Source organism: Leptosomus discolor, chromosome 8 (genome assembly GCF_034619465.1).
Source record: "Leptosomus discolor isolate bLepDis1 chromosome 8, bLepDis1.hap2, whole genome shotgun sequence".
NCBI lineage: Eukaryota > Metazoa > Chordata > Aves > Leptosomiformes > Leptosomidae > Leptosomus > Leptosomus discolor.
The window spans coordinates 56,512,420-56,800,777 of NC_141398.1; the positions used below are offsets into that span (position 1 = coordinate 56,512,420).

At 42.4% G+C, this 288,358-nt stretch overlaps 3 protein-coding genes across 6 annotated transcripts; 2 read left to right on the forward strand and 1 right to left on the reverse strand.

Annotated features, from left to right (window-relative positions):
* Positions 1-32,444: 32,444 nt before the first annotated feature.
* CMIP (c-Maf inducing protein) lies at positions 32,445-168,956 on the forward strand. Of its 3 annotated transcripts, none has more exons than XM_086468955.1 (21): positions 32,445-32,741; positions 105,261-105,386; positions 115,706-115,756; positions 133,272-133,433; positions 134,601-134,642; positions 137,566-137,628; positions 139,073-139,153; positions 142,444-142,589; positions 143,176-143,280; positions 144,526-144,879; positions 153,196-153,261; positions 154,366-154,392; positions 154,854-154,902; positions 156,403-156,510; positions 159,081-159,197; positions 160,643-160,783; positions 161,733-161,780; positions 162,549-162,695; positions 164,196-164,301; positions 165,436-165,506; positions 168,045-168,956. In XM_086468955.1, exons 1-21 carry the CDS (start codon positions 32,445-32,447, stop codon positions 168,096-168,098), a joined length of 2,361 nt encoding a protein of 786 aa, XP_086325081.1. In that variant the 3' UTR covers positions 168,099-168,956. The 3 variants fall into 3 exon arrangements, with proteins under 3 accessions (XP_086325081.1, XP_086325084.1, XP_086325083.1); XM_086468958.1 differs by having other exon boundaries at positions 142,486-142,589; positions 156,403-156,528; XM_086468957.1 differs by having other exon boundaries at positions 142,486-142,589.
* Positions 168,957-208,379: 39,423 nt separating this feature from the next.
* PLCG2 (phospholipase C gamma 2) lies at positions 208,380-266,301 on the forward strand. Its single transcript, XM_086468785.1, has 32 exons — positions 208,380-208,575; positions 223,372-223,512; positions 225,497-225,590; positions 227,075-227,122; positions 231,335-231,419; positions 232,185-232,268; positions 233,696-233,739; positions 234,891-234,963; positions 235,980-236,081; positions 236,247-236,365; positions 237,750-237,835; positions 238,805-238,925; positions 240,414-240,582; positions 242,438-242,542; positions 242,762-242,851; positions 243,871-244,049; positions 244,893-245,093; positions 246,380-246,499; positions 247,792-247,972; positions 249,282-249,350; positions 251,394-251,503; positions 252,313-252,409; positions 253,323-253,389; positions 253,656-253,813; positions 256,434-256,536; positions 257,487-257,696; positions 258,301-258,446; positions 259,457-259,571; positions 260,828-260,995; positions 261,631-261,719; positions 265,093-265,277; positions 266,090-266,301. Exons 1-32 carry the CDS (start codon positions 208,380-208,382, stop codon positions 266,130-266,132), a joined length of 3,798 nt encoding a protein of 1,265 aa, XP_086324911.1. The 3' UTR covers positions 266,133-266,301.
* Positions 266,302-273,301: 7,000 nt separating this feature from the next.
* On the reverse strand, positions 273,302-276,548 carry SDR42E1 (short chain dehydrogenase/reductase family 42E, member 1). Of its 2 annotated transcripts, XM_086469320.1 has the most exons (3): positions 276,522-276,548; positions 275,954-276,055; positions 273,302-274,588 (listed from the first exon to the last, which is right to left on the reverse strand). In XM_086469320.1, exons 2-3 carry the CDS (start codon positions 276,019-276,021, stop codon positions 273,481-273,483), a joined length of 1,176 nt encoding a protein of 391 aa, XP_086325446.1. In that variant the 5' UTR covers positions 276,022-276,055; positions 276,522-276,548; the 3' UTR covers positions 273,302-273,480. The 2 variants fall into 2 exon arrangements, with proteins under 2 accessions (XP_086325446.1, XP_009957202.2); XM_009958900.2 differs by lacking the exon at positions 276,522-276,548 and having other exon boundaries at positions 275,954-276,117.
* Between the last annotated feature and the right edge of the window lie 11,810 nt (positions 276,549-288,358).

The window sequence follows — 288,358 nt, forward strand, 5'->3', positions numbered from 1 at the left end:
TCAGTTCTCTCAAATTTTTGATTAACAGGAAAGCTAAAAGAACAGACTAAAAACGTGTGAAGTGACTAACTAGATGAACACCTGCTAGAAAGGATTGAGGGTAATAGGAGAATTAAAGTGTAAACTGCTACCAACAAGTGATGACGTTGTACGTTTGGTGGTGGTGCAAAATCTTCGGTATTTTTTAAAACGGCTTATTTTAGGTAGCTGCTTATTAGTTACAAAAGTAATTAAAATACATAAAGGATTTGTTTAGAATAATATTTGAAGGTTATTTGAAATAATCTATTGAAATATCTTGAAAAGTGAGCTGGAAGATTGGAACTTTTCAACATAAAAGGCAAAATCTTATCGCCTGGTATTTTTGCAGGGTTTCATGTGGTAACAAACACCTGTCAGAGCGCTTCAGTAAGTGAACATGCTCAATGCCATTGCCCACCTATGCCCTTGAATTTTCATAATGAAATTAGACTATACTGAGCCCTTGTAAAAGCTGATGGATCTGATTACTGTAATAGGATAGAAAAAAGCATCCCCAGTGTAAATAACATTATTCTGTTGGTAAAACATGATAATATAATTACTTTTTTTAAATACTAGGTGCTTTTGAATCACAACATAGTGCCCTTGATTTTTTTTTTTTTTTCTTTGCCTTTCCTCCTTCCTTTTTTTTCAGTTAATGCTAAGACATCTTTTAATTTTGTCAAGGGCAAGTTTCTTTCATCTGTAGCTGAAAACCCAGTCAGAGCCTGAAGGACACCATTAAAGCGGGCCGTACAGTGGGCTGCTCTCACAAGTGTGACTTCTGTGCATGCTGTTAACGTGCTGTCACCTCTACTAATTTCAGAATAGGAAAAAAAAACCTGTGGAGCAATATTGCACCTGGTGAAAGCAAGAGCCGTTTTGGAAAGTCTAAATTTCAGTGTGCGATAGGCAGCGTGCTGCAGGAACCTTATCCCTGGCTGTTCTTGAGGTTGTCACCTTAATGATCTCCCATGCTAAGGCTTCAGCTAGGCAGCAGCTGATTCATTCGTTTACACAGGATAGCAGGAAAGCGTTATCATCCTGGTTGCTTGTTTCGCTATTTTTAGGACTTAAAAAGCGAAGTCTGCTTAAATATTAGAGCAAGTAAACCAGCACACAGGGGTGTCTGGCAAGGTGGTCAAGTTGAACAGAGCTGACAGTCTTTACAGCTCTTGTGAAGGGCTCTTTCCGAAGGGAAGTCAAGGAATTCTGTCTTAAGAAATACTTTCAAACTCGTTCAGAACTAGCTTTAAGCTAGTCTGAAGGACTCTTCTGGATTGCTTGGAGAAACCGGGATCTGTTCTTGCCTTTGTTTGCTTGGGGAAGCAGCTGCTAAGTCAATTTTAAGCTTTTTTTTTTTTCCCCTCCCTGACTTCCAAAACCTAACGATTTGCTTCTTGTAATTGATTTTTTTTTTTTTTAATATATATTTAAGAGTCTGAGATTGTATTTTGCAGCGTGTGGCGAGTACTCTATCCTACCTTAGCGAGTCGAGCTGTGTTCTGGTGAACTCCTAGGAGGCAGCATTACAGTGTTAAGGGGTGGAGGAAAAGTAGCAGCCAGACCACAAGGTTCTCCTTATACTGCACGTGGCCCTGCTGTGTGTATCCGCTGGGGCAAGAGGCCGTTTTTGGCACAGAGCTCGTGTGATTGCCACCCCTTGCTGCCCTCGGGGTTCAGGAACGTGGGTGGGACGCTGCCCAGCTGCAGGCGTGTCGAGTGCCAGAGAGGACTCGACAGCCTCGGCTGGTCCTGGCTGAGAAGGGACCCCCAAAGCCCTGTCGGACCAACAGGTGCCGGTCCCTGGGCGTACCCCGTGCATAACACTGCTTTCTGGTCTCAGTTGTTCTGTTTTCTGCTCTGATTAACAGGGTTTTGCTTTCACTCTTGCACCAAATTCGCTTCTGACCGCATTGCTTTTGCTGCCGATCACTAGGAAGAGCTCCTGTGGGCTGGAGGACCTCCGCGCAGACTTGATCTCTGTGCCCTGGCTTCTTGCACATCTCTGCATCCTTTAGCTCCGCTCGCTGGATGTGGGGAGAGTGCTTAATACCTGGGGAAATGACTTTTCGTCAAGCTTGTCAAACTAAGGTCAGCAGGGTAGAGATCACCTGAACACCGGGAGGTAACCTGGTGGGTAGAACGTGCGTAGCCCCTCCCCTGTGGCTGGAAGTCCGCCGCCTTGGCCGTGGGGAAAAGCCCCTGTTCCCAGCTACCTCATTTTTTTCTTTGCACTTTGTCAAATCTTTTTTTTGTTGTTGTTTGTTTTTGTTTTAAATTGCATTTTGTCCTTCAATAAAAAACTAAAAGCAGACAAGAAGCAGGGCAGAATGATGCTATTATCCAAGGACAGTTTACTTTAATTTCATTTTGAATGCATGTTTCTGTACCAAAAGACCAAGGTTGACCTGCAGCTGCTGTAAAAATTTATATTACTTGAAAGTAACCATTATACTTGCAAACGAGAGAAGCAATTGAAAGACTGTCCTGACAATTTTTAAATAGGAAAAAATCTGTTTGAAAAATAGAAGTCTCTGCTCTCTTAAGGACAGGTCAGGTAGTTTTCTCTCTGCCTCTACTCTGCACTGTTTTACCTGTGAACTTGATCCATTATCTCAATAGAGAGATTCACTGTTTTTTCTGTAATGTCTAACCTGGATATTTTTTCCCCACGCAGTGCCCCATTTACTCACCTGCAGAGGAAAAACTGTCCAAATAAATACCCACCTCCCGTACCCACGATGATGTATTTGCCCGTTTCTTTGGGATCTTCAAGTATGCAGAGTTTGCTTAGCTTGAAGAATCTAAAAAAAAGCGTGCTCCCTTCTGCTTCTAAAGGTGCTATTTTGACCTATTTTTGAATTCCTTACACTGTGCTTGACTTCTTAAAGTACCAATGTAAGCTGATAATCAGCTTGTGTTTGTTCTCTGGGTTTTTTTTGAGTACTCGGCTCTTCTTTTTTTTTTAGGAAAACCTCCCTTTTCATAAAGACAGCTTCTGAACTGTCAAAGGCCTTAATAATACAAAATGTAATGGGGAGATGCTGCCTCTTTTCTTTCTTCGTAAAGGCAAAAGCAAGAAAAGCTTCACGGGGGACATTTTCCTCTAAAATTCTAGGTGGCAGCTCATGCTAACTTTTGAGTTGTGTAGCAAACGTTTCACTGGCCGTGCACACAGTAGGGATAGAACAAGGAGCTATTCATGTCTCTGCAGACCGTACCAATTAGCGGCTAATTCCAGAGCCTTCTGCTGGCATCGTGGTGGCTATTCCGTAAATATTAATCTTCTTGGGCTCGGTCCCAGGACCTGGCTGAGTGTTGTTCCCTGGGTGTCTGGGACACGCTGACCTACGTGGCTGTCGGAGCATCTGGATGTTGGGCCAGGTACGGGTTTTGCCTCAGACCTGGTCCGTTCAGCCCCGCTTTGAGGCGCGCGGTGGCTGGCAGGGTCTTTTCAGCCCGGAGGGTTTAGCTGCCCCGTGCCGCAGGGGGTCAGGAGGGGGAAGGAGGGAAGCTGCCGGCTGCTGCCATCGCTAGTGACGTCAGCTTGGTAGATCTGAGGAGAAGGCTCTTACGGATGCAAGCCATGGAGTAGAGAGCTGCATTTTAGTCTTGTGTAGGAACTGTGTTGTCATCCTTATTGTGCTGTCTTTCGTTTTGTTTCATCCGTCTCACCAGTTCAGTTTAGGGATTTGGTAACTAACATTTTGCTAAAAGCTTCTCGTTCTGTGGAGGACGTACAAAACCGGACTCCTGCCCTGTCTGAAGCAGCAGGAGGGATCAGGGGGTTCATGTTTGAACTTGTCCCATCTCCAGACATCAGGTTACTGCCTTTTCATAGGCCTCACAGTCCCAGTGGTGTGCCACTTCTCAGCCTTGTTAATCTAAGAGTCCTGTAGCCTTTTGAAAAAGAGTCCAGAGACTGCCTCGTCGTTCTGCTTCGCAGTGTTGGGTGCTGCCCTCTGGACCATCCTAACTCGCCCAGGCTGTCGTTGTCCAGGAACCGTGGGCTGGTGGCCTTTGTGAGGAGTATCTGCATTACTGTCTGAAAAATGGCCAATGAATGAGGTGCCACGGAGAACCCTACCGAGCCTGCAAATTCTTGATCCTCTTATTTTGGGGAAGGCTGGAGAGCGGCACCATTCATTGCCAGGCCTGTGCACGGAGCCTGAGCCTCGCAGCTGCGCCCTGGCAGCATGGGCAAAGGATGAGTCCCCCCTGTCCCAAACGTCAGGGTGAGATAGAAGGGTTTACAGGCTGAGCGTTAGCAGGAGATCTAATATTTTGCATTTGCTGTATTAGAAATATTGGAGGCTTTGGAACTATTTCTGCAGGGTGGAACAGCAAGTATTGGCCTAAGTAACTGGGGAGCTCCTGGCCACCTGGTTTTCCTCTCTGCCTTTTTTTTTTTTTTTTTGAGAAAATGGAGATGTATAACTGCTTCCCAGTTTGTATGCTTACTGTTTAATAACCTGAAGTGGGAGCCTGACAAGCTGAGATTGTTTTAATTTCACCTTCAAAGGGAAAAAGCAAACTTTCTTCATGGTAGATGCTCTACTTTCATGTTTATTGAGTACCATCAGTCTTGTAGGATTGGGCTAAAGAATTGGAATACGTATTAAATGAATGGTGACTAATATACTTAGTACTGTACAAATATTCTATTTTAGTGTGAGAGGATGAAACAACAACTATGTTGATGAATACAGTTATGATACCTGTATTCCATGAGCCAAGTAATAGGAGGGTGTTGGAACGTAACGCCACATTGTGGCTGCTTTCGTAAAGGTTCAACGTTCTGTCAAATCAAAGATCTTGATAATTACTGGGATATAATGCCACTTTTTCTGCAAAAAATACGTCAGCGTGGTATAGTAGAAACACTCACCTGGTCTTGTTTACCGTCGCTGGCCTGCAGCTTGACAGCAGTTTGTTCCCATCATCCAGCTGTCGCGCTTTGACTGCTCTATTACAGATGTGTTTACCGTTACAGGCTTCGTGTGTGCGTACGTTTTCTGTGGGTCTTTGTGCTTTGTGTGGGAATGGAGTTTTTGCTTTCCTTTGTTTATGTGCCCACCCCAAAATCTTCCTGGGTTGCTTTAGGAACGAATCCATGAATCGCTTGGGGCCAGGCTTTGGAATGCTCTGACCGGAGTGCGTTGAGTTCCTTCTGTTAAAAACCAGGGAAAATAAAGATGTAAATGCTCTTTGGCCTCAATCCAACTATGCAATATAGCACTCCAGAGAGCTGGATTCTTTGTGAGACAGAAGACGCACGGCTCTTGTGTCCTTCCAAATCCAGGCCTTGGTCCAAGGTTAGGAGAACTTGTACTCAGTGGCTGCCCAAGAATCTTGCATCCGAATCAGCTCCTGTTTGCTGGTTCTCCTTCCCTGCCACCTCGCCCGTCAGTCTGTTGGGTATTTTGACTCTGAATGACGTGTTGGCAGAGTGTGTCCCCCCCTGTCAGTCTCATCTTGTTGTCGGTTGGAGCTTGTCTTGTGAGCCCACCAGCGTGGCTTACCCCCTGGAGTAAGTGAGGGGCCGCCTCCCAACGTTTGCATCTCTTCTCTCTGGAGCACGTCAGGCGTTTGGGGTTTGCCGTGCCCCTCCAGATAGATGTAGGTCTTGCCTTTATGCTCCTGTGTTGTTCGGTTGTGCGTCTGGTGCTCACAGTTAGAGAACACCCGTGACATCTCATATCCAGTCCAAGTAAGTTTTACTTTCCACCGCTTGTGCGTGTGAGTTCGGTTTTGCTGCTTCCATGGCGGTTCAGGGATAAATGCCCATGGGGTCAGGACTGCTGGTAAAGGTTCTTGGTTCTCCCATGGCTTTGCTTTCCCCGTGAAGTTTGTTCGTTGTGTTCCCCTTCTTCCCCCTATTAACCACTGGTAAAACTGTGCACTCTTTTCCCCTGGTTCTGCATCCTGCGAGGAGCTCATCTCTACCGGTTGATCGTGTTTTCTCACCTTCACGTGCACTCCTCTGAGTATTCCTCTGTTTGCCTACATTTGTCATTTCCTTAACCCGCCTTGTGCCTCGTACCGCTTCGCCCTTCTAACTCCGTGTCCTGTTTTGTCTTTCTTTTAATTCGGGTTAACCTTGATTTGTTTCTCTCATTTCAAAAAGGGATTTCAGTGCATGACACGGGAGACAAACGGAAAATCTCTCTGCAGGTGTCTGTGTATGTTCATTCCCTCGCCGGCACAAACAGTGTAAGGGGTTCAGCCCCTTCCCTTCCTACCCCGGGGTGTTCCTAGCACTAGGCAGAGCAAAGTCTGAAGGTGTTTCTTATTTCTCTTGGTAACGGAAAATATTTGGAGATTTTCTTCTTCGAAAGTAGCCACTGCGGGTGAGCAGCTGGCATGCGAGAGGGTTGTTATGCTTCCATATTCAGTATTTTTAATTGAGGAACAAATAATTTATTTTGGGGAAAAAAAATGTAAATTTTTTTGTATTTATATGTCAAAGTGGCCTTTATAGGAAAAGCACATAAAATATTTAGATTAAAATTGCTTAGTTGTGTAATTTTAGTGGGGATTTTTGTATTGACAGGGTTTCTATGCATTTTTCAAAATAGACTTGCTGTTTTGTGTTAGAATTATTGGAAATATTTTTAAAAACGTGTATTACCACATTTTCCATGGTTGATCCCTTTACTAGCATTCCTTTTGAATACTACAAAGATTTTAATTAACCCTGTAAATTAATTTTCCCCCACAACTATTTGCATTAAGTCAATATAATGAGTTATAGCATGGGTATGTAGCTTTAAGGGAATAAGCCTAGTAGTGTAGCTTAAGCGTGGAGAGATCTTTTGGGAGAAGGGCAGTACGCAGTGTTTCGATTGCACTTAAAAGACTAAGTGAGCAAATGAAGGTTTTGCTGTACCCCACTGGGGTTGTTTTAAACTGCTTCCATCCTGTCTTGTTTACACGGGAGCATGATCTCCATGTGTACTCCTAGTGCAGCGTGCAGTGCTCCTTCGTTCTGTCAGGGTGAAATACCGACGTTCACAGAGAGGAGAGTTTCTGTGCGGTGTCCTGATGGGCACGACGTGCGTTTGGGGGGAGGAGGGGAAAGTGAGATCCAGCAGTGTGTTTTCCCATTAGTTACTACGCATTTTCACATCAGCTGCGACTAAAGTAACTGACCTCACCGTGGAATTGTGAGTAAAAGTAGTGGTTTGGGGTGGGGGAAACCAAAGGGGCTTGCAGAACCGCAGGCAACATACCCGCTGGTCGCGCTGCAGTGCGATGGCCGTGCCTGCCCGGGCCAGGTGTAACCCCGGTCCAGCGGGCCCGTCCGTTACTGCTCCGATTTTACTTTCTCTTCTGGAGGGGTGGTTGTAAGGCTTGCTAAGCAGAACCTTCCCAGGAACGTTTGTCAACTGACGCTTCAGTTTTATCATTTTATGTTTGTATTTTCAGTTTTGCTCTTGCTTCTGTTCAGTAAGAGATCCCCCATCGCTCACAGGTTGGCGTAAGTGCGAGCTTTTAGGCGCGGTAACAAACGACCATTGCATGCTGCCCCGTATTCTCCTAGCTGAAGAAAAATGTGCAATTCTAATGGCACTTTGACCTCTTGCTGAAACACTGGGTTTTGCAATGGAACAAACTCTCAACAACTGAAAACACTCTGTGTCTACATTAGGTGTCTTGAACGTGAAGACAAAGGCGGTTACTCCAGTTGTACCCACAGGTAATTTGGTGTGGACGTTTTTTAAAAAGCATTTTAGGATCCGTTATTAGAAAAAATACACATTTCTGGGTTTACTTTAGTTGCCATAAATTGCCCGGTGCAGAGTCTGGTCCACCTCCATCCGTTTATTTTCATGGAGTAGTTGCACATAGAATTGTAACAGCGCAGCAGGAAAGCTGCGGGTTACTTACCGGTGACCTCCCTGGCAGAAGTGCTTCGTGGCTCACGCGCGGTACGAAAGGGGACGCGAGAATTTTCCTGGACTAAGTAGCACTCGCTTCGTTTACGTGTTCAGTATAGTGTTGGGTGACTAAAGGGAGGTTCCCTTTTTAAAGTATTTGACTTGTGCTTTGGGGACCTAGTTGCCACTGTGCAAATTGTGCTGTAATATTGTACCAAGGATCAGTGAAAGTGTTTTATCTTTTTTAATGTTGTTTGTATTTGACCGGGTTTTATAAATGTAAGAAAACAGAGTGTTGTATTTTGATCTGAAATTTGCGTATGGTAAAAGTAACTTTGCTTTATGTATTGGAGGTTTGTTCAGAACTTGAATTATTTTATAGAAGGGTACAGACCAAAATTAATTGTCTTAAAGGTGTTTAATAAACTAACCAAATAAAACATTGATGGTTTGAAAACTTGTGAACTGCTCCTTACGCTTCTTATTGCTGTTTTTAAGGGAAAGGAAGAACGTAGTTGAAGACTTTCTCTCAAGGTCTTACAAAAAATGAAAAAAAAAGTAGTAGTAGATTTTATAAATATCATCTCCCATGAGTTATCTGGTTTATTATTAAACATTCCTACATGCCAGAAGTTTAATCAAAGGGGAAAACCCAAAGGAAATAAATGGAGGAAAGGCTAAGGAAGTCAGGGGAGGCGGGAGCAGTCCCTCTCCAGCTCTGTCCGGGCAGTAAATGCTTTCAGCCGCTGGGCCCTGCGTGTTGGTGATGGCCCTGCCGGGAGCCACGGGAGCGGGAAGGAGCCGCTGCTCACCTGTAAGAGCTGTCACGGTGGTGTGAAGGTCTCTGTTCTCCCAGGCGGGCACCTTCACTCGTCCTCTTCACAAATAATGCTGCTTTCATGTGACCTTTAAAAGCAGGGGAGAAAAATCTGTGAAGTGTAACTGCTCCCAAGGGCGGGTACACACAGCTCATTCCAGGGCTGCCGGAGTCTTGGCGACCCTCGGTTGCGCCACGGTGTGTGTGCGTGCGCGCGTACGTAACCTCTTCAAGTTCACGGAGCCGGACCTTTCACAGACACCGAGCAGCTGCAACTCAAACCAAGCCGTTTGCTTCCTTCGTGTCCCGTGGCTGAGGCACCGGCCCCTGCTCCTAGTGCTGCCTCCGCTGGGACAGAAGAGCCAGCGCAAGGGCTTCTGCCTGCCACCAGGAGGGATAACCGTGATCATAGGTGGGAGCGTAACGGCGGCAATAAACTCGGCTACTGCAGTAGTCCTATACCTTTCGATCTTCGGGAAAACACGTGATTTCACCCTCAGCTCTGTCTACCTTTTCTTAAATAAAGGACATTGAGGCAAGGCCAAATGTGAGGCAGGAGTCGAGGAAAAGCTGGGTTTTGGCGTAGCTGGGGAGTGAAGGGGGAAGGCAGCGCCACAGCGTTAACTGGGTGCTGTAAACACATATTCTAAAAGAGACGGTGGGTGTTAGGACAGAAAGGCAGATACTCTGATCAATAAAAACCTTTTCTTGCTTAGTTCAACAGCCACACCAAGTGAAGCACAGGCCCTGAACCCTAGCCGGGTTGGTGCAGAGAGCCTGAGGCCTCCAGTGTAAACACGGGCTGATGATAGGGAATCTCGTGTTGATTTACCCTTGTTGCTGGTGTTCCCATGGTTATGGCTGCGTGGATGGGCTCTGCCGTATCTCCCCTGTCTTACTGAGTCTTGGAAACAAAGACGGGAGGGTGAACTTGGATTTATCTTTAATCCACAGCCTGGAATCCTAACAGAAAGGGAAGCGGGCTGCTGCCTGGTTTCCTTTACCTTTTATGCACAGAGGAGCTATAACTTGAAGTTTTTATTCCTTCCTCTTTTTACCCCCTCATTTTTTTTCTAAAATATAGCAGAAGAAATCCAGAAATGGTTCCTTAAACAGGATTTTCAGCCGAGGCTCTCCACTCCTGGGAGCAAGGCCTCCCTGTGCCTCCTTAATTGCAAGGTACTTGCCAAGAAGGCTACGTGCTGCGTTCACGCAACAGGACTTGTGACTCTCGTGAGGTCTGTGCCACAGGGAATCACAGTTGTCCATGAGCTTCTACCCCAGCCTGAGGGAAGAGTGTTCCCCCAGCTTTCTCCTGGCAGGAACGTGCTGGGAGAGGCGATGCAGTTGGCAAAGGCTCCCTGCAGGTCGGAGCTGCTGTGGAGGTGTCTGGGTGTGTGAGCAGCCCTGGCACTGCTCAGCCAGGCTCTTCCCAGGACCAACGCCACCTCGGTGAGAGGTGGCATCTGTGTCCTTTGCAGAGCGCAGGTCTCGGAGCAGGCGTTCACCGGGCTGAGTTGTCCAGGTGAAGGAGAGAAGGGAGGTGATGCGGGAAGGACGAGAAGCTTTGCAGAGCGGGTAACTGGCTCCTGGCCTCCAGAATCTCAAACCAAGCAGCAAACCCTGCTTTTCGCCAAGCTCTGTGTTGCTAAATCAGCCCTTTGGCACAATGATCACGGGCAACAGTAAAATTAACTGAAGAAATAATTGCTGTTCAGGATTCAATACAGCCCTTTACTTTTTGTCTGAAATCTGCTGTACAGTTAGAGTCAAAAATTAATGCAGAGTCCACAGCGTCCTGGGAAAGGTGTGAGTCACTTGAGATGAATGTTGTTGCCACTCAACAGATTTTGACTGCTGCTCCAGGTGAAGCCCACGGCAGCAGGATCAGACCTATTATTTTTGCTTTTTCTCCAGTGGATTTGGACGCGCACAGGCCAAGCTCTGTCACGTGTGGCCTCTAAGGAGTCGTGAACCCCAACACTGTGGGCTGGGCTGAAGGAGTTGGCTAATGGAGAGTTTACGGTAAGAGCAAAGTGTATTTTTAACCACCAGGATATGCTTATCGTCAGGAAAGGGCAAGCAGCACTCCTATCTCTCCTGGGAAGGGGAAGTGTTGAGCGTGGCTTTAGTTTTTTCCAACTGCTTTCCAAACCCTGAGAGTTTGTTGGGTTTTTTTTTCTTGCTGAGACATCTCATTGGATTAAATCAGGGAGTTACATAGACATCAATCCTGGGTCATAGGTGAAAAATAGTAAATGCCAGGCGTGCAAGTGTTTTTCCATTGCATGTGATGTACGTTTAGGAAAGTCCTTTGGAAAGAGTGCTTTGAATCGAGTCTGTTTTGCTTTTGTAAATACACTAAGAGCCTGTCCACAAGCTTTTAATTTTTCAGGGCAACTTTGATGTTTTCTGTCTTGAAGAAGAAAGTAGCTTCCCCTCGCAGTACCCCACCCTGCTGCCTCTGGAACAAGAATCAGGTGCCTGCGGTCATGGGCTGCTTTTTGGCTTGGGTGCTGCGCTCAGAAAGCAGCTGGGTCCGTCCCCTCGCTTGCTGCGGTGCCCGTTCGAACTCTGCCACGCCAGGAGAGCACCCAGGGACGCCCGTGTTCCCAAAGCGAGCGCAGGGCTCGCCTTAACCCACAGCGGCGGGGCCCTGACGTTCTCCTCAGCTCCCGTGCCTTAATCCTGCCCCGGGACTAGAAAAGCCTGTAAATGAGACACACGGCAATTTGCTTGCAGGACAGACGGTAACGATGCCTTTCAGGGCGGCGAGGCTGGGCAGGAGGGGTTCTGCTGAGCCCATAAATACCCGCTTGCCTGTTTTAGTCAGGGGTAGGAGTCACAAAGAAAAGACACGCTTTGAAATGCTAAAAGGTGCCTGACCAAAGCGGCAGGCTGAGGGTGTTACCAGGGTGCCTCGTACTGTTCCCACGTGCAAGCAGCGCTGCTGCCCACCTCCTCAAAACCCGTCTCGCCTGTCCTCCCGCAGGCATCCTCATCAGCTGCCAGACCTCCCTCTTCCCCCCCGCTCCCGGTCTCCAGGGTCCATCCTGCCCTTCCCCAGAGCCCCCTTCCCTAAGGACGGTTGAGTCCTTAACGCTGCTGCTCCCGCTCTTTTTTTTGCAGCCTCAAATTGAAAAGCTGTGGCCCACACAATGAGATAATTGCACGGTGCTGTAGCCCTGGCTGCAGTCGCCGGGCGATGAGGTGGCCGGGCAGCGGGTTAGACGTGACCCCGTGGCCGGCTGTCGCTGCCCGCTCCCAGTGCGCCTCGGTTTTCCCTTCATCGCTGGATGCGGTGACCCCGCAGGGACGGGGAGGGCTGGGCTGGGCTGGGCTGCTCCTCCCGACCGAGTGGCTGAGTGGGTTTGTCCTAGATTTCTTCTCCTTGATAGGCTTGTGTCTGAGGGTGAGTCACCCCGGGCACTGGGGAGAGGGAGACGTTCCCCCGGGGACTGCTCGGCCTGAGATCTGAGTGTCTCCTTGGGAAGGGCCTATCTGTTCCCATCAGCTGCCGGTGGAGCTGAGGGCAATGCTCTCCTCTGCGAAGGGCTTGGACATCAGGTGGGGTGATTCTTTGCTTCTTGCTATCTGTGCTTCAGCAAGTTTCGCTGATTCGCAATTAAATCTGCTTTCATGTTGGTTTTAATTGCCCTCTCAGTTGCCCATACTACAGAGTAATGCTGAAGAATCCATTTTCGGCCTTTCAATTCGTCTCCTCCTCATTTCAGCTGCGTCTGGCTGTTCTCCTTGCTGTCATAGTGTGAAATATTCAGGGAGAAATGTGAAATTCCCTCATCTGAAAGTCACGTACCACATCTTAGAGCTTGCCATGAGGCACAGGAATGTTCCTGGCTCTACCTGCTTTGAAGAGCAAACAAAGGAAAGCTGCAAGCACCACATTGTCTGGTCTTGGCAGATGCTTTGGAGACCAGCCCATCTTCATGGAAATTAGGTTGTTACTATTAGTTTATTTTTTGTCAGGACCTGAGCGATTCCTCAGTCGTTTTTCCATTTTCATAAAGCGGTTTGTGAATCACACGCACGTAAAACGAAGGAGTTAGCAAATGCTGCTTCCCTTTGATGTACGGTAATCGAGCCTTCTCATTTTTGTAGCTGCTCCCTGGAATTTTCCACCTTACTATGAATATTTCAACAAAAGTTGGAAAAGAAACCCCCCCCCTACCTTGTTTCAAGAGAACAGGAAGGTTGTGCAAGCTAAAAGGAAAACAAAACTGGTTTGCAGCTGATGATTGTGTAACCCACACGTTAAGAAATGAGACGAGGAAAGGGCTGAAGAACATTCTGAACAAACCCTTCAGGTGCGGGGCAGTGGCTGAGGTTAAACAGACCCTGCTCAGAGCAGTGTGCTGGACTCACCACTTGGTACAGGAATAACATCATGCCATCGTAATATTTTCTTAAGTTGGAAAAGCGGCTTTAAACACAGGCATGTTCCATTTGTCTCCATTCAGAGATGTAGTGTCAGTGTCAGAACCGAGTGCACCGCTACTCAGTTCAGTGTTTATGGTGTTTCCCAACTTTTTTCTCCATGTTAAATAGCTTTTTATATCCTCCAGATATTAGTCTGGTGATTGGCATAAACCAAAATCTATTAATTTCCTCCTATGAGCTCCCTGCTCCAGCTTTCTGGGCTCCTTGTTTTCCTTAACCCAACCTGTTCCTTGGAAGTGACGTAATTAAAATGGCACGACCTTCAGACTCTGCTCTGAGATGACAGAGGCTCCTTGGATTTGCTCTTCATTGCACAAATGCAGTTATAAAGGTCCTAAAGAGGAATTTTTTCTTGCCTATGTAGATGCTGAGAGCAATTTAGGGATAGCATAACTGTTGCCTAATTTATCCTTGAGTTTGAAAAGGAAGGTATAGTATTATTTCATTTTTTTTCGTATCTGTAGAAGTGAATTTGAACTAGACATCTTCTCTGTTTCCACTCTTTCACTGTCATTGGTGGTGGTATGGTGAGAGAACATCTTCCTACAGAATTTCTCTGGGACGTTCAGTTCTGCGGATGTGCTTTGGATTTGTGGTTAAATAAATAGAGAAATGTCCTCTTTTTCTTTACGTTTGTATTTAACCAGTTGGAAAAGACAGTTATCTGAGTCGGAGAACACTAGAATAACATAGTTTAATAGAGGAAACAGCCATCATCACAGCCACGGGCTGGTTTTAGATGAATCTGGAAGGAAGGAATCTTCTGTAAAATTTCTTGGGCTGAATCAACACCCTGTTTCCAACATGCGATGTCAGTGCTGCTCTTGGGGTTGACCCTGAGTCATAAGCAGCATTAAGATTGCAAAGTAAGGCCCCAATCCAACAAATATTTAGGGCTATGTTTAGGTTTTACATTTGCAAAATCTGTGGTCTGACTCCGCGAGGCCCCTGTGAACGTAGCAGGCTGCTAGACAGGGAAGTGTTGCTTGGACCTAAAATGACACATGGTCGAAAGCAGAACAGATCAGGAAACCTGAAAATTTGGAGGACCAATGGAGTGCATTCTCAGCAGAGCTTCTCTCAGATTCTTCCACCACTCCCCCACTGTACCAGTTTACTAAAGAGACCTGAAAAGAAACTAGTTCCTGCCAGCCTGGGTGACTCCTATCACAGCTATGACAGGTTTATTCCATTTGCAAGTCAAAACAAGTTTCTCCTCTCTCTTGAAGGTACATAATTATCAAGATCATCCTTATTGCTACACCCGCTACCACTGCCTATAATCTTTGGGTATTTGCACTTTCCTGGCACAGTCCTGACTGGCAAAACAGAGCTTGCATGTGTGATAAGTTTAGCGTAAGAGACTCTTCTCATTGGCGCTGGATGCCATGAATCAGGATGATTGAGTGATTTGTCCAAAGCGCACAGCAGATTCAGTGTTTCTGCACTGCAGTCGTACTAAATCATGAATGTCACCAAATTCACAAATATTACCTACAAATATTAAATCCTCATCTCATAACTATGATTTATTTCCATTTGCACTGGGGGCCTCAAACCTTAACCATTTATTTTTTCCTATAAACAAAAAGCTCCCAGAAACTTGAAATTATGGTAGTTTAAATTTTCTCCATGCCAAAAGAAGGTCACAAAGGCAGTAGTTCTGTTTGGATAATATATTGTTTGGAGCCAGAAAAGCATCTAGAATTTTATCTGCTTCCCTCAGTTAATTGTTGTTCTTGCTTTGGTCAACTGCAAGTAACCTACCTGCTGGTTATCAGCGAGCGAACTGCAGGCAGCCGTTACGAGCAATAATGCTGGTGAACCATTACAAGAAACTCATCAGAGATTAATGGTCCAGCAACAAGGATGGAGAATTGGTCCCTGGTGGCCTCAGTTCTGGTCCTTGCCCTTCTTTGCATCATCTGTGTGACTGGCAGGCTAGAGAGAGGCAGAAAGTCGTTCAAGACCATCCTCTGATCCCTTGACTTCAAAGTCAGCTCATACCCTGAAGGAGACGCTTCTGTCTTGTTCCCTGTTTTTAGACAGCAGAAAACAGAACTGACTGGTCTGTGGTGCAAATCTGTAATGACCAAGAGGCTCTCACCCCTCCTTAACAGGGGCTGTTCAAGCACCGGCGATACCTCCAGGCGTTATTTGAGGAGCAAAGCCACCACGACAGGGAAGGGAGTTGTCCTGGTTTGGCTGGGGCAGACTCCCAGCCCAGCCATGCTGGACAGGCCGTTAGCAGTTTGGGATCAGCCAGGGCAGCTGACCTGAGTCAGCTACAGGGGTAGCCCACGCCAGAATGTCATGGTCAGTATAAAGGGGGAAGGTTTTGGTGAGGAAGGGAGCTCCTGTGGGGTTCTTGCTGGGGTTCCTCCTGCTCCTCCTCTGGCTTTTCCTCTGGCTTCTCCTGAGGCCTGCTCTCCTGTTGGTTGTGGTGACTGGATGTTCGTTTGGCTGAGTATAACTCTGCCTGTCTCTGTTGGTATTGGTGGTGTTTCATTAAATGTTTCACTCCTACCCACAGGTCTGCTCCCCTTTTTCCTGTTTCCCTTCCCTGGCTGGTGAGGGCTCGTTGGTGGAGTGACTGTTACAGTTTAGCCCCGGGTACAAGCTAAACGTAGACAGGAGTACAGGCTGCCCCTACAGGTGGCCAGTACCATCATGATTGGAAAGACTTTGCTTAGAGCTTCTGACACACAGAAAAGTGCTCTCAGGTGACAACTTCTGTGAGGCAAGTGTAATTTTTTGCACTAGTCCTGCTCTGAACCTCTGCTGTAGTTGTGGGGCAGACGGATATCCCCTTTTGCCGTAGGGGCCAGCAAGATGCAAAGAGATCTCACCTTTAATGCTTCAGTGCATAGCGATGCTGCTGGGAGGAGGAAGTATGACCAAGATGAAACTGCTGCAGCACCTTTAGCCCTCCCTGCTCACTGTCTTTGCTTTTCCAGTCATCTTAATCCTCTCCTACTGCTCAGCAGACACGTAGTGCAATGTCCTCCAGTGAGATGAACCTCCTGTGAATGCCCCCGCGCTTCTGATGGCCAGAGGAAGGCTGAGACCCTTCCCTTAAAAATTTAAACAAGTCTCTTCTGTAGATTCACCCATTTCAATTTGCTTTCACAAGGCTAGCTGGTGACAAGGCTCCTCTGAGACTTCTCACCCGAAGTATTATGCAAATTGCATGTAAACTCTCGCCATGGGAGGTAAGTCATGCCTGAATGCCATTTTTGTTGATGGATGTCCTGGGGCTCAGAATGCATGTCCCACCAGGCATCCCCTGAGGCACACACCAAACCTGGAGCATCCCCAGGGGTTAGAGAATTTAGGAAAGCTGGTGGCTCACGAAACTTCCTGGGCTCAAGCTTACACTCTGAAAGCCATCCCACTGCAGCATCCAGCCCTCCCACGTGGCAGCAGGGTTGTTCTGCCACGTCAGCGTCATCGTGGCTCCATCCCCACCCTCACCTAGGCCCCAGGGAAAGCCACAGCAGCTGCTCAGGGGGAAAAACTCCGTACGTGGCCGCTGTCATGGGCAGAGATGGCCTCGTTCCCAGAACAGGGGGTGGAGAGCCGCTGGCAGGGCAGCGCAGGACAGCCCCACGCGTCCGTTCTCTCTGGCGCTGGCAGGTGGGGTTGGCCAAGCCCCAACCTGCACGCCAGGGCTAACACGGCCAGGGCCAGAGGTTCCTGGGGATGCCAGTGTTGCAAACACACATGGCCTCGGTCATGTAGTAGGGACCGAGAGCATCTGGCTCTCCACCGCTTGCGCACGGTGCCAAATCCCACTTCCCCTGATGCTCTTTCGGTATTAGCACGCCAGGTCATATGTCTGATGGGTGCAGGGACAGGGAAGTCTGATCAGAGCCTTTAGCTTTGTGCGCATCTGGCTGGGGTGTGCTCTTTTCTCTCACTCCTCCTGGGTCCTATTCTAGTCTTTTCTTCCTTTCTTTTATTTGTTTTTTTCTTCCCTTAAAAGCTTTACCTACAAATTGCCATCAGTAAGCACCCCCTGGGACTGCCTCTCTCTTTGCTTCCCCTAAGATCGTCGCTGTTTGTGTTGCCATGCTGGAGAAGGAGACTGCAGTGTCACCCAAACCCGTGACTTTTCGATAGAAAGAGTGGTTGGTTGCGATTTCTAGCCTGAGCCCTAAATAATAGGACCTGAATCCACGTTTCATTTGTGCCACTTCACAGCTTGGTGGCCTACACTGAGAGTCCTGTGCAGGCTACTTTTGTCTTGCTTTTTCATCCCAATTTTGGTGTAGCTCTCACGTCGTTTCACGTAATCCTGCCAGCAAAGAAAGGCTGGAGGGCTTGAAGAGCCGGGGAAGGTTTGCTTCTCCAGCTCCTGTTATGGAGGCAGTAACTTCTGCAAGGGGTGTGGGAACAGGCAAGGTCTATAGTCGCTGTCGAAGGCCATGGGCAGAGGTAGGAAGTGGTTGTGTCATCTCTCCTGCTGTTGGGGACCTCAGCTCTCATACAGCCAGAAAAGCCGCAGGCAACTCTGAGAACAACTGGACTGTTTACACCACCTTTGTTCGGAGTGGATTTAAATACTGTGCATTCAAACCTTGGTTTACTTTGTACCAACCTCCCTGTGCAGGCAATCCCTGAGTAACCCTCTTGCCCAAAGTGGCTTCCCCACTTGAATTTGGATAAGTACGTGCTTTCCCAGCTGGTTCATTGTTCTGATGCTAAATATTGCTCAGTTATCCTAGCCATGCCAAGCCTGATTTTTATCTGTGGATTCTGCAAGGCAAGCTGTGGAATGCAAATTATTCCAGTGTATTTACAGGTCTGTGCTGAGGAGGAGATCCCTGGAGCTTGATCCTTCTGTTTTCCAATGACTCATTATTGTTATGTAGGTTGTATTGCCCCGCCATTGAGATATGAAACGCTGGGGTTTTGCAGGTCACTTTTCTTTTGTGAAAGAACACAGGGTCACGAAATCTCTGTGTGTCTAGCAGGAAACCGGCATGCCAGCGGTGATCACACACTACTTGTATGCAAACCTTTCTTCCAAAATCTCACCCAAAATCTGTCTCTAGGCAAAGGCGGTGTCCCCTCAAGTGCTTTACAGTGCTCAGGTTCTTAAAGAAGGAACTCTGGCTGCAGACAGCAACTGCATAGCAAAGTCTAATGTAATGCAAGCTGCTTTCTGGAGGCTTTTGAGCAGATAATCCTTTGCTTTCACTTAGTAACTCCAACAAGCAAGAAGCGGTGGGGGAATAATTTAATAATTGTATGTTCGTTTGATAGAGTGTACATAAATGACTGCAAGTGCTTGTAAATTTTAATAACTCTTGAAGTCACATTCCAGTTGCTCTGGTTAGATGTCCTTTCTGCTCTACTGCTGAAAAAAGGAGGCAATTTTATCAGCTGCCTCAGTGAGAGAAATTTCCTGGCTTCCTTAGGTGGAACAAGAATAGGTTAAAAAATCTTCCCCCCACCCCTGCCATGGTTGCTCGTCCCAAGCAGCCAGCTCGCTCTCTGCAGTCAGGCTGGGTGGATTAGCTGATGTGCCAGGAAAGAATTATAATCCTCCTGCAGCACCCACTCGCCCCGTGGGGAGGGATGATCCAGAAGGGAGCTGTGAAGAGGGTAGGGAGCGCTTGGTGAGAGGAGGCACTTCTGCCTTGTGAGCAAATTAAAGCATGTTTGATCACTGGGATGGATCTAGGGCACCCACCCCAAAGCTCAGCCCTGCACGTGGAGTCTTACGGATTAAACGAATGTCTGGATCCAGGGATCCGAATGCTTGTGGCTTCCTGATCCTTGCTTTAGGCTTACTCTTGAGGTAGTACGCTCCACCACACTGACGTCTGGGCCAATTTTGTTGCAGGCTTGGGTTTTTGCAAGGAAACTTACCTCCGAGTTTCCTCTGTTTGCCCATGCTCCATCCAGCCTGCGCTATCCATGGCTGCTGCGGTTGGAAATGATGTCCCCAGCTGGCCACGGGAAGGTACAGAGGGACACGTGCGGCACCATGGAGGTGGTGATCCGGCAGGGCAGGGGACACAGGTTTTGTGTTTGCCACTAAGAGTCCTATGTGTAGCATGAGGGGTTTTTAGATTGGTCTGGAGATTCAAACCAGGCCATTTAGGTGATTTCAGCAGAATGCGGGCCAGGATTTGACTGTAGGTACCTTTCCGTGCATTCACCGCTGGTTTTAAAAAATGCTGGCAATAAATAGCAAAAACTTTACTCACTTTAGCAAATGCAAGACCCACCTTGAATACTATTCTATTTTCTCTGTTTTTATGCTTTACTTGACAGTGGTTTCTGACTGACTTCCAGCAAGGCCGTAGTCAACCTGACTAGTATTTGTCACCTCCTACGAGGTAAATATAATTTGGATTTTGTTTACCTCATAGTAGTTCTTTAACAAGCTCTCTGATGTGAGTTCTTCCTGGAAAAAAGAATTCCCCGCATTGCTGTCCTTATGCAAAATAAATAAAATCTTTCTGTCTTCTTGCCACATTTAGAACTATATATATCCCTGGTACACAGAGGAGATATCAGCTTGGGATCTGGCACACTGAGGGTAAATAAATGAATTTACAGTAAAGCATCGTTATTGTTTTTAAAGACCTATTGAAAGGAGAAGACTGTTCTTAATTTTCTCTCGTAATCTCATTTCAAGATGTTTAGCTCGTAAAGGTCTGTCAGAACATGGGGCCTGGACTTTTATCTTCGCTCTCCAGCTGAAAACCTGGAGGACACTCTGGTTTTTCACTTCTGGCTGTGGTCACGAGGAGAAGCCGTAGCCAACATGGGACAGGATCCTGTGGGCCACCGCCATACAGATTCCTTGTCCAGAAGTGAAAAGAGCTGTTAATCCTGCCTTGTTTGCTTTGCACACCACACCCCTACTTATTGCCCACAATCTAAATTACAGAGGCGGCCAAACTTGCTTCCTGTTAAAAACAATAGCCCTGGCTGACACATCACCTCGTACTGCACGAAGCAAAGTGCCGGGGAACGGGCCGGGTGGGTTTTAGGGGCAGATGGGTCCCATGGCTGGGGCTGCTGGCACTGGTGGTCCCTGCAGAGGGGTCACCGCCTGCGCCCCAGACAGGCAGAAGGCTGGAGAACAGTGTAGGGGGCTGAGGAAAAACGTAGGGGCTGCTGCTGGTGTGCTGTGGAAAGAAATGACTTTATGGAGGATGTTAATTAGGGGAAACGTATCTGGGAACATGGGGAGAACTTCCTGAAAAGAACAAGCGTGAACACGATCATCAAAGCTTGGGAATTTCTATAGGGAAGCAAGTTTGTAAGTGTCCAGCTGTCTCAAAATCTGAGTCATGCTTTTCTCTGTAAGAAAGATGTTGCAGAAAATATTTTCATTAGGTAGTTTTCATTTGAAGGATCGTACGTGGGAATATAAATCCTAATTTCCTCAATTTGTTTTACCTCTTCTAGGAAATGCGTGCCACAATCAGAGCTGATGTTATTCGTGTGTAATAGTACTACTGGGAAAAGCTGTGCTGCGTAGGAGTCCCTCTGCCACCAGGGGATATATAGAAAATGTCCCAGGTATTTCTCAGGAACCATACTGGACCGCAGCCAAAATGTCATGGAGGACGTAGGTAGCATACCCAGCACTTCCATGCACAAACACTCTTGTGTTCACAGTGTCTGGCTAACAAAGGCCTGTACAAACTGGTGCAAGCAGATTTGCTGTCCTCTGAATGCCTGGCCACCTGTGCCGAAAATTTCGGATTCTGGTATATCAGACACATCCAGCGACTGTGTCTGTGGTCTTAGAACGTGCAGCAGCTTCTGAAATAGGAATTACCTTTCTCTTGGTTGAAAAGGAGAATGTCACTGTCTTGTATACAGGGCCACAGCTGCTCCCCCCGTGTTTACCCTGGTGAGGTGCCACTGGGTTCAGTTGTTTACGCTCCAGCTGAACTGGCCAAATAGTGCAGCGAAGGGGTGGTGAGTCAGGCCCACGATTGTTTAAGTGCAGGAAAACAAGCTGTGTGTGCAAAGTGATCTGGGCACCAGAGCTGGAAAATCTGTCCAAACCCTTTTGCTGTTGGTTTGAGGAGGCTCATGTTATGAAAATGTTCCTGGGCCATTATTAAGGCTTATTTTTCAAGGGATGCTGACATGTTGGGAAACCTTGCATTTACTTCGATTTTAATGTTCTTTTGTTCTGCATTCTGACTCAGAATAATGCCGGAATTAAAGCTGGAACCAGGTTATGGGTTCAAAATTAATCAGGTATCCCAGAGACCTACCTCACTGATACAGGTTGGAAATCATTTTCCCTATCTCTACCTACAGTTCCCAAGGGAATCCTGGGCATACCTTGGGAAGGTTCTTATCCTTGCTTTGAGATCACATGACGTCTGGCTCCATGGCTTTGTCAGCCTTTAGATAATTTACCGTTTCCATCTTTCTTCCAGCATGATCTATACGATCCTCCCCTGAGACATTGTAATGTCTGGAATGAACTCCCCCATCTTCACCGGTGAACACTGAGGCAGATGATTAACTGTGGCCAAATCTACCCCTTTTCTCTCTAAATTACCCTTCCTGTCTTTTCCTTCCTTTCCTTGGTTTCGACTAATAACCTCATGAAATGTCTGACTCCTTGGTTTTCCTAGGGAAAAATCTTAAACAAAACCACATTCAGACACACAGACATACACACACAAAAGACAATGAGCGCTCACAGACAACCAGCAGCATGCTCACAGAGACACGCTTATATAGAGATACAATGACGTAAATCAACACCCAGAAGCATTTATTAAATTACCCAGATACATACACGGAGGGACAGGCAGATGGGTCAAGGCTGCATTTTTACCGGGGGATAAATGAAAACATCACTTCGATGCCCACAGGAGATATTTTGGAAAAGCGGTGGCAGTAGCAGCGCCAGATATTAAAGGTGATGATATCTCTTTATTCACTCTTTCAGACTAATTGGCTTATCCTAGGAAATGGCAACTACTGCTGCATAGCAAGTACGAACCCATACACTTTCATAATCAAAACCAATGTGAAAACAGCGTAGCATTCTTTCCTGAAATCATCCAGGCAAGGACTGACTCCTGGGACTTGCATCCCCAAACTCCCTCTTTTGATTGCTCTGGGCAGCCCTGTCTTCCTTTTTTTTTCTTTCTAAAAGGTATGAAAGCAAACTGAATTCCCTGCATACGATCACAGGAGGAATTATTCCCAGAACCCAGCTACGCAGCTTCTAACGTGTTAAGTAGACTTTTTCTTGAATGCCCATTGTCCTCAGACTAAGGGGCATTAGGAAATACTGTAGTTTATTAACAGGTGCTACTCGGTTACCCCCATTACCCGTTTAAGGAGGTATTTTGGCCACAGATACAAGTTAACTGAAACAGCTGCATGAAGTAAACTGGCCGAATGTCTGTCTTTCCTGGCCCACATGCAGGCTTTTCTCATTAAAAACTGCTGCTAAGCTAACTGTAATCTCCTTGGATGACCTTGAACCGTGGGATTCACCTGTATCTTCAATATGCTTATCCTGAGTTCTAAGTTATATAGTATGAGGCCTCTAAACATGTTAAACCAGCCCCATGATCCCTACTTGCACCTTTCTACCCAGTACCCCAGTCCTGCTAACTTCACCCAGCATTTTCTTTATTTCTCGTTTCACTGATAATATTTGGATAGTGTTTAGAACTGCAATGATCTTTTTTTTGCTCTTGACTCCAGAACAAACAAGAGGCCAAACCCTGGCTGTCTGCACTCACAAACAGGACCTGGAACACAAAATGCCTTTATTCTGCTACTGTTGATAATGATAACCTAGCCCAACTCCACACTGCCTACGTTACATCCACTAACTCATGCAGCTCCTCCTTTTCCTCCCATCACCTGTGTGGATGTGGTAAACAAATGTAAATTTATATCTACGTTGGTGCAATTTGCTGATGGAGTTAACCAATTCACAAGTTGTTTTGCAGTAACAGCTGTACCATCCCTAATAGTCTCAAGGTCTTACTAAAGGCTTCAAGAGCTGGTGCTAGATAGGTGGTGGTTTCCTACAATGTCTTGTTCTGCATGTGTATCTTAAAGCTTTCCATACTGTTAGTGAAAAGCTCAATGCAAATATTATCTTTTTAGCCTATTTTTTTTCATGTTATTAAAAAATAGCCTTATATACTGGAAACCAAATTTATATATCAAAGAAAATGGCTCCATTTTGCAGTATTGTAGTAGCTCAGAAACTCTGGTCAGCTGCAGCCTTGGGCATTATCAAAGTTATACGCATGATTTTTTCTTTTTTATAGGACCATAGAATCATTAAGGCTGGAAAAGACCTCTAAGATCATCAAGTCCAACTGTCAACCCAACACCATCATGCCCACTAAATGCTGTCCCTAAGTGCTACATCAACATGGTTTTTGAACATCTCAAGGGATAGTGACTCCACCACTTCCCTGGGCAGCCTGTTCCAGTGTTTGACCACTCTTTCGGTAAAGAAATTTTTCCCAATGTCCAATCTAAACCTCCGCTGGAGCAACTTGAGGCAGTTTCCTCTCGTCCTATAGCCAGTAACTTGGGAGAAGAGACCGACCCCACCTCACTACAGCCTCCTCTCAGGCAGTTGCAGAGAGCGATGAGGTCTCCCCTCAGCCTCCTCTTCTCCAGACAAAACACCCCCAGGTCCCTCAGCCGCTCCTCACCAGACCTGTTCCCCAGACCCTTCACCAGCTTCATTGCCCTTCTCTGGACACGCTCCAGCACCTAAATGTCCTTCTGGCAGTGAGGGGCCCAAAACTGCACCCAGCATTTGAGGTGAGGCCTTGCCAGTGCCGAGTACAGGGGCACGATCACCTCCCTGCTCCTGCTGGCCACATCATGGCTGATACAGGCCAGGATGCTGTTGGCCTTCTTGGCCACGTGGGCACACTGCTGGCTTATGTTCAGCTGCCTGTTGACCATCAGCCCCAGGTCCTTTTCTGCCGGGCACCTTTCCATCCACTCACCCCCAAGCCTGTGGTGCTGCGTGGGGTTGTTGTGACCCGAGTGCAGGACCTGGCACTTGGCCTTGTTGAACCTCGTACAATTGACCTCGGCCCATCAATCCGGCCTGTCCAGGTCCCTCTGCAGAGCCTTCCTACCCTCGAGCAGATCAACACTCCCACCCAATTTGGTGTTGTCTGCAAACTTACTAGGTATATGGTACAGTCTGTCCATTACTGGCCATCTGGTTTTTTTCAGAGAATTCTATGGATTTGTCATATTCTTGCTATGTTGCATGTCAACCAGAGACTGTCCTAAAGAAATCACTGCCATTCTCTTATTTTCTGTTTCCCCTTGGATTGTAAAGCCTCCAAGGACATTATACTTTCAAGAAATCAGCTACGCTCAGCTGATGGACAGGTAAAAATCACAAGGTGTATAATTACCAAAGTGTACCCAAACAGCCAGTTCCTTTAGCTGTCTCTGGGAACCTATAAATCATGAAAGATAACTACGTTAAAGTGATGCTTCTCTTTGTATTTGTTTTCTCAGACTTCTTGGGCCAAGGACTGTGTTAGATGTGTTTACAAGGTGCTTATTACAACAAAGCCGCAAGTGCTAGATGATGTGCACTATCATTGGATGGGAGATTCTACTTCACTTTATAACCTTGCTCGTATTAAGGTAAGGAGAGGCCTGAGGACAAGTGGGAGAGTTTCAGCTGCCTTTTGTGTGGCGTTGTTTTGAAATGATTGTAACACAGGATTTTAATAATAAAAACAATAATTAAGGATGTTGTTTTATCTTCTCTTTCCTCCTCTGTGACACCACTTCGCCAGAGAATCTGTGGATACTAATCCTTGACACTCTTTCCCATTCTGCTTTTTTCCTCCCCCTGGTCTTTCAAAAAATAATCCAAGTCTTTCAGCATTTCATTGACTTCTAATTTCGCTTCCCCACTGTGTTGGTTCAGTGAGTGAAGATACACTTCCCTAATCTGTAGACTACCTTTTTCTTTCTTAGTTGTTCTTCCTCTGTTTGGGGAAATGTCACCTGACTGTGAGAAGCTCACAGCTCTGCATCATATCCTGTTTCCCTTTGACTTTTAATGCTTATTTGTGTTACGGTGATGTTTTATACATGTTAAGAGCTAATACAGCATTTTGGGCTGACAAGCACTCACAGCTTGGAATGACTGCTAGGATGTGACCTATTGATGAAATAGGAGATATTAGCTGAGCTGGGGTGGGGACAGTAACGCAGCCAGTCTAACGGAAATGGCGACTTTTCACTACGTCCTGCCAAAATGACAGTTTTTACATATATCCTGATAGCAGTAAACACTAAAGGAAGAAGAGACGGCAGCCTGATGAGTTTTGTTGGGAGCTCTTCCTTTTCCATGCCTGGGCATGTGGGTGGCCCTGGAAGAAGGCAGATGCTCGTAGGGAAGAAGTTTACCACTTAGGGCTGCTGTCACTCCGAAGGGTGAATGTCGGGGAAGGAGAGCTGATACTTTAGCTGCGCTATCTGATGGGGTGCAGCAAAGCAGAAAAGAAATTTCAGGCTCTTCCCCCTCTTCTTTGTATCTTTCGCTTATTTCCTTCCTATCTACTCGTTTGTTTATTTTAGTTGCCTCCTTGTTTCTGTTTGCCCAGTTCAGCCTTAGACCTGAGATTATAGATTTGAGACTTCCTCTTTTCACTTGAATAAACTCCTTCACCACCGCAAGGCTGTTAATGCTGCTTCTGTTCAGATATGTTTTACCTACTTTGTGTCGTGCTCAATCCTACTAGTATCAGATCAGGTAAAAGTCAGCCTGGAGTGCTGTTCAGATCAGCAGATGGCAGGCTCCTTCTAGCAATTGATACTACCAGCTTCATCCTACATCCCCCTGCATCAGAACATCTGAGGATGACAGGCAGAAAAGAAGTACAATTTCTGCATCCTGCACTCAAAAGTGTGCATTGTGTCAGTGAGGAATCAACGATGTATTTGTCACCAGAGACTGCGCAGCACGCAGCTAGCCCTGTAGTGTAATGTGCATCAGCTGGGAAAACAAGAACACAGCGACTGAGTGAACCAGAGAACAGTAGAAATCCGAGTGGCAGAGATGTCACAGAGTTGCAAGTTCACATCAGAGTCTGATTTCCCACTTACTACTCCACTTGTGAGGTGTCCTCCAAAACTAGTGTTAGGCTCAGAAGAAGTGGGTGACAAAAAATTTGGGAAAGAGATGCTTGCAAATGCAATCTTCCTTTCATGGGTCTGTGATCAATGGTGCCCTAATCAAGCCCTTCCTTCCCTTAGGGACAACCACAGAACTGCTCCTTGCAGGGTGGGTTTCTTTAATCTTTATCTAGTTGGGTTTTAAATGCCCATCAGTCCTTTTGGGAAACAATTAAGTTTCCCGAAGTTTTATGACTTGCTGACTCCTCTTAATGCCACCATGCTGATTCATTTAAACACACTTCAAATGCAGGACTTTTAGCGTTACTGATACAGCATCTCTTTTATGTTTTATATGTTTGCTTGAATGTGTTGTATTCCCCAGTTTCACTAAAGAATGGTTCGAAAGTATTTTTTTAACAATACAGCATTGTTATGAAAATGAGCTGACTAGTGAGTCTGATAGCAGGAATTTGCTCTGAGTCAACAGTGGCAATTTGCAAGCATTGACTAATGAATTCCATAATCCACACAGCACCTCTGTGAATAAGGGAAGAAGGCTCCATCATCTCGGATACCCACCGAGGATTCAAACAGGAGAGGGACAGCTGCTGTGTAAGAGTCTAAACGGATATTGAATACGAGTTGGGAAATCCTGGTGCTTGCTTCTCTGCTTGGAAAAACCGTATCTCACCTCTCTGTACAGGCAGCTCTTAGGGATATGTTAAGCAGAGAAGCGCAGAGGGGTTTTTTTACAGGAAGCGTGAATGTGGTAGGCCCTTACAGCCTCCGACAGAAAATTTCTGCGAGAGACAGTACAAGGTTATTTTTTCACCCCTCTTTGATTGTCTGGGGAAAGAATTTGCCAAAACATCTGTTAATACCATAACATTCTGTAAAATAAATCAGGAATAATTAAAAAGTGTAGTAAGGGCTTATTTTATTTCTTTTCCTTTTTTTTTTTTCCCCTTTTAAAGTACACTACAAATCCAGCAAAGCCCCTTTGGGGACAGTGTTCTCTCCCCTGGTAAGTGCATCCCCTGTTGAGGCATCTCAATGTTTATACCTGGCCCTTGCCACAGCTGCTCCGTTACTCCCCTCGTACAGCTTGCCAGATAATGCCACTGCATGGATTTACTCTCAAGCGAGGGGCCTTTAGGCAATATTTTTTTCCTGCCTAGGTTTTGGCATTTCAAGTGTTTTCTCCCGTTTTTTCCAAGCCCCCCGCTGCTATGCAACCTGTGTTATTGGCACTGAGCTCTACTCACAAATTGCTGTTGTCTTTTCCTTCAGAATACCACATTGCTTTTGTTTTAACACATGGTTATAAGTGGGTGTTACCAAGCTTAAGAACGTATGTCAGGCCAGGGCTCCTGTTTTGGCACCCAGGAATGACCTCTGCAGAACACCTGATGGACTTGAGCGTAGACAGGCAAAAGCCCAAATGCTGGAAATGAGGCCAAGAGAGACCAAACGTTAAGACTGGAATCCCAGCTGGTATTTGCAAATGGTTGTGTTTATTGGCCTTCCTGGTTTGACGGGCATATAACTGAGCAGATGAATATTCTGAGTAATACAGATCACAACCGAATTAGTTTTGAGAAGAGGAAAACAAAAGTCTAAAGCTATTCCTCTGTCGCTGGACCCAGAAATCTGCCTTAAACTGCATGGTGGGTGCATCCCAGTTTTCCAGGCTATGGTGTCTCTCAGGAAGCGATGCTTCTGTTTACCAAACCTATTAAGAAATGGTAGTGAGCAATAAAAAAAGAGCAAGAAACAGAGAAGTGCAAATGGAAGGGCAGAGATCGGGAGGAGGGCACAGGACTGCCTGGTGGATCTGAATTGTCCTTCTGCCACTGACCTCTCTTCTGGAGGAAACCTCTTTACCTCCGCCTGTTTCCCTGCCAGCCCTACTCTCCTTTTGGTCCAACTGCACTGGTATTTCTGCAGAGTGGAACAAGTCTCTCTCCGACTCCCTCTTTCCCCCTTCAAATTTGACCTGTACCTAGAGGCCCTGACTTAAAAGAGCTTCTACTTGCTAGTAGTATCAACCATGATAAATAGACCACTCGATTTTCATTTCCAAAGCCTGCATTTCTCTTCCAGCACAGAAATGAAGTATTTCATAGAAAACCATAGAAAACAAATTTTTGAATTATTCAGAACTGATAGCATGCCCATAAGCACCTTGTGAGTAGCTAGAGGTACATTTTCACTGATGTGTTATTTATTATGAATGATTTACTCAGTGTTTATTACATGAATGAATGATTATGTCCCACTTTCATGATAAACTTCTGGTTGGATTTGCTCATAAAAATTAGATTCTGGGGAGAAAAACAAAACATACAGCAATCCCCAAACGCCACCTTGAAATACTGCCAAGCATGTATACCGAGATGTCTATTGGACTGCATGGAGCCAGAAGAGGAAGTCTGGAAAAACACGAAGCCAGGAATGTAATTCATCCAACTTCTGCTTGGTATAATTTGATATGAGGAGGGGTGTGGGTTTTAATGTGTTCAGCCTTGGGTCGCATACCAGCCCTTTACTGCAGGTTGGATGGCTAACGTGCGTTTCGGCAAGCTGCGCAGCGAGCAGCGTGTTTCAATTTCACTTGTCTAGACAGGGTTTTCGGTTGCCGCGTTCTGGCAGGCAATGTGAGATTTCATACCTCGATCTTATCGTGCTGTGCTGAGTTTACTTCAGAGAGAACACCTGCAGCCCGAGAGCGTGGAGCCAGTGGGAGCTGCAAATGCAGAGCACCTCTGAGGATTTGGACCTCTGTCCTTGACAGGGGTTGCTAGGAGCGGCGCTGCCTGATGCGCTGTGCTTTTGCAATAACTCAATGGATTTCAACACTTTGGAACAGTGGATTTCCAGCGGAGGCTTGGATCCTTTCAGGTAACTCGTGGGTTGACCGCTATAGACCAGCCTTGCTTTTTTTGCTACCTTTTGGGGAAACACGAGTGGGAAACATCTGCTCTTAATTTGCAGGAAATTCACTTAAAAACACCAGACTCTTTACATACCGTGCTCCCATTGGTGGGCAGCTCTCAGAGGTAACAATTACGGTAGATTTTAAAGCAGTGGTTTGAGCAGGTGGCTAGTTTGCACAACCCTTCACCAAAATAGTCACGCTGGTTGCAGTTCTCACTGAGTGAAGTGTTGGTGCTGGTGAGTGTATGTGAACAGTCCTGCTACTGACACTATCATTGTTTGTACCAGAACAGCGCCTCAGGCCAAACAAGAACAGGTCTCCCTTGTGCCAGGCACCCTAGGAACTCCTAGAAACAGACAGTTTCTGCAGTAAAAAGCTTACATTTCAACAAAGCTGCCTTTTTACAATTTGGTTTGCAAGGGTTTTTTAATTATTATTAATTTTATTGCAGATTCACACATATTTACAGGTGTGAGTAGATCTGGTTTTGTTTCAGCGCAAACGCACGCGTCATTCACCCCAGCAGTATGCGGTATACACCGCTCCGTAGGAACCGCCTGTAAGGTTCAGTACGTAACGACCAGCCAGTTTGTTTAAGTTCAGGAGGTAAGTAATTACCAGGGCTATGAGATACCGACAATTTGAACCTCTATAAAAGAGATTTTTGTCTTCCTGTTGGTTGTATTATCCATGTCATTAAGTGAGCGTCTTTCTTCTAACCTTTGCTGGATTGTGTAATTCTGCGTCGTTCTATCAATTGGTGCTTAGGAGTACTCCCGAGACTTCCTAGCTTTTTATAAATAATATTGATGCTAACACGCAACAAAAGTATCCCTCAAATTTGCTAGTAATTGATAGGTTACAAAAACCTTCCCTCCTGAAAGTGTTTGAACAGCAATCCTCCCGTGCGATGCAAGCCTATTTCAACACAACAGCTCTATAATAACACTCGTGATGGACATGCTCACAGTAATTGTGGTCCAGCCCGACATGTATTGTCTTTGACAGCAGCCACTACAAAAGGCTTTATGGCAAAGGCTCCCGAACCCTTCCAGTTGCAGCTCGCCTCTCCCAACAGATCATCTCTGCGACTCGTGATGCGAACGTAGCAGATGAAAGAGCTTTCTCTTGGGCGGGCTCACGACTCCACTCGTAACTGCTGGCACCTCACTTGGCACCATGACCTTTTGTTTGAGAACTACTGCACTAGGAGATGCCGCCAAAAACTCAGCTGCAGGTACACACTGTGAAATAATGGTCTTGTCACAGAGCAGATCATCCCTTTACCCATTTAATTAAAGACGAGCTTAAACTTTTAAGCACAAAGGTTTACACTTTCTCTAAATATTTTGCTAGCATCAAGGCCCTGTAAATTCCTGCTAAATTCTGCCCCTTGGCAATACCCACTATGATGAGTTCCTCAGTTTAATGGCATGTGCAGGAGTTATATAAAATGTAATTTTTTTGTTGGTCCTAACCTGGTTGTTCAAATGAGGAAATTGGAAACGAGATACGAGTTCTACCGCTACCTTTTAAATTGCTAAGAAAAAAGCAAGTATAAATGGTATCATTTCTCTTGACATAGCATCCGTACTGCACACAGCATTACTGAGCCATTAAGCGGTTTAGAGGTCTTAGAAGGGAGTTCATTTTTTTTCATTAGTTCTTTTATTTTGGTAAACAATTGTTCTGTTTCGTGGATGATGAGAGGATACTCAACATCCAGCTCAGCACGGCACTAGCGAGGTGCCGCTCTGCCTGGCCTTGCACACCGACCCCTGCCATTCCCGGGCTGGTGCTTCAGGAAGGCGCAGTAGTTCCCAGTGTCCCCCATAAAACCAGAGAAAAAGGAAAACCAGTGGGAGCCACTGGTGAAGCGACAGGCATAGGGCTTCCCTCGCCGTTTTCTGCAGTGGTTCCACAAGAGCTTAACGCCGGAGCGAAGACGCTCAAAACCCAAGCGGTAACGGGCCCTCACCTCACCGCTTCCCTCCTCCCCACGGCCACCCACCCCCCGCCCTGCGCCGGGCTCCTGTCAGCAAGGGGGCTGAAAGAAAGGGAGATTTGCCGCACTGAACCACCCCACCCCCGCCGCCTCTTTTTCTCATGTTTTCCCCCCTCCGCGCTGGGGGGGGGGTGGGTGTTCCCCTCACGGCGGAGGGTGAGCGGGGCGGAGGGGCCTGACGGTAACGGGGTAGCCCGCGCAGGTGTGCCCGCACGCCTCCAGCTCTTCCCGGGCGGGGTCGCCCCCGTCCCCCTTCAGCCTCGTCCCTCGGCGCTGCCGAGGGACGAGGCTGAAGGGGGACGGGAGCGACGCGGCCCCACTGAGGAGAAAATGGAGGGGGGGGGGGGGGGAGGAGAGGAGGAAAGGGGAGGGGCGCAACGGCCGCGCGCGCGGCTCTTCCCGCGCACCTCGCGCGGCCACCGCCGCCGCTGCCCTCGGCGGCTCGGCGGCCATTGACGTCAGGAGGGCGGCACATGACCCCCTCGGAACCAATCGGCTGCGCCCGGAGCCTCTCCGGCGAGAGGCTGTCGGCAGCGCTCGCTTCTCTCGCCGCCTCCTCCGGCGGCGGCGGCGGCGAGCGTGGAGACACACACTCCCCCCCCCAACACCCGACCTCACACACACACACACACACACACACACCCGCACCCACGGACGCACACCCGCACCCACATACATGCACACGCGCGCCCGCCGCCCCACGCTCTCGCGCACACGCCCCGGGGGGAAGGAAGGAACCGCGGCCGGACGCCGCGCAGCCCCCGCCGCCGTCAGGAGCCCCCACCGCCACCACCACCGCCGCCGCCGGCTTTTGTCTGCCGCCCCCGCCGGGAGCCGACCCTCCGCTCGGCCGGCGCCCGCCCGGGAGCATGGACGCGGCGCTCTGAGAGCCGCGAGGGGGACCCGCCGGGGGGCGGATTTTGAAGTTTGAATAAGGATTTTTATCGCTTCCCGTTCCCCCCTTCTCCCCTCCGGTGCGGCTCGATCCCTTCCCCCATCTTCCTTGACAGGGTTGGTTTTTTTTTTCTTCTTCAGCGGTTTTTTTTTTTTTTTTTAATCCGCCGCGTGGGGTTGGATTTTTTTTTTTTGTAATTATTTTTATTTTATTTGGTTATACCCGTCTCTACCGCCTGTAGAGACCGGTCTCCCCGCCGCTGAGCGCCACCCCCGACCCGCGGGGCTGCCATGGATCGCACCGGCGGCTCCGGCGGGGGCAGCGACCGCAGGCAGACCGAGGAGAGCAAGCCGCTGCTGGGCGAGATGTCCGCTCCCGAGGGGAATAAAATGGGTGCCGCGCCGTGCCGGAGAGCCCTGCTCCATTGCAACGGCATGAGGTACAAGCTGCTGCAGGAGGGGGACATCCAGGTGTGTGTCATCCGGCACCCCCGGACGTTTCTCAGCAAGATCCTCACCTCCAAGTTCCTGCGGCGGTGGGAGCCGCACCACTTGACCCTGGCGGACAACAGCGTCGCCTCGGCCACGGTAAGAGCCCGCCCGGGCCCGCCGCCACCGCCGCGGGGGGCGGCCACAGCGCGGCCGCGGGTCCGGCGGCTTCCCCGCCCCGCGGGGCATCAGCGGGGACGGAGCCGCCGCTGCGGGGCCGGGATGTGTGTGTGTGGGGGGGGGAGGTGGGGGGATGCCTGCGCCTTTGTGCCGCGGTCGCCGTGCTGCCGGCCCCTGCGAGGGCTTCTCTGCCCGCGAGGGGGTCGCTGTGTGAGGGGGGGGCTCGGCTTGAGGGCATCCCCGAATGCCCGCGGGGAATTTTTTTTTTTTTTGTCTTTGTAATCCTAGGGGTATTTAATTTTGCAGCTTCGGTGGGGTTTTTTTGAGCAAGTCTAGTCATTATTATAATATTAATATAATGATATATAATTATAAATTATAATTAGTGCCTTTTTTTCCTTTTTTGCCTTTTTCTTCTTTTTTTTTTTTTTTTTAAATTCGTCCCTTCTCACCATGACACCGCCACACCGAGCCATTTCTATCCGAACCCCAAGTCGGCAGCTGTCTGTCTGCTGGCACGTTGGCCAAGTTGGAGCTGAGGGAGGTGGAGGATGCTTTTAATTCGAGAGAGAAGGCTCGAAGGGTTTGCACGGGCTTTGCTCTGCTTTGTTTTAGGCCTGGTTTTGGGGCTCTGATTTGGTGATCGCATACCCTGCCCAGACACAGGCAATGCGATCGTAAAATATGGAGATTCCTCCAGGGTTTTCTTCCTAGTGGAAATGATGGAAGAGAAAAAGGCAAGGTGGTGATATCAGCAGTACAAAAGATGTACAATAGATGGGTACAGTCTTTAAAAATATGATTTACATTTACACATCCAACTGAAAATTTCATCACCAGTATTATTCGAACATTTGTATAGTGTGTGATGTGACTACACCCGAATTTTGTCTAATACTGATTAACACTGCTCACAAAACACGCTTTACACTGATTTTTAATCATTCAGTACTTCGATTGTGTCGTTTTTGATTTATATGTAAGTGTCTCATTTTTCTCAATGGCTTCGTTCTGGCCTTCCTATAGGACACTTGTGATATGAGAGAGTGGATTGGCTTTTGTGTAGATTTCTGTTAATGGTGTATTTAAATGGGTTTCGTCCAGTCTGTGCGGTGCTCGGAGGTTGGATTTTTTCACACTTTGGTACGCGGAGACACAGCGTGTGTAAGTGTCTCTCCTGCATCATGCTCTGCTGTGGAGTATTCAAAGCAGGTTTTCAGTGGGAGCTACTTTAACCTTCAGGTAGGCCAGCTGCCTATTCTCACAGAGATCTTTTTTTGTGCCACAGTGACATCTCCGCTTACCACTTCCACCGGCCTGTCGAGGATGTTTTTCCAAGGGGATATTTTTCTTTCTTTGATAGAACTACTGTGTAAAGGGAGAAGGAAGACTCGGTTGAGCATTGCTGGAGAAAACCCCTGAAAGACACGAGCACAAGGAGTTTTTGCAGATCTTCATTTTATTAAGATACCGTCAGCGTAGAGGGGAAGTTGAGTATCAGTGGAGATGAGGCATTTTCCTGGCAGTATCCACAGCTGATTATTTCTGGGCAGAGGAGAAGGATACCGGTAGAGAGAGGCATGATCATGCTTCAGACGTTAATCTCTGCAATGTGGCAATACTAGGCATGAAGTTGTATTTGTATAGGAGACGTCAAACTCTGCTCGCTGGCACAGCTGTCACCAAAGAAGCCATCTCTGAAAAAATTTCTGAAGTCCTATGGGGTCGTGCTTTAATTAACGTTGAGGTGTTCTCGTTCCTAATTATTTTATGTATATAAATAGCAAGAAGATACTGAAACGTTGTGCGTACCAATGCAGGCTCCATTTTGTTAAGCAGTGCTCTTCGTGCTTGGTCTTGCGCCTTATCATATTTTTCCAGTGCCAACTCACCAAGTAAATACCGTTGTTCGCAGAAATATCTGTGCTTTATTATTTCAAGTAGAGTCTTTGGTTTCCTGGGAATAATTAGGGCATGAGGATTAGACCCATGTTCACTTGTTGCCTGAATGTATGGGTACATTTAGCAGGTATGTTTCAGACATTGGTTCTATGATACCTAGATTTTAGTCCTTTTTTTTTTTTTTTTGAGCTGAAAAGTTGTGATTTAAGCAAGCTACGTAGTAATTTAACCCCCACCCCCTACAGAAATGGGGTACAGGCACAATGCCAAAACCTCCTGAAACTGTAGGTAGATACTTACATGCAACTAATTTGGTTTTCAAGAGCTGTAGAAAAATATCCATACTGTCTATTGAAAGTGAGCATTGGGAGCACTCAACAACTTTGATAACAAGGTCATTTTTACACATAGGGCTTTCCACAGGCAGGGTGCTTTATGAGCAGCCAGTAATTAATCTTCACATCATCCCTTTGCAAATCCTCCGGCATGACGAGTTTTACTGCATTCTGTATAACATGAATAAAATTGAACAGGAAAATAACATCACTTTGTTTTGCATTTGAAAGCAAAAGTTGTAATGACAGGTAAATCCAGATCTGGCAAATTATGTCCCTGAATACAGTGGATAAGTTATTTGTTGATTCTAGACACTTTCTATCCTTTTTATTGTCACTTGAGACGTATATTTGATTTAAAGTCTTCTCCCCACAAGCTCTTACTTGTCAATGCCTGGGCTGCAATACAGGAGTTAGCATTAGTTTGTGTACGGATTATTCATCTGCAGTTTTTGCCATGAGTAGACACTGAGTGTGCCCACATATAAGCCTCAATAATAAGATCCTACCTACAGGTTTTTTGCGAGAGGTAGCTACTGCCGTTGTTTAATTAGGCAGCTACATGTTTTGTGCTGACAAGATAGCTTTCCGTAGCAGAAGCACTATGCAAGAATGCAATGGAACAAGCGTGAGGCCATTTTATTTTAGCAAAATGTAGGGAGGAAAAAAATAATGTTCCCTACAAAGTGCCTTTTCTGACGTTATCCCAAGCGACTGTTTCTATTAAAATAAGTCCACATTAATCAGAAAAGGATAATAATAATTGTATTCTGAATTGGTATATGTGCTCGGTTAACAAATGGAAAGGTATTAGCTTGTGGAGTAGAGAGTCCCATAACTATAGGTGTTGGGAGTTTATCTGATTTACCTGTTGTTTCCATTGTTTGCTTCCTGTTTCTCATTTCTCAAAGAATGGGTTAAATATAGTGCAGTTTCACCATTACAGTTTCACTCGCATTTTGTCCAGGCTTTCATTCTGGTTCAGAGGTTTTTTGGTGAAAGTAACCACAGATCTTTAACTTTTTTTAAAAATGTAAATGCTGAAGTCCCAGTAGGAAATTTTGGTACTTAGAAACTTTGCCCAATAAGAGCTTGCCTGGGGATGAATCTGACTTTCTTCCCCATGGGAGGAATAATATTTATTTTATAAACACCTACCGAACTCAAATGTAGCACCCTTACTAATTTTTTTTTTTTTTTTCTGGTGAAATCTGTCCTTGCACAGCTTGAAGGGCAGTGATAGTAAAAACAAAGGCAGAAATAAAATCCAATTTAATATTTCTTGTATTTTTTTTGGGGGGGGGAAGAATAACCCTATGGCTATCTTCAGCAGAAATGTTAAAATTTAATTTTCAGTGGTTTAAAGGTAGCTGTCATAACTGAACTTCCATGCCTTTAGTATCCTTCTCCCTTGTCCCTTTCGTGTCTGCCCTGCTTCTCTCTCATTCTTTTTCTTGCACTAGTTGGGAGTAGGTGTCTAGGACGATGAGTTTTATAGTGCTGGGTTGCAAGAAAGACTTGTGATACATGTGTATGCGCAGTGGACAAGGAAAGAGTAAATAAATGATTCATTTTCCCTGGCTAGGGATGACCTCTCTAATTCCCATCTGGGAAGATAAGACATAATTGAAACCATGAAGTTACTCATTAATGTCCCTCAAGGAGGTGGAAACTTTGGCTTTTCATGCCCATTTTGCCTTGGCAGGTAAGTTGAGTGTAATGTAGTGTTATATTCAGGCTGGTGACAATCCTGAAAAGGTTGGAGTGTCTTTTAAACTTCTTTCTGTATGAAAGTGATGTGTGAGGACAATGGTTTATTGACAAGCTAGCTAATCAGAAATATATGTGAAACAAGAATGTAAGTGGATTAGGGAACTGCATTTATATTTTCTTGTAGAGACAAAAAACATACCCAATTAATATTAAATGAGTCAGGGCAGGATGATCCATTTCAAATAGGAGAAGTGGAGTAGAAAATTGTCTTCTAATTGTTTTTTAAAATTCAACAATTCTGCTACTGCATGTGTTTCAGCATGCTATTACATGCCTTTCCTTCCTTCTTTTGGTAAAGATAGAGCAAAAATTCCTATCAAACCAGACTCATTGTTTACGTTAGCACAGGTTCCCATTAGTTAGAAAAACACACTTTTAAAAATTAAATTTCCCTTGAAAAACAGTTAGCTCAAGTGGGAAGTATTATGCAGAGCTCAGAAGTTTCAAAACAATCTTATAAGAATGATTTTTTTAAAGCTTTCCTGGAAAAGGAATACTGTAGCATTATCCAGATTCCAAATAGAACGATTATGAATTAGCAATTGTAATAAAAAATAAACATTCTCTTTGGTAAACCACGTGCTGTCCTTCAGTCCTGTGCTGTTGATGTGTGAGTGTGACTTAAAACGAGCTTGCTGGGCCTGCCGTCATTACGTGTATAAATAAGTAGGAACACGTAGATAACAAAGCAATTCTATTTTTTTTGATCTGTTACAACAATGGAATGTTAATTTACTATTTAAATGTGATATTTCTCATTATTTACTATTGGAAATGATTGTTTTCATTTGACAAGAAGTGGTAGCTACAGGTTTTGGGTGTACACATTTTTGCCTGTTCTGGGTTACCCTGTTGCTGTCTATCAGGTATTTTCTTCAGGCACATCAGGAAGAGCATTGAATCTCGTAATTTACATGCAACCCATGATAAGTCAGAATTCGCTGCAAATTGAGAACAAATTGCTCCATGTTATCTATGCTAGTGAAATTGAGATTCTGTTTCAGAAGGGAAGGCAGGCATGCGCCTGCATTAACGAAACCCAAATTTTTCTGAAGACTCGGTGGTTTAATGGAATATTACTCTATTGTGACAAACGTACTTTACTGCTATATTAGTTAGTAGTTCAGCATAAGAAAACCTAAAATGGTATTTCTTTGAAGTTGTTTAATGCCTGTCAAACATGCCTTTGCGTATATAGTTCCTGCAGTCATTAAAAAGCATATTTATGTCAGTAGTGTTAAGGTATGTGTTTATATGTCACAGAGGTTATATAAAATATGAAAACAGAAGCTATATTCATTGATAGAGTGAGAGCTCTTAAGGCTATTGGTGTTAACACCCAGCCAGTAAATTTTACATGTTTAGGAGCATAAATAAAAAGGATATTCAGAAATAGTTCTGCCTCATTTTTTGTTTTGACTGGGGAGTGAAGATGTGGTGCTAGCCGCTACATGGTGGTAATAGTCCCCCTGAGGAAGCACATAAATTGCCTCTGGCCCTCAATGGGGACCTGATCGTGCATCAGAGCAGGGACTGGAGGAGCTCAGCATCCCTCATGGGGCTGGGTCTTCATGGAGCTGTGAGATCATCTTTTTTCCTTTTTTGTTGTTTTTTGATTGTTTTGTTTTGTTTTGTTTAGTGGAACTTTGTAACCAGTGATGGGAAGAGTCTGCTAGATCATCAAAGTCGGGGTGCTGTCCTTCTAGGAAAGGACGTACTGCCCAGAGCAGCTGTGGCTGCCCCCTCCCTGGCAGTGCTCAAGGCCAGGATGGATGGGGCTTGGAGCAACCTGGTCTAGTGGAAGGTGTCCCTGCCCATGGCAGGGGGGTTGGAACTAAATGATCCTTAAAGGTCCCTTCCAACCCAAACTGTTCTGTGATTTTGTGAAACAAAAGAAGGACGTTTAGTTTTTCAGAGGTGAAAGGCTCTGGGTGAGAGTCCCATCTGTATCGACATTCCAGTTTGCAAGCTTACGTTTGTGTTGTTAGCAAGAGTGGGAGGACAGAGGCTGAAGCCTTGGTCCCACCAAAATTGTTAACAACACTGCATAGACTGAGGGACTCTTTGGAGGAAAAAGGTGGTAGGTTTAGTACATAGAGAGGAGTGTTTTTTTTTTTTTTTTTTCCCCAGCTGTTTATTGCATATAATTTGTGTGTACTTTTGAAGTTCCTAAATAACAGGTGAGTTTTAATGTGATACAATAAAAAGGTTTCTCTCCTTGCCTTCTACATTAGTAAGCATGGCTGGACTAATAGGGTTTTACTCATCTCCCCACATAGGATTTATGAAAGAAGAGACCTACCTCAAATAGTTCAAGCCTTTTGGAGTCTTTAGAAGTAATTAGATTGTGGGTTGCATGGGTAGATTGTGGCTTGTTTATTAGTGTTTTCAACAGTGTTAGTTGCATCAGTTTTGTTCTGTGCTTATAGATACGTAGTGCTTAATTCCATAAACAATCGTGTGTTTGAAGGAGATTGATACTTCAGCGTGTGTAATCCATATAGGGCACTTGTGCATGTATGTGTACTCAGTAAAATAACTTTTTCACGCAGTCTGATGATGCAGGGTCATGGGCAGTGGTGCTGTTTTAGGTAGTCCTGGCCTGTGCTGTTCATTTCTGCATCTGTGCCACACCGCTCCAATCTGTCTTCTGGATGTGCTTAATAGTTTGCAGGGTCAAATTGAGAAAATCTGTGTGAACTGGCCGGGGAACACTTTCTGTCTTTGAACCTTTTGCAGATTTGTTGTTGTCTTTTAACTAGATCCGGGAACTGATCTGTTTCAGCATATAGTCCACCAGACTGTTGAGGAAGAAGAGAGAGGGAAACATGGTAGGCTAGAATTGCTGCCAAAAACAATGTATTATTAAATCATTGCGTAAAATTTTCCTGTTTTGCACAATATTTAAGAATGCAGGGGCAGTACCAGGAAAGGGAAAAGACAATTGAAAAGCATACATTATAACCGAACATGACAATGGTGAGTGAAGTTTTAGCTCTTGTGGTTGTGGAGGAAGACGGGAAGAAGTCAGAACCAGCTGCTGAATCAAAAGGCCTTAATTTCATAGGCTTAAAAAATTAGAATTTAAGAATACTTTCTAGGTTTTGGAAGAGGGGGTCTTGTTTCAGGGTTTGTGGACGTGTGATGTTACCAGTCCTGGCATTTCCTGTACTTAAAGTGATTTCTTGACTCTGCCTCTTGGGCTGTCCCATGGCTGATGGGAGAGGGCCAATAGTGTGGGAAATACAAAAGCAGGTAACATGCCAGGTTGCAGACTGTGGTGTCCAGGGCATGAGTTTATGGTGACAGCTATTTCCTTCTACTTTAATCTGAGTTTTCAGAATGTTTTAAAATAATTTTAAGTATTTTTTCCTTTTTTTTTGAGTAACTGAGGGGAAAAAAAGCGTCTGTTTTTTCTGGATTTGAGTGTGTCTGCTAGATGCGTGCCGTTACTAATTGAGCTCAAGAAACTCGTGAAGTTGCAATGACTAAAATCTGAACTGGAAGTACACTCGGTCATGTACATTCTTGGTCTCGCTCTGTTGAAATCAGTAGGGTAATTTGAGGAGAGGGATTACCATTCATTGCCTGTACCGTGAATGGCAGGATGTGCTGTGCAGAAAGCCAGAAAAGTTCAGCGAAAGATCACTGTGCAGCTTTCAGGTTGGCTGCGGGTTGGGAGAGATGGCTGACTCTACTGTTAGTCTTGTACAGCGCTCTGCGAAATAAAGCCCCGCTTTTTTTCTTTGGTTGGCAGATCTTGAGGTGTTGAGCAGCCCGCACTGGGAGGAGTGGCTCTTCTAGGAGCGAGAGGCTTGCTGGGGCTTTCTCTGTTAGACAGAACCAATATAGAAGCTGTTGCTATTTCACTCATTTTATGCCAACATTTAGATGTCACTGGCCTGGGGAAAAGTTAGTTTGTGACGTTGATTTCTCGTATTTGGAAAACTGGGGCTGAGGACAGAGAAACTAACGAGGACTGCTCACCGCAGTCCGAAAGCCCTCGCAAGGATAGCGGTGAACACCTTCAAGACATGACAGACCTTGGGACCAAGTGCTTTCTCTGCACCTTCATATCCTGCAAAGCTGGGGGAAACACATGTGACTTGGTGCAGTGTATTAATGTTTAATTATTTGGTAGAGTTGTGGGGGATCAGCAAATGTAATTATTGACAGAGGAAGTTTTTTGGTGTGTAGGGTTTTTTTTGGTGTGGGTTTTTTTTTTGTTTTTTTTTTTTTTTTCCTGATTCGCATCCCCAATAGCTGAGAAATCATGGTACTGTGGGAGGAGTGTGAGCCAATGTCAGAGATGCAGGGAAATGCGATGTGGCTTGCTGAGCAGCCCCAGGTGAGGCTGCACCGGGATGTATGCCCTTCTCATTCAGGATTCCCAGAAAGGTCCTGCCAGCCACCACTGCTGCTCCGTGGGCCACACACCAGCTCCCTCCTGCCTCTCTTCCCCAGACAATAGAGGTTTATTAAGGAAAGAATGCTGCTTGCTGCAAATTGATCTCTTTTTTTTCCCCATTTGGTCTTGAGATTTGCTGAAATACTGCTGTGGTATGTGGTCCTGGATGAGGCTTGCATGAGGGTGAATGTCCTATAGGGGCAGCTGCCCCCGGTTTCTTGGAGGTGTAGTAAGATGGTGCTGCTGCTTCTGCTGTCGTCTTGCGTGATATTTGCATCTGTAGCCGTTTTCACTTTGGAGGCAGTGGCAAAGTGTGAGGTTTAAAATGGGATAAGCCTTTTATGAGCCCTTGGAAGTGTTTCTCTCCCTTGTCTGCTCAGAATTACCACTTGTTTAATGAGTGAGAGCTCTGGCACTTTTCAAAGTATGTTGCAGTTTCCCTAAAGTTCTTGTCCCTGTGATCAGGAGATTGCATGATCATCATTGGATGAAAAATTTAAAAGGAAAAATTGTTCTCGCTCCCGTTGAGGAGAAGAGTAATAACCAGGGCTTCAAAAAAGATGAATAAAATATGAATATCCAATGCTTCTCAAACTCTAGATCTCTAATGTCATGATACTAAGAATGGAGATGTTGAATGCTTGGAGCTATGACTGAAGGGCTTTTGCTTCTTGGATTTCCAGTGCTTAAAGAAATGCTGAATAAAATAAAATCTTTTTCTCCTTTTGCAAAATTTAAAACTCAAATGTTAAAGCACTCAGAAATGGGTTTAGGTTTTGTAAGATTTTGTTTACAAAGATGCCACATATGGTACAATAAGTGTTGCCCAAAGAAAGCTGAGATGAAGCTAAATCAGAGGGGTTTTTTGAGGATACATAGTTGTGTTCCCAAATATAATTATTTTATATTTATATTTTCTATAATATTTTTCTTAGGCCTAAAGAGAAACTGTGTTTGGAAGTGATAATCAGAAATAACATTTTTTTTTCTCTTAGAAATAAGTTGTACATATTTTTGAAGTGTACAGATGTCTATGCATATTTTATGGATGAGATTTCTGGTGTTGTTAACCTAAAGGTAAGGCAAGAATTTGAAAATAAAAATGTCACTTCATTCTTTATTTGTGTATAGACAATTAACATCTAACAGAGCACGTGCAGGTAGACAGTTTGGATAATTTTTAAAAGAAAACTTTTTTTTTTCTTCTTTTCCCTAAGCTTCCTGAAGATCCCCATGGCGTGTTCCCAACAGTATGTTTCAAACAATACGGAGCAGATATTTCTCAATGGTAAAGCTGTGATACTGCTCTTTTTCACATGGCAGTGGCCCTTTCCTCCCAGTCCTTGCCTGTTTTGGCTATTTGAATATGAGCTTTTGGGATCTGCAGGTGTCTCTTACCATGTCTGGTTCCTGTTGTAATGAGGTTCTGTTGTACCACGGAGTTTTTTGTTTGCTGCTGTAATACAATTAGTGCGTATTGGGAGCAGACTATGTTTTTGCTCTATCTGTGCAAGCACTGAAAATAAAACTGAATGACTTTGTTGTCCATTTTCAGGGATAGGCATTATTAATAGTAAAGTAGAAACTGCTTTAAAAAAAAAGTTTCTGAAACTTGCCAAGTGGAATCCAGCTTTTTAATGAAAATACTAAGGGTGTGTATGTTTATTCCATAAATATGAATGTCTGTTTGACCTTCTGTGAACAATAAAAAAAGAAGGATTATTGTTGGCCTTTAAAACAATCAGAAAACACAATTTTTGGATGGCACTATCATGACTTAATTCTACAAGTCCTTGGGTTTCAACTTCACGGTGCTTAAACTCTCAGAGTGCGTTATGGTCAGTGTTTTTACACATAGCGAAAACAAAGAGACTTTTCAGACATGTCTGCTACTGTTGGTTCATGCTTAATTTGCAGTTCCTTCTCAGTTGGTGTGTGCATTTATGGTTCACTCTGGAGTGTCTTAGGTTGGACACCAGGAATCAGTAGCATGTTGTGCCTTGCCCTGGTGTTCATGATAAATCACTGGTAGGAGTTGGAGCAGAAATGAAGTTTCTTTGCTTTGGCCGCCAGGCTGCATCTTCCCTCCTGATTTTGATGACTGTTCGTTTTCTTAATTGTCATAAATCTCACTAAAAATCAGTGGCAGTGAGAGAGAGTGACTGACAGGAGAATGTGGCCCAGGGTGTCATGCTCTTCTTACTACCCTTCAATCTTCCTGCAAAGAAAATATCTGTTGGGGAACCAGGTGCCAATCAGTTCAAGTCTTTTGCTTTCTGTGGCATGCATGCTTTGTATATTCTCCTAATAGTCACTTCTGACAACCTACCACTTTGCTTTTGCTTTAGAGGCTGTTAAGATTAGTTCAGAAATAGAGAGTAAGTCAGGAAAAACTTGACTGCACTAAAATTTTCAGGATGAGAGTGATCTTGCAAAATGATTGTAGAAGCAGGGTGTTGCGATCCGTTTTTGAAAAAAGATTGGAGGTTTTCTCTCTCATACCTTGAATTTACTGTACAAACTTTTTGATGTTGAGCTCTTAAATTTAGGAATCACTTGAGAAGAATATGATCGCAGAGGCATCTCAAAACACCATGTTTCTCTCTACTACAATGTAAGCTGCAAGAAGATAGGAAACTGAAAGTAGAAGGTTATGTGGACTTTTAAATAGTGTATCTGTGAGCCACTGGTGTAAGCTAATGCAATTCTGCAGAATTTTTGTTTCTGGTAGCTATGCAGTTTTTCTAGTTGGGGATCTGAGTGTTGAGTTGTTCCTGGCAGCTTGAAAACGTAGTTGCACAACGAGATGTTACAATGCCAGGCAGGGCATTGGATGTCAGTGACAGAGAGTTGTGAGTGCGTGCCTTCCTTGGGTGCTCTGGCTCCACGATGATCTGACTATAGCTATGGTGTTCTGTCATATGAACAGTTTGCTTAGTATCTTGGCTCTGAGAAAGAACGTGGGAGGAGGGGACCAAAACTGTGAAAGGCCCAGTGATTCTTTGAAGAACAGCATTTACTTTTGCAGCAGAGGAGATTTCCATCTACTTCACTAGACTGTGTTGAGTGAGATCCATCCATGCCCTTGTGTTACTGCTCAGTAGTGAAATGCCCATAGTTTGGGTACCTGTTGATTCCTTGTGGAAGGTGAATCATGTTCAGTGAAGCAATCGTGTTGCTTATCCAACAGTAATGTAGAACAGAGAGGTTTGTTTGGATGTCTGGAGAAAGAGAAAACAACGTCATCTTACAGATGTTGTCAGTCTGTTTTTCAGTCATTGTTTAAACCAGAAGAAAATCTACGCAATTGCTGTAAACTTCTACCTTTAGTAAATAGGTTATAGTAGCGTGATTATGGAGTTGGAAAAGGAGCTTCAGCTTATTCTTTCAGTGCAGGAATACTGATACTTCTTCACATATTCCTTACAAAAGGAATAGCAACTCCAGCTGTGTAATAAGGGCTCAAAGTAGTATTCTTGATCATTTTTGTTATGAAATGCAGCCAATTTTCTTTGCCGGTATGTGGAAGTGAGGAGCATTGATGAAAGATATTATGCAAGTGCAAATTATTAGTCATTACTTTGTTTAGTTTTCCTTTCAACTCTTCAGGGTTCTTTCAGATCCTTTATGGTTGTTTTTTTTCTTTTTTTGATCACTGCTATTATGGTGACTTTTGAGGATACCTTTTAAATTTTTAACTAAAAAGTGGCCTGACATCCAGAGGCACAGAACAGCCTTTTCCTCTTCTCCCAGAGGAGCAAGCGGCTTGAGTGGAGTCCTGGCACTGAAAATCCCATCTACTTTGTAACCAAATAATGTGAACATCGAAGAAAACATGAAACTTGTGCTGGCACAGAACTTTGTGGCTGAAGGTGGAAGTATGGACACAGTCAACATGTCTCTGCAAACATGTTTTCTAAGGTTGGATGATTCATCTTTTGTGATTGCTGTGAATGAAACAGGAAATAAAGCTGGAAAAGCTTGGAATTAAGTGAAATGTGCAGGGCCAGACATGCACTTCGGTATTAAATATTGACATACCCCGTCTAGGTAACCACTTTGCCTTTGGAGCCCAGCATTTGCCTGAACACTGTAACGTCTTCTTGCTCTCATGTTTATGGTGAAAAAGTTATTGGCATTGAGAAATATTGCTAATGGCTTCTCTCCTAACAGTAACTTACGCTTCTTTTGGTGCTACGTCACTGCCTCCCTTGAAAATAATCTTCTCTGATTTATTGTAAGTTATTTCAAACGTCCCCAGTGACTTGGGTTGACTAATGTACTTTAAATCTGGTGAAATCAAATCTGTCATGGGAGTTGACTGTGTATAAAGCTGCTCCTTCATGCAGACAGACAACATGGGAAAGTACTGAGCCCTCCTTGGTGCTTGCCCAAATATAGGACCAATCCTCTGTTGCTTTACAGCTGTGGACTTGTGTAGGTTGATTAGTTTTAAAGGTGAGTCGGGATTGAGGCAGCACTAACTCTGTGTGTTATCTATATATGGTGCAGGCTGTGTGTCTTTATGGTAGCACAGCGTGGCCTGAGTGGACTTGAAGGGGGAAGGGAAAGAAAGGAGGTGATGGTATGAGAAATTTAAACAAAGCAGCTTCAAGTTAAGAGATCGGATCTGTGTGCTCCAGCTGAAAAGGGAAGTCTCTGAGTTGGTGACTGTAGCATGCTTGTGACTGGAGCTTTTTGATTCATCTTGAAGGGATGTAGTCCACAGTGCAGCTTCTTCATACGAGGTGAAGATGGCCTTCTGGGACGGCCCACAGTGCGCGAGGCCTATGCCATTGTATCTTCCCTTTTGAATGCAGTTTAAAAATAATGGAAATGTTTAAATTTGGTGGATTATGTTTCCTAATGCCCTTTTGTTTATCATACCGGCTTTAATTGAGATAAAGATGCAGTGCTGAGTTACACTATCTAGCTTTAACGTCAAGGGTTTGGGAGGTTGTGTCTCTTTACTTGTCAGATTTTTGTAGCCGAAGGAGGAGAAAAGAAACCCTGCCCTGTGCTTCTTCTTGCCTGTACAGTCTGTACCTTGAGATCTTTTGAGAGCTGATGTCTTGAGACCCTTGTGTCTGATCTAAGACTTTTGCTGTGCTCGGGTTTCATGATACCCATTTTTTTTCTCTCGCATTTGTAAGAAAAGCCTGTACAAACAGTGCTCTGCTGTTTCCAAACACTGTGAAGTTTTCCCCTTTGCTTCCTGTTTTTGTAGTGTGTTTGTGAAAAGACCTTGTCATCTTTGCATTGGAGTTAACGATAATGTAAATGCATTCAGCATTAGCTACTGTATGTTCCAGCACGTAGGGACCCAAGTTGCTCTTCAGCAAGCGTTATTACTCTTTATTTGTGGAAAGACTAGATTAAAAGAGACTTGTGCATGTAAAAGTGAAAGCACAGACAGTGTTCTAATATGCAGTCATGAGCTTGTTATTTACCCTCCCCCCAAGTATGCAAGCCAGTTAGTAACCTAGTGATCTATACATGAGGCTTTAATTGGATATATGCCCAGAGTGCAGATTAATATGGAAAAACTATAAAGGCATGGGTTCACAAACTTTATTTGACCACATGAGGACTGTCTGCATGATCCCATGTGGAATGTGTGAGGGATTCTCAAACAAAGAAGTACCTTCATGTGTCCAGGCAGATCTGCATGTAAACCACAGGATACAGAGGTGATGTCTCTGCATTAGAGTCAGTAGACTGTTGACTGTTGATTAAATAGGGCTTTGTCAGCCTAGTATTCACTTCATGTTTCTTAGGAGTGCTTTAGGTGGGGCAGAGGTACATCTGTGGCTTCTGTAATTTACTTTACTTCTGAAGTTTTAATCTTGAAATTGTCAAAGTTTTCTTTTTGCGATTGGATATAATCTTGGCTGCCTTTGGAGGCTGGGGGGGGGGGGGGGGGGGCGGAGGATGGGACAGGGGGTGAATCTCCCTGCAGTGAAATGAAAACAAGCAGATGTCTTGACTGCAGCTGGCTAGAGATGAATCATTTCATATAAACTTGCCTGGAGAACATGATCTTATTCCTCTATAAACCTATACTCCAGAGGGAAGGGAGAATCCCCGTTAAGCGATGACACCCTCCTGGCCTAAAATTCCAGTGTTTCTAGTTTGCAAGTCATGTGAAGCACATACAGACTACTAGCTTTATTCAGCAAAGACTTTCTCAAGTTTTTTTCTCACTTGTAACACAGATTTTATGTATCTTCTCTGAAATTTTTTTCTAAATGAAAATTCTGTTATCGCTAAATGTGTAAAAACAGCTGCAGTCACACCCGTATATCCCCCAAACCAGTTTAATAATGATTAAATCTCCTTTAAATGGGCAGAGTATTGCAGTAAAGAGTTTGGTGGCTTAGGAGAGCCCTGTTGCAGGCTTAGTTGATCTTCCTGACCCTTTGTATGATGGAGCGCAGTAAGACATACCACCTACCTCAAAACTCCCTCCTTTTCCCCTTCTGCTTCCCCATGACTTCCTGGAAAGGGTTGACATGTTCAGACATGAGAGTGGTGGCCCTCGATCTCACTGTGGAATGGTGCTGAGCTTGGCTGTACATCTGGGTCCCAGAGTGATCTACTGATGTTGGCTTCTTCAGCCTTTGCTGTCCTGTTTCCTCCCGCAACTTAGGGGCCTGTGCCAGGATAGCTTTGCAGTTGATTTGTGATATGGCTCAGCATTGGAGATGTGTTGCTTGCAAGCCTCCTGCAGTTCAGGCTATCTTGGTACTGGTTTTTTTACGCTCTTTGCCATCCTCTGCATGGTTGTATGGCACACTGTTTGGTTGTTCCCTGAAGATGGAAATATTATCTCCTGTAGCATAAGCCCTAAGCAACATGAAGAGCGGAGAGCTGATGGTGACTACGCTCAAATAGTTGCAGAAAATAAGGTAACCCGAATTAAAGTTTTGTGCAAGTAGTTTCAGTGTTTGATTCCAACCATTTGCCTGACTAACAAAGACTGGGAATAGTCCTTAGCTCTCTGCTTGTAGCAAGAATATGGGAATTGAAGTGACTCATTCTCAGGGACATGTCAGTGGGAACGAGGCACTGCTGTGGTTGCAGATAATTCCCTGGAAGTCTCTGTTGTGCAGAATGCATTAATTGAAGAGATTCATGAGCTGCTTAATGTCACATCACTTCATTTCCTCATCAGGGTACTGAAAGTCTCATCTGTATAGGAAAAACCAGGAGCTCTCTGGTTGTGAGTAAATCTTAACCTCTGTAAAAAGAGGTTGTAGATATTGCCCAGCATATTGTCCTGTATCGAACCTGTTGGCGTATAGCTTGAATGTTTTGTTGCCGTCCCGTCAGCTGGGGGGATAGATGTGCATTTCTGCATGCACAGAAGTGAGCAGTGGAGACGAGGAGGGAACTGTTTGCTGCTGGTTTCTTCGGTGAAGTGCAGCAGAAGGATGGATGGTTCCTGTTTGTAACTGTTCACCATCTGCGGCGATTGCATTGGTCACAGATGAAGTGGCATATCTTTATATTCAAGAGAGAGGATGTGGCATAGAATACCCCTGCAGAGAGCTGGAAATACAACATGATACTGTGTGGTCTTTGCCTGTTCCGGAGTGGATGGGAGCATACGTATCTCTGGGGAACATACTCCTGCAGATAGTAACGTGTTCCTAGTAGACAGATCTGCTGCATTGTGTAGGCAGCAGAAAATAAACAGTGCAGCCCACCGTTTGCAGATTCAAACTGGAAATCAGTCTTGCCGTGTGATATCTCAGTTTTCAGAATCTGATGTACCCTAATTCTGTTTTTTCCCAAGTGCCTGTATTTCTAACTGCTTTGCCCATTGCAGGTCCAGGTGAGAGTTAGTACAGAGTAAGTCCTGTGGCATTTGCCATAGTTTATCACATGGCCTCTTAAGACACTGCTTCAGCCTGAGTTTTTAATCCCTGTATTAGTTCTATGACATGGAAACATTGCACAGAAAAAATTCAGTTTAACACTTTAATAGCTACTTGTTAAAAAAAACCCCTTTTTTGACTAGAAATTAGTCAAAATCAAGATTCCTGCATTGAATTTCTAAGCGTAAAGCATTTCTGGAGGTGGTTGTGTCTTACAGGTTTTGATCTGATCCTTGACCCAGGAGAGCTGGTCAGTGAGAGGAGATGCCCTTTCCTGTGGCTTTATTTGCCGCTGCTATCCGGAGTTTTGGGAGTATCAGTTAGACCTTAGAGCTGGACTTGGACACCTTTTGTCTTTCTAGCATCTAATTTCACCAGGAGGCCACAGTGGTTTCAGTTGCATGACTCGCACCACGAAAAGCCATAATGCGCTAGCTACGCTCTTTGTCAGTGGCAAGCTGGTTAAGTAATAAGAAGTACCTTTTCGATCCACTAATAACTGAGTTTTCCTTCATCTGTGCCTTTGGGAACATTTCAGTACTTTGCCTGGCAGTGTATCACTACTTTGAATCTTGTGTGGAAAAATGTCTGAAGCAAATTAAACAAAATGACTTGTGAGTAAAAGATCAAGTCAAAACACTGTTGAGATGAAAGTCACTGAGTTGATGGGTGCAGTCGATATGTGACTGGGAAACTTTTAATGATGCCAGGAGAAAAAACTGACCGTAGTAGACAAAGTTGCATTTGAGGTTTCTGTGACTTAAAAAAAATAATCTCTTTATTCCTGTGATTTGTTATTTCTGTGGTCGCATGGCACGAGCTGGGAGTCTTAGCAGAAGATCCAACAGGTTGCCTGTTTCAGCAAAGTCTGGCTCGAGACTAAATCTCAAAAAATTAAGGTGGAGAGAATGAGAGTGAAAAAAATAAAATTATTTTTCTGGCATTATATTTGTGGCTTGGCACGTCTAGATCCTGGGAGTCCATTCCATTGTTTTTACTCATAGCGTCTTTCTCTCTTGTTGGGAATCACTATAAAGTGATTTGGCATCTCTACAATACTAGTAAAACCAATCTTAACTACTTTTAATTAATGAATCGTGTAAGCTGGCAGTCCCTGATTTGAGGGGATGGAATAACAAACATAAGGACAATGAATTCTGCATTGACTGACAATGTATGTCAGAGAAAGAGCTGCTTTATTTATCTGGTGCTGAATTTCTTTAGTTTGTGGACTTTTAAATAAGCAGTGCTTTAAGAAAGTGTATCAGTTGCTTGAGCTGAACCCTGTATCTTGCCTGAAAAAATGGCATAATTTTATATAATCATGTGTATCGTGATGTGAAATCGTTGTGAAGAGAAGATGCTGTCATATTTTCCCTGTTGTATCTATCTGGTTTTACTAGGTGGGAAAAGAAACCATTGACAGGAACTGGTTATGCTGAAATAACCTTCCTGTGCCCTGTTGCCTGTATCTATTTATTTATTTATCTTTAAATTAGGATGGCTTAACGTAAAAACAAGAAGATTGAGCTACAGCAAGTGAAAGAATGATGGTTTTCAAATGGTGACACTTGTTTTTGAGTTTTGTTGTTCTTGATGGAGAGAAAACGCTACTTTTATTTTGTCTTATCAAGAATTAATCCACAGCAAGATATTTAAACAAACCAAACCAAACTACTTGGACTCATTTTTAAAGAGAGGATTCTTTTGAGAACACTGTATTAGTTCAGACTTTTATGGTCCCTCTTTGGACTGTCTCTTTAGGATGTATATGTATGTCCAATTCAGTCGAGAACTAGATAGGACAGTGCTCCCTTTGCTTTGATTCTTTTATTTCCTCCCCACACTGAAATCTTACAGAATGCCTCTGTTTCCCTATGGACAGAGGACCGTTTTAGGGAGAGCTGATGTTCTGGGCAGTATATCTGAGATAACTATAGATGCTAGAGGAAGAGAAACCAGCCTCAGGAACAATAGGGAGGCTTTAAAAAGCTGTTTAATATGTGCCAAGCTGCTACTTTTTTTTTTTTTTTTTTGGTTGTCATAGAAATGTGCCAGTCCGTGTCTCTCACAGATGAGCTCACTAAATGAATGGCTGTGCAGGATGAGTCTGGTTTCAATGAAGATGTTTATACTTGAAGAACACAGATGGACTTAAACCACAGCCCAGAATCTAAACACCCCTGAGCTCCTGGGGGAGGGGAGTGATAGGAAATGAAATCTGGTTTTTATAGCTCAGGCCTGCATCTGTCCTCCTTGATTTGGCTTTCTGAGTTATTATGGGAAAATAGGAGAGGAATATTGTCTGCAATAAAGAGGGTTTGTCTGTTGTTGGGCTTTGGGGGGGAGGGGATGATTTTATATTTGGCCCAACTCCATTGGGTCGAAAGAACTTTCCTGCCTAGTTATTTCTGCAGGACCGTGAGGGATGAGGTTAATTTGTTGCAGAGATGTTACTCTACTGTGCAGTCTTTAGCAGGTAATTTTTCTGTCATTTCTGTACTTCTGTTACTCTTTGTCTTTTGAAATAAAATATTTTGATTGAGAGCTGACAATCTTACCTCCTGTGCTGCATGTAAAATGCTGTGATACAGGTTTGGTAGAAGTTTACCCTCAAATTTTGCTGGTGCAAATGACTGCAAATGGTAAAAGCAGCATCAGACCTATGAAATACCGAAGAATTTGCAAACGACACAACTAATAATCTTCAATGAGCTCTGTCGTTGAGCGCTGAAGAAATGTAGCGCAGTCAACAAACCCACTGAATTCTATTGAATGGGTGTTCAGTGAGGGTGAAACTGTCCTCTGCGGGATTTAGTTTCTGGATTGTTTGCTTATGAGCATAACTCTGTGAGTTCTTTTTACTTCCAAGAAGCCCATTAATTCTTTATTTTCATCTACATTTGGCACTGTCAGAATGCCTCAAAGGCGCTTAGGTGTAAAATGACAATAGCTACAGTACCTCCAGGGTATTCAGGTATCCGAATGATTTGTTTATCTGGCTGTCTTGCTTTCCTTGGTTTTCTATTCCTGGAGCTGGACTGCCGGAAATGATGCATGCTGCTGAATGGAGAATAGTCCTTGCTGTGCCAAGGCATGTACTTGGAAGAATGGGATGCTCTGTCCTATTAATTGGTATAAATGATCAAGAATATGGAATAAATGAAATACGGGCTGTTGGTGGGGTTTTTTGGGTTTGTTTTTTTGTTTTGTTTTGGGTTTTTTTAAGTATTCCCAAGAAATGGAAGGGTGGAAGATAGCATCCTTTTAAATGAAATCCACCCTTACCAGAAGTTTTCCCTGTTGGAGAATACTTTAAGGACTTTCCACTCAAACCTGTTTGAGTATATTTGAGCTTCGACTTTGATCACAGTGTTGAATTCAGCTGTGCAGACTCTTCACTTAATACTCTGTTTTTGCTTGTTATTTGCTCTTAAGTGTCCTGCTTGAACTTGTATTGGAAGACAGGTTAGGCTAGAATTCCCCTGCCTTTTAATGGAAAGTATTTATTTTAAGGTAAGATGAATTCTTCGCATGCAACAAGCTTCAGGAAGTGCAGTTTCTACGCAGAGAAATTCCTCTTCTGCTAGCCTGGCATGCGTTCTGTGGGATCAGCGCTCTGTTAAAGGCCTTGCTCCGTCAACTGAGCTCATCCTTGGAGGGTGAAGAGGGGCTCATGCATTCAAGTTGGTGGAGGTGCGGTCTCATGCAGGTGACACTATGTGCCTGTCATGTGCTGTGGATCTCAGCACTTCACTGGTGTTGGCTGTCATGCAGCTCCAGCTTGTTAGGAAAGCTGCAGGTGAGGAAGGTGGTGAATAAAACCGAAATGGTTGATCTGCCCGAGGTAAGTAATGCGCCAAAGTCCGAGGGGATGGTCAGGTGGGCAGGGACTGCAGGGCCCAGAGCTCCTCTGCTCGTCCAGATCTGCCACTGACTCAGAACCCACTTGGCAAAGTGCTTGGGAGCCCTGCGTGCTTTCCCATTCGAGAGGTGGTTTCTTAGTGTATGTATTTATTTTAAGGGTTAATCAGTTAGGCATCATCAACTGGTATTTTTGAGACAAATGCATTTATAAAACTACTCAGTTTTCTGATAGAGCTGTCTGAAATATTTGTTCTGTATTTCTTCTAGTTTTGTAATAAATACCAAAAATTGACAATAGCTTTTCCTTTTCCCAAATCCATCTCCTTCATTCGTTTTTGTAATGGCCTTCCCGGAAAGGGAGTGCGCAACTGATTACATTGTATTTAAGGAACTATAAAGTAATCAGCATGAATGCTGCCAAATGTGTGGAATTAAGATGGAAACAATTAAGTGATCATTTTAATTTTTTTTTTTTTCAGTTATATCCTAGAACCCAGGCTACAGTATTTTAGACAGATGTTTTTTGGGTAATGCCACTGTTTTCAGTATGCCCAGGATAGGTTAAAACAGTGTGTCAAAGCAGGAATACTGAATGATTGGAGAGGCCATGTTTTTGTAGGACACGTTTGCTGTCCTACTTGCATGCAAAGTTTGCAGTGATGCAATAATACTGAAAATTATCGCTTTCACTATAGGAGCATTGATGCAGTGCTATTGGAAATTACCACTTTCACTGTAGGAGCGTTCACTTTTCATCTGAGGTTATTAAAATCATCTTGTTTTTACTTTTATAGTTGGCTTAGGTTGCCCTTCTTGGGGGAGGGAAGACTTTCTGGGTTTTTGTTGGTTTGGTTTTTTTTTTTTTACTTTTAATTTGAAACACAGTTTTAACATTTGGATTGTTTAAAACAAAAACAAGAGAAGTCCCAACATGAACAGAGAATATTTTTAAAGGACTTTATGGCTCTAAATTCCTAACACAGTCCAGATGTCTCCTATCTCTGCTCGTTCTGTAGCATTTTCTGGCGCAGTGTCGTTGGATTTTGAACTTGGTCCAAGCTGTGTGCCAAGTCCTGAAATAAAGTAAATCAGTGAGTTGTTCTTGGACGTTTCTCCTTAATCCAAACCAACCCAAATCAAACTTTAGCTCTGACCTCAGGACTGCACATTCAAATATTTTCCTTTGCCTCCTCAGTTTCAAAGTAGCAAAAGCAGGAGATTACCACTTTGCAGTATTTAAACAGAGGCTTGTGCGACATCCGTGCAGCTGAAGCAACTGCGTTACTTGGGCCCTGGTGCCTGTTAAAACATCGGCGACATTTGCCAGCGCTGTGATTCTTCATCGTGATTCCTGTTGTTGGGTCAGGATGCACGTTACGGCCGCACTGCGAAAGGATTTATTTGAAGGCGTGTGTCGCGTCAACAATTAGATAGCAACCAAAGGAAGTATTCTGTAGTGCTCTCTGGCAAGTGTTTCTGCCTAGATGTCTTAGAAATTGTCGACAGGAAAAACCCGGTAACCCCCCAAACATCAGAACCAAGTTCTAGGAAAAACTGAGTGTCGTTTATCTTTCCTTATGCAAGCACTTGTCTCCATTGTATTTAAGCAGTCCATTGAAGTTGGCCTCTTGTGCAAATAAACTGTGACTGAATGGGCCACCTATTGTTGTTTAACATTCTAGTGACAGCACGGCAGCTTTTGTAGGGAAAAAAGTATTGGGAAGGTAGTGTTAGTTTTAACAACAGTTTAGTTGCTGGACTCAAGGGGACTTAATAGTATGTGACACAAATTCTTTGCAGAACGTCAGCAGGTTTGAGATGTGCTGGTTTAATTCTTAGCTTTTATCTTCTGATTGGTCAGGTTCAGATAAGTTTAGTTAAACCCTATCTGTTGTCCAGCCCTTTTTTAGACCCAGCTTCCACTGAAATTGATGTGAAGCTTTCCTTTGGCTTAGCGAGCTTTGCACTGCGTCCTCAAATGTGTGTGACGTGCTGGGTGTTTTGGTGTAGCTGATCGTCCTCGGTACAGACAGCGGTCAAAACAGGTAGGATACAGGAGCCTGGAGGCATTTGAGGCAGTACTGTCTTGCAGTGGGGAATGACAGTTTCTAGCTTGCTCTTTTCCTGTTTTTGGGATTCCCACTACAATTGTGTATGCGTATTTGGCCACTCAGGGAATACTAATATATAAAGCTGTTCTGCAGAGTAAAAGAAAGCGCCTTTTTAAACAAGGGAGTAGCAATGACCCTATTTGATAGAAGCACAGCTAGGAAGGTTTACTTGCCTGACTCTATTATGTATTATCTGGGCCAGTAGGATTACTTTGTTACTCAGTTTTGTACTCTGGTATTCAAGCCAGTGTGTATCTTTCTTGGAGCCGGCACAGGGACCACAAAATTTACCTTTCAGAAGTAGCCAGAACAGCCATGTGTATAAAAATAATTAACGATTTTAATGATGAATTCTCTAACTTGAGCTAAATGTTCACCAGCACGCTTACATGCTATGTGGTAGCAGTTGGACATGCAATTATGAAGTTGTTATGCAACAATAAATACCAGGGACAGCAGTAAATGAGTTCTTTTATAGAGAAATGCCGTAAAAAAGGGAAAATTTCAGCCTTGGTATGTCTTGTAATTCTTTCATCACTTTGCGGAGCTTTTGTATACACATGGCTTTATGTTTCCTGTGAGATGCCATGTTTGGTGCTCATCTTTTGGACGTTCAGGACTGTTTTGCTTTCTATATGGAACATCAGACGTGGACTGACCAGTCACCGTAAGCTTCCTTGCTTGTGCACTGTGCAGGGATTTTTCCCCCGAGTGTGGATCTCGTCTGAACTCTGTGTCAGAGCCTCTCTGCTCTGTCTGTTGGCCTCTTGCACAGTGGCTGGACCTGGTTGTTTTGGAGGGTGACCTTTCAGTCAGGGCCGACCCGCTGAGCTCGCTGGCATGGGCTCAGGAAACCAATTCCTGGCTCAATCTGGTCTTCTGCTGCTGGTAAATTGCTGTAGCACCCTCAGCCTAAACAGCGTGATCTGCACGATATGCCCCACATCAGAAATTACCTGGATATGTGAAGCTAGGGCTCCTCCTGTGTCACATCAGGAAGGATGTAAATGTGAAGGTGGGGTTTGTGCTCTGCCCTGGAGGAACTGAGAGTCAGCCTGCCAGAGCAGGAGGTATAAGAGTCAGGGGAGCTTTTCTTTCCTTCAGTGCTGCCCAGACCTTCTCACTGGAAACTGCTTAGCCGAGATGCTGAGAGAATGGCTGCAGCGGGCACAACCTTTGTATATCTGTTTGCAGATAGGTAAAAACTGCTCAGGAGATCTCAGAGCCTTTGAAAAAGGGATGGTTGGAGATAAAGCTAAGTCAGAGGACAATGATAAAAGAACTGAGGCTGAAAATAAAAGAGCTGCTGGGTGATAAGAGGAAGCTGCTGTGTTTTGAGAGCTGGACTTCAGCTAGATAAAAATCTTGAAAGCCCTGTGCAGATCAGCAGAATAATGGTCTTTCCTAGGTTTCTCTTAATTTTCCTTCTGCCACCCAGACTGTAGGAAGCCGTTTTCATGCTTCCCTGGCAGCAAGATTTTTGAATGTGGGAAACCTGATAGTGTGTCTGCTTAACTACCAGACTTTGGCCTGGTGCCCTTTCTGGTTTCCTTATGGAGTAAGTGCAGTGATGGGAAGAATGCGCTTCTTACACATGTAGTCATCTCGGAGATAGTAAACTGTAACACTGATACCCTGTTTAGCCTACCTCTGCCTGTAGAGCCATTGCCACGGTACATGGGGGTCACCGACAGGATAACAAGTTGTCTGCTTTAGGTTTTGAACGCAAAAGAGAAACTAGAAATGAAATTAAATTCTTTTTTTGTCTGATTTTTTTTTTTTTTTTTTGGAGAAACTGTAGATGTTTGTGCTAAACTGCCAAGCTACTGCGCGTTAATCTCATTTACTCTGTTGAGACTTTTGCAGTGGCTGATAATGCACAAAAAGCCTCCACTATATGCTAGCAGCAGTTTTCACAAATGAGTCCATTTTAACTGTACTTAATGTGGCCAGTTTGCTTGTGAAATATAAAGAGAATTTGCCTGTCTGTTTAAAAAGCTGCGCTGCAACCATTTGAATGACTTGCAGTAGATGTATACAAAAAAAAAACCCCACCATGAATTTTGGAAGGTTCCCCATACAATTTTACATTTGTAAAGTTGCTTTAGTATCATTTTGCGTGATGTTCAGGTCAATGAAAGGGAATTTAAATAAAGCAAGTAAGAGCAGCTACCCACTAGGAAGCCCCAGTCTGTGTATGTGACTGATGGCATACTGAATTGAATTTGTAAAGCCTGCCAAAAAAAAGCAAAATGTTTTGAATTAAAGAAATGTAAACTGAAAATATTAAGGCTATGAGGTTATACTGGAGACACAAGACTCTTCTGAAACTATGAGAAAATAGTTTTGTTTTATTTGAATTTTAATGTTTGCATTTTCTTTGTTTTAATTTGGAGTATGTATTTAGAAAATCAGCTTGCTGGAGATGTGTGCTAATTTCAGACTTTGCTTTCCAGCAATCCCAAGTGGAGATGAAATTGTAGGTGTCAAACATGCTAAAAATGAGTTTAAGATCCTGAGGAACCAATGGCTAGGACTCATAGGTCTTGATACTGCAAAGTACTGCATACTCTGAAATCCTGTTAGAAATTGAGTGCTCTGCAATGTGCAGAATTGAAGCCAAGAAGATATCAAGCCAGGTGGATGTGCACTAGGAAGTGATTTGGCAAACACTCATTTCATCATGACAGAGCTATTTGTGATGGTAAATGCTTACAGGATCCTTATGCCTTGGTCCTGAGCTACAGCCACGCACAACTGCAGTGTCGAAGCCTGATGCAAAGCCTAATTAAATTGGGGGATGTTTGAATTGGCTGCACTGGCCTTTGGATTAAGTCTCAAGACGTTAGTTCTGAAGAACACTTTTACTTAGTGTATAAGTAACTATTACACTAAAGAGCATGTTTTCTAACAGTTGTCGATATTGGAGGTTGCTTTGTTTTTCTGCTGGGAAGTGTAATTTACGAAGAAGAATATTTCTAAAATATTTTAGAAGTTTTGTATATAGTGCATGTCAAGTGGCAAACTGCTTATTGCTGTGGTGTCATACAAAGGAGCATTTATTAGTACCCATTGTGGACTGTGATCCCAGTGAATCTGATAAATCATGCCGTGGTTTCTCATGATACGCTTTATAATTGGGCAGTATTACCTGTGTATCTTTTGTGGGGAAGCCACATACTTTTGTCCAAAACCAAATCCAAAGTCTGTGTCAGAGCAAAAAGTGGAAGAAGAACTTCAGAAGTCCAAGTTAAGCAATGCAACTGAATGAATACTGAAAGAAAAAAAGATTGTCTCATATACAGGCATTTCTAACCCTGATACAGCCTTGTCTTAACGTGGCAAGCCAGTTGTTGTTATTACAGACATCTTTGGTGATGAAGGTTTTTCAAGTCAAATTGTGTTCAAGTTGTACAAGATTTAAAACCCAAAAGCTGGTGAGCTGTTCTTAAAAGAATATTCCCTCCTGGAAATGCTCAAGAAATTTTACAGAATTGTTCCACACACACACACACCCCCCCCCCCCCCCCCCCCAGTTATGAAGGTTTTTTGAGAAATGATGTTTCTAATACGTGGTGACAGGTTTATGTCTTCAAATCCTTGTACAGGCATGAAATAAAGCATTTAACTATGTGCTACTGGAAAATAAACGTTCAATGTTCAACTGTAAGTGCCTCATTCAGCCTTTTTGCTTTCCAGTTCCATTCCCTAAAGACTTCCTAATAAAAGGATATTTCTTAGTCATGGGTGACTTGTTCTGCAGTGGTGAAGGTGTTTTCTGATCCTCTGTCTGTGTCTTACGTGGCATTATTAATCTGCTTTCCCAGTCATATCTATGAATGTATAATAAAGGCCAGGAAAATAGGTCAGCATCAGCCAGTATCTCTGTCTCCAATACTGCTAAAACACCTCACTTATCAGTTCCTACATTTTATAAGTTTTTTGTTGCTTCTTGTTTGTTGTTTCTTTATCTCTGGAGGTCAGAGATGAATTGTAGAAAGTAGGTTTTCAGCTTGCCTGATGAATATGTTGTTATTGATTTCCATATGGTACTAGACAAGCGTTTCTTCCATTTCATTAGCATTGTTGTTGACTGTTTCCTAAAGAGTTGTACTGATAAGTCTGCATTTCTCTCCCTCAGGGAATGGATTGGAACCCCCCTAGTAACCGTTAACGGGAAATCGGTAGTATACCTTCCCAATGTTGAAGGGAGAGTAAGAAAGCAAGCATTGAGATTTACCCGAAATTGCCTAGTTAGGAGGGACTGCTGCAAGGAATGACAACGAAGAGAGTGATTCTGGTTGGAAAAGTTGCTTTAACTCACAGGATGAACGTGATGTCAGGCATGATGTTTTCTCCATTTCAGTGAGTCAGATTTTTGTTCTATTTGTCTGGGTCTTTCAAACAGCAGCAGAGGGATGATAAACACTGGGACTGGAACCTTCCGAAAACGAAGCAATTTTTTCCTCAGGAAGAGTTTTTACTACACATGGGGAAACTTACTCTGACCAGAACTGCAGACATTCAATGGCACTGTATTATTTAAAGAATTGAGGACATTAATTCTCTTTCACCCTAAACAGGGTTTTGCTGTACGTGCGGTCATCCTGAGCATGTGTCTTTATTTGTGTGTGTTTTACTGTGTTAGGCCAGTAGCATTCAATAAAAAATGTTAACTTTATGTAGCTGTTAGATACACTGACCTTTAGTATTGGTTTGCACAAGCCATGCACCATGTAAGTACCACTGAAATACCATGGCTGATTTAAGCAAGTTGCCGTGCTGCAATCGAAATAGGACATTTCTATTACTGAACAGATGCTTCATCAGTGACAGCACCACTGTTTCCCAGAACTAGTTCTTTCCTTCCATCTTTTGATGCTTTGGTGTGGTACCGTTTCTCTTTCAGTCTCTGTTTCCTCACCTGAAAAATAGAAATAAAAATTCTGTGTCCTCAGGAGCAACCAGGTTAATATTTGCTGAGTGCTTTGAAGCTGCATGGTCCCATGATACGCTGTATGGGGTCAACGTGACTATTGCTAAATCACACTCTAGTCAGAATTACAGTCATTAATAGCTCTGAGTCTGGGGAAAGAGTCACTGCAAATACTGTAACAGCTACTTTAACTGTTTCCTTTTAAGCAAACAAAACCTCTTGACGTTTCTGCTGAGCAAGTTATAATGGCTTAACTTATTAAAATGCTGCAGAGTGTGTTGTTTCTTACTGGCCACAGTAGCCTTTTTTCTTTTCATTGAATGAACTGATTAGTGAAATTCCACCAAAAAAAGATGGCAGTTCTTCAGCTCAGTGGATTTGGAGAATGGCTTTCTTGCTGTTACTTAAGTTTGTGCCCTGAGAACATGCAAGCTACAGTAATTCAGCAACAGGAGAAAAGGGGAACTTAGAATCAGTGACGCACATTCTGCTTCCCATTCTCGGTGTCTTGGCTTTGGGTTTTCAGCACATTAATTAGCTTTATGGAGGGGAATGTCCTGTTTTAACAAAATTTAACTCAGTATTTCCATCGTCCCTGGGGCTGTTCGAAAAAACGTGTAGATGTGGCACTTCAGGACATGGTTTAGTGGGCATGGTGGTGTTCAATTGACGGTTAGACTTGAAGATGAAGATCTTAGAGGCCTTTTCCAACCTTAATGATTCTATTTGTCATGGTGAAACTGTGAGCTCCTAGCATGCTTATCTGAATGTATCCCACCAGAAATCAGTGTCCCTCCATTCCCGATCTCTCAAAGGATATGTGGTATAGTAGCATCAGCCCACCAGGGAATGGGAAGAATGAGAGAGGGGGCAGGCACAAGATCTGAGGTGTTCTTGGCTATAAAAATTACTTAACATAAACTCTCAATATCTTGGATTTGCCATCTGTGAAATGGAGGCAATTTCTCCATGCTTAATCACCTAGTAATAGTGATGAATAATGGAAAAACAAAAGCAACCCCCCCCAAAGAAATAATAGAGCAAAGCGAAGTTGGAGAAGCTATTAGTCTATTTCATATGAACTGGTAAGAAATTCTTCAGTCAGTCCTTTCCTTTGTTTTTTTACAAAACAGAAAGTGTTTCCGTAGAGAAAATGAATCAAGATATTGCAAATAAAATCACAGCACTAGGAGAGAACTGAAATATTCTAATTCCGTTAAAATCTGTGTGGAAGTGTGGGATTATGTTCTCCTCCGTGGACAACTAAGAAAATGAGACTGGTTGCCAGTTGAGCGTATGTTTGGATAAGTGTATGCTGCAAGTGAGAGATGTCGGGAAAGAGTAAGTGGGTTAGTCCTTTCATATAATTCTCATTTTGCAGGTCTCAGCTTTCTGCTTTGTGAGCTGTTGTGAGAGATATGCAAGGTGAGAGGTTTATTAGTCAAAAGATTCAGGAGGTAGATTCAAATTAAGAGACTAACCTTGTTCACAGCCATCTCTTTTTTTTTGCTGACTTAAAAAAAAAAAAAACCCTAACAAAAAAAAAAAAGAAAAATCCCACCCAACAATCAAACCCTCTCCTTAAGTCTCAGCTAGAATGAACTGCAGTAGGTTGCTCCATTTTATTATTATTTTTTTTTTTCTTCTCTCAAATGGAGCTCTGATGTTGCTCAGGCCTTTAACTAGGAGGACTCCTCTCCCAGGCTGACATTGGGACTATGACGAGCTCGGGAGATGGAGGGGTGAATTTCATCTTCATTGCAGTAGTTAATCATAACCAGGCCAAAATAAATTGTTTCTAGGATCATTGTTGCTTTCTTTTTTATAATTTTCTGTGTTATTTTGTCCTGTTGTGATGATTCTGATTCAATAGATACAGAAAAATAACAAAAAACATTAAAAGGAGAATTACTGGTACTGAGCTGAACATTTACAGCTGACTCTCCTGTTGATGCTGGATTTCTCTCGCGAGTTGTCTGGGCTCAAGAACTGTAAAAGTTCCGGAGGATGCTGTTTCATGGTTTTGTTTAAGCCTGACTTAATCGACACTGGAAACAACAGGGTTATCTCCCCCCAAATTGCCATCCAATCCCATCCCTCTTGTAGACCTGCTTGACTTGTGCAGCTGCATATTTGGATTAAGGAGGTGTTCAACGTGCAGATTTTAAAAATGATTTTATTTATTGTAGGGTTAATTTTTAGCCCTCAGTTCTGTTTAAATTGCAACATTTATATCTTTCAGATTCCCTTGTGAGTGGGTAGGAGTTGAGGGTACTCAGCCCTTACGGGAAGCCCACAGTGTTTTTTGCAGGATTAGACCACAAAGTGCTGTGGTGATTTGCACAGTGTACATATTTAGATCAGCCTGAGATATTTTGGGAAGAAGATTATTTGGGGAAAAGTGGGGGGTTTCCTGTTTTCTGGTACAGAAAAAATTCAATTAATTTCTCATAACTTCAGGCTGCAAAGGTTTTGTTTTAGCAGTTTACGTGTGATGGGCGTATCCTGTGAGGAAAGAAGTGGTGTTTATCTAAGATGCGTGGCAATGAATGACAGGACAAAGGTTAGGTGTGCGTTGAAAAGGCTAGGCATTGATTTCCTAAAGATGTTTTTTGAAAGCTATAGCTATCAGGGAGCGGAGACCTCCCTCTACACAATTAGGCATGTTTTGATCAAAAGTCACTGAAAAAGATATGTCAGTCTCGCTCTTAATCTCTTACGCAGAGATGATAATACTGTCAGCTTTCTCATGCTTTACTGAAATAAAGTGTTAAGGCCTAGCTCGGTGATTTTGCATGGACTTCACCCCATATTTAAGATAATTGCTGCAATACATTTCTGCCTGAGAATAAATTGATTTCTGAATGGCATAATTATTTCTTCACTGCTTATCAAACTGGTCTCTCCAGGCAGTTTATTTAAAGATCAGGTCCTTTATGCTCTTGGGGTGTGTGTGGGGCACTGTGGGAAGGTTTGTTAATGGATTGGTAAACAATTAAAAAAATCCAACACCAGAAAACACTAGGCTTTGCGAAATAGAGCCTGCTAGGTATTTATTTTGACTGTCAGGTTTAATTAAGCTTCGGTTTCCCTCAATATTTAAGAATAGTGCATGGTCTTAAAGTGGTAACTTCAGAGCATTGACATGCCCTAAGCAGTTCTGTCCTCAGCACCTGCATGAGCTAGTCACTGCTCACTGTAGCAAAAAAATGGATGTTTCGTTCCTGAGAAAAAGCCCCAGTATCCCTCTGCTTTGTCTGTGCATGTTTCATTCCAGGCTCACTGAGCTGCCTTAGATAAAAACAAAAGGAAGGGAGACGCAAGAAGTGGATCTGTTGACAGCTATGACCGAGATCAAATTCCAAGCCAGGCCATGGGATTCCTGAGAAGAGGCTACTTAAACAGGACTCTCCATTGATTAACTGGAGATAGGGTGACACCTTGGACGTCAGAACTGTGTGTGAGCTAGGAATCAGACGCAGAGGGTCAAAGAGATGAGGTACTTAAGGGCTGAAAGGTGATCCTTGCTGCTTCCCTCCCTGCCTTCTCCCCTTTCAGGCTGTTGTACAGCCCTGCAGGTCCTGCTCATGTGGCTTCATTTTACGTTCAGCACTAGCTCTGCTAATCATCAGTTCAGAAACTTGCAGCAGAATTTGTTGCTTTTCTGCACTGCCGGATGTTTTCTAGCATTGCCACCCTAGAAGTCAAACTACTTCTTTACAGCCTTGCAGCCGCCTTTGTTCAGGCTTTGGAAGCTTCTACCCATTGCCCAACTAGCCTTTGAAGACTTGCTTATTTTGCCCCAAGCAAGTTTCTCATCAAGGACAATGTTTTTTGAGTGGTTAATCACTTTTCCTTATCCTCCCTGATAGCAGCTCTTCTTATGTGTTTTTTTTTTTTTTTTTTCAAGTGCAGATTGCCAGTATTAAAAAAAAGAAAGAAAGGAAGGCCTGTAGAAATCAAGATTTACTGTCTTCTCAGCCTTGCTGGTGGTTGCTGTGGAGAAAGGCAAGGAGATAGCCTACAGTGTAAATATAAATTTAGTTTCAAAATTAAAAATCTCTGTTTTCTTGGTATCTCTATTAGAAGAATATTTGGTCTCTTCTGCCAATCACAGCCTGGGCTGTATCGAGAGCAGCATGGCCAGTGGGTTAAGGGAGGTGATTCTCCCCCTCTACTCAGATCTGTGTTCAGCTCTGGGACCCCCAGCATAAGAAATACATGGACTTGCTTGAGCTGGTCCAGAGGAGGCCACGAAGATGCTCAGGGGGCTGGAGCACCTCCCCTGTGAGGACAGGCTGAGAGAGTTGGGGTTGTTCAGCCTGGAGACGAGAAGGCTCCGGGGAGAACTTACAGCAGCCTTGCAGTGCTGAAAGGGGGCTACAGGAAAGGTGGGGAGGGACTCTGGATCAGGGAGGGCAGTGACAGAACGAGGCGTAACAGTTTCAAACTGAAAGGGGGGAGATTTAGATGAGATATCAGGAAGAAATTCTTCCCTGTGAGGGTGGTGAGACACGGGCACAGGCTGCCCAGGGAAGCTGTGGCTGCCCCCTCCCTGGCAGTGTTCAAGGCCAGGCTGGATGGGGCTTGGAGCAACCTGGTCTGGTGGGAGGTGTCCCTGCCCATGGCAGGGGGTTGGAACAAGATGATCTTTAAGGCCCCTTCCAACCCAAACCGTTCTATGACTCTGTGGTTCTCCTTCCCTTCACTTTTTCCTTGGGCCATGGACAGGTTTACTTTAGCCAGGCTGCTGACCCAAGATGAGACTTCGGATGGAATTCAGCTTACTTGACTTCAACACTATAAAGCTTGTCATAAAGGCATCTAATTAAACCAGTCTGCTAAAATAATCTTGTTGTCAGCTGAATTCAGTGGCTGCTGAGAGTAATTCATACTCTGCAAGTTTAGTCATTTAGTTTCCAAAGGGCAGTCATGTAGTCAGGACCCAAATCAGGCGTTTATGGAGCATGGATACTCTTGGTCAGTGCAGGTTACAGTGAGGCTACCTTTCTGCAGTCATTTTGTAGGGTCTTGGATGTAGTCCTAGTGCATGTAACCTATAGATTTAGATGCTACAGGGCTTTTTTTAGTTGGACCTGTATCTTGAATTCTCTTTGTCCCCCATGCACACACATCGCACGTGTGGTTACAGGTTTGAAATCACTCAACTGCGTATAAATGCGTGGGGGTAGCAGGCAGCACCTGCAGCTGGTTTGCTCAGTAGTTGCTTGCGTGTCTCACTGATCTCCAAGCATCTTAGGAAGGCCAACTAACAGAACTAAGGTTTTTAAAATATGCAGGACCATTCTTTGTAAGGTGAGTATACTTTGAAAGTATATAAAGAGGCAGTTTGAAACTGTATGAAAACCTCCAGAGATGAGGAAATTACTAATTAGCAAAAGCTTTTAAACTGTATCCCATTTTGAGTCTGGCCTGCTTTGATAGTGACTGGAAGTTTTCAGTATGTAAATACTTTTTAGCTGTTACCAACACTGTTGCTTGGGAATGTTTTTCCAATTTTTGGTATTTTGATTGTAGAGATACCCCAAAAGTATTGCCTTTCACTGAGCTCCTCAGTAGGCTGGTAACTTGCCTGATGAATTTTCTGCTGGGCAGAACTGAGAAATGTTAACAGAGACACTGTGAGATGATGACAGTCCTTTGGCAGGTATTTCTCCCCATAGCTGCTGGTTGGACTGCTTTTTGAGTGTTGTTTTTCTGAGTTCAAATTAATAATACCTAAAACATCCTATAGAATTTCTCTTAAGCAAACACTTGAAGGCTAACTGTGGGGGACCATAAATTATTGCATGTTGCTGTTTTGGAGCAGTGTCTTGAGAGTCTTGGCTATGTTTTTGTTAACAGAAGAATTATAAATCCAGTTCTATGCTAAACTTAGTCAAAACACTGGGAAGTGATTTAGTATAGTGAATAGTGCTGCTCCCTTAACTTAGAGTCATGAAACGGTGGGGTGCTTTCAGTAAATTCAAGTGACCTTGCTTTTAAAGCTTGCTTCTTGATTGAGGTGATCCTGCATTGAAAACTGTCAAAAGAGGCAACACCTCTTTGGAAAAAGAGGCAAGCAGTGTTCATGTTACAGCCAAAAGGGCTCTGTGTGGTAGTGTAGTCTTTACAAAAGAAATAGTTATGCAAAAACACCTGCTAAGAACAACATGGTTGAGGAATTTGATTCATTACCTGAGCATAATGACCAAAGATTGAACCCAACGTGAAACCGAAAGGCCATTTAAAACAATTATGTATTTCAAATGGGGAGACATAAAAGGCAGCAGAAACATAACTTTCTTTGTAGTTTACCTGTGGCCAAAGGCCTTTTCACCTTTCTGCGTGCCATAAATGAGGTGTCATGGAAGTTGCACAGGGTTCTCCCAGTTGCTACCCATCTGTAAAAGCCCATTCCAAAACCCCAGACTTCTATCACCTGGTTTACAGCCTTTGTTAAGGTAGGGTTTGACTCTGACCAGGAAAAGGATGAAGTCCTGTCTGCTACGTGATATGACTCTTCTCCTGCTGCTCTTCTTGGATGTGTGGCAGACGACCAAGGATCTTAGCAGCAGGCTTTATTTGTGTGTATTGACCATGGAAGGAAATTATTAACTCTGTAAGCTTGTTTGTTGTTCTGTTTTGAAGGAGCCTTACGGTTTTCACTGTTGATGTTGAACAATATAAAGTTGACTAGTTCTGGACTTCATTAGTTTTCTTTTTTAGTTTTTTTCTTCCTTTTCCTTCATGGCTTTAGAGACTTGCCTTGGAATAAGCCTTGAGTGGCTGCTCTTTCTGTGGCTGGATCATTACTTGTAAAAATGAGCAGTACTGCAGAGTTACCATGGAAGCCATGCAAATGGGATTTCTGGAGCACAAGTTGCGATGGCAGGGAGACAGGACTTTTTAAAATAAAAACTTCTTTTCAGCTGCTCTTCCTTGTTTGTAAATGAGACATGTTTTTGTTTACATAGTCTACATACGTAATGCATTTATATATGTGCTGTACATTAAGCAATCTATTTTACAGATGGTTAAAAGTCTAACATTCATGAAAAGTTTTGGACTGTTGGGAAGATCTCAAGACTGGAGTTGTTTCATAATCCCTCAGCCTCCCACAAAATTATTTTGCTAAAACTTTGGTGTTCTCTAATGTATGATTTTCAGGTTTGGCAGCACAGTAATGCTGTTGTTCAACTTGTGCAACAATAGATTAGTGTGAGCCAGACCTGCGTGCTAGAAATAACTAATTTAGTTGCCTCTGGAGCCTTTGAGATTTTCATACACTTCTGAGATAAGGTCACTTGTCTTCAGTGCAGTACTGCAAACGGGAATGTTTCATCAGTTTTTATTTGTATTTGCTATATGATGGTGTGTTTGTGAGACCCGGTCTTGGGGCTGGTGGCTCTACAGATGCAGAGCCCAAGGACAGCCACGGTCAGGAGCTTTGCAGTCAGAGGGGTAAGCGATGCCTTGGTCAGTTCAGGCCAAGGGCCACAGGGAGGTTTTTTCCTTAATCCCTTGTAATGGATCAGTCTGGTACAATGGCCTTGTAGTGTTTTCACTGTTATTTTAATCTTGCTTCTCCTTCTCACTACGCTTTTTGACACCACTGAATACAGCTTTTCTTCAGCTGCTCACATTTGCAGGGTCTAGTCTGAATGCTCATGGTTTGATTCAGGTATTGTACTTATGGTAAGACATGAAAAAACCTTGAAGACGGTAGTGCTGTTGAAAGAATATGCTTGCCCTTTTCTTCTCTTCGTCTTGGAACAGCAATAGACCTTGAGTAGGCGTCTTCCCATTTTTAGGTGAGGTATTGTGGTAATTACACAACTTAGGTGTATCCTAGGTGAAAATAATGTATTACCTAATATAGAACAGTTCAGGAAACAATATGATGCTGACACTGCATTTTTTCCACTTGTGTTTTGAGCTTGGTTGTTTCCTTCTAGAAGAACTAGTGCTTGGATAAGGTTGTTTGTGCCACATAAATAACCAAGCGTTTCAATTTCTTGGGTAATTCTCTGATCAGAACAGAAGATAGTCTAGATTATTCCTATTTTACTGGAAAAGCCACACCAACTTACATCACTGTAGGATACAGTTAGAGGTAGTAAACCAGTTCGTGAAATGAAAACAGAGTAGTTTTTTTTTGTATGAGGAGTAAATACAAGACTGATAAATCCTTTTCATGCATGCCATATTCCTGTATTGTATTGATTACTGACCAGGTTTTACCTGATGTCTCAGAATGTGATTCATAGATATTGACCTGCACGGGAACTTGGCAGGCAGTTGAAAAACAGATGAACAACATTGCCTGGGCCTCCACCCCTACTGACTCAGATTTTTCCCTCTGCCATCCAGATCCTGGCTTCTTGGGGCTGGCACTCACTGAGCGGTACAGTTTCCTCTTAAATTAGCCTTTTGTACAAGTGATGCTCACGCAGAGTGGAATTGGGTCCCGAAAAGCTCCAACCTTGGTGATTGCTTTTAACTCCAGCTCATACTCCTTAGGCACTGAAGGGTATGTTACAAACACCCGTGTTCATTATTTCCTGTTTGATGTAATTTTAGATGAACCAGAAATGGGGTATGATTTCAAAGAAAAACAATGCTGGAGGGATGAAGAAAGAGTTGCATGAGGATGCATGAGGAAAAACAGTGTTGTATCTAGTCCTCAATACATAAGAGGAATTAGTCCTGGTTCTCAAAAATAGGCAGTAACTCTGTTCACCTTTCTTATTAATCAGTTTTAGGTTAATTAGTTATTAATTCAACTTGAACGTGAAACCTTTGAATGGGTGTTTACTTTTGGTCACTTGCAGTTCATCTCTTAGGACGTAAATAATGTTCACGTCTTATGGTAATAACTTCGAGTGTTTAGCTGAGTGATACACTAGGAATTTTTGATTTGCAGTCTTCAGAGTGGTATTTATTTTCTCTTTCCACCTTAGTTTCTTTCCCTGTAAAACATATTAATCTTTAACTCTTTGCACAATAGATTGTACAAGTGTTAGTCACCTAGTGTTCTTGCAGTGGGCTTGTCTTCAGTGCAATAGTCACTTAAATGAGTACACTTATGTCGTAGCACTTGGATGGAGAAAGGAGTGACTGCGGTGTGAGACATCAGGACCTGTGCGAGGGAGCTGGCCGAGCAGAGAGGCTGGCTCAGCAGGAAGTGGTTGATGAGTTACTCGCGTTACGGGGTGAAGATGAAACATGAGTTACAGTTTGAGCTTGTGAATGTGATAAAGAAAAGTCTTTACAGGTGGAACTGGAGTGTTCTTTATTTTTACTTCACAGAACTTGGCTTGTCCTTCTGTTTGAAAACACAGTCCTAACCTGAAATGTAACAATGCAGTCAGCTGTTCCTAAGTTAATTTCAAGGAGGAAAAGGCAATTAAAAAAAAGCAGCCATTAGTAATAATTTGTATTAAAACGAGCTTCTCTTGGTTAATATTGACATACTCATTTGAAACCTGACCCTCCAAACAAGAAGCCCCGTGCTGGGAGTAGAAATCTGAAAGCAAAATGGTCACTTCCCATGTGCTGTCTGAACTCTTTCAATAGCTGTGGCCTTTGACTTCCTTTGACTGTATGGTACACAGTTTCCAGGTGGTGCCAGCATTATTGTAGTTCTGGCCTTGAAGATGGTTTTACTGTGGAATGAGGAATAAGGACCTTACAACTGGAGTATGACATAAGTCTGTTCAAACCTGAAAACTTGCTTTTTGGACCTTGATTTTTATTGCCTACTTTTTTTGTATTTTTATTGTAGCTTAAGGGATTTCGTAGTGGAACTGATCTACGTATTGTTTCTTTCTCTCCAGAGGAGCCCTGAGTTGCTAGAGGCTGGAAAAGTATTACAGGGGAAATCACTGTGTTTCCCTATCCTTAGATTCTTTACTGAAGGTGCGTTGATGGATGGTGCTGGAGGAGGAGATCGAGATGGACGTTTGAGCTTATCAGTAGGGCTTTCTTACATTCCCTCTCTGCCAGGGAGTAATGGGGGCAATTGTAGCAGTGGATGCTGGGAAAGACGTCATCTGAAAAAAAGGGTATTTAGTTTGATCAGGGTGTTCTTGTGGACTGAGGGAGACTGTATTTCAAGTCTTTGCTCTGAGGACATTCTATATAGCTAAGTTATTGCAAGGTAAACAGTGGTGAGAAAGTACAGTTAATTAGCTCTTCCTGCATGATCTCATTTGTGCACTAATACGAACTTTATAAAAGGCAGGAAATTGGACAGGACAAAGCTTGAGCCTGAATCTCCATGTTTTCACCTGAAAACCCTGGCCTTACAGCTGTACAGGGCTAGCTTCTGTTCTTTTCATCAGTGTCTGAGAGAGGGAAACCTACACTGCATCTTTGTTTGCTTTTCTTTTTATATTATTTTATTTAAATTTATTTGGAACACAAAAAGATTGCCACAGAATAGTGTGAAAATGAAAAGTGGGATTGTCCGTGGTGAAAATAGTACTGCTTGTACCTCTGAATTAAAATTTCTTGGGTGAATCAAAATTCTCCTACAGGTTAGGAACAAGAAACAAGAAAAAATATCCTTAGATAAAGTGCTGTGGTTGTACAGAAAGGAGAAAGGAGAATTACAGGGAGCTACTGGCTCATAACTCAAAATTCAGTTTTAACTTGGAGATTCTTCTGCTGGTAAAACAGTTGCCAAACTTTTGATCCAGATGGAGTCCTGACAGTAATTACTTGTACGTATGGTACAATCATCGCTCTTACTCTCACAGCTATTCTTGAAGAGAGTTGGGTGTTTTTGTGTTAGATATCTTATTACTGCTCCCTCTGCTTTCTAGGCATAGCATAACACTATTTTGTGGGAGTATTGATCTCTACTGGCATTGATACTGCCTGTCTGGCTTCTAGTGCATCTCAGCATCAGTTAGTGGTTATTTTTGACAACTGAATTACATCTTTTGGACTTTTTTCTTTTTATTTATTCTCTCTCTCTCTGTAACTACCCAGAAGATGTTAAAGCATCAAGGGTGTAAGTGAATTAACTCATTTCACAGGAAAACTACCAGTGTATTCTTGCACCTGTGGTCCTCAGGTCACATCTGATGCAGGTTTTGTTCTCTCTAGGAATGTCTCTTCTGCACAGAGGCACAGAGGTGACTGTGCTATGACCAGGCGGCAAAGTCCTGGACTGGTGCTGTGTGCATTATGTGGGGAGGCTGTGCACCTAGAAGATAGGTGCTGCAGAGCTGCATCACCTATGTCCCCACGCATTTGTGCCATCTAAAAATTCAATCAAAATGTCAAATAACCATGGTTCCACAGCAACTATCAGTATTGTTGTTGGAGAACATAAATCAGAGGCCAAAGAACGAACTAGTGATGTAGGTTCAAATATCACTGCTTCTTGGATGCAAGACTCGGTCCAGACATGACTGAGTGATGTAAGTAGTATTGCTATATATGTAGGGGCTGCTATGTGGTGAAATAGGGTGGTGACCTCATGGTGACACCTTCCACCTGCTCGTATCTGTTGTTCAAGTTCACCTTTGAAACCAAGTCACTAGCTTAAATTCTGTTGTGACAACTGGAGTGCAAACAGGCTTTATTAACCTGTGTTCAGTAGGGATGCCGGATGGCTCTTTGATGGCGAAAGCGATTGTTTAACAGCTTCTCTCTTTTGCAAAGTGTGGCACAGGTCAAATGCAGCAAAGCACGTAAGTAGTTCAGCAGCTGAAGAAGCCAGAGGAAGAGCCTACATGACAAGTGTTTCAGATGCCCTCCCTTATCACTGGAGCTTGTCCCATGGAGCGAGTACTGATGTTTTGTCTTGGCCAAGGGTGAAGAGTTTCAGTTTGGCCAAGAGCCGCTAATGCTCTGGGACTATATCTAAAGGTGGGGATGTAGCAATGTAAGCCAAAGGAAATGATTGAAAAGCAGTAGTTAGGAAAAGAAATATCCCAGAAATGGAGCTGAGCTGAGAGCTCTCTCCTTTCCTCCCCCTTCCCTGCCCTCACAGAAGAAATGTAAAAGAAGGGTTTTATACAACTTAGGGCAAAATAGTGCATGAAAAGACAGTTAAAAACTTCCTGTCAGTAATTTAAGTGTGTTTAATTAAATTCTGTGCCTAAGTAATGTGCTGAAATTGAGCCATTTTGAGCAGAAACACAGAATACCAGAATCATATATGGACCTATGAAAAGCTGGTTGTGTTGTGGATTTTCAGGTGATGCGAAAACGTGGCAGTCTGTCACTTGTGTCTGCCATTGAAATTGATTGCAAAAGTTCCTTTAAATTTCATTGAACATCCTGAGACATAAAGTTTTACGAGGATTGAGCTATCAAAACTGCTAGATTCAATGTTGTTACCCATATTCAGCTAGTATTCTCTGCCTTCCAGTAACCTACCTTTGCAGCTTGTGGGCTACAAGGTCTTTTACTACTTCAAACTCGAAACATTATATTTGAGTGAATTTTACTGCTGGGGACAAAATACACAGAACTCTGCATCCGTTGCCAGTTTATCTTGGTCATCATAAACACTAAAATGCATGTGAATTGTGCCCTCTGATAGCCCTTTATATGTATGACTGAAGTTTATGCATGTGAGTGCTGCCACTGAAGTCAGGAAGAACATCCTTTTTAATAACTTCTGTCCTCATTTCTTCGGGTTGATTTGCCCAGCATGACCACTGGAAAGTTTTATTCTTTAGTTCCTTTGCATTGTAGTCTTGCAGTGTGTATCAGATTTCTAATATTTGGGTATCATGGTGGAGATACAGTTTTCTTCTGTTACCACGTATTTAATCTTCCATTGTTGGATATAAAAATGCAAACTGGTAATTGCAGTAGCAATTGATCTTACAGGTCAGATTTAAAATAACAGATCTTAAAATATTCCTACTGTCCCACTCACTCCCATTTGTCTTTCTTTTGGAAAGATGCTTCTAAAGTATCAGTATCTGATTTATGCAGTGGAGAGGTTGTTTTAAATCCAAACACTAAAATGAGTTTATAGAGTTACGTGCCAGCAGAAATGGAAACACTGGTTTGCTGCTGGTGTGGTATTTGTAGCTAATTGAATTGTGGATGCTGAGAAATGAGTAGCTCAGCTTGACTTCTTGGCACTGCAGAATTTTTACCCTGGTTAGTAATTTTGAAGACTTGCTTGCAAACAATGGTTCAATGGGCGCACTCACAAAATTGTGTGGGTAGGGAAGTCAGAAAAATTAACCAGGGCATGTTACCCAGAAGGCTAAATCTTCTGCTTCTGAAATGTAAGGAGAATGGGAATGAGAACTGAAGTGATCTATGGGCTTTGTAAGAATGCCAGTTAGGAGAAACTGAAGGAGATACTAATTTGATTTTTTTGCTAGCAGAGAGCTAATGGTAGAAGATGGAGTGACTGGATGTATTTTTAATAGTTCTCTAAGTCTTGAACAGTACATTATATTCTATGAAAGGGACATCTGAAATTATTTGGCTTGCCATTACGTTCTATAAATTTGAGTAAGTACACTAGCAGTTAGCTAACACAAATAAAATAGATAATACAGGAGTATAGGCTAGTAAAAGCATTGCCAAAGGAAAACCAGAAGAAAAAGGAAGTATGGGAAGTAGATATCGTTAAAGGTTCTAGAAGCTATTATCTTCAAACCTTATTAACTGCTTTCCTTTCCCCCCCGTTTAGAAGTGTCTTACCTCAAAGGTAATTTGTTTCATGCTCATCCAACATTCATGGTATTCATTTTTAATTAATTTAGCAGTAGCATTGTCCATCTGTCAGTGCAAACCTAATCTGTTAACAGATAAAATCAACATGTCTGCAGGTTCATTGTAGGTCGGCAGGTAACAGTTGCATATGTGCATTCAGGGTTCTCTGTTAAATAATGCAAAGACTTTTATACAAATACACAGGTGCAGAGACTTTTCAAACCGAATGTGCCTCGATGTGCTAATGAGGAATGGCAGGTAAAGTGTCCTAGCTCATGGTTCGAGCGTACCTAAAGCTGGTAATCTCCTTGGCCAAAATCTGAAGTTAATCTCTTATGCAAATACCCGGTTTTTCAACAGAGTGTAGCTCTTTTGAGATGCCAGTGAAGAACGCTGCAGAATGCTCAGTGTTTCTCAAATTTGGCCTCTAGTTCAACATCCTTATTTGGAAACCCCATTTTCTCCATGCGTACCACCCCCCAAGTTTGGATTACAAAAGGCATTTTTAATGGAAACAATTGCTGGATGTGTTTTGCTTTTGTACTTTTTAAAATTCGCTGTGTAGTTGTGAATAGAGGAGCATGTAGATGTATCTGCGAGAACACTTAACTTTTTATGAAAATGATACTTGTGCCTACTAAAGGTTGAGAATTGCTCTCTGTTAAAATAATTCAAAGGCAGACAAGTGGTTTAAAACTGTTCCAGTTTCCTGTTTGGATGCTAAAATGTGCTTTTGAACAACAGTTAAATTTAAGAATGTTTTTGTTTGGACGGAGATAAGCATCAGCAGCATAAGGAGAGCAGTTTCCTTTGCTACACCTGAAACAGTGTCTAAATGGTCTTTATGAAATACCAGGTAGTGTGTCTGTTTTGTACACAGGTATGTACCTGGCTGGTGGGAGCCAGAGCAGCACAGTCTCTAAAAAGTGGGCAGATACGGGCTTAGATTCCTCAGGAGTTTTTAGTTTTGCAGTTACCTGCTCCAACAGCAGTTTAAAGCAGGCTGTTACATCTCACCACACTGCTCCAGGTTTGAACTGTGTTGACTAACCCCATGACACCTGGATAGAGAGTTTACTCATCTTTATCACTTGAGTAGCACAGGTCTTGTGTTCTCAGCTGTTGTTGGGCTTGGAAAGGATAAAACGCTGAAATAGGTCACTGCTGCTTGACATTCTTTCACAGCCAGGCCTGACCATAGAGGAAAACAATTGCTTTTCTGCATTTTGTATAGACTCTGTGCTCTGGTTTCGGCTTTGACTTGCTTTTCATCATTTACCTAAGCAAAGCTCTTCACCACTGTGAGAAGTAGCAGGCTGCCAGCGCTGAATGGCATGGGATAGCCTGATGCTAATTCCCATCTGTGCTTCTGCATGTAACTGAGTTTGGTGTGTTGGCATTTCTTCCCAGCCTTTGAATTGAGATTCTTTAAAAAAGACAAAATACTCTAGAATTGTGGGGTTATTCAATATTTAGAGTACTGTGAATGTGAAGCTGAAATTATTAATCATTGACTTCACTGTATCAGATTGCTCAGTTTGGGTAAATGATGAAAAATTTTAGTTACCTTTCAACCAGCTTTCAGTGGAAGCTGGAAAATATGAAGTTAGTTGTAATAAATGTTGCCCGAAGTACTTGTTTTAATTTGTGTCTCGTCAGAGTTGCCAAGCAGTTAGTGGCAACCAGTGCATGCATCTGTCAGAATTAGGTGGCTGCCTTTTCGGTAGGGTCTGCAATGCTGCCACTAGCGTTGTTGCTGTTGGGAGCTGGTAGCTGCTCAGCAGATTTGAGTATCTGGTCCTGTACATGTAGAAAACCAGTGTATATGTATTTGGCTATTCGTTCTTCTCTAAATCTGCACTCGGGAAAATACCTCAGTCATTCTTAACGCAGTGCAAGGATGGATGCTGCAGGTCACAGCCCTTCAACTCTTTCTTGGCTAGCCAGTTGAGTATGTCTTGTGAAGCCAAATCCAATGTTTAAAAATCAAGTGCTTTATAAAAAAATACTAACTATAAATAGAAACAAATCCCCTATAGTATAAATCTGTGCAAAGAAATGAGGTTGAGTTTAAAAGTAAAGCAGAATCGAGTTTTAGAAAAGGAAATGTGTGAATCTAGGGGTCTCCTAGTCTCTAGAGGAGGGCACCATGATAGCAACAAGGTGTTACTGAGCTGGTGGAAAAGGCCATTGCTGCCCTGACAAAAGCTGCCAGCTGAGAAATTGTGTCTGTGTAAGTGCTAGCTGAAGCTCCTCAGGCCTCCTGTCCGGTCATTCCCGCCCCCACGCCGTCCTTTGCTTGGGTGGTCCAGCTGTTTACAGGCAGCCTGGCGAGTGAGGTCAAGAAATTCATCAGTGCTGAAAAAAAAAGGAGGGGGGCTTATTTTTGGCCTGGATCAGTTCCCTGTTCCCATTTACCTTCCAGGCCTGCAAATGGTTGAACTAGCCCAGTTGAGGGGGCAATGGTAAAGCAGAAATGGGATGCAGGAGGCGGGAAAGGGTTAGATCACGACTCTGCCCAAGAGAAGTAGTCCATTTTCCCTGACTAGGTTAAATACAGAACTTCAAGGTTTTCTTGTTGGCCAGAGGTTTATTTTATGTTGTGCTGGCTCATGTAAGCTATAGAAGTGGCTCCATCACTTTAATTTTCCAAGCACCAAGTTCTCTTTAAAAATAAAACTGATTTGATCAGCCCAATGAATTTCAGTGCTAAGGGTTTTGGCAGGGATAGGGCTTTGGTTACCTAGCATCATCCAGTTCTGGCTGCGTTAGGACAAATTCAACCTCATGAACTTCAGTATAGGTATATATTCCTGCCAGGGTGTTCCTGTAAAGATTATAGATTAACTAGAGTTCTGTGATAACTATGGTTTTATTATTGGAAATTTTTAGAACTAAAACTTTGCTTGAATTTTCCCTTAAAAAAAAAAAAAAAAAAAAAAGAAAAAAAGAACAAATCTAAGCAGGAATGACTGCAAACTGGAGCAAGGGGTTTCTGCTCCTTACTCTGTCACTTCCGTCATTTGCTATTGGGACCCAAATAGCCATGAAAGACGTAGAACTGGCAAGCCACCTACCAGTCTGCTCCAGTAAGGCATGACTCTTCCAACTGCATGCTGAAACGCTAGGTACGTTAAAATGCACGTCTCCTCCCAGTACCATACTGCTGGGAAAGGTGTGGTGCAATCTGTGTGCGTGTGAGAAGGTTTGGGGTTTATTTTCCTCTCTTCATCAGGTAATATATTAAATTTTGGAGGCAACACTGCAATTAGAGAGGATTAACTTGTTGATGTCAGGGCGGCTTTCAGGGTTGCTGTTTTGTCAAGGCTTGAGTTATGAAAGTACAATATAAAGGTGGGTCGACGACCGTGTATCCCAAAGAACATCTCCCTGAGCTCATGTCAGACTGAGGATTCCTCTCTGGACTGCAGAGGAGAAAAGCAGATTCTGCCGGCCTCTGTAGCTACAAATCATAGTGCCAGTTGTAAATTCATCCTAACGTACCCTACACAATGACCAAGACCAGCTGGCATGTTGTACTAGCCTTCTAGCTAAAAAGCTAGAATTTTGGTTTTAAAATATCAGATTTTCTTAAAAAGGATATTGTCGGACTAACTAGCTCTATTTCTTTTTCAAAAGAGGAATGTACTTCCAGTTTCTGGAGATGTGGTAACTGTTGCAGAACTAACTTCATCGGGAGGAGCTGCTTTCCACTAGTCATTGTTTGGAAACTAATTGCTCATTGTTGCAAACTCCACTGAGAGCACCTACACTGAGACCAGCAAGAATTTGGAGGTTTTTACCATAAATAGATAAATTGTTGGCCAGTAAAAGCATGTTGAGAAGGGCAATTTTTCTTGTTGTCTTTCCTCAAAAAGCTGTTCTGAGCCAGTTGGGAAGGATCTGCAGATATTTATGGAGTTTGGGCCCCAGACTGACCCATATTCATCAGCAGCCAGTATAAATATCTGCAGTCGTGTGAAAAGAGAATATGTAGTGGATCTTCCCCTAGTCCAGTGTCTGTGATGAAACAATGTTTTAAAGTTTAGTCCACAGGTAAGTGATTTTACTTATTTTCTAAAAGCGCTCTGCTAAGGTGAAATGGTTTGTCTGGTGGCAGAAGATCTGTGGTGAGAAGAGGTCTCACATGGGAGCATTAAAGAGAAAGACAGCTCAATTTCTCTGGCTTTACTCTCACCATTTTTCACTGAGCTGAGAAATTGGCATCTGTATTTTTTGCTTTCAGTGCCAGCATCGGCTGCCAGGAACTGCTGCCTTGCTGGGTAGGGCTCTCTGACGAGTGGAAAACCAAAGGAGCACAGAAGAGTTGTTAATTACTGCAGATAGATAAATCGGCTTCTGAAGGACCACCCATGGCCTAAGCACACAAGTAAAGATATGCTTGGGTAGGGAGTATTTTACTGTGTCTTTGACCCTATCTAGGCACGTGAACAAACGCTTCAGGCTTTTTTGACACTCACGCATCTGTCTGATTCATCTCCTCGGAACTCTGGGGAACCTTTCCCTTGAAATATGAGCAGAAAATTTGTTTTCCGTATTCCAGTATCTACTGGACTATAGACGTACTCACAGTCTTTTCAGCACTGTATGAAAAGTTTTCAGTTTTCCAGGGAGTGAGAGAGGCAAAGAGAACGGACTTGATGTGAATGCTGCAATGTGGTGTGGCATTCTGACATTCTCATAGAATGGCTTTTGATAAAAGTCTGGGCTGATGAAGGTCACAACCTGCGTAAAACTCACGTACCGAGTCTATTAAACTCCTCCATCAGCTAAATTCAAAATACCACTCTGCATCCCTTCCGATGCAGTCCCTTCCTCCTGCTCTGCTTTCTTCATGTCACACGCCATTAACCAGTTCAGAGCAGGTGGAGATGAATTCAGCCATTGCACTGTGGGTGGGCCCATATTTAGGGAAGATTCTTGGATTTGCACAAAGATTGTGCATGAACAACAAGTTACACTTTTTTCAGGAATGGTGCTTCTGTTTTAGCGTGCGGATTATGTTCAACTCCAGCTAATAGTAATGTGACCAATCTGCAAAGCACCAAGCAAAGAGTAGAGAAGATTGAAGAGCATGAACAGAATGCATTGTGTCCTCTGTGGCTGCCAGCAGCATCACTTGCTCAAGTTCGTTAGGAAAATTGGTGATTGTAATTCTTGTTGGTCGTTAAAAGAAAGTGTTAGCATTTTAGAAGTAGGCATGTTTTCCAGTGAATACGACAGTAAAGTACGTTTGCTATGGGAGGAAAAAAAAGTACTTTTATGATAGTTGGGAACATACTGAATTCAGTCCTTTGAAGTACAACAAATTGTCATGAGGCGTTTTTTTACAAAATTAGATCTATTTAATATTTTATTTTCACCTAACTGTCCAGTGGTGATTTTTTTAAATTATACTTTGTAAAGTACACTTCTGAGTCAAAAGAATGTCCATATTTATACTACTTCCACAAACTTTTAGGTGGTTCCAAGCATTGATTCTGGACGAAGTACGTTAGAAATAGATTTGGGAAGAATTGTCTACTGTTTCACACACCTGGGGCGTGTGGCCTTTATTATGACATGTGTTACCAATACAGGAGTTGGGTGGAGACTATCCTCATTTTACTGTTTAGTATATAAATAGTAATTACAAATAGAACTTGAACATCTAGTAGTTTCTAACAGTATTTGATTAGGATTGATCTATGCTTTTATGATTGTAAGGATGCAAATTGTGCTGAAGATCCTCTCTTCTTCGTGAATCCTTTGTGCGTGTGTGTGTGTATATGTGTGTGTGTGAGTACTTGGCCTGTGTTAAGTATGAAAGAAAATTGCATACTGAGATCTAATCTTAGATTCTTGGTGTAAATATCCTTGTACTCTGGCTTTCTTCATTGTTTTGCTAACAGCTGCCATCCTCTGAAAAGAGAGCACTGGAGCATGAAGGGAGATGGGAGGAGGGGGAATCTCCCATGCTGTGTGCAAATGTAGCATAATTGTTTACGTTCATTTTTGGTTCAGTTGTGAGTGCAAATCTTGTAACTTTTCACATCTGTTTTGGACATTTTCATCCAAGGATGTGACAAAACTTTAATGGATAGCTTATTTCACAGTTCAGTTTTAATAGCCTGATTTAATTGAGGGGAAACTGATACACTGGAAGATAAGCTCTGAAAGCTGATTGGGGTGACTCCAGTTTTAGGTGACTGGGTTAAGATACTTGTGACCCATTTTCAGAGGAGCTATATATCTTCTTCTAAGCCTGATTGTGATGGGGATTTCAGGAGTCTGTATCCTAGATGGCTACGTCATAGAATGGTTTGGGTTGGCAGGGACATTAAAGACCATCCAGTTCCAACCCCCTGCTACGGGCAGGGACACCTCCCACAAGACCAGGTTGCTCCAAGCCCCATCCAGCCTAACCTTGAATACTGCCAGGGAGGGGGCAGCCACAGCTTCTCTGGGCAGCCTGTGCCAGTGCCTCATAGTGACGAGTTTCTTCCTTATATCTAACCTAAATCTCCCCTCTTTCAGTTTAAAGACGTTACCCCTTGTCCTATCACTACATGCCCTTGTGAAAAGTCCCTCTTCTTGTAGGCCTTTTTTAGGTCCTGTTGGCTGAAATGAGCAGAAATGTCTAGTCACCATGAATTAATGGGAAATTCAAAAAATGTTTGATTGCAAGAAACTTGGTCATATCTCAATAGTATTTGATAGATCAGAGTGGAACACAGCTCTGTGCATTAAATACGAGTGAGTCTTTCTGTTTTCTATTTGAGTATTTAATCTTTGTTTTAGAAGATTGAATGAACAAGGTAATCAATTTAACTAGCTGTTACCCTGGGGTATTTGCTTTATTCTTCATATTTATACACTTCCCTTTTATCTCCCTTTTCTTCTTTTACAGGCTAACGGTAGCTTTTCTGACCAGAGTCAGTTTAGGAGTTGTGATGAGGTTTTGGTTAATTGCAGGCCTAGAAAACTGATGTCCTGAGATATCTAATCTGTCTGTCACACTCATTGCTGGTTTGATTGTTCTTTGTCAACGCCTTGCAGTTCCTACTGGGATTTTTGACACGTGGAATTTGAACTCGTTTATCTTTCACCCAGAAAACTTCGTTAACAGTTTGCTAGAGGCTGACAGCAAGGACAACAACAAAAATAATCTCCAATCAACAACTTTTACGACAAGTTGGACAGGAAGCAACACCCATGCTGTGCATTTACAGACTAGCCCTCAGACCAGGCACGCAGCCATTTCCAATCACACAGCAATCGATTTTTGTTAGAGGCAGCAACTGTGCGCAAGTGGGAACCCTAATACGTGTCTCTGCCTCCTGGTGTGGGTCTCTCTTCCTTTGTTTACTTATGGACAGTGCTGACCTTCAGATAAATTCTCTCCTCTTGACGCTGACCTCTTAGGACGACGGCGATTCATAATACAAGCATCCCAAAAATTTAGAGCTAGACGAAAAAGTGTATCATCCATGTTTCAGGCCTGAATCTTTTCTGGGGGAAGGGGTCGTTTCTTAGGATGGTCAGTGGGATTTGACCGTTCAGCTGGGGATCTCTGCTCTGTGCACAGTGCAGTGCCTGTTTTCATAGGCTGGCTGGGGAAGACTCCTTCTTGGCGAGTCTTTCTTCAGGTTTCTATTTATTTATTTAATTTATCTTCGCTGTGCTCCTGCCTGTGAGTACTTTGTACTTTTAAAAACCGAAGCAAACATGCTGTGTTAGCTACAGTAGATAAAGCAACTGTGTAAATATACAGTGACCACACTTTTGAGGCCCTTTGTTGGAACAGCAGAGTTTATGAATGATTCCCGTGTTCCTCAGCAACCAGCCCTGGTGCAGGAGGTCTGCCTTTCGGTTCTGCTTGCGGGCCCACTTCTGCCTTTGTGGCTTAGGCTTCCTGGCCATGGGTGGAGAAGGAGAGGTCTCTGCCCTCTGTATTTTTACTCCTTTCTCAAGGAAAAGAATATTCTGGGGTAGCCTATTGGTGGCCAGTCTTTGTAGATCAGAATTAGAGAGTGGGAAAGTGCCTCATTCTTGTAGTGTGCCCCGTCGAGTCTGCTAGTTTAGATGTGCGTGGGGGTGGTCACAGTTGGTTCCTCGCCATAGCTGTAGGCTCAGGTGCTGGTCCTTCCCAGTTTTGTAGTTTTGCTTTTCAGACTTGTCGTTTTGGTACAGAAGAAAGTCTAGCTGAGAGACAGGAGTCGTGGTGTAGGCTTTGCTGTGAGGATTTGCATGAATGCAAGAAGCCCTTTTTGGTGTATCTTTTTCCTTGAATTGAAATCAATGTTTATGACATCAGGTAGCTTTCTTAAGTAATTAAACGGGGTGTGACCGCAATGTTCCTGCAAAGTTCCCTGGTAGTGTACTGGTGCCGTGCCTCCGTCTGGGTCAGCGAGTCACTGGCGTAAATGGCAGCAGATCAATGTGTCCCTCGCCTTGTCCTGCCCTGAGTCAGAAGGAGACGTTAAGAGAGAGCACTCGTTTGGTTGCGTACGAAGCAAAGTACCACCTTTATTGCCTGCTGACTCCTGGGACCAAGCCACAGTGGGCTGCACCGCAGGCTCCAGCGCACAGGGGGAAGCTGCTGAACTCCTGTGGGACGGTGGAGACTTCTTGATGTTTGAGCTCTTTGGAGTGGCTCATCTTGCGTGGTGCTTTCGGATTGCACCCTGGTGCCTTTTCATCTCCACCACAAGGAATGTATAAGTGCACCACAGTAACACACACGATAATGTGTTGGTTACCCATGTTTGCAAGAGCTGCAAATTTTTTGTTGTTGTTTCTTGTATAAATACTAACAGATGTAACCAGTGGATTCCATGAAAGATCGGCATGAGGAAGGGATCATTTGCATTTAAAACCCATCTAAATATATCAATAGAAATAAACATTTTAACAGGAGGCAGGCCATAAAGAGCATTGGGAGAATGCTCTGTCCTTTAAAGACTCTACTTTTTTTTTATTCTCCCTATTTTGTTCTCTGACAGATGCGAAATGTACAAAAGGAGGATTTCAGTGGTGGTTTGTGCAGCTAGTGTATACGACTGCATCTCTAACAGGTTATTTTTCATTTCCTCAGTGCCAGCCCTTTGAGGAAAGTCGTCTTTTGTCACCTTCATTTTAGTTTAGTGTTCTTTAGAGTTTAATGGTGTTGAGAACAGGGAGGCGAAAAGAGGGGAGTGCAGTCTTACGCAGTTATGTAACTTTTTGTGGAACAGTAGTTACAAAGGGTGTGACTCAATTACCTGTACATAAGAGCGAGGGGCCATTTATATACTTAAAGATATCTAGGACATACACAGGCTGGCAGATACATCAACCTGCAGTAGACCTGAGCCCTTCTGCAGAGGCCACTGGATCCTCTGTGTCTCAAACAGCACTTAAGACATCTGGGCTGTTGGGGAAAAATGTTTTGGGAAGAATACTTGCAGCTTCTTGGAACAGCTGTGGGCAAGGCATCCTTTTAGCCTTCATATTGATTTGCTCTGTAAGAAGAGATGACTGTTTTGTGCCTTAGTTTTCATGTCAAAAAAGCAGGGGTGATACCATAACTCATCAGAGTTGCTACCAGGAAAGTTCATGTGGATTAGAAGTGAGACAGACCTGTTTATTCTGGATTTATATACTCTCTGTCCTTCCAGTGAGAGGAAATTAGGTTTGCTCTGATTGTTTAAAGTGGTTGGCAGGATTTGCACCTCATTCCAAATCATAAAATAAATTCCCTGGTGGTTATGTTCCTTCTTTTTACTTATATGTAAGTAAAAAGATCTTCTGCTGCCATTTAACCAATAAATTCCTGTAACAGCTGACATATTTGAGATAGAGGAGAAAAAACACCTTAACATTTAGGGCTCCAACAGAGACTTCTACATAGCCTTTTCATTTTGAGTATATCATCTTGATGCAATTGGAGATCATCCAGACTAGCATTAACCCTTTGGGTGCCAGGAAAGATTATGCAGTTATCTGTGTCCATTTTCCTACATTTTCACCGTATTGCTAGCCTGTAAAATGTCTTTACCTGTGGTTTTGTCTGTATAACAGACAAGAAAGAACTCTGGGTGACTGTTGCTTCCCAGTTTGTTGTTTGTCTGTGTCCCCCCGCCCCAGTAAATTTAGCCTACTGAAAAGAATGTCTTCTGGGAGGATTCACTGAGATTTACTTACTTTCTTTGTGTTTTAAATTGCTATCTAGAAACATAGTTTGTACCATGTTGCCAGTACTAAGACCAGCTTTAAAAAAAGAAGGGTAGTATCATCAGTCACTGCTCCATTTGTTGTGTCTTGTCCTTCTGCAATCTGGGGAGCCCGGGGGGAGGAACAGATGGGGGGGACCATCTCTTCTACAGGAGCGTGGGTGAAGTGACAGTTGCCTCTGCAAGCAGCTACATTTCTTGGTCACTTCCTGAGCAGAAGCTGCCAGTCCCCGTCATACCTCCAGTGAGCAACCAGAGCCCTTTGTAAACATACCACCTCCCTCTGCGCAAAGGTATGCAAGTAGAGGAGACGGGGGTGATGAGCTGAATCAAACGTCAGACCTCCCCAGCCACGCGTTGCTTCCCTCATTCCCGTCCCCTCTTCCAGGAAACCGAGGCTGCCTCTGTTTATCTGCACCCTCCTCACCCAGTGAAAAAGCCCTGGGCTTCAGTTTCCACTTCAAAGGCGGTATTGGCTGCTGCGTTGGAGATGGAGCCTGATAATTTTGGTTATGAGTGGCTGGTATGTTCCTACAGCTGGAATTACTGCTGGTGGAGGCGCTTCGCAGGCAGCCTTGCTGAGTGATGTCATCTGCGTGTTGCGAGGGCAGAGGGCTGGAAAAAAAGTTTCCTTGCGGTGCTCTGCCCTTGTGGTGAGACCACCTCTAAGAGATCCCGTGCCAGTCGTTTCTGGGCTTCTCCACAGATGCCCTTTGAGAAGGTGCCAGCTGCTGCCAACTGTGATGGTGGTTTTTGTGCTGTGTCTACTAGTAATGGAAATCAGGGAAACCTGTGGGATACGGTTCTATAGGAAGAGAAAGAACGAAAAAATGTGGATGTTGCATTATCACTGCGTGCTGCTGTAAAGCTAATAGCTTGCGTACATCTTTCAAGGGAAACCGTTTGGCCCAGTCTAACTGGTATGTGCAACCATATTTTTAGATTTACGGTGAGGTAGCACTGGAAGAAACCGACAACTTGGGATTTGGGTTTTGGGTGTTGTATGCAGTGGCTTGTGCAATAGTACAGCTACTCAGAGGATCTCTTGAAGTGTAACTGTGCTTGCTCATTCAGTGGTTAGAGTACAGGAAGTTTGTGTCGGTGTGTGTGTGGTGGGGTTTTGTTTTTTTTCTTTTTTAAACGTTTTGGTAAAGTAATAGATAGGTCATAGGAAATGACGCAGCTGCTAGCTAATCCCTAGATTTGTCCTCTGCTTTCTTCTGAACTGCAGCATTTACTTTAAAAAGTTGTTAGGCAACTATACAAACCAAAGTACCGAAGTGCAAATGTATGTCTTAGATTTTGGAATCAAAGCCACCCTGTCTTATTTTGAACCTTTGAGAAAAGTGATCTGGAGTTTTAATTACACTTTCCAGCCATGTAAATTGCAGAGATAATTGTACACATCAGCCTTGTCTGACCTAGTTCTGCTGCCGTGCCTTTCATCTGTGGGTTTCCAAGTGCTGTACAAAGAAAATTTCTTCATATTAGAAGGTGGGGAACCTGAGGCACAGTGAAGCAAAGTGAATATCCAGCCTGACAGTGACTGAACCCCATGGGGAAGCAAAGTCTTCTAAGTCCCAGCGGACTACGTGGCCCTTGTTCTTTGTACAAGTGCCCACCGTTACTGACTGCTTACACACCCTTGTGCTGCATGCTGTGTAACTGAATGCCCATCTCTTTCTAGAAGATCTGTCTTGCATTTCTTCTAACTGAAGGAATGTTGTATGTAATTTCCTTCTAAGCCTCTCGGATTTTGCTATAGTTTGGAGATTGCTGTTGCATCTAAGTTAGGTGTGTGTTTTCCATTGGTTTTTATATTTCCTTTGATGCCGGCGACACCTCCCATTTTCTCTAGAGTTGGCAGTAGGAGAGTAGGGGAGCAAAGAGAGTTGTCTTGCATTTGATTTTCTGACGCCTTTTTTTCAGAAAGTGGCTGGTGAAATAGTGGTTTCACTGACATACAGATATATGACATAGGTAAGTAATCCCACATATGGTTAGCCAAAGCTTTGCTTGTCGAAGTGGAGAGTGGCTTTTAGCTCTGCAAAGCTGTTTTGCAGTGCATAAGCTGATCCTTTTCTGAAATTGAAATCAAAAGGGGACTTTCTGATAGGGATCAGTGGCAGTTGCACATTGCTCTGAAATGTATCTGTTTTAGTCCTGGTGAAAGATGTTTATCTGCTTCCAGAATCAAATCTTTCTGTTTATCTAGAGAGCTGTAGTATCAACAATACAGTCTCCCACTACTACACATCCCATCCGTTGCTCACTGGGGACAGTGTGCAGGGTCAGAGGTGCTTTAACATTCCTGACCCAATTTTTCCTTTTGCCTTTGTTCTGACTTCGCTTATCACTGACGCCAACTGTGATTTCTAGCATTTGTGCTAGATAGTTATTGTTACCAGTCTTTTTCCTACAGAGGCAAATACGTGGTGGCTTTGTATTTGCTATGTTCCAAGATTTTAGCACAAAGAAATTAAGTGGGATAGACAAAGAGATTTCGAGGCTGAATGACGTTGCTTTCCTTCTGTTCATTGATAGCCAGCTGTCACTTTGCAAAGCCTCAGTGTTGCATTCGTAACTAGAGCTTTCAGATCAAGAGCAGGAATGCAAATGCTCTCCCCTCTCCTAGGGGGTATGTTTCTCCCTTATTTCTCCATGACTTTAGGTAATTCACAGTGAAACGTCTTTTGTGCTCTCATGGTGTGAAGCACCCAGGGTCAGTACTGCCGTGCATGTTGGTGGTTGGGATGTGCATCTTCTCTGCTCCAAGGAGTTAGTAGACTCTGCTTCCTCAAAAGCTGACACCAGTACAATTTGTGGACCGATTGCCATTGAATTAAATGAACTGTTAACATTGTTGGAACTTACTTGCACTTAAGTCTGATGACTACTTGATCAAAACAAGACGTTCCGTTTGCTGGCATAAGGTAGCAAGTGGCCTACAGGAATATTAGCAGTAGTGACACGAGGGACAGGGAGGGTTGGTCAGCTGGGTGCCCTACGTTCAAGTTATTGCTGGTATCTGTGCTTTAATGCCCAGGCCGTGCTCTGACAGCATGCCACTCTCTTACGGAGAGCTGATCCCAGCAGTCCTTGTAATTTTTTAAAGAAAACGTTCTCTTTGCTGGTAGAGTGGACAGAGTTAGTCGAGAAGCTTAGGGTTAGCTGTGCCTGTAAGGATGTGGAACTTGCAGGCTGGGCAGTTGCTTTGTAAAAATGACATGTAGCGTAAGCTTGTACGATCCCATGTTGTGAGTGGTGCTGTCCTTACTTTTGTCAAGTAGGCAGTTTAAGAAAACAATCTAAGCTCAGCTGTTACATGCAACTTTGCAATAAGGCATCTTATGTGTGAAATGATATTATTTTGACAGATTCTTCAAGTTTGGGGCGGTGCCTGTTTCACTATTTTATGCAAAATAAAGACAAAGCGGCTATCTCTCTGTGAGAGCAAATGGGTTTGGGTCGTTTATTTTTTGTATTTGACATACTCAGTTTCTTTTGGCCAAGAATAAAAATAACACGCTGAAGAGAGAAGGCAGATTCTGTGTCTAAGACATTTCAAAATGAGCTAAGCAAGAAGGTCTGCGGGTGAAGGGCTGCGGTGATACAGTGTTAAGGCATGGCCTAAAGGAAGGCATATGAAACCTAGAAACCCTCAAGAGCCTTAAAGGTCAAAGTAACCTGCTAAAATCGGCAGGATAGATTGCTGGAAGCCGAGTCAAAGCTGCCAGAAATGCAGTAACATGCTGGTCAAACTTAGCAGCTGATCGGCTCCTCTTCATTGTCAGGCAATTAAAACACTTCTCACTTTTCAAGTTCGGTTGTTTGAAAGGTCCACCTCTTCCCCTGGGATACGTTTAGCTGCAGATGTTTGTGAGATTACGGTAGCACTCCCGGTACATTCACTGACACTGAGCTTGCTGGAGTAACCCTTGCTGAGCCCCGGTCAGGCAGCAGAGCTTGCTACATATGTGGTCAGTCTTTATCTTATTTGCATGGCTGGCCAAAGATCAGGCTGCTTTTAACACCAAACCTGAAACTGGAGGCTTGCTCTCTACAGATTTTTCTCTGCTTTCTCAGGGAATAAGAAGCAGAAAGTCCAGTTGCTGACGTCTTTCAGCTTCTGCTGGAGCAATTAGGGAGCGCTAGCTGCAGGGTTCAGCTCTCCCGTCGCTGGTCCTGGAAGGCCGTGTGAGGGAGGAAGCTCTTAGGTCGAAAGTGGTTTCATAATCTTCGGTGGGAATGCAGCCCACGTCACTGCAAAGAAACGTCTTCAAAAGTCGTGCATCACAACAGTGATACGGAGTAGTAAGTACAAAGTCTCCCTCCACCCTTGTCTGCTTTGTTGGCACAAGGAGCCGATACTGGTGGAATGTGGAGACTTGGTGGGTGTGTAAAACATATGGCACTTCTCCAAGGAGGGGGACTTGCCTCTGAGGCTGGCTCTGCCGTGACGTGCGGTGGTACCTGGCGGCGGGGGATCTCGCTGGCGGCCGAGCTTGCCGAGGAAGTCAAAGCTGAATACACAGAGCCAGCTGCTGTTAACACCTCAAAGGAGACACGAGGGGTCTCTCATCCCGAACCAGATTGTCAACCATACAGGCTTTGTCTGATATTAAGTGGATGAAGAAAAAAAAATCCACCTTGCCTTCAGGAGGAGATGGATTGCAGCCATAGAGTGGTTCTTTTTGTGCTATGTATTCTTTACCTAAGCTTTTCTCTTTGCAGTTCGGAGTCTCAGAAACAAAATATATGTGTCATCAGAGCTTGCTGTCCAAAAATCAGCATTATGCTACCTGCTGTCATTGCTTTTGTGGAACACAGCACAAAATGTTGAGGAATAACATGAATGAGAGTTAGTGAATCAGTGATAAACACAAACTACTACTCCCAAGAATGATTGGTGTCGGTTGTAAAAAATCATTTTTCCCTCATGTTGAAAAAGACAAATAGATGTCAGAATTAAAAAAAAAAAAAAAAGCTTTTATTTAACAAAAATAAAGCTACTGTTTAAGTGTTAGTTTTAAATGGGAAGCAAAGCCTAAAACCATAGGCCATTTGTGTGTGCGCAGTGTTGCAAAAGACATAAAAGTGACTGCCAGGCAGAACAAGCCCCAGCTGAAGAAGTGAGCATTCAGAAAAACTGTGCAAAAATGTACAGTGAAATCTAAAAAGTATGCTGTGCTTTTTCCACTATTCTTTTTAAGCATGTAGAGAGTAGATGTTAAACTCCCCTCGTGTGTATTTAAGGTCACTATCTCAAACTCACACCCTTGTGTACAGGCACATTCTGGTTAGAAGTGGAAGCATTTACTGGAATACATTCAGAGAGCCCAGAGCCTGACTGGGTGGTGCTGAAATTTTCCTTGCTGATTTTTAAACAGTTGTTCATCTGCACAAATTAAGTTCTGTAGTTACTTGTCTTTTGACATTGTAGACATCAAACTTCAAAAGCTTGCTTGACTGCCAGATAAAATATTGGCAACCTTTTATTTCTAATAGTTCCTATAATGAAAGAGTGTTACAGGTTCTGAGCTGGAAAGAGTAGGTCTTGATCGTGTTGGAGTACAACTGGAATGAGAAATCTCATTTGCTCTTTGAGAATAATTTATAAAGAAGTTGAGTGGAGCAGGAAAGATGACTTGAGTTTTCTGTTTTGCAGTATTGAAATAATTAGTTCATAATTGAAAAGGGACCCTGATTCTGCAGACACGTAATTTGTTACTTAGCATAATACAAACACACTGTTTTAACAGAAGAGGATTAAAACATCTAGCAAGGCACTGTTTTCAATTCTGCTCCTTGTCACCATATGGTGGTTTTACTCTTCAGTTTTCTGTGAATATGAGTTATGCATGAGTTATGAAGTGCAGCATTGTAGAATGAGAGCACAAAAGACCTGCCATTATGTTTGCTAGATCAGTGGTTTCAGTTTTTCAGTGTTCTTGCCCTGTTAAGGAATTTATAGCTTATATTTGAACAGTGGCCTTGGAAAGTTGTCCTAGATTACCTTCTTCTGATAGAAGAGATGTTGTTGCATGTTTTTGATGAATTCTTGCCAACATCTGAGAAGGCATAATTTCTGATTAGTCTCACTGGATTTGCAAATTTACTGTTCTGTTTGCCGGAGATGTATGTTGCTCGAAAAAAAAGAGCAACATGGGAAATTTTTGATTGGGGTTTTTGTGCTTTTTTTCAGTCTCTGCTTTTACCAGTTCTTAAATGGTGATGCTAAACTCATCTCTAAATATTATTTCAGGTAGATGTAGTAATAGACAATAAAACAAGAATAGACTTGTAAAAATCTGACAGGTTCACCTGATAAGGTTTCATATTTTGTGAACAGCAGAATCTTGGTGAGAGCAGCAGTGAGACTGTGTCCTCAGCTGTGATTGCTGTTAGCTTTGGGTCTCGGGTGCACTATACAGCACTAAAAACCAAAACAAAATACAAAAAAAAACTTCCAAGAAAAACCTTTACTATTTCGTAGGGTATTTTTTTTATAAAGTATAGACCTCTTCAGCGTGGAGTTCGTTTCGTCATGGGCACTGCAGAGAATCCTCGGCTCCTGTGAGAGATGACTTCTACTGCTGCTGTTGTTTGCCCAGTTTAAATTCTGCTAAAATGCACTTGATCTCCAAAGTTTGAAATCCTGCATTCCGTAAGATTTTTCTGTTCTCAGAACATGAGCACAGAGGATTCTGTACCTGGGTAGCACTGGATGTTAGCAAGATGTGCACCAGCCTGGCCAGCTGAGCAAGTTAGATTAGAAGTGCAGCTTTTGCCACATGAATGTCTGTTTTCTCGGCAGTGATCTGGCTGGGCTTGGTTCTGGCAACACGGTGAAACGCCAGGACTCGAACACAGTACAGAAGCCAGGACACCTGATTTGGGGTCTTAGCATCTGATTCACTGGGGTCTGGATTTTCCTGGGCTTGATTCAATTGCTCATGGGAACTGGGGAAACAAAGACTCATGTCATCTTACTGAATTCTCAGGTTTCATGTATGGTTTAAGTGATATCCCTAGAGCATTTTAGGGCCATTCAGGGAAAAAAAAGAAGATGCAGGAGTGTGTACTTATTTTCCATAATGCAGTTGCATGTGGCTATACTAGATTTACTCTACTTTTGTATTTGTGTAACTCAGAGGTATGTCTTTTAGCTTCTTGAATTCTCTCTGTAGTTTGAATTCACACTTTTGATGCTTTCGTTTGTGGAGAGCATTAGACTTGGTTACAGCTCAAGACAAAAGTGTCCGCCTCTGATTAGTCACATAGAGAATCACCTGAGTCATCTCCGTCTTCAGCTTGCTTCAGTCTCAGCCTTCTTAAAGCTATGCTGATGGTTGAGCTGCTGATTTCTGTCTCCAAATAATGTCAATGTGTATTACCGAATGTCATTAATTGATTAAAATAGTTCATGAGATGACTAAGATCTGAAAGAGTCCAAACTTCAAGTGTAATGGCATAGAAACTGCTGATTGTCTGTGTCTTACTTGAGTAGTGGCTGGCATAATCTCTGGGAATGGTCCCATAACTTGCATTCAAGATTCCTGTAGAATTGTCGTTTCAAAGGCATTTTAATTAGGTTTTGTGGAGAGCAATTGTGTGATGTAGATTATTAGGGAAAAAATAAATCCCATAAAGCTTCAGTCACTGCGTTTTCTTTTTTCCCTTAGACCTTCAGCAGCGGTGAACTGCATTAGGATACTCGGAACAGGTTTGAATGCTGTTAAGAGAACCAACTAAGTCAAGGGTGGCATTCATCCTGCAGCAGCTAGTGAAATGTATGATTTTTTTTTTGTATGTGTGTGTGCTTTAAACACGTTTTTTTTTGTCAGTAAAAGTGTCATCTTCATCTCTTCTCATCCAACATTTTAATGGTCTGACATGGCTATTTATGCTTTTGTGTCTGGTAAGGCTGATGGACAGTTCTCATAACGTGCCTTGTCAATAGCTCTGTGTGTTTTTCGTGGCAGTGTTGAGAGCCTGTGGTACTTAGTTCTCAGGAAGGACAATACAGTTGCCATTCATCTTTGTCCTAGTGTAATTTTTTCCTGCTAGGAAAGCAGAATGGGTATTAGTCAAGGACCGTAGTTTTTAACGCCTGAGAAGAAACATTGTGATTGTCTACTCTGACGTCTTCAAAACCTCATCCAGTGAGTTTGCATTGACTTGTAATTTGCAGTTCGCTAGCTTTTCATTCTGTTCATGAAAGTGTGAGGGAATAGATGACAAGTTTAGGGGTTGAATCTCAGTTCTTTACTCATGTGATGAAGTTTGTTGCAGCCACTGGTTGGTTGTCTCAAAATGCATCTGCAGGATCTGGACTTCTAAATGAAGAGCACCAACAGTTTTCTTAAGGACTTGCTCAAGCTGCTCTTAGTTGCTGAAGGACAGAGTTACGTCTCACTTTCTTCACATGAGTAAAGCCCAGTGCGGCCACTGAAATAACCAGTTTGGTGCTTCATGGTGCAGCCTTTGTTCTTGCAAGTACCAAGGCTTGTATTCATCCTGAAGACAGTACTCTCTGTGCAATTTTGTTGAATCTTGTGTGCATCTGCAGCTGTATGTTTAGAGTTGGATATAATACTTTTAGACTGACAACAATGTATTTAATCTGAGCCAGATTACTGCCAGGATTACATGTGCGGGCCATGTTTTAAGAAATGCTGTTAGAATTCGGTGACATCTACAGTACATCTGCTGCCATTAAGGCAGTACTGCTACATCGCTGCCTCTTGCAGGGGTCACAGCAGCAGGCTGGAACATTGTGTTTCCTGCTCCGTTTAATAAACGCCCAGATAAATGATATACTGGAAAGTAACTGAAAATATTGATGAAAATGTTAGTAAAATTAAAAGAACAGAGGGGCTGATGACTAGGTATATCTTCATTGTAACTGGGCCTGTAGAGACAGTGTGCTTAGATGAGATAAAAAAGAAAATGGGAGACAGGACAAGAATTTCGGAGGTGTGGTTTGTCTGGCACTGGCATTTGTGGCTGAGCTTGTAATGCTCTGATATGCACGAGGTACGCTTACATGCAGTTGCACCTTTGAAGATATGACGCTGTTTCTTCGTGCCTAATCCTTGCGTCCCAGGAATGACTGTGAATGTATAGTAAAGCCTGTGATCTGTACTTTGAGAGAGGTATTGGCAGAAAATTATTAGGATTGGCTGCAGAGGTGTTAGGATATGGGTCAAACTGAAACTTTATATCGGTACTTTGGCTCCAAGTCCGATTTTTTTTTTTTTATTTTGCAAATAACAGTATTTGAGGTTAAGGTTCTGAACTTAAATCTGAAGCAGAGAAGCATATTCCTTGGCTGTTCTCTGAACTTTGGACTTGGGTTTAGTCATCCAAAATCTTGCAAAACGTTGGAGTGTTTGGAAATAATCTGCTACAGTGTTTACAGTGTTGAATTTGGTTTTGGTTTCTGTTTTATTTATTTCCAGTAAGAGCTTGTAATTTTTTGCAAGGAAACAAGAACAGAATCTTGATTTGGAATTCAAAGATATATATTTTAAAATTATATATTTTTTCAGAAACAAAGGAAAAAGGTCTTTCTCAGCGGGATGCAGCCTAAAGAAAAAGGCAGGGTTACTTTATTATGCAAGCTTTATATTTCCTTTCCAGTAATAGTACTTCTCTAAAATGCCTTGGTAATGTCTAGTTGAAGCTTGGCAATCACTTGGGCCTTTTTCAGAGGATGCTGTGCCTTATTTTAAGATGCTTTGTATTTCACCTGTTTCTTTGTTTCTGGGGAAAAAATTGATAAACAATCTCTATATTAAGCATTCTTCTTTAAATGTTATCCGGGAATATGTAGGTAGAAAAATGAAGCTGTTATTTTCTTGATTCTCAACCCTTCCTACTAATTGTGCTCTGATTGTTTTTCTGATAAGCCAGATTTTTCTCCATAGTTGCAAATGTAATAGCGGCAGGAGATTCTGTTAAGGCTGTAGTAACATGTAGACAAAGCAATTGGAAGGAAGAAAGCTGATATTAACAATAAGTTCATACGTACCTTTTGTTCAGCCTTGTTTAGTGAGTTTATCACACAAAAAGTTAAGAAACTGAAAGACGAGAAACAAATCCGTGCCCAGTTCAGTGCGAGTGCCTGGCTGTACTTTAGGGCTGGCCTGTTGTGTCCTTGATCCTCTGCCCTTAGGGGAAGCAGGATAGGTGTGTGACGTAGAGCTGTCCTTAGCTGGAGGGAGCTTGACTTGTGGGTTAGAGGGAGCAGGACTTCTCCTCAGTCACCATTATGATTGTGTGCTGTGCAGCGGCGGTGTCACACAGTGATGTGGTGGTATTTGTGGATTTTAATTACACAGAAGAGGGCAGGAATGGTTATCCTTTTCTGCATTCCTGCCCTGGGTAAAGCTGATGTAAGCAGAAGTGGGCAAAACCCATGATATGTATTCAGGTATAGAGTTCAAACATATGTCTAATTTGGAAGCTTTTGTATTCTGCTAAAACCAAAATGCCCCAAAATAGAGGGGAAGCAATTCATGTTTTCATCAGTGTTTGGAGTCCATGTTATAACACTCCGTGGTAGTTGTAAGTCCGTGGTCATTTGGATTCAGATTTACCATTAAGTGTTACTGTGCTTTGGTAGTATTGGCTTTCTGATGGCCTTCTGTTGGAAAATCTGTGGCTAGCTTAGCTTTAGGCAAACAGTTCACTGAAGACCATTCAGATTTTCTTGGAGTAATAGTAGTAACGGTTTGGTTGTTGAGGTCAAAGCTCTGAAATGGTATGCTTCCCTTGCCTTTTCCTCCCTGAGTGGAAAACTCAGTCTATAAAGTTGTGTTTGCAATATTTAAGGTTTTTATAGAAATAAGCTATTTCCGTTAGAGATAGTAAATATATTAATAAAATAATCTTGAAAGAGGGCAAAGATGTTGCTGCAGAATTACGTGCAGGAAAGCTGACTTGACAATGTAGTTGAGTTTGAAAACCAAAACGTAATTGCGAAGGGTGGGAGCCAAACCTGCAGCCATCGTGCTGACACAACCTGAAGGTCTAGCTTGTCTGAAAGGCTGAAATTATTTTAAGGCAGATTTTGATATGAAACTGGAAGGGGGGAGGGAGTCAACCTAATCTAGTATGCAAAGCTGATTTGTTGGGAGGGTGTTTTTTCGCTGAACGTCTAACTCTCAAGTGATATTGTATAAGCCATCTCTGTTAATAGGTAGTTGCTACATAATTTTTCCCTTTAAGCAGTAGCATTGTGGCCATCTTTATGATATGAGAATACGAGTAAGGCCAAGTAAATAGGCAGAGGAAATCCAGAAAGCTGCCTGATTTTCTGCAGCCTGGGAAGCGCTTGTGTTGCTTCTCACTTTCAGATGTGCATTGCTAGCTGCTGGGCTGGGTAAGTAGCTGTTTTGTTCCAAAATGGCAACACTAGAGACACATCTGCATGGTCTGGTGTGTTGTGTGAGCCTCTGCCTGCTCTTTTGGAACAGTAGCAGGGAGGGCACGTACCTCAGTTTCTTTGCCCATGTGTGAGCTCTGTGTCAGAGGATACACTGGAAATAAGTGAGTGTGTCTTGTTGAGGGCTGAATCATCCGGTTGGAACAGAGAATGCTATTGGGGGATGAAGGTTGTTTAGTTTTTGAGAAAACGGTGTGTGAGAGAAGAGCAGTCTGTGATGCATTAGCGTCTGATAAACAAGACTTCTTTGGAAATGCATCTCTTTGGAACTGCATGTGTTGCGATCCCTGGAGGACTGTTGCAATTCCTTGGAATTATTTTCCAGTGTTTCAGGAAGTGCACAAATAAAAGGGTTTACCAGTTTCACAGCACCTCATTGTGGGGTTGCTCCTCTTTGTTTGCTTTTCAAAGTGTGTCTGTTGAGGTGATGATAATGACACCTTTCATAAGCAGGTGCCCATGCTTCACTTTAGGCATTTTTCTTTATCTGTCTTGAAAAATAACTAGATAGGCTAATAAATGTTGTCTTGAAACAAAAAGTTTGCTAGTTGGGTATGCCAGTTTCATACCAGTTCATTCTCCGTGAGCACAATGACTTTCTGATTTTAGCTAAGTATTTAATTCATATTTTCTAAACCATGAAGAAAATGTAATGTTAAATACTTCATTGTATCCTTTTGCATAGTAAGGGAGCTTATGAAGGTAGTTTAGGTTCTAACTGGTGCTCTGTATCCTCTCCATTATGCATTTACCAGTCAACTGACACTTTTCTCAAATATTTACTCTGATATTTCACTGCAGTTGCCCTCTTCTTCTCCATTCCCTCGCCATCTCCCTTCCATGGAGGTATCGCACATATTTCAGTTACCCTCTATTTAAATAGCAGCACTCCCTTCCAGTACAAACAATCAGTCAGTCATTAAACAATGAGGAAGACCAACAGTGGAGGAGGTTATGGGTGGGGCTGGGAGAGTGCAAGCACAATTTTGCAGAAGGCTTCCTGCTGAAGAGAAGAAAAGGACACTTTCTGTTAGTGTCAGGGTATCAGTCTGTAATGCTGAGAGAGATGCAAAATGAAGAGGAAATCACTGCTGCAGACATGAGACCTGGATCTCATTTAAAATTATGTAGAACTGTCCAAATTGTTGTTGAAGGTAAGACATGTGAAACAAAAGACTGGCATTTTAACCATGTTTTCCCACCACGTCCTGTAGCAGAAGGTGATTCTAAGTGGCTGTGACTCATTCTCAGGAGGTCCCTGGGTTTTTTTGCTTAATAACAGTGTGAGTTTAGTGAGACTGTCATTAACAGAATATTATAGCTTTTTTGAAGGCTTTGCCATATGTCCTTTCTCTTATCTAACTTACAGCAGAGAACTGTATTAATATTTTGCTGGGAATTCAAGACCTGCTCATCTTTTCTCCAAAAAAAGGTCAGAATAGAGCATTCCCTATGGGGAATTCAGAAGCATAGTTGGGTTACTGCACTCCCTGTCCTGTACTTGTTCATCAGATTGAGATTGAATGTGGCATTCTGGGAACTGCAGGGTTAAAAATGCATTGAAAAGAAAAGAAAAAATTGTTAATGGAAACCATTTGACTATTACAGTGTCTAAAGGTTTCAAGGCTCTACAAGTAAAAGGCATGGACATGGTAAGTCCTGCTATGTTTAGCTTTGCAACAATTTAATTTCTATATCTTGTAAATAAATTGTAGTAAGAAATGAGCTGGGGTGTACATTAAGAAGGTGGTGAGAACTGTCAGGATTGCAGAGTCCATGAGTCAGATTCTCTGGTTCTAATGAGCCATGGGATCCTGGATAGCTCAGCTTCTTACCAATTCAGTATTTTATACTTGGATTACCTTCCAAGTTAGACTTCATACACACAGGTGACAGAGGTGAATGTATTGCTTCCCTTGCAGCTGCCTTCAGCCTTTTCAGTTTGTAAAACCCTAGAATTTTCCATGGGAGGTGCAGATCCTTGCACAGCAGATGTGACCCTACTGATAACAAATGTGGTTTCCTTCTTCACCTTTTGTTTACCTACTAGAGATAATGAACGAGAGGCCTTTGGAGATTGGTAAACCAGAAGTAAAAAACACTGTAGATGCAAGGACAATATGCAGTGGCAACATGCTATTGCAATTACCTATACCAGTTCTGGAAAACACAACACAACAGAGATCTGTTTGTAGTACATGTCAGTTTGGCCACGTTTCCAGTTATGTAACAGCCTGGGTGGCACTTTAGTATAGCATACACTGTGTCAGGCTTGGTCTGAACTCCTCACACCCAACCCTTTCTCCTCTCTCTGGTTTATCAGCATTTGATATATTTCATGGCGTGTGACATGGGTGGTTTATTGAAAGAGAATTGAAAATAGAGAGCAGCATTGACTCAAGAACGGTTTGTGGATGTGGTTTTGTTTTCTGTCATATCATAGTTGCTATGGTGACTTAGCAAAGACCTGTTTAGCAGTCACTAGATGTTTCATGTTCTGGGCAAAAGTTAGGGATTTTCCAATATTCTTGTAAGAGCTGTTTTACAGAAGTATGTGTGTGTATAGTCTTATGCAATAGGTCCCTGCTGTCCTTATTGCGGCTTCTGTGAGAAGGTGTGTACCTGCTGTATTTTGACTGGTGGTGTCCCTTCCTGAAGTAGTTTCAAGGAAGCTGGATAAATAACTTGCCCATCTTGTCAAGGTTATCAAGTATTTTTTCCCAGGAGGGATGTCATGGCTTGCAGGGACAAATGCAAAGGGATGGAGAACATGAACCCCGCTAAGGAGTGGTCCTTCTTATGAATTGGTTATGCAGTTGAGGAGGAGGAGGAGGATGCGTTTGGACCTGATTCACATGGTTGGAGTCACTAAGTCTGAGCTCTTTTCTGACATCTCTCAGGCTTCTCATGTCACCTAAGGCATGATCAAGAGCATGATGCAGCTACAAGCTTAACTGAGATTTTCTAGGTTGATAAGTGGGGGGCAGTAATTCTTCTCTTCAAGTTCCCTGTGTTCAGTGGGAGGGGTTGAAGGCCGCAGCGCACGCTTGGAGGATTGCTGCTGCAAGCAGAGGCGCTTCCCTGGCAGGCGAGTCGGGCCGGTGTTTGTGAAAGTCTGGCTGTGTCTGGCAGGTTGTGTCAAACCCAGCTCCCTCCCCTGCCTGCCCCCTGGCCTGGGAGCAGCCTTCCTGCCTGCGGCCGGTGAGCTAGTGCATTTGGCCACCATCTTGTTGGCAAGCTGTGGTCAGCCTCCAGCTCTGCAGTGGGGCAGTGCACCTTGCAGCATGTTCTCATCCCTGTCAGCAGAGGTTTGAAAGCAGGAGACAAGGTTTCTTATGTAGGCTTGACGTCAGAGAGAGCTTTTTGGACACCAGCACCGCAACTAAATAAGTCGTCAGTGCTACTGGAAGTCCCAGTGGAGTTCCCTTTGTCGTGCTAAGCTAGCCAGAGAGAAAGGGTTGATTTCTTACGTGCTACCTAGGCAGGGTCATCTTGGTGATGGACATATTCAGAAAGTCAAGATACGCGTCTTATTTTACTCCCAGAAATTCAAACAGTTATGTTGGCAAAATAAATTAAACTCTCAGAAATGCTCCTTCATCTGGGTTTGACAGTAAATGAGAAGGTTCTCCTCATTTGAAAAAAAAAAAAAAAAACCACTTTAAAAATTACGTATACATTTAAGCTAACATAATAAACTTTTCCTACTTGCTTGACTCTCCTGTTATGGTACGTATTCTGTAATATGACCTTATTTTCCCTTCTTTTTAATGATGAACCTTTGTTCTGTGCTTTAAACTTACTTCAGATCTGAATTAATTTGAAGTTCTTCCCTCTACTGGTGCCTGCTGCACCTATTTCACAGATTTTGTAGCTTAAATGTCTCAATATTGAGACCAATTTTTTTCTCTTCAGCTCTTTGATGAACAGTTTTGGCCTATCCGTTTTCTATTGCTCCACAGAACTGATACTTCATCCCCACGGCAGATTGGAAGGGGTTTTTTTTCTGCAGCCTGGGCTAATCTGTTTCTTACTGGCAGCTCTTTCATTTTTATCAGTTTGTAAGGTTAATTAATGCAACAGCTTCCAGTCTTAGTTGTCTTAAATATTTTGAGGAAAGAAAGTGGTTTATGCACATTTTTGCTGCAAAGCTAGATTTTGTTGAATTTCTGTTGAATTTCTGAGTTAGATTCCCAGCTTCTATAAATCAGTGAAGTTCCACTGAAGTCTTCTGGATGATCAGCTCAGCTGAGGATCTGGCCTTTTACAATATTAAATCATGTCAGTTACTAAAGTTGAGTTACTTTGCACTGGCCATATGACAGTTGCTGCTGTATTTTTCTGTAGAGAAATACAGGGTATATTTCTACTACCTTTTATCTGTGTGTACCTATAAAGAAAGACAGGTGTGTGTGTGTACTTCATACACACACATATACACATGGATGTTTATACACACAGTCACCCACACACAAATAAATGTGGTAGGAAAACCTGTCCCTCTTTTTCCTGTCGTTAATTATGCACTAGTACACTCTAGGCTTCAACTGAGTTGGGTGGGTAGAGCCTCACTGAAGATTTGGGCCACTGGGTCCAAATTTGTTTCCATGTATCGAAAAGCTCCACAACCAACTAAACAAAACCCCACCAAGCTTCACTCCCAAACTTGGAGACACTTGGGAATAAAACAGCTCCAAGCAGAAATAATTTAGATTTGCCCTGCAGAGAGGTCCCTTCCCCGCAGATCCTTGGATTATGCAGTCGTTTCACCCGATGTGGTTCTACTCCCAGTGCACAGAGCAAGTGAGGTCTTTTTTTATGGTCCAACACATGAAACCTCCTACTTATCAAGAGGAGTGGGAAGGGAATGGTATGATGGGCAGACCAAAGGTCCAGGATCTGTGATGGATTAGATGAGAATGTTGATCCAAGGAAGCTCAGAAATTCCTTCGTACAGCTTTGGGGGAGAGTTTGGTGTCTCCCCGCTGTTAGTCTTTCTGGCTGATGTCTTATCATGTTAATCTCTATGAGATTAACATTTACTTTAAACTCTTTCAGGTCATTACAACAAGTGAGCATGGCAGTAAATTCTTCCATATCAAGAGTGAGACAAATTGTACTGCGCTGCGTATTATGGCGTAGTACTACTAATTGCTTAACTTGATAAATGTCTTCTGATAGGTTATATAGTTAATGAACAAAGATGTTAATTGCTCTTATCTGAAATAGCTACATTTGCAGGGGCGTTCTCTGGAGCCATGGAAGTCTCCTAACAGAGATTTATTTCAAATCATCCATTGTTTTCGGCAGTTTCAGAGTCCATTACCCTTCAGTGCACCTACTGAATAGTCTCCACCCCCATCAAAGTTTTGAGAGCAATCAACTCTTCCTACGTGTTATTCAGCAGGACTGAATCTTATTTGGGTATGGAGAACTTGAATGTAATACAGTATGCTCATAATCTTGGGCTACAGCAGCATGGCTCATTCTTAAGAGCAGCCAAGAGAGAAATAAGCACCTGATAGTAGAAGAGCAAGGGTCTGGAGTAGCCCTGTTCCCCCCCCCCCCCACCATCTGGAGTATTTAATTGGGAAAATAATTCTTCATTGTTGTGTTGGTGGGAGTTGTCTGTCTAAATATGTTTTAATGCAAATAACCATCTCTATTTGTAGAATTCATCTTTTCTAAATGCTTATGCAGCTGAAGATTTAGGACATTATTATATGAGTAAGTGCACACAAGCCTCATTAACAATGGACGTCATGTTTATTCTTTCCCTTTTAGAATTTCCCATGGAAACAAGTGGGCAGATTTTTGCATTATTGAATAGTCTGCTGCTGCTGACTTTTCCCAGAAATGCTAAGAGAGAACTAGCCTTATGCGTGAGCCTACATGTTCTTCCAGTTTTGGGAGCACTGGATTCCCTTAAGATTTGATTTATAGTATGTTTTGGCGTGTGGCTATTCTGGTACAAAGTTGTTCAAAGCTGTATGATTAATAAGTCTTTATGGAACTGAAAAAAGACAAGAGTTCTCACTGAGGTTAAAACATACCTGATTTCCCTATGGAGAAGTTGCATGTTTCGTTAGGAGGCTAAAGGCTAATGTGAAGAGAAGAATGTTTCTTTGACTTAGGTTTTTGTTTGTTGTAATAAATTTCATTTGTGAGTCTTTTACAGTTTTTTCAGAACGTACTAAACAGCAAACAGCCAGAAGTCAAAACTGTAACTGTAAATCTCTAAGCTGACACATGTAGATTATCTGGCCAAAGTTTCCTAAGTTAGGATTAATTTTGTAGCGTGAATGAGAAAAATGCATTATCTTGCTTCATTTGATAGATTTCAGACTTTGCCAAGAAACATCAATCTCCTTTCAAAAATGACAGCTATAAAAGCAAGAATTATTATTTTCTCAAATAAAGGCATTTTCAGCTGAACTTGATGTATTACTGCTCAAAGATGCTGTGGCTTTAGACTGTCTCATATCAATAATTAGACTGAAATATTCGGGTCCTCACTGCTCACTCCCTTCCCCATGATATGCTGCCCCCTAAATTGCATTAACATACTAGTTTCTGTTTCACATTAGAAATGGGGCCAAATGAGCTGAAAAGTAATCTGGCAAAAGCTGGATGGGTTCCCTGACCTGCCTGACACCGCAAATATTTATATGGGCAGAGGCAAAGCAGGTAGATGGAAGTGAGAACGCTGCTGAAGACTGGTATTGATGCCAGATGCTTCGTGGTGACCCACTGAGGATCTGTCTCATTTTAGGTATTTTCAAATCTCTGAATGCACATTTCTGGTCTTGCATGTTGTTCTAGTTTGAATTTCCCATGGAGCATCTTGGGGTGAGGATGCAGCTTCTGGGGGTGTGTGCAAGCAAGATCAGCTGGAACATGAGAACATGCAACACTTGCACTGCTTATTTATCCACCACAATGATTCACCGTGATTGACGTTCACATACCTGAATGTCAAAATAGCCTGTGTTTTAAGAGGAACCAGTGACTAAGGCTGTGGTTTTACCTCAGGCCATTTCCTGATAAACAGCTGAACTGTGCTTGGTCTTGAGAAAACACAGCCGGGGAACACCGCTCTGTCCTCGCCTCTGTGTGTGTGCAGGGATTAGGGAAAGGACACCTTTGTGTGGGGCTGACGGTCAACTCATTAGTGCTGTGCTCTGTCTGTGAAGAGCATCGTAGCTTGTGAGGTCTGGGAAGCCTCGGGTCTGAAGACAGCTCTGTTTCAGTGCTTCTTCATCACATTTCTGCACAGTCCTGATGTGGAAGCACGGCCTTCAGTGTTTGACAGCATCTAGAAGCACAATTTCAAGGAGCTCTACACAGTGATAAATCACTTTGCTTTAGACTCTTTTGATTATAAACGGAGGTGAAGCTGCCTATAGCTGATGTTTTCAGAATTGAAGATATTTCAGTTCCTATGTTTTTAATGAAACAGAAGCAATGCATATGCCGTGGCTTATAGGGATTAAAGTAGACTTGGGCTATTAATTTTTTGAGTAAGGTAGCAAACAACTGTAATGAAGCTTTGTGTGTGGTATGGCTAGATAGAAGGTATGGAAGTGGGATCGTACGAGTGCTATATAAACTACCTCGTTGGTGTAACACTTTCATTTGGAGAGATTTACCATCTGTGTAATTCCATGTTATGGTTTAGGTAGTCTTCCTGTCCTTTGCAAACTGCAGAACTCGGTGTGCCTTCATTCTCCTTAACGAAAAGGACTGTCCTATGAGAAGAGGTTTATGCCTGGGATTAGAATCACTTGTGCATGGCCACAGAGGTGTGATTGATCTGGATCAGTTGTCTTTAATGCTGTTTAAATGGATGGTTTAAGGTACAGAAGAGGCTTCCCTTGGGAACAGATTCAGTGAGAATTCTTCAAATCTTCTTTGAAGTTAATGGAGGGTATTAAGGGCAGTCAGCACCTTCTTAAGAGAAAAATTTAAATTGCTTTGATTCATTTCTTTTTATATTTGCATCAGCTGGTTCTGGATTTTTCCCATCTCCAGTCTTTCAGAGCATGTTTTTGATAACTTTGCCTCCTGAGCATACTAGATTTTATGCTGGCTGTTTTCATATTTTTCCCTGTGTTGTAATGCTGATTACCGAAGGATCTTGGGCCTTTGGCTTCCTGTTGGAACGAGATAATTACTCTCCAGTAGGCAACGCATGACGTACAGTATCAGCATTAAGCCACTGGGATTCCAGTCACTAGTGTAGAACAATATTGTGGGTAAATGAATAAGCAGAAGTTTATCATACTTCCTGAATAACAAGGTCTTCGTTAAAGAGACAGCAAAAATTATTTTCAACGAGGACTAGTGTAAAATGAACGCTGCCGCAACAAACGTTACTGAAGAAGATATTAAAGTTCAGTTCCCTGGCTTGCTGGGTTTTTCTTGCTGAAAAGAGAACTGGCTTTTTGTAGCAGCAAAGGTGGATGACAGGGCCATCATTGCATTTTGGCAGATGATGTTTTTGGCCTTATGAATGTGTATGAAGTGTATAACTTCAAAGTACAATTTCCAGATGCACCACCTACTTAACTTATGGAAGAAAGTTGTACCAATTAGAAGCAGAGACGTTCCAAATGCAATTTGCTTATTTCACACTCACCCCCAGGAATCCTGTGTTGTGATTTTAAGAGTTGGCCCTGTTTGACCCTGAAATAGATGTGGTTTCTCCCTTGCCTTCTTTATTTCAAGACTGTCGGTTAAAAATAACTTATGTATTGGGCACAGTGGGAGTAAGTTTGAAAAGTTTGAGTTATGTGTAAACCAGTAATAGTGAGAAAATAATTCATAAATGTAATGAGCTCTCTTCTCTTGCAAGACATGGCCAACTCAAGGGTTTATGCGCGTAGTGGGATTAATCACTTTTGTATGAAAATAGTTTCTCTGCCATAGCAATACTGATCAGTTTCCTTACGGTATAGCAAAGCAAAATAAATTATGTCTTGAGGACCTAAATACTCAAATTACTTAAACAACATGAAGACTTGCATAAATTATGGCATATGTACGCATACTCAGTAGATAGGCAGCTATATCTCTATGTATTTACTTATGTTTAAGACATAATTTCACGTGTGCTTGCATGTATACATTTATATTTCAGCTTATCTCAGCGATAATTGTACTTCTGTAATGCCTAAGAATTATGGGGATACTAATAAGGAGTTTCATGCTTAAGTTTGTTTCCTTGCTACTATCAATTTATGTTGTACATGTAATTGCAAAGCACAGTTACTTATTTATGTTTTAATTGTGACTTTAATTGTGAAAAAGTGGGCACCAGCAGTCTGTGTAGGAAACCAGTGTAGGCTGAGATGAGCAGGTTGGTTGCTGTGCTTTTGCTTGAGTCTGAAAGCTGGGGGCTGAATCTTTGGACCCCCCAAGAACCACTGTCAAATGTAGCAGTCTAGATTTTAATGATTTGCTTGATCAACGTTGCAGCCAGGGAGAAGAACAAGAATGTGTGAAATAAAACTACCTTAACAGAGTACACTGCTGTTCTGTCTGTGTGATTGAGCTGCTTCTTCATACGTTGATAGCACATGCATGGCCATACCCCTTCATAGCTCAGTTCAACTGTAAATAGGTTCTATTGATTTTGGGTCTGGAACAAATGCAGTTTGATATTTTCATATTTTAAGCATCTAGGTCTGGCCTGATTTTGTTTTTACCTGAGCGATCTTAACGCTTGAATGAGTTGGATGAAGGTGGCTGGATGGATCTCTCATTGAATGGCCTGTATAGGGATTTTGCTTTCCAATTAGGTATTTTGCAGATATTTTCAACACCAAGAGTAATTTTGATAGATCTATTCTTACCTTGAAATTGTGAAACTTCTGATGACTAAGTAAACATTTTTTTCTTCTCCTTTGTTTTTTTGCAGCCAACTGGGTACATGGAAAACTCCATTTCCTACAGTGCTATTGAAGATGTTCAACTGCTCTCCTGGGAGAATGCCCCCAAGTACTGTTTACAGCTCACAATCCCAGGGGGTACTGTCTTACTGCAGGTACAGTGTACACAGAAGTACAATTTTCTTTCTCTCTTACTATGAATCTCCTTTACTTTCTGTTTGCTATGCATGTAATCTTAATTAGATAGACTCAGAAAAGGCAGAACTCAGTGATGCCAAATTATCTAACCAATAGAAAATTTACTCAGGGTGGTAGCTCTGAAACCCTGCATTGTTTGACAGTCAGAATGGAAATTTTGGGCCACAGTAATTAAATCTTGCTGATTTTGTGCACCTAAGTAGTGCTCTGTGGAGAGGCACAGTAATGCAGCCTGGAACAACTGTGTTTTTACATATGGTCCTATTCCTGCATGATACAAGTTAAAAATTTTGGTTCGTATAGGAAACCCATAACTTGCACTGGAACTGACAGGTATCTTTTTTTAAGATATTAAATCTTTTCTGGAAGATTTCGGTGTATTTGTATGGATATCTACATATGCTGGTTCTCTAAGTGGTGTTTTCAAACAGAAGACACTATGTTTACATTATTCCAGATTTCTTCATCCACTTGTGAGGCTTTGTAGGACCTCTTAGGTCACTGCAAGTTTTAGTGATAGAGAAGCACTTCCATAGCACTGAGCTTTGGAACTACTTTAGAGTAGGCAAAGAAGAGCAACTGAAAACCCAGCTGCTTGGCCCACAAAGAACATTGAACCGTCATAACTTAAAAAGACTGAATTGACTCCAACTTAGCTCTTACCATAGTTCTCAACATTGTTTCAAAGACAATTCGTTGCCTGCAACCCTTTGGGAATTTACTTTTTTGGTGAAATATACAGCCATGGCTATTATGTACATGCATTTCATGCAGGTAGGACTGTAAACAGACTGGGTGAGCAATTTCTGCAGGAAATGTGAAGAAAAGATCAGTTTGAACTGTGAATAACTCATGAAAATTTAAAAGGGATATTTTTTTCTTGAAAAAGTATGAACAGCTTTAAAGGCTTTATCATAATAGAGCTTGTGTATTTGGATGTGTACACACACACACACTTACTTTAACTGTGCCACTTTTGCATAAAATGTAGTCCAATAGATAAAAAGATGGGAACATACTAAGTGATAACACTAGTGACTGTGAAGACCGTGTCTGCTGGATCATTTGTCCAAGAGATTCATGGTACACATTGCACTGATCCGTGGTGCACAATCCAGCATTTCATTATTTCTTGGTGATGAATTGTTTGCTGAAGCCCCTGTAGGGCCACAAAGTATGTGACACCGTCTGTATCCAGGGAGGGTTTAGTTAGAGCTCTTCTGAAGTGGCTCTACCTGAGAAAAGTAACACAAGCGGTATCATTCAGTAGCCCAAGGCTAGATGCCAGGCTGGCCTGTGTTTTCCATACTATAGACTTTTGTAGAGACATGGAACAGCAAGGTTGACTCTTGAGTTGGGAAGCCCGTATAACTAACACTACGTCATGCTAATGTTAGATCCAGCTAGGTCCAGCTCTCCTTTGCCTTCATCCTTCATTTCAGACAGGCTGATGGGTCAGTTCGTATGCGGAGCTGTTTACCAGCAGCCCAGAGGAGACAGTACTTGACTTCAGCCCTTCACGTAGTTCCTGTGCTTTGGGGTTTGGGATGGTTTTGGAATGTCGTAAAAATATCATGAGGTTTTGATGATTTTCAGCATAGCAAATACACTTTTACTCTGAAATGGCTAGAGGTGTACATGGAAATATTCATGGTCACATCCTTTGTGGAGTATATTTCTGGAGCTCCCTTTCATTTACTTCACTGGTGTAATTCTGGGGTTTTGCAGCCCTATAAAAGGGGGCTGCAGCCATTTCCCCATTTTAATCTGAAAATGGTGCAGCTCAGTAAGTTTGGGATGACCTGGGAACATCTAGCTTTGTGGACTCTCCTCCACAAAGGTGCATAGGTGGCATTTGTGTGTCTTTTAACATGTCCTTGAAGCACAGGCATATGTCCCATTGCGCACAGAGCGTACGTACATGCCTCTGCTCGCTGCCTGGTGAATTCTGTGGGTCAAAATGACTTACCGATTTTAGGCGTTACCAGGGAGTGTAGGGAGTCTGAATTTCAGACAGGCTGCTGCAAGTCCACCTAAGTCCCGATTCTGTGGTTTGAAAAGCCTCTAGTGTGTGCGACATTGGGGAAAGCAGGAAGATGAGCCATGGTTTCCCAACAGCTAGATTAGGGTCCTCATTATTGACGAAATCTCCCTTGCCTAATCCGTTAATTAAATTAATTAGAAAGAAACTGATTTGTCAAGTTGGATGTTTTTGATTTTTTCTTGTGATAATTTTGACTCTGTTTTTTTTCTATGAATTTCCTTAGTGGTGCTAGCGTTTCTGTTTATAACTGTTTCAACAGCTTAGAATAGCTACATCTGCCTTTCCAAGTCCTGCTTCTAAGCCTTTATTCTGTAGTTTATGGTAGCTGCCTTTACGGGCCTACTTAATAGGAAACAAGATAAAGTTTGAACCCACAGCTCCCTGCCTCTGAGTTTAAAGGAAATTGGTATGGCGTGCAGACTTTAATCTGGAGCAGCCTGCCTTTTGTTTCTTTAAAAGCACCCCAACAAACCAAACATACAAATAATTGTTTGTGAGAAAGTAACGTATTAGCATGGATGCTTTGGTATTTTCTTTGAAAAGATCGGTGTCTTTATGTAACCTCATAAGGACTGATAAAGAAGTGGAGTGAGCTGGGCTTCTGTTATGTTTATTGCTGACTGGCTGAGCAGACTAGATCAGATTACATTATAAGTCTGGGAATTGCAACATAATTGAAAATACAAACTTTAAAAATGCTTTTAGTATGACTTGGTCCTTGGTAGTGTCTTAATTCATCCAATGTGGTCAGATTGGAAGGAGTGTAAAAATAGATTTCTCTTATACAGTTGTAGTGTGTATTCACAAATCCAAAACAGTACTAAAAGTTATATTTAGTATACTTAAGAAACAAGATGAAAAACTGGATTTTTCAAGTAGTTGAGTTCAACAGAAATTCTCTAGTATATGTGTCAAAGAGTCTAAGTATCCAAAAGATGCGTTCACTGAGGTGTTGGGAAATGGAGATGCTGAGAAATTAGCCCTTGCATCCTTCAGTTATTTCCGGATTTCCAAGAGACTTCAGTACACTTATGGGAAATTGGGACTTCTTTTATAAAATCATTCTGTCCTGCTAGTCTGAGCAGCAGCAGTGTAAGTCCAGCTCTGGTATCAGGAAGTGTATGATGGTGAAACAAGTCAAACCAGTCCAAAACATGTTCCCAGTACTGTTTCTTCTGAAGTGCGCTTTTGGTGAAATCTGGTTGTTGGGGTTTTTTTGTGGGTTTTTTTGTGTTTTTTTTTTTTTTGTGGTAGTTTTTTTGGTTGGTTGGTTGGTTTTTTTTTTCCTTCACCGAAGACTTGGTCCACATGAGGTTTATATAGATAAAAATGTTTAAATGAACTGTTTTGACTACAACCCCAATTTATTTAATGTTTCTGATTTATTGTAATTTTATATTTTGATATATGTTTTTTCACATGCTGTATTGTAAATGTAATTCTATGGGATACTATTGACACGGTGTGACATGAAATGAAACATTTTAGTAGTTCTGAATCACAGGCTTTCCTGATTTATCATTTTGCAGAAAAATTTTAAATTCCAATTTTTGCTTCAGTGATTTGAGGCAGAAGCAAATTTCGGACAACTGGTATTTCCCTCAGATGGAAATTTGTTTCCAGCGATCCTTGTGGAAGGATGTCAGCATGTGGTATCAGAGCATCCTTCGTGCATTTGTCTGTGTTAGGCATAACAAGTGCCACAAGAGAGTCCTAGTCCATGTTCAAGTTCTCATCCCCCTTGCTGTCACCAAGGTCTATTTCTGGCTTATTACCGCACAGTAATGAGTCAGAGAAGGAAGAGTGCCATTACCTTTCCTTACATCATTCTGATGTCCTCCCATAGCAATAGTGACCCATCCCAACCTATTTTAACACATGAAATCTGACAGGCAGCACCGGAGGTGATGCAGCTCCTCTTAGGAAATTGTATCACTGTAACAGGACGTGTGTACCTGGCTTTCAGAGAAGGATTTAGTTTTCAGTCAGCAAACAGCTTAATCTGGCCAGGATCACATTGAAAAGTTATCTTCATGCATGTACATCCTACTCAGTGTTTGTTGTATAAGCACAACTGTCTGAGCACAGGCGTGTTTCACTGCCCAGCATTTGAGGATTCTCTTTGTCCCTCATGGGAGTCATGGACAGTCAGTTTTCTAGACATGCTGGGGGCTTGTGTTTTCTTTCCTCCCGTCAAATGATGTGGTCCCTGGTCCTTCTGATGAGCAGTAATCAGCTCTCACAGATTGCTTTTTTCTTTCCTCCAGTTGGGATAGCAGGTGTGAAAGAAGGTTTTGCTGGAGCCACAAGCTTGTAGGCCACAAGCTCTTTAGGCCAGGAAATAGGAGCTAAATTTAGCCTTTGAAGGAGTGTGAGCTCTTTAGTAATAGCTGGGCCTCCTAGAGCTGGGCTAAACTTCTGCTTTTCTCCTTTGCGTTTGTAAAGCACAGTGTGCGATTATGGTATTGTGTGGATGATTATGGAGAGGGTGCTGCTATTGATAGTGAAATAACTGGAATAACCTTTTGAAAGAGATTAAAAAAACCTGAAGAGTATAATTTCACAAGCTGCTTAGCACCAAATGTAGGAGGAGTCTCGGGAAAAAGGCGTTGGTATTTCAGTCATGACAGTACTGCCTGCTTTCCCATGGTGTCCTTTCTTTCAGATGAGTCCTAAGTGCCTTAAAGCTGCCACCACCATCCCTGTCACCAGTGTTGTTTTATTCATTTCTTGACTATCAAGTGTAGTCAGAAGGAAAAACAAACAGAACAGGAAGCCTCGACAAGTACAACAGTCACACGCTCAGCTCAGTGCTTGCGCATGCTGGTTTTTGCCAGGGAGTCCCCGCAGTAGATGTTTCCACTGGCTTTTTTATTTTAGTCTCCTTGGAGAACCTGGCTATTGTTTTAAGTGTGAGTCCAGCTGATGTTGCCGATGTGGAGAGGTCATGCAAGGACCGCAATCCAGCAAAGACGGGGAATATTTTCAGGAGGAAAACGGCATTTCTAGCAATTACCGGCAACTCTGAACCTTGAGTTAAGGCAGAAGAGCAGCAGGTTTCACTTGCAGGCCTGCCCGTGTAATGGAGGTGGGATGCTGAGATTTGCATCAGCAATATAAGGGGTTTGTACAGTCTGCATGGGGCAGCAGTGTATGTGCCATGGGGGTTTGACTTCCTGCAGCTCTGCTCTGCTGTTCCTGTGGCTGATAATAAATTGGTGCAGAGAAGGCTGCAATATTTTACGAGTCCCAGTAATGAATATCAGCTGGAGGAAAACATAACAAAACCCCATCCTGCTGACCAGAGAGCAAGCGAGGGAGGGAGAGAGAAACAGAGAATAAAACCAGGAAGAGTTAAAAACAGAATCTGGATTGTCAGGTCCCACTTACTGTCTCGACTTCTCGGATGGCAAAATCCCTTGGGGAGGCTGTATGTAAAGAGAAATCTGGGAACTTTTTGCTACATGGACAAGCCTGTTCTTGCATTTTTCTGAGATAACGCACATGCCAGTAAAAACGGATGCTGTAGTGCTAACTTAATGTTAAAGCAACTTGGTAGCATGGCACGCGTGGTGTGGTGGAAATGACAAATTTTCTGCTGATGCTTGTTGCTGTAGACATATTGGTATCAGTGGAGCTGTGAGTATTTATATTCGCTAAAGGTCTTCGCCATCATTTCTGGAGTGGTTGGTTTCTTGCAGAGTTTCAGGTGTTGTGTTTCTCAGCAGCACGCAGGTTCGTATTTTGTCTCCTCGCCTGGGTGGAAATTACTGCAGGGGCTGTAATCCTGGCGTGAAACAAGTGTTCAGCTTCCTATTTTTGTAAGGAAAAAGAAAATCTGCTTTTAAAAAGTTCACTGCTTTTTAATTAAAAAGTGTATTCCTACTCATTGACTAAAAGTCTTTTGGGTGCCGAGAAAAATACTTGCCTTTTTGATCAGAGATGTAGATTTACTTATGTTGACCAAAGCACTGCCTATGCAGGCATTTAATCTATTGCACAGTTTTCCTCCTGTGAGCAGTCTTTCTGAAGCTGATGAAAGAATCCTATGAGTAAAGTTGGTACTGCAGCTTTTCAGTCGCTTTTTCTCTCTGACCGAACATTTACACCCCAAAAATTAAAATATAAAATCTTTCAGAACACAGTTCTAGGATCAACTCATCTTAAAAAAAAAAAAAAAAAAAAAAAGTACTACCTACAGTAGGCATTCATAAAGTAGGTATTCTTCCTTCTCATTGGAATAATAATAAATAAGCTACAAGTAGTTTGAATCTCCTTATGCCTTCTAAGAGTTTTGCTGCTGCATTTTCATATTTTCTGAAGTACTGTTCTGCTATGTGATTGTGCAAAAGCAACAGGAGGCCTTCATTGTGTAAGGAGCTCCAGTCAGTTGGACTGTGTGCTACCCACAACCCTGCTAAAGCCATTGCATTTGAGTACAAAACTCTTAGCAGAATTGGGGCCTAAACATACCGAACACACAGGGGGCCCAAACTATTGTTTTACATAGATAGGTTATAAAATCTTCATTGTACTTCATTCCTATCTCATTGACTGTTTGTAACAACAGCAGGCAAAACACTTCCAGGTTGAATCTTTTTTCTAAGTTGGAAAGGTAGCTCTAAGATTAGAATTGGTCCCACTGTGTGGGCAAGGCTGAGAGTAAGAAAAACTTTCCCTGTGTGGTCAGAATGCCTAAGGAAAGCCTGTTTTAAAGTCTTTTGTGTCTCATTTTCTCCTCTTTATTGTACCCTAGAGCTGAATAAATATAGTAGGTTTGCCCTCAGCTGGGGTGAAAAAATGTAGGTGTCAGTTCCTGGGAAGTGATGACTTCAGTGCAGATGTGCTGGGCTCCAGGAATGCACATCACATAAAACTGTAAATGTGTGTGTGCAGCCCCCTATAAATGAATTGTAGTTCCCTCCACTGCTTTATACTTGGTGCTCATTGCTCCAAACTTCAGGAATGTTATGCACAATAACCTGTATGCTTGCATAAGTCAGCGTGTGCAGAGGTGGCCATTGGCTGGACAGCTGTCTGGATGACCACTGACAAGAGCGTGATGGCCCTTCTGTCATCCTGGCATGCTATGAAGCTCCCACTTCTTTTTGTAAGAAAGAAGTATTCCCTGTAGTCCCTTTCTCTGTGTAAGCCTGAAAAAGAGGAGGGAGGAACAAGGAATGCTGTGCAAGAGTGAGCTCTTCATCGTCCTCCGCAAAAGATCCAGTGTTTCCTGCACATCGCTGTGGTTTTGCAGCTTGCTGGAGTCAGGCAGGCGGAAGGGTGCACTGGAAGGATTAGTCTCTGCTGCCTGGGAGAGGTGGGGAATGGTGGTGTCAGACAGCTGCATCCAGATAACGGTGGTTGGGTTAAATGCATTCAGTCTATCTGTGTTGAACACTGTGGAAAGAGCGCTGGTGAAATGACCATTAGCTTTCCAAGTTCCTCTTACCTTTGAGTCCTGATCATTAATAGAAGTGTGGGGATTCCATAAAGGTTTGTTTTTCCACTTTTGTGTTCGCTTTGTCTCCTTGGTCTTTGTTTTCCTCGGAAGGAATGACAGCCCGAGTTCTGAGGGTTTCTAGTTTTAGGCTGATTCAAACTCCTAACCTAGATCCAGTTACAAGTTTTCTTGATCGCTTCTCTACAACAGCTGACAACACTTGTGGGACAGTGCTTGGTCCCACACTTGGAATCTGGTCACTTTGCTAGATTTCCTTTTAAAACGCTTTTTGTATATTGCTGCTGTCAAGTCTTTCCTCTGTTGGCCTGTTTGGGTTTTCCTCCAGTATTTGCAGTTCACTTGTGTCTCTACCTCTGACTGATGCTGTTGTCCTCATTGATAGTTTCCATCATCCAGTTTATGTAAGGCTCCAGTCAGTTGCACAGTCTGTCTACACATCGTGTTTTCTAATTATTTGTCATGATCTTACAATCTGTAGCTACTGACACCCCAAAAGTAGGAGAATAATCAACAGTTCTCAACAGTTCACATTTAGGGCTTTAGCATTTGCTCTTGCTTTAGACTTTGGTGCATTTTTTGTTCAAGTCATGTAATGGTCAGACCAGGGACTAAATCAGCTTGATGTTTTGCCCGTTTGAGAGAATTACATCATCTCCCTAGAATACTTTGGATTTTATCCATTTAAATAACAGTATCTTAGTTTGCATAGCTCCTATATACTAAATCTGCATTTTTTTTTTTTTTTAAGGAAGTAATGGGTGTGTAACTGGCACTATTATTGGTGCTACTACTTAGTATACACGCTCAAGCCTGCAAAAACTTTGTTTTACTTATTCTTTAAAGGGCTTTGCTAGCATTTGAAGTGAAAGTTTTTTGTTCCTTTGCATGAAACAGTTTTCTTCCTTTAAAAAAAAAATTCAGTTTGAAATTGAGTCTTTCAAAGAAGGCTGGTGAGTTTTTAAAATGTTTCGTCTGGACAAAGATAAGAAATATGTAATCATATTTACTTCATGCCTTTTAAATTATGTTAAAAATGTTCTTTAGGCTTTTTGTAGCAAACGATTTTTGACCTTTTATTATATTAAAATATAGTATAAAGTATATTGAATTGAAATTCAGTTCTGTAACGTGTATAGGTAAAAGGTCTATCTTACAATATATTATAATGCACACATATGCATAAAATACAGTGTAAATAACAGAAGGGAAATCTAAATATTGGCAAAACAAAATATCCTGAAGATCTGCGCTCTAAATGTTTTTACATTCTTTTCATTGCATGCAAAGAAAGAAAAAGAAAAAAAGAAAAGGAAGTTAATGCTTTTTGTTTCCGTTCGTAGCAAATTCGTATTCTGCTGGTCAGCATTCTTCATGAAATTAAAAGTTTGGTTTTGATAAACTCCGTCGTCAGCCAGGATTAGTTCTGATAGTATTCTACTTTATTACCTAGAGATCTGCTGGAGGAGCAATTGATTCTCATTAATATATAAATAAATAATATGTAATACATATATAAAAGCATTACTCCATTTAATTCAGAGAAATCAGGCCAGATTTATGTCACCGTGACATCAGTATCTGACCGTGAGATTAAACACGGTTTCGGTAACCATGCAACGTTTTAACTTGTAGTATTCTTGCCATTATCAGTGAACTGAACTAGTGTCAGGAAATGAAATTCATTCCGTGGTGTGGATGTTGGAAACTTATCTGAAAACGTGTTAGGGAGTGAAATTTGTTGAATGTTACTTTAATTTGCAAGAAGTATGAGAGTTTTAGCTGGTGAAGAACTTCACTTGTTTTTTTTTTTTTGTAAACATGGATTTATAGGCTATCCTATAATTTCCACTGATTGTGTAAAGCGTTTTGAATCCTAAGTAAAAATTGCCCATTGGCAGTGATGAGATAGAGCTGGAGAAGCCAGAGGGCATCTCTACCCACTCAAATATTTCAAACTTATGTCACCTTGTTAAGGCATGCATATGTACGTCACTGTAGATGCTTTTGTATTTTTTGATACTGAGCCTTTTGACCTTTGGGAGCGTTTAACTTGCTCCTTCATTGGCTACGAACCTGGCTTCACACTGAGAATTTCTGGCAGCTGTGCTTAATACTGACAAAAACGGTGATCGCTGGGAGTGATTATCGCAACATTTATGCCGTTGCTGCAAACAGTCTGTGCATGTGTCTGCATGTCTGTGTGTGTTATGCTTTTCACTCTGTTTTAATATCACTGAAAGAGCTAAGATGTTATTTGAATTGCTTTGGGGCCAGCTGAGGAACAGGACAAGGAGGGAAACTAGAGTATGGAAAAAACCCACCCCTTCCTAGTAAAATGTCAACCCATCTTCTTACTCTGCTCCCGATGATTAATAGCAAAGGCAGACGTCCTACAGACATTAAAGATCTGACCAAAACCTGATTGAAATCAGGGAGAATTTTTCAGTCTTTGAGTTGGACACTGTTTCATAGGAGGTTAATGTTTTGTAAGGTTTTGGTTCAGTATTTTACATTTGCAGCAAGGTCTTTGTGTCACTGCTTTCTGTGAAAATAAAATGGTTGTAATGTAAAGTTGTAGCTTTGAGAAAAAAAGTTTCCCTCCTGAGGCTGGGGGTGCAGTTAGCCAGGGTCATAAAGTTCAGAAGAATATGGCGAGCGCAGCCTTACTAGTTTTAAGGCACACATGGGTGATTTGCTTAGTTTTGGCTGGGCGATCTGAAACACTGGTAGAAACTAATGATTCTGTTTGTAACTTTTGTTTATTGCAGGCTGCAAACAGTTACCTGAGGGATCAGTGGTTCCATTCTTTGCAGTGGAAGGTAAGTTCTGCACTTCACTGCCTTCCATGTCTGCCTCTAAGAATACTTTCAACATTCCCTGTTCCTTCATTGTAAGAGCCCAGAATGGATAGTCTTTTTCTTACAGAAACCCTAAATCAAAACATGTATACAGTTTCAATTTGTTCATATTGTGAATGACGTGGACAGATTAACTTGTTACATAGCCAGCTTTATCAACCTGTGATTGGCTTCAGAAATTAGATAGCCGGTAAATTCACATTTAAACAGTATAGAGATGGATGGTTTTGGTTTTGACCTATGAAGTGTAATATGTTACAGAATGACTACAGCCTAATCATATGCTTTGGACTCTTGGCATACTTGTGGGTTTTGTTTGTTTGTTTTTTTCTTTTTCTGAGAAACTAGGGAGAAAGGGTGTCTTTTAGAGTTGCTTGTTGTAAGTAGCATCAGTCTGTGTTTATGCTTTAGGATAATTTGGATTTAAAGGCAGTTTCCATTTCAGAGGTCTCAAGCCCTTTCTCATTTTCAGTGGAAACAGTGGACTGATTGCCTTGAGTAGGGGAAGTGGATCACAGTGACAACATTGTCTCTCAGAAGCAGCGCATTCCTCATTGAAAACTGTAGCTGCTGACCTTTGGATGGAATCTGTATGGATCTTTGATACAGCTGGAAACAAGTTTTGGCCAGATGCTGAATATGGTTGTCCTCTCTTGTCTTGCAGCGGGAAGCACAAGCAGTAGCTTTTCAGCTCAGGACTTGTCTTCGGCAGGGTTTCAGTGAAGTCAGCCAGGTTGGCTGTGTAGCTTATCAAGATTTCAGCCTGCTGACAGCAACCACATATGAAAATATAAGGAAGTCCCTCCCACCAAACTGGTTTTGTTGTAGGTGTGTTTGATAGTTGCAAAATAGTTGTGTGGCAAAACTACAGTATTGGTGTGCTGTGTATAGCAATCAGCATCTGGCAGAATCGTATTCGGAGCGGATCCAGGTTCTTATCAGTAAGAGCCAAGTGTCGAGATCTCCTTTTCCAGACCGCTGGCATATTCTCCAGCCTGTTACCCTGATTGCCTAAATGAGTGTGGGACAGCAGTGCTGATAGCAGGAGGCTGGGCTGTGGTGTGGCACTTTATTTTGGCCTCTTGACAGTATCATTAACACAATGCCTAGCCAGTCATGCTTTCTTTGCAACTCCTGAGGATAACAAAGAGCTTAAAGCATGCAGAAACGGTATCTCCGTGTGGCCGTTATTCTGCCTCCTGCTTTGTCAGGCAAAGATGATCAGAGAAAGCATAGACAGAAATGATGATGGAATTTCTTTTTCTGCCTCGCCCTCAGCCAGGATGGCTGTGGTACTGATGTGCTGGTGGCCTGTGCCCGCTTCGCTCCTGCAGTGAGGGGAAAATCGGGTCGGAGGTACAACTCGGGAAAAAAAGTAAGGAGTGGTAAAGGTGCAACCTGGCCCCACCACCCACCCCATCAATTACATTATGAAAAAAAAAAAAAGCCTAGACAGAATGATCTGGCTTGCTCACATGCCTTTTGGTCATGGAGAGGGAGCTTTGCTCTGTGGGAGTTGTTTTTAAAGGAGTATTTCTTAAACTTTCCAGTGCTTCTGACCAAGCCTCTCATTTTGGGAAACTCTGAGTAATTTAACTTGTTGCAAAGTAGAATTTATTTTTGCTTCCTTGCTTCCCTCCCCACCCCCATTAAGTTCATTTCTGAAAAACAAGTGAAACATTATCTTGATTTGAAAGACCTTCCCTTTACCAAGAATAGCAAGTAGCTTTTTCCCATAAGAACAGTGACAGGGTTTAGTCACTGCCCAGGTACATTACACTAACAAATTCCTCTTTGTTAAAACAGAGATAGTTTTGATGGGTTTTGTTGCTTAATAGTCCAGAGGAAGAGCACCTGGTAACTTTCTGCTCTTTACTTTGGTTGATATTTGGCAGCTTTAAGTGAGATCACAACAGAACTAAGAGGCATGACAAGCGGTTTACCTAGGAGAGTGGAGGAGTGCAGTTATGTGGTCTACCTCAGTGAAGTTTATCACTTCACTAGCACCATAGCCTATGACTTTAAGAGCCAGGTGCCAAAGTTCATTTCACTCCATAATTTGTATGGTTTGATGATTAAGCAGGTAGTGAGGGAACCCACAAAAAAAACAGGAAGCCTATTCTTCTGGAATGGGTCATTTACACAAAGCACCAGCTGGCAGAGAGATCGCTGCAGCTGTATTATAATTGGGTGGTTGTGCTGATGAATGATATATTTGTCCAGTGGTCTTACAAATAATAGGTCAAAACGTTTCTGCGGGTGTGTAGAACACAGATGCAAACTGGTGCAGATAGCTGAAGCAGTTATTTGGGGGAAAACATTCAACAGAGGCGAGCTTGCTATTGTTCATACTTGTGTGGTGGAAGCATTTGGGGGTCCAGCTGAACCCAGAGCCCTGCTGTACCAGGCAGTAGATGTAGGTGGAGCAGGAGACCTTCACTTCTCCTGCCCTGTCCAAACAAGGCTGGAGGAACCCATTTTACAGATGGCAAACCGATACTCTGAGAGTTCCAGCAGTGGGCATTGCCCACCTTGATCTTAAACCAGGAAATACTTAAATTACAATTGTGGGAGCAGATTCATAGTCTGTCAGTGTCCTTCTGGCTCCTTTTCCTGTGCTTTCAAGCCTTGGGAGTCAGATGCTGCATGTAATCAGAGCTACCTGGAAAATGGCTAGGTCCAGTGAATAGCTGTGGTGTTAAATATTTGGGAAAGCTCTTTAGGTTGAGGCACATAGTGGTTATCCTTTGGTCTTGTATGAAGGTGCTAAGGGCTGTGAAAGAGCTTTTATGTGGTGCAGTTTTAAAGATTAACATGCTGTGGGAATTCAATTTGCCAACCAGCACCCTGGAAATAATTTTTGTTCTAGAGACAAACCTTGAAATAAAAATCAAGAATAATTTCTGTCTGCAGCCCAGAGTATAATAAAAGAAGTTCTGCAGATAAACAGAAATAAAAGAAAACCAAACACCTAATTATCCATGTTTTAGATCCAGCTCCAAGAGGTTTTATGTGTCATCCAACTAACTAGCTGTCAAGATGCTTACACAGCTTTTTAGATGTGACTTTCTCCTTGAATACTGTACTCATTGAAGAGACCATGGATGTAGGGATGTTCTGTTCCTTATGTGGTCATTTTCTCTTTCGGATATCAGTGTGTGTCACAGCTCCTAAAGGATTATTGTCCACCTCAGCCTATTTTTAGAAATCCTGATTTCCTTCTGGTTATAGTGAAGCCAAACTATCTTTGTTCAGAGGATAAACACAACATGTTAACAACTGTCCAGATTCTCAAACATAAACAAATCATTAATCCATTGTGTAAGAAATGTTCCTCTCAACCAGGGAGGTTGGATTGAAACCATGATATGTAATCTTTGGTATTTGGAAGCTGATAAGTCATAACAGTGTATCAATAAAGATAACAACACTTTCTGTGAATATACAAAAGAGAATAACACATGCAGTTCATTGCCCTTTCTGGATCTAGATACAGTGGTAACCAACCGCTTCTGTAGGGAATGAATACAGCTAAGCTTGGCTTGTGACTAGTAATTTTGGGACACACACAAATAAGCAAATATGTACCCTTGGCATTTTCCCAGACAGTATCCATCTACTTTGTTGCTTGTTTATATCTTGCTGTCTTTGGGCTGTGGACTTTCTGTGTGTTTGTGTAGTGCCTAGCACATAGAAGTACCATCCTCTGTAGAAAATGTTGAGCCCTACTGCACCACATGCTTAAAGTATTAGTCATTAAAAGACCACTTGACTAATCTAGTACTATGTTGCACTTGACCTCACTGATGTCTTTTTTAATTCTTCTCCGGGGGTCTTTAGGTCTTTTCCAGGGGTCTTTAGGTCTTCTCTTGTGATATGGAGTACGGGTATGGATTTACATTTGCTGGGGGAATACACCTAAAGGTTACACAGGGCATGTTGCATTTTTTAGCATGCTTGATAGTAAACTCTGAACACCACCCTCACTGTGGGATGTGGGTTGCTTGTGTTTTCTAGTTAGCTGAATGATGCAGCAATGAAACATGTCAGTTGACAGCCTTTGGGGGAATGTCCTGAGTTGACACAGTACAGAAAGAACAGACCTAGGTCTGCAGTAAAGCGTGAAGCATGACTCAAGCTAAGCTTTGTGCGCCTCTGACCTGGATCTTCTAGAAAGGCTCGCCTATCTTTCCTAGTGATGCTATTAACCAGTGCTCGACTGTCCCCTAATGAGTAGTGCTGCTTGGTTACGGGTTTTACCCATCTGTTAGCATGGACAGTGCAAATGTGTTAATTGTAGAGTTGTTTAGGTTGGAAGGGACCTTTGAACATCATTTGGTCCTCTCCCCACCTATGCTGCCCTTTTCCTCACTCAGTGCAGGATATACTCTGAAGTTGAATGAGGTTGCTGAGAGCTGTGAAGCCCCAAAACAGGCACAGTATTCACATGTGGTCTCACAAGTGCTGAGCAGAAGGGAGCAGTCACCTCCCTCATCCTGCTGTCTGTGCTCATGCTTGTGCACCCTGCATTGACTTGCAGTGACAATTACATTACCTTTGTTTTAACATTCATTTTCTACACAGCCACCATGTTTTGATTCCCATGAATTAGGAAACTGGAACAGTGCTGTCATTTGGGATTTGCAAACATTTTACATTGAATACTAAAATAAGCAATCTTGGCCTTCATTCAAAACCTTTAATTTTGCATTAATACTTCTCTGGTTCTCATAGGGATTGTTGTATCTGCGTCTTGAGGAAGTAGATACTTCCATGCACAAGCAGCCCTATTAATTGCAAAGGTATTGACCGTCATATGGAGTCATACTTGACCTGAATGACGATAAACTCTCTGGTCTTTACTATGTCCGGGTTAGGAATTCCTTGTCCATTAGTACCGAATGTTTTTTATACAATAGCTGCGAGTGAGTGTCAGGTTTTATATCTAACTGTGAAAGTTGAAGGAGTTATTTTTCCTGTGCTTTAAAACTGCAAAAAATTAAGTTGAGAGAAACTGTTCTTCAAAGTGTGGTAAAGCCTTCCTTGTGTAAAACACCTTTACGGTTTTGTCACCATGGTAATGATTAAAAATAGTGCTGATACAGGAGTGGGGTTTACATAGAATTTCAATGATGACATTAAAGAAATGTATAGCCTTAAATCTTGGTAAATCATGCCTTTAAACTATGAGATCAGGGAAAAATCACATTGGTTATTGTTAAAAGGGCCCATGTGTGTCATTTGTATTTAATCACCTAATTTATGATCTGAGAGAGGAAGCTTTGGTACCCTGTGACAATTCAATACCCGTGTGCTGTACTGTGTAGTGAAAATATTCTTCGGAGAGCTCAGCAGTTCTTTGGAGTGGTAGTTCCTGGACTTCAGACCCTCTCTTTGGTGGTTACAAACACACAACTGTAATTGTCTTGGCTGTTTCTTTGCTTTCTTTAGCTGAAAACCTAAGGTATTTTCACAGAACACAGAAGTTCCCATTTTCTGTTATTTTGACGTGAAACAATAATTATCATACAATAAACCAACAATGGCTTTTTTTTTTTCCTTTGTATTTTTGCTTTTTCCTTTTGTGTCTGTATACAAGTCAATATAGTGATGGGAACCTAAGCTGTGGAATTAAGTTTTGCCTTTCAAAGCCTCAGGGCTTTGAAAGCATTGTAGGCTTTGATGACACACGAGTTTTGGAGGAGCAAGTTTCTTGCTTTGATGGATAAAAGGCAGCCCACAAGTGGTGGGATGGTGGTTTTACTCTTCCTGTGGAATGCATGGCTGCCAGTTGTGGGGGACCATGAACAGGTGTTTCAGATAGCCAGAGCCTCTGCCCTGCAGGACTTTGAGCATCCTGGTAAAGTTTCAGACTGGACTTTATACTCCGTAGGGAACAGATGCAGCGTCCACGTGGTATGTTAATGGATCTGTGTTGCCAAGAAGAGAAGCTGGTACCAGTTAGAGCTTAATGGTGAAAGTAGTGGGAGTAAAAATATGTCTTGGCTTTTTTCAGTTCCTGATGCCCCCTCTCATGGTTAGGTTGATGTTTACTGCCAAGATCTGTCCTTCTTTTGTATTTGAAAGGTAACATGAAATGCAGCCCTGTCTGCCTGTGTGGGGCTCTCCAGTGACATCCCCTTGCTCTTCGTGCACCGGTTGATAATGCTGCCTGGTCTATAGCCTGAACAACCTCATTGCAAATTCAGGAGCAACGTCATGGAAATCTTGTCATACTTACAGCCTTTTATTTCCATAATGTTATTTTTTGTAGTTGAATATTCTCCTCTATTACTTTTTGGTGGGAGGAGGTGGTTATTTTTCTTTTCTTTTTTTTTTTTTTTTCTTAAGACTTCATCATGAGCACATGAAGTCTATTGGCTCCTCATTTTCCTGTCCGAGTTTGACAGTCTCAGGCCATCTGTTACCAGAAGACACTTGAAAAATCTTGGCCTTGTTTCTCTTTCTGAGATCTCAGTTTGCTAGAGGTAACTGTGCTGTTGCAGCAGAAAGGCATTGATCTCACTTTGGGAAGTGGAAGTGAATAGATGAAAAACAGACATGATGTTGACAGAAAGTTTTTTCTTTTATTTTTTTTATGAAACACTGGTGATGCTTTAAGAACTGGAATGGGTAGTGGTTAGGGTTTTTTAAGCTTTCACTGCCTTTGCATTAGGAAAATACCTCACTTTTTCTGGGTGACATTGGAGCAGGTTCTTCCCATAAGGTACGTCTGCAGCAGTGGCAGCTGATCACCGTCTGTGCTCTGCATTGGCTTAGCATGAATCACTTTAAATCCGGGAGCTGCATATCCGTGTCAGCACAGCACTTTGTCCAACCGAAAGAGGCTCTCGGCAACATGCTGAGATGCCAGCCTGGATCCGAGCTGCTGCTCTGCCTTCATCCAGCCATAGGCACACATGGTTTGTATACCCGTAGATGCCTCCTGCGTTGCCAAAACAGGCTGTTTTAAGGAGACAGAACTCAAGCCAATTAACGGCCTAGTGGTGAAATTTGAGTAGAAACTAGATAGTTACTTTCTATCTTGCTTTAGCTAAGTCAGGACCAGCTCTGAATTTTCCCCTCTAGACTTGGATGCAATCCTATGCAAACTAATATTAGGTCTGAAGATACAGAGGTGTCAAAACCAGCTGAATAAACAGGTCAGCTTGTTATTGTGTACTTAGGTCTCAGCTCTGAAGAGGAGTAAATACAATTGCTGGAGTATGTTGATTCTCAGGAATGCTGAACTGCTGGCCAAGAGGGATCCTTGGTTTTCATCCCGGTGAATTGCTTCTCTGCATTTTTCCAGGGCTGACCTTATGACTAATTCTTTGCAATTCAGGACTTCCAGGTCACGATGACCACTAGTTTCACCAAATTACAACTTCTCGTCTATAGCTATCATAATATAGAGCTGCACCAAAATTAGTCTCTCATTCGGGTTCCTAGCTGCAGAAGAATCTGTTTTTGGAGATCTCTTATGAAGACAGGACAAGACTAGTAGTCTTTCCCAGGAGTGTAATTATCCTCCTCTCATGATGCATTGGGTGTGAAAACCGAACTCTGGGAGCTGACACATGCTAAGTGCCTTGTTAAGCTGCTGTCATGGGACCCGGTTCTGCATTATGGATGTTATGAGGATTCTTGATGTCAGAAGACCTACATGAGCTTGAAGGAGGAAAGGGGATCTAGATGTTGTTTTAAATTTCTCTTTCCTTTCTTGCAGAGTTTTGTCCTTATGTTTGTTTCTTTCAATATAATTAGTGTGTTGAATGCATCCTAGTGTACATAACATATTAGAGGATTATAAAACTGCTGCTAATATCCACAAGAAAACCCTGAAACAATACGTTGCAAGTGTCACAGCATGTATCATCTGCCCTAACTCTGCTATAAGTCACTTGTTCATCTTCTCTGTCACACTTCCTTGTCTTTTTTTCCCAGAATAGTGATTGTTTAAAAATTAGAAAAAAGAAGTCAGAAAACAATGCCAGTGAAAGTACGCCCTTCATTCCCCTGTCTTCATTCAGAAGCCATTGCATCACAGCTATTTATCATAGCCTGTTCTCTGGCACTCTTTATTGTAGTATTTAAGGTGGCAATACTGGATTACACTGTGTGACCAGAGGCGGGATCCATCAAGGACATCAGGGTTGTTGTGAATGACTTATTTGAATCAGCCCGTCTCTGAACACGAGGCAGGCAGTGGTTTCGGCAGCACCCCGGCGATCTCTGATCCTCTGCAAGGAAGCTCGCCTTGGAATCAGAAAACTGAACACTGTGAGACTTCATTCAGTCTTGCACATCACTCAGCTTTTGTACAAGGGAGAAAGAAAACAAGCAAGTTGCAGAGATTCAGCTGCGTTTTGGTAGGCTAAAGTGTTGCAGGAGGTTTGGGGGTTTGTGCTGATGTGGTGCAATAAGATGCAATATAAAAACATGGAACAAAGTAATGGGACTGTTTCAGGTGCAAATGCTGCTCTGAAATCTGGTATTGCCCTGTGAGAAACTGGAAAATTCAGAGCTCCAAAGCCCAGTGATCTGAAGACAGAAATACCCTGCTTTTCTGAAGTCCCTTTTAAGATGCTTGCAAGCATCACATCAGTATCCAGTAGCTGTGCTCTCCCTAAGGCTCTGCAGCAGCTTTCTGACACAAACATGTTCCTCGAGCCGTGCACATCTCTCTTGCTGACGACATTGATGATGCAGGTGCATAAGAGAGAGAAGCCAATTTCAAAGCCATTTATGGTGTTAAAGTGCTAGAAACTCAGCAAAATAATGCATTTGCCAAGGAGGAGAAAGTGATACAGGTGGGTAAATGTCCATTTGAAAGGTTTTGCTGACTGGTGAGAGGGGAGGAGGGCAGGAAAAGCCGAGGGTGCCCGCTGCTAGCAGTACGGAGTAATAAGGAAAAGGGATGACGTGGCTTTTTAATCCGGTTTGCATATCTGGGAAGAAATAACTGCTTTGTGTGCTACTCAGTGCTACCTAAGCTTACTGGCATTTCCCGGGAAATTGAAGGGGGATAGATTATCTTTCAGAGATTATCTTTTGTTAGCAGTTACTACAATGTGTAGCATTAGTAGCTGCTTAGTCCCAATTCAAGGTGGTTTCTCAGGTGGCAAGTTCGTCCTATCAGAGTTCTTACATGCCTGAAATTACTGGCGTATGTTTTGCAGCCTTGCAGATGAGGCAGCGTCTTGTTTTCCCGGTGATGACCAGCTCTGTCGTGCCTGAGTGGGATCTGAAGGGTGTAGTGGCAGAGTGGGGGGGTTTCTGCACAGCAGGTATGCTGCCTGGCTGTTTTCCACGGTGGCCTTGCGCACAGCTTTTTTTTTTTTTTTTTTTTTTTTTTTTTTTGGCAGACCTGGTCAAAGTGCAATGACGATAAGATTGTGCGTGTTCTTTTTTTCCTACACACTATCTCTTCTCTGCAGTGGCAAAGTCATTTATTCCCACTGCAGGCTGAGCGCTGGTGGATGTCAAGGATTAGGCTCCACAGACACAGCCATCCTGTGTGGAATATGAAGTGTGTGAATGTAAAGGTATTAGGAACCAGGATCAGTTCAGCTTGGTGTCAGAGGCGTTCAGTAATGCAGTCGGTAATGGTAGGGCTTGGCATTGAGAAGCACATAGCAAGGAGAGCACCTAGGTGGCAGTTAATGTCACAGTGCTTTGTGTCTTCTGCTTTCTGGTCGATGCATGTTAAACTCCACAGTCATACACTGCCTGCTATAGTCTATTTATTTGATACTATTTTTTCATCCCCGTGCACTGCAATGCAGTTAGTCCACTGGTTTTGGAAAGTGTGGAGTGTATACAGTACACATATTCCTACTGCTTTTTTTTTTTTTTTTTTTAAATGGAACATGATTTCGCTGACTCCAGCTCACACTACATAATCTCAAATACAGCAGCAAATCAGACTCACACCCCTCTGGAAACTGTGGGTTGTGCCAGAACATCGAGATCCCGATGTCCAGACAGTGTTCATGTGGAGTGTTTGCTGCTCTGGAGAAAAGGGCTAAAAATGCTGCAGAAGGCAGCAGTGAGGTCCTGCAAGAGGAGGAGGTAGTTGTGCCTAAACATGTTTGAAACCTTCTCTCTGATGATGAGTCAGAGGCTGTTCAAGTGCTGTAGATCAAGCAGAGTGTCTAGCTCCTGCCCTGATTGTGTGAGTCCAGTAATCTCAACAGGAAGGTTTTTCTCACTCATCCTTCGTAAGAGTTTAAAGCAACTTAGGAAGGTTTGTAAACACCTCCAGCCTGCAGTTAGGGCAGATCTTTCCTGTACATGTGGGACAACTGTGTTTTTCAGCTGTATTGAAGTTGTTCAAGTTTTTCCTCCTGCCCAGGATCAGGAGGAAAAGGCGTTCTGTGACTTTTACTTAAAAAAAATCCAACAAAAACACCCGAACGCCCATGGACAATGTATTTTAAAATATTTCTTCTTTTGGAGAGATGTTACATGGGATTTGCAACCGAAGATCGCAGCTGGGTCTCTACCAACGCTTTTTGCAAGTAGGGAGTGGCTTGTGCTTCTGCTAGAAGTGTATCTGCAGTCATAGTGAAATTCCGCATAGCCAAAGCAACATTAAAAACAACCCCAGCTTGGCTCCAGTACGAAAAATACGGAAGAGCAGTTGCTGTGTGCAGGATGAAAGCTGATGTTTTGCCAACCTGAAGTGTAAAGCTGGTGCTGGAACTGGGGCCTGAAGAATGGAAGTGTTTGCCAAAAGGAAATGGAAGCAGGGATGGAGGGTTTCGGGGAATGCATCAAAGTCGGCCGTGCCAAAAAATGTCTCCCCTGTGGACAGGTCTGATTACGACAGTAACCGCATTAGCCCATGCAAAGTGCAGCTGGAGCCACAGTTGGCCTTTTGCGTTTTGTAGCTGGGGAAATGGCATCTCAAATGCACAGCTAAGGGAGAGCTGGGTTTGGATCAGCCAGCTGTGTTCTGCGTCTTAGTGACCGAAGGGCTGTAGGCAGGGATTTGAGAGAAAGGCAAGACACCAGCAAAAATAAGGCCCAGTTTCTCTGCTTGGTAGTGGGAAGGTCTATCAAAGATGACCTCTTCCCTCCCCACTTAGGGGGCTAGAAGGAAGGCACAATTTTTGAGTTGCTTTCAGTTTTTGGAGGCACACACGCTGTATTTACATGCAGGTTCGTCTTCAGGGGAGCCCATAAATTTAAGATCTGCTTGCCTGACGTTTTAGTTTTCTTCTTTCCCTTGGATAGAATATCCTTCCCTTCCCGTCCTCTCATCTCCCCTTCTTGCTGAAGGATATCTTTGCAGTAGTCTGGAGCACATCAGAGAGCAGAAGGCCAGAAGGATGGTCAGTCAGGTGACAGCTGTGTGCAAAGGAGGTGGAGATATATATATATATAGATATAGATATATAATACTCTTTGGGAGCAAGTTCTTCAGTGCATTAATGTCGCAGCTGCCCAGTGTCATGCTGGGAGGTGAATGAGGAGCCTGCCCTGTGACCCCCCCAGTCCCACTTCCACTTTGCACTTCTCCTAGTCCAAGCAGCAGTGTACTTAGTCTGTGTTCCGTCCTTTTAAAATTTTGTTTATTTCAGCATTCTTGTACTTTTCAGTGCTACTGTCCCAGTGGTATCTGAGCAAAGGACAAACTTTGCGCCTCTGGGAAGTATCTGTGTGGTTGTTCCAGCTTGTGCGTTAGTAACAGCTGAACCCACGTCACCACTTGCTGAACCCGTTGAACTCTGTCAGCTTTGAAACAGCGCCGAGCTGAGTGTTTGGGGGTTCTGGCCTGGATTAGCTGAGATCTGGAGCAAGGTGGTAGATGCTGGTGGGAAAAAAACAGGTGAACAAATGTAGGCTGAAAAAGGGGGTGGGGGAAGATGTTGTGATGGGGGAGCACAGCAACAGGGTATCAACATTCAGCATGTTTGCTGTGGCCCCAGTGCATGTCAGTGGTGCTTCTACCACAGGGTGCCATGATCTAGCAACTAGCCTGGAGGCCTGAGAATCAGAAGACCTCAGTTTTGCTCTGGTCCCAGGTTGCTATATGACTTCAAGGAGATCACCTCAGTTTTCTTGCTCTTTCTCCTTCTTGCCTTTAATCATCAAGACCGTGAGCTGCTCAGGATAGAGACTATCCCTTGATGTATTTATTCAGGGCATAGATTCATGGGTGCCAATTTCAGTGCAATAAATAATGGCAGTTTCGTCAGGATATTTTTTATATGAACTGGCAAAAAATGAAGTGTTATTTAGACCTTAAATGAGTGAGAATCAGGAAGCGTCTAGCTTATAAAGTTTCTCTCCCGTTTTCTGGCCTGTGGCAAGGAGCTTGTGGGCAAGTGAGCCTCGATGAAGGCGATTGCATTCAGAGAAGCAACCAAAGCAGAGAAGTTGATGCACTTCAGCATTTAGCACTGTGTAAAATGAAAAATGCAGAAAATGGCTTGACCTGAAAACATGGTAGAGTGCAAAGGTTTGCTGCTGCTGTTCTGCAGTTATTTTAGAGAGCGGCACGTTAAACTCCATGCGAAACTTTCTGAAGTTCGTGAAGTGTTTGATTATTGCAGCATGAGCAGTCTGAAGTCCCTGATTTGGGAAAGTTTGTATAATCTCATCCTGGCCCCAGCCCTTTGCCCGGAATGCGACTTTTTACAGACTTTGTCTTTTCAAGTAAGTTACTTTTTTGTTCATATAGGTAAATGTTGCAGGTAGGAGCTTAGTTCAGAAGGCTTTCAGCGGATCCACCTTGTGAAATAGTTAAGCCCATATCTGTCTGTCAGGGAAATGTCTGTTAGCAACAAGTTATTCTTACATATTTTCCAGAATACTGTGAAATAAGGGATGCCTGCTAGTGTTAAAAGCAGAATATGTATCTAGCTGAGTTCTGGGGATGCCACCGTCTTTGTTTTCATGAAGGTAACAAGTTAATAGACTAAATTCCAGCAGGTGGTGCTCAAGAATACGTGGTACAGCTCCTGATCTTTGTAGGACAAGCCAAGCATGTGTGTTGAACGTAGCAAGCCACTCTTCCTGTTTCTTGTTATGCAGCATTTTAACATAATGTTCTGCTGCAGTGGAGACAACCATTCTGGTGTCTGCTCTCTGTGGTTTTTTTTCTTCTGCACCTTTGCATCTAGCAAGAGGCAGCTCCATTTTAATTCATGCTGTCAACGTTAAACTGTAACACTAGCTTGGCTCAGCCATCCCCGCAATGAGCTGGGGAGGACCTCTGTGCGGGAGGTTGACCTTTTCCCTGTTGCTGGAACTGCCCTCGTTGCTCAGCAAGAAATAAACAATTGCTGGCACATGCAGCCCTCAAAGTCAGCATACGTTCCTGCAGTAGCTCTAGCTTTTCCAATAAAGAAGTGATTAGTTGCATGCTGTTGCACGGTAAAGATCTGAAGAGCAGAGAGCTAGAATTTAACAGGCTATTCTGGATTAGGGTTGGAAATTAAATTTTTTTGATGCAATGAAGATAGTATTTGCTGATGGGAAGACAGGTTCCCAAGAGTACAGAATGTTTCCTGGCCGCCAGTAGCAGAGCAGGGATGAAATTTGGTCATCAAGAAGGCGAACTTCATCTTGCCCTTTTTGGATCCAGGTGCGCCTGCTTTAAGATGTTCCTAACATGAAAGGTCTTGCTAGAGCCGAAAAAGGCAGTTGTTCCAGGCCGTGTGATTTTGTGCATTAGAGTCCATTTTTCTTAGATGTCAACTACATCAGTATTATCGTTCTTGTCCAAGGGAAGTGGTGTATGAGCAAGGGCTACAGAATGAGGCCATTATGGGATAGAAAAACATGTGAAGATGTTACTTTAAGAAGCTGAAAGTTTCCTAGGCTCTTCTGAACTTTCTGTTCATAGCACTGATCAGGAGCTCTTGAGCACTGATAGCAAAAAACAGTGCTTACAGATTTTTGTCACATTTGCTTGTCTAATAACACTGGAAAAGTAGTTTTTCACATGTGGACTTCAATTCCTTCACCTCTAAAAGGGGGTTGAAACTTAGGTCTTTGGGTTTCTGCAAGACTTAATTCATTAGAGTGATTTGAGAATGAAGGATGCCCTGTCAGTGTTACTTACTCCCTATGCTGCTTCTTCTGGGTACTTATTAAATTCAGTGGTTTTGCTTTCAAAGTCAGCATAGCAAGATTTTGGAACGACACTAGCCATGTGGTTCTGGCTGGTCAGTAACTAGGAGGGTCAAATTCCAAGTTAACATGTGTTATTTTTCACTTGCATAAATTGTTGCAGGTGCTGCTGCTTTTAGTGAAGTCCCAGTGAAACTGGATTCCCACCCCGGTATTTTTCTTGTACATGCTGTTAATGATGAATGTTGTGTGAGTATTTTCAGCAACTGAAGGCATCTTTTACACCTGCATCCAGGGGGAATGAACTCCTCGCGCGTGTTGACATGCCTGTTCTCTGATATGGGTCTTTACCAGGCAGCTTTGCATTTAAGCTCATGAGTGATCGTTTCTTCTTGCTCCGGAGTCAGCACAGGTAGAATAGAGCAGATGGCTCAGTGTTGGCCAAGTGCTTGCTGATACACAGCAAATTGCTTCTGTAAACGACTGATTGGTTTCAAGCTTTAATTGAGGCTTTCAGCAAGGCGCTCAACAGTGAAAAGCGTTCTGCTGAGAAAAACAGCAGCGTAACCGTGGGCAAAGGTTCAGGATAGCAGAGTTCAGCCCTCTTGGGGATGGCTCCTCTTATTTATTTATTTATTTTCTGCTGCTTTCCCACCATCATTCAAGACTTCCGTAAAGTCGCTTGCAGATTACAGCTCAGTATATCAGTGCGCCGCAATCCTTTGTGCTGAAAACGTCAAGCAGGGACTGATAAGCTTGGATTTTCTGCTGGCGGTGGGCTCAGCAAAGATAGCTGCTCCCTGATGCTCCCTTTGAGTCCCTGTCTGCTTGGTCTGAGCAGCAGCTTTTGTAGGACTCCCTTGCATAGCAGGGAGTACAGCTCCTGCTGTCATTTCTCTTATGTACGTCAGCATGTTAAGAATTTTAATTTTTAATGGACATCTTTAAAAGGGAAAGGAAACATCACTTGCCCCCCCCGCCCCAAGCAAGAGTGGATTTGACAGCGGACGATAGATATTTGTGGTAGGGTTGTCTGAGCAGTGTCCTGTTGGGCAACAGGGTTTCCTTCAACAGCTGACCCTCAGGAAGGAGCTGCTCTCTGAAATCACGTTGTAACTCGCCCAAGAAAGGAGCACCCCAGAGCAGGCAGGGATGCAATAACCGAGGGGTCTAGCTCTTGTGCTGCCCCCGCCCCCACTTTTTATCTAGCTTTGAATTCTGCTTTGAATTTGCTTTCTCTATAGTACAGGACCAAGGGATAAATTTCAGCATGGAAAATGTATCTGTTGAGCTAGCTTTGTTTAGCGTCCTCAATTAGTGAGAAAGGAGTTGCTTCAAGTTACAAAGGGGCTGGTTGGCTTTGAAGTTCAGATTTTATTTAGTGCTGGAGTGGGTCTAACAAAAAGACACTAAAAAAAGGCACTACATGAATAAGAGAAATTAAATTCTATGATTAAAGTTTCCTAAAGAATCCAAGATGGTAAAAGTAGTGCTGGTAGCTTAAAAATGCCAGTGGACCCTCTGCCCCAAGAAGCTCAGAAGTACAAAGATTTTTGTTCAGTTCTGAGATCCTAAACACGTTTGATAGTGTCTGCAGCGTGTGTTTTTATGTTCCTGTAGCTCTTCAGTGACTTAAAATGCATTGAAAGTGTGAACTACTGCTAGTGTGCTTTTGTACTTGCATGAATTTAATTAAAAAGATAATTGGATTGCTTTATCAGCCTTTACATGTCAGCCCAGTGCCACCCTCTTCTCCCCCCTCTAACAACATTGACAAACCCAAGGCATCTGAAATCTCTATTTTTCTGTATTGTTCTCTTTGCTCGTGTTTTGGATAGGGTACAGACGTGACTGTGTTTTCTGTTGAGCATTAGATCTGCTGCCATGGTGGGAAGGAAGTGGCTGATAAGCAGAGAGCCAGTCTGTTCAGATGGTTCCTGTAGGGGCTGCCCGGCGCAAGCGGAGGGGGAAGTGCTGGGTAGCAGCAAGGCTCCAAAACAAAGCAGACTGACCCTTTGCAAAGTCCTCTGCCTTTATTATGCTGACGATGTATAGCCCAAAATGTGTAGCTGAATCTGCAAGCTGCATGACACGGGCAGTTTTTGTGATTTCCCTGGAAATGCTGCCAGGGAATGCAAGATCCATTTTTAGTGCGAAACAGTGATGTTTTCATGTACATAGAGAAGTGCCCAGCCTGCGTTGTTTAGTAGAACTGAGTACGTATCCAGACTTCCTGACATCCCTTTGACCAGAGGACCGCGTTCATGCACAGAGAGGAGTGGAAGGGCATGTGAACTAAAGAAAACGCTGCGGTCCAGGCGGTTGCTCTCCATTAGCCAGCAGAGCTCCTTCTCTGCCAGCTCTGTGGCCATACGCTGCCTCCAGCGCTGCCTCCAGTGCTGCCCGCTTTGGCAAGCCTCTCCTGGTTCTCGTGTGTGCTTCGTGTTGTTTTCGGGAGTGGCGTTTTAATGCTCGTCATCGTTTCCTTGAACTTCTGGAGTTTCATCAAGCCACCTCTGGGAATTTGGGAGGGTGGGTGTCCTCTAAAGAATACTATTTATAATACAAGGCAGCCTCTGCTCCAGTCATTTGTGGCAACATGGCTGCTGAGGAGGTAAGAATTGTCTTTCGCTTGTCCAGCTGGTCTGTGGACGGGGCAGCTGGTGAAATAGCTTGGGCACAGCCAGAAGTAATACAGGGTAATACAGGGGCACGCAGAGGACTGGGGCAGATGGGATTAGGCAGTCAGGAATGCTTTTCTTGAGAGTGGAAATGCTGTTGCATGGAAGACTTGGAGACTTTACAAGTTAGTTTCTGTTAGAGCTGGAGGGTGACAGCACAACTTTTCAGGATCCTTCAAGACAGAAAAAAAAAAAAAGCCTGTGGGTCTCCTGGAATTTTTCACTTTGATGAAATTGATTTTGGTTCGTTCTGAATGTGAATTCACCAATTAGCAATGTAGAATAAAGTATCTGTAGAATGACATTTTGGTGGCCTCCCTCTCTCCCCCTTTCTTAATGACTAACTCCCTTTAAAAGGACCTAGAGATTTGGAAACAGTGCAGTACAGGTATCTGTTATCAACCTGAGGAATAAGGTATTTGCAAGAGGAGATGATGGCAAGAAAGGTGCTCTGGAGTTTAAAAACTTATTTTAAAGTAAAAAAGGGAGTCACAGTTTTTCGTTGCTTCCACACAAGAAAATGGTTTAGGCATACAAGGTTTTCTTTTCCATTTAAGTGTTTTAAATACAGCTTTTCAGAAACAGAAAAGGCAAAACTCAAAATACAAAGCAGCCCACTTGACAGTTGCATGTAGGAAGCCCATATCCAGTCAATTTTTTCAAGGGGTTTATGGTGGTGTCAGTGTGACCCTTTTATTTTTTTCTTGCAGAAAAAGATTTACAAGTACAAGAAGGTGCTCAGTAACCCCAGCCGCTGGGAGGTGGTGCTGAAGGAGATCAGGACACTGGTTGACATGGCGCTGACGTCTCCGCTTCAGGATGACTCTATCCACCAAGCACCACTGGAGATTGTCTCAAAACTGCTCTCGGAGGTATGAGCTCAGCAGTGCTCCTGCAAGACGCTGTCACATTTAGACGAGGGACAAGCAGTTAAAAATTTGTGGGTGGGTTTTGTTTTAACTTGGGCTGTCAGAATTCTGCCTTTGAGTCTGCTCGTGACTTCTGCTGACTTGAGTGGAATTTGTGCTTGCTGGGGAGAAGGAGAATTTGACCCGTGTTAGGTAGATTTCCAGAAACAAAACAAAACAAAACACATTTCTCTTGACACTTTTTTTTGCCTATGTGGTAAATTTATTATAGGTCTGATTCATGTCTTGTTTCAAGTCAGTGGTAAAACCCCTCTTGACTTTGTTTCTATGACCAATAATTCTTGTAACAGTATGTATATACCAATAAATTCATTGTGCAGCTGTTTTATTATTACCAGTTCTGTCAAAGAAAAATATTTTTCTTCTTCAGAGGTATTTATCCTCCTTTTATAGCATCTATTTCAAGTAGTTAGCTTTTCATGGACAGGAAATGTAATGCCAAGCAGGTTTTTCATGTCTTAGTTCTGATGTGCAAAGTTCTGCGATAAGCAAAAAAGTTGTTAGCTGTTTTACTTGCAATAGGCAAAGAGCTCAGCAACTCGCAACTTTTTAACCTCTGAATGGATCATGCTGCTGAGAAAGACAAAAGCAAACTTCTACATAGGTGGTAGCATAGGTGACTTCCAGTAGATTTACTGGCTTTTACTGGTTCCATGTTTGAAGAAGGAATTTCAGGAAAACTGCAGCAGTTAGTTTACTACCAACAAATGGTATACAAGACCATAACAATCCTTTTACTAATTTTTGTAGAAGCGTGCAGCCTGTCTTAAGAAAACATTTTTAAGAAATGCATTGCTACCTTTAATTTTCCAACTGATTGAGACTTTCTCTGGCATCTTGGTGTTTGTATGCTCAGATTTCATGGCTGGAGTGGCTTGAGTCTGAAGGTGCTGAGGGAGAAATGGAAGCTTGCACAACCCCTCAACAGCAGATAGTATACCACCTTCTTTAAGAGAATGATTTTAATTTGATGAATTTTATTCTGGAAATAAGCAATTGCAGTCTTGAGCCTTTCAGTTGTGTCTGGTGGTAGCTAAGAGGACTGTGTATGCTGATGTGCCAACTCAGAGTACTCTTTGCTTATTCATTTCTTCTATTCAACTCTTTCAGAACAACAACTTAACCACTCAAGACCACGAGAGCATTATTGTGGTGAGTATCTTTCTGTCAAAATCTGAAGACAAATCTGTTCTGTTTGATAACACTTTTGTTAATGCATGCCTCTGCCCCAGTGAAGTAAGGCAAGTATAAAAGCATTTCCACCAATGCTGGTGAACTTAGGCAGAATCAAACCCATTTGTTCTACTGGTTTTTGTGTGGTTTTGTCATTCCTATCTTCTTGTTTCACAGATGAGTAACAATAAAGTTTCCTCATCAACTTTTATGAAACAGCACAGCATGTTGAGGGTTATTCATGTCCCAAAATGGCCTCCTTACTAGGCTACACAGTGCAATGTTCATATCTATATATGTGCTTTAAATAGTCAAAAAACATCGTTTCCAGATGTGCCCAATAAACCCTTCAGCTTAGTAGTTTCCTGAGGTCTAATGCTGCCATATACAGAATGTCCTCATTGCTGATGGTATGTGAGCAAGTGATTGTTTTTGTAAGTGTGGATATGTGTATGTGTCACTGCTGTTTAACCCCCTGCTTACTTGATTTGTAAAAATATCCTCTTCCACTTTTTTCTGTAGGTTGCATTTTTTTAGACATAGAAATAATTGAATCAAATGGCAGCCCTCTTCCTTGTGCAACAAAATATAAAATCTCAACAATTTATCAGAGAGGTGAAAGTTGGTTCCCCATCACCGTAATTTAATTTCAGTCACTTTCCAGGAGATTTTCTCAGTAATCTAATCTAGCCCCTCACCACCACCTGGTCGTATCACGTCTCTATGACTCTTTCTGCAAAATGACAGGGTGGCACGTAGCTGCCAGTAGGTGTGAATTGTGTTTTAGCTGCTGCTTAAGATACCATTTTAGCTGGAATTTCAGATAAATTTCTGAAGTGGCATTTACTTTTCTTTGGCATCTGCTGTAGCTTTTTCATTTTGGTCTCGTGCCAAGGGTAGTTCAGGCTCCCAGTTAGAACTGGTGGTTTTGGAGGAAGGATTTTTTAATAAAAGATGTAAAGTGACCTCTCTGTGAGCAGGGAAATTGGACCAAGTGGCCTCCAAGGGTCCTTTCAGCCTACATTATTCATCAGTTCTGGGTGATGGCTTCTTCAGTTCAAGTCCTGCCCTTCTGTAGGTTGTGCCCAAACCATTAAGGAGATGGCAGTTTCTGGGCATTCAGAGCTCACTGCCGTTATACAGCAAACCTGGTTATTCTTAGGAAGTATTGCTAATACTGTGTATTTATGTAGTATCTTAAAAGTACACAGTGATTTGCTGTGCAGTTGGAACCAGCTTTCCTTCTCTAGTTGGTGCTGAACAGATCAATTTTACAACTGATCCCTTCCTGGTAAGAAAGGGGAAGCACATGTTGCCGTAACTGGGCAATGCAAGACAGCAAGTTTCTGCTTTTAACCACAGCGCACATGGGAAAACACAGGGTGCTTTTGTGCTGTCACTCTTCCGCGCTGACCGTACAGGCAGAGCCGTGACCCACTTGACAGTGTCTGCTATGGTTGTTCCTTATGTTCAGAGAGGACTGGGCTGAAACAATAAAGCTCATTTTTCATAGGCTGACAACCAGCTGGTTACACCTCTGATGCCGTGATCCTCTGATGGTTACCATACAGGTATAAACACTTGGTGGTTTTGCAGTACATGGCTCCTGTGGGAAACACAAGGTCCTGTAGCAAACACTCCGAAAGATGGATTCAAGGAAGATCTCGGGCTCAGGTGTTGAATGGGTAGCAAGGATGGTCTAGTCTCACTGAATAGTGTCGCATTCTCTATCAGTCCGCTTTGGTGGACCACTGCCAGAGGAAGAGTGAACAGTTGCAGAAGGATGGCACATGATCATGAACAGAAACTTCATGAATGTTATGCGTAATCGAAACAGATCTTTGCAGATGTGCTTGGGTTTCATGGTTAAAATTCACCTTAATCTTGACCTGTTTGTGTGTGAAAGTAGCTATGGAAAAACACACTCACTGCAAAAAGACTTGCCGGGGCTGAAAATCTTCAGGAGACAAGAGGGAGGGCAAAACCCAAAGCAAGCTGCCTTAGTAAAACTCCAGGTGCCACCCAGATAAAATATCTGGTGTTCAGTTGCTTAATACAAAATGTCCTAGCTGTGGTGTTTAGAGTCTTACTTTGAAATGGGTACTGGGAATCCCTTTAGCACAAGACTGGAAAAGCCTGAAGGCACCATCACCTAGAGAGGATACATTATTCTAGTACCATTTTCCCATTTACAAAGGGAGTAACAACAACATAAGTTCATTACACCCTCAGCGGCAGGTGTGACCTCTAATATATTTACTGAGCATAAAAGCACATTGGTTTGTGTAGCTAGAAAGAAGGAATGGTTCTCAAAGGATCTCAACTTTCACAAAGTTAGATGCTTGATTTTGGTGAATAGAGTCCTCCAAGGTAAGAACAGTGCTGTGTTGCTTTTAGTGAGTTATTTCTCACACAAGGAGCACGAACTCTTTCATAAAGGATGTGTGTGTGTGGTGTTTTTTGTGGGGTTTGGTTTTTTGTTTTGTTTGGTTGCTTGGTGGTTTGTGTTTTGTTTTGTTTTTTTTTCTTTTAGGGAGATGTTATAACTGAAACAGTGAGCCAGATTCATCCCTGCTGTATTACATCCTAAAACAATTGGTCTGCTCCTGTTCTCGTTTAAACCATTATAAAAATTGTACTCCTTTGCTGTGTTTTATGTGTTTACACTGATGTAGTTAAAAGCAACATTTTCCAGAGGATTCATAGCAAAGGTGTGCTTGAGCTTACATGTAAAATTAACACACAGTCTACCTCTAGTTTCTCAATTGATGCTCTTGTCCTTTTTTCTTAAAGTGAGCTTTTTTTTTTCCGAGAAGAATATTTCCCTGCAAAATGTTTACTCCAGTTGCAGTCCTCTAATTAAATTTTTCTCTCTCTCTCTTTTTTTCTTTTTTTTTTTAAGGCAATTGCACCTTTGCTGGAAAACAACCATCCTCCTCCTGACCTCTGTGAATTCTTCTGCAAGGTATCAGAACCGCTTTCCTTTCTGAAATCTGGTAGTTGTTTGAGTGTAGTTCTTTGAGGGGGTTATTTTTTTTCTTTAATGCCTTACCTTGTGCCCAAATTGATTTCAGTTTTTGGTCAACAACCAATGATACTGGAATAGTTACCAGCACCATTATGATAAATAGATCCATATCCTTAGTACATCAGACTGCGTAGTCCTGATACTCTGGGAGAGTTAAAATCTTCAGCCTCCCAACACCTCAGCCTGGGTACAAGAGATGTCCTACTGCATGTTCTTTTTAGCTAATGCAAACATCATTGAAGTCACTGTGTTCGGATGAGTTGGTAATGTGATGCACAACTCAGCCCTAATGGTATTATGTCATTGGGTAATGGCAATGAGAACATCATAAGGACACATCCTCTTCTCTGGTAGATCCATGCTTGTGCTGCATTTTGCATCCTTTCCGTAAACTTCTGAGTGCTTTGGATTGCAGAGCTTCTGGATTTAAAAAGTACTACTTTTCCTCTAGGCTTGTTTGTGTTTCAGTTTCAAGTCTGCTTAAATTTGCTTACTGGTGACTGGGTGTATATTTGACAAACATTCTGGATGCTTATAATTCCTATCCATAGTTATTCATCAGCGGCTTCTTCCTACAGAAATTAAGTCAAGTTTCAGAAAATCCTCTGACTTTTGCATTTTTAATAAGCCAGTCTTAGGGTCATGTTTAGCCTTGGGGTCAAGCTTTTAGTCCTGGATATTTTTGCCTTTGGTGTCCATCAGAGGTGAGCACCTAATTATCTTTAAATGTATGAGATGGGCTGTGTATAGTTGCAGGAAGGGAAATGGGCTATAGACTTCTCATAACTGAAATGGACACGGCTAATGAGAAGACTAATATATCTTCAAAACTGACCCTGCCTTGAGCAGAGGATTGGAGCAGATGACCTCTAAAGGTCCTTCCCAACCTAAATTACTCTGACTGATACATCATGATTGTATGTTTTAGCCTGTGATGGGAGACTGGCTTGTTGGTACCCTCCAACAAGTTTTTAGCCTGGATCCCAAGGAAAGGAGCTTTGTGCCATTACACTGCCTGTGTCTACATATCTTTTTGTCTCCAGCCCCTTTACTTTGAAAACTGTTGGCTAATTTCAACCAAATTTGACAAAAAGGGGGAGAAGTCCCAAAAATACTACATTCCAGTGAGTTTTATGAAGAGTAGGCAGTAGAGAAGGGAACTCGTGTAGTTCATGAGCTCCCATGGTAATCTTCTGTTAGATGCCAGTGAATCTATAGGAGAAAGGAGTGCTGCGAGTACCCTAATCGCAGAAAAGATTCATTTAGCCCTTGGATCTTATTAATTTTGGGGTAATCCATGCGTGGGGTGTGAAGCCAGAGGAGACCCGTCGTCATAATTTCTCACAGAATCCCAGTACAAACGACTTGTTGCTTGTTACAGCACTGCCGAGAGCGCCCGCGGTCCATGGTTGTGATAGAAGTGTTCACACCAGTGGTACAGAGGATTCTCAAACACAACATGGTGAGTGCACATGTTATGGGAACTTGGTCGCTTTGGAGAAGTTTTGCTGTGATACCTTTTGTAATTAGCAGCTGCCCGATTGCCTGTAATGGACAAAGCACTGTGATACCTAAATCTAGCCCCCCAGATGGTGAATGCTGCACATAATTCTGTGTTGCTTTATAAATGCAGAACTAATAAGCATTCAATGGGACTTTCAAAAGCGTCTAAGCAAAGCCATGATTTCAGGAATGTGTCTTTTGGCAGCAGTGCCAGCGTATGCAGCTCCAGCTCTCTCCCACCTGGCTCTTGGCTTCTCATTTACTCCCTGCATGCCATCCTTGTAGTTATAATGGTTTAAAATCAATTAAATAACAAATAAATCAGAATAGGGACTTTGATTTTGAGCTGACGTCCTCCTCATTTTTTCTTTAAGATGACACCCCCAGCTCTCTAGATTTCCGTTTTTTCTTAGACTCATGTCCAATGGCTTCTTACCTGGGTTTCCTGAATTTCCTTATGCTTTTCTGCCATTCTTCTTCCTTCTCATTCCAGGAAAGGTTTACTGCATCATTTTGATTGTTCTCTCCCAGGCTTTCTCTCTTCTCTTTGCTGATTACTTCCTTGCTAGTGATGGAAATAAATACTAGCAGACTGCCCTGCCAGCTTCGCTCTCTCCTCTGCCCTGAATACAGCCCTCCCCTGCTGCCCCAAACTCTGAAGATATTCTTACATGATCTGTATTCCTTTCCTGAGAGAGGTCTGGGGGTTTACCAGCCCTCCATCTTTTGTGGCATATTAAGTTTCCTGACATGGTTTTTAATTAACAGAAAGAAATTTTACTTCACAATGCTGTGACAAAGAGTAACAAATAAACTAAAATACTTAAGGCAGTTGACTCCTCTGTGATCTCAAAGATGGGTCTCATACCTCTGTAACTACACAATCGACTTCTTTTCGCTAACTGATATAATTTTAGAGACCATCCGCTGTCCTGCTGTGTATAGCATGAACCCAGTAGAAAACAGTTCATATTTCTTATTTTTACAACAGTATTTTTATTTAACTCCTTGAGTTTACAGAACTAGGTAGAAAGCCCAAGATGGCGAAAAGGTCATATTCCTGGCTCTGTGCCTGCACTCCGCAGACATGTAAACATTTTTGAATATTCTGTAGTGTTCAATGAAATATTTGGTAAATGTTATTCTTGGATTCCGGACTGATTTTTTTAAAGCATCCAGAGCTCTTGAGGGGTCTCAAATGAAATCTAAATGCATAGTGTAATGCTTGTATTTGGTTAGCTTCAGAGAATTGGGTATATTTACCATACTTAACATTTGCAGATTGAAAATCAACATGTCTGTACCGCAGTGTGTAGTCAGAGAATTTACGGTGTCATATATTAATTGGAGTGGATTTGGGCACTTTACTGCTCTCCAGGGACTTCTGTACTGAATAGTCTTTCAGAGAATGTGTGTGTGTGCATGCAAATAAAGTTATCCTTTAGGCGGACAGTGTTGTTGGTAGTAAACTTCATAACCTTAGGAGGCCCCATGCAATTCAGTGTGCTTAGAGCAGGAGACCGAACTGCCTTTTCCCACCTTTGCTGCTAATTTGCTCTGTGATCTTTGCTAAGTTCATGACAAGTTTTGTTCCACAGTTTCCCCACCTATAAAATGGCGAAACTGTGCTTCATTTATCTATCACTTTGAAATCTTAAAAGAATAAGGATAGCTTTTTGTCTTGCTGATACTACTGGTTACGTGCAGGACTGGGGACTATTGTATGCTGACTTGTTCGGGGAGTGCTCAGCAACCTCTCACTACCTTTGGATTTCAGCTGTTTGTAGGCTCAGACCAAATGTTTGTATATAAGCATTATTGTTGAATTTTTGGGGGAGCAAACAATATTGACAGTGTGTATTGTTCTGTACCTCCGATGGTGACGAGGCATCATATTATATTTAGTGAGGTATTTAGTTTTATATGCAATGACATCCTCTTTATGATCTCTCAGACTTTCATTCTAACTTCAGTTAGGACACCTACACAGGTTGACAAATTTCACAAACAGATTGTAACTGCCAAAGCTGTCTTGCAAGGAGCATTCATGAAATTAAATGGCACCAAATGATACCCAAAGCACGGTCTCATGCCCTTGGACCAGGTGTATTTGCACCTGCCAGAAGGAGTTGTTAGAAGTTTAATGACTTTACTTGTAATACCAACTCTGGAGTCGCCCACCGTCCCTATGCTGGGTGAAGTTACGAGGTAGCCATTCAGTACTAGCAAAGAGTGACGCTTAGATGTGAAGGAGACATTGTTCTGCCTAGGCTTGTATTCACATTTTTGGTAGTTTTCTCTAGCTGTAAAGCCTGTGAGATATTAATATAGGTTGTACTATAGAAGTGTCTGAAACCAAAATAAGTAACAGAAGGTTTCAGTGCTTTGGGAGTCTATCTTCCCTTTTACAGACCACCAGTTCGTTACCACTTGTGGCATTTCTTTACAATTTCAGTTGCCATTTATTTTTTCAGGATGACTCTTCTTCCACAGGCAGCTGCTTGAGGGATGACTGGGAGGGTTGGTTTGTCCTCTGTGGGCCTTGTTCACAGTTTGGAAATTTAGCTTTGTAGTTCTGTGACACCTGTGTAATAAGGTTTTATCTGTGTAAATGTGAAGAAATGTGCTGTGAAATAAACTCACCAGACAGCAGGTTTCACTCTTTTCACGTCTAAAAATAGCAGGTGATGTGAGGAGATGCAGGATTTCAGTTAGCAGGTGCCTTTCCGACTGCAGGATTTGAAGAAAGTGACTGCTGAGCTCACCTGTCAAATTCACATTGTAGCTGGAGTAAAATCCCTGGAGAAAGAACTGATCTCGGGTTTTATACCTGATCACTTATTGATTGCACGTCAAAAAAGCTTTTCTCTAAAACCAGAATACTGTCAAACATGGCAGTAAAAACTTATTTTTGAGTTGCATTTCTAAAACTGTGGTTATGAATGGAAGCAAAAATGCAAAACAACAAAAAATGCATTTAAAAATAATGGTATAAAGTGAAGTGTACTATAGAACTGTAAATGCATGTAGGATTCTTCCCCCCTGCCCCTCATTAAACACGTCTTTTTTTCAAGGTGGCTATGGGGGAAAGAGGAGAATTGGAAAGCATGTCGTTAGTAGTGGGAAGAAAATTACTTCAACATGCAGTGATACTGTGCTCTTGAAGCTGTCAGCATAAACAACAAAGTGAATTTGGTTGTGTTTGAATTGATCTCTTCTGAAAACCCACAGTTTCAACGTACATTGCAGGCATGTTTCACCATCTTCACCGAGTCTCTCCTTTTTGGACAGGATTTTGGGAAGTGCCCTCGGTTGCGGCTGTTTACTCAGGAGTATATTCTGGCTTTGAATGAGCTGAATGCTGGAATGGAGGTGGTGAAGAAGTTTATTCATAGGTTGGTTACATTTAATTTATGGCGTATTTCCAGTCCCGTGGACATGCTTCTCTGTGTTACTTCTACCAGCCCTGCTCATCTCTTTACTGGCTGTTAAGAGTAGCGAGTCGGTTTTTGGTACTGGCAAACAGCAAATAAATTGGAAGAGTCCATGAGGCAATGTTGCTGAAGTCTCTTTTTTTCTTTATAAAAACCACCCTAATTCTGAAGTATGGCTGGGGCTTTCTGCCTGGTTACATGCTGGAAGCAAATGGACTTGGCTGTGTTTACATTCTTCTTGTACATTTAGACTCAGAGCCTCTACAGAGAGATTCCCGTTAACTTAAGACCACATAATGCTCAGTCACGTGTGAGATTTTGGGGGGACTGTAGAGATACCACATCAAATAAACTGATCATGCCGCTTAGCCTTGTTCATAGATAGTGCCATTGGGTAGGGATTTACAGGGTTAAAGTAAGTCTCTGTTATGGCCCTTCTGAAGACTCCCTAAGGCTGTCTATCCATTCTGGCACCCTGTTCTGTCTGATTGTTTTTGCTCATAGACATGTTCCTCACAATGACGTCATCTCGGTTTTTGTTTTTCAGCATGCATGGTCCAACTGGACAATGCCCCCATCCCAGGGTCCTGCCAAATCTTGTAGCTGTCTGCTTAGCGGCCATTTATTCATGTTATGAGGAATTTATCAACAGGTCAGTATGAAATTGCAAGCTGACTGCGTGTTACTCACTTCCAAACCCATGGCATCTGTAAACAAGATTGGTGTGAGCATGGGTGTGGGTATGTGAGAGTGTGTCTTCGTTCTCACTCTGCTCACTGCTGGTGTGACATGTGGGAGTGTTCTGGTCAATCCCATGCGTGTTTTTGTAGATATGTGGTTATATTTATTACACTCTGTATGCTTGAACACCTGAAAGATGCTGAATGTTCTTTCACTTGTATTCACTGTGGCGTGTTTTGGGGCAGCGAGCATGGCGATCTGTTGTCGCCCATCTTTGGCTACCATGCTTGAAAATGGGGGCAGCGCTGGTGATGCAAGGAGCTTGGCAGTTCCCAGTACAGAAGTACTGCAAGCTGCAGTAACTTCCAGGATGAAGCTCAACATCCAGCTGCATGCTGGTCTTGCCCACTGTTGAGGTATTCCTCTAAGGCAGACTGCAGCCATAACCAGGCTTTGTAGGCCAGCAGAAGATGAGAGTGCTCCACAAGAGTCTGGGAGTTAAGCACTACCCAGAGCACTGTCCATTTTGCTCCCGTTCTGGCACACCAAGTGTACGTTACACCTAAAGGAAAGGGGAAGGTGAGATCTTGAAGCCGTTGTGTGTCAATCCCTGTGTATCTACAGCTCTGAACCTGAGCTGGTTTCACAATGCTGTCTCCATTACTGTGGAAAATTTGATTCCTGACTTGTCACAAAATAGATGCCGCATTTCTTGACGCACAAGCCAGTTTCCAGTAGACACTGAGGGTTCCCCTCTGTTGTGTTCCCTGTTTGTTTATGTGTATCTGACTTTCCTCATGGCGGAGCACGGACGGGGGCTGCTTAGCGTCCAACAAAAATTCCAGACGTGAGGGCTGCAGACAAATGTCTGGGCATGTACTGTAGCCAGATACATACTTGGACTTGGATTCTGTTACAGCTTTGCACAACTTGGATGGGAAAGTTCACCTTTGTACTACACTGGCATGTCAATTAGAGTAATGAAAAGCTCAAATCTTTGTCAGATAGGGGCTGTAGAACAGTCCTGTTGGACCCTTTTAATGTTTTTAATTGATTTCAGTAATCTGATTACACAGAAGAAAGCAAATCTGGTGGGCTGGGATGAAATGTGGTGGGAAACTGCAAAAGATCTTGGCTTCTCAGTGTTGCGCTCTCTTTCCTGCTCTCTGTGGGTATGTCTGTCTATTGAAATTATTCGTTTATTTTTAAAATTCAGTCGAGACAATTCGCCAAGCCTGAAGGAAATTCGGAATGGCTGCCAGCAGCAGTGTGACCGAAAGCCTAATCTCCCGCTCCGCCTTCTCCACACAAGTCCTGACCTGGTCTCTCAAGAGGCCACCTTGACTGAATCCCGTCTCAAACCAGTTATTGTCACTTCAAATGAGATCCACGTGGAAGTGGAGCGCAACAACACAGCTAATCAGAAGATGACAGCCAACGTTGGCAACGACAGTGAGCCTAACCTGATTGACTGCTTGATGGTCAGTCCTACCTGCAGCACCATGAGCATTGAGCTGAGTGCCCAGGCAGACAGGATCCTTGGCTGTTACGTTGAAATACTCAAGATGCTGTGAGTAACTATTTTGAACAACTTTTTGAACAATGTCATCTTAATAATGGGGAACTTTTCCCACAGGCGTGTCATCTTCATCATCTGTGGCCAGCAAGCACATAGTTATAAATCTAACTCCGGTTCTGGAAAGTCCAGTCTTTGAAAGAGACATCTGGCACTGCCACTAAGTTCTAAAAATAGCATTAGGAAGATGAAAACGGAAAGCTTATTTGTACAGTGAGCCTCAGACATATTACAGAAGACAGGATGTTGTTGCCAGTGGTTTCTGTTTTGTTCTTGCCCACCAAAAAAAAAAATATTAAAAAATCTCCATTTGTCTCCTCTAGAGCTCTTGGGATTGCCCAAGACAGAGCTAGAAAGGACAGGTCTGTGCTAGGCTCAGTGCCTGTGCAGTGATAGGCAGTGCTGCTCCCCTGGCTTCAGCAGGAGTTGGATGAGGTCAGTGTCTTTCACTTAGGTGTTGTCCCTTCACATGCTTGTTGTTGTTGAAGTTTTGTGACTTGTTAAGATTTACTTACGTTAGAGTGGAGCCTCTATTTGTCAACCGGTTGCTTTGGTACCACAGGCCTGTATTAGTGAACGAATACTCAAATGGGCTTTACAAAATAATGGCTCTGTGGTTTCCTGGGAGGCAAAACTTCAGAATATCTTCAAGAAGAATATAAAATAAACAGTTCTTCAGGAAAAGCTTGTTTTTCTCCTGGATAAATAAATAAAAAGGAGTAACACAAAAGGCAGGCTGCAGCATGGAAGCTTGTAATAGAAGTGCAGTAAAACAACCCAAAATAACTTTGTTGACTTTGACAGCCAGCTCTGCTACTGAGCTGCAGTATGTCTTTGCACAAACTGTTATATTTCTACATTAGTTATTTTTAAACAATGTAAGGCTTAATGAAGTAACAGTTGAGGTTTTTAGAATACAAGACACTATGGGTGAAATTTGGACTCTGCTGTAAACCATGAGCATGTGGCTACACTGAAGTAGTCAAATCCAAATCTGGGTGTATGCTCTTGAGGAATTAAATGAAATCCAACTGCCATGATGGAGGATTTTGTGAAAGTTTTGTCCCACATTTTCATTTTTTTCAAAATACTTAGTACCGATTTTCAACATAATTTTTCCACTCGCTGCAGAGCTGGCTTGCAAATACATACATAAGCATGCATTCAGAACTGGAGACAGGACAGGTGAATCCAAGATACTGTTCCCATTAGATTCTTGAGCAAGAAGTTGCTGAACGCTGATTTTATTTTCCTTCCCCCTGGCCTAGCCTCTTCTGCCTTTAAAAATACTTGCATTAAAAAGCACAGCATCTGACTTTGCTTCATCTGGTGGCTTCTAAGTCTTCGCGCAGCCAGGTGCTGCACTAAACATGTCGTGTATTTATTCCTGTCCCCTTGACTCTACATGTTTTCCATAAACACTATGAACTCTCTCAGTCCTGATGCTGGCTTGATGCTGACTCACTAAGCATTGACGGTTTTGGTTTCATCATGCAGCTGACACACACGTATAAACAAATGTACGAATGGGCATGTTCTTCCTCAACAGTCTCTCCACATTTTACACATTTGATATGCTAAGTCTCAATTCCCATATAATTTCCAACACAAAGAGCTCTTCACTCCAAACTTTAAAATAACGTCTTTTTTTGATTTGTTTTCTGTCTTTTTAAAAATCAAGCTCTTCAGTAGCAACAGTGAAAACGGCTGTAGGTGTGGAGCAGCTTTGTGCCCTTTTTCAGCTTGTACAGTGGTAATTCTGCAGGGTAAAACCCACAGGATGTGTGTAGTGAAGGACCAATGATATTACAAAATTGATGCAAGTCTTCTCAGATTGCCTTGCCAGAGTCCACACCCTGCTTGAGAAATCACAACCTATGAGAATATAGGACTGTTCTAAGGCAGAGCCATGGTTGACGTATATATTGCAGCTTCACTGATCTGAGTTCCCTTCCGTTCCTGTTCATCCCTTGGGTTTTTTTGGACCTGAAAGCATTAATGGAGAAATGAGTTCTGCTCCCGATTCTGCCACTGGCTTACTAGGAGGTTTTAGATAGGTGCTTCTTTTTGTGCCTCGGTTTCCTTATCCGTAAAACGTAGGTAAAGATTTTGAATGTTGTTTTTTTGAACTCTGAAAGCAGTGTTGGAAAATCATTGTAGAAGGGCTAGTAGTTATTGACAAGTAGTTATTGACAAAAATGTGATATAATGCTGTTGTGATGCTGATTCCTGGCATGCTCAAACTCTTCTTGAAGAAAGGCTTTCTGATGCACCAAATACTATGACTGTACTTTGAAAAAAATGAGAATATGAAGAAAGAGAGTTGAAGAACATGCCAGTAGGAAGAAAACATTAATTATAAACCAACTGCTATCCAGGAGCTGAGCTCTCAGCGGGCAGTCACTGAAATAATTTTTATTAGTAACAGTGGTAAGCCAAACATAAATAAGTTGTTTAGCATTGTTCTTTTAGGTGTCTGACTCAATATCATCATCAAAACAAAAGAGTCACCAACAATGATATCTTTTTTACATAATTAACTTAGGGCAGCAGGGAGGTAATTTATTTAGGCAGATTTTAATTATTGAAAGTCTAGCAAATAAGAATTCTTAACAGTATCTTCAGCAGAGGACATTTTATTGTTCACCTAACTCCTATACAATAGTTACTTTTTTGGGGGGTAAAAAAGCAATTTAATATTGATAAAAATGTAACAGCAATCATTTAATAATCACTGTAATACCTCACTTTTTGCACAGAAGGCTAAATATGCAGATTAGAAATTTCATCTGTGTGGCTGTTATAGCACCAAGAACATCTTTGACCCTTTTTGTAATGCAGTTGAGTAACAGAACACAACTGTTGCATACTACAGGAAAACAGAAAATCATGGTTTTAAAGATGTTGGCAGATGACCCAAAGTCTAGGCAGATTTTAAAGGAGACACAGTCTCTAGTAGAACATGGTATTTTTATCCTGCATCAAAAGTGGATCAAACTTCTGTGTCAATATTCTCTAACACATTCTGGACTCTTGATAGTGTTATTGATGCCAGTCAGTGCCTCCTGAATGCTATGAGTCTTAAACTGGTGCGTAGAAAATGCACTAAATTAATTGAAATCTTTCTGTTCATCGTATTGAATTAGAGGCTCTGAGAGCTGCTTAGCTTTGTCCAGCTCCTTCTTACATGTTAATGTTTCCATGCATTAGAGAATTTCATGTACAGCCAAACTTGTGCTTGAACAGCACAACTGTGGTTAGAAGAATTTGCAGTAAAAGGGGCCGTGTGTCCTCTTCCTTGGACTGGATAACTTCAAAGTCTGTGCGTCACCTGAGGGACCCCACTGATTCCCCTGGCAACACCAGGGAGAAAACTTAAACTGTGCCTGTAGTGACGATGGAAGAATCAAGTAGTTGCTCCCTGTATCTTTATTATCCGCTAAAAACAGAGGACTTCGGGCTTGCAGTCTCTTGGTGGTGAGACTGACAGCTTTCCAAATGCAAGTGCCCACTGGAGCTTCCCCTGCCTTCTCTGCATTCCCCAATAGGTCAGTGGCATGCTCCGAATATCCCAAGTGGATTCTCTTATGTCATGTTTATCAGGGTTGCCCTGGGCTGCTAATATGTTTTGGATTGTTTGTGCCGCACATGACATATGGGCAGGTTTTCGTTTTGGTGAAAGGTGATCCCAGGGAAGGAAAATGTATTCTGTTGGCAGGCCAGCAGCGACGATGGCCCCAAGGCAAAGTCTCTGCGGTCGGGGATTATTTAATTATTATGGTTGGCCAACGTTCTGGCCAGTCCCCTAAACAAGGTTGCTGGGTAAGTAAAGCCGTGTGCGGTAGCAGGTGACTGCTCTGGCAGCCTTCACCCGCTTGGCACCCTGACCTCCAGCCTAGCACACGCTTCCCAGGAATCCATGCATCGGGCTGCAGGTTGCCTGCTGTGCTACTCACCTAAAATGGCAAATCTTGGAAAAATCAGAGCCAGCGAGTACCTCAGGGAGTCTTTCTCCCCCTCTGCTTTTATGAGGCCAGTCCTGGGATTTAAGCTGTGTGATGAGTGTGAGCATTCAGCTCAGCACCCTTTGAAGAGCTCCAAAGCGAGTTTGTCACAGGCGCTCTCCTGAGTTCTCCCTGTGGCTCTGTGCTCCCTCCTCCTCCTGGCATGGCCTCTTTGTCTGGCTCATTGCAGTGGTTGTTAACTGGAGCCAGAGCTAATCTATCTCCCTTTCTTTCCCTGCTTCAAACACTTCTGTCTTGTGTTAGAGCTTTGAATGGATCAAAAAAAAAAAAAAAAAAAAAAGCAACTGTCTGAAATGAAAGAAGAGTGCAGATGAGATGAGCACAGACAGAAGGAAAATGTTTTTGAAAAGGGAATAGGTGGGAGGAAGAGAAACACTGTAGGCTTTTAATAAGTAGTTTAGTTTTATTCTTGTGCCGTGTTTGTTTCATGTTTCTTAGCTCAGATTGAAGGGATTACAGGCTGTGTAGATTTTGTGTTCAGGTCCCACTCGTGACCAAACTACATATTTCATAGGAGGCAGTTTTCTTTCTTCTCCTCCTAGGAAAACAGGCTATGGTTTATTTTCACTGCCCTCTCACAGACCTGCTCTGCAAATGGATGCCATACATAACTCCCAGCTTCAAGAAAAGTCAGAGTGTGATACTGTCCAATTCTGTCTGCAGTGTTTCACTTGGTCTTAGTCTATTACAAAGCAGCTTTTTTCTTCCTCTTGCAATTTCCTTTGAAGATCAGCCATGAGAAATTGATTGGTTCCCATTATTACTAATCACAGCTCTCTGGATTGCTCAAGGAGGAATTTTAGTGGTGTAATACTTAACCTGACGTGTCACGGGAACTAAGTCTCCAAGTGGGTCTCAGCATTTAAGCTTCTGTTAGGGGAAAGATTTGTAGGTGCTGTATCTCATGTGATGTGAAACGCCTTTAACACCTTTGAATTCCTGACTCAGCCTTTTGACTTTTGGGTCTCTCCTGCTCAAAAATCTGCTCTTCAAGTTGTTTGCATGTAGCAACAAAAATGTGTAATTTTTAGAGTAAAATCAGCTACCAGCTTAGTAGGAATTTCCAAAGCGTATGTATACTAACACAAAAAGCCAGACTGCTCATTAGACTTGTCAGTTCTTTGAGGACCCCAGTGCCAGCACTGAGGTCTGTGCATGAGCTCTCCAGGGCCAGCGTTCAGGCTGCACCCAGAGGCCGCTTGCGAGAAGTGGGGCTGTGACGTGGAGGATGAATTGAGGCTTGGGCACAGCAATGACCCCATGAGGACAACGCAGTACTGACTGCTTCTGGGGGTGTAACGGTAACAGGAGGAGCACACAACATCGTGAGCACAGAGGTGGATGTTTGAGTGGAAGTATGGTGCCAGCTCAGAGTCAGACTACTTCTTGTGGTCTGGACGATGTTCTTACACCTAACAAATGTAGTGAAACCCAGGCTGTGTGAACCAGAGACCTCTAGCACTTCTCATGGCTGCAGCTATAAATGTGTTGAGTTGTTTGTCTCCTACAGAGACCTGGTAGGTAAACAAGAGACTTTCAGATGAATCTGAACACAGGTCAGAGTTCTGTGTTGCTGACCCATTCAATTTGTCTGTAGGTCAGAAACAACAAATAGTCTTGTAGAGAGCCTTAATTAATCAAAGCTTTGTTAAAAGAACCCAGAGAGCTCGTCTTAGATGTGCTGTGTCAGAGGTTTCTGTGACTTATTTCAGTTTATATGACAAGCCCCGTCCTCAGGTAATTCACGATGCTCACTTTACACAGACAAAGTGGAAAAACAACCCCTTGCAATGACATCCTGCTTCATGCCTTGCTGTTTTGAGGCACTAAACAAAGTGTCTAGGCAGGTAAGGGTTTTTCTGTCTCTGGGAAGAACCTTGTGAATGGGCGATCACAAAGTGGTCTATCTGTGATGGACTCACACTCGCTTTGGGTTACTGTAACATCCCTTATCTCAGAGTTGCTCCTAATTTAGACAAGAGAACAGAATTTTTGATGAAGGGGAAAATTAGGTTCAGTGGCTTCTACCACAACTGGCATGGGCATGAGGGGTTTTTTTGGATTACTGTAGCTTCATGTGCGCTATGCTTCGTGCCTCGAATGCTAAAGATAACAAGAGGAAAATAAAGAAGTTGCATTTATTAGGGGACATCGCCAAGACTCTCAAATGTTGCTTGTTTGGTGTTTTGAAGAGAACCAGTACTGAGATTTTTGCCTGGCCAGTGCCACCTCAGTTGCTGAACTGCCTGTGTTTGAGCCCCAGCCTTCTTTGTATCTAAGAGCTTTTGTGGTTGTTTTAACTGCAGGTGAGGGAGGAGACGTCTCCTTGAACTCAGCTCAATGTTGTCGTTCTTGTCCTCTTGCTAGAGGGATTTCAGGAAATGACTGGAAAGTATGTGCTGGGATTATCTGGTAATGCACGCATGAAAAGGACAGGACTAACCACTGAAATTGCCCACTAAAATTATGGGCATTTAGTTTTGTGCTAGATTGTGACTGGCGTGGGAAAGAAAAGTGTCTGTATGAACTTGGGACTTTTGCACAGCAGTATGGAAGAGCAGCTACCAACCCATCCCCACAGTGCTTTTGTAGGGCGTTCATCTGTTTTTCAGTATGTTAAGCTACTATCAGATCACAGTTGTTCTTGTGGATTGGTCATGTGCAGGAGATGTAACCTGAACTCATACTACTGTTGGGCAAGTGATAGCTGCCACCTTGGTTGGTTTTTACACCGCGATTGTCCCTTCAATTAAAATTTCTCTCTGTGTCTCTTCTTAAGAATACCCTGCTCATGCACGTGAGTTTTCTTTGTGTCCATAAACATGCCTTTGTGGACTGTCCTACATCATGTGTATTATTAGTTTATGGAAATCTGGTTTACGTGGTTCAAAAAATGGATAGGACTTTTGGAAATGCATCCATCTTAAATTTCTCTGGGCTAGAACCTTCTCTTTGCGAAAAAATGCATTATTTTGGAACGCTTCGTGCCTGTGTTGTCTGTTTCTAATGCTATGAGTAGATGCTGTCCATTTGAGAACATTACACTTCGTTCCTTCAACACTAAACTTCTGTGCCAAGTTTGCAGTAAGCTGCAGCCAATAATCTGGCTTTTAAAACTGAAATCCAAAGGGTAACAGCAGTAAGGGGAGACAGTAGGCTCTTCTACATTGTCTTCTACAGACATCCCAAGGTGTTTTACCCCATATGAGATTTACTACCTTTATTTCTGTGTGTACTCATTGGTATTAATTGGAGTGAGAGTGGCCTAGCAGGCAGTGCCAGGATCTGGGCTTTGACTGGTGCGTTCCGTGCCCCATTTTGGTGCTGACTTGCCAGATTCTCTTATCTTCTGTGTTCTTCATTCATCTTACAATGATCGTAAGCTTTGTGCAGTGCATTGGTACAGCAGTTAATTAGTGCTAACTAACCACTAAATGTTTGAGATCATTTGAAGGAGGGGGGGCAGCATGCAAATTGCCATTCCTCCGTGAGAAGCCATCCCAGCGCTCGAGCAGCTGGCAGTTTGCAGGTGGATTGAGATGATACGCTGCCAGATTAGTTCACACTGACCAGTGCATGCTGTGCAGCAAAACGTTCTCTTTATCCTCGTTCACATGAGCGTCCCGTTATGGATGGCTCCTCATAGAAGGACAGTTCTGTGCATTGACAGCAGAGATGAAAGCAGAGTCCATCAGCTGGGAGCCGTGGTGCTAACAGAACAGAGAGGAGACACTTCTTATTAGGTCCAGTGGCCTGAGCTCTCTGCTCTGATGGTCATCATTGGTCCTCTTTCACTCTTAATAATTTTGGCGGTGCTTCCTTCTCTAGTCTCTCGCCTCTTAAGCTAAAGATTTGTTTAAATTGACCGGTGCCTTTGTGCCAAAGTCAAAAATGGACTAGGGGGTCTGTCTTTGTTTTTACAAATGGTCTTATGACTTATAGCAAAAAAAAAAAAACCCAAACCAATTAAATGCAGAGCAGAGCCGTAAATAGCAATGGCCTGGTAATTGCTGTACCAACTTAGATGAAAGTATTACTTAGTGATTAAATGTCAACAGGTTTCATAAACAGCAAATGTCTTTAAGTTGACATAAAGAAGGCCTCTCTGGAGGTCATTGTAAATACCAGATTTATTGTGCCTCAGTGGAGAATGTGCTGAAAATGGAAAGGGAAATGTCACCGTAGATCTTTAGAGTGTCGCAGTGAAACAGAAGGGTTGTTGGTGCCTGCAGTAAAAACCATATTTAATGCTTGGTAACCTATTAATAATATGTTCATTTTTCAGGTCAGACTATGATGACTGGCGACCAGCTCTGGCCAGCTTGCTTCAACCTATCCCATTTCCCAAGGAGTAAGTTTGCACTGTCCTAGCATTTACTGGGTTATTCTTGATACTGTTGTTTTATGGTGAAATATAATGTCAAGTAAAAACTGATGGTAACAGGAGTTTGGGGCCTCTAGTATTGATTTAGAATCTAGGTTGATTTTGGCTGATGCAGAGGAAGTGTGAAGACTTCCCCATCTTGGTCTTCCTTCCCCATTTCTCTAAGATAATCCTGAAGAGACAAGTGGTTAACTAGAGACGGGAAAGGAAGGAAAGCTGGTGAGGAGGAGAGCAAAGTGAGAGATTTAGTGGAGGAGGATGCTTTACTGGCGTCACAGAGACTCGTATTATTTGTATTTTACATTAAATGAAGAAGCTACCCTACGGATCAGCCAAGCTCCCTCGGAAACCTATTAATGAACCATAGCGTTTATAAAATGCAGACCTCCATGGACAAGCATTACAACCTGTAATTGTACAATTTGCTAGCTTATCACATCCTCTAATGACCTGATGTCTTGAATCAGAGAGGTCTAATCCTTCGTGCCAGGTTACCTGGACTACAGCAAGAGCTTGGAGATAGGCAACAGAGACATCATTTACCTAAGTCAAACACGAGTCCTGGGGGACCTGTAAACTGTACTGTGATGCAAGGCACTTCACAGAATGACCATTAATTGCTTTACTGATGTATGATGTTAATTAGTTGTGACCATACCTTAATTGCATTGCAATTAAAGAATTCACCTGGCTCTTGGAGGTAGCCAAAAGTCTGTTTGTAATTGTGTAGCTGTGTTGTAAGTCTTTTACTTACTGTCTTCTGACCCAAAGCTCCCACTGCTGTTAGTCAGAGCCTTGTCTAAGACGAGACCCAGGAAAAGCTACAAGATCTGTTCCAAGTGATTTCCCCCCCCTCCCTTCATTTTTTTTCCCCCCAGATTAATGAAGGAGACTTTACCTGATCTTTTTTGGAAAGATTATTCTTTTTGTCTTGTGTGCTGCAGTTGCTTAGAAAATCCTTTTATTATCTGGAAAGAACTGAAAAGTGGTTGGTCGGGTATTGGGGGTTTGTTTTCCTCCCTCCCTTCTCCCAAATCCTCATACTCTTCTGTTTTCTGTTTTAAATTTCAGGGCTCTTGCACATGAGAAATTCACGAAGTAAGTTTGTGGAGCTTGTTTGTTTTATTGAAGAGGGTAATTACTTAAAATACTTGTACTAGTCAATAATAGCAATGATGCATTATTCAGCATTGTGTTTCTAATGTTTTTCATCTGTGAGGGGCTGTAAGCATGTTCTGTTAGCAATAAAAATATGTAGTTTTCTTTGTAATTTACTGTGACAGGAGGAGCCCAAGGACTAAAGACGCTGGATGCTGATTTACAAACAAGTTTGTCACTGTACATGTCTGAAAGCTTTTCTAGGCTATTATGAGTAAACACTGTCCTTGGTAATCACTTTTAGACCTCGTGTTTCCTTCCTGTGGAAGCAGTTCAACTTGTTTCTCTCTAAACTGCATGAATATGTATCATTTAAAGTGTAATCCAGGAGAAATGTGACACTTGTGTGAATACTGCAACCAGCAACTGCTTATTCCTGTCCTTTTAACTGTTTTTTTCAGGGAGCTGAAATACGTGATTCAGAGATTTGCAGAAGACCCGAGGCAAGAAGTGAGTTTGTTGCCAGTTTACACAGAGTATTAATTGGAGGGATTGCAAGTGTACTTGTTCAGAAGATCTCACCTTAAGTAATTTGTTTCAGAACATGGTGTGGTTTTGCTGTGCTTAAGTCTCTTAGGGAGTAATAGCCTCTCAGAGCATGCAGTCTTAGTGTGAACGGTTTCTTGCCTTGTGTATGAACATGTGTTGGGACCTCCTTGACTGGCGTCAGTTGATGCCCTTGCTCCTCAGTAAACTGCAACCAGCAAGGCTTTCCCACTCTGTGGAATCTCTGAGAGCTTTTCCATCTTCTGTACAAAAAAAAGGAAGCAAAATCCATGGATCCATACGGCTTACAAAGTAACGGGTTTTATTTATCTGTGTTTCAGTTTCATTGTGTGCAAATGACCATAATTCTCATCAATTAGCAGGAGAAAGGGGGTGGGAGGTGTCTTACTGGAATGAGTGCATAGCTGCAGCCTCACGGTGGCTGACTGCTTCATAACTGTACATGTAGTTTGTGCAACATCATCAGCTCTGGCTGAGTCAGAGGGAACGTCTCATCTGCATTAATTTTTGGTGTTGGCATAAGGGAAAGAAAGCTCCCTGTGAGTGAGGAGGCTGTGTCATCATCAGCATTGCCCAGAACTCCTGGTTTTCATGCTTTTCACTTTTGTGAGCAGTAGTCATCCTTGTCGGATAAGAGACCTTCTTGTCTTAGAATGGCACCGGGATTTTGTCTGCCCCTAGTGTTACATGCCCCAAAGCAAGAGCGTGGACTTTACCTCCTCCCTTCCTCCCCTCAAAAACTGAAATAGAACATCTGTCTTTTGTTTCTTCAAGGCAGGAGAGGGCGGGGGGTGTGTAGGTTTAATTGTGACCGCTCTGTTAAACTGTGGCACTAGATGCAGTGATCTCTACAGTGGGCCAAATTTAGACTAATGGTTGCTCACTGGTGCCACTTCTGCTCTGCAACTTCTGTCTTGCATATCCCTGTTGAATTTTCCTTGTGGACTTCCTTCACCCTGACTCTGGTCAAACTTTCTTACAGCAGGAGTAATAAGAATTTTTAATGAGTGGAATGAGCAAGCCATCAGCCACTGCGTTGGTGTGCAGATCACATTAGAAGTATAGACACACATGCTGGGAGGATGGGGGGAAATGGCAGAAGCTCAGAAATTTGAGGGGGTTTTTTGTTTGGTTTTGGTGGTGTTTTTTTTTTTTTTGCAAGTGAAGGGAGCTGTTCTAGATCAGAGCCATTTTGTGTTTGATATGTGTAAAGGGAATGAAAAAGGCCATGAAATTAGCAATGGTATAGCTTCCGTCCTTGTTTATACTGAAGAAATGGATTCTGTGAGTGGAGACTTGCCTGCAGCTCTGTAGATTGGGAGATTAACCATGAAATTTCCAGCAGTCCCTGGTTTTGCGGTTACTTCTTTTGGCCGAGTGTGGGAAATGCTGGTGATTATTGGCAGGAGCTGTAACCTTCCCAATGTCTTCACTTTTTGGCAGGTCCACTCATGTTTGCTGAGTGTGCGGGCTGGCAAAGATGGCTGGTTCCAGCTCTACAGCCCTGGAGGAGTGGCATGTGATGATGATGGAGAGCTGTTTGCCAGTATGGTACGTGTCTGCAATAATGTGAGTTTAGTAATGTCTTTGCAGTAAGTAGCTAATGCATAGTTGGCAGTAACAAGATTTACTTGCTTTTGTCAAGTAATTATCAAAGTCACGGTTCTGTAAACCACAAGCATTCACCAGGAGATCTAAATCTTTATATCACCAAATCCATTGAACTCCCTTGCAGTCGCAGTTTGGTTAACATGTTAGCTTTCTGGTTTTGAACTCCGGTGTGTTTTTTCACTGGTAGCGTAATGCACAAAACCATGCAGGTATATGTGTGTACCTGGGTAGGTATGTATTTTTGTATTTACAAATATGTGTGTTTGTGTGTCTGTATGAAAAAACTCTCAGAGAATATGGAATACTGGGAGACAGACTGTTCTGCATATCCACACCTATAGCTGTCATTTATAGGCTACTCTGGAATTTAAAGACAACAGTAACGTTGAATTAATCAAAGGATGGATAGACAGATAGATAGATGTAAAATGTGTTAGCAGTTTCTCTGCACAATTACATTGTTGTGGGGATCTATAGTTAGAAACCAGCATTCCATTTCCTGCAGTTATTCTTTTGTAACTCTCGGAAGGACTAGGCAGAAAATAGCAGGTTTTAATCACTGATGCTGGCACTGTCTTCCCGTGCAACCTGGCTCAAGTCACGTGGGTCTCGCTGTGTATTAATTCTTCATATAGCAAGGAAGATGGAAGTGGTATTAGTTCCTTTCCCTAGTAAGGGGAAGAACATGTGTAGAAGCTCACTGTTGGGTATACAGTGAAGTGACTTTCAGGGGAATCTACACTTTGTATATCTCCCACATGCTGAACACTTTGGGACATAAAGAACATGCATGTCTGTCTATGCTCCTAACTGAAATTCAGATGGATTGGAATCCTTTGAAACAGATAATGGACAAAGACTATTCACAAAAGGTTTCATCCCTCTTCTCCGATTCTATGTCTTTTATGTTTGAAAAGAAAATTTCTTCAGAGCTACATCATTTCTCCTGAGAGCTTTTGTGGTCCAAGATATATTTATGAGCATCAGGAGATGGATGGTGTGCATGAGAAAGCACAATGCTAACACACATTAATAGGCAGTACTCTGTGCCCTTTGCGAGGATGTTGATAAATACTTAAAGAGCTGCTAACGACTAACCATAAAGTTTGGAAAACATCCTGTTCCGAGATGGACCTTACATTAGTGGTAGCATCAGTATTTTCAGTTGCTCACGAAAACCTCCAAAGAAGCTTAATGATAACTGCATGAAATTAAATCCTTTATGGCTGGAAGCTTACTGTTTTTAAAGGTTACCTGAGCTGGTGGATACTTAAGAAAAAAAAGATTTCGTATTTTTCTAAAGGCCTTGTTGGTAATGAAGCCACGAGGAAGAAGAATTGCATGGTAGCACATGATCCGCGTAGAATTGACCCCAACATGGCATGGTTGCAATGTTTTCAGCAGTATTGAACCTAGTCCAGGCAATACCATGAACCAGGGGGACCACAGAACTTATTTACAAGCTTGTTGTAGAGTAGTGCTGATGTTGAGTCTGCATAATGAAGCTCTTACTGCCCATTGGAAACTACAAATTCTCACACAGAGCTCTGCCAGCAAGCTGGTAAATCAGCCGTCTGGGCCATAAAATCAGACTTTCAGCTAGGAACCTGAAATTCTCTGCAGCTAGTATCTAGGGTTTTTAAATGGGAAAGAATATTGCCAGCCTCTTTTGTGAGAAGAGACTCTTAACATTGGATTTGTACAAGTGGCTTTGCATTTCTGCCATAGGTGTTACTATGTGATATCATCCTATGCTTTCTGGAGCTAGGAGGGAGTCTGCAGGACACTTGTCAGCTAGTGGCTCAAAGAGGTCTTGCTCAGGCGATGTTCTCAGCATTTCTCTCCTTTCAGGGAAAACTGAGCAAAAGGGAAATCAAGACGATGACCCAAGAGCATAAAAGCACATGAAGTCATCTCGTGACTTAGGACTGCAGGATTTTCTTAAGTCACTCCTTCCTTTCCCAGTCAGCTCCTGTCTGTTTATTCTGAATAGGTGATTTTGCCCATCACCACCCCTTAACCAAGGCTAGAGTTCAGCCAGCAGATTGCCAGCACCAGTGCCTTTTACCTAGACACCCAGCCCACACAACCCTTCCTCACCAGCTGGCGTTGCCAGAGAAACTGATCTGCAAACAGATGCAAAAGCAAAATCTCCTGTGGTTCCCCTGGGGCTGGGTTCATCGTGTTACTAGGGATGGGGGCAATTGCACAGCTGCTCTGGTGTTTCCTGGGGAGCCTGTATCAGGCCTCTGGGCTGTCAGCTGAGCTCCTTTACGGAGGAAAACTACCCACTCCCTCAGATCTCACTAGGCATCACCTTTTTCAAAAAGTCACTTCCAATCAGCAATAAAGCTGTTGAGAGACTGCAACTGTAATTGTAATGAGGGCCTCCTTTTCTTTAGGTTTGTGGCAAGTACTTATATTTGTTTGACTGTGTTACAATGTCCCTTCCAGAGGGATTTGTGGTTTTTAGGCTTACACCTCTAATTTTAGCTCTGTCTCTCAACTAGGTTCATATTTTAATGGGATCCTGCTACAAAACAAAGAAGTTCCTGCTTTCGCTGGCTGAAAATAAATTGGGACCTTGCATGCTACTGGCTTTGAGGGGTAACCAGACAATGGTAGAGGTAAGCCCTAAACATACAGTCATACAAGTTTACGAGCAGTATTCAGATTCAGTTTCACACTGCCTTTCCCAGAATTAGATCTAGTGGAACTAGAAAAGCTGAGCTCAGGTTTGTGTCATACCAAACACCAGGAGTGGGCAGTTGTGTTTCTCTTGCTTAAGTGGAACCGAATATTGTTGTTCTGCAGATGTGAGTGTGAATTACATGAAAGGTGGGGGCAAGAATTTTTGGAGAGAAAGAGATTGTTTGCTGTAATTAGTTGGAGAGGCTAAGATGGGAAATAAATGATGGTATAGGCTATGGGTAGGGGTCAGAATTCACAACCACAAGGCTTTTCCGTGACTAAATGCGTGATGCTTGTCTTGCCGCCTGCAAAATGAGCAGTGTGCAAGAAGCATTTACAAAACCTTATTTACTTACATTAATACACTTTTTTTTTGTGGTTATGATTGGTTATTTTTTGTTGCACTCGTAGGTCATACATACTTTTCTGGGTTTCTTTAGAGAAGTTTCTTGATGAATGTCATCATATATTTTAAATGGAAATAGAGGGTGGTTAAATAGGTGGAAGGAGATACAATTTTTCATTGACTTTGATTTGTACATGCTAATTTCATCCAGTAAATAAGAGTGTGCTGCATGAATTTGAATATAATGTTGCTTAATTAAAAATAATTAAAATTATGGAGGGAATAAAACCTTTGCATTTTAATTGCAATGGCATGACGTGTAGCTGGAACGGAAAGGCAGTGTGGAGGGGGCAGCTTGTTTCCTAAGCCCATGTGACCTACTGGAATCATCCCCTGGTGTCTAACTTGCTCCTGGCAACCCCTTGCCCAGGGACGAGTCAGGTGTGTTCCCAATGAGATGGAAGGTGTCCTGGCCACAGCAGCGAGCTCCCAGCATCGTCTTCTCTTGGAGCCTCTCTGGCCTTTCCCTATCCTGCCTCATAGACTGGATACATTGCACATGCATTCTGCTTGCACAGAAACCCCAGCACTTAGGGACAGAAAATCCAGCACTTAGGGAGCCACTTGGCTCTACTGCCCATGTGTAATGTCCCAAGTCTGCCAGTCTGCAGGCTGGCCGGTGTACCTGGGAAATACTGGATCGATTGTACCTGCTCTGGAGAGGGCTGTGGCATAAAGCCATCTTCCAGAACTGACGCAAAGTAGCTGAATCTCTCAGTCAGAAGGAATGAGTGCTAATGGAAGTCAGGATAGATAGGCTGACTTTCAGAGATAAGAGTTCGTTATTTACAAATTAGAAATTGGTTTCTTGTGTTGGAAGGTCAGTAAATGTTGCTACAATGCTCTAATCTAGCCTGCATAATGCATACTCAAAACTTACCCAGTAATTTAAACTAGCATGGCCAGTGTAATTAGGATATTTGGAAGAAATTGAATGTAAGCACTGCAGTGACCACTCTTTCATTCTGCTGCTAGATTTTGTGCTTGATGCTGGAATACAACATCATCGATAACAACGACACCCAGCTCCAGATCATCTCTACCCTGGAAAGCACAGACGTGGGAAAGAGAATGTATGAACAGCTGTGTGACAGGCAGAGGGAGTTAAAAGAGCTGGTATGTCGCCCTGCATGCAGTATTGCCATAGCACATTGTGGTCTGTACTCTCCAGAAATGGAGGTACAAAAGAAAGACAAGCAGGGTGTGAAATTCCCGGTTAACAACAGGATGGGAACAGTATTTGGAGGATTTTACTGTGAATATATATATATATACTGTGTGATATTTACTGATGTGTCTAATCCCGTGCTATGTTTATGAATGATACTCAGTAACCTGCTTAGAATCTGTGTGAAAGAAGAAAGGTGAAATCCTGCTGTTTTAAGATCTTACAAGTCAGCTTGTCAAATTCTGCCACCTTTTGACATATGAGTAGCAAATGGTTCCAGTGCTGGCCAGCATTTCTTAGTGCTTTGACATTCACAACATTTCACTCAGATGGTCTTTAGGTCTAGTTCTCAGAGCTCGAGGCTATGAGAAAAAGAGTTTTTCCTGATTTTAAAGATGGGATCTACAGATTGAAGATAGATCTGCCCTCATTAGCACTTTTTCACCTATGCAGACATACTCATAATCTTCCTCTTCCTTTCTTCACATTTATGTGTGTCGTCCTTAACCCCTGCTCCCAGCCTGGAAGGTATATGCTTTTTTGGGAGTCAAATTGTTTTATCAGCTGCGCAGTCTCAACCCTTTTGCTATCTTAGTCCAGCATTTTAAGGCTGTTTCCTTTAAAGTGAAAGTGACCAAATAATGGCAGGCTGATTGAGACCTGATGCTGACCCCGTGGCACGAAGACCACTAGCTGGGGGTAGTGGATGTCCCCTGTGTAGCATCAGACCTGCATCTAGCACACACAGAAAAAAATCTGTTAGTGCAGAAAAAGCAGGGAAGAGGTGGAAGGGCTGGCAGGGAGCTTTGAAATCGGAGCAGGGCTTGCTCTAGTGAAGAGCTTGCTGTACTTCAGTTGGTCTGAAATTGTTTGACCAAGATGTCTTCTCTCTTACAGCAAAGAAAAGGTGGTCCCACAAGGTTAACACTGCCATCCAAGTCCACAGTAAGTTAATCATGTCAATAGAAAAACAAGCTTTGTCTTTCCATATTTAAACACTTGATTTATGTGTGCCATGTGGCACAGTGGTTTTGGTCAGTCTAGAAGGGAGCCATTCCACTTGCTCTGTCAACACAACTGGAGTTTACACAAGTAAGGCCACATTTCTGCTCTTGGGTCTGTGCAGCAGTTTCCAACGCCAGTACAAGCACCAGGCTGTCAGATTTATACTGGTGCGCAGATTTGGAATTTACAGTAGGATCTAATGGTAGATTTGGGGACAGAATTTTGCATTAAAAAAGCAGGCTTCACAATGTCCAGTTCTGGAACTTAGACATGACAATCTGAAAGAGACCCATCACTGTTGCAGTTAAGCCTGGTTTAAACCCAGTCTGACTTCAGAGAGACCAGGTGATGGTTTTGAACACGGTTTGGATCTAGAACTTGCAGTGAAATCTTCGTTCAGTTAAAAGACCCGTCTTCAGCGTTTGTTCTGACACTGAAGCCTTCGTGTCTCATAAGGATAGACACGCAAAGAAAATCTTTGTCCTAATGTCTGGATAAATTTTTCCCAGGGTGTGTGAAGCAATGCTACCACAAGAGCCCAGCTGCTTGCCAAACAAACAGAAACTTCTCTGTGTGGTTCTCTATTCCTGTAAACAAGTGGTATAATTGTGCAACTCTTGCTGGTTAACAGTATCAGTGACACCACTGCAGACAACTGCAGGCTGAGGAATCAATAATCTTGCTTATCAATCTGTTGTTTGCTTTCAGGATGCAGACCTGGCCCGCTTGCTAAGCTCGGGATCTTTTGGAAATTTGGAAAACCTCAGCCTGGCCTTTACCAATGTGACAAGTGCTTGTGCTGAGCACCTCATTAAACTGCCTTCACTCAAGCAGCTGAACCTGTGGTCAACTCAGGTAAGTGCTTTGTGGGCTGAAACTCAGAGCAGGAACCGATGCTGACTAATTCTGAAATTTCGCGTTACATCAGCACAAGAGGAGTGTGTGAAGAGACTTGCTTAGAATGAGTCTGTCCTCATGCTATTTTTACAGGGCCTTTCTATAATCTAGCTCATCTTGGAGGCTGATTTGTCTTTTTCCTTTTTTTTTTTTTTATTACACATTTTAAATTTTATTTTATTTTTAATTATAAAAGGGTTGCTGCTATCTTGGGTCTTGGGTTGAACATTCCAGTTAGGCATTGTTGATCCCGTGCACTTCGCAATACATGTGCTGCCGTTCATCTGAGAAGTGCTTATGCTTTCACCCATTTAGGGTGAAAAAGATGATGCTGTGCAGCTCATCTGGTCAAGCACAGAGCCTGTGCAGTGTAGGCAGTGAATTGCCCTGCATGCTGATCAACCAGAATTTCTTTAAAAGCAACAGCAACAAAAAGAAACTCAAATAATGAATAAATAGAAGGAAACTATAATGAGAATGTGGTTATTTTTTGTAAGCAAAAAGAGGCCAGGTTAACTGAATAAATTATTCAGCTGTTAATTGAAAGAGCTTTTAAATTTTTCTTCTGCATTTCCCTGCTGGTTTTGGTCTCTGAGGTTCTCCAGTGAATAAGTTTTCCCCATTTTCTGTTAGCACCTATTTGTAGTGCTCACTGAAAATAGGATTATTCTCAGTGCAACCACAAAAAGCAGCATTTTTTTCCACTCAAATGTCATGTAAATATCTCGTTTTGTTTTCCTAACTACTTTTGTATCCCAGAAATTTCCTCTTTTTGTGTGGGGAATATGAAGTAGAATCTGATTGCTTGCTTGTTTTAAGACTGTCTTGTATCTCCTCCAGATTTGTCGTAACAATGTAACATTTGGATTTGAAAACTTTGCTTCTTGCTCAAAATGAGTTTGATTGACCAAAGAGCCTGATTTTGTAATTTTTAATTTTTTTTTTTTTAATTTAAAAAAAAAAAAAAGAGTGGATTCCATTTTGTTTTGCGATACCCTGGTTTCCATTAATCTAGAATTTAGAAACAGCAGAAACAAAGTGGGTCAATAGAACAATTACCAATCAATAGTACATTGTTCTTGAGACCAAAATAGCTAATTAATACCACTTGCATTATGCGTTTTTTTTTGTGATGTGGTTGGGAACTGGCTGAGACTGCCATAACCATCTTGTATAGCCTGGGTGGGAGCTCTCTCATACAAAGTCCAGACTTCAAAGACACTGTTCTAATTAAATGATGGCCTGCGGTTAAGTGTGCACAAGTCACTTAATTTTTCTGTTCCCTGCCTGCGAAATAGGGATAAAACTATTTGCTTTCTCTCCTGTCATTTGAGATTGCGGTAAACACTCCGAGTGTGGCTTTGAGGGCTCCTTGTTTTACTGTGCCCTGTTTGCACTGAGGTACTTGCACAAGATGTTCATGTGTTGTTTCAAAACAACTTTGCTTGCGCCCCACAGTTCGGAGACGCAGGGTTGCGGCTTCTGTCTGAACACCTCACGATGCTGCAAGTGCTCAACCTGTGCGAGACTCCTGTCACGGATGCTGGGCTGCTGGCACTTAGTTGTAAGTGACCAAAAGAAGCTACGGAGGAAAATTCTGTGGGTTTGGAGGAACTCACGTGGGTTCAGACAGAAATTGATTTCTTGGCTGCCACAGCACTGCTTCTTCCGCAGGGGTTTAGGACGGGCCGTGGTTATGTTTGGGTTCAAACTCCCCTCCTCCCTGCCCACTCCAGTGGCCGTTCAGCTGCAGGCAGGGGCAGCAGGCCGGTGATCTGAGCCTCCTGTGGGCTTTGTTGTCCCAGGCTGTACTTCTGGCTCTTGCCTCTGACTTTACGGATGGCTCTTGTCTCGATCTCACGTGGTGACCTGTTGCCCTGGGACTTCCCAGCTTTTTTCATGCACCCTCCTGCGGGTGTCTCCTCTGGGTGGGAGTCTGACCTTGTGGTGCAGGAGGGGAAGGTTGCAAAGCCATGTAGCAACTTACTAGTGAGTTTAGCAACCGTGCGCAGCAGGTTTCCTACCCTCTCTGGCGTTTTTTGTTCCTTCTTTTTTTGGGGAGGTGAAACTCTTGCTGTTCTTAATTTAAATAGGGAAGGCAGAGTGGGGCCATCTGAGCAGCCTTCAGGATTCCCCTGTGCACTGCGAGCTGCTCGACGTGCCAGAATGAGACCCTTTCCTACCTCCAACAGTGAACTGTAAACCTCGGCTGTTGAGTTTAAGGGCTCCTTTAATAGGCTTGATCCTACACAGACGTGCCAGACAGCCCAGTAGTTATGGCTCATCTTAGGAAACTATTCTGCTAAGTACTGGAGCCTAAAATGGAAATGGGGGGGGGAGGGAGGGGAGAGGGAGGACTGCTAGATCAGCATGGCCCCTGCGTGCACCGTGCAGAGCACTGAGAACGGGCACTATTCAGAATAATGTGCAGGAAACTGATTATGAGAAGTTGCCTGAACTCCTTTGAAGTCAGCGGACTTAAGCATATGCTTAATGGCCCTTCCTAAATAGGGACTTTTTCCTGGATGAGGGCCCAAACAGCTGTTTATCCATTTGTACTTCTGTGTTTTACAGTATTCAGCTTTTTCCTGAGAGTGCTGCACATAGTCATGTCTTGTTTATACTTTGGCCTACTGTAAGCCTGATATTTTAAGAAAATGCAGCATAATCATAAATATCTCTGTGTTTTCTCTTGTAGCCATGAAGAGCCTGTGTAGTTTAAACATGAACAGCACCAAACTTTCAGCAGATACCTACGAAGATCTCAAGGTACTTCTGAATTGCATCCATTAAGATGGGAAGTAGCTGGCCCAGGAGGACTTGCAGATTTAGCAACTGCATGGTGGTAGTGCCTACGGCAGAGAGAACTGGCCCTGTGGAGCGGGTAGCATGAGAGGCATCTGAAGAGGGTGAAGTGGGTTATTTTGGGGAGATAATGACTGCAAACAGCATTCTGAGGTAGCTGGCTTTGATGGACCTGGGAAACATTTAATGCGCTGAATGGATCAGTATGAGATGGAATCAGAAACTGAATCTTTTTGCCAGTGCTCTCAACAGTAAAGGTTTCATAAACAGGAGCGTATTGATTGGGTCCGATGAGGGGACAGAGATGGGTAAAATCTAGTGCACACCTCCAAAGCTGTGTCCTGTGCTGCTGACAGGACCAAAAGGAAGATGGGTGAACAGCACTGTGGAGCTTTGATTCAGAATGCAAAGGGAGACTTGAAAGCATTGAGGAAGGTGCAAGTTTATCTTGACGCCTTGTGGACTGGAACTGGGCTTTAAACAGAAATGCCTGTAAAAGTGCCCAGTTTCCCCAGTTTGACACGTGAGATGGCTGGTGTTACCATTTGTACTGCAAATTTACAGCCACTTCGGCAAAACAGCGTAAAGAACTAGAATGTAGCTGTGGGAGGGGAACGGCCCCAGGTGGTTTCAGGCAAAGGCGACCTGAGGTGCGTTGGCTTTCGCGACTTCACGTGGACTTTGTCTTCACTCTGGTGTTGCGTGAGTCGCGTCTCCCAAAGTCTTACCTTATAAACCCAAGTGCTCAAGGTGAAACCCGACATGACGTTGTCCTGTGGGTTGAAACCTTAGATCGTGCCAGGTTTACTCAAAAAGGTCACAACCTTGGGTTGAGTTTCGAACTTGAGGCAAGTCCCGAAACTGCTGCTTTCAAAATTCACTGCAAACATATATCTTTGGTTCTGGCTGTGGAGCCAGGGCTCCCCCAGGGACTCGGTTGCAATGCTGCTAGCATGGGTTTTTCAAGATCAAGTTTTCAAAACTTGTGTCACAATTGTATATGCAAAGAAGTCTTCCTTGGAATTAACAGCTGGCTTGCAGATGGGTTCACACAATGGAGCTTGTATCAGGCCCCAAGCATTTACAGACAATCAAGGTCAATGCTCTGTTTGGCCCGATTTGGAATCAAGTCTATTGAAAGGCTCCCCCAGTCCTACCCCTGCTTCCGAGCCCCTTTGCCGCTAACTTCGTACTGAAACTCCTGTTTTCCCAACCGGTCCCCTCTGCTCTGGTATTGCATTAACAGGCCTTAGCAGCAACGCAAGAAAGTGACTTGCCAGGGCAAACAGCAAAACTGGCTGTGAGCAAAGTCCCGATGATTGCAGAGAATTAAGAAAGCTGAGAAAACAGGCGTGCGTCACTTTTTCCCCTCTCACCTCTTTCATTGAGATTTATCTTAGTGGCCATTTTTTAGAGCACTGTGCCTGTTCAAAGGGAGGGTGGTAGTTTCTTTCCCTGGGGCACGTGGTTGTAGGTCTGTTGAGAACAGCTCAGGCTTCAAAGAACGTATTTTTGATACAAATCTTTCCTTCTTCTCCCCTTGGTCTGCGAGAGCATTTGGGGCACAAGCCAGTGATGACATTTCCTCTCGGCCCCATCCCCCACCCCACTAAACACGCTTGCACACACACAGACACCCACATATGTACCAGGCAGGCTGAACCAGACAATAAATAAACACCCACTACTGAAGTCATTATTGCCTAACTGAAGAATTATTTGCTGGCAGTGTCTGTAGGATTATGACTAGCTCTTATCAAAATATGCGTGCACATAAATCAAGGAGTGAGGTAATAATGACTCCTAGAAACTTCCAACTCCTCCATTATGCCCTAGCCTAATTAAACATGTTTATTTGTTTTGAGAGAATTAGCCGTACAATTATGGTCAGAGAGCATGGAAACGGGATCGACAAGTAGGAGCAGTGCAAACAGCCGATTCCCATCTACCTCGCGCAGGGTAATTCAGGCTCAGTACGTCCAAATGCAGCGGAGCTGCGGAAGGGAGACCACAAAGACACCAGAAGTTGCCGACACTCTCCGAGTTTTTTTAGTACTTGGAGGGGAAGATCAAGCAATGCCTTAGTGTGGAGGCTGGAGAAGGAACACGAGGCTGTCTGCTGCAGTTTGAGTCCAATGCCTTCATGGCTGGAGTTGGACAAACAGATTTTGCCAAGCATTTGTGTAAAACAACAAAGATCGGGTTCTGATCTGGACCGGGTCGCTGGTGCGTGGGTGTTGCCGGAGCCGCGTGGTTTTGCCGCAGGTGTGCCCGAGTCGTGTGTGTCTGTAGAGCCTCAGCATCTGGTTCCTGTGAGCTCTAGCGCCGTGCTGAGCCCAGCCCTGGTACTCTGAGGGTCGAGGTCATAGCATATCGCCCTGCAGTCTGTGGCCAGTAGATCAATGCGCCCAGTTCACTGACGGTACAGGTTTGACGGGAACTTTTTTCCTGTGTCCTGGGCAGGTGTCACTAATTCTGACCTTTTCCTTCCCTCCCGCACAGGCGAAACTGCCCAATCTGAAAGAAGTGGACGTCCGCTACACTGAAGCGTGGTGAACTCTTCCCTGCCTCTGACTCTTCTCTTTTGCTTCTCGTGAGAAGGAAAAGATTTTTAAAACAAACAGAGGAAAGCAAACCAGAAAATAACTTTTGACTAATACCTGTAGAGCAATGAGTCCTGGGACTTGGTGGTAGGAGTCGTGGTTGTGGGGTAAAGGAGTGGCGTTGTGTGTGTCGGGGGGGACAGGGCAAGCCTGGACCCGGCCGGATTCTTTCAGCGTTGTGATTTCAGAATCAACATAACTTAAATTGAAAAGGTTAAAAAAAAAAAAAAAAAAAAGGACTTTGTAGCAGCAAGAGGATTATAAAGAGGAAAAAAAAAAACACCTTTGTGGATTTTATTTGCCTTTGTGTTTTATGCCATGTGGAGAAAAAAAAAAAATTTCATTTGTCATTATTTACCTGGGTTTCCTCGGCTGGCACCCGTCCAGTCAGAACTCCTCTTTCACCAGTTTTGCTCTGGAAAATCAAACTTACAAAAATCTCAAGAGAAGAAAACCAAAACCAATATGATTTTCACCTCCCCCTGTGTCCTTGCAGTTGTTATGCAAAATAATTTTGTTGTACATAAGATTTACATAATGCACCTATTTAAGAAAATGGTTCACAAATAACAGGTCTGGGACCTGTCTTTTATTTATGAATTGTTAATTCTCTTACCCTTTTTTTGCGTATAGTACTGTATAAACTAGTTTGCTGTCTTGTTGTTATTTTTTTTTTAAAGGAAATGTCCTTGAAGAATTGCCTTTAGTAATGCATACTGTATTATATACTCCCTCTCTGTCACCACATTCATCGCGTTGTCTTTTTGATTTCAAAATGCCTCAAACGTTATCAAATAGGAAGGAAAATATCTACCAAGGGGGGGTGGGCGGGTGGGCGGTGCGAGGATTAATAAAAGTCACATTTCCTTCCAAAGTCTGGAAACTTTCTTTTAGTCTTTTAAACCGTGTCAGGTTTAAACGCGGGAGATGGGGAAAAGACGTCGTTTATTTTGCCAACGGGGTATTCGCAACACTCTGTAGATTTTACAAGTTGCCTCGGTTGTTTTCTGTTTACGTCCGATATTTCAAAAAGAGGAAAAAAAGCTCTCCTTCCATTTTGTGCATCAGCTTTTTCTATTCCCCCCCCTTCCCTGCCCGCCCCCTACCTGTTCTGTGCACGCATTGTTCTGCATGTTCCTCTGGGAGACTGAAAAACTCGCGTTGTTGCTGATCCGATAGCTCTGACCTGTCTGTAAATGTGACTGCTACATTTTTCAAATTCCACAATTGCTTAGAAGATGATTTTTTTAAAAATTGTGGTTTCTTTTATAACTATGCTGTTGACTTTTTTTTTCATAATGAGCCTTCATTGTACAGAGCTGCTTATTTAAAAAAAAAGGAAAAAAACAACAAAAAGAAGTTTGTCCTCTGTTTAACACCTTTATTTTATTCTTCAGCACCTCAAGGTTTCACATACAGCCAATGTAATTTTTTATATATAAATATATATATATTTAATCTTATTCAATGGAAGCCAAGCTTTTGTTCTTGTTTTTTTTTGTTTTGTTTTGTTTTTTTTTAAAACTTTGTTGCTACATAGACAATCCCTACCCAAATAATGTTCTTTTTTTGCCTTTTTTTTTTTTTTTTTTTTTAAATAAGTGAAACAGAAATCGAGTCTTAACTCATGTAGTGTGCCAGGATTTTTTTCCCCTTTAAATCCCAAACTGTATGCAGTATGGGAAGAAAGAAGAAAAAAATTTAAAAAGAAGAAAAATTATGCCAACATTTTCCTTAGCACTGTTGCTTTTACCAATGGTTTACTACTACTGTTCTGTAGCTGTGTACAAAGAGATGTGAAATAATTTCAGGCAAAAATAAACTGTAAGTGAATATCTTTTAGCTGCGTGCTTTGTGTTTTCTTTGAAGGAAGCTTTCGCTGGCCCGGTGACGTGGGGACGCTGCGGGAGGCGCGGAGGCGCCGCAGCCGGAGGACGCTGGCTGGCCGAGGACGGTGTCCCAAAGAGCTGCGCTCTCAGCTCGCCCCGTGCCGCTGCCCCGGTGCCTCGCCGCTGCCCCTTCCCTCCGGGTGCGAAGCCGGGGGACCAGCAGGCAGCCGTCGTGGGCCTTTTCCACCTCTCACCAGGTTTGGAGGCACCGTTGCCTAGAATGGATGAGGAAGAGGAGGAGGAGGAGAGCTGAGTGAGCGTCCGGTTCCCACGTCCCTCCCCGGGAGGGTTTATCTCTGCACCATCCCTAGCTTTTCACGAGCACAAGTTGTTCTTGCACTGACCATCAAGAGGTGCATTGGTGAGGGTTTTTTTTTTGCACTGGTTGCCTGAAGTCGGCAGTGCTGGAAACGCTGGGGCGTTTCCAGACTCGAGAGGGGTTCCTGTGTGTTAAGGGGCATTTCAGGACGGCATCCAAACGGTGGGATCCGCGGCGTTCGCGTTCTGCTCGCTGTCCTTGAGGAAACACGCTGGTGTGTGGGCTGGACGCCAGCAGAAAATGCAGCTGGAGCTTCGCAACTCTGCTTCAATTGTCTAGACAATTACCAAACTTCTCTAGCTTTTGAACAAACGGGCCCCACTTGAAACCAATTCCTGCAGCTGTTCTGGGAGCCACCTTCGTCGCCTGTGTTACCTGGCTCCTGTGCTCTCATTTTCTCATCTGTATTTGTGTCCTATTCCACAAAACAGTCTTTAGGACGTGGAGAAACACAAGGGTTTGTACTGTGTTCCCAGCCAAGGTAAGAAGTGCTCACGGGATAGCCCTTGATAAAGAGAAGAAACTGTGCCTTCATTTTTTTCCCCACTGAAACAAGACAGCTGTGGCTGAGGCTGTCAGGCTTTTTGGGTCTTCTCCCCTTGAGCAGTCACTGCTGCGTATGGGCTGTCCTCCCCGGCAACAGCAGGGGCTTCACAAAGCCGTTGTGGACCCTGGATAGCCAGAAAGACTGCGGTGATGTTGCGTGAGGGACTGAGAAATTGCCTGAGGAAGAAGATCTTTAGGCCTTGGTGAAACGCCTTGGTGCACACGCTGGGCCCAGCTTCTCTTCCTCCTGTGGGCAATGACCCCCGCCCCTTCTGCTCCCCCGGCTCTGCCTTCTGGGGAATCGGCGGCCGCAGTTGGGTTCTGCAACCTCAGCTGCCTCGTCAGCGGTGGAAGAAGCTCGAAGGTCCGCGGTGGGCTGGTTTCGCTGTAGTGCCACGCGGGTGCCTTGGAGTGAGCGGGGAACGGGCGTGCGTGAGATCCCCCTCCAACACCTGCGCCGGTGCTGCCTGCTGCGACGACCTCCAACGAATCGCTCCTTCGTGCTTCGCTCCCTCTCCCGAACCAGCAAGTGCTCGGCCCTGCGATGGCAGCAGCCTACACAGAACCGGAGCGAGCTCGGAGATGTTCGGTGCGTTGCTAAATAAAGTGGGACTTGGGGTCTGCCTCGCCTTGCGGGAGTCGTCGCTGTGCCAGGGCAGGTGCCTTTGGCCTCTGGCCTGCGAGAATTACCGAGCAGCACTGTTAGAAATTTCTAAGGATTGTGTCGGCCCAGGGATTCTCATATCGGTTACAAAAGGGGAGGATTAGACACGGTGTGTAAGAGTTGCTCTATCTCGGCTTGCGCTCGGAAAGGTTTTTCTGGGTTTTTTTTCCTGCTACGGCACTGGGGCTTGTAGAGGGCCCCGGTGGTTTCTCCTGGATAATGATGCCTTTCAGCTGCTTCTTGCTGATAATGCGAGCCATTCAAAAGCTGCCCCGTTTCATTTGGGAGGTTACTGCAGCCCATCTTCCCAGGGACTGTGAATACCGGGGGTTTGTCTAACCTACAGCGTTTGGCTTTCAACCCGGACTGGTGCGATAGCTTTGATGCAAGTCCAGAGTGCACAAAGCTGTGGCGCTGCCTTGTTTCATGGGCAATTTTCTCCTGTCCTCGTTAAAACCCTGCGGTTGTCCTACCCTCCTATTGCTTCTGCCGCTGCTCACAGCTACGTTTTGAGTTTCGGAAGACCAAACGCAGAGATGAATATCACAAAGTACTGGTTACCTCCAGTTTCCCAGCTGGGTGAGTACAGCTTGTTCGTTGCTCAGAGAGTAAAATATATGCCTAAAATCCTGACAATTCAGCATGGATTTGCTTGGAGGGGAGTGCTGAAACAGCTGCTGACCTGAAGTGTTGCCTGGTTGTATTTTTATTAGGTAAGAGCTTGGTATGTCATGTTCATATGGTCCTTTCACGCAGTGTGGAGCCTGGGTTATCTACAAGTCTTGTCTGTGAAGATCTGAGGCTGGTTGTGGGGCATCATGGGGAGATGTGGTAGATGGCGGCACCAGGGCGGGTGTGGAGCATCTGGGTTGTCCTCGGGGCGGATCTGCAGGTTTCTCAGTGCCCTCTTGAGGTCTGTGGGTATCGTGATCTCCTGAGAGCTGGCTATGTGTCCCCAGAGCAGGCAAGCCTTGTCAATGGGCTTTGAGCAGGCCTTGTCCCCATGTCAGGGCCAAGCAGGGAAGAAGCTCCATCTCTGAACCTCAGCACTGAGCGCCAAAAGTGTCTCGGATGTTCTTCACTCCTTACGTTTCCCAGAGAGCATCAAGCCTCTATTCAGGTAAAGTCCTCTTGGAAATACAGCAGGAAGGTCTTTGGAGCGAGCAGAAAGACCTTGTTAGTAGGTCTGTGTAGGGCCTGGGCTCTGGACTAGTGATCCCTAAATTCAGTAAAGGTATGAAACAGTAACGATGGGCTCAAAAGCAAAGTGTGGGTGCCAGCTCTGCCCAAGACTGCTGCTTTTGGGACAACAGCAGGAGCCAGGGCCGTTCCCATCTTTGGGATTTCCACTCCCCTGATGGCTGGGAGCAGGAGTAACCTCCTATCTCATGGACAAGGATTTTCAATCTGGAGAAGAGCTCCTTGAAACCGTCTACATTGAGCAATGGGACTGCAGTGCTACCATCATTCTCGTGCTAAAGGCAATGCTGACCTCTCCCAGCCTCTGTAAAGCCAACCAGCTGTTCCTATTAGAACACGTCAGTCAACTATATTGCTGTGTCTTGAATTTTTAATGATTTTTTCCAACTAAATAGGGTGCACATATCAAAATACTTCGTTTAAGCGGATGTTACCATGCATTTTTTTTCCATTTTCTTTTCTATTGACCGGGGAACATCTTAAGTAAATACTTGAGATAAGCCATTTTTATTAATAACAGATCTTGGAATATCCTTTTTGCCAGTAATTTTAAACACGCGGGTATTTTTCCTGCTAGCCTGGTACCTGCTTTTTTTTATTATTTTATTTGGCGGAGGGGTGTCAATCTTACTTTCATGCTTTTCACCAACCAGCTAGAATGAGTACTGTAATGTATTTGTCATTTTAAAATAGGCCCTATCAGGTATTAAATATATACATAAACCTCACAGAGATCCACTGGTCGTGAATGAGCCTTGCTGATACAGCACTGCCGATGGAAATGTGTGCCCTTTTCCTACCAATGTCTACAAAGATCAAAACCAAGGGCTGCCTATCGGCTCACAGCTCGTGTTCAGGTCATTACTAGCATTGAATTGGTCTCAACGCCTGAATTAGCCAGTTTGCTTCACAGATCAGGCAGTTGATATAGTAACCAGGTTCTTGTTAATTTTAATTCCAGCTTGGATATAATATCGAATATTAATCCTTTAATTTTAACGCAGCAGATATTTGGAGTTGAATTGTTCACAGTAGCTAACCGAGATACTTCTAAATCTTAGCAGTCTCTCCCACCCGGAATCTCATGTTTTTCCATATGCCTTTACTATAAAATCAGTGCCTTGGTATTGAATTACATGAAGTTCTTTTTAAAAGAAAAGTTTGCTTTGAGTAGGGGGTCAGAGACCTGCTGACTGCCTAACTTTTATTAAACTTGCTAGTGTCTTTGGTATGCAGCACATACCTCATTACATCTCAAATACAGAAACCTTGGCTTAGGGATACTTTTCTTTCCATATTTTACCATTTATCATGACATTAAGGATAACTAATGTTACTGACTCATTTGCCAGGTGCTTTGAGATCTTGAAGCTAGCTTTTGTGATTTGCTGTGGCACTGAGAGGCAGGGTTGTGAACCTCGAAGGCTGCAGAAACGCACTTATCAGGGATGCTTTGAATTTCAGTTTAAGCATCATAATGTTAGAAAGATGGAAGTTTTGGTTGATTGTGGCTTATAGAAGCTTTGTAAAACATTTGCATTGTAAAACTAGTCTGTTAACTAGGATTTTATGTCGTTCTCTGATCCTGCTTTACCAGCCATCTCCCTTCCATGGGGCGCTTTCTCCAGCCCTGATGAATGGGATGAGCAGTGGTGGGGCTGGGTGAGCATCCCCATGCCCAGAGCTGGGCAGATGAGGCCCATCAAGATCTCCTTCCCGGTAAGGAAAAGAGCAGATCCCACTCTGCGTGATGAGCTAGTGTAGAAGCAGGATTTGTCCAGTGTAAAAAAACCAAAACCAAACCCAACCAAACAAACAAAAACAAACCAAAAAACCCCCAAACAGATCTTTATAAAACTCCCAGCTACAGCTAAAACAAAAATTCCCCGTGGCTCAGGGAGAAGGGCTGTGTATGAGAGGGGCAGCCAGGACAGCCAAGCTCAGCTGCAACGTTACTCCTGCCCTGTCAATTAGGTGAAATGCTTGTTTCAACATTGCAGTGAACTGGGTAACATGTAGAATATTTTTGGCTGGAACAGCCTGACCCAGACTTCTGCAACGGTCCACTATTAAGGGCAGTAGCCCTGATAGGTGGAAGTTAAAGGAGGCTCCAGGGAAATCGAGGATTTGTCTAATGGATTATCTCCGCCCCTGGAACTGGGGCCAGCAGAGGTCTGAGTGTCCTTGCTCAAGCCTGGTGAAGAAGCCACGTCCCACTCCCTCGCGAATCTTTTCTTCAAAAAACAGGCCGGGTGTCCTTTGAGGAGGGGTTTCTGCTTTGGCGCTGTGACGACACCACCCTGGCAGCCCTCCCGAGCACCAAGGGCCGAGCTCGGCCTCCACCGCGCGGCCGCAGCCATGGGCGGCCATCAGGTGCTCAGGTCAGGCGTTACGTCCCTGTGAGGGACGTGGGGTTTCCACCTTGCTGGGTCCATCTGACCCCTCCTGACGGGGAAGCGAGCGGCGGCGGCTCCGCCGTGACGCGGTGTGACAGCGGGCTTGTGGCGTTCTGCACCGTGAGAGCCACAAGCGCCACCCCGAGCGGGGCTGCCGGTGTGAGGCATCTCCTCAGGTGCGAAGCCTCTCCCCAGGTCACCTCTTGGGAGCTTCCAAACCATCTTCCTTGGAAATACTGTTGGTTTATGAGGACGGGGGAAACAGGTCAGCGTGCACGGGGCAGAGCGCGGTCCTGGCGGCTCAGTTTCTGAAATAGAGCCCCATCCCACCGTCAGCAGGGACGGGGCTCCCCGCCACCCCCAAAGGACACGGGGAGGGGTCTGGGTCTGGTGGACATCCATGGATGCTGCTGCAGGCCCCAGCGGCAGGGTCACCTCTGAGAGAAATGAACAAATAAACAAAAACCCGAAACTGGGGGAAAAAAAAAAAAAAAAAAAAGGAAAAAAAAGTTGCACTTGAGGTTAACGCTGCTCTCCGCTGCAGAGCCGATGACATCAATGTTGCCATGGCAACAAAATCTTCACTTAGGTATGGTGAGCGCCCTGAGCTTGGCTGCCAAGGAAACCCGCCCGAGCTCCGCACACAGCCACCGCTGCGGCCCTGGGGCCTTCCTCCTCCTCCTCCTCCTCCTCTTCCTCTTCCTTTCCTCCTCACCCTGCCCCACCACCCAGGGGCTCTGGGCTGCGCCCTGCTGCCTGTCCCTCAGGGAAGTCAGTTGGTGAGATCTTCCACTCTTTGTCCCCAGCATGTCCCTGGAATGACGAGGGAGCACTGCCATCGGCAGAGACGTGGGGCCACGGCAACTCTGCCACTGGCCATGGCCGGCACCGCGAGGCACCTCCTGTCCGTTGATGGACTCAGTGTCTTCATGGAGGCCCAAACAAAGCACTTGGTCTCCACTTGCTCCTGGGTGAAGTTACTTTGGGTTTTGGGGCCCTGTTTGATCCGACACCAGGCTCAGGGGCTGCAAGGGGCCAGGCCTGATGTGGAGCCCCTTCCTTTCCCAGGGGAGCATCCGCCATAAGGCCCTGGCTCCAGGGCAGCGAGCGGCTGGAGGGGCGAGCCGGGGAGGAGCAGGCAGGTGCGACGTTTCACATTCCCCCATGGCTTGAAACGCAGCACAAAGCAAACCCATCTGTGGCCGTTTCTCTGCTGGGAGGTCCTGCCAGCACAGCATGGGCCAATTCTCTGTTATTTTTTTTCCTATAATTCAGGTTAAAAGCCTGTGAGTGCCTTCGGCATCAGGGACCAACCCCCAAGGAGAATTATGGAAATTCATGAGATGAAACGAAAGTGTTTATCCTCCCCACTACCACGTTTTCCTTCCTCTTCATCAGTACAAATGAGAAACTCCTCTGAAAGTTTGGTTATCCCCTTGAAATCCACGGATTTCAGGCAAGAGCAGTCATTAGTCACCAGGGTGAACCCATGAGTAACAAGCAGTGATTGAAGTGAGGAAAAATAATTGGCGAGAGGTTTGGGTCTAAATAAAGCCCCAATTTCAGTGCTATGCTCAGGTGAAGCCATGCTGTAGCCTGGCCAGGCGTCAGCGTCCTGGCCAGTGCTCCCACAGCAGCTTTGACAGCCTGAAAGGATCCTAAAGGCCTCTCCAGCATCGCAGGAGGTTGTCTGGTGGCTCCTGGCCGAGGGGCCTGTCCTGCCATGAATTCACCTCCAATGAAAAACTATAATCCAAATCCCACAGCTGATGGAAAAGGTTCTTTTTCTAGCCTATTTTAAGGCAGGCCTGAGTGATTATTAAGCAGTCTGGGGACTTTTGTTTGGTTTTGTTTTCTTAAGTGGATATTAGGTACAGGCTTAAAGGCTCCAGGGATTTATCGAGGCAAATGACGCCACGGCGTCCCTTCAAACGCAGCAGCGGCCAGCCCGGTGCGACCCCAGCGGAGACCCTCCGGTTGCCTGTCTGCACACTGAGGTACTGCTCTAGCTTTTCTTTGAGAAGTTGGGGGTTTGGATCTTGGTCAAGCTCTTGTTATTTCAGAAAAGGAAAAAAAAAAAAAAAAAAAAAAAGGAGAAGCAGCAGCAGTCTGTCTGAAAGAGGAACATCTGCTGGCATGCGAGACACTGCTGGCTTTCAGGCTTCGGGGTCTGTGATTAATCAGGCTCCGAGTCGTGCTGCTGCCGAGAGCGCCGCCGAGTTGAACCGGTTGCTGGAAAGGAAAAGCTCGGCTCGGCGCGGCAGAGCCACCGAATCCCACACGGCACATGGGAGCCGGCCTGCCGGCACAGGTAACCCCCACCAAGGGCCTTGGAGGTGAGCATCACTTCACGCCGGTTGTGTTTTGGGGAGAAAAAGACACAATTTATCCGGAGGCAAAATTATGGTTCAAGGAAAGCCCAACCTGCTGCTTTTGGTCTGAAAGGTGCTTTAATAAAAATCCAACAGTTTCGCAGTAAAATTACTCAGTTTTATTATACAGCTGTGGTAGGAGCAAAGGCGATTAACTAATAGCAAGTCTCTGGAGAAAATGAAGGATTTTTTTTTAGGCCTGAATTTTTGAGACTAATTATCGAATTATTGATATCCTTTCAAAATAATTATGAATTTTACACAGTGCCAGATCTCCACTACACAATTTCTGGTCACAAGAGAGGAGTGTAGTCAAGGGGAAGTGACTCATGCCTGCCTGTGGTTGAAATTAATGAGGTATTTATCTGGAAATATTCCTGTCAGTGGCTTTTCTTTGTAGTCCGAGTTGGGACAATGGCATGGAAATCATTGCTGAGGACAGCGGTGCCCTCGCTGTGGCGGTTGCAGGGATCAGCACTGGTAAGCACAGGATCGATGAGGGATGGGTTTTAAGGCCAAAAACACCCCCATCCTGAATGTTCAGGCTGACTTGCTGCAGAACACAGCCCGGTTTGCTCCCTAATTCCCACGACAACCCCACAAGTGGTATTTACTGGGGAGAGAAGGGAGCAAGGAGATGACGAGGAAAACCAGAAATCAGCTGTGGGATCTTGGGATGGGACTTTTTTTTTTTAATTATGATTTTTTTTTTTGCACAAGCCACAGAGAGCCCTTTCACATCCTGCGTTATCTTTTCTGTAAGTAAGAGCTCTTACAGGTGAGCCCAGCTTTAAATACACATGGAAGAGAAATCCTTCCCCTGCCTGTGCCTGGAGTTACCCACCTTGTCACCTTCCCGGAGAGAAACAGCAGTGACGGTGCTAGCAGAAAGCTGTTTTTTCTGCGCTGCTTCAAAGCCCTGCCCTGCCAGCCAGATTATTGATCAAGAAGAAACGTCGGCATTTCAGAAGCCTCCCCAAAAAGGCACGGAGCCGGCTCGGCTCCCTGCGTCACTGGGGCTGTTTTTATCCGCGGATTTTCCGGCGCGTTTAGCAGAGCCGGGTCGCCCAGGAGGGACCCTGGCAGAATCTCCCCACTGAGTGAGTCATGCTCACACATCATGGGAATACGGGCTGGCTTCAACATACTGCACTTTTCAACTCTGATTCATGCCACCCCAGGAGAGTAAATAAGGCAACTCCACACACATCTCAGCTGTGACGAGTTGCCTTCCTACTGAAAAGGTGTCGAGGCAAAATGACACTGCCGGTGAATAGTGTCACCTATAACTTAGCCAGAAATTTCCTAAATAGGGCAAAATGTCTCTTTGCACGAATGCCACGAGTCTCGTTGCAGCCCAGGATACCTGCCGTCTTGCACGTTGCAGGAGGTCTTTGCTAAACCAAAGATGCTGGGCTAATTTCAGCGAGCTTTGTAGCAAGTTCGCTAAAGCCTGGGGGACATATATTAACAATCTGGGGTTGTCACTTTTCAGGCAGATCATTTCTCCCCAGATCACTTCGGAAGGGTGATTCAAAAAAGCAAAGAGCCTCGTTTGTCTGGATGATTCTCAAAAGCAGGGTAAGCCAGGTCACTGCTGCAGAAGGCGTTACTTGATATTGATGTGTTTAGCACCATGGAGATAAAATCAGGAGCAGATTTTTTTTAACGGGATATAAACGAGTTATGGATCTGAAATCAGTTGTTTAAGGAAAAACTCCAGCTGTCGTTACTGGTACCTGAATGGTCGTGAGTCACCAAATTACCTCCTTGTGTTGGGGAAGGAGGTAGCCAGATAATGTGATGTCTAGTTGCCTGTTAAGACAGTGAAGTAATTCAGCTAAAAATCTTTGTGTACAGGTCAGATGATTTCTTCTGTAGAATTTCGTTCCAGTCCTGGCTTGTGGCTTTGGCCAAGAAAGCCCAAGGAAAGCACCTGGGTGCTCCTCACCTCTCCTGTTCAGCCTCTGCAGCCGGGGATGGCAGGCAGCAGCAGCGGGCAGCCCCTGCCCCGGGTTAGCTCTTGCAGCTCCTGCTAGCACATGACACTGCAAACCCAGTGACTCAGCAGGAATGTCTCTGCAGAAATCAGCAAAAGAAGGACGCCTGAGACATCTCCTGACAGCAGATTGTGAACTTGCGCTTTTTATTTAGCCTGCTCTGTCATTAAGAAGACCGTGTCGATAGCGGCCCGTTCCTGGAGGAAGCTGGATTACAGGTTGCTGGTGTGCCAGAGCTGAGTGTGTTCTGACCCGGGTTAGCTGGACGGAGGGACAAAAGCCATTGATAAGCGTTAAAAGAATTGGGTGCTTAATTCCCAATGAACGTCAGCTCCTCCAGCTCTTTGCTCCCTTGGGCTTCAAAAAAATCTCAGTCTTATCCTCAAACCTGCAAGAGAGAAATACATCCATGGCAGTGTAGTCAATCAGTGCATGCTATGCCACGCCACCTCTTACACTGCTGTAATATTGTCTTTCTTTCAAAATAAAGAAAGAAAGAACCCCCCCTCCTCATTTGATTACATGTTCTGTTCTTTCCTTCAGGCTTGTCAACATGAAGCACAGAGATTGCCTAATCTGTTCTTGTTATTTAATTACGTGACTACGGTACGCTGCTCTGGCTTCTGTCCATGGCCCGTCACAACTGGCACTGCATTCCTGCCCAGCCTCCAAGCCCTTCAAACGCCGGTGGGTAAGGGAAGCGTGTCCTCACATCTCTGCCCGTCGGGTGCTGCGAGTGCTGAGCAAACACCAGGGTCAGGACATGACTTGAGCCCAGCTGAGAGCTCGGGGAGCAAAGTGCTGGGTCCCCAGCATCCAGGCCTGTGGCCCCAGGGGGACTCCAGCCAAGCCCTTGAGGAGGAAGCAGGTGGAGGCGTTGGGTGTCCACACCCTCCTCGGCACACCCGCTCCCTGGGCGCGCAAGCTGGGATTTGCGCCGGCGTCCTTGTTGTGCTCCTGGTGATCCCCGGGGTGCGGGACGAGCCAGGCTACACAGCGCGCTGGGGCTGGGTCCCTCTGCGGGGTGCTGGCAGCTCCTGGTGGGAGCCGAGCTCCAGACCTTGCACGAGTCATCTGCTGGACAGCCAACGTCAGGAGAGCTGCAGCCTGTGTGTGTTTGGGGGCGGCATCTTAATCTGGCTGCTTAAAAAAAAAAAAAAAAGTCCTTCTGCTAAAATGCTGTTCAAGGAAAGACAGAGAAGCCCAGCTGTATGGCTCAACGGCGTGGATGAGAGCTGAGCTTCAGTGATGTTCTATCAGACGAATTTATCCTCTCAGCCTTAGTCAAACTGGCTGCATACCTGGTCCCTAAATCATTGCCTACGTTGTCTTGTAATTTATTCTGTCTCCCTCACAGAGCTAATTAAAGTCCTGGGCTTCAGAACATAAAATATCTCTCCAAGACAGAGTCCACGCCCTCTGCTCCTGACAGGTTCCCCACGTGTGGTCCTCAGCAGTGTAACTGTGTATGCCAGAGAATGAAATAAGGAGAACTTAGTCCCCACTAGCTTAAGCCTTGAGACAGGAGGTGCTTTTCTTCCTCTGACACTTGCAAGGAAATGGGTTGCCATCAAGACAGCAAACAGCCTAAAAATAAGGTCTTCTGCATGAGGTTGATGTAGCTTTTGGAAATGACCCCTAGCAGTGGGATGGAGGTGTGACAGGGGCTGAGACAGAGCCACTTGTATCACCAGCTTTGCACTTTGGTCCTTTACAATTTTCCTTTGGCGAATGCCTGCAGGGGCACAGAGTGATGTATTTTCCATGAGTTAGTCCCATTTGCCTGTATCTAAGCAGCTTTGCCTTGGGGGTAACATGGACCTCGTGGAGCTCCTGTGTTGAAGCTGACTTCTTCCAGCAGCAGGACCATGACACACACGCAGGAGAGCTTTGAAAAAGAAGGAATTTCTACTGGAATTTGGGGCTCGTGTTTCTTAGGCTTTGGGCATTCCCACCTAAATTAATGGGGTGGTGAAGGACGAAGCGCCTGCTTTCCTCTGCTTTCATCTCATTTTGCTTGCTTCATTTGGGCCCCATCATAGTGGTTCTTGGGCCCAGGCCCAGCACTTAGCAGCAGCAGCACAGGAACTGATTTCAGCAGCAGCAGATAATTCCCTAAATTATTAATGTTAATACTGGGCAAACTACAGGACACAAGGAAAAATATACAGAAGAAAAGCAAGAGGATGGCAGCTGGAACCATCAGGGTGATGAGAGACAGAGCTGGGATAGAGAGAGATGTCCCAGGTGACTGGGACCAGGACAGCACAAGCAAAGTTGGTTTTGGGCAAATCCAAAAGCAAAGAAGTGCACCCCTGGGAGATGTTTCCAAACGCTGTGGGTACGTGTGCTCTTACCTGTCAGGGTTTTATAACCAGCTACAAGAGCTCGCAAGCAGAAACTCCTACATGGCGAAAGATGTGCGCCCCATGCCGGTGTTAAAAGCCTGCTGGGGGGGGGGCAGGGGACGTTACTGTGCTGCTCCCATCCCCTGTGCGGAGGTGGCTCTTGAGGTTGCCCAGTCTGTGCGACACGGGGTGGCTCGTTGGCAGCCTGCCTGGCGCGTCCTAGTTGTGTTTCTCAGAACCCCTCTGTGTTTTCAGCTGATTTGCTTTGACATCAGCAGCCGGCAAGAAGTTCTCTGTGTCGGGGTGCGTGGGAGTGCTATGTGACACCTTAATCATGCTAAACAGGAACACACATTCAGATTTCCTCGGTGTTTCAAAGAAATGTGATTTCCTTTGTGCTGCAGAGAAAGAGTTGACTTGATTGTGACTCTCTGTGGAGATCAGCTCCAGTGGCTGTGAATTAGGGTGCCAGGATCTCATTCTGGGAAAAAGAGAGAGAGAAAACATACCGGGCTTTCGAGCTGCAGCCATCAGGGTTAAGTTTCTTGCTCGTAACTGCGGGTCATTTTGAGGAGAGCTGTTTAATTTAATTGGCCAATGTATCAAAAAAGCAGATTTTGTTCAAAAATAATAAAAATCTGCATACAGTCAAAGTATCAGCAAATACTATACTAAATACCAACTTCTGAAACAGTTGTTAGTCATTTAGCACAGGCATTAGAAACTAATTCAAAGTCCAAAAGAGTGATTAACTTGTTAATTTATTTCTCCTCCCCAAATGGGTGACAAACATCTAAAATCTCAGTGAAAACTCAACTAGCAATGGTTCGGCATAGGTTTAGCTGAGCATTTGCTGGCCCAGGTGAGAGATGATATAATGGCAGGTGAGAGTCGTGAGAGACCTGCTAACACAGGGCCAGGCGAAGAGCGATACGTGGTGTAGGGTGGGATTTTATAGCTGCTGTGATTTGTGGTATGCAGCAAGGCATAAAGAAGCTGGTGTGCTCGTCCTGCTGACAGCCTCACTCGCTCAGCCTTGCTCATCCAGAGGCACAGGACTGCTTGGATGCTCAGCATGAAAATGCCTTTCAGATTTTTGTGATTTATGAGGTAACATTAAATACTCTACCTTTGGTAAATTACTGTGCACAGTCATAAGAAAAACTCCTGTTGGATCTGATAATCGAATTTGAGTAATTATGCTCAATGTAGAAAATGGCTGCAGTCCTGCTAGATGTGTACCCAAAACATAGGTCTGAAATGGGGTGTTGTCCAGTAACCCCTGTCCTGGGGCAGTAAGGTTTTCCACGGGGTTCACCAGACGTGTGATAATTGCTGCTGCCCAAGAGTTTTAGTTTTCAGCGCCGACTTAACTCTTGCCTAACCCCGTTCACGTAGCGTGCAAAGAAGTAGGTCACGCAAGACAGCAGGTATTGCTCGCCTGGGAAATCCACTTCTGCACGTTCACAGTTCAGCAGCTCCCCCAGAGGAAGGATCACATCCATCGCCACCAGGCTCCTACACGAGCCTCCTCTTCAAAAGAGCGGCGACCCGTGTTCTTCCCCCCCCAGTGCAACACGAGGGTGATTTTCCTTTTCCAAAAGGACTGCTCCAAGACAGGGAATGTCCCCTTTCCTCTTCAGTGGCAACAATCTTCCGGTTTGAATTGAGAGCTAACGATAAGCTCACCTTGCTCTCTGAATCGGGGTCTGAACTGCCAGTTTCGGAGCGGGAAACGACATCTCTGCTGCAAGGGGAAGCTGAAGGATGAATTTCTCCTCCCGTGCCTTGGTCTGCTGTTCCTCTGCGATGTCGTGCAAGCCAGGTGCTGCCCAGCAGCAGGATGAGGCCTACTCCCTGTGGCTACCGAGGGCCACCGGGTGCCCGGGGTGGCCAGGGACAACAGGATAGTCGCCACAGAGATGGCCCAGGAGCCGGGTGCTGGTAGAGCAGCACCGCCCTGGGAAGCAGGCCAGCAGGAGCCTGAGGAGGAGTTCAGCATCAGGTTGACAATGCTGGACGTTTGTCCGCGACGAGCTGCTCTTTCCCACAGTGCTCAGGCGTTCTCCTTCGCCTTGCTCAGGGGGATTAAGGCAGTTTGCACGATCGGTTCTTGGCGCTCAACCTAACGAATATTTTGCGCTTCGAGTCCTGCCTGCTGGGCTGGGGTTAACTAGCCTGGTCATCTGCAGGAAAGCAGACCCAGGCAGGAGCTTTCCACAGCTCCCTCGCAGCTGCATTGCCACCCCGTCCCACACCCAAACGGGCTCTCTGTCACCTCCTGCTCTTGCCTTATTTAAGCTCTGAAGCTGCGTGCGTGGCTGCGGGCCTCTACGGCGGGAGGCAGACCTGTGATGGCACATTTCAGCACAGTTGCAAAAGGCGAAGTGTTTTTACTCCCTCAGCTAAGATACATCTCCTTGCATCTTTATATGGGTTGAAGAGCAGCGCTGGCATCAGGCCAGCATCCATCGCTGCTCTTTCTCAGTGGGCAGGGCAAGGGGCTCTCCTGCTATACATTTGTCAGAGCCTGGGGATCGATGACATTTTAGAGCTGTGGTTAAGCCATCGCACAAAATTACCTGTGTAAAAATACAGTGCAGGGAATGTTAGCTAAGCTTCACTTAGATCACTGCAGATGTGTTATTTTGGGAGAGCATTCATACTGTGCAGTCCTTATTCAGACAAAACTGCAATTGACGTAATTTTTTCCATAATGTTGCTTTTATTTGAAATCATATCTATACATCTTGTACAAATCCAACTAATAATAAGCATTTCCATGACAGACTCTACTTATGGATTAATTTTGGAATTTAGTTTATAGACATGATTTGACTTCAGTGGGATTTATGTCCCTAAAAGGACTGCAGCAACAGGGGACAAATGCTAGAAAGTGGCTTTTTGTCTATAATTCAACATAGTTGTTTGTGGAACCCTGAACAATGTTCTAATCTTCCATCTGAAAACTGCCTTGTCACCTTTTGATTTACAGCATTTTCCTCTGCCTTTCCTCTCTACGACTCAGTTGGTATTTCTTACAAGGTAGGTATTGTCAAATCTCTTTCTTCAAACATATAATAACCACCTTTTGTATTGAACAGGCATATAAATTACTCAGCTTATATGACAGAACAGAAAATAAAGAGTTGAGTATCTGGCAGAGATGCCAAAGAGTGATGTTATTATAACCTTACTGTGAAAGATTTGCCAACAGAAAGTTAGATATCAGTGAGGTAACTGATGACAATATTTCCTTTATTACACCAAATATTAGAAAACATTCTTTTATGATGTATTTCCAGACAAATCACACCTCTTCAGTAGCCATCCTTGTGCGTAACAGATGGGATTTATAGCTTAAACAGACCCCAGGCATTGAAAGACATGCAACCACAGGGTTTACGCCTGTCAGTATTAGAGCCTTATTATTCAGACCTTCTTGGGAATTTTCCCAAGACATTTGTTTTTAAGTGAAAAACAGTGTTCCTGCAAAATTAAAATCTTGCAGGATTTCAATTTTCCTTCATGAATATTACACCAGGAATAGAAGAGCTATTTCAAGGTGGAGCGCTCCAAATGAAACCAAATCACAGTGCTTGGCCTGGAGGAGTCTCAAACAGCCACCCATCCTCGCCTGTGCTGCCACCAGATATTTGGGGTTTATGTTCAGGTGCTTTGTCCCACCAGTTTCTGCAACAGGCTTGGCTTCCCAAGGCACCGCAGTCATCTTCTGGGTGGAGCAGTGCAGTCCACCCTGGCAGCCAGCGTACATGGCGTCCCTTGGGCACGGAGGTAGAAGGAAGCACACACTGTAGCCTTGTAGAAAAAGCTGAAGATTGCAGTTTATAGGGGACAAGAAGATTACAGGGTCGAGAGGCAGCTTGGAGAAAAGCACCTGAGGCTGCCTCTCCATGTTGGGGTTCATCCACTCAAACTTGTACGGCTCTCTTTAAGCCCCAGAATGGAGTGGCCTTTCGGAAGGTACTCGGGACAGCACAGCCCAGCCACTGAAACAGAAACCCAAAACATGATCTCATCAGCTCCGTTCTCGGTGGCTGACTGCATCCCGAGGCAACCCCGTTACCTAGTGACTGGTGGGAACGGCTAACCCTCCCCTGCCTATCACCTACAGCACCCGATCAATGGCAGGCAGCATTATCATCGGCGCTTTCTGCTTGATTTGTCGGTGTTTGTAAGCAATCAGGTGACTTTGGATGGAGACCTGGCTGAAGTGGAAAAGCAAAAAAAGAGCTCAAAGCTCTTGGTAGCCGTTTATTTGCGATTGGGCTCTGGTGCACGGCTCCACCCCATGGCAACTGCACAAATATGCAAGGAAAGAATTAGAGCCGTGGTTTGGCCTCACGAATGACAAGGTTTCCTTCTTCATTAAAACGATTGCCGAGTGTCACCAAGTCAAACAGACTTAACTGAGACTCTGGAAATCAGGGTCAGGGTCAGGTTCAGCCGAAATCTCGGTGCTGAGCTTTTTCTACCCGGGGCGTGAAGGTCACACGCAGGCTTTGCCTGCTCTGCGCCGTTTCCCCTCTGCGTTATAGGTGGGGTGAGCTGTGTGCCCACTGTAAAGGCCACCCAGTACATTCCATTATCCTATTCTGTTTTCATGTAGTTAAAAGTATTTGTTTACAAATTGGAGGTGGGGGTGGGGGGTGGGGGGGCTGAAAATTTGCAGGCCCAGTGTCTGCTTTGGAGAAACTTGCTGCTGAAGTAAACTAGTCGTTTGCGGACACAGGATGAGAGGGATGCGAGCACGCATCTCTTCTAAAACGGGCTTTCAAACTTTATTGTTTTCCCTTTCAACTGCTTTTGTGCTAATGTTTCAGCCGGGGACCGTGCCGTTGGCTGGCTCGCAGCAGAGCTGCGCTTTGTCTGTGCTTCTTCCCGTTCCCACCAGAGCTAAATCAAAACCAGCAACAGTTTAAAATGCTGTGGCCTCAGCAGAGACTGACTTATCGCCTGATGCTCCGGACGCCGGCCCAGGGTCCTCACGGACTCCGCATCCCGTAAGACACCCAGCACAGCCTGCAGAGTCCCAGCAGCTTGTCCCCAGCAGCCACGAAGGCGGCCGAGGCAGGAGCCGGGGTGGCCGGGGACACCCCGCGGTCAGGGCCACCCGGTGCCCGCAGAGCCCCGGCGCCGCGGCTCCCCGTTCCGCAATCTCTGCTGCCCTCGCATGGCGCGTCTGGGAAAGAAAAGGAGCCTGTTTCGGGCAAATTCAAAGGCATGGCTCGACTGTGACATGTGTCATTTGTGGATGCTAATACAGGCTCGCAGGCAGTTTTGCAAGGGCTGATGTAACCTTTCCCGCAGTGATAATACTGAAAATGGATCGTCGCTGGACTTTGGCGCGTTCAAAGCCGTGTTCAGTAATAAATCCAGGCTTGAAACACATACCTAACAAACCAACCTGTCAATCAGCGCTCGTCCAGGCAGGGAGTCCTTGTCTGCTCTTTGGTAAGTGGTTTTTTTTTTTTCTTTTATCGTGTCATTTTGCTCTTCACTAATACTCTCTGTCCAAGGTTATCAGGAAGCTCATCAGCTAGACCTCCCAAGAGCAAATCATTACCTAGGAAAGTATTACTCATCCTGAAGACCAAACACAGCCTTGAGCCCTGCTTTGAATAGATAGAAAAGAAGGATGTTGCAACCTGATGGTAATAGTAAAAATTTTGTTTGCATTAGGGTCTTCTTCCTGCTGTTACTAGTAAACATCGTATTTTATAAAAGTATCAAATTATAGATCTAACTATCAAGAAAGTCTGAATTCAGTCTGCTTCTCAGCTCTGAGAAACTCTGGTACTCTGAATGTGGTCAGTACAGTATCCCGCATCCATTTCTAGTTATAACTTTGCTTTCATTTTATACAAGCTTAATTTTTGTATAAGGTTGTTCTTACTGTTCACCTCCCTGTTGTTAAATCCCAAGATAATACCCGCAGTACTATGCACAACCGTGTGTGCGCTCTTGTAGCAATTACTAAAACCAGAGACAGCTCATCGTACAACGGCTAGTAACGTATAGCATGCAAAGGACTAAACCGACTGTGTCACGGGGTATGGGCCATATTCAAATATAGGTCACATGTGCAAGAGCAGATTTGAGAAGATAAGCTGCTAAACTGCCTCTCTCTGGGAGAAAGTCAAGCTGGCAGACTAAAACAGCTGAGCTAATAGCCAAGTTGATCTTTAATCCATCTTTGCTGTAAACTATCTAGAAAGAGATCACTAGGCACTAAGTAGACTGTGTGGATGAGATAAACGATAAAACCTGAGAAAAATCACTGTGAAAGTAAAGATTTCAAAGCCTAAAACCTACTCTAATGGCATGATTGCATCAAGTGCGAGGCAGACGAAAGTCAGCCCTCTTTTCTTGGTGCTAGGCAAACAAAACACGGCTGGTGTTACTCCGGGTGAGTTTCTTGATCTGATTTATCAGGTGTCCATGCAAACGCAGCGCCCTTGGGAAGAGCAGATGTGACTGGTGGAGGCGGAATGAAAGCGTTCGGTTGTGTTGTGCGATTTCGTTTCTGTGGACGGATGAAGGGCTGTGGCACAGACAGAAAGACAGTGTGTTTTCTGGTTGTTTTAAGGTTTTATAGCTGTCACAGGGCGGGAGCAGACTTACGTGCTGGTGGCTGTTGGGTCTGGAGGTGGCTTTGCTGATGAAGTTAGATTTTGCTGCTCAACTATGTTTCCCCTTTGACAGAGACCAGTCAAAAAGATCCAGTGGGTGCGCAGCATGAAGAAAGGCGTTTAGGAGCCAAGCCAGAAACTTGTAATTTCTGCTGAGGCAGCAACACTTCTACGTAATGAATCCCGAGCAGAAAGTCTGCTAATACTGGATGCAGGCAGTGAGTGGCATCATGGTATCACAGAAGAAGCAGCAGAGCAAAAAACCCGAGATGGTTAGACACAGCAGAGAGACAGGCAAGATGGTGAGGAGGAGCTATTCTGAGGATGGGGATCCTAGCTGTGTTTCAGTGTCCCGTTTGTACGCCCAGCCATGACAAGCTGTATACACTGCAGCTTATGGAAACAGAGTCACTTGCCAGCGGAGCTTGTGATGCTCCTTCCTCTCTGCCCTGCAGGCCCCAGAGCAGAGAAAAGCTGTCATGTCTCTCCTCTCCCCCTGCGAACCGGCGTGCCTTCTTCATGGCTCGTAGAAATGCACAGCACGAATAACAGGTCTCGATGATGGAAACATCGGGTACATTTGGACTCCCTGAGCCACTACGAGTTTATCATTAAAGGGAGGATGGCATCGATGGCACTAGAAGAAAGGACCTGAGCCCTGGTATGTGTAACAAGTGTCAGAGTGCTCAGAAAGAGCACAGGCGGCATTCTGACCTCCTGGGCGAGGAGAACTTTAGGGATCTGAATAACGCAAAGATGCTCACTGGTGTCCCTGGCTTGAGACCACAGCAGCCCAGAGCTCATGGAAGGCTCGCTGATCTATCGTAACTGAGAGCTCCAGGCAGGAGGAGTGGAACTGGAGCTGGAGCAAGTTTGTTGACTGAGGCTTACAGTCCACACACCATAGCCCTCCGGCTTGAGGAAATGCAACAGAAGGGACATGTAAATGTAATGTGACATATATGAATAGGAATATTACTTTGGCAGTCTCCTCCTGCGTTATATTCTCAGTGGCAGCACCTATAAATCATCTGCTCAGTTATGTTTTATTATCTGTAAGTACATGATAGGGCCCGTATCGTTTCAAAATAAGATTTATCACTCTCATTTCAAACCTCAACGTTGTAATATTGACTTTCTTTTTATTACATAATTCTTTGCCTTCAGGAAGCTGATATAGAAAATGTTACAGTTGCCATAAACAACTGATGGTTTTAAATATATTTCTTTTTTTGCTAACATGCTTCTGTCATATGGTGGCTGAGAAAACAGAAATATAGAGAAGTACAGTTGGCATATTGGCCTCAGAATTACAGATTGTTTTTTCAGTGCTACACTCACACCACAGATTTAGTTTCTAAATACAGCAACATAATTTTTGTTAGCACAGATTCTATTCCAGTAATAAAATAATAGCAATGTTAATTGTAATGGCAAGCCTAGCACTAGTGGTGGTGTCTTGCCGATAAATACTGTGTTCACAAATACTGCCTCCTGTACTCCTGGAGCAAGAAGGGCTCAGCAAAAAGAAGTATCCTCTTCTCCATTTTGCAGTCTGGGAAACTGAGGCACAGAGCGGCTTGCCCAAGGTCGCTGAGGAGCAGTTGTAGAGCTGGGCAGAGAAGAGAGCCGCTGCAGCTGCGATCCCAGGAGGAAGTCTGCCCCAGTCTGCCCCAGTCTGCCCCGACACACAACACCCCTGCTGTGCAGACCGTCTGCACCCACGCAGCGGCTCTGGCGAGGAGACTGCGAAGCCCACGCTGCAATGAGGTGTTTTGAATACCTTGAAAAAGGCTCAGTCTGTTTGAGTGATGCTGTTGTCTCAGGATGCCTGTGCAGCGCTTTCTGCAGAAAGCTGTCCCTGTCCTCTTCACCATATTGACCTCCATCATATTTGCTGTCCAAACCGTTTGAGGTGAAATAAGGAAAGAACATGAACTGCCAACAGCTTTTGATAGCGTTCACCAGTTTCTCCTGGATGCTTTGAGAGTTTTGTTTAGCCCTGCTCTGACTTCTGCCCGTAGTTGCCTGAATGTTCTCAACTGAGCCACCACCGTTCTCGTGTGATTATAAATGGCCCGGCCGTGGTCATGCCATGGCAGCACATCACATCAGATGGTGGAGTCTGAAATGTGACCTGATGCTACCAAACCACAGCACAGGCTCAGTTCTGTCCTTTGTTTTATTATTATGCTCTTTGTTCTCAAGGGCCTGTAGCAAACCCTACAGAAATACTGTGCCTGTGTTTGGGATTTTAGGGTATTTTTTTTGAACAAGTTGTTGCAAATCAGCTGCTAAAAATGTGTCTGTAATTTCTTTTAAAAAAACACATTTCCTGTAAAATCAGCTAGGATTGTTACCCTGCCCGGGCTTTCTTCTTCCTCTGCAGTAAGCCAGCAGTTCTGTACAAGAAGTACAGCCGTTTTCCCTTGTCTGTTCTCAGCTAAAACACGTCCAGAAAGACTGCTGGTCTTCTCCACTTCGAGGGAAGACTGATCAGAAAACATCTTCATTATGCTGGTAGAACCAGCCTATCCCCTAAACGTCTTTCTTTTGCACAGTAAAAATGAAAAGAAGGTAGGGTTAAACCAGCGCGGTGCAGGAGCTCCACACACACTGAGGAGCAGTTGCACCTTGTTTTATCTTCAGCTGATCCAAATTTTTCTGCAGAGCCTGATTTTTGATAGAATGATTAAACACCATTTTTTGAACAGGCCTGGGAAGGAGCAAATTTGTTCTCAGCACACACATAAATAAAGCCATGATGTTTGAAGGTCTAAAAAAATTTTAAAAGGTATGTCAGCAAGAAATAGCATTTCCAAGGCAGCTTTACTCTCAGCCTTTCTGCTCGAATATTTCAACAGAAATTATTAGTGTGGATTTTTTTTTTTTTTTATCATCATGGAGGTTTTCACAAAACTTGGTCACTCTTTTTGCGTTTGCAAAATGCTTTTTTCTTTTTTTAGTGTGTCATTGACAAATTGCTTAGTCTATTTTGGGTTTTTTTTTTTGCAAATCAACTGTGATATGTCTTAATGTATTTTAAGGTATTCATAGATGTCTTGGCACAATAGATCTTTCCTTTTTTCTGTGTCACCACACAAATCAGTCTTTCACTGGCTGGCTGGATTTTTCATTAACAAATTTCAAAACACACAATGCTTTGCTTAATTACAGAGTCACTTTACTCAGCTTCCTCATCAGAAGGCAGATGTAAATAACTGTGTAACATGCAGATTGAATTCCAGGTATTTCAGCCAGCTGTGCTGTTCAAGGACTACTGTTGTGAGCTTGAGTGGTTTTGTTGCATTAAATTTTTCATGAACATTTACAGCAGCAAGGATTATCACCTACTTTACTGCTCATAAGTAATCATCATTGGAGGCCAAATTAAAAGCTGTTCTGTAATTGAGAGAGACATACCTCCAGCTGATTCTCTTTTCCATTCCTTGCATACTCACCTGCCAGTTCTGTATTTGTGCTTTCAGATGCCTTAGCCCTCTTCTTTCTTATCTACATGGGCCAAGTCAGGGTAGAGATGGCAAGAGGCAGACAAGGATGGCAGGAGGAGGGACTGTCATTTTTCGTTGTAGGTGCTGGATGAAGATGTACGTGAAACTTCAGCTTTACACCAGTTATGCCTCAGCTCTTCACCTGTGGGAACAGAGTTAAGTGTCCCACTGCTTTCCTGTCCTGCCTTCTGCTCTGAGCTGTGCTACGATCCAAAGGAGCACTGGTTTTAGCTACAACAGCCGCATTTCTATTGTAATTGCAGGTGCAGATGCTAAGTGTTCTATTTGAAGCGGCATTCTTCACTGCAAAACACAAAGTCCATCGATGACTTACCTAACTATAGGTGAACTCAAATGTTGCATTTTTTAGCTAAAAAACAGGTTTCTTCTATGCTTTCGCACTCTGAGAGAAACATGAAACAAAAATATCTGTCTTTTAAATCCCCAGCCCCACACTTCCTGACTGACCCAGTATGAACCACTGCTGCTCTGCACACATTATTTCCTCTCTTTGAAAAAAAATCTAAAAAAATTAGCCACCGTCTGGCAATACCTTGCCTTCCCATCGACCTTATCTCTCATCTTCTGGGGGGAGCAAGATGCTCCTCACAAGAAAGTAAGCTAAAGAGAGAGCAGAGCATATGTGTGTGGTGAGAAGGGTTTGAGACATCCGCTTCTCCAGCCCTGGTCTCTTCTGATTCTGTTGACTGGTCTCCTCCCTGACATCAAAGTACCTCGCTGATGTCCGCTGTAGGATGAGGCTGAAACACTTTTGTGTTTCTCTTTCTATATTAGCAAGGATTTTCTTTTGCTGCTTTTTTAGTTTGGCTGTTTTCTTAGCAAAACATATCCTTTCTGCAACAATCCTGCTGTTGCAATGCCAAGCGCTAAAGTCTGCCTACTGCTAGACTGCAGAAATCATCACAAAGCGACTTTAGCTCTTGTCTTTGCTTTGTAACGGAGGCTCTCCTTCCACAGGAGTAACCAGGGCCTCCTCTTCCCTCCAAAAACTTCTGTCACCAAGTCAGCAGCTCAGCGTGTTACCTCCATCTGTGCTGCCAGACCAGTGGAAGCTGGTGCCTGTCACGGACGGGGAGCAGGTTTTTCTTACTTTTCTTTGGAGGTCCTGCAAGGAACCACTTCTCCAGTTATATTTCTGCAAGATTTTTGGGGTTTTTTTGAGTTTCATATGTTTTCTTTTTGGTCAAATAGTGTCATGTCTTGTTCTGTTTTCATAAAATAGCTTGAAAAATGAACTCTGTTTGCTATATTTGAACACTGTTTCAACATAAATATTTGGATTTTGTTTTAATCTGTTAAAATAATATGTATTTATAAATAGATTTATCTTATCTATTGATATAGTAGTAATTTATGATTATTATTTGAGTATAAATTAATAGAAAACTGGTATTATTAAGCTTCAACTTTTTCATTATTTTTAAAATAAAAAGTAATATCAGTGCAAATTATCAGCTGTTGACAAAGGGAACTTTCTTTTAATCTGGGGTACTAAACCAGGAGCTGTCTTCTGGTCTAACTTTTAAATCCTCTGTTCCACGTGTAAGCCATTTTTGTGCTGACAGCACGTGGCTGAACAGAGGCTGCATATATATGTACATATATATATGTATCATAAATGCATATCTCAAAACAGAAATGAGTGCTTTCAATTCTCATGGTAGTGTGGTGGTGTGTTTGTTTTTTTTTTTTTTCCCCTAAGGATTAAAGATATTAGAAGTTTTCCTTAAAGCCCAGCTGCTGGAATCAGCAGAGTCCATGAGACTCTTAGCGTTTGTTAAAAAGGTAAACTATAAAATCCCGTGGTTACAGAAAAATCTTAAAAACAGGAGGAGAGGGCATCCCAAATGTTTAGAACCAGAAAACAAAGAATTCAAAATTTGCCTAAGACAAACCAGAAACTGCTGCACTGATCTCAGGTGGGGGCATTATTAATGCATTACTGCGTTATTAATGAGTGGCGCAAGTGCCACAGCATGAAAAGTGCTTGTCCCGTGAAGACGGTAGAAGAGGAGAGAGTCTTGCTGGTTGGAAGTGACATATTTCAGAATTAGTGTTCCACTTTCTTTCTTATGACTTCCCTTTTTTTCCCCCACGTTAGCAGCGGCCATAACAAAATCTGTCCTTGTGAAGGCGAAGAGAGTGTCATCAAAGGTGAGAGGGTTTTTTTTTTTTAAATTTTAACTTAACTAAAAGGGCCAGGCTGCTGAAAACTTGATTAGAGATTTTGTATGCTTAAGAGGTCTTAACAGTGTGCTTTTACCCAGGTGGAATCAGAGTACAAAGAGGAAGAAACCTCTGTTTGACACTGGCTTGCTAATCTCAGCAGTATATCATTCATTATTCTGCACAGGATTAAAGGTAAGCTCTGTAGTGCTGCCTTTGAGGCTCAGCAGGGCAGCTATCCTTTGCAGAAATGGGGTTAAATAATTCCTGATGTGTGGCAGAAAGGTTCTGGAGAGGACAGCTGGGTTTAAATTACCTGTCAGAGTCTTCTGTGTTCTAGCTTTTGGCTTCTCTCCTGTAAAATAAAAGTATTCTGTAGTTTAGCTGCAGAATAAAAGGACTTTCTTAATCATAAAGGAAAATTAAAAAGCATTTTCTTTGAAAAAACAGGCAGTATCTTAAAATCAGTAGTCCAGCCTAAGAAAAATAGTGGAGGAAATAATTTGTGTGTGTGTAATATTTTTAATATTATTACAAACACTCACGAATAAGTGCTGGATGCTCAACTGAAGATAAACTGAGCTATTTTTAATTCATTCTGATTTGGAGGTCAGGTTGAATAAGCATGTGAACCCACACTGCTGGGTTCTTTATTCTAGACATTGTTTCCCGGTAAATGAGACATGTTAGGAGTTTTCCTTTGAAAGAAGGTTGGTTGCTTTTTCATGTTTTTGTCTCTGTTGGTGAAGTTCAGATTCAGTGTTTGTTTTTAAAAGAGCTCATAGAGGGTGTAAGTTCAGATTTTCAGTCCAATGTTACTGATTGAGAAGGTGTTGGCAGCTGGTGCTTACAAACGTATTCTGAATTTTGAAGCATAAATAAAATCTGTTGGGAGATGTAAAAGGCTTCTTATATATGTTTTTTTAATATGGTAAGTGAAATAATATGACTCTACCTATATGTGAACACACGTATTTGAGAATCAGAGCATGTCACGTGGTGGCTGATACCTGCCTGAATTTCTGAAAAACGGTCCTTTGCCCACAGAGGCTCTTCGGAAGCTGCAAAGTTGGATTTGCTCCACATGGTGCTCAGAAGACAGTGATTACAGACCATGGGCCTCAGCGAATTTGCACAGGGTGTAGTATCACGTCTTCTCCACCCACCAGCCCTGGAGCAGAGTACCCAGCAGACTCTAATGCAGCCACTCTGACTTTTTCTGCAAGCTAGAAGGCAGTTTGAGAGACTAGAAAACTTAAGCAGCCTATCCCCAATATCTAATTTATTCAGGATTTTAGTGATTAGTAGATATATTATCTAAATTTTCTCCCCCTTCATTTATTCCCACTTTCAAGTTGTTAACAAATATGTTAATAAGATTGGGTGACTATGCCAGGGTCTGTGGTACCTCACCCAATACCAACTCCTACCTCGATCTGTTGACGCACAGGATCTCTAACAGTGTATGTTAAAAAGATGCTTATCATAAAAAGTAGAACAGAAGGTTTTGACCCTTTAATGTGACTCACTCAGTTATGACTGCAGTGCATAAAGATAACAGCAGGTGCAATAACGATTTGCATTCTATACAAATATGCTGATCCTACAGATACACCAGATGGACGCTCTTCCAAGGCACAGACGTCTGCAGTGCGTATCCCAGAAGAGCATCTCTCACTCTGTCCCTATTCAGAAATTATGACTCAAATACATCATTAATTTTTCGATCACATTTTGATTTTAGTGGGATTTTGACATGTGTTTTTACATGATTACATGCCTATCTGTATTAGGACCGGCGCGCTCTCTCCATCCCCAGCTAGTTCTAGCGCTTTGATTAGCTAGAGGGCTCTTCTAAACTTTTCTGATGTAGCGTGTGACAGATTAAAGCTGATCTTTACATGAATGAGCACAGAGGCAAGAAACTTCTCCTCCCTTCCTGTGCGCCCTGAGGGAAGGCCTTAGACAATAAGAAGTCCCTGCGACCAGCCACGTATACGGTAAAGACCTGGGCTACGTCTGCGCGATGGTCCCAGAGGAGCTTCCACCCGCAGCAGCAAAGTCAGCGTGGAGAAGACTTCAGGAGGAAAATGGGAAACGACCAGGGAGAGAGCACATTGCAGAAGTGCTCGGTGTGTGCTCTTCCTGTCAGTGCAGCACACCGTGAGAGCCCACCGTGCCTCCGCGTGACGAGGTCAGAGCAGCGGCTAAACGCTCTAGTTCAGCTTCTCATCGCTGTGCCCAACCTGCCTTAAGTGACCTTACTTTATGCCTCTCGGAGCTTACAGGGATAATGAGTAAGAGTGGGAGGCTAAAGCAGATGACAACAGAGCGCTTTGCTCTCCTAAACTCGCCTGTGGTGCTACTCTGTAGTGGGAAAGAAATGAAAGGCTGAAAGGTAACTAGGGGGAAGATCTGGAGTTTTTCGTGCTGACTTGCAACTCACTTCATTCAAAACTACTGTCGAATGCCGCTGGTCGGTGCTTCCCGCTTGCAATCACATTGTTTTTGTGAAAGGTTTTAATTCTATTGGCTTAAAAAGGGCAGGAGAAAAGTTTTCCTGGTTCCCTGCAGAGCCTCCTGCAGTTTTCTTTCCCTGCTGAGGCCTTGGTACCAGTGAGTTTCTCGCTGCTGATAGCGCTGGTAATGAGCTGCTGGCATTTTATGGCTGTGGATGGAGGGGCTGCAGTATTTTACATTTCATCTGAAGGAGTGATTGCAGGCCCTTTAAATATATTGGTGTTTTGTGCAGCCAGCAAAACTGGCTCAAGACTCTGAGTAAATAGCTAGTTAGTGTGTGTATAAAAACTCACGCTTTGTCACTTACTTCAAATGTTCTCACATGTATTTTTAGGTTTTTATTTATCATCCCAAATGATACAGCAGAGTTTCTGCTCAACTGAAACTTTAAAAAAAAAAATAATTCTGACAAATGCAAAGCTTTCTTCTGACACAGATAGCTTTGCTATGAAGAAATACCACTCCTAAGCCAGGACACTAACCTGGAAGCCATGTTCTGCCCAAGGCGTGCTACTGCTGTGAGCTCCCTGGCAGACCTCCTCACCCTCTGGGCCTGATGCCTTTGAAAACATGAAATAATGATTTCCGTTCTTTTAAAAAATTGCTTTGACACCTACAAATGAAAATTGTTACAGAAATTTTAAGGGATAGTACTGTATTTTGTGTTTGAGGACAGAGGGCAGTAACTCCTCAGATGTTTTTTCAAATGCAGCGCTTGCGAATAACAAGGGAGAGGGTGACTGAACTGAGGAGTAGCTGAACGTTTTAGGACTCAGACAAACACTGCAGCAGGCAACACGCCAGCCACTTAAAAGCACAACCTCCCTTCTTTCGTGTCAGCTTTTCCGCTAGCGACTTAAGTAGTTTACTTTAAATCAATATTTACTTTAAATATTATGATTAAGTGACAATAATTTACCAAGATTAAAATGAAACTCTGATAAGAATGGAGCCAAGTATACACTGGAACACTTCTAACCAGAAACAGACTTTGCAAGGAGGCTGAACTCCGCTACGCTGCGAAGATGTGCTGTCGGACCTGCCACACGGCACGGCCGTCTTTGAAGGTGGCTCCCCTGTAAAGTTTGTTGCTTGAGTTGTGCTGCTACAGCTGGACAATATTCTCAAAGGTCAGCTTCATGCTACGAAGGCCCTTTGCGACACTAAGGGTGATCGTTAAAACCCAACCAAGGCTTCCCAGCGTAGCTGCAGCTATTGCCACCGGGAGCTGGGATGGTATGGGACTGCTCCGCCAGTAACAGCGGTCACTCGAGGGGACGTCCTTCCCCTCCTCCCTCCAGACTGCAGCAGTTGCTGCCATCTCAGCTCTGGAATGGGGCAGCTGGGCAACGGCCGCTGGGCCACTGCAAGCAACCTCAAGTCTAGGACTAGCCTTGATTACTATGTCCTGTACATCAGCAACTTCACTTTCTTTGACAACGGAAAATCTTCGACCAAATAAATGAATTTTTGAATAAAAGCTATAAAAAAGCAACATGTCCTTCGCATTCACTGGCCCCTTGAATTGCAGCAGCCAAACAGTTTGGGTGGATGTGTGTGTGAGTGCCCTCTCATAAATCCACCCAAGAAGCAGTAAACAGTTCTGCAGAGGTAATACCACTCCACTTACAGGGACTGTCTGGAGCTAGTCCTGAACGATCACAGGCTCGTCCCTCACACATTGGCAGTTGCTTTCTGATAGGAACTGGAATGCCACCCAGCTCTGGGATGGCCGTGTGCAAGTTCTCCTGTTGACGAGTGTAAAATCTGCTTCAGAGTCCTGCAAAGTTCGGAAAACAAAAGCTTGAAAACGAAGTTTTCTCTGTGAAACTTCTGCTTATAGGTTTTGCGGCTCTAACCAGAAAATCTAGCTGAGCTAATGTACACCAGGCTAAGGAGTGTAAATACGGTGATGGTGTGTAAATACTTAGGCTAGATAATCCATCACTGGCAGTCTCTAAAATACTTGTTCCTCCTGCCTAATGACTCCCTAACATTTCTTACAACTGATGGGATAAAGCTATTCAACTTCCATCTTCTACACAAAAGCTATATTTTTTTTTTTTTGTAGCTCCCGTGAGGAAGTGGCACCAGTTTTGTGACCATTATTTATTATATCCATGAGGCCGCCTAGTGAGTCCTATGATTCTATTTAGTGCCTTGCTTTATTCTTCAGGGAAAGTAATCAACACTAAATACAACAATAAGACAGAGCTGAAGTTTCCAATGCTGTAATTAAGAAACTGTCAGTGTCAACGCTATCAATTCCCTTTTTGAGGGATTTATGACCGAAATGTAGAAATATACTCCCAGATGAAAAACTCTTTTCAGATCTTATAGTATGAATTGTGATTATATTTTTTAACAATTCAAGGAGTCTTTTAAAATTATAAGAAGAATGTTAAACTGAAAAAAAAATAAAAAAGGAAGGGTTTGTTCTAGTGGCTAAGCTTCTTCTCCTTTTTAAACACACAGGCTTTGCTGGGGCCAGATTCTTCAACTCAGAGAAATAATTTTCCTCAGCAGATGTATACAGGATTTTTTGCTACAAAGAAGAAGGGCTGAACATGTCACCTGGTAATTATCTGTGGCTCCAAGGTTCATGCTCTTTACACAAAATTCTGTTGTCTGCCTGGAAGGTCCCACTTTCAAGGTTTTAAAGTTGGATGGCAGTTGGAGTTGCTGATTCTGACAGTAACTTTGAATCTTCTATTGTGATTGCGAGGGTGTCTGAGCAGTCTTTCTTCTGGTGTAGTGGGTGTGCTGCGTAAACAGCTGGTGTTCCTAAAAGTTGCTATTTTATTGCTTTGTTTTTAAGGATTGCTTATTCCAACTATATGGCTGAGACTTTGTTACATCCAGCAATTTACAGAGTTCAGTGTTATGATCCCCACTGCAGCTATGAATTTCTTCCATGTACATGTTTTCTTTGACTGTATAATGACTCTTCAGCTTTAAGAGAGAGAGTTTTACCAGGTAAGCCTAAGGTTGTGGAAGAAATGTTGGGAGCTGGTAGGTTTTGGTTTTAGTCTTCCTTCCAGGCCACCACTGAGGCACAACCACACTGAAGTACGTCTAGACCAAAGCCCTGTATGCTTTGTGGCAGTGCTGGACTTCTGCAGCAAAGTCTCTGAATGTCATAAAGATGGTCAGCTCCGTGCCTGTGCGGCTTGCGGGTTGTTCAAGGGTGGTTCCTGTGCCGAAGCTGCGCCATGTGACTGCTGAGGGGCCTGTTGGTACCTGGCCTAGTGAAGCGGAACCACGAGGGGCTGCTGAGGCCGGTATTTGCAGGAACTTAGATTCACTGTCAACATACCCAGATGAAGCCTGGATCTGACAGATGGGATTTTGAGAATACTGTTAACTCTTGCTTGTAAGATGCCCTGGATCACCTGCACCCTTCAGCTCTCTGAGGTGTATGGTGTGTGCCTTGTGGCTTCCACCACGGAATGCTTTGGTATCGGCTTTTGCAGACGGGGGAGTTGGCCACTTGGCGCTAGTATGCTGTCACCGTTCACATAATTTCAAAGGCAGCTTCAACACAGACCACTGGAGGTTTTAACAATGAAAAACTAAAAATATAGTACAGGAGAGACATATTCTGCTATTTTCATTCTTCTGCTATCATGTCTCCTGTAACATGTTGTTCTGTGAATTTGTAACTGCATTGTGTGATATAAAGGTGGAAACTTTTCCCAGGTTTGGCATCTGGAAAAATGTGAAGGGTCTTTAGCAAGACGGTTCATGAAATAGTGAACAATGTCGAGGTGGTTGTAATTGTCATGTTTTTACTTTGCATTTAAAATGATCCACACCTTTCACAGGTATTGGGTTTTAGGCTCTTTTCCTTTTGTGGTCGTGTATTTTGAATGCACTCTTCAGTTCTGTTCCTGATGCATCATACTCATTTAAAACCTTCTGATGCTTTTAACTGTGATAAAGGCTTGTTAGTTTGTTTTTGGGAAGAGTTTCTCAAATTGCTCCTACAACTTTTGCTGCATACAATGAACATTTTCTTCTTCTGACCTAAGCATGTAGGTAGTATTGCTGTTGGGGTTTGTTGCAGAACTTGTTGTCGCTACCCCATTCTAGATATTATTTTGTTTCAGTAGTTTCTGTGTGTATAGGGTGAAAGTATTAATAAAAAATAATGTTTGATCACTGTTCATTTATTTATAAAGCTGACTGAAATTACCTCTCAGTAGATCAGGTTAGATTCTAGTCTGTTGAAAGGCATGTCCTTTTCACTCCTTTGTGCCAGTTACCAGTGTTGGAAGGAGAGAAGAAGAGCTATATCTGCCAGACTTAACCCCCGTGTTTGGGAACCAGCACTTGGAACATCGGTTCTGCTGTTGCAACGTGGAGAGTCCCTTGCAGAAAAGGCCAAGAGCTTCTTCTGCATGGGGAAATCTGTTCCTTGCAAACACTGTGCCATGCCTAGTTTTGGTTTCTAGGCATTTGTTTTGTAGTCTTCTGAACAGGCATGCCTTGTTCCCCGTGATGACTTTGGTACTCTGCCTACGGATGTAGGAATTTTCCCCAGCTTTACGAAATAGGTCTGGGACAAGGCCAATACCTCAAGTTTCATGGCAGTATCTGGGCTTGACCTGAGAACAGCACGTCATGTCCTATCACTGCTCTTCTGAATCCCAAACTGGGAAATACTTTTAGTATTTCAGATCGTAAACTGAGGTTCCTGTGACAGAATGCATTTCGCAGCGGGTCCCGTGAAGGGGGTCAATTTTAACTTGAAAACTTCACTCCGGTGACAGTAAAGTTTTAAAGCCTTTTTCTAAACTCGCTCTCTCAAGGTACTGTTCAATCATTCAGCGATTCTCAGCCGAACTAGTGAAATTTCCTCTTCAGATGAGCAGGCGAACCTCCAAGGGCTGGACAGCAGCCGAACCGCCCGCCCTGGCAAGTGGGGGACACCGCGCCCCTCCTTCCCGCCTCAGCGGATGGCTGGGGGGAACGGGGCAACGTGGCCGCGCCCGGCGCCCTGAGGGGACAGCGGCAGCAGGGACCTCGCCCCGACACCAGCCCCGGCGGCGGTGGAGGGACGGGGTCGAGGAGTCCCGGCCCGCCTTCCCCGCTCGCTGAGGCAGCGCAGAGCCCCCGGAGCGGCCGCGGGCTGAGGGGCGGCCGCGACACCGACCGCCGCCCCGGCCCGCCCGGCCCCGCGCGCCAGTGGGTGGCCGCGGGGGGTCACGTGGCCCCGCCCCTTCCCGGTTACGGCAGAAGCAGAAGTGGGAGCCCCGGAGAGGCGCGGCGGGACGCGGGGAGCCGAGGCACCGGCACCAGCAGCAGCCGGCGCGGCGTCGCCGCGGGAGGCAGCTCCGCGCCCCTGCGCAGGTGAGGGCGTCCCCCGACGCGCGGGGTGGCCCGGCGGCGGGACGCTCCCCGCGGGGGGTGAGGGGCGGCCGCGGCCCGCCGGCTCTGCCGCGGCCCCGAGTGGGCGGCAGGTGCCGCAGGGCTGGGGCGGGGCAGCCGCGTCCTGCGCGGTTTTGACCTGGCGGGGAGGGTGGGCGTGAGGAAGGGTCTGGCGAGGGCAGGCGAGGGCTGTGGGCTTGAGCGGGCTCGGTGAGAGGGCTGGGCAGCAGGCGAGGGGCGGCGGGGGGCGAGGGAGGGCCGTGCCTGGGGGTGGAGGGCGCCTGGCCTGAAGGGGACAAAAGGAGTCTGGGGGCTCCCTGAGGGGACCCTGCCACCCCGCATCTTCTGGCGGGCCGTTCTCCGCCGCAGGCCAGCCTGGCGAAGAAGAAGAAGAAGAAGGAAGGAAACCTTCACGGTGTCGGTGTGTGCCTGACAGCAGCCCCGCGCCGTGCGCGGCTCTGCCCGGGGGTGAAGGCCCCAGCCTGGGGCCAGGGCTTCAGTCCCTGCCAGGCCGTGGCAGGTGACAACCATCTGGCTGGGGTTCTCCTCGCCTGCTTTTCGCCAGACTGCGGGACTCCGAGGGCAGCGGCTGCATCGTGAAGTTCTGTGCAAAGAGCCGTGCGTTGATCGTTATTAATTATTAGCGCTGTGGTACTGAACTGGTGTTGCTGGTGGGTATCCATACTGGCGATACTGGGCTGAGGCAGTGCCTGCTTGGATGAGGTGATGTCCTAAATGCATCCAGAGGCAGAGGATGGAACAACTCTTTTGCAGTGCCCAGAGGACATGGGAAAACTTAGAAATTGACTAGAGTCAGGCTTTGGATTGCACTTCTTGGTCGTCCTGTGTCCCTGGAAAGCACCTGCTGTGTCATAGGAGTGGAGTTATGACAGAGGATGGATTAACCAGTGTTTATCTGAGAAGTTTTTTGCTAGCTTGTACATTTATAGTTTGCCTTTACTACAGTTTTTCCTCTCTTTCTTTGTGTTATCACAAAGAGAGTTAAGAGTTGTAGACTGATCTTCAGATAAGAAGTGTTTGTTTCTGAAACTCTGAAGTACTGTAATGAAGTAAAACTAAATATACAGATTTTTGGATAGATTAAGTAGGGTTTTTTTTACGTGTCCATGTTCACTTGGTTACTTGCAGTGAGTCTTTCTGGGTTTTTAGTCCAAATCAGGCAATATTTTCAATAAAAACCTGTGTCAAAACTACTCTTGGACAAACAGTAACAAATGGTCCCAGTTTTGCATATGGTACAGGACACCATCAAAGTTTAACTCCTGTAGTGTCTACAATCAAAGGGAAAGAGACATGTATTGGTGTCTGTGTCTAAACTAGACCTTATGATACGTTTCTCTGATTTTTAGCTCACTTGCCGAATCGTGTAAGTGATACTGGACCTTTCTACTTTAGGCATCAATAACTCTTTGGTAGAAGAGCAGTAATACTTCTCTTGCACATAGGGGTGGCTTGTAGCTCATACCCCGCTGGTTTAGGGGTATCTGGATAATGGGATGATGAGGGTCCTTGCAGAGTTCTGCTGCGTGAATGGGTAGAAATATTGTTGACTCAAATAGTTGTGCAGTCATGGGTGTAAGATGGCTGCGGGGCACCTGTGGGTGAATGTAAGAAGACTCTTAATATTTAAAAAGGTTAGGTCTAATATCAAGGACTTCTTTTAGTTCCTTTGGGAGGTCTGTTAGGAAGGTCTCTGTGATCTTATTCTTAAACTGGAGCAGGTAGCCAAAACAGTACAAAAGTGGTCAGTTAGATTGATCAAATATTACAATATTCTTTCTGCCTTTTCTGGTGAAGTAGGTATCCTCAGTTGTTTCATAGTAAGTTAAAAACTTGGCTTATGACTTAGGATTTAAGTTAGACTGAAAACACCATTTACTCTGTTTTTGGAAGAAAGAGCTACTTCAAAAGGGGAAGTCCAGTATATTATATTCAGCGGAAACTGTTTAAGAAGCCACCTCTGAGAGACAGTTCCTTTGCACTAAGGGACTAATCTCTCAAAAAAACTGCTGCATTGCCTTTTATTAAATAGCTATATTTAGAAACTCCTTTTCTTGTTTTTCTAAGTCATGTTTTATTTTACACCTACACCTTGCACTGTAAAAGGCAGAGCAGATGTATGCTTTGTTATAGTCTCCTGAAAGCTTTGCTCATTTAAAAGTTGAGGTTTTTATTATCGCAGTGAAGTGTTACTAAAATGGTTAAATCCTGTTCCAAATCACGGCATATTTGTTTTATTACAATCGTTAATGAAAAGAGCAAAGTGAGAAGACAGGGTTTCTTTTTTTTTTTTTAATCAGAAAACCAGACACTGTACAAAGATTTTGATTTAATATTTTATTTTCCACTGCTTTCATTTCTGTTATTACAAGTCATTGTAGCAAGACAAGATGACTATGGCTGTCTTGTTAGATACAAGCCCGTGATAATTCAAATTATTAGTTTCAGGGAGTAAAAAAGGATCAGTTATATTCTGGCTAAAATCTGCCATTGCTTACTACAATTAAAAGCTGTCTGCTCCCTCTCAGTTGAAGAATTAGGATGTATTTTTTTTTTTTCAATGTTATAAGGAAAACATACTCCATTTTCTTATTCCAACAACAAACTTAAAGATATTGAACACCAAGTAACCTGTATAATGTTTTGCAAAACATGGAGTGAGACATGGTTCCTGCCGTAGAGCACTTCAGGTTCACTGTGGGCAATGCAGAAGAGGCCACCCTACACATGGGGACTGTGCTTGCGTCTCTCTTAGCTTACCAAAAAAAAGTGTTTCCTGAAGTGGTAGAATTTAAAAAGGGATTGGAAAGATTGCACCAGACAGCTTCAAAGTCAGACAGGTTGCACTGAAAGCAGCTAGTGACACAGTGTTGAAAGACAGTTTTGTGGTATTGATGAGAGCGAGCAGAAAAGAGCGCTCTTTAGTGAAGAACAGGTCAGGAGATAGTGACATGGGGTGAGGGGGAGGAGGGTTGGAAGAAGTTACGAAGGGGAAGCGAGAAGTGGCATGGTCGAATTAGCTATCAACACGGAAACTGAAACTGCGTGTGATGGAGAGTAGTGGACTGCGGAGAGAGGAAGAGAACCAGAGGGGATGCTGTGGTGGCTGCCTGTGCACGGAGATTCTTCAAACCTGTCCAGATCAGGGATGCGGTTAAGGGGGGTGGTTGGGAACTGTGTGGCAGCAGCTCCTGCTACTTGTTGGAAAACGATACACTTCCTCCTTTGTGCATGGATGAAAGAGCAGGTTGTTTGTAAATAATCTCGCTGAGGAGTAATCAGGCTTGTAATTAGCTGTTTGATGCAATGATGTGTGGGAGACCAAAGCACAGAAACTTGCTAATATTTATGAGAGCTGCTACGTACGCATCTCTCTTTCGGCTGTTTTGTGCCAAGACGTGTCCCAAGTGTTTGCACACGAACACCTGCCACCTGACATGTGAGTAAGGAAAAGTAGACTGTGTAGGAGAAACAGAGCCATGAAGTTTTAAAAGTGCGTAAACCGAGACTTTACACATAGCCAAAATTTCTTTCAATATTTGTATTTACACATTTTTCCACCCTCATCTTCTTCACAGCTTTCAGAAAGTTAGCTCATTTAAATGCTCATATAGGTCTCATACAGGTTTAAATTCTCCTATAGTGCAAGAGTTTATATAGGCTGATGTCACTAGTTCTTGTGTTATCTTGTCGTTGGATTGCTAGGCTTCAATCATCAGCACTTCTTCACTCCTGCTGATGTAATATTAAGAAGACAGCATCACTGGGTACAGAGCCTGAGGCTTTTCAGACTTCAGAGATCTCTTCAGGCAGGAAACTGATGCTTCTTTAGCAATACAGGGCAAGGAGAAAGACAAACCTGCTGCAGTTCACCATGGGGACAGCATTTTGGTTATCCAAAGATAGCACTGGGAATTAAAAAAAAAAACTAAAAAAACCTGGGAGAGTAGAAAGATTTTGAGTGTGATTAGAATCTGTTGCAAATATCTCTTTCTTGGGTTGATATTTAGATACTTAGGACAAAATGGATTTCCAGATATTTCTTACAGGAGTGGAAATTAAATTATCCTCAGTTTCAAGAACGAAAAGTTTAACTTCCAGCTTGCATAGAACTCATGAGGTTTTTATGGAACATGATTCTACAAATACCCTAAAACAAAAAAGAAATTCCTATAGGAATGCTGATTTCTGATAAGAGCTACTTCTGTCTCAATGTCAGTTAAAGAAAATCTCCATGAGCAAAGGTATCTCACACTGTACAAAATAAATAAAAGCGTATCTGATGCTTGAATGGAGTTAGGTAGGGTCGAAGTGTACATTTTTGTTGATGTCCTAGGAGACTCTTGAAGTCATGAAATCAAGATAAATGTAGTCAGATTTGGAACTTTGTTTGAGGAAGTCTGTCTTAATTTGGACTTAACAGTATGTCCTGGTTTGGCTGGGACAGACTCCCAGCCCAGCCATGCTGGACAGGCCGTTAGCAGTTTGGGGTCATCCAGGACAGCTGACCTGAGTCAGCTACAGGGGTAGCCCACACCAGAATGTCATGGCCAGTATAAAGGGGGAAGGTTTTGGTGAGGAAGGGAGCTCCTGTGGGGTTCTTGCTGGGGTTCCTCCTGCTCCTCCTCTGGCTTTTCCTCTGGCTTCTCCTGAGGCCTGCTCTCCTGTTGGTTGTGGTGACTGGATGTTCATTTGGCTGAGTATAACTCTGCCTGTCTCTGTTGGTATTGGTGGTGTTTCGTTAACTCTGTTTCACTTCTACCCACAGGTCTGCTCCCCTTTTTCCTGATTCCCCTCCCTGGCTGGTGAGGGGTCATCAGTTGATAGGGTGACCGTTACAGTTCAGCTCTGGGTACAGGCTAACTGTAGACACAGTACCAGTTGCCATTTTCTGGGGAAAAACCAGTGTTGCTATGTGAAGGCTTCAGAGGTGCTTTCTTACCTCTTAGTGCTATGAGGTGCTGTTTTGGGAAAAGTGCATTTGGACAGACTATCCGGTGTGTTACGCTTACATTTTACATTTGATGTGCATGTGTAATTTGTAAGTGATATACTTAGTACAGACAACCTGATAGATATTACAGAAGAGTATTCTATTCATAATTGTACTAGGTACCATTTTTGGGTATCTGATCAAGAGTTACTTGTGTAACTGACCCAGGAACTAATCCTTCCTTGGCTGCTGGTTATACTGGCAAAAAAGTTGGAGGCTCGGTAAGTGAAATAAACTGCCATGATCAAAGCAATGTGTGCAGTATAATTGCATTTACACTATTTTTTGTTAGGAGAGGATGTAGAAAAAGTGGCAGACAATGCTCCAGAGATACCAAATATTGCTCCTTTTAGAAGAGACTTTTACATAGTTCTGTTTTAGTTTGAACACATTTTTTTCATGTTTCTGATGTGTTATTTAGTTTTATTTAGGCTTAAATGCTTTCTTTGTTATGACCTAGGTGTTCTCTGGCATTTCAATGGTTTGCAATCTTTGTTTTGCTCTTTTTGTCCTTATTACTCAGGTATGCTTACATCCTCCAGGTCTTCTTTCTTGTGTGTTGTTTTTTTTTTTTTTTCTGTCGTGATGCTGAGACTTGAGAGATGTAAATCTGTCTTTTGTACTGAGGGGTGTACATGCAGTTGAAGATGTGCATGAATAAAAGCATATGGGAAGTTATGCCCCTTAACGTGATTTTTATGTATTTGGGCTCAACAGGCCATGCCTTACTTTATTTTGGTCTGGAATGCTGTGTACTTCAGTGTTAGAAGACTGAGGAAGCAGTTAGTGGTATGATGCAGAAGAGACGCATTGAAATGGCTGAGAAATTTAGATCACAATTGATTGCATGCAGTAGCTGCTCCATCCAACTCTTCGTTTTTAATAGATTCTCATGAAAGAAAGTACGAACATCGTTCACAGAGGGCGGTACCAGTGACTCTGGAGTAGATGTGCTGCTGTGTCTAAGCAAGTGTCACTGGTACCGCCCTCTGTGAAGGCTGTTTGTACTTTCTTTCAGGATAAAATGTCAAGGATGCTGTTAATATTAGACATGTATCTGCCTTGTATTTGAATGAGCAGGAGTCTCTGTTAGGTAGCTTTAATTTGACAAATGTGTTTTGGTTTTTTTTTTTTTTGTTTAAAGACATAAAAATTCTGTCTTAAATATTGAATTTTCTCCCCTTTTCTCTTTTTTCCTTTTCAGGACACTGAAAACCATAAAAGCTTGATTAAAAAAAAAAAAAATGTCGAGAAAGAGTCTAGACTATGGAGTCCTGCCAGAGTATGAGAAAAGCCAGATCAAAAGGACCTTGGAGTTGGGGACTGTTATGACAGTATTCAGTCTGAAGAAGAGTTGTCCAGAAAGGAGGACTATTCAAGTCATAATGGAAACCAGGCAGGTAGCGTGGAGCAAGACAGCTGACAAGATTGAAGGTTTCTGTGAGTATTTGCAAAGTGTACCTGAACTTGGAGTTATTGATAAATTGATGTAAATGTCAAATATTGATTTAATGAGCCTTTTTTAACATAATGAAGTTTTTGGCTGAAAAGAGCTTGCTAATTTGCTCAGAATCTTCTGCAGCTTGTAATTTGGGTATCTAACACTACTGAAATATGATTAATGTGCTTTTATTGTAAACCCTGTTCTCAAAGTTTTTGTCTTTGAATATGATGGTGCTTGTGTTCTCTGAATTGAGTTACTGAGTGACAACTGTTTTACATCATTAAACCTCAAGATGTCTTGTAAATTCAAGTGAGTAGTACTTCATTACCCCTTCTCTCTCCAAAAAGGAAAAAACCCTCCAAATACAAGGAAACTGAATTCAAATTTCCTTTTTCTTGGGGAATTTGCTGTTTCGGGATAGAAATCCTTATTTAGGACCATTTTTGGAAAGTACCAATGACTTTAAGAGGATGAACCTGTGAGATGTAAGAGATGGTTTCAAGGACCTGAGTGGATACTGTCTCTTTAGTTGATATCTGAACTGACTAAACCCACTATTTATAACAAGGTTGGGAAATGGAAAGGGAGTGTAAAGCTACATGGGACTGCAAAAGCTATGGTAGAAGAATAAAGTGAGACTAATCTTGAGTTCTTACTGAACACGGCTGGTGTCAACTAAGCTCAGCCTGTGCTTTTGGGGATTTGTACAGCTCCTGTTAGTATAATGTAATTACTGTGCTTGTGTGTGACTATATGGTAACTTTTAAAATTTATTATGGGCATGATTTTACTATGCAACTGCTAAGTGGTGTTTGTCTTCAATTAAATAATTGAATTGTTTGCCTGAATGGCCAGAATCATTTATTGGTCAGCCTCAGCTAATGTGAGAAGCTTGGAGTTGAGGAACTGGGGCTATCGGGGGAAAAGACATTGTGATAGGAAGTTGGAGTTTGGAGTTGGAGAGCTGGGAAAGCTGAGCAGGTATATATTTGAGTGAGAGAATAAATACGGCATGGAGAATCTACAAAAGTGAGAATCAAACTTACTCAGCAGAGATGGGGATTTCAGTGAAACAAGTTAATGAAGGCCTGAGAGAAGAAAAAGGGTTTGTGAATGCAAGAAAGAGACTGAGGCATGATTAAGGAGGAAAAAAACCAAACCATAGATATGGAGAATAAAGTAGATGTTTCTCCCTATAGCATCTTACTGTTTTGGGGGCTTGACTACACATGTGAATTCCAGTGAGGGGAAAAACATCTACATAGTACTGTTTCAGTGCTACCCCATACACAGGGCCACTGTGATGGGCACCGGTTACTCAAGTAGGGCAACAGACAGGATCTGTGCTCCCGGTGTTCTCTCTGGGTGCGAGTACGCACTAATGTGAGAGAAACTAGGAAGGAGAATGGAGTTTGCCTGAGTTGTGGATTTATAGAAGTGTGGTTTTTTTGGTTACATACACAGCAAGTTAAAAATGCATTGATCTGTAAGGTTGCAAAGACAGGCACTGAGAAGCTGCGTGATTTTTGGATTGCCTGTGCAGCTTCACTTCGTGGGCCTTACAGGTATTAAATCTGTTTGCTACCATTTCTGTTGGCTCTTGTCTCCTTCCGTGTGCAGACTGGACCTGCAATTGGAGATGTGATGTAGGGGAATGAATGACTGGCTGTCTGGAGGATGTTTTCATCGTTGGTGGTGAAAGGATGATCATATGCAGTGTTCTGGGGAAAAGCAAACAGGTCTGGACACCCTAATTAACATGTACCCTGGATCATAATCTTGCAGTGCCCCAGTTTTTCATGTGGAAAATGAGGGTAATTATCCCTTCCTATAATGACCTGGGTGAATGCGAGTACGTTACTGGTTCTGATATGCCCAGATCCTGAAGTGAGGTGTGCCCCAAAAAAAAAGTCCTGAGAGGAGATGAATAATTCAGTTATGAGAGCATGGCTTGAATATGCTTAGCAAATAAGGCCTGGGGTTATTTATGCACAGAGCACTAAGATTAAAACAAAATAGAAAATGACTGCTTAGTGGGTGAACGAGGTATTAGTGTCCTCTGGCAAAAACAATATGTGAGCATGTAGTTGAAGACTTATCGTAGCTGTTTGCACAGAGGGGCTGAATTTAAAGCTGTCCAGGCTGTGCAGTCCAGATTTTAGGGTCAACTTTTCCAGTGCTTGATTTGTAATCTTCTTTTATCAAAGCTTCCTGGGGGTAGTGTGTGTGTGTGGTAATACATCCTGATAATTAGTTTGCTCTGTGCATAGATCTTGACACTTTTAAAAGAAGGCGAATATTGTAATTTGACTCTTACACCTGGATAATCCAGCAGGGTAATGACTTGCTTCAAGTTACAGGCAGTCATTACTAGAACAGGGAATATAGCTACAGACCTGTGATTTACTCGAAGGCCATCTGCCTTTCTCCCTGAAAACTGTAGTACTGTAGCAGTTTTTCTTAATTGAGCAACATTTAAGTGACCTTTGTAACAATGGAAGCTTTTAAGTCTGAGAATTGCTTATTCTAAAGCATGAATATGCAAAATATTGTTTTGTTGTCTTAAAAGGCAACAAATCTGCCCAAACCCAAGATGTATTTTGCAGGCATTGTTTCAGAATATGATACAAACAGTTGTTATAATTTACAATGAAATCTATCTGATCTACTTGAAGTGAAAGTTACTGCAGCTTTAACTTGCTGACAATGTTTTTGCTGAAGAGGAAGGAAATATTTTATTTATTTATTTAAATGTTGTTATTGCTGCTTTTGACTGAGACTTGGGCTTTCTTTCTGGTTGAAAAGAGGAAAAATTATGGATTTGAAGCTTCCATATTTGATAATTGAATGGAGAGGGTTCTTGAAGACCAATGACAGGGGAATTAATTTTTTTTTTTCCTCTGGAGTTACACTGAGGAGATTGTACCAACTTTGTGGTAGGAGAAAAGTTGTTTTGGCTTGATATATGAATGACCCCAAGTATTCACTGGTGGATTGTGCTGACTTTGTGAAAAATAAAAAAACGCTTTTTTTTTTTTTGGTGGCTGAGGGCATAGAACTGTCATCTCAAGTATTATATTGTTTAATGTGCTTGTGTTGCACAAGAGATAATATTTGTGGTGAGATTTTAATGGTTGCTATTTGCATGTGCTACAGTCCAATAGGAATGAATACTTTGTATGGGTGGGAAGGTTAAGATGGCTCCCTGTTGTGTGTGTGCCATTTTAACTTGAGCTTGGCAACTGTTCTTTGCAGAAGGGAGAAAACGGAATGGGTTTGTGTTTCTAAATCAAATGGTGAGAAGAGTTCTTAAGCTTTGAGACACAAAAATAGGCTGCTAATAGATAGAGAAGATGGAGACCAGCTTTACTGTGATTCTGCTGTTGTAAAATGCAATGCTTTGTAGGCCCAAACAAAGATTAAGTTAAGTGTCTGTGGGGTGTCTTTCCTTTCTTTTTAGCCTGTGAAGTTAGAGGACACTGGTAAATGAGCACCTCTCAAGAAAAGTTAAATAAAATTTGTCCATGTTTTGCATTTTGTGGGAGCTTCAAGTTTCCTTCTAGATGAAAGGGGGAAGATGAGCTACCCATCCTGGAGCGTTTTTCAGGTTTAGTGAAGGCCAGGAAGGCTTTTGGTGCTGCTGCTCTTTCAGTCACCTTTAGCAGGTGACTGCAGAGTACCTTACATATGCCTTTCCTACATGAGCTGGGTCCAACACAACCCATTGTCAAAACCGAAATGGATAAAAGGGAGCAATGCACCTTTTAGAAATGTTTTTCTTGCGGATGTTTGGCATGCAGGGTTTCATTAGCGTATTAAAAAGAATGCCAGCAACATGTGCTTCCTTATGCGGGCCTGCAGAGCTATGCAAATAGCTGAAGGAAGCAGGCCTGAGCTAGATGTGACTGTGTTCACCCATGCTTGGGCTTCTGTAGTCATCTTGCTATTGTTCTATACATAGAGACATTTTAGATGCCCTAATAGCTCTAAGATCATCTGAGGGAAATACTTGTAGGTGCTGGTTACAAAATGTCGGAGTTTTTTCTTCTGCCTCATACTTATTAATGGCATTTCCTTGTAGTCTGCGTTGTCCTAATTTTAAGCAGGTAAAGATAACCTAGAGTTTGCTAGGTAGGCTATGGGACTGTTTGTGGGGCTCAGAATCTCAGCACTGTTGATCCTAAGTTACTTAGGTAATCAGTGCCAAAAGATTGGCGTAACACTTCTGATGACAAATGTTTTTCCCTTGAGGAGCTGTGTGTTTGGGGTTTTTTTGTTTTGTTTTGTTCCCTCCACCTTGTTGTGCTTTTGTATCTTGCAGTGTGGTGTTAATGCTTCATCAGATCACCCATGCTTTAAAGCCATAGTGGTGTTTTTTTTCCCCATTTATATTTCCTGGAATGCACACTCTTTTTTTCAGTGGAGCCCCGTCATTGATTTCAATGGGAGGAACTTGCTCTGTTTCTTGGATGAGAAGTAAGTTTTGGTGAGTGTTGCGATAGTACTGACCCAGCTTAAGGTTAGTGATTCTGATGCAGGATGCATGGGGTCTTGGGGAGTGAGGGTTATAAATAGGAATGGTATTTCTGACTGTGTGAAGTAACTTTGAGGAGATATTCTCACAGCCTAGTATTAAGCAGATAACTCACAAGGCTAGTCTTGCCTGTCAGCGCAGATAGTTGAGAGAATGAAAGGCTCCTCCAGAGCGAAGTGTAGTTCCTGCTCTGAATTACTGTCTGCTGGAGTCTCTTTCTCTGGCCATTGAATATATAAAAAGCAGAATAACACCAGTTTCCTAACTCTGAGGCAGTGTGGGTTTTTTTGTGCTTTGTTTCTTTCATCTATACAGTTGGTTTAAGTATGGGAGTTGTTGCAAAGCATTGTAAATGTAAAAATGTAATTGAGCTTTGAGAGGAATTTTGAGTGTAAAAGACAGCACAGAAATAAAGGAGCACTTTTTGCAGGGCCGTGGGTCTAAAATCCACAACACTAGATCTGCAGCTGGTATTGGATACCATTGCCAGGAAAAATCTCCTGGAAGTCTAGGGTGGACAGCACTTTTTTTTTCCCCCACCACTTCTCCTTGGTGTAGCACAGCCTGACTTAGAAGCCGCCTGGTGCTAGGGAGGGCATTTGGCAACTTTGATTATATAGCAGGGGAAAGTGTGGTGGGGGAATGTGTTTTCCATCAAGTGATACCTTACTGCAAGTGGGACCCAGTATGACTTGGCTATGGGTCGTTTACCCATAGGTGTTATTGACCATTGTATGTTCATGGGTTTGCAGTTTAACTACAGATCTTGGTAACCATAGTAGAGCTAAACTAACTTTTGCTTTACCAACACATGAGAGAAGGAAGCTTCAGCCTTCTTGTATAGAGGGAATTGATTTGCTTGTTTAATTTGTAATGGGCCCTTTTCTTGCATGAACTAATTGATGCATACTAGATACATGACTGTGAAGCTGTGACCTACCAGCATGATTCCTTGCAGGGTGTTGCTCAGTGAGCCACTTCCCTATGGTTCTGCTGTGTATTTTTATTGTATGTTTACTGTTTACAACTGTGTGTGGGTCTGCGTGGTGGCCCTTGGGTCTTGCATACCCAGCCTTGTTTCTCCCCACTTCAAACTGTCACAGGCTGGCCATGCCATGGATGTGTGGTGCACGTCCCCGTGGTATGTGGGCGTCACTTCTGCCTCCACGTCAGCTACTCTGCTGTCCTGTTTCTTTGCTAGGATGCCAAATGGCCCACAGACGAGTGTATGTCATAGCTGAGCTAGTGGTGGAGGGAACTACTGGATAGCAGTGAAAGGCAGAGGGGAAGGAAGGGGTGGCCAAGAGTGACAAGTGCTTGTCAGCGCTCTACTAAGAGGCTTGGCCGTGCAACCAGCACCTGGGGTTTGCTGAGTGAGAGTGCATTTCAGTACTGCCAAATAAGGCCTCCCAAATTTTCTCATATCATGGTATACACGTTTATATGCACATGAATAAATTAGGACCTAAAGAGGTAATGGTGTTTAAGCTTGTAGAGCAAGTAGGTAGTAAGGTGTAAATCTGCAGGAATCTGATCCATAATGGTTATTTCATTCTTTATCAGAAGCAAAGTGCTTTGAGGACAATTATTAAGGGAAAATTTGTGGCAACTAGTTTGATTAGTCACTGGAAAAAATATGTGAGTTTCCACACATTCTTCCATGAATCCTTGTGTTAAGTGATGGTTCACAGCCAGGAGAGTTTATGCTTCGAGAAATCTATGGTGCCCTCCTTGAATGTGCAAGTGTGTGTTTCTCTGTAACACAAGCATGCACGTTTGAAGGAAGATTCTGTGGAGGACATAAGATGATTTCTCTCTTTGATTACCTAGGAGTTTCATTCATGTGAAGAGTTGATCTGCTTTTGTAAAATGATTTAAACCATATTTTAATCCCTTAATCTTTGCAAAAAAAATCACCTATCTTTTTTGATGTTCTTGATTTCTGCCGAATACTCAAGAAAAAAAAAAATTAGTGACCGTTTAGTTGTGCAAGCACACAACAAGAAGTAGGTTTAAAGCATTGGTGGGCCATATTTAGGAAAAGGTCATATAATATATCAGCTGTTAAAATGCTCTTTCTGTGTGTAGTCTAAGAGGTTAAGGTAATAGGTAAGGTTGAAAGAGAAAAGGGAATAAATGTGTTAGTATTAATTTATTCTGAAAACTTTCTGTTTCTTGGGGGATAAAATACCTGTGTTTGGCAGAGATTCAGACCTCTTGTCAATGTGATTGCAAAATTATGAAGCAGAGGAATAAAGGCTAGTTAAATTGAGGTTTTTGATGCTACTGATATGCCTCTGTTACACATAGTAACCATTTTCTTCTTTTCTTCAGTCCAGACCTTTGTTAATGCAGTAGGACTGTCTTACACCTCTTTTCATTTTCAGTAGAAAGGTATGACCAACAATGCTTTACGTTTTATTTTAGGGTTAACGTGGACTGCTAACTTCACATTGCTCTCTTCTGTTTTTTTTTTCTGTAATATTTTTCCAGAGTTTGTAGAACAAAATGGCTGTGGCCCACTTTTTAAACACCTTTGCCATCCAAATTCATTTAGTATTACTGATCTTTCATCTAACCTATGAAAAAGAATTATCAAAGACTGCTAAGTTCACTTGAGATTTTCTTCCTGCTGAAAAGAGATTTACAGAATTTGCCCTCTAGAATATGATTTTTGAAAAGGACATAAAACCAAGTTGAATTTTCATGTTTCACAGATGTATTAAGAAAGGAAGTGGAATGGAAACAAAGAACTAGCATAGTAAATTCACATTATATGTAGAACTGGAACCTGTGGGAGCTGCTCTGGTTTTTCTCAGTCTGCAAGACCGCACCGTGTTTGTGTTTTCAAATTTTGTTACACTGCCAAGTAGAAATCACTAGTTTCTGCGAAATGTTGCACCTGGATATTTAATATTCAAAGCTCATCGGAGAAGCAGTGCATCTATAATATATTCATGTAGATAACAGGACCAGATCAGGCCACATAGAATTTACAGGGTGAGGTGAAAGGCAGGGATGTGTAATTTAATGTAACAGCAATCTTATGTATGTTGCCACAGGTGGTGCTGTTCTAGCTAACAAGAGTTGTTTTCCTAATCTTTATTGTTGTGTTTTGTGGATTTTATCCTGCAGCATGTTTTCCCTGAAATTAAATTTTGCTAATTTTGCTTTTAAAGTCTTTGCTAAAATGACCTGCCAAAGAGAGCAAGCTTTGATTCCTTGCATCCTTTTGGTGTCGGATACATTGGGAAGCCTAAAAGACCAACACCTGAGAGACTATTTATGCAAGTGGCTTACATTCTTAAACATAGATGGGGGAAGTGATTGTGCCCCTGTACTGGGCACTGGTGAGACCACACCGTGAGTACTGTGTCCAGTTTTGGACGCCATAGTACAGGAAAGACGTTGAGGTCCTGGAGCGGGTCCAGAGAAGGGCAACAAAGCTGGTGAGGGGTCTGGAAAACATGTCTTATGAGGAGCACCTGAAGGAACTGGGGTTGCTTAGCCTAGGGGAGAGGAGACTGAGGAAGGAAGTTGTAGTGAGGCTGGTGTTGGTCTCATCTCCCAAGTAACTAATGGCAAGACAAGAGGAAATGGCCTCAAGCTGTGCCGGGGAGAGTTAGATTGGATATTAGGAAAAAATTCTTTACTGAAAGAACGGTCAAACGTTGGAACAAGCTGCTCAGGGAGGCGATGGAGTCACCATCCCTGGAGGCGTTCAAAAGACATAGATGTGGTGCTTAGGGACATGGTTTAGTGGTGGGCTTGGTAGTGTTAGGAGAATGGTTGGACCCAATGATCTTAAAGGTCTTTTCCAACCAAAACGATTCTATGATTTTTTTTTTTTTTTTCCCCATAGGCTAAACAGCTAAGTCATTTAATTAGTAGAATTGTGTCAATGTGAACTTCCTCTATGATGGAAAACTTACTGGTTTTCCCTTTGGAGAAGAAGGCATAAACATTTACAGCATCTGTACCTTTCTGGGAGAGATGATGTGTATCTACATATTCTGCTGAGGAGTGTGAATTTTTTTTTTTTTTTTTACTGCTAGCAGAATTTCTTTCTGTCTGAATTTCCCTACTGTTTCAGACATAAATTAATAAATAAGCTTAACTCACACTGAAAACCCCAACTCATATGTTGTAATTTTCTGTCTGTATTCTGAATACTGTTAAAAAACAGTATGTCATTGCAAAAGTGAATCCACTTCTTGCTCTTTGTGGAGTGTCTTTTCAAAGGAACATTAAAATTTACCTTTTACTGTTTTGAAATTGCTGTGTTTCATTTGTTACCACCCAGGGGATCTTTGTGTAAGTCTTCAGCTGAATATTTAGAGCTTGGTTTCTGTGGTCAAAAGATGGAACGTGTGTAGCCTTTAGCTGTTCTCAAATCATTTCTTCCCTTTAGCAGCTCAGTTCTGCAATGTTTAATGCTAACTTACAACGACCAGACTTCCTGTCATGGCCAGCCAGTGAAACGGTGATGGAATGAACCTCATAGACCTGAGCACCCCTAATGTGATTGATCAAAGTGAGTGTGAGATGTAGGTACTCCAATACGCTTTCCCCAAAGTCAAAGTTTTCCATGGCAACATTTTTGTTTTGTTTTGTTGCATGGAATAGAATGTAACCTTTTATGGGCACATATGTAAATTTTACCCTATTCTTATCTCATTTTGTGAAGGTGCCTTTTAATTTTTAACGTGAAACCAGTAGCCATTCAGGAGGTATGGCCCCTTGAATTCAGAGCTGAAACTGGGAAGGGCTGTAATATGTTTTTGCTCTGCTGAGCAGTCAAGTGAGAAGTTATTAATTTAATGGTAAATTTTTGTTACTGTACATGACAGCTCTGTCTGACACGATTACTAAAAAAACTATGGGTTTAAAAGGTGCATTTCTCTAAAGCTTAAGTCAGTCACACGGCTAAATCCCCAGAGGACCCTTTGGAAAGGTGGTCATGTGTGCTTTCTCAAGATGCACCACACTGTTTCTCATGTTCCATCCTTCTAACTGCATTTTCAGATAATTCTGTGTCTTACCTGTAACTGCTTCTGTGGGCCACTGAATGTCTCACTAAATTTCACTGTTTCTATGAGCTGAATTACTTTCCATGCCGCATCTGTACTGTTATGCTGCAGGAAATTTCTGCTTTCATGTGAGTTTGTCCTTCTCTGTGAGAAGCCTCACCTTGTTCCCTTTAGAGTTGCACAAGATCTGTGTTTCCTTGCTGCTCTGAATAAAACAGGCTGTTAAGACACACCTTGTATAGTTAATCTTTAATTCTGCAGAATTGAGAACAAAGCCATTGTCCTCGCTAACCACCGTGAAGTACATTTGCAAAAGGATACTAAAGGCTTTCTTCATTCACTGGGTGCTCATTTGCACATAGCCTGTGTCGCAGGGGGCAGTTTCTGCCTTTTTGAAATGAAACCTTCTTTGGAATATTTTGTAATGCAAATTGTTGAAAAAGAATATGGATTCTGAAAACTGGTTCTTAAGCACAGAATGTCGCTATGTATATACATGCATGAAAATGTGAATATATTCATATAGAGAATGCCCACCCCATGTCTCAGTCCACAGCACTTCAGTGATCAGAGTCCCTTATTTTCCTCTCTGAAACATTGCCAGTAGTTTCCCTTTAGCCTTCTTGACATTGAAATACTGAGACTTAATCAAAAATACCTGCTGAAGTAAATAATGCTCATGGCCTGATTTCTGACTCTGTAAGCCTCCTTTGAATCTCTGTAGGCTTTTTCTTCTCCTTCATTAAGTACATAACTCTGAGCTCTGATACAAGTATCGTTTGTGGCTACAGACACTGAAAGACTCCTGGGGACTATGGACTTTGAATCAGGAGCCTAATCTTACAAGACTCTGTAGTCTGTAATGCCAGTCTCATTTGAACTTTTACAGTGTTTATCAAGACTTTTCTGTCAAGGATACCTTGCTAGGTTGACAGCTTCTAAGGTTTTCTGACTTATCCCATTTATAGTCTATCTGCTTGATGTTCCAGCCTAAAATTACCTGACTTGACTGAAGCAGATCTGTGCAAACATGCCTTCCTACAGTGAACTTAAGTGGTCACTTCCAGCTAACATAAGGAGTTCTCCTGTTGGCATTGGCTGGAGTTAAGCAGGGTCAATTCCCTAACCCAGTTGGCTGTTTGGGTGCTGAATGGTTGCACTCCCAACCAGAGGTGGGTGTTGCATGAGCACGGGGTCAGACAGAGGCAGAACTTCTCCCTTTGAATAGCAGTGCTGGTTTGCTCTCTTCTTCTGGAACGAGGAGCACAGTGTTGTAGAGCATAATAGGATATTTTTTTTTGTGGTTCTCCTGTTCACATTGTTCTCTACCTGTGCTTACCTTATGTCTTGTCTTCTGCTCAGCTTGTGCAGCACCAACTGTAGTGGAATCCACCTTCTGTTTCACTATCTGCCTCTACTGAAGGAAAGGGAACAGCAATTCATACCTGTAAGTGTGTGACTAAATGTGGTCACTACTGCCAGGCTATTTGAATGGCGATCGGTGGAGATGTTGAGGATCAAAAGTTTATTGTTAAGTTTATGGCAGTAAAGAGCTCTAGCAGGTGCTATGGAAGGCACTGAGCAATTGAACTGTGCAGTCTTTGGAAAAGTGGATATGTAGTAGTGTAATGATCCATTGAATTAACTGATTTGCCAAACAACTCGCAACAGCAGGAGCTGAAGTTCAGCAGCTTCAGGCTCTGAACTGCCACAAATCCTGCACATCCAGATCACAGCCTGAAACTGGATGGTAATTGAAGGTGGGTTGGAGTCTAGTCTTGTTAAAGAGCCACTTGAGGGAGTTGTCAGAATCAATAGGTGACTGATGAGGCTGCCAAGGAGATCCTTTTAACCATGTAGAAGAATGCATGAAACTGTAAGCTGGTATTGGGGGGGGTGTGTGTGTGTTTAGAGTGGCATTCGACTTCTAAACTGTTTGGCTGGGGGCTGAATGCATTGGGACTGTCTCTGTCTTGCTGGGTGCAAGTTAACTTCCCTACAGGGCATGGTTGGATTTAGATTTCCTTGGGAAATGCATTAATCTGGTACTATTTTATGGAAATGGCACGTGCAAGCATGTTGGATTTGATCTGACACTGCAAGCTGCATGTGTCCAGGTCTGTGCTTTCTTCGGGTGTACCAGGCCCCAGGAACATCTGTCTGTGAAGACAGGTCAGGATACGGCTCCGCAGTTTGCACGCAGGATCGAGAAGGAGGGAGGCTCTGGTACCCTCAAGGCAGTAAGAAGATAAGAGTGTCCCAGGCACTGTGCTTGTAGTTCTGGCACAGGCATTAATTAACAAAGTTACATTTTAACTGTTCACTGACAGATTGTGCTATAAAAAGTTCACAGTATCTGCGCAACAGCTAAATTGGTACGGTCGATTTACTAATCTCAGTCTGAAACATGTTGCAGCTTTTCCTGGCATGTTCCTTTCTCAATTCAGTTGGAATCAGCCATTCTGGACTTCGTGAGCATCGCGTGGAGGGTGCCAGGTGACTCCAGACTACCTGGGGAGAGAGCAGAGCTTAGCATGAGACCAAAACTTTCGCTTGCTGTGCACACCTCTCTTCCCACCTGCCCCCCCCCCCCCCCCCCTTTTTCTGCCTTGGCTTTCAATAATATAGAATAATACATCCTAAATGGCACTATAAAATGTCATTAAAATATATGCAGGTAGTGTCTATTAATTTTCTGAAACTATAGCATATATTACAGTCTTTCTTCCTGTAAAAATCTAAAGAATATTTTAGAAAACCTGTGTTTTGTACATCTGTTTTGTATGTTATTTAAGTAAATAAAAATATACCTTGCCAGAATTGTGTATAGCATACATAATATGTTGGCTGAAAAGTACAGGAATGTAAAATTCTGAATGTTGAGGGGTTTTTATATAAATAGTCATGTGTGTCCATCCCCATTTTGTTCTCTTATGAACCATTCCTCTATTTACTGAATGTTTAGCAAGTTTTTTCAAAGATCAGTTGGAGAAACAATGATATGGTTACCTGTGCGAAACCTCTGCATATATAAATTCTTGTGCCTATGTGTATATACACACGCATTCACGCAGAAGAAGGGGATGGTAGGGTTGAATGGTTGTAATGCAAGGAAAAACTGTAGTGAGTGTATGTAACTGAGGGGAGACATTGAGTAAGTTTGCGTGTTTGTTTCGGAGGTCAGTATGAGGTAAGAACCACTTGAAATGACAACAGCAATGCAGGTTGTGAAATATGTTTTGTCACTGCTTATAGTTTATACTTTAAGGGGGTCTTTGTGATGTGGTGTTCATATGTGTGGTTTTATAGGAGTCTGAAATGAAAGGTGCACTTCACTTTGAAGTTAAAACGGCATTTTTCAGCAGGGATTTGTTGGGTGAAGGGAAAGCAGAAGAGCTGACTGGGGTTGCTCTTGCCCATGATTAGAATAAGACAGCATGGTGTGCAGTCTCATGCCATTTATTGAAGCCATGCAACCTCCTTCCCTCTTCATTTGGGTACTTTCTACCTCTGCATCCTGATTCTTCTCTGCTGATATTAACATGAACTGGTGGGCTTAGATCATCTTTTTCAGATAGTGGTATTTTCGGATGGATGTTTGGACACACCACTAGGGATCTAAGTGAGATTCTGGATGGTAACGGGGTCAGAGTCATCAGTAGGAGCTTTTGGTTGCTGGTCCCTTATAGCCATGTCATGAATTTATTTTAGAAGTTTGCGTCTAAATTTAGGGGCCTTGGCCGATCAGATATACAGATCTTAGGAGATGTTTTCATTGTTTGAGAGAGTGGCTGAGACACAGAGGTTGAGACATTGAAAGCTCTATCTTGAAAATAATTACACTTGGAAAAATTAGTTTAGGGTGCTAGTGTCCTATGATTAGTGCAGGTTAACCTTGAGGTCCCATTTTCCCAAGGTAAGTTGTTTGATGACTGGGAGAAAGGAGTGTCTGGTGGAAAAGTTGGCCTGGGATACTTAGCAGGTTTAAGAAATCCCAAGATTAGTTAATGTTTCATTATCAGGATTTTACCGGTGAACTTCCTTGCTTGTTTCTCCCTCCTTTACATGTTGGCATCATGGGAACCCAGCGTTACATAGGCTGAAGCTTTAAGCAGTGTTCAGCAACCCCTCCGTTGGCTTTTGTTGCTTTTTCATTATGGTATTAACTGTCTTCTGTTACTGATGAGGTGCTCATTTAAAACGGAGTTTTTATATTGTGACAATCTTAAATACATGGACAGAAACCCTCAGCTATTTTCCTTGGATCTTGCTATGTCTGATAAACACATTTTGAGAGCAGCCATGAAATGTTTTTCTTCACCCTTCATCCTGTAGCTCGTTAAGTCAAGACTGTCCAGAAGTGGGAAAAGCTGTTTATTTGTCTGGTCCACAGGCAGAACAAAACCACTTCCTCAGTTTTCTAATAAGTATCTTATCTTGAGAGTGCACATATTTCTATTTCAGTGCTGTCTCTACTGTTATGCAGGCCATGTAGGAAGGGTTTGATAAAAAGGGAGCTGGCTTGAGAAGATGTGTGCTTGTGCAGTGTTCCCGCTCTGCTATGCTCTAATAAGTACCTGTGTTTTGTAGAAAGCAGCAAGTTGAAAGTGATGCAACAGGTTATGTTAAATGTCAGAGATCTCTTCGGGATTGAGCAGGAAAAGAATCACAAACACTTTAATTATTAGGCTGGATTTTTTTCTTTATATTCCTACTTTAAATATTTTTCTTACAAGTGCCAGTGACTGTATTAGCTGACTAGCTGACAAGAGTAGCTGACTATCTAAGATCTGATGCATAATTTTTAGGTGGGTAAGTTAGAAGTTGTATCTTTTTTGTCTCTGAACAATTGTCGTGGCAATTGGAAATGTCTTGTTTAGAGTAAATGCCATTTGTGAAATCATACCTTCTGTAACCCAAAGGGGCGATGTGTATGCACGTCGTCCATGGATAGTCAGTGATAATGAAACAATAAAAACATGACAAGTTATTTTTCTTCTTCTTTTGGTCCTTATCTACTGTTGTCTGTTAGTCAGTAATGTGTTTAGTTGTGGATTTGTGGATTGCAAGCTGGTGCAACTTGCATTTCTTGCCCAGTAAAGATCTGGAAGTTTCTATATATAGATATTTCATATAGATGTGCATGCTTTGAGTTGTTAATCTTGTTGTTTCAGGCTCTGCCGGGGCGTTAAGTGCAGTTGTACTGACTGAATGTTGTTTCTTTTCAGTGGATCTGATGGAAATAAAAGAAATTCGCCCAGGAAAGAATTCAAAGGACTTTGAGCGTTGCAAAGCAAAGCAAAGAGAAGAACACTGCTTTACTGTCTTTTATGGTACCCAGTTTGTCCTCAACACCTTAAGTTTAGCAGGTACTTTTTTCTTCTTTGTTTCTTCTTTAACCCTACAGATTGAACAAACCAAATACAGTGCAGGCTGAATACAGTTCTGAACTAGTGGAGTTTATGAAGAGATTTCTCTTCTAAAAAGTTTATGATGGATCCTTGGTTTAGAATCATACAGACAATTTATTTGGAGTGGTAGTTCTCTCTGTCCTGTGCAGGAACATGCTTGTCCCTTTAAATCATTCATTCGATTGCAGGATCTTAATGGAAGAAAAGAGGAGTGCTTTGTAAGCATTCTAATGCTAACAGTAGCTTATTAAAAATGGAATTAATTGCTTATAGAATGCAGTAGTAGAAGATGGGTTTGTTTGTTTTTTGCAGTCTGATGCACTGGAAATTAAAGACTGCTTGTGACTCATTCGTTGTTACAGGCTTTTAACTTTAAATAAAGTTTTACCATTGCTGGCTGAAGCCTGTGAAAATTTTGAGTAACTGGCTGTGCTCAAGTGCAGCTGTGCTCAGTGCTTCAGATTGATTTCCTCTAACAGTCCCCTATCCCTCCTCCATGGCAGTTCTCAAAACCAGGCCTCTGCCAATACTTTGAAAACGCTTGGTAACGTGAGATATGTTGCTGTAATGCTGAACTGCAGAACAACACGACATAACTTTCAATTAAGTGGGAAATCCTTTTCCTTGTTGAACTACTTTGTCATGGGTTCTTAAAAAAATAACTCTTACTTAAAGGGAATGGTAGCTGTCATAAAGGGCAGAATTGTCTCGGGAGAAGAATTGGTTTGGCAGTGGTACTGGGTGTTCTTTCTGAAATTGTAGCTAATTGAAAAACATTTCCATGGGGAGCTGAGGCTGGGCTCTAGCTTCATCCTTGGGGGATAAAGCATTGTTTGAAAGTACGTTTAAATAAAATGTAATCTTCATCTTTTGAGAAACTGTTTTGCTTCAAAGGCAGTTAAAAGAATTTGCACAGATTGCAGCTCCTGTGTGAAAAAAAAATTTTCAGAACTGGCTTAATTAAAGAATGCCTTAATGAAATTTCAGAACCAGCATGCTAAAGCAAATGGACTTTACCCAACTGAAAGCTGCAATGATCGCAGCTCATCCAAGGCCCAAAAAATTGATTTTAGCTTAATTGGTGTTCCCTAGGGAAGGCTATACCCAGCATGCAGATCGTCATCTTGCTTCTGTTGGGTTGCAGCATTACCAAATGTGATCCTGTTGAATGATGTGGAGCACTCTTCTGGTTTGGGAAACGGAAAGGCAAACTACACTTAAAGCAATACAGTGATTAAACCAATTTGTAAGGTTGGGAGGAAGATGTACCTAGCTTCTGGTGTTAAACCGTGTAAGGAATTTTAGACTTCTTTTTAACTTAGCTTGTAGTAAAATGTGTTTTATATAAGCTACACCAGTTTTGTACACAGTTCCCTTCCTGTTCCACTTGCCTAAGGCTAGTCTGGAACAATCTGTGTTTACAGGCATGGTTAGGACCACAGGAGGTGGTTATGTCCATCAAAAGCCAGTACTTTACAATTTTCTTGTAGGTTGCTTGGAATATAATGAACTAGCTTTGTGCTATAACGCACTGAGTTCTTTTGTCTGCGTGCTTCAAGTTGCTCTAGATGTAGGTCCCTGGGCTTTTGCCACTTTGGAGATAGAAAATAAGAAAATGAATTTTGATTGTGCTACTACAAGAGCTCAGCAGTAGTTTCATAGTCTTTCTGCTGAGATATTGAAACTTGCCTACTCTGATAAGCAGACTTCTAAAGGGGGATATTTTTTGGCAGAGCTTCCAGAATTAACCCTCCCACCCCCAAATTTATACTGTTTCTTCTTAGTTTTATTATTAGCAACATGAAGCTGTGCAATGAGATTTATCAAAGAGAAGGTTAATCAGCAGCCTTGTATACTTGGGTTTATCTAAACGTCTCAATTTATGACTTGGTTTTGTGTTGATTTTGTTTTGATGTTTCTCATAGCATGTTATTTTTTTCAGCTGACTCTAAAGATGATGCTGATAAATGGTTGTGTGGCTTGAATATCTTGTATCAAGAGGTCATGAGTGCTCCCACACCTGCAATCACAGAAAGGTATGTGGACATACTTTCACTGTGACACTTGCCGTTTCTTTGGAATTGAAAGTGGAAAATCTGAAAGACATTTTTAAGGTGCAACAAGTGATGCCTGACAGTTACCATAAGAACAACTGCTCTCCAGCTAGTGTGTGGTGCAGAAAGCTCATGGGAATTCTCCATGCCTGTTTTATATATGTGTTCTGGAATCGTGCTCTGCTGCATCCACTAATGTGGACGTGCGATTCACCTTGTTCTGTAGACCAAAACCAAAATCTCTTAATGAGGTCACAAGAGCATCTGGTGTAAGCGTGTGGTGACTTCTTGGAAAATTCAAATGTCTTATGCAATCATAGTAGCAGATGTCCGTGTGTCCTGTGTCCCAATAATTCTGAGGTGTGCTGTTGAGGTTTCTCCTTTCATATTGGACCCATTGCATTGTATGGCATTGTGATCAGCTGACTCAGAGAGCTGGTCTGAAAACGGATATTTTTAAAGGATTACTTTTTAGCAGCCAGCCATACGATGATGAAACTGTGCCCTTAACACTTCTGAGGATGTTGCACGTGAAACTACTCATGGTCAGAATGCCAGTTTTGTTGACAAGCTTTTAACTCTGTCTCCGTACCTGGTTGCTTTTCTTCGCTGCTGACATTTTTGTTTGTGGTCACTGCTGTTATCTGCTGTGAGGCTGTACCCTGTGCTTGCTACCTGATGAAGTTGTGGTTTTGTCATTGATGTCTTTACCTACTCGCTGTTCCAGTTGGGCAGAAAGTATTCTTATCTATTCTTATCTGTGGTGTGGTATTGCAGCCAGCTGCTATACAAAGTGCTACTGGATTCCAGGCTATTTGTGCAGCAGAGTCATTCCTGTAGAGACTGAGGATAAGCTTAATAATGACATGCTGTGTTCATCCTTTAGATCAAAATTGTGTGTATGTGTGTGTGTATATGTATTTACTATTAATGCTGCTAATATTATTTTGCTGTGCACCTAAAAATCACATGCACTCTAATGAGGATTTTCTTTAAAATTCTCTAAACCCCTCTCCCTACCCCCTAATTTTTAATTTTTATGCATCTAACAGATCTTTGAGCCAGCAGCCTCAGCTGGCATAAATCATTGACTTGATGGAGTTACTCCAGTTTAGATTAGGTGAAGTTTTGGCTCACTTTATCCACTTATATTTTTACAGCTTCTGGTTGCTCATTCTTTTCTGTCCTGCCCACCCTTCCCCTTCCTGTGTTGTTTATGTGGCTTTAAAATGCAGTACTAAGCAGCAGAAAAGTATATATTTACAAATACGATTATAAAACTGGCTGAATCCTTAGATGCTTCACTGGAAATCTTTTTGCTTTATTAAAAGAGATGTATCTTATGACTTCTAAATATTTCTATTGAATTCCATCTATGGATTTTGATATTTCATTGGCTGTGTTTTCTTTATAATTCTTAGATTAAACCTTTTTTTTTTTTTCTTTTTTCCCCTCTTTTCCACAAGCTGGCTGAGAAAGCAGATCTATTCTGTTGATCAAACTAGAAGAAATAGGTAAGCGCTCTCTTTGTTCACTTTGTTTTTAGTGAACTTCTGTTGCAGTTTCTAACATGGAATGAAAGGAAATAAATAATTCTTCATCTGAGATGCAAAATACAAGACCCCTGGAAATGGCATTTGCTCTTGCTTTAACAACTTGAGTTTTGCAAACCATGTATTCGTAGCACTCAGTCATGTTCAGGTACTTGGTATAATGAGGAAGCAAATGATGAAAAAAAGTTTTGCTTTTAGCCTAGAATTACCCTGCCAGAATGAGGTAAGGGAGCTTTCTTCCAGCCTTACTGTAGACATTCAGCTCAGCTGTGCAGGTATGTTACACTGCTTGCTTTATAGAGGTCTTTGTTCTCTCGAGCCAAGTTTGAGCCCAGCAGCTTGGACTTTATAACCTTCTGTGAGCTTTCCCATGCTGCTGTGCCACCAGTTCTTCCTGCATTGCTGAAGCGTGTTTGCTTTGGAGTGACTACACTCTAATGTAGACAGACCAGAACCAGCTTTCAAAAGCTTGTTTGGGCATTTGTAACAAAAAAGCTGCATAAGGGGAGTTCAGCATGGGCTGCTAAAGATCCAGGGCAGATGTTTAAGTGATCAGCCTTCCCTTGTTTCAGTCCTGATGAGGCCTGAACATGGCTAGTATGTGTGGTGTCTGGTTTGAAACTAGTCACAGCAGCAGTGTCAGATATATCCAGAGATAGCATTGTCCCAGCAATAACATGAATTCTTTCCTGCAGGAGTCAGAGCTATGAGGAGAACAGAATATTAAGAGGAAGAGGAGATGAGAGATACCTGAGGATATTAGGGGAGAGGAGGAGGACTACTGGTATGACAGGGTAGTACCATGTGAAACAGTTACTTTAACAGTGGGAAACAGAAGATGCTCTTGAGGATAGATATAGAAGGAAGCCAAGTTTTGAATACGGGCAAAGTCTTTCTGGGTTTTTTTGTGTGGGTTTTTGTTTGTTTGTTTTGTTTTTAGCAATTGGCCTAGCTTGTCTCTTTGCCAGGTAGTCGAACAGACCAAAGCCCATTTGAATCACCTCTGATCTGGTGCTTTTTATGTGAAAGAAGTCCCATGGGTTGTAGCTCCCAGTACGCTCTGTAGCTTTGTGCGCTTGAGTTTCAGTAGTTCATTTCAGGTCCGTGTGTGATGTAGGTTTGTAGCTTTTGCACAGCAAAGGAGACTTCTTTTTTTTTTTTTTTTTTTTTTTTTTTAAATGAATTCAGGTGCATACCTCTCCTTGGAGTTGCCAGAAATCATGAGACACTGAGAAGAATGTTAACCCCACCTCCCCCATGTCTATTACTTTACTGTGATTTTGCTTTTTGGAGCATGCATTTTATTCTAAGGTGTGATTCAGTGTAGAAAAGTACATGTGTTTCCTCTCATTTAGGCCTTTTCCTAAAAGCAAAATAAAGTGTGGTGTTTCACTGTGTGAATGAGACTGTGATATTGCAGGAAATAACAGCATTCTGCACCCAGCCTGTGGCATTGTGCAGCTGGCTTCAGTGTGAGCAGAGACGCCATTTCAAAACTGTTTCACAAAAGAGTGGTGAAAGGGAAAGGACCATCCTTTACTAGATATTGGCTTCCACCACCTGATGTATTTTGAAAAACTAGCCCTGTGGCAGGGATATGTTGGCAGGGATCATGAAGCAAAAGCAAATGTTAGGATAGGGAGGCTGTGGCTGACATATGTCTGCTCGAGGTTTCTTTTGTTGCTTTAGGGTTATTTCATCACTACAGGGCAGTCTGGTTAGGATCGAGGGGACTTGCACTTGGAGACAGCAGTTTTTTGTTCTCTTGATAGAAGATTCACGCTTTTAGAAAAATTCAGGGAAGGAGTTTGGACTGAGTTTCATTGTGTTTAGTGTTGCAGTTTCTAGGGAGGTTAATTGTGAAGGTTAGGCTTCCAGGCAAGTCCTGTTTCACAGGTTGAGTTTTTTCCAGTGGTAATGAAGTCTCAGCTCTTTGTTTTGGCATGCACTTGTCTGGCCAGAGGAAATTGCTTGTTCTTGGTGTTTAGGGTACAAACGGAGTACTCATTCTTGCTCCTAAAAGTAGCGTTTTTTCCAGAGGTCTGGCGACAAGGCGGAAAGCCAGGAATTTCCTGAGTTCTAATCTGGCTTTGGCATGGACTGTGGCTAAGTTCCTTCTTGCTTTACCTCTTTCCCTCTCTACACAATGGAGATGAGAATATCTCACAGGGTAGCTCCTTGTATGGACACTGTAGAATAGAAGTCTAGGTGCTAATGGTTTTTGTTGCTTTCAAAGGACTCTGTTCTGACCCTGTGTTTGCAGAGAGTTAATGGCTTATGAATTGCACTGTAGGTCAAGACAGAGTACTTTAGCCTTGTTTTCTCAGGTGCTGTTGGTACTGCATTAATGTTTTGTGGGTATTTGAAGTGGGACCCATGGATGTTGTGCCTGCATTCTCTTGGTTCTTCCTCACTTTTGATGCTATGGATTCCACTCGAGGACTTGTCCCTGTGCCCTTCACATGTTCCACTATAAGGCTGTGTCTTTCTTGTTCAGACCTCACATCAGCCCCTACCCAGAATACCCAGAAGTTGAGACTCTGTCTTAGAACGTGCGACCTAATTTCTGTTCTTTGCAATCCAAAGACAAGTTGAACAGCAGGTGACTGAAATGGGGCTACAGGAGACGGCTGAGTTGGTGTACCAGCTTGGTGCTGCGGAATGCATAAATTCTGACTCTTTCCTCTTCCTCTACCATCTCTACATGCTGCTAACCAGGCACTCCAGCCCCTTTTCTTATCCTGGCTGTGACAGTGATCTGGGCATGAGGTGGGCTGTGTGACCTCATGAAGCCAGTGGAAAACTTTTTTATCTCGTTTGGCCACATGATTCCACTTGCTAGGCAAGCAGAGAACTAGGTTAGCAGAAGGTTTGATGAGCATCCTAGTTGGCCTACAGAAGCAGTGGGATCATAGCAACAGAAGAACAGAGTGGGGCACAAGGAGAGGAGTTGGGGTTGTTTCTTGTAACAGCAGTGAGCTGTTAGATTGGCTTACCTGTCCCTATGGCACATTTAAAGCTTTTGGACACCTGGCTCCTTCAGAAATCACCGTTCTTTCTTTTTCATACAGGAGTTATAGTAGCATTCCCCTACCTCCTTTTTCCATTTTGATCATAAGTATAATAAATATTGTGAGCTGCTCTGAGCTTGCAGTGAAGGATGCTATGGCAGCAGCATCTAGGACACAGGAAGAAAATCTGAGGTTGCTGAGAAAACTGGAAGATGTGAAGAAAACTGAGGTTTTCAAAATAAGCTATTCACAGGTTTGTTTCTAATACAAAGTCTTCCTTCAGTGAAAGAATTTCGATGCATGCATCATACATGATTTGATGTGTGGCCAGAAAGTGGCGCAGTGATTAATAGATTTAGCTTTATATATAAGTATTGCTTAAATACTTGGTGTATGTAAGCATTATGTTGCTTAAAATGTGAAGTATGTCTGTCTTATTTGAAAGGTCTTGCTGGTATCTAGAAAACGTTGGTTTTTGAAGTGTTGCTGGTATATCACTGGACATTCTGAAACTCTGCAAAAAGGGTCAGCAGGTCTGTGTAAATGGACCTGGAAGGCAATCCCCTCTGGGAAGACTTGGTTGTAAGAGGAGGTTGAGGTCATGCTCAGATGTTGCAGAAGGGGAGAGTCTTACTGCTGTGAATCAGTTTTACCATACAAGTGAATAACAGGTGGAGAAAAAGGTTATAATGGTAATGAAAACTGGAGCTTTGTATCTTCTGTTTCTGCTTATCCATTTGGTATATCCTTTGTAAGTTTTCTCTGTCTATGTTCCAGTTTCAGTGGGACTGGAACAACGGAAGAAAGGCTGCAATTCCTCTGACTGTGTGTAAACATCTACATTTTAGCCGTTCGTCTAGATTTGATTAATCATTTATAGAGAGAAATGGGTGTCTCCGCAATATGGCTCTCTTCATCCTAATATGGATGCCTAAATTAAATGAAATGCCTATTTCTCACCACTAATTAGAAAACATGTCTAGCTTGCTGACATGTAGGTGTTATGTTTATAGAGGTTTACAGTTATGTGAGAAGAGCCCTACTTAAAATATTTCAATAATGACATTTTTGTGGTGATAGAAAATATATTACTAGCTAACTAGATACAGAATGTGAAGTTTTTGCTATCTTTTTTTTTTTTTTTTTTTTTTTTCCCCCCCAGTATCAGTCTTAGAGAGCTGAAGACTGTCCTTCCCCAAGTAAACTTCAAAGTGAGCAGCATGAAGTTCTTGAAGGATAAATTTGCGGTAATTACCTGATAACTTATCTGTTTGCTATTATCTGATAGGTGTGGTTATTTCTTCTCAGGATACTGCCTGTATTTTTGCTTCTCACCATGTAGAGTTCAATAAATTATATTGGTTAATTTCTCGGTTTGGCTTTGCCTATGTCTAAGGCTATAAGAAAATACAGACATAAATGCTCCTTCTTTTCATTGTACAGTTGACCAAAGCCAACATTGGGTTTTGAGCTCCGGTGCTGATACTGTGCAAATGCATAGGAAACTGTTTTATGTTTAAGATAAATTCATATATTAAAAAAGAGATATTTTTTTTTTTTTTTGCAATATGATCGAGTAATAACCTCTCCACTCCAACCTGCTAATATTAAAAACTTCTAAAGGTCATTTCCATTCCTACAGGAATCTTAAATATCCCCACCTTTTCCTGCTTTCCAGTTCTCCACCCTTAAGGCATACATTCTTGCTTCTGTTGCTCCAGCTAACAAAGACCAAATGAAGTGCTACTTCAGTCTCAGTAACATAGTGGAAATGGAGTCAGGGTACAAAATGCAAGACCAAAGATGTGGTCTGGGAGCACTGTGTCACAAACCAAGAATCTAATTGTTTGTATTCTTAAAAAAATAAATTTAAAAAATCCCAAGCAGTTAAAATGAAGTTGGAATAGAACAGAATGTGTGAAAGGGTGGCAGCTGGAGTAAGAGTAACTTGTTTGCTGTGCAGATGTAGTTCACAGAATTCTAAATTCACTGTGTGCTACTTTCTATTGTAGGAAATAGGTGCTCACAAGGAAGAACTTAGTTTTGAACAGTTTCATTTGTTCTACAAGAAAATCATGTTCGAACAACAGAAATTGGTAAGGTTTTTTGTAAGTAGTCTTCGTACTATTAAACTGCTTGATCAGAATAGAGAGAATGCTGATTATTTTTTGTTTTGGTTACTTGTGACAGAAAAAGGGTATAGTTCTGTCCTTGATGTGTAGATAAGTCACCATCAGCAGTTGGCTTAAGATGATGAATAAGTCATTCGTGTTGCTTCTTTTGTGTTGATAGGAGAGATATGCACAGATATAACGAGTTTCTAGGAAGAACTTTTCTTGTGAGTTTGTTCAGGATGTAGAATGTCTTTTCATTAGGCTTGGCTGATCTCTTTACTGATAGGACCAAGGTTTTTCCATACTTGTATTAATGTCTTATCACCAAGAACACTCTGCAAATCATGAGGATGTATCCTGAGCATCAAATACAGCTGTTGTTCTTGTTGTCTCTCATGCTTGGAGTTTACCGGTGGTGAGGCCATTATAAGACATGCATCAGACAGTCCCTGGGAGGCATGAATACAGTGGAATTGCATTTTCGCTAATTTATATGGGCAACTGCCTGACTACTGTTTCCATGTATTCATTGCACACATTCATGAACTTGGTGGCAACTGCATACACTTAGTGACTCTGAAAGTTAGGAAACCTTTAAAACTGTGTGAAAACATGTAATTTGAAATTACTGGCATAAATATCTTTGACGCGCTTACTGTTGATTTATCTTGCAGTTACTAAAGCAGAAGCTTTGATAGTCAAAGTCAGTGCTGTTTCTTTCGGCAATAGAGCTTTCTTGTGCTGTTTAAAAGTGATGCTGAAATTATTGTGAAGTAATAAAAAATCTCCATTTACTGACAGGGTTTTAGTTTTGGCCAAGGAAGTAGTTAATTAGCTTCAGCAAAAAGTTGAAGAGTAAAACACAGAATAAGGAGGCTATCTGACTTCCTTAAACTCTTGTTATCGCTCCTTGTGGATCATTTCAAAGTAACCCCTCTGTTTGCTCAACAACTGCTTTGGGTCAGTTGATAAGTTTCCTGTGATCTGTAGCTATGCTGTGCCAAGCTGGAAGCAATTTGGGTTTTATATTCATATGAATAAATGTGATGGACGATACGTGATTTTCTGCGATGTCAAACAAAAGAAGCTCCCCAGGAACTTGACTGATGGTGTGCATGAGGTGCCTTATCAATAGCAAGTTTTTTGCCTGAGAATTGCATATGAGCACCCCGAAAGGCCTGAAGTGCAGTTGCCAGCCTCGGCAGTATGGTTTTTCTTATGCGTTTAATTCAAAATGTGTCTTGCCAACTTGTATGCATCTTCTTTAGAGCAGACAGGCATATATTTCTCCTTCCCAAACCAATGGACATTATTAGATGGAATTAGATAAAAAATCGCATATTCTTTTGTTACTTATCTTTCCCCCCTTTTTTGTGCGTGTTGTTTGTTTGTTTTTGTTTTGTTTTAAGATTCTTGATGAATTCAAAAAGGATTCCTCTGTGTTCATTCTTGGGTGAGACTTTTCATTTGTATTATTTTTCCACATTTCCATATGGTTGTAGTGCTGCAGGATTTTTTTTTTTGATTACATCACTGATTTTTTTTGTTCTGATGCTTTAGTAAGTGAAAAGAGATGATACATCTTTTTGCATTCAGAAAGGTGAACTTTATCAAGTCCTGAATATAATTTGATAAATGTTTTTTTACTCCCTGACCACAAAAATGGTATGGACTGAATATGCCTATCTCCTGATTTTACTGAGAGCTGAACTATGGAATGACAATTTGATGGAGACGTTTTAACTCAAGTCTGGAGAGTGGTGTGGTGCACAGGCTTTGCCTAGACTTAAGCAAAATGCTGATAGTAACAGTTCCTGCATCTTTCACTTGGTGGATTTGTGAATTTAAGTGAAGTGTGTACAGCATGAAAATGAGGTCACAGGCGTTGCTAACATTTTGACTGTGCATTAAACTAGTTTGTTTTGAATATTACACTAACAGGTTAAGCAAGTTACTTAAAAAGTTTGCTCTGAGCGTATTTCCTTAGCCCTTGGTCATGTCATATGAACGAAACTTTGTAAGACTGCTTAAACACACAGATTTATCAAGGATGGGTAGGTTTTAAATACCTTATTGGTACCAGATGATGTGGCATTTGTGTTCTATAAGAGGGAAAGCAGTTGTGCTACATTTTCTTGGTGCAGCTGCATCTCACCTCCTTTCTCAGGAGGTTTTGATCTATCACAGTGGATCATCTGAATAATACACGGAAGGAGTTATTTGTGGAAGCATGGCTCTATGATAATTTAAAAGAACAGTGTCTCCGTATCCTCAACTAAACTGAACAACACCTCTACCAAGTGAATGCCGCTTATACAAAGCAGTGAGCACAGATTTGGTACTTTTCCCAACGAATCACTATCAAAAGTACATCAGGACTCCAGGAGGCTTTATTTAAAGACTCAAAGTACAGTAATTAGATAATACAATATTACAAGCCTAATCTGAATTCCATTGAAGTTACAGAAACTGTCTTGGTGGTGTCAGCACATTTATACTGTAAATCCAAGATACAAATCCATGTCGTTTTCTGCTATAGCATCTGTGACACTTGCTCTCTTATTTCTTTAGCTTCACTTTCCCTTTCTTTTTTTTTAATTAAAGAAATACTGACCGTCCAGACGCTTCAGCAGTTCATCTCCATGACTTTCAGAGATTCCTGCTACATGAGCAGCAGGTGGGAAGGTTGCAGAAATACTGAGTTCTTCTTTTTGAGGTGTCTCAGAATTCTATGCTCATTAGAAAGAAATGTGATGTGTCACAAGATATGATTGATGTTGTCTGTGATACTAGGCCTTGGAAAGATTTCACCTTCTTTGTTGCTGTTGAAGTTTAAAAGAATTATTACTTTTTATCTATATAAAGACACTGAAGGTGCTCCAGAGGACGAGAGGGAGGACAAAGTAAATAAGGTTTTAAAAGATCTCCATTTAGTCATGTAGATAAATAGACAAGGTTAGACATAAACACTGGAAAAGATGTCAAAGATGATGGCCTGGCCTAGTTACGCTTGTCATCATATGTACATCTGGGGTAGTGCCTTGGCCCCATTTTAGCAGCTCTTATAAAATGCTGAGCTGACTGCATGCATTTGAGTCAAAGCTCATTTTCTGTTGAAGGGAGCCAGCTTGATGTCTCGTCCCAGCAAGCAGATAAGGATGGAGGCAGGGATTGGAACTGTGACTTCATGGTCTTCTATAATGTTAATTACCGCAGACACCAACAATTGTGCGATATTTGCTAGGCACTGCTAAGCTCCAGGTTTGCAAATATGATTGAAAAGACAGACCTACACTTCCTGTATAAACTTGCTACTTTCCTTTTCTCTCTGTTTCACTTTGTTAAAAGTATGTTCAGATTGCATTTAGAAATGAGAGAGATCATAGTTAAGGCATACCCTTCAAGGAGGCCGGGTTTTTTCTGTGTGTGTACCTGCATATGTGTACATATGTAGTATGTATCTTGTGGGCCTTCAATCTATACAGAGCTGCTTAGATGGAGATCTCTTCCCCCTTAGACATTACAGAGGAAACTCTTAAGATATGTGGGTACAATACAATACATTAGCAGTAAACTGGCCAGATGAGAGAGAAGTAAATCTGATCTGTAGGTCTCTGTTCCTTATTTGATTTTATATAGAATAACACCACTTCTAAAGTTTTTCTTCTACTGTATTATTATTATTATCTGAAGGAGTCTTGGGCACAAGATATCAGTAAAGTCCGAGAACGAATGACGAAGTTTATTGATGACACTATGAGAGAAACTGCTGAACCCTTCCTCTTTGTTGATGAGGTAAGATGATGATACTTTCCAATAGTTTCTCGTGGACTTTTTCCTTTCACTGCTAGTTCCTAGTTAGTTGGATGGCAGATCTTCTTGGCTTCTCTTGCTACGTTGCCGGGTGTCTTCTAGTCTTCTATGGTAAAAACATTTAAATTCTCTCTCTTTGTATTGTAGTTCCTCACGTACCTTTTTGCAAAAGAAAACAGTATTTGGGATGAGAAATATGATTCAATAGATGCGCAGGACATGAATAATCCTTTGTCCCACTACTGGATTTCTTCCTCTCACAACACGTAAGTCCCAACCGAAAGTCCCACTGTCTATCCCTGTTCAGACAGACCTTTCATGTGTTAGGGGAAAGCAATACTTATAAATTATGCCAAAAATACACTGCGTGGATGTGTGAGACCTTCCTAAAGTCTGATGTAAATGTGGCAAATACAGTTTGTGAGACTTCTTTTTCCCTTTCGCTTAAGATCTTGGAACTTTTGAGATAAACCCAAGCTCAGCTGCCAGGAAACCAAAACCCTGAATCCTGTTACAAAAATAAAAAGTCTTGAGTTGAAACTATTCCAGTCTCTCTGCTTTCAGAAATTAAAGTTATTGAAGAAGCTTCCATTTTTTCCAAGCACCACCAGCCTTGTTGAGCTAGTGTTGGTGTTACCTGAATGCTAGAATGCCATAAGGACCCCACTTGTCCTGTGGGAAAATCCCATACTGTTAGCGTGATCTGAAGGGGAGTGGATTGGTTGTCTTGGGAAAGGAGGGAGTGATGTGCTTTATTGATAGATACTCTGACAGTTTACAATGTCACAAAGTGGAAATGATTTGGTCCTGAGCGGGAAAGGAATATGGAGACCTTAAATTAGCACATCTTCTGATCAGGACTTGGCTATTCATGGTCTTTGCCTGGACGACAAAGATTGGAGCAGACAGAGGTGCCTGAGGAAGAGTGCCATTTGCTTTCCGTGCTCTTTGTTATTTTGAATTTATTTCACAGCCAGAACTTTTAAGGCCTGGGGACTGTATTTTTGTTCTTACTGTTTTTGGAATTCTATGCTTTTTAACTTAGCTGCTGATTTCTGTAGTTTGTGTCTAAAGTATCCAGCCCTTTTCCTTCACAGTCTGTGGTATGCAAGCTCTTCAGCCCCAGTGCAAACCTATGTCATGATGAGTATGAACTGTCTTCAAGTTAAGAGGATTTGCTCATCTGGCATTGTAATGAAAAGAAAGCAAGTGTAAAGAGAGGGAGGAGGGATGAACAAATAAAATTCTGCAGGGAATGAAATGAAGTGGATGTGGATATAGCTTATAGGTATATTCTGAAGTTAGGGTGTGGTATCACTCCAAATACCTTCCATGTCCCTCCAAACATGATTATGCCTCAGCATGATGAGGTTTAGGTATGTTTCAAAGCTCATGATTTGCTCTCCAGAAATGTGTCAGTTAGAGTTCGTTGATGTTTAGATTGAGCCTTTAACCTCCTATAATTTGGTCTATTCAAAAACCTGATAGCATCAGGTCCAGTTCTTCCATTAGATGTAAAAAAAAAAAAAAAAAAAAAAAAAATAATCAACATACATTCTCCATGACAGGAGAAGAAATGTTGCCCAGTGAGTGAATGGTAAATGGTTGAAATTGACTGTGTGCTTTTTACAATTCCCTCTTATTTCTTAGGTATCTGACAGGAGACCAGCTTCGAAGTGAATCCTCCACAGAAGCTTACATCAGGTGCCTTAGAATGGGATGTCGATGTATTGAGTGTGAGTAAAGAGTTTGTGGAGCGGTTTGTAACGTGCTGTCCATATAAGTGCAGTTTCCCCTGTTTACCGAGAAAGAAAAAAGAACCGAAAACAGAAGCTAGTTTGTTTTCTGAAGTTGAAGTTAGTCATATAAAACCCACCAATTCCCTAAATTGTTTTTCTTATGCCTCACTGTTGCCCTGTTCACTTGGTCTGATTCTTATTCCCTTGGAATTCTAAGAAGGTCTTTCTAAATCTCATCTCACTGGACAGAAAAATATTCCATCTTGGATCTACTATATGAAAGCACAGGATTTAAACTGTAATTACTTGTGCAGTGTAGATAGGTAAATAGTTTATTTGCCTTCATTGTAATATGGACAAGCCTAAGGCACAGAGTTTTCTGTAATTTCATGCAATTTGTCATTCTGTTCAACTTGCTTGTAACAGCAGTTATGCAACATCAGTTGATGTCTGTGCATTTGTTTTCCACTGTGTTTGCATCTTCATCCCTGTGCTTGTGTACCTTATTGAAAAGTTTGACTTTAATTTCATGTTATTTCACCAGTTGCTTCATAGAACTAGTTGCTACTACCTGTGCAATTTGGCCAGTGCAAAATGTACCTCGAATTAGAGTTTCAGGGTTAAAATCAACAAAAGAGATAAGCTGTCAACTTGCCACTTGGCGTGTATTTATTCCTGGAAAATTATTGTAAACTAGTAGACTGACAATATAGCTGGCTGAATTCCTTATTTCCGGATTCCCACGCGATAATGCTTAGGGAAAATTTTATATTGTATTTTATTTGTATTGTTCTTGCTTAATTTCTTCTGTGAGAGACACAAATTCATCTAATAGAGTATTTTATTAGAACATTGGAGTCTATGGCTCGCTATGTGAAACACTGAAGATTTGGATGTATTCTTTCTAGTAGAGTCATTTAAGTAACGGCTTGGTCTCTCCCTTTTCCCACTGCTTGTCTTTCCTAGTGGATTGCTGGGATGGTCCTGATGGGAAACCCATCATTTATCATGGATGGACACGGACAACAAAGATCAAATTTGATGACGTAGTACAGGCAATCAAAGATCATGCCTTTGTTGCATCTGAGTAAGCTTTGATTTATTTTCCTTAAACCTGTTTTCGGGAAGGTCTAAGCATATGAACTTACTTTCTCTGTAATCTAGAGAAAAAAGTAATAGAAGAATAATGACACTCTAGTAGTCTTTGTTGCTGAATGTGAGCCTTTAATAGATTCGGTTTTGAGGAAGAGTCCCATTACTTAACAATTTGCTGATAAGGAAGATAGTGAGTACCCTAAAGTGGTTCCCATCTCCTTGCTTGGGTCTTCGTTTATTATATTAAAGTGTGAAACTTCAAATGCTGAATAGTATGTCTTAATTTTTTTAAAAAAAGTAATAAAATACTACAAGTGACAAGCAATATATCTATCAGGTGATGTTCATGTTGTAGGGGAGGTCATAGCTGAGAAGATGTAGAATTCATAGCATGCCTCCTGAACTGATAATATGGCTTTACATCTGTGTCTCTGCTCTGCCCTTCTATAACTTGTGCTGAGATGTCCTTAACATGAAAAATATTGCCTCAAAATTGGGAAAGAGATAGGACTCTGTGTCCTGTCTTTCCGCTTTACCAGCTGGACATAGAGAAGCATTATTTTCTCATGTGGGACAGTGTCTACACAGGCATATTGTGTAAATGACAACCATAATACATGATGCAATATGGTTTCGGACCATCTGTACCGTGAATGCAGTGTGATGCTTTCCCTATTTGCGTTAAGGGATAGGCTACCCAGAAGGAATATTGAAGTATTTCCTGGATATGCAGGGACAAAATTAGAAAAGCCAAAGCTCATCCAGAGATGAAATTGCTGAGGGTTGTGAAGGACAACAAGAAAGACTTCTACACGTACAACTGGAGCAAAAAGAAGGCTAAGAAAAATGTGAGCCTGCTGCTGAATTGAAGAGGAGGCTTAGTGACTGGTGAAGGCTGAAGTACTCAATGCTTTTTCTGCCTCAGTTTTCAATGATGAGGCTGGAACACATGATATCCAAGGGGAAGCTCACAGAACTAAGTTTGTTTAGCTTCAAGAAGAGGTTGATGAGGGAGTCTGGTTGCTGCCTTCCACTACCTAGTGGATGATTATAGAGAAGATGGAGCCAGACTTCTCAGAGTGCATGTGAAGGAAAACAGACACAATTTTGCAGAGGGGAGAAACAAATTTTCACATAATGGTGCTTTAGCACTGAAACTGTGAAAGAGTCTTTGTCCTTGCAGATATTCAAATCTTGGCCGGACAAAGTTCTGAGCAATGTGATCTAACCTAGGAACTGGGCCTTCCTAGAGAAGGGGTTTGGACTAGATGGCTTCCAGAGGTCTCTTCTGACCTTAATGATTCTATGATTGCACATCTGTTGTTATCTGTTGTGTGTCTATCTCTATTCCTTTTGTCTTTTTGTTCGCTTTAAATATTTTCTTTGATGTGGGGGATTGAGGGCGGATGCCCTTTTCCTTGCCTTGCCAGTTGTATCGAGAAGAAATTGTCTTCATTCACCTTTGTTTTCTCGATCAAAGATACCCAGTCATTTTGTCAATTGAAGAGCACTGTAGTGTGGAGCAGCAGCGACACATGGCCAGAGTGTTCAAGGAGGTATTTGGGGATCAGCTTTTAATGAAGCCTGTTGAAGCCAGTGCAGATCAGCTACCATCACCAACCCAGCTGAAAGAAAAAATCATCATCAAGGTAGGCTTGCTTCGTGTGCTGGTAGATGAAGTAGGAAAACAAGAGCAGGAGCCAGAAATACTACTTCTGGTTTCACAGCTTAGGTGTTGTTTCTGTTGAGATACAAGAAACAGCATGCTTGAAGTGTACTAGTAGCATTTTGCAGTTTTATACAGAGTTCTGCAAAACTACATATTAAAGTGCTTGCTACTGGTTTTCTTTGCAATTAAGTGTTGGTAGTTCAAGCACCAGATCAAATTCCAGCTCTTTTCTAAAGGTCTTGCAGCTCCTGAAATGTCACTGCTGAATTTCAGCAAGGGTTCGCTGCTGCAGATGCCTGTCATAGACTTCTCATACAATGTGGCCTGCTTAAAAATGATAAAAGTATGTTCTTGGATAGAAAGTTAGTGTTGTTAACTCTCTTTTCAAAGAATGCCTCTCATTCAAGTGAAACCCAAAGCCCTTGCAGGCTGCTCACTGAAGTTGTCAAGATTGCTTGCAAATTTTAAAAATTGATGGGTGTTTACTAACTCAGTGTGATTTAAATGTGCAATTTAGTGAACCACTTGTGAAACACGGAAGTGCTCCTAGAAGCAGTCACTGTTAGTGTCTTACTTTCTGGGCAATACAGATGCTATACTCAGTACTGTTGTGCAACAACATGAGGCGGATAACAAAAAGGAAGACTTTTCAGATTGAAACTGCAGTAGAACTTTTCAACAGGCGAAATTGGGTGGAGAATCTGAGGACTGCTCATGATCTCTTTAGTAAAATAATAATTACTTTTGTCCATGCTCCAGTTTTTGTGCTCTTGTAACAGTACTGCATCCTATGTATTAAACTTTGAACAGAATAAATAAGGGTAGGTAGATACAAGCATGCAGCTCTTGAATGTAAGACTGGAAATAATAGCACCCCACTACAAGGTGCAGAAGTTCTGTGCTTAAGTTTGTGGCTTTTTTTTCCCCTCCAAACTGTCTGTTGTTGCTTCACTAGAGCATAGAGGGGATTTGCACATGAATGACAGGTCTGCTTTAAAGGGAATTACAAACTACTGTAAGTCTGTATAAGAGAACATCCATATGACTCTGTCCTGTCTAGAAGAGCATTAAAGAGTCTTTAAAATATATCAGCACCTGCCAGTGAGCTAGTTGTGTTATTTGGCTTTTGTTTGGAAAATGTTGTCAGTAAACAGTCAGGGGCAACTCCTACTTCAGGGGCCTGTGAGATTTTTCAGATAAGCCTGTCAAATTGAAATCTACCTACAGTAGGCTATGCAGAACTGAATGTAGTTGAGAACTACTAGCTATGAGATGATGAATCCCATCATTAACTGCAGTTAAGTATTTGATGTTACCCTTAGCCCCTTGAGCCACTGGATTTTTGTGAGCACTCTCAAGAAAGTAGAACTTCTCCCCTCTTTTCAGAAAAGATTTTGGTTCTGCTCATTCTTCTTGTAGAGTGAATTCCTCATTCATTTTAATTCCTCATTTTTTTTGTTTTGGGGTTTTCTTTTTTTGCTCCTTGTGTCCTGCTCTCTGCAGAGGGATTCTTGTTTTATGCTTATTTCTTGGGATGTGTCACTTCATGTGTTCTGTCCTCTAAAGAATGGTGAGCTCTTATCAAACTAGTTGTTTCTTCATTGCTTGAATGATATCTCTTAAAGTTTAAGCTTGATTATGAGATTTAAAGAAAGAAATCCAGCCCTGTTGCATAAAGCCTTGTGGAACAGCTGTTGTTAACAGTAATGACAAGAAGGCGGTTCTGCAATGGAGGGAAATATTTCCAGTAATACTGAGTATGCTGAAATATTATGACCAATTTTATATATGATTCTATGTGAGTGTATGAATGTGGTGGTGTTTTTTTTTTTAAGCACAAAAAACTGGGGCCAAAGGGAGACATTGATGTGAACTTGGAAGACAAGAAAGAAGAAAAAAAGCAACAAGGAGAACTTTACATGTGGGACACAATAGAACAGGTATCACTTATGTGACATTTGCTACAGTTTGTTACTAGGTTGTGTAATATTGTAAATTTATGTGAATTTTCTCAATATTTGTGTAACTAAGATTATCAGTTGAACAGGTGTGAATGAGGGGAAGAAGATATTTTGTTTATTGTTATACCTTGTTTTGAAACTGTGGTTAGTGAGTTTCCCTTTGTCTCGTTAATGGTTTCAATATCTCTCACCTTTTAGAAATGGACTCGGCACTACTGTGCTATTGCTGATGAAAAGCTTTTGTTCAGTGATGATATAGAACAGAATGCTGATGAAGATTCATCAAAGGTGATGGTTATGTTTTGTTGCTGAAGCATGTTCTTTTTATTCTTTCAGATTATTTCAGTGTCTAGAGGGATATTTTTATGCTGATGTTGAAATTGTAGAGGATCAGTGTCAGATAATGAGTGTATCTGGAGGTAAAAAAAATTTAAAAAGGGTCTTTGCCAAGGTACTCCAGTTAACCCTGTTTTCAATAAAATAATTTTTTCCCTTGGCTAATTGAGGACTTGCAGAGGAGTACAAAGACAATGAAATACAATTTTGGTACTTAAATGCTAATGCTGCTGCATGAACTGACAAAGTCTGTATATACTTTTGGCTAAGTTATTGCTAGTCTTAAACTAGACAGTTGATGAACTAAGGTTTGTGGTGTTAGTAATACAGCACACGTCTTATGCAGTGCCTGCTGTTCATTTCACATTTGCAAAGTGTTTGTCACATGTGAGCACGCATTACTTGGCTGCTGTGCATGGTAAGAGAGAAGCATGAGGCTCCGTAAGGGTTGCAATAGCTGTGATGATCAGGATGGTTTCTTGTTCTGACCTTCTAGGTTTCCATGCATGCTCTTTCATTTCTAACATGTGTGCACATGGTTCAGAGATCTCTCTGCGCATGCAGAACACTTTCTACCCAGTCATCTAGATGTTAATGTCAGTAAAATAATTAATATGTAAGGAAGAACACAGATGAATCCTGGAAAAAGCTGATTAGAAGCTCTATGAATTAGCATTAGGGTGTTTTGCCTTGAATATATAAATCAGTGTTTGCATTGCTGCACTCTTTCACTTTCTGTTGAGTACATACTTGAATAAGGCTGAAGTTGATCACTGCTCCAAAGAAATGGCTTGGCTGGGGAGGAGAGTCCAGGGTGGCTATAAAGGTGATTGGCTTGTTTGTGGAAGGAGAGTTAAAGGCTAGGAAGAGCTGAAATATTGAAGTAGTAGATTGCTGTATCAATAACAAGTATTTTGTTTCAAAATCGTAAAATTAGAACGCACTATAAAAATTCTTATTTTCCGGTCTAGGAGGTGAAACGTACTGAACTGCACTTAAAAGAGAAATGGTTCCATGGGAAAATGAAAGAGGGGAGAACAACTGCTGAGAAACTGCTCCAGGAATATTGTGCTGAAATGGGTGGCAAGGATGGGACATTCCTAGTTAGGGAAAGTGAGGCTTTCCCTAATGATTGCACCTTGTCATTCTGGTATGGTGATTGTCATAAAAATTTTATGTTTGTTTTATGACTTTGCACAAAAATGTGTATATTTTTCAAGTATGCATTTATAGCTGAGAGGAAATGGGAATAAGGAGTTGCTATTATTACTAGAATGTTATTGATGGAATTGTAAAAGCTACTTTCTCAATTAAACTTCAGCGTAGCTTCGTGCATTTTGGTAGAGTAGGCTTTATTTGAAGTGTTACAGTTGTCAAGGGAAGGCTAACTGGTTTGATTTCCTCCCAACCCCCCAACTTTTCTATTGCTCTGGCAGGAAACAGGATGTGTTATTTCCTCAATGACTGGGACAAAATTTGATCTTTTAATTTAGCGATAAATTACTGATTTCTGCACTGAAAAGGTGGTCTCATGAGTGTACCTTTATTAGCAGAGATTGATCCTTTCAATGAAAGTTTCCTCTAGAGGGAAAATAAGAAAGAATTTTCAGGGCTTTTTTAGTTTGTTTTTTTGGTAGTCTGGGTTGGGTTTTTTGTTTTTTGTTTTTTTTCTTCTGGCTGGGGCATTATAAGGAATAGTGTATCAGAGAGATGTCTGACCCAGAGAGCTGTCAGAGCAAATTTGGCAGGGATTAAGTTTATGCCAGATTTTAAACCATTGTGGGTTGAAAATTATTCTTTTCGGTCCTGTAATCTTTCTTGTCTGGAGTTTTGTTGCTGTTCTTACATTGGTTGTTTTACAAGGTGATGGAAACTTCTTGCCTCTTCACAAGCTCACCAAGTAGTTGACCAGGAATGAGTGAAGAAAAGCTTCAAAAAAAGACAACTTGTTATAAAACCTTTCTTTTCCTTATGCCCCTCTTGATTTGTTCAGGAGGTCAGGTAGAGTCCAGCACTGCCGGATCCGTTCTTCAAGTGATGGGGACACTGTGAAATACTACCTGACAGACAACCTCACTTTCGATAGCATCTATGATCTCATTCAACACTACAAGGAGGCCCACTTGCGATGTGCTGAGTTTGAGCTGCGTCTGACTGATGCTGTGCCTAATCCCAGCCCTCACGAGACTAAAGAGTAAGTACAGCAGAAGGCAAGCAGCAGGGTGGTTATGTCAGTGCCCTTTCCGTTGTTTTAGATGGTCTTGGATTTTTGCATAGAAAATTCCCTGGATTCAGGAGCACACCTGAGTGTTGCTTGTCCATGGATGTCGTAGGAATAGAATTCCTTGAAAGATGCTGAGTAAGATCACTGACTGAGAACCTGGTACAACAGAGAGCAGTCACTGAGAAAGCAATTTATTCTAGCAGCAGCTAGGAAAATCAGCGAGAACTGTAATGCTGTGGAAATGTGCCAATTCCTTCTTTCTCTGCTCAGTGTTTTACAACACCCAGTAGGTTGGATTAGTTATGTAGTAGCTGGCTGTGGTCTGGCAACTAAGTGGTCATGGTCTGTGCTGTCTGGAATCTCTGTTAGTGGGGCAGTGAGCCCAAACAGTTACGTTTTCCTAATCCCGCCCTCCACCTCACCCGTGTCAGAGCTGGTTAGGCTGATTTCGCCTCATGCCGGTAGGAAGTAGTATAGCTTTGTGCTTGTTTCCAGCTTGTGTTTGCCTGATGTAGGTCCTGGGCAGAGCTTGCTCTTATTTGCTGGCAGAACACTGTAATCACTGCCCTTTGTTCTGTGTTCTTTGCAGTGAGAAAAAGTCTCCTTGGCATGTGAAATACTGATGTGTGATTTTAAACTTCCTTTTGCACCCCTCTCGGGGATCTGGGAGTCACTGACCACCTATAGATATCTCTGGAAGCCAGTGAGAGGGGAGGGCAGGGTTTAAGGGTTAGGCTTTCCTGCCTTTCTGTGTAAGGTGGAGATGCACTGTCAGCATAAGTGGTTACAGCTTCAGTGAAGGCACATTAAATCCAAGACAGGTCCATCCCTACAATGAAAGATAAAATCAAGCTCTGAATAAAAGAATTCAAATGCCTGGTGTATTTCTTTTGTCTGTGTTTGAGCTTTTCCTTAAATCTACTATGTCAAAACTGAATAAACTACTGAAAACTGAATGGCAGACTAAAGGCAGGATCCAGTGCCTTTGTTTCAGGAAGGAATGCAGACTTATGTTTTGTGATTTCAGACAGACAATGTGTTCTGATATATTCTTGATGCTTTCATCTAAAATAAGCTGCTGTGTTACAACGCTTTGTAATCTGCTGTCACAGGTGGCAAGATGGGGAAAATCTAATGCATAATTTTTCTTGTAATGTTTGAAACTCTATTGTTAGTAATGCTGCCTGTTATTCTTACTGAATGATACTTGACAAGCTTTGTAATCCTTTGTCCATTTTGATTTTTAACTGCTGTAGTTGGTACTATAGCAACTTGAGTCGGGGAGAGGCAGAAGACATGCTGATGCGAATTCCTCGAGATGGAGCCTTTCTGATTAGAAAGAGAGATGAGCCTGACTCGTTTGCCATGACTTTCAGGTAAGAAAAGACAGGTATGACTACATTACCTAGCAGCCCAACAACTGTCTGTCTGAAAAAATACCATGGTCGTCTTAGAGTCCTAAAATTCTTGCTTTCAATTAGCGTGGTTGATCCATGGATGATGGAGCAGCAGGTCCACATTTGAGAAAGTGTACAAGAGTTAATTTGTGACTGAATGAACTTTTATGCTTTTATAAAGAATATTTGGGCACCAGCAGTCCCTTTTTTTTCTCATACAGCACTGTGCATGGCCCTTCTGCACTTCCTTGACACTCCTTATTATAGGGTGTTATTTTGAAGTTTTCTTTGGTGCTGGTTCAGCAGTGATTCTAGGTTCTTATCCCCTGGAAATTCTGCCCTGTCGTATAAGTGACTGAAATGAAATGTCAAAATGAAATTGTTGGCTTTTCTTGCTAGGGAGACTATTTTTGAAACTATGGTTCTTGCAACATTAATAAAATATATAGAATTGTGATGTTCTCCATTGTACCTTCAAATCAAATTGTGTTTCTTTGAAAATGCGTATTTCTGCAACATATAAAATTGCTTTGGAAAAACAAGTACTTGTTTTCCTCTTATTTACATGCCTTACTGTGTATTGAAGACGTCCAGAATTCCCCAGTCCCCTGTGTACTTTGGTTTGAAACTTCCTGCTGTTACCAAGGTGGATATTGAAGTAACTGGAGCTGCAGCATCTCAATAAAACCATTTCACAGTGGGGAAAACAAGAAGTACCAAAACTTCAGCAGCTTGAAAAGGATTTGGGGGTCTTCTGTGGGTGGGATGGTTGTCAGTGGATGGTTTTACTGTTATCAATGTGTGCACGAACCTTGTGTTCAAGCACAAGAGTCTTTTTTCTTTCATTTCAAAACTGATTCCTATAGCTATCAAAATGATTATAGGGAAGAGAGAGCTACTCATTTTGAGGGAAGTGTGTCTGTTGCGTAGGGACAGTGGCAGCAGACTCCAGAGGGACTCTGTCTGATCAGAAACATTTGTGTTAGTATGAAGGTGACAGAACACCTATCTGTAGGGGAAAAAAATAGGGAAATTTAATTTAAGCAAAACCATGGATTTGTCCCAAGGGCCTGTACGTTGTAGAAAAGTGAGAATGCCTCTGTGAATTTAACCAGACAACTGGAGTTCAATTTGAATAAAAGAGGCTTTGGAAGAGGGAGAAATTATTTCCTGTGATTAAGATGCACAAAGCAGTTTTGGTCCAGTTTCCAGCACTGGTGCTCTCACTGCAAGTACCAACGCCTTTCACAGCACCCACGTTTGTTTCGCAGAGCGGAGGGGAAGGTGAAGCACTTCCGAATTCAGCAAGAAGGTCGCCATTTTGTGCTTGGAACCTCGGCCTATTTTGAGAGTTTAGTGGAGCTGGTAACGTACTATGAGAAGCATCCACTGTACAGGAAAATGAAATTGCGGTACCCGGTGACTGAGGAGCTGCTGGAGCGCTACAGCATGGTAAGGATGGTCTTTGTATGAGTGCCAGTGGCTGTAGTGGACAGAGTCCCAGATCTAGACCTGGGGGTGCTGGGTTTGGTGCTGGCTGTGGTAGGTGACCTTTGAGGGAGGTTAAGCAGTTCATTTTCTTATCTGTGAAACTGAGATGGTTGTACTGACTTCTCTCAAAAAAGTTTTGAGACATGTAAAGGAAAGAGCTTCATCTTTGATTACAGGTCAACTCTTGCCTTGCTCATGATTTGACTAGAAAAGCTGCTCTGTGAAGTGGGGAATTGTTGCTTTGCTAAAATGAGGTTTTGATAATAGCCTTGCCTGCAGTTGGCCCTGTCTTCTGTTGCTGGAGTGGGCAGAGATCTTAAAATGATCATGCAGGTGCCAATTGCTAAGCATTTCAGAAAAAATGAAGTACTCTGCTGTGCCTTTTGCTTTGGACATGCAGTGGCATTCACTTCACCACACTGGAGCCATCTCAGGGATGGTGTCCAACTGCCTTCTATGGTAAAAAGTGAGAGGTACCTCTGAAGGCTCACTCTTTGAGGAAAGCATGGGAAAGTCTCCCCAAGAGATACACGTCTCTGTCCATTAACTAAACCAGGAGCCTGGATAATTAGCTTAGGATAGAGGCCTACTTTCTGGGTGGATGTGTTTCATGACAGAGAGCTTTTCCAAGGTAACCAGCTTTTGAAAAGCCTGAGAAGCTGTCTTCTGTTTTCAAATATCTGTCTGTTAGAAGCTGCAGGAAAAACATGTCTGTTGTGTTTGAGGAAATTAAAGTCTGGGTGTTTTGTTTCTTCTGGGGAGACTAAAAGGGACTGAAAAGACTTCAAACCTCAGGATTTTTTATAATGTTGCCTATAGCTACAGTTCTGTGTCCTAGGATCAGGTCCAACTGAAAAACATGACTGTGTATACTGTTTTAGAATTTTTATCTAATAATGAAACCAATACTGGAACTTAAGTAATGTAACACAGAAATCATAAGTGTAGGTATTGTCTTCCCTGGTTGTACGTAGAAGGGTACTCACAATCTGAAAGCTATTTGACTGATTAAGAGAGACATTTGTGAGGTGTTGCAGTTTCATTGTGTTTTACTTTTCATTAAACTGAGGCATAGACAGGTTAAATAACAAACTCAACATTCTGCTATGTTCAACTATAGAAATGAGCATAACATAGGTGTCTGGTCTCCCTCCTCTTCTGTGTGCCTATGTATTGTCAGAAAGGTGGTTTTAGCAATGAATGTTCCAGTAACATTAAGTACTTCATAATTTTTGATTCCTGTAACTCTTTTCCTTGTTCCTGTTTTTAGGAAAAAGATATTAACTCCCTCTATGATGTCAAGATGTATGTGGAACCCAGTGAAATCACCCCTACAGTGGTATGCCTAGAGAGATATTCACACATTGTAGACTTAGGAAAATTAGGAGACTTGTTTGTTGACTTCCTGTTAGCCGTGATGAAAAGGATAATTGAAAGTGTTAGGCTGCTTGACTTATGGGGGACTGGACAGCAGAAATTTAAAGCATATGACTTCTTTCTAATATCTCTTTAAAACTCGTGCTCACACATTTTCTTCTGTGTAAATCCTGTATTGATTCATCCATACTGGGAATTTGGACACTTTTTGGTATTGAATCTGTGAAGGTGATTTGATTTGGCATGCATGCATATGCAGGTATGCCCCCAAATTAAAAAACCTATGGGAAGATTCAATTTGAGAAGGCCAAATCTTCATGGAAAGAAAGTACAACATATAAACACCAAATGTACGTGTCTGTGTGTTTATGAGCACTATTATCTGTCTGTGCCCAAAATTGTCACAGTTCCATTAGCAAACATGGCCTGCATGCACAAAGATGTGCAGAGTTTATTTATGTGTTTGTTTATGTTACATAAAAATGGTCTCTTTGGTTTATTAATGGGTTATTAAAATTTGTCTTCTTTTAAGATATATGTAATGTTTTAAAAACAAGTGGCACAGCAAACATCTGATTATCTCTGATTCTTGTTAGGGCCTGCCTACTTGTAAATTCTCATAAAAGTTCATCTGCTTGTAAATTTTGTGGCTGTAATTCTTTTTAGTCTTTTTGGCCAATGAATTTGCATTGCTGCTGAAGAATTTGGGTAGTAGTAAATTCAAGAAAAAGAAATTGCTTGTCCTGCTAAAACTGGATGTCTTCCTAAAGGGAAATGTGATCAGCAGGATAGCTAATGTGGTTTTGAAGTGGAGTCTACAAAGGCTAAGCCTATGAACTCCAGCTGCATATGAATACATGTAATGAAGGTAGAGGACTGATATTTCACTGTGTGGTTTTTTTTCCTTTTTTTTTTTCTTTTTTTTTCTTTTCCTTCTACAGTAATTATGTTGCAGCACCCATAAAGAAAGGTGATTTTTTTTTTTTTTTTTCATTATGGGCTGAGGCCAGCTGTATGAGCTTCAACAAGTCCAAGTGCTGGGCCACAACAACCCCATGCAACTCTACAGGCTTGGGAAAGAGTGGCTGGAAAGCTGCCTGGCAGAAAAGGACCTGGGGGTGCTGGCTGACAAGTGGCTCAATATGAGTCAGCAGTGTGTCCAGGTGGCCAAAAAGCCAATGGCATCCTGGCTTGTATTAGGAATAGTGTGGCCAGCAGGAGCAGGGAGGTGATCATCCCCCTGTACTCGGCATTGGTGAGGCCACACCTCGAATGCTGTGTTCAGTTCTGGGCACCTCAATACAAGAAAGACATTGAGGTGCTGGAGAGAGTGCAGAGAAGGGCAACAAAGCTGGTGAAAGGCCCAGAGAATAAGCTTTGTGAAGAGTGGCTGAGGGAACTGGAGCTATTTAGTGTTAAGCAAAGGAGGCTGAGGGGAGACCTTATTGCTCCCTGCAACTACCTGAGATGACACTGTAGAGAAGTAGGTACTGGTCTCTTTTCATGGGTAATTAATGATAGAACAAGGGGAAACGGGCTCAAGCTGCACCAGGGTAGGTTTAGGCTAGACACTAGGAAAAATTTTTTCACTGAAAGGGTTGTCAGACATTGGAATAGGCTGCCCAGGGAGGTGGTTGAGTCACCATCCCTGGAGGTGTTTAAAGGTCTCTTAGATGTGGTGCTTGGAGATGTGGTTTAGAGGTGTACTTGGTAGAGTAGGGTTGGTGGTTGGACTTGATCTCAAAGGTCTTTTCCAGCCTGAATGATTCTATGATTTTTGAAGAATAGCAGTGAAGTAGCATCACTTGCTTCCACCAATAGATGTCACTCTGGAACTTTAGTATTATGTTTTCTAAGCTTCATAACAAAAGAAAGAAATCCAATCCCCCCCCCCCCCCCCCCTCTCTCTCTCTTTTTTTTTTTTTTTTTTTTTTTAAGATTGTGTTATTGATTATTTTATGACCCATCCCCCTAGGATGACCCCTTTGCTCTGTTTCTCTTAAAGCCTCAGAGAACAGTGAAAGCCTTGTATGACTACAGAGCCAAAAGAAGTGATGAATTGAGCTTCTCTCGAGGAGCTTTAATTCATAATGTCACAAAGGAAACTGAAGGCTGGTAAGGACAAAGATTCCTCATAGGAGAACTTCTGGTGACTTACTAGATGGAGGAAAAAATTGAGCTTTGGGTAGTAGTTTTAATAAACTTTCCCTGTTGTCTCATTGCTGCTTATTAACTGTGGTCTTACAAATCTTAGTGCCAGTGTATTTAAAAATCAACAAACCAAACCCCCCTCATCCTCAAGTCTCCTTTCATGTCTTTTTCCATTTTTCTATCCTACAGCAATAACCTCAGCCTGCAAAATGTCTATAGCCCAGTGTATCCAGTATTTTTCCTTTACTGCATTCATCCTTCCTGAACACTTGTGTATTCTGGGAAGTCACGCATCTGTTACCATGGTCATCATTGCTCTGTTTCTTTCCTTGCTCTGCTAAGTACTGGATGCTAAGGCATCAAACCCACCTTTTCTTTAGTTATCTGTACAGTCTCCTTTCAGAAGAGGTTTTCTTTCTTAGCTGGCTTGTAAATTGCTTGAAATCTTGGGAATTTAATGTTTCCCTGTAGTTTCTGCAGGGTAATCAACCACATAATAGTATTTTTAGTACTGGAGGGGGAGAAAGCCTCTTAAGTCATTAATTGCAGTTTACAGTAATTGTAATCCCTCTGAAATCACCTGTTACTACAGTTAATGATCACTTTGTTAGAGTTTTTAGCTGCTTCATCACTTATATTTTGGTGATAGCCAGCTAGACAAGCTAACATAGGGTATTAATGACCAATTTCTTGAGGATTATTGCTTCATTGATGGCCTATTGAAGCTCTTTAACTATTTTTTTCTCTATATATTATTTTCTTTTTAAATTCAGGTGGAAGGGGGATTATGGAGAAAAAGTCCAACACTATTTTCCATCTAATTATGTTGAAGACCTGTCATCTGATAACTCTGCTGAGCTTGAAAGCCAGGTGAGGGTTAAGGTTTGTCTGTTATATTTCCCTAGAAGATGCAGCCTACTGGAAGTGGAAGTTTGGTTTATAGAATTACAACTCTGCATGCTGTGTTTGAGAGAACACAGAATAGAGAAATGAGTGCATTCTTCGCTGTTTTTTGTTCTGTGCTGCTGAATATTTTTGTCAGGACATCCCTCATAGAAAACTAGTTAAGGAGATGGCTGATTTGGTGGGATTTTAGGAGATTATAATGGTTTCCTGATAATGCAAATAATAGCAGTTTAGATTTTTCAGATAGTTGGGCTAAACAATGTGCCTGAAACTTTTAACTAGTTTTCCTGTATAATTATTGTCTTAATATTTGCAAATAAGAAAACTATGTGTTCAAACACATCTTACTAGCCGTTTCACACTCAATTATTAAGTTTTAATGCATAACTAACCCTATACTGTTTGTCAAAACTGTCTAAAAATCTGGTCCAGAGTCTTGGACGAAGATCTCTTCAACAAAAGAAAACAAAACTCCATAGTAAGCAGTTTTGACATTTTTGGGTTTTAAAAATAAAATTTTTTTGTTGGATTCTTTTGTTGTTCTGAAGCACTTCCAGATGATTTTCCTGGAGTCTTTGGAGGAAAACAGACATATTTGGTTTCCCCCCCTGGTCATTGCAGACTTGAAAAACAAGCAGTTGTGTCGGGACAGAAGCTGTACTCTTCGTTTTGACTACTCTCTCTATAGAGATTCTCAATTCTCATGTGTTTCTCAAAATGAGAAATTCTTGGTGTGGAAACAGGCTTTTAAACATTATAGTGGGCATGCTTTCAGTGAAACTGGGGTTAGGTTTAATGGTACATGTTTATTTGTTAGTGTCCTGTGCATATTCACTCAAAAGAAGATTTAGGGTAAGATTTAATTAATGTTTTTCAGATTATTGAGGACAATCCATTAGGCGCTCTGTGTCGTGGCATACTGGTACTCAATACGTACAATGTTGGTATGTATTTTCTGATCCTTACACATGGACACCTGATCTTTCTGCATTAAGTAAACTCTTCTGTGTTTAGCAGGAAAGTTTGGTGTGTTTTTTTTTTTTAAAAAAAAACCAAAACGAACACCAAAACACCTACTTGTATTAATATCGCTAATACAATTATTATGATGAAACTTTATGATGCTAATTGTTGCCATAAATCAACAATGCCAGCTTAGAAGAACTGTTGGATTTTAGTTTAAATTTCTTGCTGCTGTGTTGCCTAACAGTGAAAATGCCACAAGGGAAATACAAAAAGCCTTTTGTGTTCATTCTGGAACCTAAGAATCCAGAAGATCCATGTGTTGAGTTTGCAACTGATAAAGTAGAAGAACTCTTTGAATGGTACCAAAGTATCCGTGAAATCACTTGGAAAACTACAGAAGAGGTATTGATAAAAATCTATCCGTTGCTGTTTTTTTTTTTTATAATGTACTGCTGTAAATTTACATTAGGATTTGTCTCTAGCTGTCATACACTGCTAAATCTTGCTAACACATGGTCCTTCACTCTTGCATGTTGCTTTTTGTATATTCATTTTACTGTGAGTCTTGTTCCCTAAACTCTTTTGGGAATGGTATGTAAATTAGCATTTTATGTACACATGTGTTAACAAGAGTTTTTCAGCAGAGTATGGTCCGTGTTGCACGCTGCACCTCAGTGAAGCGTGCTTAGTAGTACAAAGCAGATGCTATTACAATTTTACATCTGGTTACACTGGTTCAGTCCTAGTGTTAAGCAGAAGATACTCAGATATCAGACTGTTCTGTGCAGTTGTGAATCCACTAGTGAGTATATGTGAAACCTGAGCTGCCTCTGCCTAAACTCTTCTTAATCCTGTTTACTAACTCCGCTTTCCAATGAATGCAGTGGCACTGATAGGGTATTTTTTGACTAATACTTTCTTTATTTGTAATTAATAGGCACATTCTGGATTTATCAGATCTTCAATAGTAGCGTTTCTAAATCCTTGCCTAAAGATTAAATGATTCTGCCTAAGTTTAGCTTCTGTGTCAGTCTACAAGTACTGCTGCTTAAAGACATTCTTCAGGACTTGCTTTTCCTGTTCTGATGCATTAATTCACCTCCCTGTCATCTTTTCTAGTATTTAAGAAGTCTTTGACGTGACCAAAAAGCCCTTACAATGACTATGCTTAAGGATACTCTGTGGCTTTTATTCACTTTTTTTTTGTTAAGTGGGTGATACGAGTGATGGAAAATGTGTTTCAGTATCACGTTGGCTCATGCTGTTTATCTGTCACCTAGAGTGGTAATGCTCTGAGGGTCGTCATAATCCTATTTATAGCAGGCAAGTTGGTGTCTCAAGCAGAGGACTGCATATTCAGCAAGGGAAGAAGCAACAGGAGCTGTTGACCTGTTGTTGGGGGAGGAGAGATACAGTTCTTATGCAAGGCTTTAATTTGGAAATAAAAATGAGAAAAAGTGACCTAGAAGAAGTGTCTGTAAATGAAATGGTTTTTTAACGGTACATCAGTGGCTTTTCAGGAGCTTGGCAGCTTTTTCTCCCTCTGTACAGTTAGAGAAGTATGAAACACTCTGTGTTCAAAGATGCTTTAAAACTCATTTCTGTCAATCAGGAGGCTCTTCTCACAGTGTGGCCTTGTTCACATGATAAACTGCTGCATGGGGAGGGGAGGAAGATGAGGAAAGGCCCTTTTTGCCAGTGCAGTTAACAGGCTGAGTTTTGGGGAAGGAAAAATCATAGTGAGTCAACACTATGCTCCAATACAATATCGGTGTTTTATGAGTTCATTTTTGGGTTGTGTCCATTATACACAAAAAGTAAAACTAAGCCAGATGTATCTTGTAATCTCTGTTTAATACTGGCATGCTCCTAGGGCTGGTTGTTCATTGCTAGCTCTCCTGCTTGGTTATCACTAGAGGGTTATGTCTAAAGATGAGCTCATGGCATCTAGAAGCGGTCCTTTGCTATTTGGAGCTCTGATCACTGTTGAGCAGTGTCTGGGAAAAGGTGGTGGATCACAAAGTACGATGAGGTTTCTACAGCTGTTTCCCAGGGTTATTTCCAAGTCTAAACACCATATTCCTCTTCCCTTTACTTAGACTTCAATGTGTAATCTCTGGTTCAGTGAAACATTCTGGAAACCGTAGCTCTGACTTTCACTCCTCTTCAGTTTGTCTTGTTGAGACAATTCTTCTGGAAGACTTCCTAATTGCTGCTGCCTCATAACCTCTTGTACCAAAGCTAATTGCTGTTCAGTATAGGACTCTTCTTACATGTTTTATCCTGTAATTGCTTCTTATGTCTGAAAAGCCTCCAGTCCAAATGTCTCTACTCAGGAAAAGTCTTGCTGATTTCAGTAGTTCCCAGTCTTTGGTTGTAGGGACCGTTGCTCAGCTTCCACAGAGCAGATGCTTGCAAACATGGAAGTAAACAGGGGGTTTATTACTGATGATGACAACAAGATTGCACGTGATTTTTGATACATAACTATATTGGTTTGGTGCACAAATAGAAAACTACAGGAATGGTGCTTATAGAGTTTGAAGTTACTACAAGTGTTTGGGAGTTACTATCAAGACTTAAGTCCTGCTCAGGATTGTAAATAAAGAGAGACACTTCACTACCCTTTGCATTTTTTTCTGCGTACATTTGGATTTATATGAGGTATAGAGTTGAGAATGTAATTAAAATTGAGTAGACCACATTAAAGGAAAAAAAAAATGTTGCCAGGATTCTGAGTAGGACTGATCAGGGAAGGACTTGCTTAAAAAAAAAAAGAAAACCGACACAACAAAACCCCGCAAAAATGCACCCCCAACTAAAACCCAAAACCACTTGGTTAGCCTGTTCTCTGAATCGCATCTTAAAGTGTATTACATCTACACAAGTGTCTGAAGTATCAGATAGAAATCTGGGCAACAAAGAATGCATCAACTTTGGGATTTCATTAGAGTATACTCTGGACTTACTGTACCATAATACTCAGTGCATCTGTAATCTAAAACTTGGCTACATTTTACAGGAGAACAGGAGGAAATACTGGGAAAAGAATCAATTGATTGCTATTGAATTATCTGATCTGGTAATCTACTGCAAGCCAACAAGCAAAACAAAGGACAATTTAGGTATTTCCTTTAATATTACGTCTGAATTTTACCCTTTCTACTATCTTTGCAGATGTTAGTTGAAATTTTAGAAGATAAAATCTATCTTTTCTCTACTGGAAAACAATGTTCTGCCTCACCGATGCAGTCTTCAGTGGCACTTTGAAATTGTACACTAGGGAACTTGATGCTGTTCAACTGTCACAAATTTCTAACTAGTTAACTAGAGATGCCCTCTTGTAGGTGTCTTTCATGGCGAAGCTCACTAGTTATGTCTCCATTGGCTTTTTTTGAGAGGAAAAACTCTGGCTGCACACTTGTGATTTGTTTGTAAAAACCTTTGAAATGAATTTGCTGTGTGTTATATAATTTTACTGTAAGAACCTGCCATTTATGTAAGCTTTTGGAATGGTATATGGTTTCATAATATAAATGAGAACTGGGGTCTGTGTAAGTGCGGGTGTGGAATCTGACATTGAAATACGGACTTCTTATTCCAGTGTTTTGTCACTGCTGCTCGAGAAGCCAGCAAATGTGCCCTTTTTCTTTAAGTTTCTTTGCAAATGTTTTTAATAAGCTGTCAGTGTGGTCAAGACGTTATAATTATAGTCATTGTTTGAGGCATTGGCTAACCCTGGCTCACCCTTTCTTCTCCCCATTTAAACCCAGGAAAAGATGACTCATTTAAATATGCATTATAATGGTCAGAAGTACATTATCAGTAATGATGAGATGAGAACATGACTATGGAGTCTTATCTGCCCTGCTGCAAAGCATGTGGCAAGCAGGCAATTTTAACTTTCAGACTTGATGCTCAACCAATTTGCTGGGCCTGCATGAAAAATGTGCCAATTATTGCATTAAAGGACAAAGCAAAACAAAGTAAAACAAAGTGTTAGTAGAAATACAGTATAAATGTTGACTTCTTTCTTCCTTTAGTAACCACTCTTTTTCCTCCCTACCCTGTGTAGAAAATCCTGATTTCAAAGAAATACGTTCTTTTGTGGAGACGAAGGCAGAGAGCATTGTTAAGCAAAAGCCAGTTGAGTTGTTGAAATACAACCTGAAGGGACTGACACGTGTCTATCCTAAAGGACAGAGGGTTGACTCATCCAACTATGACCCATTTCGCCTCTGGCTTTGTGGCTCCCAGATGGTGGCTCTCAACTTCCAAACTCCAGGTAATATTCCCTTTAAAAGATGATCTAATCCACCTCCCATTTCACCATAAAGGAGCCCCTTTCTGGCCCCTCTGCCATTCTAGTCACTGTGGCTGTCCTGTTTATTTGTACTTCCCTGCAAGAAGGGATGTGTAAGAACTAAAGTTTGGGTTTGAATGTGTGGATCACCTGATAGACCTGGTCCCCAAAAAAATCAGTCTCCAAAAGCCCTGTCTCTGAGCCTAACTAGCCCCAAACTCTAACAGGTTTATTTTACCTTGATCTCTTTGTGATAAGCAAGCAGACATATTTACAATAAGTTTCAGGTGGACGAACAGTTGTTCAGCCACAGGCAAGGCTGTGCTCCCCTTTCTGGTAAGGGCCAGCTAACTTATGACACATTGATAGGAAACTAATGGTGAATGGAGATGGATTTACTGGGATTAAAACTGGTGAGAAGTGGCCTGTCAGTTACTGAAGGGAACAGTCTTGCCACTTACCTTTCCAGCTCTTTCTGCTAAAGTGGTGACCAGAAAGAATTACAGAGAGGACCCATTAGTCTGGTACTTCCTTAGCTTTATTCAAATGGGCATCTTCTGTTATGACTGTTTAACTCTCTCCCTAGATAAATACATGCAATTGAACCATGCCTTGTTTTCACTTAATGGACGCACTGGCTATGTTCTGCAGCCAGAAAGCATGCGAAATGAAGAATATGACCCAATGCCAAATGACTCGAAGAGGAAATTGCAGATGATTATGACAGTGAGGGTAAATCTCTTCTGTAAATTATGGTTTTTTACAAGTCATAAATATCTATAAAACTAAAACCAAAGCTATTATGTTTCAGAGCAAAATCTGACAGATTGTCAAAATACTGTTTTTAAATGTCAGAGTGTTTGAGAATAAAACAAATTTCACTGGTTCCTGAAAAGAAATATATCTCTTTATTGTGCTAATGAAGCACATGCTATAGGACTGAAAGCACAATCCTGGTATAATTTTATGTAACTGCTAATAGAAATTGCAAATTAACTAACTTGCATTTCCAATCTAATGACTTCTTAAGAGAAGGGTCCTATTGGAGATTGGTTAGCAGCAGACTAACTAGTTCAGAGATTTCCAGTGTAGAATAAAGATATTGATAATGAAATGTAGAAACTAAGCAGAAAAAAATAAGCTGATTCCCCCCCCTTCATCATATTTAGTACACTGTGACATAATCAAAACGTCATTCTCATTTTTCATGGAAAGATGGGTTTATCGTTTGAAAATTATGCCATGTTGTCTTCTGGTGCCAAACAGGAATTGAACTTGTTTCTGTTCTCAGTTGCTATACAGTAAGAGATGTTCTTCAAAAATATGTTTTCTGAGAAAGAAACACATTAACTACTTTTCACTACCTTTTAGAGAAGAGGTGAGCAGAGGGTGCGAATGTAAAGCAGGAATGTCTTACAATAGATATGTAATAAAGACTGAGGAAAGATAACAAAACTTAGGTCGCTGGCCTGGTCTGGAACTGCATACTGTATGTAACGAAGGTCAGCTACCATCCCTCGTAATGAAAATCATTGGGTTACCCAAACAATGGAAGATATTATTGGTGGCACAGACAATATGCTTGATACATGCAAACATATTCAAGAGAGGGAGTGTGTATTTTTGCTTGTTCTTCCGGATTTTTTTTTCCCCCTCTCTAGTTCTGTAGGCTACCTTCTGTACAGAAATAATGGTGCTAAGTTTCCTTTGGAGGTGGTTATAATTTACAGTTGCTTTTGCAGGTTTTAGGTGCTCGTCATCTCCCTAAACCTGGTAGAAGCATCGCTTGTCCCTTTGTAGAGGTAGAAATTTGTGGGGCTGAATATGATAACAACAAATTCAAGACAACAGTTGTGAGTGAGTATCTGTGGTTTTCTGTGTTGTAGGGATATGGTTATACTTCCAGTGTGCTTAAATAAAGTGAGTAAAGGATGACCATGAATTTATGTCGTCTGTAACTGGCCAGCAACCTATATAGGAAGGAAGAAGTTCACTGTTGCTCTGGACTGATGGAGTCATACAATATTCTCTTGCTTGCCTCAGGGCCACTTAATTTGAGAAACTTCAGTATATATCAAATTTGGAAAGCAAAGCACTGTTACAGTTTGTTTAAGAAAAAAAAAAAATCGCAATTCCATGATGTTTTTGCCTATGCATAAGTTTGTGTATTTGCATAATTTAAAAAATTTCTGCCTTGAAAGTGTCTCCAACAGTGCTAGTCAGTTCGCAAAAGTCTGATCCAAATGGGGAGTCACTACTCAGAGATCCAGACTGTGTTTATTTAAACTCTGGTTCTAAGACTGGCATCCCCTTGGAGACAGTTGGGTATATAGGGCTGTACAGTAGTATAACTTGCAACGCAATAGAAGTTTGATCAAAGCTTACTCCTGGTGAGTTCTAGATAAGGGATGTGTGTTTGTGTGTACACGAGCTTCACTTAAGTGCATTGAAATGGGGCAATATCTCAGCCCCATTTAATATTTCATCATTTAGTATTTTGGGATGCAGCAGTGTTCCTCTAGTAGAAAAGAGGTTTCGGTTCTAACTATCCAAACCACTGATACTGGTGAAAAATAAACACAGAATCAGGAGCAAAATGTGCATTGTGGCTCTTCAGTACTTCAGAGAAGAGGATTATGATTTTAACTTCTTGTGGGAAGTGACAAAGACATTAGAGAGGAAGCTTCCTGGCTGTGTCACATACCAAATTACTTGGTGTTCTATAAAAGACTATAAGAATTGGGCCATTGTACATTAGTCTTCCTAGTGCTTTTCATGCTTTTACTCTGATACAAAGCGTGAGGCTTATGAATGAGCAATGAATTAGCTTTTTTTTTTTGTACAAATACATGTCCAAGGAGGATTTATATGTTTAAATACAAATAATAGCTTTTCTTCATGGATTTCCATCCCTGCCAAGTTTTCTCTTGTCTCTCCCCGCACCCCGCCAATAAACAAATACAAACCTTCTGAAGCAAGGTTGCAACAGGAGACAGATGGTAAACAGGATTTTCGGGCCTTTGCGTCCCCAGAAGATGTCATGGGATACATACCCATACATGAATGAAGTGAAATTATTGCTTCATACTGCAAATGTTTCCTTTTCGTTATAGATGACAATGGCCTTAATCCAGTTTGGGCACCCTGTCCAGAGCAAGTGAAATTTGAAATTTATGATCCAAATCTAGCGTTTCTGCGCTTTGTTGTTTATGAGGAGGATATGTTCAGTGATCCCAATTTCTTAGCACATGCCACTTTTCCCATCAAAGGACTCAAATCAGGTAAGATCAGTGGGTATAGTAAGGGACTAAGTCAGAAAGATGCTGTTGAGCAGTGTTGTATTGCGATTTTGCTCTCAGTAGCAGCTACAACGTGCTGAAGGACAAGTGCTCTTTTGATTGGAGTTCCTTTAATCCATTGTTTGTTATGATACTGGGAGTGTGGTGTATAAGTATTTAAAATAATCCTCTCACCCTCTTGAAAATTCCTTTTTTTTAATTGAGAGAAGATAGCATTATGTAGAATAATTTGCACTGTCTTTACCACATACCCATTTTAGCAAAAAGGTTATGTGCTCTGAGTAAAATCTGGGAAGATTCTTCTTTTGTGGTGTCAGTGCATTTGTTTTGTTAATTGTTTTAGATGTGGACGTTCTGTAGAGTAAGTTTTCTGCTTTCCTCTGCTTCTGGCTTTAGTTTTCAAGAGCCCTTGAAATCATGTGTTTCTCAATTTTTGCCATTCTTGCTTTTCGCTTCCCTGTAACTGTCATAGCAATGCCTGCTCTCTGGAGCATTTGAGCAATGAAGAATCTGTTCGCCCTCAGGCCTGTATGCACCATTTTTGTAACTGCAGATAACCCTTTGCCTTGACTCTAACTGTCTTTTCTATGTGTCATTTCCCCCCCCCCCCCCCCCAGGTTTTAGATCAGTTCCTCTTAAGAACGGCTACAGTGAAGATATAGAGCTGGCCTCACTTCTGGTTCACTGTGAAATGCAACAAGTTCTGGTGAGAACCATTGGGGTTTTTTGTGTGCTTAGAGTGTATATTATCAGTTCTTCGTGGGACCCAGGAAACGAGCATTTAGTTTTCTGTTCTGTGTCGGATGTGCTATGGTCAGGCATTTCTTCTGCAGGTACTGGGGAAGACCAATAACGCAAACTGAGTTACTCTCCCTCTGGGTGGACAGATTAAGTGGTTGTTAAAAGAAATAACGCACTAACAAAGCCTCATTACCTCCACTAGGTTTTGCTGTTACAGCATGGTCACTGTCTTCCCCTGTTAACTGACTGATGCTGTGCAAAACTAGTTAAATCCAGCTTTGACTTTGTAGGAGAATCTTTTTTTTTTTTAAGGTCCTACATAAAAAGAAATCACTTTAGGAAGAGAAGATAGACATTTCTCCAAGTATTTCATTAAAATAAAGAACCCATCAGGTGGAAGACATATTCTGGTTCCTACAGAAGGGCTAATCTGCTTGTCTCAAGCCTCTCTAAAACACCTAATTGAAGTACTGGTATTTTTAAACATACAGGGGAAAAAATAATGATGCATCCTTGCTCATATAGCCAGGGCATTAAAGTGGCTAAAGAATAGCATTTGTTGGTGTTCCAAAGGTGCTGCTGTATATGCTGATTTGAAGCAGGATTATTGTCAGACTCTCTCTATCTCAATAATATTTTATGTGATTTAAATACACTGGTGTAGAGGCCATGTGATGAAAGTTCAAAGATGCTTCTGGGAAGTGGGTATTTCAGGGTGCTTTCCAGTATCCTTCAGGTTCAGAGAAAAAAAAAAAAAAGTCCAACTTCTTATTTGTAGCCTTTCACAACCACTCAGGCTTACGCTGCAGTTCACACTAGTGTACATTATTTTTTCCTGATTAAAACACCAACTTCTGCTAACTGTAAATCATTATGTCTCTGGAGGGATTTGTGCCTGCAGTTGCATACACTGAAATAGAAATTCAAGAGTGGTAGCCTTTTTCAAACATCCTTTGTCAAGGTTGTACAAACCCACCTTACAACACCTGATGTAAAATAACTGTGTAATGACAGTGTTTGGCAGCCACAGTGCGTTCCTTTGATTGGCTAGCAAAGAGTCAGGAGAGCGGGACAGGGCTAGAAGCTGAGACCAAGTGTGTGTGTGCGTATGTAAACAAGAGACCTATGTTCTTTGAAGATAAGGTTTAAAATGTTCCTATTTCATGGACACAAGTCTGATAGAGGAGGCCTGATAAACTGCTATTTTTTGGCTTGCTGCCTTTGAGAGAACTGGCAGCGACTTACCATTGCCTAATATGTTGAGCATGGCCATCACTTGTAGATCTATTGCAAATTCCTCCTGCTGTGGTTTCTCTTCAGAAATTCAGATCATTATTTGCCTGGGGCAGGAGTCGATCTTAGCGTTGTTCATAGCAGCAGTATGTCTCCCAATCTGTCAGCGCCGAGTCCTTTGACAGTAGCGCGTTTCACACTCTTGAAGCCCCTTCTGCTTGTTAAGCAAAATGAAGATGCAGCAAAGCACAGCTCTGTAATATCGCTGGCTGGTAATGCAGTGGCAGGAGAACTTTCAAAATGTTTCTCTTTTGTTTGGCAGTCTGCAACAAACCAAGACTCGCCATAGTTAGTCAGCTTCTAGAACTTTTGCCAGATCATTCAAGAAGCATCAGAAAAGATCAAGGCTGTCTCCATCTGTTCTGCCCTTTTTTTGTTTTTTGAATGATGACCCTCCATAAATGATATAATTTAATAACAGGCCTGTTTATATACAGAGCCCATCTGCATACTCTTGGAGATGATTATACAGGGGAATTACAGATGGCGGTGGAATTTCTCAGGAATATAGAAGCAAGAATATCGTAGGTGTAAGCATGTACATCTGTGAATTATTATGTGGGGTCTCACGCAGTTTCTGTTGAAGTTAACCAGTTTTCTTGATTGTACTATACTGAGGTGGTTGTTACGTTTAGAAGCATGTCTTGTTTGCTTGAAAACTGATTTACTTCAGAAAGGGTGTGCATCTCTTCAGCATTTTCTGATTACAATCAGCCTCGATGCTGTGTATGTTTTTAACATAAAGATTGAAGTGGACATTCTTAAATGGGGTTTTAAAGTCTAGCTTTGTGGATACATTTATTTACAAGAACAAATAGTAGTACATATGCATCTTGATGATTATACCTGCAAGTTGGTAATTGGCAATCTGCTTTTCCCTTTGCGATTTGGGAACGCAAAGTTTCCTTCTCTTTAAAAAAAACAAAAAAACAAAAAAACCTTTTTAAATCTTAATCAGTAGCATAGCATTGAAGCTGTTTCAGTTGCCTCAACCCATACCTGGGTAGGAATGTTTTTTGGGGAAAAAAGAAGGTTTAGGCAAGGATCTTGTTGCCCTAACTGAAACCCCCTGGGTCTGTTGCTAACCTATCAATTTTCCTAGACCTGGACTGAGTGCAGAAAGAGGCATTAGTATGCTGCCTCTGAAAATGTTTGGATTTATTACATTTATTGATTGCAAGTTATTTCTTGTATGATGAGTATCTTGTTTTGCTGCTGATGTGAAAATTAAGACTTTAGTCCTGCTACTACTATTCCCCACTAGTAACTCTATAAAGGAGACAGCTTTTGCATCCAAAGTTTTGAAGTATTACAATAATTTCAAGTCATAAGGGGAATCACGATTATTCTTTTATGGTTGTGTAATATTTTGAGGCCTACTGTGGACTGCATACAACAACAGAAACTCAGACCGCTGCAAATTATTGTTCAACTACTTAGTCCTAATTTCTCTGCAAGTACTGAATTGCCATAGCTCCATAGGAGCCGTCTGTCTGTCTTGGTCATTTGAGTACTTGCTGCTATTAGGAGTCCTATTTACTAGTCAGCATTTCCACCTTTGGTGCAGATTTCAACAGGAAAGCTCCAGGATTGCTAGTATGTCACGTAATACACAGACACGATGGAACACTCAAAAATAAAACTTTTTTTAAAAAGCATTTTTAAAACTGGTAGAATCTGATAACCCATCATGATACACCATTTGCTGTCCTTTTCTCAACAGACTGACATGCTTTATTAGGGAAAAATAATCCAATAGAAATGTTTAGATATACATATTTTATGACTTGTGCTGGAATGTTCCTGTTGCCCCCGTTAGAGGATATGGCTGTTCATACTGTGGGGCTGAGGGGTTTTTTAGCGTTTTCTTAGTTTCTTTCTGTAAACGTTCCAGAAACTTCTCATAAAACTAATTTTATAAAACATTCTATAAAGCTAAGGGAACGTGTTTAGGAAAACAAAATAATCCCTCAAAGTATGTTGACTCTGTGTCATTTTGGGTATGTGTCCTACAAGTTATGTTGATTACCAATGTTCTTTTGAAGGAAAGTGAAGAAGAGCTTTATTCCTCATGTCGGCAACTTCGGAAGCGCCAGGAGGAGCTTAATAACCAGCTGTTCCTTTATGACACCCATATGAATTTAAGGAATCCAAACAGAGATGCTATTTTAAAAGAATTCAATGTGAATGAGCACAAACTACAGATATATCAAGAGACATGCAACCGCAGGTGGGTTGATAATCATTCTTCTTTCCAAGGCAGCTCTATCTGGACATGATTTATGGTAAGGACGTCTCAGACTTATCAAAACAAGCATCTGAAGAGTGGCAAGGGTAGAAAGAGCATATCTGAAGCAAGGAATGCTGCAGTGAAGCAAGGCTGGGCTGCAAGCCACTAGAGGCCAGCAGATGCTGTGAAATGTCTGCTCAGTGAAATCTCAGTTTCCTTGATCACAGTGAAACATGTAATGCTGTGAGTTTGTATTCCTCTCTTCTCCTGCTTTCCAGGAGGAAAGCCTGGAAGTATAATACAGACAAATCAATAAACCGCCTCCCTCCTTCTACACCATCAAAGTTATGTCCCTGGAAATGTCATTAGCATATTAGATATGCGGAGACAGAAGACGCTTCCAGATACACAAACCACAAAAGATAAGGACAGTACTGAGTTGTAACAGCATAGAACTGTCAGTTGTCAGTACATTATCCAAAGCTTAGGGGAAGGATCTTCCTCCTTTGTTGCCACCTTTGAGCTGGGTGTGAGGGAGACAGACAGAGGCTTCATGTAACAGGAGGAAGTCTCGAGTAGATCTCAAGATGGGATGGAAAGAAGACTTTTCTTTAAATATTTTTACCCTTCTTTATTTGCGCTGAACAGCTGCATGAATCTCACAGGTTTACTCCCATTTACCGAGGAAAAAAATGGCAATTCTTGTTGCTAATGTGTTACTCACCATTTGTATGTAAGTAAATCGAACTTGGTAGACTGTTTTCATCTGGGAAAACAGTAGACTTGACTTTTTCCTTTTCTTTTTCCTTAAGATTAAAGGAGAAGAAAGTCAGTAACAGCAAATTCTACTCTTAAAGCAATTGTTCTTTGATGTGTGCTTTATGGTGCAATTCAGGAAGAGATACGAATTTATCCTGGTCATTCTGCTCAATGACTGTCTCATCAGACTGGACGACTGGAAGAAGAGGAGAAGGAAAGATGGGTTTCCTTAATAATTTCTTGTTGTAAGAAAAACTGTTTTAATTCCTAATAATTTATATTCTGTACAAAGCATACCCTCTGTGCAGGCCAGACCTTCTGTGTATTCAAGATTTTAAAATTTGAGGGCGTGTAGTTGGCTAGACCTCACTTCTCATTATCAATACCTGAAGTATGACTCATCTAGTGTATTCGTGTACACAGACTATAGATAAGACATTTGCAACAATTTGCATGCATGCCATCACACCACTTGAACAACCTGGCTCCTTAAGATTAACTGGTAGTGAGTTTTTAATTTATTAAATGCTGTAAAAGCACTTCTACACCAGCATTGTCATGTCATGTATGTTACAGTGCCCAAGGCAGCAGATTGTACTTCTGATACTGTTTAAAATATTTTGGGTAGCTGATAGCTCATACCGTCTTGTCTCTCGTTAAGAATTTTCTGTTACATTTTTGAGAACTAGATAATATGTTAATTTTGTTGAAACCAAATATCCTCTGCAACTGTAGTTGTTGTGTTTTTCCTGTTGAACTCTGTAAAGGCTTAAGAAAGTAACAATATGTGAACCTGTATTCATAGCCCCTGTGAACCTATGTACACAGCCTCAAGGCACTGGAAGGAAATGTTTTAAGATACGTAGTAGGAAATATCTGTTTGTTTGCAGAAAGGAAAGGTATTTTAAATTCTGAAAGCCATTTACTCTGGTATAGTACCATTTTGCAAATCCTTTCAGCTGCTGATGTGCTTAGAAATGAATTTTTTAATGAACTGTCCATTTTTAATCTTGCAATCCTACTTTTGATGATAGCGTCAAGTGATAGTGTTCTGTGAATGTAGAAGGTTTTCCCAAAAATGTGTCTAATCCAAGAATGATAGTATGCACAAATAGAGGTACATCGTTCTTACGGCTTTAATTGAATGATGGAGCTACAGATGAGAACTTGTTAGATTAGCAAGTGTGTTTCCCTGCCAGAACAGAATTGAAGTCCTGTGATGGCATATTTAACACCAGTTGTCATAATTTGTGTATGTGTTGGTTCTTTGTGCTAGCACTATGTTATTGCTATCAAATTCTTAGTTTCTTTATCTGTACACGGGTGGAGTTTTAACTTTCGACTGTGTGTGGAGGAGTTAACTTTTTCTGAGTGACTGCCTGAGGCATAAAATGCTGCATACACAGTGCTGTATTTCTGATCACAGAAAACTTGCATGGATTTGGGATTCATGGCCTGATGAAGCTGCCTCAGCAATTTTCAGTTTCTCTTGCTCCCCTCGCTATGACTTCTGTTGTTTCAAGAGGCACTTAATTGATGCCATTGTGCATTCACAGATGATTGTTTGAGGAACCCCCTTGAGGTTTTAGTTATTCTGTAAAGACAGTCTTGTCTCAAAGATGAAAGTGCTATTATAGCGCGTCCCACAACGGGGTGGCTTCTGTAAATTTTTTATTACAGAGAAATTAATTACTAATCACCCAACTGAAAAAGAGAGAAGAACGAAGTTAAAGGCAATTCTCTGCTTTTCTTCCTCCTGCCTAAAGTCTCTTCAGTAGCCAGTTGGGATTGACCTGTTCAAGGATGAGATGGGTGCAACCCCCCCTCAAACAAAGAAAAAAAAAATCACATCAACTGGATTTGGGAGGTGGAGCTGTAACCTAGACTGCTGTATAAAGCTGGGCTGATCTGCAGTTATCTGGGTGTAATGGGGATGCTCCAGTTGCTGTTCCTTGAGGGGAATGGCATGCATGCATTTTTAGCATGATCGAGGCTGTAGTTAGTTTGTCATATGATCAGTCCCTGTGCTATGTATTTCCTTCAACAGCCCCCATGATTCCCATTTAATGTTGTGAGAACATGGTGTTGTCAGTGTTGGTCAGAGAAGGTGGCCCAAAGCCTTGTCTCGAAGGTCCTGACGTTGTTACTACAGGTGGGACGGGATTTATGGGCAGCTGCATACCAGCTAGGTTTGGACTGATCACAAAACATAGGAGACTACAACATGCTAGGGCTTAGGGAAATCAAACCCTAGAGCTTGAGGCTGTCGCTGTAGTGGGTTTCTTGTTTTATTTTGTGGGTTTGGTTTTTTTTTTAAGCTCAGTTCCAGAACAGACAACAAAATTGTCCATTTGTCCTGGCTTCTTCCATTGGTATGTATACACATGACACAGGACAGCCATGGTGTGACGAACAGAAGAGTTCCTTGTGCTGCCGCTGTGCAAATATTTGAGAATTGGCACAATTTATAGTCCTTTGAAAAGTCCTGTGCACATTCTCCACACGTACGTGATGTCAGAAGTTAGGAGGCGCTCTCTCAGTGTTTGTGAAAATGCATTTCATTTTACAGTAAGACTTTTCCCCAGCGTATAATGTTACACTGTATTCAGAAGGGAAGTAACTGCACTGGCTCTTTTGTTGACTTGCAAGCGATAGGCAAGGCTATGTATTAACTCTTCTCTTGTTTCTTGCATTCTGTGTTTTAACTCTAAAACCTCGCTTCTCAATTCTTCGTCGGGGTGGGCTCTAGCAACTTTTTCCACAGTTGCAACTGTTTTAATATGAAAGTAAGTTTGAGTGTGTGTGCTAATTTTATGATCCAGGAAGAAAAACATTTATAAATTTTTTGAAGTTAACGATATCTGTAAAATTGTTATATTCTTGTAGAAACTGTTTTAAATCCTTAAAATAACTTATTTTTAATAAATAATTTTTGATATCTCAGCAGCGATGTGAGTGACACCAGATGCTTCTTTGTTTAAGCATTGCTCATTGAATTTCATGAATTTTGCCAGTCATTTGAGGGAGTATGAGTGACTCCTCATTGAAAAGTGGCCTGCTTGTGTGTTATGGTGAGTTCTGCTAGAGGCTGGAGGAAGGGCATTTCTCTGTTTTTAAGGTAAACTGCCGTATTGATTCTTTCCATAGACATGCTTATTGCTGCACTTCATTGGCTGCAAACAAGCAGGGCAGAAGGAAAAGGTCAAAGACCATGTTTAACTTGCAACTCCTAACCGACCTTTTCCAGTGAGAGGTAGATATAAACTTCAGGCCTAGCGAGCATCAGGTTTGGATCAACTCAAACAATAGTCTGAACCAGGCAAAGATGATTTTGTAGCAATTTGGAAGCACAGTAATCTTGATGTTCCCCATAAAATTACATTAGCATTATTTCTGCCTATAAGGTCATCATAATTGCATGGGCAGACGTGTTGCTGGGTGAATGTGCGCTGTCTTTATGTTGTGATTTTTGTTTTTTTTTCCATTGTTGGGTGTCTTGGGAACAAAATTTTTTTCAGTCTTTTAATAAAAATTATATACCTATTGAGTAGGAATCAATATGAGGAATCTGCAGACTAGGTCTTCTAGGAAGTGTTTAGATGAGCCAAATGGTCTTTATCACCTTTTAATTTGTGAATAATGGTATGCACGAGTTCTGAAGTCCAAAAAATTGCTTCATTCAGGTGTTTTGTTGCCTATGTTCTCACTTTTTTCCACACGAATGTATCTATAGTTTCTCTGTTGGCAACTTTTTTTTTTAGTTTTGCAGTTCTCAAACTAACCTTCTAGATGGTGAGATGGCATTAGCTATGTACCAAAGATTATCTTTGTATTCTCCAGACTAGTTGGAAAGATCTGAATGCGGTGTGGAAGCTGAAGAACAGATTTTGAGTTCTGCTATAGTCTTGTGTCAGCATTTCCAGGTGCAGTCCAACTAGTTGACTCTGTTCCAGACTTCCATATAATGAAAATTAACCTTCAGAATCAGTTGGAAGCCAAATTTATCTTCTAATCCCTAACAGTATATATAAACATGCCAAGCTATTAGTTTTAAAAGAACTTAAAGTGCAGTTTCATTCATTGCTAGTGTACGTTCTTGGGTGTTGATCCATCAAAACAGGGAATTGTGAGCTTGACTAAAATACAGCAGAAGTAGTTCTCTTAGCACTTGTGTACTCCTGAATTGCAATTTAATCCCAGGATCTTTTACAATATGTGTGAATTATTAGTGTTCAGGACACTTCTCTGTGACAATCACATCACAAATGACTAAATATGCCACTATATTGTTGAAAATATGTGGAAATGAGTAATGAAAGAAAATCTTGGTTGGGTAACTTAGGAGAAGACACTATAAAAATCTGGTCTACTTTAAGGATGATTGATATTTAAACTTCTAAAATAATTATATTTATATATGTATTAGAGTATAATTTGTTCATGTATGTCTGTCAAAGTTTGACCTTGGCATGCCATGTATGTGAGGTTAAGCAGCTGACCAAAGATTCTTAAACTATGCACTTAAAACATCAGCATCATTTTTTATATTAAGGCATGTATCAATTGTTAAATGATTTGAGGAGTAGGAAAAATTTAAGCTATGCTATATTTTCAGTTCTGCTTTTTCCATCTTTAGATGCATTTCTGGTAATTTGAGAAAACAGGTAATAGATTAAAATTTGGAAACAGTCACAAGACACGAATTAATTACCTTAATTTACTCAGCTATTCATGCGAGAGTAGTAATAACAAACAGGAAGAAGAATTCTCATTGTAAAATACTGCCTTTATACATATGTACTTTACTTTTCAAGCAATTTCAAAGGATCTCCTTAAGCCACAGATTTCCTGGGTTTGTTTTGGAAAGAGGAAAAGTACCCATCACCTCTTCTGTAGTCAGGACTTTGCTTTTTTTACTCATGGAGCTGAATGACTGAGAATTAATGAATATACCAGTACACTGTTGATGGGTTCTGGGGTAGCCATTGCCACGCTGCTGATTTAGTACCCTGTGCTCAAGCAGAAGCCATGGGCCGTTAGGACAAAATAATGTCTCCTTTTCTGTTATCAGTGAGAAGTTCTGTCCTTGACTGCAGACAAATGAAAAGGTTCATGTGTTGAGCTCGGCTTCTGCAGGAGTTCTGGTATGTGTGGGTTGTTGGTTTTGGTCTTCTCAGGAGCTTCCTCTTCTGTTGTACCTAAAAAGCGATCCAGGGCTTTAACCTCAGCCAGCATTAACAGTGTGGGTTTAGGCTTCATGAGTTGAGGACCCTTTCATAGATTTTTCCACCAATGCCACCACTGAGATAATTATGAATTATGAATGGCAGTACCCGAGTCTTGCAGAAGGAACTCCTCTGGGGCACAAGAGTTATGTTCCATACCTTAAAATGATCATTTTCAAAGACTTAGCATGAAATAGTGATACTATGGTTCTGCGCAACAGCCTTGTGCAACTTCTAGTACATTTTGGTTTTGTCCTTTGCTTCTGCTGGCATTAAAATGTCTTAATCTATTTCTGATAATGTGTCAAAACCAGAGAACTTAAGGGGGAAAATAACCAAGTGGTTTTCACTTGAAAAAACAGGGCCTGGTGGAAGGAGAGCAGCGGTCCAATGCTTTCATGAGGTCACAAGTGTCTTTTTTTTCTGTTTTATTAAGAAGGTTTCTTTTTTCTGCAAACCATGATGATATATATTAATGACTTCTGGAAAGTGGCTTTTCTGCCATCAGCACTCTGTTGGAGACACATAAGCTCTTTATAAAGGACAGCAAGACTCCTGCCACACAAACACCGCAGCCCCAGGCCCCCTCAATTTATTTGATATTATTGGGGGCGAGGGGGAGAGGGAGAGAATTCTCTTTTGAGCTGTCCCTCAAGCTATTAAATTCACTTTCATGGTGTACACACTGGTGGGGGAATGAAGGAGGAAATTCACATTTTGAGCAAAACAAAACGTGTAGTTATCAACAGTGTTTTGTTTTGGTGTTTTTTGTTGTTGTGTTTTTTTTTTTTTTTAAAAAATGGAAAAGAACTCACTATTCAAAAAATAATTATGTCTTCAGTCATTGCTAACTCCAAAAATCTCCATCTTCTGAGCACAGGGGGCAGCAGACTTTGTTTGGTTTATCTATTTAGGCATTATTGTTTTCTGAGAATCCTTTAACAATGCAGTAGAACTACTGCCTGTCTCTTCTTCTTCACTTCCCCATTGAAATTGCAGTGGAGTTTAACAAACGGAAGTAACTGGAATTTACAGATAATTAATTTCAGATCAGTGTAGTTTCAGCTATTAAATCAGTAATCAGCTATTAAAATAGAAAGACTAAAGTTTACAGAAAAGTGTGAACTTGAAGGACTGTCCTGTCAAGAAGTACTGAAGCTGTAATGCTGATGGGTTAAGGGAAGACAACTTTGTGATTTAACATTTTGATGTGAAGTTTCTCAGTATCTCTTCCTATATTAAACTGACAGAGATGAGGGAGCTGCTAGAGACAGTAGTGACCTGTTCTTAAAAAGGTCTTATTTTTCTGTTCCTAAAACTCCACAAAATGAGGAGTTTCATTATATCAAGTGTTTTCCATCCTGCTACAAAGGTGAAGTTCTATTCCAATGGTGTCAGGTGTTAAAGAAATATTATTAAAGGCTAAAAATGTTTTATAAACACTGGAACACGAATGTAATCACTTACCAAATGTCTTTGATGGATTATTTGTTTAACCATTCAATAATGCTGGGAAAAATCACAGTCTTACTTATGAATGCACTTTAGCTGGCTCATTCATTTTAAACAGGCATATTTTACCATTAGAAAAATCTACAAATCTGTACTGCTTCAAGCACTTTGCTATAACTCAGATTAACCATTGTGCATTTTCCAGAAGCGTCATTAGATATCACAGAGTTAACTCAGAAAATCATACCAGAATGTATTCATTAAAAAAAAAAAAAAAAGCATTTATTTATTGTGTAGTAGTTTTATCGGTTAATCTTGGTTAGGCATATATACATCCAAGCTGGAAAGCAGAAATTGGTTTTGGAATGTGATCAAAGAATGTGTTTGTTCTCCTCTGGATCATGTAGCAAAACAGTTTAGGAATAAAGGGCAGGGATCAAGAGAATAATCCCATCGGGGAGGAAGAAGGGTCAGTCTAAGGACATTTGCTCCATTCACTGTAGCGTGCTGTTGTACCTGAAAATAAAATGCTGTTTGCAGTAATACTGAGCTTCATCTTGTTAGTGATCTGATCAATTTTACTTTGAAGAGGAACTACGTTTAAAAAATCCCACCTTTTTATTCAATGTTTCCATTCCTCAGGGATAAAACTTAAAAGATATTTACCTGAATGACACAAATGTGTATTTTCTTGTGGGTTTTCTTTTGTTACCTGTCTGTCAAAACCAAGAGGACATAACTAAATTCTGTCCTCCATACTCAGCATTTCAGAGTGAAAATGTAACTGCAGATGGAAACCATGAGACCACCACAGCAATCAGCAGCAAGAGCAATCCTCCATCCCTAACGAGATGCATAGTGGTATACTTCCTTGGCTTTGGTCCACATCCCTGAGACCTAAACCACTCGACCACTTCGTTCAGGCTATACTGCTGAGGCTCGTACCCCAGCTCTTTTCTGGCCTTCTCCATGCTAAAATAATGCGTGACACCGGTTTTGTAAACCTCTGTGCGAGTGAGGAGAGGCTGAAAATTATAAACGCATCCTACAAGAGAATGAACTACTTCAGTAAGGAATGCAAAAAAATAGACAAGGGAGAGAGGAAGACGACAAGTTGGGAACTTGTAACCCAAACCTTCCACTAATGGTCGGAAAAATTCAAAGTTATTTACAGGCCTGCCATCTGAAATAAAATAGGCTTGGCCTGCAGCTATGTGCTTGTTGTTGGCTTTGAGGGCCTCAGATGCCAGGATATGAGCCTGAACTAGATTGTCTACATGTACAAATTCTACTAAACTAAGAGGATCTCCATATACAAATTTAAACAGTCCCCTTTCAATGTAACTGACTATTCTTGGAAGATGTCTTTGTTCTCCAGGCCCATAGATGCCTGCTGGTCGGAGAGCACAAGTTCTTAACACACCTTTTCCATTTCCAAGCTCAGCACCATTTGCCTCCAGAACCTTCATTTCAGCTAAAGATTTGGTCCGGGAGTAGTGATCTGGATGAAGGTGAAGAGGTAGATAAGGCAGAGATTCGTCCCCATTTTCTATAATCTGGCCTCCAAATATCACATTATATGTACTTGTATAAACCAGACTCGACACTCCCGTGCTCTTGCAGGCTCGGATGACATTTTCTGTTCCTTTCACATTAACATCTTCTATAAGTTTTCGGTTCAGCTGCTCCTTGCCAGACATTCCATAGGAAGCAATATGGAATACACAGATTACATCTCGAAGAGCCTCTTCAACTTCAGACAGGCAACAGACATCCCCTTGCATGAACTTTATTCCCTCTGGCACAGTTCGAAGTGGCTTCACGACATCAAAGAGAATCACATCAACTCCTTTCTGGTGTAAGGCACAACCTAAACTAAAACATGATAGAAACTGTATGTTAGTATAGATAGCATAATGACACATGAAACGTTTCACCTGGAGGTAAGAGACTATTAACTATTTCAATACTGATTTTTTTTTTTCTTTTTTTTTTCTGGTAGGAGTCTTTTAAACATTCAGCCATCCTCTACAGGGAAGATTCAGCTCTGATACTTTAGGTACTGAACTAATTTCTTAGGGTCCATCAATACTTTGGAGGAAAAAAAAAAGTGTAAAAAGAAGCGGAACTGTAAAGGAAAATTCAGAACAGAAATAACTGAAGTGCTTTCAGCAGCCTTTTGGAAGAAACCAGCTATTTCTCTGCTTCTGTCCCCTACAGACCAGTAATAGAAAACCTTTCAGATGTAAGCCAAATATTTAAAAAAAAAAAAAATCTTACTGATTTTATCTTACTGCTTTTGTGCCATCTCCATTCTGTCAGGACAATAGGTTGGTCTTTGCCATTGTGTTTGAAATTTATGAAGAAGAGGAATGACTGAGATGCTTCTAAGCTGAATCCTTTGCCACATGCCTACATTTTACACCAAGTCACAGATATAAATACAGGTATTGACACAAAGTATAAATCTGGTATTTCTCTTCCCCTTTCCTATAATTCTTCTATTTCCATAGTGCTTCAAGGGGGAGACAGTAGAGGAAAAAAAACCAAGCAGAAGTCAGATAGGTATCTCCTGAGATTTTTTTTTCCCCCATTTGAAATTTACTTCTTGGTCAGGACTGTAATCTCTCTCACCTATGTAAGCAGTAATTACTCTGAAGGTACTCTAGAAGGTAGTCTAGGGCTCAAAATAGGATTTTTTTCCTTACATAGTTTAGCCTGTAGATCTATCTACAGTAAGGGGAAATGGATTTTGCTGAAATATGTAGCTTATTAACAACTCTAATCCTAAAACATCGATGTCCATAAAAATAAATATATTCTTGAGAGTAGAGAGCAGCTGGAGTATTTAATCTATATAGCTAAGCACGTGTGTAATTATTTGCAGGCCACAGCCTCCTGTCAAAAGAAAGATCTGCATCCAAGTGTGAGCTTGCCCTTGAGAGTAGGCTGAAAGATGATGATCTAAATCCCCATTACAAAGGTGACAGGACAGGTAAATGTCTGAAAGCCAGTTGATGCTTGACATGTGGAAACACAGTAAAGTATTGCCTTAAACCATTTAGAAACAGAATAACATGTTGGTTTAAGACTGAGACCCAAGATGAGTCAGAAGATGGGGTGAACTGGATCAGGCACCTCAGGCCCCCAGTTTTCTCTTCTACAGATGGATTTTGTTGCCTCACCAGCAGCAACCTCTTACATTTATTCTGGTATGTAATAACCATTTAAGGCACTAACCGGAAGCCAAAATAACCACCTCCTCCAGTAATGACGACTGTTTCCTTAGCAGTATTTTCTGGTTCCATCCTCTTTCCTTTGGCACAATTTAAGGAAATTGACCTATAAAACACATTGTAAAAACGCACATTAAAACCTGTCTGAGTTTTAATATCATTACACATTCAGTTATTCACAGATCTATCTGACATTTTAATTGAAGCCCTTCATTTCACCATCTGCTCGGCAGCGCAGAACCACATTCTGCCTCGGTATTCCTCAAAAGAGAGGTTACAGTCAGGGAAAAGATGACTGCTCTGAAAAAGGCAACTCTATAGCTGTCGTTATGAAAAGCTACGACAGGCTTCAGCTTCCCTCCCGGGCCTCGCTCTGCGGCTATGCCGCGTACACCGACCGCAGGCGGAGCAGCACGGGCGGGATCGGGTCCGCTCAGCACGGCCGCCCCGCACGGGGCGCGGCCCAGGCCCGCCGGGGCCCTCGGGAACGACCCACAGAGACCTCGGCCGGCGCCGAGGGGCCCCCGCGAACGGGAAGGCGGCTCGGAGGGGCACCAGCCGCCCGCCCGTACCTGCTCTGCCGGCCGCCGCCTCCCGGAGCGCCGCCGTGCCGCCGCTGGGCTTCACGGGAAATGGAGTTTCGCGGGGGCGGCGGGCGGGTCCTGGGCACAAGATGGCGGCGGGGCGGTGTGGGCGGGAGGCGCGGGGAGGGCGGTCTGACGGGAAAGCGCTCGGTAGGTGTTGGATTTGTGTCCCGGCGAACGTCGGTTAGTTGGAGTTTGCCGTGTTCTGTCGGTTCGTGTGCGCGGAGGATGCTACTTTCCCCCTTCCCTTACCCGGTGATGCTCGACCAGAGCTTGGCTCGCGGCGTGAGGCACTTTGAAATGGTGACTCTCCTGGTGGCTTTGAAATCAGCCCTTTCCAGCTGTGTCCCGTCTGGTGTTTGTACTTTTCCCTCAGCGTGCCTGCACCCAGGGGCGTGAGGCTCTGCAGAGACCTGGGATGTTAGAGAGAGGGTCCAGGTGGCTAAAGAGCCCTTTAGTCCCGGTGTTTTGGGTGGACAGAGGAGTTTCTGGCCTCGCTGCTGACCATGTTGATATGAAGATACCGCAGCGGCCTTTGAATAACCCACCATGTCTGGGGGAGCTGTGCCCTCGCAGCATCTCTGGGCCATGAACGTGGCCTTCCCCCATCCTGATATGTCTGTCGCAACCCTGTACCGCACAGCACGCTGGCAGAAGTCTGCTGCGCCTTGCGCAGAGGCTGACATGTCTCTGGCGGCGGGAGAACAACGCATAGCACTGACTGACTGCAGCGGAATTGCTTCTCGAGTTAAGAATCAGCAATCCACTGCAAGCTGTCTGCGAGAGAGAGCTGTGATAGAAAACAATGAAGAATTACACTATCGAAGTCTGTTTTGTGGTATTTTCTCTTTTTCTTCTGCAGAAGCGTGAACAACTTGGGGAATGTTAGAAAGAACTTGGTGGATTCAGCGTCAAAACTACTTAAAACGCACTGTTGTGCAAAACCTTGACAGAAGTAGACTCAGTATGCTGTGTTTTCATTTTGATTGATGGCTAGCAAGAATTAAAACCAAGCAGATTCTACAAAAAATTCTGTGAGCATTACAGAATTTTTTTAGCAATTATTTCTTGCTTGTGAACCTCTGTGACTCTTAAATAGCAGTCTCCGGTGTTGAACTTGTGCTGTACAACCTGACTATGCAGAGCTGCTGCATCCATGTAGACATTGGGAGTGTCTATTTTGGAGGGCGTCCTTCAATCATAGCTGATCTCCCTGTCTGTGTGGGCAGAAGAGTGGGTTTGAGGCAGCCGTGAAGCATCCCTTGAAATGCTGTACAGACATATAATCAGCGGAGTGTTCACAGAAGTATGAGAATTCTAGCTCAGAAGCAGAAAAATCGCTTATGTTTCCCTAAATACTCAATACAAGAATTCTGTAGCTGTGTGTATACCTTCTGGATTTATGTATAATACCTCAATCTACGTTATGAAGATTTTTAGAAAATTTTCCCAAGTGTTTAATTACCTGAAAATTACGAAAGAGTCCTGAATTTTCCCTGAGAGCTCCTAACACAAAGTGTTTTATCTTTAAGGAGTCTCACAGTAGATTATGACAGTTGATGTCTGTCTTCTGATCAAACAGATTGCGTTTGAACGAAATATTGCAGAATTGCGGAATAGTTGAGGTTGCAAGGAAATGCTAGATATTGCCCAGTTGAACCCCCTGCACAAAGCAGATTCAGACAGAGAGGAACCGTGTTGGTATTGAATATTTCCAAGAATGGAAACTCCACATGTTCCGACACTTTCTCTGGCTAGCGTGCAGAGCTTTGCACTGTCTGAACGGTGTCTCTGACCTTGCACTCCGTGTTGTGTAGGTAAATGCTTGGATGTGAATAGGCAGCTGTTAACCTCAGGATGACCTTTTGTCCTCTGGGCTTTGTGAACGTCCATGCAGGACGGTTTGCAGAATTGAGACCCCTCTCTCTTTCTACGTTCTGCTTTTTTGTGCTTTCTGTATAGCGTGTTATCTACAGCGAATGAATTGTGTCAGATTATCTCATAATTAGAGTAAATGTTATTAATGTAACAAAGCTGTTAAGATACTGTAAAGCTTTTGCTCTTAAACCACTATAAATTTTATTTCTCATTATACTAAATAGTACTTTTTGGCTTCAAAGAATAGTAAGGAATATTCATTCCTTCAGAATGGTGACATCTGTGAAAGCTGTGGGTAAATATTGTCCTCATTTTTGACAGATTTGATGTTAAGACTTGACACTCAGATCTCATCGGTTTGCACAAACCATTTGTTCATGCTTTTTCATTTCCGGTGAGACCCTGCTTTTCCTAAAACTGTATGGACTTCCTTAATGTATCATGAATTCTGTATTCCCATCAAATAAATGGACTTCCAGCTTTACTTTATATGTAATGGAATGTTTGTCCAGGGCTTGTTTCTTCTTTTCAAAAACCATGTAAACCTGGTCTCCACTACCAATTTTCACTTTAAAGAATGAGGCATTTTGGAGCATGCCTTTCATATACCCCAGCATGCAGAGAACCAGACTATGTTACAGTCACTTGAAGAGATCGCACTGATACGTGGAATTGCACGCTAGGGCAATATGTGTCAGGATAGAAGCATTTGCAGTGTAAATGGGCCACAACCTGAGTTGCAATAAACCTGAAATAGGCTGCAAAGAAATCTTTAAATCAGCAACTAAACAGAGCTAAATAAGCAGCTCTAGCGAACAATGCAAGTTATAAAGAATGAGCAATGAAATCATTGAGTGTTCTTTCACAGGATGTTAATTCGTCTGATTCCCTTTGCAGTTTAAAATACTTAGCTGGTAAAATTATTTTTGTCATCAAAATACAAAGTGTGCCAACAGTACTGACTCGGGAAACAGGGCAATATTTCATCTGGAGAATAAACCTTAGTCCACTGGTTTTGTATTATTTGATTGTTTTCTTTTTGGTATTGTTTTCTTTTTGGTATTGTTTTCTTTTTGGTATTGTTTTCTTTTTGGTATTGTAATTGTGCTTTTCTTCATTGAACAATGGGATGAGAGAAGAGAACAAGACTTAAAACTAGGTCAGAACCAGCCACGTTAATGGTCTTACTAAAACATAAAACCAATTGGTTAGGATAATACTAAAAAGGTGACTACAGCATCTACATTGTGAATAGGAGTAGAGAGAATCGTGGTGTTCACAATTAGAGTCAAACATTCAATCTAGATTAGGCTGGAATATTTTTAAAGGAGAACAGGTTGTGGATAAAAACGCTAGCCTGAGTTTTATTCTTGGCTTGGACAGAGGTTTCCTGAGTGACCTTCAGAAAATCGATTTCTGTTCTGTAACAAAGGTGTCATTGCACTTCTTCACTGCCCGAGGTTGCGGTGGTGCTTGTTTCATTTCTGCTTCTGAAGCTCAAATCAGAGGTGCTGTACAAATATTAATAAACCAGGAAATCAATTGTATGGGGCTTAAAGAGTTCAGGCAAATATACATGTTAGACCTTCTGAAAATGGTAACACTGACTTCCTCTTAGGGTACCTGTTCACTGTACAGTGTTGCTTGTGGAAAGTGTCGTACATTTGGTGATGTGGAGATGACAAAGCAACGTACTTCTGGTTTCTTTTTCCTGTGAGTTCCAGTAATGGAAAAACAGGCTCTCTTCCATGCCGAGAAAGGAAAAGGATTTCAGCATTAGTTGTAGTCACTCTTTAGTGAACACCATTCACTAAGGCTGATTAAAATTGTTCATTAAACAGTTGCTTTATATAATTTTCCTAGTCTGATTCTTTTGTGATCTCTCATTTTGGGAGATATGATTTTATAAACATTTCTAGTCCTGACTAGAAGGAGTTGCGGGGAGTAGTGGATTCCTTATCAAAATAGGAATTCACAAAATGGAAGGTAGTTTCTACTCAACGGAGCTCTTGCAAAGGGTCAGACTGTTTGCAGAGTATTTTGAGATCCTTGGGTGAAGGAAGAAGTTTGGTATATGTTGCACTAAAGATGTGTCAGCTTTGTTACAGAATTCTTCCTATACTGTCAAAAAAAAAAAATTCTCTGTTTTACTTTAGTTTTGGGATCATCTTTAATGTGGGTGTGGATTTTGGGGTGAATGTTAACCTGTAGCTAGCAAGTTCCTTTTCATACACGTCCAGAAGCAAGATCCAACAAAGAACCCACAGAAGGACTCATATGTGATGTTGGCAGCAGCAGCGCAGGGCCCTGCTGGTGGGTTTCTGTCCCGCCTCGTTCGGTCAAGGCAGCTCTGCTCAAAGCTCTGCCGTCTGGAACCTTTTGTAGTCTCCTTCCACCAGGGGATGGCAGCAGCTCTGGCCTGTGATGTTGGGTGTAGAAGGGTGCAGTCAGCTCTTCAGAAGGTACAAACTGCTCAAACTTTGGTTGTTGCCACCCCAAAAGATCAGGTTGGGTGGAAATAATCGAGCAGTTGCCAGTGAAACCAGCTTCTTAATGTGCAGGGATGATGCCTTTTGCAGTGGTGTATTCTTCAGCGTGACCTGAGAGAGGGTGCTCTTGTACTGTAATGCTGATGTAGCACAGCTAGCTGACATCGTTAATGTCAGCATCATATTTGATGTCGTGGCACTAGATCTTACAGGTTAGTTACCAACTAGGCGTTTCATGCAACGTATGTGGGCTGTGACTGGTAAACAACGGGATGACACAAGTCAGCTTTCTTTCCAGGTAGCTGTTCGCAGATCGGAACAACGTAGGCTTGGTCGTCATGCCTTGACTATCTTGAATTTTATGAGTGGATTTCACTGTGGTCATCTTTAGCATTGAAAAATCATGACTATAAAAGACACTGAAAATGCTTTGAATTATTTCTGCAAGGGTTCTTAAAGAACAAGCTTGATTCTGAGGTGTCTATTCAGCAATATGAAGCGATGCATACATTCTGTGAAATCATCAGAAATTAACTTCTTTTCTATCCAGTAATGCTTCAAAAAGATTGTAGATTATCATATTTTTAAAATTTAGGATTTAGTTATTTATCCTAAGAGGAAGGGAAGAAAGAAAGTGTACATATTTTAGGATAAGTGAACGGTTAGAGCACAGGACTGAGAATAACCCGTGTTCTCCCTTTTCACATTGATAACAAATAGCTGTTTATGGTGTGTGTGTGTCTTTTTGGGTACTCTGCAGGGCACATCGATAACCCAGTTTTCAGAATGAGTGGATCTTTATAACCTCCATGGAGCTAAACAGAGTCTGAAGGGACTCTTAGCAGCCACTCCTAAGCATTTCAGTCTAGAGGTCTGAAGTAACTGGTTGCTCCAATAATATTGATCTTAAATTCCCTTAAACCTAGTGGGGTTTTTTGAAGTTGCAATTTGACCTGATATATTTGTTACCTGATGTTCTGAGGCTCTGTCTGCAAAATGTTGCAAACATATTAGTATTTAACAGTACGAAAGGATGTTATCCAATATAATTGCCACAGCTTAGAGGTAAAAAGCCAAATTTTAGCCCATCCTGTAACTTCAGTAATGCAGAGGAGGCACCCAGGACTGCAAAGGCTAAAGGATTGAGCCTCTTTGTACCTGAAGGGATTATATGCTTTAAAAGTTAGTACATTAAGAAACTTCTTATGAAAAGACTAACAAAATATTATTGGAAAGTCTTTCACAGATGTTTTTGCTCTCAGACTGAGGGAGGACAGGTTTTGTAATGCAGTGCTGAATGTCTTTGATTCAGTTACTTCAAGTGTGTCTTCTCATAAGTTTAAACAGGCAACTATTTCAGAAGTAATTAAGTATATACGTTTCAGTAATTGTCTGATGCAGTTTCAAATGTGATTGATGTGCAGCTGCCCTTATTTACCGCACTTATAATGAGGAGTTCCTTCCCTGTTGTAGTAATTTATAATTGAATTCAGCTATCCATAGATACCATTACAAGAATCTTACCCTTTTAGCTAGCAAAATCAAGATGAGGTCAGTCTGCTATGAATCTTTGACACTAATAATTGAACGTCCAGTTGATAGTTGGAAATGTACTGCTTCGATATTTTGGAAGGATCTAAAGGATCTTTTGGCTTCACAGGCAGCTAATCATGTGCTATACCGTATGTAGAACAAACTCGAGGCGAAATGTGATCTTTAGTCTGTATTTTGTACTGTGTTGATTTTCTCTCTGAATAAGAAATCTGCAGGTGCTGGTGGTGAGGATGAGAAGAGATGTGTCAGCAAGAACACCAAAGCCTAGCATTTCTGTGGGTTTCTCACTGGAAGCTAAATTTGCTGAGGGGGAAAGGAAATGTATTTGCCGAGGAAGTGTTGTCCGTCTTCACGTTTACTTGTGGTGCTTTCATATTCAAGGTCTACACAGTGGTCTCCCATTTCCAGGCACTTAGAACAGCAAGAAAACAGAACAGACACTGGCTTAAAAATGGTACTACCCAGCTTAGTTCTGTAATTACCTTGAAAACATTGTGAAAATTTTGCAGAGGAAGGATTAGGTAAGAGTTTGAACATGTAAGCAGGGGAAAACAACATCAAAAAAAGGCTGCAATCTCTTTCTTGCTTCAGCTGTGTTTAAATTAGTTAACCTCTATAAGGCTAACTTGATGGCATCTTGGTATTTACAATAGCACAGCATTCTTATGTATCTGTGATGCTACTTATTCTGTTCCACAAAACTAATGTAGAATTTCGAATTCATAAGCATTTTGTCATGGCCTGATGTGCGACTTAATTCTGAGCTGTTTCAAATCAAGGGGTTCTGGCACAGACCTGAGTTTTCCTTTGAAATGGATTTGTTCAGAACCAAAAATTTTAAAGGTTGAAGGCACTTGGTCAAAACAAAATAAATCCCCTAACTCTACACTGGGGCGAAGTTACTAAAGTTCAGAGATAGTTATAACATGCATTTATCTTCAGTTCAAAAGCCGTATTTGGACATGTTTTGTCCTGGAATGGTAACATGAAGAACATGTTCAAAGTGGAAGCTATTCAACTGGGAGTGTGAGTGTGCTGTGACTTAATTTACTGCAAGGTATTTTTTCTCTTAATTTTCATTCCACTTAACAGAAGTTATGGGTGCAGTGTCTGGTTATAACTGATTTTGAATTTTAGCTACTTTTGAAGGAGAAGAAAGATCTGAGTCACGGGGGGATTCAAGTATATGATTTTTTGTTTGATTCTTGTAGTAAAAGTATTCTGACTGAGCTTTGCATTTGTAAGTGCTGCTGCTTTATCTTTCACAGAGTATCTAGCCCATTGAAACAGAATTTGTGCCAGCTGAAAATGCTGGGTTGATTCCAGGACATACATCAGCTTAATTCTTCGTTCATCCTAGGAACACGGAAGAATCAAACATCAAACGCATATGGACAAGCTGTATAGACTGAAATGTTCTTCTAAATTACTCTAGAAGAACAACATGTTCTAGTAACTGGTTTTCTTGTATAATGAAATTTTCTCAAGTCTAATACGTAATCTTCAAGTTACAAAATAGAAAATAAATTTGTACCTAAGGAGTTCTTTATACACCAGGGGAAAATTACCTGCTTAAACCATTTAGATATTCATAATTTATAATTTATAATTATTTATAAAGAATTTATAATTATTATTATCATCACAAGAATGCCTGTTTTAGCAGTTGTCATTTTAACACTTTCCAAGAGAAAGCATTATCTAGCATAATTCTTTCCCCAAGTCTGTCACTGACATCGTCTGAGCTTCTTTGCCCTTTTAAAAATACTCTGAGAAAGGCTGAGAAAGCCGTTTGAGTGGCCTCTGAGAACCCCTTGGGTGCCATATTGTTAACAGTAAAGCCAAACAGACTTCACCGTTTGTGTTTCTCGTGTGGTTTTGGTCCTGGCTCCTTTCCCTACCGTCATAAATAAATGTAATCTCTGCTAGGAACAGGCATCAACTAAAGCAGGCAATTAATCACACTTAAGCAACACACACATTATTAGCTTATCAGGCAAAATCATCCTGCCTCCCATGATGTTTTAGCTGTTTATGAAGAAAATGCCTTCCATAATTGTAATTGACAAACCAAAATGACTCACAGTTTGTAAGCGCTAATGAGAATACATTGTGCAGCCAAAGCCTCCTTGCGTCTTGTTTGCAAAGGGTTCACACCGCTTTTGCCTTTTCTGTAAGCTTTTTGTCAGTGACGGACTTCTCATCGTTTCCTGAAGTTTGTGAACTTGAAGTGAATTTCGAAGTTGGAATGACCCTTGTGAGAACAGGCTGCAAGCATTCCTCCCATTCAGGCAGGAAACCGATTCCCCTTATTACCTCTGGTGAGAAATGAGGCGGTCTAGCCAGGACTGAATGAGGAGGCAAGACTCCAATTCCTGTAGATTATACCTTAAGAAGGGGTCTCAGTTAACATCTGCTGCCACTGAATCTGGCTTTTATAGGTCATCTTGGTGCAATATTACATCATTAATGTGTTCCATAATTTAGACTTCTTAAAATTAGAATTATTAGCTTATTTGAGTTATTCAGTTTCTTTAACAAGTTGACCACTGGCTGCTTTTGGCCGTAATAGCTCAAGTTAATACCATCGCCTGATATCTTGGGATGGAGGTGTTGTGGGTTATGAACTTTTAATTTATTTTCACCTTTTACGGAATAAAAAGAGGAATATTTAGTACAGAAAATAAGGCTAAACTAAACACATGTATATAAATACTATAGAATATACTTCACGTGTAGTGGCTATAGCTTGTTTAGTGCCTCATGCTGGAGGGCTGCACAGCAACACTCTAAGAAAGGTTGTTGGAGTAATTTTTTTTTCCTCTGGTGCATGTGTTCTGTGTCTGCATTTGCAGCCTTTGAGTTACGACTTGTATTTCAGTTGCACTTTCTGAAGTCTGGACGATGGAGCTGTCCAGTTTTGACTCTTTTAGTAGTTGAACTGTACTCTTGCAGGTGAGGTACCAAATGTAAACCTTTAATACTATTCAGCTGAGTCTTCATGTTCCTTTACTATAAGTACTGATTTTATAAAAGCTTTATGTTTTCTCAAGCATTTTAGAGACTTTAGAGATTACAAAGAGATTGCTTTATAACAGCACAACATGCAAGTATGTAGTAGCATTCAAAAGAATGGATGAAAATAGTTTTTGCCACTTCTCACTTTTTCGTTAAAAGTCTTTGTATTTTCCTCTCAATATTCTGGCTTGCATTCCTGTAAACTTGAACTTTGATTTTAATGGATAATTTGTTGAATGTATCCCCATTTGTGCCGGTGTGTTACCGTAAAATGCTGGGCTGAGGTTTAGCCTCATGAGGTTGCAGTAGCTGTTTAACATGCTGATGAAGTTTCACAGAGTCTAAAGTTCCAGTTTTAAAGATTTCAGTATTACTAATTTCTGTCATGTATCCAATGATCTTAAGGGTCTTTTCCAACATAAATGATTCTATGATTCTAACCCTTAAAGATACTCATGTGCCTGAGCTGAGGCTCAGCTTTGTACTTTTTCCATTCTGTGAGAACCCTCCTCTCTGACTCTGTTGGTTAAATCCAAAGAGTTTTGAATGGAGCATCCTTTCTCAAAAGGGGCACAGTGGGTGGCAAGAGTCCCACTTGGCTGCTTCTAACTGGACTTAGATTCAAGGAAGATGTATGAAAGATGAATAGAAAAGATAAGAGCGTGTTGCAAACAATTCCTGCCAGAGTTGTGAAATTGAGGCAGTGCTCAGGACTGAACCTGTAGCGGTTCTGTAAAACAACATCCTATAAAGAACCTCACCTGGCTTAGCATCTCACTAGTACTTCTTCCACAAATTCCAGCTGAACGTGGCTCTGCAGCAGTGTCGATACAGTTTGTACCTGAGTGAAGATCAGGGATTTGAGACTTGTTCTGCTGGCAAGTTGGATCAAGTCTGAACATGCTATGCCTTCAAAACCAAAAGAGTAAGTGGGAAGAGCCTCATGTTTAGAATTTTTAGACTTCTGCCATTTTTAAAATGTTACTTATTTATTTACAGTGATTATGCTTGGATGTAGCAGTACTGAAATTTAGTTTATGATAACAGATGTGAACAAAGTGGGGATGATAACATTAGAAGAGGTAAATAGGAGAAGAGGATTACTGTGTGTGTAGAAAACCCTTCTGTGAATCACACCAGTGAGGCCAGGTGTGTCATAGCAATTGCCCATGGGCAATATTTTTGTAAAATAACATTTTTATTCAGGCTTTTGGCATGGTTCCCTTGGACTAGTAATATCTATTTCCTTGGCCTTCTTTGCAAAAGCAATTTTTTTTTCCACCTGTGTCTGTCCATTTACATATGTATGTCTTTACCTACTACACTTATCTCTGATTCATCAGAGAGATGGTAACACCCTCTTCTGTGACGAGCCTGCAATTCCAGTCTCTGCTGCCCACTTATTTTTTCAGCTGGGTATCTTCCTACTTTTTCTCACGTTTCTCTCATTCTCCAGAGGAATTCTTTATAAGCATCTACAGCATGATTCTCTGCTGACTTTTAAACTGTGTTACGATGTGTAGAAAATGTTATTTGATGGTCTTTAGCTTACTTGTACTCAAAGAGCATTTCCTGTCAAGTTGATCGCTACTGACAACATATTCAAGCAGCAGGGTCCAGGACTGAGTGCCATGATATGAGAGTTTTCATCTATGATTTTTTGACTAATTAGAAGATGACCTCTCTTTGCTTCAGTTCATTGGTGTATACAGTGGAAACAGTAATTCTATCTTGCCTCTTAGAGTATTTATGATACCTAAGTGCTTAAATATTCCTGAGGGAAAGGAGCGCCATTTAAAGAGAGATCATGCCAGCATAGTTTTTCTTCAAAACCCCTCTTTCCTCTCTATTTTCTGCTGTGGAGTCTGATATGTAGAGGTTCTAAGGCTACTTAATTTGTGCCCACATTTCCAAGCGTAGCTGCATGCCTCATTTCCATTTGCCATTTTGAATATATCTGTGGGGATGAAAGACTAATAGAGGAAACAGTTACCAGCAATTAAACACATGGAGGCAAAATTATACAAACAAATTCGATGTTTTGGAGTCCTGTAATATTTTAAATTTCATTTGAATTTGACTCATGAAGTTTGGCCAGTATCTACTGGTTTCTATCAGTACTTCCTGTGGTCCAGTTTTCATGACTACTTTGAAAGCCCACCGCCTGTCTCTTTTCTAGAGTTGTTGAATGGCTTTCTCTGGGACAGTCTCTCCTCATTTTGCACTACTCATTTTCAAACTCCATTGTTTAATGGAAAGTAATAGTAATCAACTGTTCTGTGTAACCAGTTACAAAGCTAAGAACTTTAAAACTTCTATATGATGCTGAAATTCTACGAAGATATATTTGACATGAGCTTTTAATTTATTTAAAAATAAAATAAAAACCCAGTTTAAAGGAAGCAGAAATTGCTCCTAGGCTGGTACTTTTAAGTCCTAGTTTCAGTCCATAAATGTGATTGTAGAGTTCAATCGAAAAACCAGAATATTTAACAGGTAACATAAAATCCTTAAGAACTGGAGATGCTCTCTGCTTTAAAATGTTAGAACTCAGAAAAAAGGAAATTGAAAACATGTATCAGCTCATTATTAATAGTAATCGAGATCTAAAAGCCACCTTGGATACTTGTGTATATCCTTTTAAAGTTAATAGAAACCATATCAAATGCATATCAATAGAAACCGTATCAAATGCAAAGCATTTGACACTGTCCCACATGACATCGTTGTCTCCAAACTGGAGAGACATGGCTCAGTGGGTAAGGAATTGGCTGGATGGTCGCACTCAAAGGGATGCAGTGAAAAGCTCGATGTCTGAGTGGAGACAGGTGATGAATGGCGTTCCACAGGGGTCAGGATTGGGAGCGGCGCTCTTTAACATCTTTG

Coding starts and splice junctions, on each gene's coding strand:
- CMIP (XM_086468955.1), top strand. CDS start 32,445: ATGGATCGCACCGGCGGCTCCGGCGGGGGCAGCGACCGCAGGCAGACC. Junction 137,629..139,072: donor TCTGTGAATTCTTCTGCAAG/GTATCAGAACCG, acceptor TGCTTGTTACAG/CACTGCCGAGAGCGCCCGCG. Junction 143,281..144,525: donor TATGAGGAATTTATCAACAG/GTCAGTATGAAA, acceptor TTTAAAATTCAG/TCGAGACAATTCGCCAAGCC.
- PLCG2 (XM_086468785.1), top strand. CDS start 208,380: ATGTCGAGAAAGAGTCTAGACTATGGAGTCCTGCCAGAGTATGAGAAA. Junction 244,050..244,892: donor GATTGCACCTTGTCATTCTG/GTATGGTGATTG, acceptor TGATTTGTTCAG/GAGGTCAGGTAGAGTCCAGC. Junction 260,996..261,630: donor CATCAAAGGACTCAAATCAG/GTAAGATCAGTG, acceptor CCCCCCCCCCAG/GTTTTAGATCAGTTCCTCTT.
- SDR42E1 (XM_009958900.2), bottom strand. CDS start 276,117: ATGTGTAATGATATTAAAACTCAGACAGGTTTTAATGTGCGTTTTTAC. Junction 274,589..275,953: donor GGTGGTTATTTTGGCTTCCG/GTTAGTGCCTTA, acceptor ATCATGTTTTAG/TTTAGGTTGTGCCTTACACC.